At 51.0% G+C, this 275,396-nt stretch overlaps 8 protein-coding genes across 13 annotated transcripts; 4 read left to right on the forward strand and 4 right to left on the reverse strand.

Moving 5' to 3' along the window:
- Positions 1 to 8,488: 8,488 nt before the first annotated feature.
- On the reverse strand, positions 8,489 to 9,596 carry GP1BB (glycoprotein Ib platelet subunit beta; the record flags this gene model as incomplete). The annotated part of the gene is made up of 3 exons (XM_082853724.1): positions 8,489 to 9,137; positions 9,330 to 9,366; positions 9,437 to 9,596. 3 exons carry the CDS (start codon positions 9,594 to 9,596, stop codon positions 8,489 to 8,491), a joined length of 846 nt encoding a protein of 281 aa, XP_082709850.1.
- Positions 9,597 to 10,484: 888 nt separating this feature from the next.
- SEPTIN5 (septin 5) lies at positions 10,485 to 17,670 on the reverse strand (the record flags this gene model as incomplete). 3 transcript variants are annotated; one of them, XM_082852530.1, is made up of 12 exons in its annotated part: positions 10,485 to 10,554; positions 10,662 to 10,764; positions 10,882 to 11,017; positions 11,102 to 11,198; positions 11,991 to 12,092; positions 12,181 to 12,298; positions 12,404 to 12,538; positions 12,617 to 12,740; positions 12,981 to 13,067; positions 13,169 to 13,265; positions 17,471 to 17,481; positions 17,628 to 17,670. In XM_082852530.1, the coding sequence occupies 12 exons, from the start codon at positions 17,668 to 17,670 to the stop codon at positions 10,498 to 10,500; spliced, it is 1,110 nt and encodes a 369-aa protein (XP_082708656.1). In that variant the 3' UTR covers positions 10,485 to 10,497. The 3 variants fall into 3 exon arrangements, with proteins under 3 accessions (XP_082708656.1, XP_082708657.1, XP_082708658.1); XM_082852531.1 differs by lacking the exons at positions 17,471 to 17,481; positions 17,628 to 17,670 and adding an exon at positions 13,875 to 13,961; XM_082852532.1 differs by lacking the exons at positions 17,471 to 17,481; positions 17,628 to 17,670 and adding an exon at positions 13,869 to 13,955.
- Positions 17,671 to 106,808: 89,138 nt separating this feature from the next.
- On the forward strand, positions 106,809 to 108,138 carry CLDN5 (claudin 5). The gene has a single exon (XM_082853801.1). It carries the CDS (start codon positions 106,877 to 106,879, stop codon positions 107,531 to 107,533), a length of 657 nt encoding a protein of 218 aa, XP_082709927.1. The 5' UTR covers positions 106,809 to 106,876; the 3' UTR covers positions 107,534 to 108,138.
- Positions 108,139 to 110,719: 2,581 nt separating this feature from the next.
- Positions 110,720 to 134,528, reverse strand: CDC45 (cell division cycle 45). The gene is made up of 20 exons (XM_082852801.1): positions 134,469 to 134,528; positions 134,296 to 134,355; positions 133,550 to 133,642; positions 132,309 to 132,446; positions 131,355 to 131,501; positions 127,890 to 127,945; positions 126,725 to 126,773; positions 125,628 to 125,689; positions 124,727 to 124,777; positions 123,583 to 123,702; positions 122,211 to 122,342; positions 121,943 to 122,041; positions 121,138 to 121,299; positions 115,827 to 115,965; positions 115,669 to 115,752; positions 115,063 to 115,181; positions 113,671 to 113,747; positions 112,079 to 112,144; positions 111,042 to 111,096; positions 110,720 to 110,765 (listed from the first exon to the last, which is right to left on the reverse strand). Exons 1-18 carry the CDS (start codon positions 134,517 to 134,519, stop codon positions 112,080 to 112,082), a joined length of 1,704 nt encoding a protein of 567 aa, XP_082708927.1. The 5' UTR covers positions 134,520 to 134,528; the 3' UTR covers positions 110,720 to 110,765; positions 111,042 to 111,096; position 112,079.
- Positions 134,529 to 135,275: 747 nt separating this feature from the next.
- Positions 135,276 to 154,838, forward strand: UFD1 (ubiquitin recognition factor in ER associated degradation 1). Of its 2 annotated transcripts, none has more exons than XM_082852868.1 (12): positions 135,276 to 135,392; positions 137,904 to 138,036; positions 138,403 to 138,435; positions 141,058 to 141,179; positions 143,529 to 143,659; positions 145,628 to 145,700; positions 148,907 to 148,975; positions 149,703 to 149,768; positions 150,045 to 150,092; positions 150,702 to 150,790; positions 151,513 to 151,594; positions 153,884 to 154,838. In XM_082852868.1, exons 1-12 carry the CDS (start codon positions 135,390 to 135,392, stop codon positions 153,956 to 153,958), a joined length of 924 nt encoding a protein of 307 aa, XP_082708994.1. In that variant the 5' UTR covers positions 135,276 to 135,389; the 3' UTR covers positions 153,959 to 154,838. The 2 variants fall into 2 exon arrangements, with proteins under 2 accessions (XP_082708994.1, XP_082708995.1); XM_082852869.1 differs by having other exon boundaries at positions 135,386 to 135,392; positions 137,904 to 138,010.
- Positions 154,839 to 156,356: 1,518 nt separating this feature from the next.
- On the forward strand, positions 156,357 to 159,502 carry LOC309970476 (synaptic plasticity regulator PANTS). Its single transcript, XM_082852897.1, has 3 exons — positions 156,357 to 156,475; positions 156,595 to 156,762; positions 158,531 to 159,502. The coding sequence occupies exons 1-3, from the start codon at positions 156,452 to 156,454 to the stop codon at positions 158,654 to 158,656; spliced, it is 318 nt and encodes a 105-aa protein (XP_082709023.1). The 5' UTR covers positions 156,357 to 156,451; the 3' UTR covers positions 158,657 to 159,502.
- A 2,184-nt stretch (positions 159,503 to 161,686) lies between these two features.
- Positions 161,687 to 164,444, reverse strand: MRPL40 (mitochondrial ribosomal protein L40). The gene is made up of 4 exons (XM_082852499.1): positions 164,382 to 164,444; positions 164,151 to 164,234; positions 162,903 to 163,061; positions 161,687 to 162,093 (listed from the first exon to the last, which is right to left on the reverse strand). The coding sequence occupies exons 1-4, from the start codon at positions 164,423 to 164,425 to the stop codon at positions 161,769 to 161,771; spliced, it is 612 nt and encodes a 203-aa protein (XP_082708625.1). The 5' UTR covers positions 164,426 to 164,444; the 3' UTR covers positions 161,687 to 161,768.
- Positions 164,445 to 165,371: 927 nt separating this feature from the next.
- Positions 165,372 to 239,704, forward strand: HIRA (histone cell cycle regulator). 3 transcript variants are annotated; one of them, XM_082852500.1, is made up of 25 exons: positions 165,372 to 165,430; positions 181,663 to 181,725; positions 182,951 to 183,061; positions 184,239 to 184,329; positions 185,539 to 185,633; positions 190,626 to 190,721; positions 191,733 to 191,893; positions 193,581 to 193,748; positions 194,234 to 194,347; positions 196,078 to 196,148; positions 196,714 to 196,819; positions 198,657 to 198,872; positions 199,737 to 199,822; positions 206,086 to 206,283; positions 207,930 to 208,091; positions 219,934 to 220,138; positions 220,486 to 220,590; positions 222,144 to 222,292; positions 224,007 to 224,168; positions 224,293 to 224,351; positions 224,549 to 224,654; positions 225,878 to 226,000; positions 226,358 to 226,524; positions 228,243 to 228,331; positions 238,932 to 239,704. In XM_082852500.1, exons 1-25 carry the CDS (start codon positions 165,394 to 165,396, stop codon positions 239,046 to 239,048), a joined length of 3,057 nt encoding a protein of 1,018 aa, XP_082708626.1. In that variant the 5' UTR covers positions 165,372 to 165,393; the 3' UTR covers positions 239,049 to 239,704. The 3 variants fall into 3 exon arrangements, with proteins under 3 accessions (XP_082708626.1, XP_082708627.1, XP_082708628.1); XM_082852501.1 differs by having other exon boundaries at positions 226,361 to 226,524; XM_082852502.1 differs by lacking the exons at positions 165,372 to 165,430; positions 181,663 to 181,725; positions 182,951 to 183,061; positions 184,239 to 184,329; positions 185,539 to 185,633 and adding an exon at positions 185,834 to 185,899.
- The last annotated feature ends 35,692 nt before the right edge of the window (positions 239,705 to 275,396 follow it).

Raw genomic sequence — 275,396 nt, forward strand, 5'->3', positions numbered from 1 at the left:
CAGCCTCCCCTGCTCGGAGCAGTCTGGAGCTGGGGTGCAGAGCCCAGGGAGCACCCCCAGCTATGCCCTGGTCACCCTTCCACCTGCCTTCTTCCCCAAGCCTTGGCATCATAGATTCACCCTCTGACCCACACACTGTGCGCCAGGGCTGCTTGGGGGACAGAGGGACACCGGGTGGAGAGGTGCCTTCTGCATGGGGATGGTGGCTCAATGGTCATTCCATGGGGTGAGGCTGGGGGCAAGACCAGAGCCAAAGACAGAAATAGGGACGAGTGATCAAGAGAGACAGAGACGGGAGTGTGAGCCTGTCACCAGAGACCCAGTCCGAGTGTCACCGCAGGGCCAGCTGAGGCTCAGAGGCATGGCCCAGTCTCACTCTCGCTGTGGCCTGACTATTGCGCTCAGATCTGTCCGCTGGCGCCTGCAGGTGAGGGTGGGGCTGGGCTGTGTCTGGCCATCTCTCTGGGAGCCGAACGCAGGTCCTGCCCGGCACCCTGGACCCCCGGGCAGGCCCACGGGGGTGGGGGGCGCCGGGAGAAATGGCCTGTGACGGGGGTGGGTGTCCCGGGCGGGAAAGCAAACAGTGTCAGCGGCTAATGAGCGGGAACCGGCCTGGGGCTGAGGGCCTGGGGAGGGGCACCGCCATCGCTCATCCTGACAGGCCGGCGGGTAGGGGGTGGGGGGCCGGGGACCAGAGCGGGGGCAAGCATGAGAGCCGACAGAGGGGCCCCTGGAGACCCAACCCCCTTCAGAGACAGACGGACAGAGGGAAGTCAGCGGCCCCCATCCCCCGCTGTGGCCCAAGGGGACCTGACTGTTCCATCGTCTCTCCCATCTTCGGACCTGGCTGCGCCCACAACGCGCAGACTGTGCTGGACAAAGGGCCCTGGGAGGGGGCTGCGCCTGGGACCCCCGCATTGCATGCTGGGAAGCAGGAGTCTGGGCCCTTCTCCTCACTCGGCCTTGGTTTCCCCATCTTTACAAGGAGGAGGAGGGCAGGGGTGCTCTGGGCCCCCCGTCCTGAATTTCCACGCCTCCCTGCTCCCTGTAGGCAGCCCCAGCTGCCCTCAGGGTCCCCACCCTTCCAGACAATCCTCTCCGAACCTCGATGCCTCCAACAGGCCTAGTAGCAGTGGGTGGGCTGAGTCCACACAGAGGGAAGCAGCCCCTCCTGGCCCGCCTGGTTCATAGGTGGGAGGCGGAGGTGGGGCAGGTTAGAAGCCCCGACCCCAGCCCGCACCCAGGCACAGCCCACCCAGCCTCTCAGCTGCCATCTGTCCCCTGACTTTGCAGGGCTTCTGAGCCGGCCAGACCTTGGGAGCACTCCTGAGTCCCTCCTGGTGGCCCCCACAATGGCCCGGCCAGCCTAGCGGCCCGTAAGTGCCTGCCTGTGGGGTGTTCGGGCCCCTGTCTCTCCTCAGCCAGGAGGGAGGGGCAGCCATAAATTCACACCGTCAGCCGCCCGCGGGATAAATGTGTCATCGGCTGCACGATTTACGAGCACACCCCTGGCCCGCGAGGCAGGGAAAACAAGCCTGTGTACACACGGCACGGCAGGCAGGGAGGGGCGGCGGCCGAGGGCACACAGGGGCACGGCGGGCCAGTGGGACGCGCGCCCGCGGGAGGTGTGAGGACGCAGACCCGCTCCCCCAGGGAGGCAGCACCATCCAACTCCCGTCCACACACGCACACTCACGCATGAGGAGGTGGCCTGGCTGCTCAGAGATACGGCTTGCCACCCAGAGCACGCGAGGTTCTGTGCAGGGTCTCCTTCACCCCCAGACAGCCCACAAGGAGGGTCTTGGTGGAGGGGACCCGGGCCGCTGCACGGGGAGGACACAGGGCGAGCGAATTGGGAGGAGGCGGATTCGGAACAGATATGGGGTGGTGACGCCTCACTTGTGCCTGGGGCCCACCTGCTCTGACTGTCTTGGAGGCCCAGGGGCGCCGCCTGTCCAGCCACTGAACACCCCAGACGCGGGCGCTAATGGAGTGAGGCTATAACTCAGGAGGACCCTTCATAGTCCTGCTGCCACACCTGAGACCACCGTGCCCGCCACCCACCTTGTCTACCAGGACCCTGTGGGGTGGTGCCAGGCTCCGGGCTCCACTGGCATCAACCTCAGTTACCTGCCAGGACCAATCCAGGTACAGTAGCCCAAGCCTGAGATGCAGGTGGGTCTGGGAGCCTCAGGGAGCACTTGGAGAGGACCTGGAGGGCCCAGGGCAGGTTGGGAGACTCAGGAAGGATTTAGGGAGGATTCAGTGGACTCACGATGGCATTGCTGAAGAGGTCTAGGGAACTTCACGGAGTCAAGGCTGCAGGTCAGCCTTAGCCGTTGATGCCCTTCCACCTGTCCATGGGTGATCTGGGGACACAGTCATGCTCCAGTCACTCCTGCTGGCCTCGCCACAAGAGGCTCAGGAGTGTGGGCCCCAGGGATTCTGGTGGCGGTGGATCCTCAGCCCAGGGAGAAGGGTCTGACAGATGACCCAGAGGCCACTGTGGCAGAGCCACGTCACCCCAAATAAGGAGAGGTGGCACTAACCCCCCCCCCCCCGCCAGAGGTTCCCACACCAGAGACCCACAGAGAAGAGGCCTGCAGAGCAGAGGCCCCAGATGAGGGGTCTGCAGCAGAAAGACCCATAAAATAGGGACCTCCCCACCAGGGACTCACAAAGAAGTGTCTGCCCAGGGAGGCATTTAGTGCCAGGAGACCCAGGGCCGCACAAACAGGTCTGCCCCACTTTTCTCATAAAGCCTCCTGAACTGCCCCTCTGTGCGACGCCCCTGGATGGCGGCATCCCCGGGCCCCTGCCTGCTCTAGGTCTGTCGCTGGTACACCTTTGGTGGGCACAGGGCATGGGTGGGCGTGCTGGGACAGGCAGCTGTCAGGGGCCCTGTCCCTCCCAACCCTGGCCAGACAGAAGCCCTTTCCTCAGTATCCGCAGACGGGCTGGAATTCTTCAAGAGCATCTTTAAATAAACAAAGCACAGAGAAAAGCAAACTCCCCAACACAAACCACATCAAAATAGATTTCTACGTAGAAGCAAGGCCGCCCACAGGGAGCCCTTCAGAGGGAGGCCAAGGGCGTACAATTCCCAGGGTGATGCCCACACTGCCGGGACCCCCAGCTCCAGGCTGCAGCCTCCCTTTCAGGAGTGGGCATGCCAGGCCCATCCACACACCTGGGCAGAAGTGGCTGCCATGGGAACCCTCTACTTCCCCTGGGGTCCGTATCCCCACACCACAGGGGTCCATCAGGTAAAGCTTGAAGGATCCCCTTCCAGCCCCTCCCACCTCTGAGGGTTCCTGTGGGGATGGTCCCAGGGTCCTGTGTGATTGGCAGAGAGAGAAGCACCTGGGCTGGGGGGTGGGGGGCTCTGCTGGGTGGAGGTCTGGGGACCAAGGGACCTACACCCCAGCCCTCCCCCGTGCAGCCGGCAGCCTCCAGACAGGGGTGCTCACGGGTGCACGGGTGGGAGAACAATTGGGAATGAATGAAGGATTGGACGGCGTCCCCCCGCCCCCAGCATGCTGGGGGGAGGGGGCCCTCGCACCCCCTCCTTCCCATGCGCTGAGCCCAGCGCACCTCCTGCCCCTGCATTCTCTGGATCCTGCGCTGTGAGGCAGCTCCTGGACATCTCCAGGAGGCCCTCCCATTCCCCACCTCCACACACCGGGTCAGTGCTTCTGACGTCCCAGGGCTCAGGGGGTTTGTTCTGAGGGTCAAGGGACCGTCCGCATGACGAGGCCCTGGCCAGCCCCCAGGATACTCAGTGCCTTTCTCAGGCACAGAATTCCCAGCGCTCCGAAGATCTTTTGAGACGAGAAAGCCCCTGTCCTCGCCCCTACCACTCTTTGAGACAAGCCAGGAAAGATGTCATGGTGGACGTTTGTGGGTCTCCCCGTGTACAGGTGGCCTTATCTCTGCCACAGGGGTCCAGTGGGTTGTCTGCAGGACAGACGCCCAGGGCAGGGATTGCTGAGGCTGGTCCGGCTGGGATCGGGGTCTGGGCCCACCCTGCAGGTCCTGGGAGCATCCTGTGGGCTCTCTCAAGCCTCGTCTGACCCCAGGGGGTGCTCACACCTGTGGCGGGGGCCCACCTGGCCCATCTCTCTGCACCCTTTGTCCAGCTGGCCCTCAGCAGCTGGGGGTGGTGGTGACAGGAAAGCAGGATGGAAGGAGGGACAGATAGCATTTCCCCTGGGGCAGAGGGGACCCCCTGGAGGCTTCACTGGGGAGGACCGCTGACCCCAGTTCCTGCAGGGCCAGCCCAGGGTCTCCTGATAGGACAGGACGTCTCCCTGCAGACGTTTCCTGTCTGCAGACAGAGAGAAGAGGGAGGATAGACTGCGCATCCAGTGTAGACAGCACTGGGTGTAGACAGCTCTGGGTTTGTGACTGGGCAGCAGAAAGAGAGAGCTGGAGCAGGGGGATCCCCTAAGGACTGTTAAAGGAGGGGGGGATACAGCTAGGGCCAGGCCCAGTCACCAGGGCCAGTGACCCCAAAGACCCCCCTCAACCTGGGGGGGAGGGCTTCCCGAGAGCCCCCTGCTGATTTATGGTCCTCCAGGGGGAGGGGAGTTATGGCTGCAAAGTCCTTGCTCCCTCCTCCTCTTCCTCCTTGTTGGGGGTTGGCAGGCTGGGTGGGGTGGCTCTCAGCTGGTTTCCAGATGGGCCTGGTGGAGGGGGGTCTGGGGGTGGGAGGTAAGGGGACCTGGCGGTGTCCTTGGGCGTCTGTAGCTGCCTTTGTCTCTGAGGCTGTCTCTGTCTCTAGGCCTGTCTCTGTCTGCCTCGGGCTCTGTCTCTGTCGCTCGAAGCCCCCCTTCTCCATGGCAGCACCGGTGGGTGGGGGTGGGAGCTGGTGATTTATCACCCGCTGCCTGTCCTCCATCGGAAACGCTGGGGGTGGGCGCAGACTCTGCCCTGAGCTATGGGCCCCTAGGGCCCCGCCACCCACGCCAGTGTTGTTGCTCCGTCTGGGCGGCGCGCCCACCCCCCATCATGGCCAGGGCTTGGCCCCCAGCCCTTCCCAGGGCCTCGTCCGCGTGGGCCCCTCGAGTCCAAGCCCAGCGAGCGGTCGGCCCCTCCGCAGGCAGGAGGCGCCCACTGGGGACCCGCACTCCGCCGCCAGGTTGGTCAGGAGGTGGCGGATCCCATGTCCCACTCCCTGGGCATCCGGGAGCCAGCCAGCCTCTCATGGTCCCCTCCATGCGGCCTCGCAGCCCCCGTCCGCCCGGTGCACACAGCAGGGACTCAATAAGTGTTTACGGAGCCAAAAAGCGGTGGAGGGCGGAGGGCTCACCTGGGCTGACCACCCCCCCAACTCCCCTCCGGCGGAAGAGGTCCCTTATCTTCCCCGCGACCGGCTGTCAGCGCGCGGCGGGGGCGGGGGGGCGTCCCCTCGTTCTCCCTCCCCGCCCCGCCCCCACGGCCGCGATCTGCGGACCCCGGGGCCCGCCCCCTCCAGCTTGGGCAGGTCCTGCTCTGAGCACCGCTCCCCGGCGAGCCTGGTGTCTCTGCGCCCTGCGCCCCTCCGCCCCGGGAGCCCTGCACAGGCTCTCCTGCAGGTCGCGAGCGCCCTCTGCTGCCGGGCTGGGGTCGCGCGCCCGGGGAGGACGAGACACAGGCATCAGCCCATTTCAGGGATGAAAACACCGAGGCTCCCCGCGCAGGTCAGGGTTTTGTCTAACTGCGCCGCCGTCTGGCCCTGCCGGGGCTCACTCTATGCAACCCCTCGGTCGTCGCTCACTAGCCAGGATGTGGTTTGAGCCCCGGGGCAGCCTTAGGGTCCTGCACCACGTGTCTGGGCAGGGCAGGGCCAGGACGCGCCCTGCTGAGGACATGTTGAGTGGAGGCCTTGAATAGTTAGGACATAGAGCAGGAAGGTCATGCCTGCCCTGGGAAGGGCTGGGCCTTGATCTAAGACTGGGGGGGTCCTGGGAGCCACACCCCTGGCCACCCCCCTACCCCCCGGGAAGCTGGGGGGCCAGTCTGTGGTCGGAGGATCCTGGGGCTGCAGGGCAGGGGGCCCTGAATCAACCAGCCTGGGGGCTGCAGGTATGAGGGGTTGGCAGAGCTTTGAGTGGACCCTGACCTGTTCCCATCTGGAAGGAGTCTGAGGCCCCAGAGGGGACCAGCCTATCAGTGGGGAAGGGACCCTGGGGCAGGTGTGTCATCCATGAGATGGAGGACAGTGCTGGAGGGAGGGGCACCATAGGCCCTGAAGCTGGGGGAGGGGTGTCCACTCCTCAGGGTCCCTGAGCTGGAACTGTTCCAATTCCCCACACTCTGGAGGCTGAGGCCCCAGGGTTAGTGTGTGGAGGGTCAGCTTAGGGTCAGGATTGGGACTGGGGGCTCCAAGCAGGCTGGGCCAGGTCAGCCAGCGAGGCCAGGCCGGCATCCCCCTGTGGTCAGTACCTTGGCCGGAGCCCATCAAAATCATGGAGAACTGGCAAAAGGGAGGGGCAAGCCTGGAGAAACCATGTGGTTCCACTGCCCCGTTGTCCGAGTGGGAAGTTCTTCCTTAAGTCTGACCACACTGTGATGCCAGTCTTTTCCCTCTTTCAAAGAAGCTCCAGTCTTCTGCATCTCCTGGCCCTCGGGGCCCTCATGCCCACCCTCTCAGCAGGACACTGGCCGTGGAGCTGGGCTCCTGCTCACCACTTCTCACAGCTCGTGCTGGGACCTTGTCCCATGGCCCAGGGGGGCCTCCTTCTCTTAGCTTGGGGTCACCTAGGACCCCAAGGCCACTTTCTCTGGGCCCTGCATTTGCCCCCCAAAGTCCTCAGTGAGGAGGAGAGTGGGTCCCAGGGGCCTGGTTTCAGCTCTGCTCCCAGTGCAGCCATGGAGAAAGCTCTGGGGCCCAGCAGGGAGACCCGCTTCTGGGATCTGGTTTCCTCCTCTAGAAAGTAGGGGTCACACCCGCTTCCTGCACCACATTGGGGCTGAATTTAGGGGGTGGCCTCTGACCCACACCAGGGGCTCTGGGACACTCCCTGGGGAGGTAGGGTGGCAGTTTATTTGTACAAAAGGGGCCGCTGTCCCAGATGTGGTGATAAGGCTGGATGGACAGCCAGACAGTCAACTGCAGCCCACAATGGGCCGGATGCCATGCACCTGCCCACAAAGGAGGGGGTGGCTCCTGCCTCACGTCCCACCGGCAGCCCTGAGATAGCATCAGCCTGACCGGAGGGCCATCTGTCTTGTCCCACAAAGGCCAGGACAAAGGCCGTGTCAGTGGCAGCCTCCCCGACCCGGTCAGAGGAGCCGGGGGCCTTCCTGTGCCAGGCAGCTGGGGCTCAGGCCCGAGGCTCCTTGTCAGGGTCCTGTTTGGGGTGAACAGCAAGCAGCCTTCATTGTTCACAGGGCCAGACAGGTGGGAGCCACACCTAGGGCGGGAGCAGGACCCCAATAGTGGGAAATGCATCAGGCCCTCTTTGGGTCCGCCAGGCCCTCATTAGCACCTGAGCCTCACTGGGACACCCACAGAGGATTTCCAGGCCCTGGTGGCTCAGCCTGGATCCAGGGCTGGGACGGGGAGACAGGGACTCAGAAACAGTCAGAGGTGCCTTCCTGCAGGAGGCGGCGGCCAGGTGGAGGACACGATTCAGAGACCTGCAACCCCAGGTGCCTCCTCACCCCTGCAGGGAACTTTACGTGGACCCCAGCTCACAACACTCGCTCCCTCCTCACCTGCCCTCCAGAACTTCTCTCTCAGATGCCCTGGAAGCATCTGCTGGGCCACCCGACCGCCCTCACCATCCCCAGTGCACCCCTGATACCCTGAAAGCTGCCTGTGTGGCACAGTCACTGCCTTCAGGGAAACCTCACACCCTGGACTGTCCTCAGAGCCACCTGGAAGACCCTCACTGACTCCTGGAAACCGCCACTCTGAGCATCTGCTCTTTCTGGCAACTACACTTCCTGTGGGGTCCTCACCGTCCCCACACTGTCCTGTCCAGTGTCCTCACTGCTCCACAGTGTCCTCACTGTCCACTGTCCTCACTGTCCCCTGTGTCCTCACTCCCGCCAGTGTAGGCACTGTACTTCCAGCTCTTCTGTGCCTTCTCACTAGAACTTCTGGGAGAGTCGGTGGCAGGTGAGTTCACTCCCAGACCTTGCGCGCACCCCAGAAGGTGATTTTGGGTGTATGAACATGCGATGTGTCCCCTTGAATCATCCCCGGAGCTCTTTCTGGGTTTGAGGGGGGGATTCCGAGTCGCACCGTGCAGAGATCGGTCGGATGGAGAGCAGGGTTTATTCGCACTGGAGATGGCGTGGGGGGCTCGACTGGTCTGGGCAGCGGCTCGCCCCGGGCCCGCTTCGGCATCCAGGTCCAGGGGGTGCGAGCGTGTCGCCAGCGGTGCGCGCGCAGCAGTGGGGCCCCCGCGCGCGGCCGCGGTGGAGGGAGCGTCTGGGAGATCGTGTGGGCGGAGGATGCGGCCGGAGCGGGGGGCCGTCAGCGGGCCGGCCGCACGGCTTAGCGCCAGTCGCTCGGCTCGGGGGTCGCGGGCTCCTCCGCCAGCGGGGTAGTCAGCGGCCACCGGCGCGCGGCGCGGGCGCGCAGCCTCCGCAGGCGGCACAGCAGCAGCGCCAGCAGCAGCGCGTGCAGCAGCCCAAGGCAGAGTAACAGGAGCTGCGCCGCTAGCGCTCCGCGGCAGAGCGCGCCAGGCGGGCAGGCGACGCGCAGCTCCTCCTCCGCCAGGTAGGACAGCAGGCGGCCCCGTAGCGCGGGGGGCGCGGCGCAGCGCAGGTCGCGGTAGGGCTCGCGCTCCAGCCGGCCTGCCAGCCAGGCGCGCAGCGGCACCAGGTGGCAGTCGCAGCGCCAGGGGTTGGCGCCCAGGTGCACGACACGCAGCACCGGCAGCGCGTCCAGCAGCCCTGGTGGCAACGCCGTCAGGTTGTTGCCCGTCAGCACCAGTTCGGTCGTATCCGGCGGGAAGGTGGCCGGCAGCGAAGCCCACGTCAGCCCGCGGCGCCCGCAGTCCACGCGCGTCCCCGCGCAGCGACACGGGGCCGGGCAGCCAGCGGCCGGGCGGCCCGGCGGCGCGAGCAGCAGAAGCATTAGGCTCAGCGCCCCGCGCGGCCCTGGAAGGGAAGCGCCGCGGTGAGCCCGGCCCTTGGGGCTCCTGGGCGGGGTCCCGGGGCACCCGCGTGCCCCCCATCACCCGCGAGCCTCTCCACCCCGACAGCCCGGCACCGGCTGGAAGTGCCCTCTAAGTCTGACCCAAACCTCTCCCGACTACAGCCCAGAGGACAGAGCACCTCCCCATCGGACTCTACTCAGGGAGCGGCCTGGCCCGGGCAGACCCCAGACTCACCGGAGCCCATGGCGAGAGGACAGCGGTCCAGCTAGCTCTGGAGCGCCAGGCAGCAGCCGCAGAACCGGGCGATAAAGCCGCCCCGCCCCTGCCAGTCCCCGGCGCACCCGCCGAACCGACCACAGCCCCGTCGCAAATAACCAGTAGGCCAAGCCGGCAGCGCAGATAGAGCGCTATCGCCAGGCTGCCGGCCGACCGGGCTTCCGCCCCACTCGCTCCCAGGGGCGCACGGAGCACTCGGACACCCTCTTCGACGTTCACCAACATTGTTCTCCCGTCACCAGGACAGGACGCAGCATTCACAACTGAACAAACTGGAGAATGGGGCTTGGGGGCAGGGATCATGCGGGTGGAGGGATGGGGGACCAAGGGCTCAGGAACCCGGGGCAACAGTGCTGCTGCGGGGAACAGGCCTCCAGCGACCAACAGGGAAGGGTGGTCCAGGGATGGGGGTTGCCAGTTTGCCCACCACCCACTGCTCCTGGAGCCGGGCCATGGCCGTGGGGGAGGGGCGTAGGCATTTACAAGCATCCCAGCCCCATTATTCCTCCCCAGCAGCCAGCTGGCCTCCTAAGGTCTGGAGGGATCCTAATTGCTTGGCTGTCCAACCTGCCCGCTGAGCTACCTGGTGAGTGGGTGAGGAGGTAAGAAGGACCTGGCCCACCTCAGCACAGAGTGAGGGCTCCCAAGTTCACTCTGCAGCCCTGGGCAGGGAATAGGCCCAGGATCCTGCGGACCTGCTCCCCTATTCTGCCTTGGTTTACCTGCCCATCTGAGTAGGGCCTGGAATCTAAGTGCTGTGACCTTCTGGGTTGGGGGGAGATCTCAGAAGTCACCACTCAACTTAGCTCCTGCTCCCCCAAGGCCAGAGAGGGCTGGCTGTGGGGGCCATTGTCCAGGCCCCTTGGAAGCAGACACAAATGACGGGAGGGGCTGATGCTGAGAATAAATTAGGGCTGGCTGGGGGCTGCGACCCCGCGTCTCTGGGTCAGTTCAGGAACAGTAGGGAAAAGTCCAGGTCTGGGCCACTCGAATTGGGGTTGTGTCCAGGCCTGTTAGCGATCCAGACGAATCCGGTGTCGAGTCCAGGCCAGTCGGGGTCCAGGGGTGGGAAGGGCCAGCCTGGAAACTGGCAGTATATCCATGGAAAAGTGGGGCTGTGGTGGGGTCACTGGTCCTGCATTTGCTGCTTCATTTTCTGCAGCATCTCCTGCATGCGCCTTAGCTAGGGGGCGGGGCAGGAACAACGGAGGGTGGGGTGAGAAGTGCGATGGGACGGGCCTGGCCCTGTCCCCACCCCCAGCCCCTGCTCCTCCCCTGCTGCCTACCAACCTCCTCATCCTTCATCCTGATGAGCTTCTCCGTCTCAGCATCGGGGGTTGGCAGTGGCAGGATGGGGATGGGGCTCTCCATGCGGCTGTCCTGCGTCAGTTTGCTGCAAGGTGGACACCAGGGATAAGCTGCTGGGGGTTGGGCTGACCCTCGATACCCTGTGGCTCCCACACCTCTGGGTGGGGGTCAGGGAAGGTCCGAGGGCGGGTGGGTCACGCACCTGGTCATCTGCTGGATGCAGTGCGCTCGGTAGTTCTCGTAGTGCACGTCGCACGTCACGTCCTTGAGGTCATGCATATGTGTACGGATGAGCATGTTGCGAAGCTTCACGAAGTCGCAGTGTGCCTGGTTCTCCACTGTGGGCGGGGGCGGGCGGTGGGTGAGGCGCCGGCCCAGGGGAGCCTTCCCACCCAAATGCTGTGCCCCAGGCCTCGACTCACCCTCCACGATCCCCCAGGGGTACAGACGCCCCCGGACCCGCTGCCCCTTGGCCTCCACCACCGTGTTGCTGCCGATGACAGCGAAGGGTGCGCTCTCCTGGGGGGGCAGGTGCAAGGGCTCACTCCCAGTTAGCATGGGTGTGGGGTCAGTGGTGGGAGAGGGGCATGGGCACTAAGCACCTGGCCCGCCCCTCCACAATGACCCTCAACAAGCTCTCCCCAAAGAGACACTGTTGTCCCCACCTCTGGCCTCTCTGTTGCCAGCTGAAGCCAGAACTGGTACAGCTTACACCTTAGGGCTGGGTCGTGCCCATCAGATGTACCCCCCCTCCTGATACCCCCACCACCAACAGCCACTCCATCTAGTGCCTCCCCATTCCTTTCCCAGGGCAGAGCCCATGCCTCCTGTTAGTGATACCCCTGCTGACTTTGGGGTGAAAGGTCCACCCTGCTCCTGACTCGGTGGCCACCTGTCCCCAGCTTGGGCTTGCCATCACCACTCTAACCCCCGGGGCACTCAAAGCCACCCCCCCTCCCCCTGGAGCTCAGAATTCTGGGAGCCAGGACATGCACAGGCCTGGGGCCATTGGACTAGGCCCTTCTGTGGGTGAAGCATGGCGAGGGGGCTGAGAGAAGGGCCAGGGTGGGGGCCTGGCTAGTGGCTGTGCCTTTAGATCCTGGCAAGCATTCCATGACCTATTAACTACATGGGGACCCAACTACACAAGTCAGCGGGGGACCTGGGCCGCCCTAGCCCCAGCCCCAGGTGAAGACTCTACGGCCTGGACAAAACACTCCTGCCCCCCAGGTCAGACCTGGGCCCGGGCCCTCCTCCCGACCTGGTGTAAAGTGGCCTCTGGGTCCCTCACCCCCAGTGCTGCAGCCTCACCTTCAGTTCCCGGTCCTGCTGCTTAAACTCCTCATCCTCGTCCGAGTCACACTCAGGAAACTGGTAAACGTGGATCCCAAACTTGTCGATCTCCTCCCGGATCTGCGGCAGGCAAGGGCCATCAGGTGAGGGGCTGGTGCCCTTGGCCCCACCAGAGTCCCCGCTGCGCCCCGCGACCGCACAGGCTCACCCGCTCCTTCAGCTTCCGGATCTCACCGGGGACGAGACAGTCGGCTTTGGCAATGAGGGGCACGATGTTCACCTTCTCGTGCAGGGCTTTCATGAAGCCCACGTCCACTGGCCGCAGCCTGTGGAGAGCAGCCGGGGCGAGGGGCTCATGGGGTGGTGGTGGTGGGAGGGGGTGCCGCAGGGATGGGCAGGACCCGCACCCCTGGCCCGGGGTAGCCACCTACCCGTGCCCAAAAGGGGAAATGAAGTACAAGCAGCAGTGCACACGGTTGTCCTGGATGTTCTTGCGGTTGAGGCCACTCTCGTCCCGGAAATACTGCTCAAACTGCTGGTCCACGTAGTCGGTGATGGGCTTCCAGCTGGGGGCAGGGGGCACATGAGGCCAGGCTGGTGGCTGGTGGCCAGGGGCCAGGGCAGACCGGGCAGGCCTTCCTCACCACTCAGAGTTGTTGACGGCGTCCCCGAAGCCTGGTGTGTCCACAATGGTGAGCTTCAGCTTGACCCCCTTCTCCTCAATGTCCACCGTGTGCTTCAGGATCTCGACCGTCTGGCTGATGCGCTCTGTGGCAAGGCGGGTGGGGGGACAGACCCTCACAGACCCTCTGTGACCCTCACTCCCACCCCGGGCAGCCCAGACCCTTGTTCTCATCCCTGGCTATGTGGCCCGGCGGTGATCTGGACCCTGAACGGGAGACCCATGCTTTGGGGACAGAGGAGCAGGGCTGGACCTGGAAGGAGCCCTTGGAGAGGTCACCCAGCAGGGGATGGTGGCAGCGCCAGGGCCGCGTGGGGCCCACTCACCCTCAGCACTGAGCAGCTTCCGTTCCTTGTACAAGTCAGTCAGGAAGAGGCTGTGGACCAGTGTGGACTTCCCCAGGCCCGACTCCCCTGCCCACAGGTGCAGTGAGGACGTCGGGTCAGGTCCCAGGCCCCAGACAGAGCCTGGCTGCCAGTGCCCCACCCCACGCCCTGGAGGCCGGCCCACTCACCCGCCACCATGAGCGTGAAGTCGAAGCCCTTCTTCACAGACTTGCGGTGCACCTGATTGGGCAGTGTGGCGAAGCCCACGTACTGCTTGTCGATGTCCTGGCGGGGGCGGGCGGGTCAGGGGCACGCTGGGGTTCCTGGGGCAGCCCGGTGCCTTGGCCCCTACCCAGCTCAGGCCAGGGGGCAGCAGGGCAGAGTCCCCAGGGAGGGGGCATCTCAATGGCAGAAGTGGGTGAGGGCCTGTGGGCAAAGGCCCTGGAGGTGGAAGGCAGGTGGGGGTGGAGGGTGGAGGCGCCCGCGAGGGCTTCTTCGCAGGGACCGAGATGGAGTCTGTGTGCGTGTGGAGGGAGGTGGCAGGCACAGCGGGCAAGGCGGTGTCCCCCCTTGGGCGGTGGGCAGAGGGCACCAGGACCCAGACCCCTCACACACGCCCAAGGCCCTCAGAGGCTGGAGAAGCCCCCACCTCAATACTCACCCCTCCCGAGTGTAAGGGGTGGGAGGCCCCGTCTGGCCCCGATCCAGCCGCGGGGGTGGCTGGCTGCGGCGACGGCGGAGCAGGGGCTATTTATAGACAGCGGCGCCCAGCCTCCCGCGGCCTCCGGCGCCCACCCCAGGAGCCCGGCCCTGCGGCTCCCGTCGCATCCCCAGTCCGTGCGCGGGGGGCGGGCGCACAGCTGACCCACCTTCCGCTCCCCTCTCCACACACACCTTGAGCCGCCTCTGGGCCTGGGTCCGCGGCGACAGCAGCTGCTCCACCAGGCGGTCCTGGGGTGCCGCCAGCGAGTCCATCGCAGCGACCCCGGGACCTTGCCCGCTGCGCTGGGGCCCAGAGTGCGTCAGGCCCACCCGGCGTAGCCGTGCGCCAGGGGCTCGCGCGCTGTGCGGCCCCGAGGCCCTGTTCTCGCCCCCGGGTTACGGGTTACGGACGCGGGAACCGAAGCTCGGAGGGGAGGCGCTCACGCGATGCCGGGACCCCGAGGCCACCAAGCCGCTCGCCGGCCCTAGGCACAGGCGGGCCCTCGCGCCGGAGAGGAGCGCGCGGTCTCCGGGAGACAGTCGCCTGGAAATTGGGCCGCGCGGGCGGAGCCACGGAGCTGAGGAGGGCAGGGCCCAGCTCGGCGGGCTGGCGGGCGGCTGCGCGCGGAGCGGCGCGGCTCAGGCCGTCAGTCCAGCGACTACACAGCCGGGTGGGCGGAGGACCGGGTCCACGGCCGGGTCTGCGCTGCCGCGTCCCGCCTGCCAGAGGGCGCCCGAGTACGCCCCCATCCACGCGTGCGCCCGCGGGAGCCCGCCCGGTCCCCCTACTCTCCCGCGGCGGTGTCACAGAGGCGCCCCCAGCTACCCACCGACGCACGGCCCGCCCCTCGCGTGTGTGCGCGTGTGTCTGGAGAATTCTTACCGCCGTGGCCGCCGAGAGAAGTTGGGAACGTGCGAGGGCAGAGCCCACCTCCCCACCCAGGCCCGCGGAGGCTTACGTTTGGGGAAGGGAGCGATCAGAGCACTAGATGCCCAACCCCTACCCCCACCTCTGCAAACTTGGAAGCTGTGGCCAGTGCGTAGCTCCACAAGCCCGCCGGCCAGCCCTGCGCTGCCACCTCTGCCCCCAGACAGCCGCTGCCAGCAGAGGTAGGGGGTGCTGGAGTGAACCCTTCCCCCTAAGGGGAACACTCCCTCTGAGCTTCCACCCTGCTCTCACTTACAGGACTGGGCAACACAGGGCCTGTAGGGCTCCAGCCAGCTCAGCCCTCACACCTGTGCGGCCACTCCAGGGACCACAGGGGTCTCCTGAGCCCCCAAACCCTTCCTCACTGACCCTACCCGCAGGACCCACCAGAATCTGAACAAGCCAGCACCAGCCCGGTGGCAAGGGAGGCCTGCAAAGGAGCTGGGGATCCAAAGAGACGTGTCCCTGGACTGTGCGTCAGTGGGAACGGGAGGCCTCACAGTTCTCCCCCACCTCGGCCCTCCCTTCTTGGCTCCCCGCTTAAGGGGCCTCTGTCCCCCTGTCTAGGCTCATGCTGCTGCTGTGTGGCCTGGAGGCCGCTGGCACCTGGGGAGGAGGGGTGGGCCCGCTGCTGGGAACAGGGGAGCCTTTCATCCGAGAGGGGGGGGGAGCCACAGGCCCCAGCTCCCCAGCCCGCCCCCAGCCCTGGCTCTGAGAAAGCCTCTGCGCTGGCCCCAGCCCTCCACCACGCGGACCTGCGAGGGGCCTTGGGGCTGAGTCCCACCCAGCCTCCACCCCTGGCTCCAATTTAGACATGGCCCCTCGGCCCACTTCCTGCCCAGACAGGCTGACATCTCGGGCCCAGGGCATCTCCAGGAGGACAGACAGAGCTGGCACCCCACAGCCTGGTGCCTGATGGGCTCGTTGCCCCCAGAAGGCCTCAGTTTCCCCATCGGTAAGGCACAGCCTCAGTGGAGGTCCGGGTCAGGGGGACAAGACCAGCTCCCTGCCTGCCTGCCCCGTCCCCTGACTTCGTCCAGATGGGGCCTGGGGATTCCCTGGGGGGTCCCCAAGGAAGGGGCCCTTCCACTCCCTTTCTCTGGCCCCCAAGGCACAACAAATACTCCTCAGGACTTCCCGAGCCACAGACACTGCTGCGCCCACCTCCTCCCCACCTCCTCCTGGTGCCTGACACTCTCGAGGCATTTCCATTCTTAGAACCACCCCAGCTGCCAGAGCCAGTGAAGGCCCCACCACTGCTAGAGATGGGGTGGGAGTTGGAGGAGGGAGCACAGAGGACCACCAGAGCCCTCCCCAGTGTCTGAGATGGGTGGGCACAGAGGGGGCCCACAGAGCTCCCCTGCCCCCTTTCCCAGAGTGCAGACAGGCTGAGTCTCAGTAACACCAACCATGGAACAGCAAAGTTACTGCAGGCTTCCGGCTCCCCCAGACCCATGGGGAGCCTTCCCCAAACACCGGGCTCCCTGGCCCTGCTCCCAGGGAACCCCACACCCCACCCGCATAATGCTCTCTCCCTCTGGTCCTGGGAGCAGGGGACAGGTAAGGCTGGTCCTAGCTGAGCTCCAGGAGGAGTAGACAGGCCTGAAGGAGCTCAAGCCTCAGCCGGGGGGTCCCTGAGTGCCCGCAGGCCCAGGACAAGGGGGGCTGGTCTCCCAGGCCTTCCCTCTTTCTCTCCCTTGAACAATAGCTTGGTGGCAGTGTGTCCCTGCATCTCCTTCATTGTTTGACCCGCCATGATGGGGAGGCAGCTCTTGTCCCGGGCTCCCCGGGGAGCCCCTTGCTGGCAGGATGAGGTGGTCGTGGCCCCTCCCTGTAAGCCTCACCCGTCCCAGGGTGGGGCGTATCCCTGCTAGGGGCCTGGCACTGGGCAGGAGTGACTCCCAGCCCCCACCCCACCTGCTGGGCCACTCCTGGCCCGCCTGCCGCACCTAGGCCAAGACTTTGGGTTCCACCCAGCATCCACCCAGGGTGTGAGCCCCCATCCCAGACGAGGGTTGCCAAGGCCACCCTGATGCCAGAGTTGGGCTCTTCTTTTCTGCCCTAAACATGGCTGAGCCCAAGCCAGAGAGGCCCCCAGCAGGGCTGCCCCAGAACCCCCAGCTCCCCCCGGTTACCCACCCCCCCACGCCCTCTTGGGGTCTCCTAGCTGTTTAAACCTGACCTCAGCTAGGTTCACAGCGAGTACCCAGGCCAGCCTCCTGTCCGACCCTCTATTCCTGGAGGCTGGGGTCTAGGCCGGCCCTTTGAGAAATCAGTTTGTACCCCCTAGATCTGAAGACTGGTGCTGGGCACCGGGATGACTCAGACCAGGCCCTGGAGACTCCCAGTCTGGGGAAGAGGCCTGGCCACAGATCAGCCCACTCACATTGGTGTGTGTGGAGAGGAGGCATAAGATGCAGAGAAGTTGGGTGGGGTGGCCAGAGGTTCCCCTGTGGGGCTGCTCAGGGACTGGCCCTGGCTGGTGGACTCAAACCCCTCCCCCCCAGCCCGTGGCCTTTCATGACCATGGCCTCACACAGGACCCCCAGCACACGGCCACGGGCCAGGTCAGCAAAGAGAGGCTGGTGCTGGACCAGTGGGAGAGGGGCACCCAGCCCATCCCCCATCCGCGGAGGAGCGCACGCCATGCCTCGAGGGTCAGGAGCCAGGCCCGGAGGCACTGCGGCCGCTCTTCCCCTCTGCAGCCCCGGGTTGGCGGCACTGCCAAGGCTGACAATCGGTTATCGGTTATCGCGACAGAGCGGGATGACGGCCGGCGGGGGCGGGGTCGCGTTGGGGCGCCGCGCGTTGGTGGCACAATGGGTGACAGCGGGCCAGGTGAGCGACGGCGCACACGTACCTGCTTGTCCTCTGCGGGGTCGGGTGGGGTCGGGGGTCGGGTCGGGGTCCGGGCCCGGGCCGGCGGGCGGGGGAAAGACCGAGACACACGGTGAGAGGCGTGCGGGCGGCGGGGACAAAGGAGTGCGCGCGCGCGCGCGGGCGGGCGCCGGGCTCACCTGGGGTCGCCAGCTTGCTCTTGTACCTCAGGCCTGTGCTCATGGTGGCCGCCGGGGGGACGTGCGCGCGGGCGGGGCGGCGACGAGCGGAGGCCGAGGCCGGGCTGCGGGGTGACCGGCCCCTCCGCGCCGCCGCCCGCCCCGCCCGCGCTCCCGCCAGCCAATCGGCGCCCGCCGCGCCCACGCGCGACCCGGAGCGGCCAGCGGGGGCGGGGACCCAGGCGCCCCTACAGACCCCGCGCCTGCTGCCTGGGGCGACGCCCTCGCCTCCAGCCGCCCGGACACCGCGAGACCCGCTCTGCGCCCACCCCCGCGGCCGCGCCCCCTGCCAACCTCCCCTCCCCGCTGCCGGGCCCCTGCGCACGTACCCCGCCCTCCACCCCGTCCCTGCCCACAACCCGGCCCCCTGCCCAGACCCGGGCTGACTCCTCTGCCTTCGTGGGACCCCAGTCCAGGCCTGACCTCTGGCCATCCTTGGTGTGGCCCACCTGTAAAGCCTGCCCCTGGGGTCTCCCGCCTCATGCCACTTCCCCGCCCCCCACCGGCATGCTCTGCCCACTGAGGTCAGTGGATGCCCCTCCTCACCTCATCAGGATGGACGCCGGAGGCTTTGGCCTGGGGAGTCCTGCTCCTGGCAGTGGCAGGAAAGGTGATGGTCACTGTGCGGAAAGCTTGATGCGTGGCGGGGGACCAGCCCCAGCTCCTCTCCTGCAGCTGCTCGGTGCTCTGCAAGCCCACACACCTGGGCCGTTAGCTGGCCCCCTTTCCAGGATTATTGGTGGGGAATGAGCCGCCATCCTGGACAGGATGGGCCCAACCTGAGGCCTGCGCCCCCCATGCCCACCTCGGCACCCTCTGTTCTGCAGACCCAGAGGCAGACTGCTAGCACCCTGAGAAGGGTTGCAGGGGGCCCCCCAGGGCACTGTGAAGGCGGGGCGGGTCAGGGCCTGCACCCCACTTACAGATGGGAAGCTGAGGACTCACCAGCATGAGTGCCTCTTGTCTCTTCGGTCACTGCCACACTCCCAGGTGCCCTTGGCCTGGACCTCCCCCGAGTGCCCCCAGGAGGCACGTCTGGAGCTTTCAGTTCCCCAGAAAGTGACAGTTGGGCCAGTGGTCACCAGCTTTCCAGGTGAGGGAGGGTCCTGTGTGGGAGAAGGCCTGCTGCCCCCTCCACAGGCAGGAAGCCCCGTCCCTCCCTGCCCTCCTGCACCCCTTCCTCCCTCCGCTGGCCTGTGGGCTCCTCCACCTCTGAGCACCAGCACCGGGCAGAGTTGTTTCACCTCTAAGTGAAAAAGCCACGAGAGCAGCACCATCACTCTGCGAAATCCTGGGGCCAGGTTGAGCCTGTTTCCCTTTACCAGACTGTCGCCTGCTCCAGCACTGCGATGTGTGGGGACGGTCCACCGCCCCCACCCCTCACCCAGGCCTTGGGGCCAGATGTGTTTGGAATTCAGAATTTTTGTACATCTCATACATTACATGATACCTCATTGGACCCTGGGGCTGCACCCCGTAATCAGGCACATTAAGATTTTTGTACTGAGGGACTTCCCTGGTGGTCCAGTGGTTAAGACTCTGCACTTCCACTCCGTGCTGGTTTGATCCCTGGTTGGGGAACGAAGGTCCTGCATGCCGCTCTGCGTGGCCAAACGATATTAAAAAAAATTTTTTTTTAAAGATTTTTGTACTGAAACACAACTGTTCACACGAACTGGAATAAATAAAGATCAGAGTAAATGTATATCAGTTCAAGGCTGGCTTTGCCACCAAGTTTTGAAAACCTTTGTTTCATATCTTTAGGGAATTTGGAATTGTGGATAAAGGAGTGGGGCTGGAGGGGACACTCTGAGTGCCAGGCAGGACTTCTGAGCCTTCATCAGCCCTGAGGGGCTCGGTGAGAACCCCGTCTCAGGGGACCTGGAGCTTTGCAAAATGGGTCAATCGGGCAGTGAAACGTGACAGTTCGACATTTAGCACAGACTGAGCCAGGCGAGCTTGTGCCTGTGGGGACATAGGAGGAGAGACAGGAGCCTGTCCCCAACAGGGCAGTTGTGCTCCTGCAAAGTGCCCAATAGCACTGCCCTCCTTGGGTCGGGAAGGGCTCCAGGCAGCCCCCTGTCAGGGGGTTTGAACACGGCCTTGAGGGGACTGGACTGCAGGTCAAGGGCCTAGCTTGGCTAAATCACGGATTTTAAAACAATCCTGGAGATGAGACCAGAAAGGGTGAGGGGTACCACATAAACAGGGTCTTTTTCATTAAAGTAAGCGTATCCAAAGGAGTGTGTGCATAAGCGCAGTTGGGCTAGAGCCCAGCATCTCAGGCCTGGAGAACCAGCATGGAGCTGATGGAAAGAGGACGGGGAGCAGCTCCCGGAAGCAGACGTCAAGGGCAGGCCTGGGTCAGGCCTCCTCTGAAATCCCTGGGGGTGACTGTGGGCTGCTGGCCAGGAAAGGGGAGGGGCCCGCTTCGAGCCTTGGGGCTGTGGTCGCCTACCACTGTGAGTCCAGGACACAGCCTGGATCCCACCACAGACTCTGGGGCTGCCCCGTCTAGTTGGAGACCTCAGGTGACAGCATCCATGGCTGGACAGGCAAAGTAAGAGCCTGGGCACTGGCCAGCGGATTCAGAGGACGCGTCTCCAGCTCTGCCAGGTGGGACGGCAAAGGGCTTTTTCTGGTTTCTTGAGCCTGGATGCTGCCAACTGACGGCCAAGTGAAACACTTACACGTCCCCTGCCCATCAAAGGGCACAACCCTGGGGACGTGTGACTTTGGGAAGGAGCGTGGTAGGCGTGGCCCAGCCATTGCACTTCCCACTTCAGGGCTGTGGTTGGAGGAAAACCCAGCCTCCCTGGTGGGGTCTGAGCCTGCTCCCCCCACAGGAGCAGAAATGCTGGCTGTGGTACAGAGACAAGTAAGGAAGATGTTCCTGGGTGGGAAAAATGCTACTTTTTAATTCATAAGAAAAAGAAGTTAATGAGTGAAAAAATAAGCTACACCCAGAAAAATCTCTTCAACCAACGTGGGCTACAAATAGCTTGACGCTTTTCAGAAAAAAAACTCTTTTTAGTTAGGAAATTCTCAAGAGACTACATTTAGCCAGTGCCGTATCTCTCTTTCCGTCAGCACAGGCTTGTGGGCATCTGTGGTCACACAGGACAGACAGGAGCTTGTGCCTCCATGTGAACCACGGCGACGGTTCACCATGAAGTGAACACCATGGAGGTAAGCAGTTTGTCCAGGTGACACACGGGTGTCAGGTGGAGCAGGGACCACTGGTGACAAAGCTCCAGAACAGTCCATGTGAGGCCAAGGACGAGGGCAGAAGCCGAGCTGGACGCAGCTTTGTCATCGACACCCCCTCACGGGGGGCTGGAGGGAAGGGCCTGCGGGTCACGCCAGTCCGAGGAGGTCAAACCACCTCTCTGAAGAAAGGGCCATGACGGAAAGAGGAGAAACACACTGCCCTTCAGGGGGACAAAGAAGGACCTTAGTCAACTCAAAAGGGAGTTAATCCACTGAGAGAAAACTTCCCGATGTGCAGTGACGACCTCGCCCCCATCCCTGCATCCAGACCTGCTCGGAGCCTCAGACCCCATGTGGCTGGGACTGCAGTCCTCGTGGTGATGGTGTGGGGCTCGAGTCAGACCTGCCCTTCCCGGGACGTGAGGCTCCCAAAACCAGGAGCCTGGAGACAGCCCTCCTGCTCCGACAGCCCTTGGAGAAGCCCCAGCAACGGGGAGGCCCACTCCCCCAGACAAGGCTCAAGGCTGTGATTCCCACAGCCCACCCCAACTGGCCCCAAGTTGGTCCCCTGGGTTGTTCCTGGGAATCTGTGGCCGGGTTTGGGACCAGTGTGCAGAGCAGGCCCAGGTCAAACTCAGTGTCAGCCCAAGAGGAGGATCTGCCACTCTGGTCGATGGGAGGTGCTCTGCTCAGGGCCCCGCCTATGGTGAGCGCCCACCATGATCTGCCCCCCACCCCCACCTGCTTGGCCAATTTCCACATCCAGCCCCGCCTGCCACGCTATCCTGGACACTGCCGTGCGGCGTCCACCTGCTTCTGGCTCAGGCACTGTCCCCTCTGAGGCCCCCGCTCCTCAGTGTCTGATGTTGGAGCCATGGGGGAGCCCAGGCCGGGGTCCTGGGGTCCTCCTCTTTCAGGGTAGCTCCTGGTGTGCAGGAAGGTGAGTCACCTTTCCCATCCCCAACTCCACAGGGGCGAGGGGGCAGGCACAGGGCGCTCTTCCGACCTCCCACCCACACGGCCCTCTCTAGGCAGCCCTGCCACGTGCTGGGAGTGGGCATTGGTGGGCTGGTGCACAGACCAGGAAGCGGGGTTCAGAGCGCAGCGAGAGCAAACAGCTGAATGGGGACCTCAGAGCACAGACCTCGGCCCACAGAGGGATGTGACCTGTCCTGTCAAGCAGCCCCATTCACCCCTTCCACCTTCCGCCCCTGCCTCTGACCACTCACGGGCGCTGCTCCCTCACCCCAACCTCCCTAGTTCTGTTGCCCTGGCTCAGCCACCCGGGCACCTGGGCTCCCCTGCTTGCACCTTCTACCCTGCATTGGTGGGTGCGCCCCATGGCTCTGAGCCTCCAGTGCCCTCTGCCCAGACAGCCCTGCCCAGGGAGCCCTGGCGGCAGCTGCCTAGAGCACGGGGTTGGGGGGAGACACGTGTATGCAGGGAGGGGCTGAGGAGAATGCTTTCCTTCATATCTCGTTAGATCGGTGTAACGGGGTCACGACGAGTGAGTTCTCCCCTCTGGTGGACGACAGGCCCATCCATCAAAGGGACACACAGTCCAGAGCAGCTGCCCAGCCAGGAGGGCACTGCCAGCCCTGCCACAGAGGCCCGTGTGCTGCAGGGGACAGAGCCTTGGTCCACACCACGTTCCCCATTCACTGGGCAGCTGGACAGAGGGACAAAGGACGCCTGTGCTCGGCGGCAGTGGGCCAGCCGAGGGACCCAGAGCAGCAGTGGTCATCCCCTCCCCGGCAAGGGACAGGGGGACTCCATCCACTGACGATGAAACATGGTCCCTAGGAGAGGAGGCTCAGTTCCGTGTGACTCAGCAAGTTGGCGCTGCCTGACCGTGTGCCCCTGGCCCTCTGAAGGGATGCACGTGGGAGTGGCCGGGGGATGGCTAGGGACTCGCCCACTGTATGCTGCACCTCTGACTGTCCTCAGTGCAGTTCTGGGCTTTCAAGAGTGGGAGAGGTGGAGATGGGAAACGGCGCTAACACGGAGATGCTCCCAGAGGTGCTCATGCATTTAAAAAGCCCATGGGAGCACACACTTGCGAAAGGCAGTGCACAGTGACCCAGATCCCGAGGCAGCCAGCCAGGCGGCGCCCTCCCCCGTGACCGCCTTTCTACCAGGGAAGGCCGAGTGTTGGGGTTCCAAAGGCTGGCTCCATCTCCCCACGGCATCCCAGCCCCGTGTCTGTTGTCTGTCATGTGATCGTCAGGTCAGAGACAGGTCAGAAAATCCCTCGGGAGTAAACAGGATGGATTCAGCTGTGGGGAGGGCTCCAGCTCCCCCTGCCCAGCCACAGCACCCGCCCCAAGCACACGGGCAGCAGGCCCCGGCCACTCCAGGGAAGGGCAAGGATCCAGGGTTTCAGCTCATTCCCCTCCCCACCCCTTGTTCTGGCTGCAAGCCGCCAGGGGCTCCTCTGCAGAACTCTGCCCACCCGAGGCACACACTGCTGAGACCGCGGGGCTGCTCCAAGGCTGAGGGGAACCACAGCTGGGGTCCCCTCTATGTGGGGGAGCAGCAACAGGAGCCCCTGAGCCTCAAATCACCAGTGGCTCGGAATGGAGGGGGAGGCACCCACTCGGCTGCCAAGCCTGAACGCTTCCAGCCAGCATCTCATCAGGGCTGGGCGAGCACGTTCTGATCAAAGAAGCATCACCAGGGTGCATTTGGGAGCTGGACCTGGGGCCACCCAAAGGGACCATGAGGGAGAAAGGAGTCACCGGGCCTCACTCCCCTCTCTCAAGCTCTTGCCAAAGGCTCATCTTTGCAGCCATGACTCTTCACAAGTGCCCTTGGGTGCCAGCACCTTCTGGGGGCGGGGGAGTCCTGCCCCAGGCTCTCACCCCCCAGCTCTCAGCTGGGCCTGGTCTCCTAGGCAGGAGGTACCAGTGATGGCTGACCCTATCCTTCCAATAGGCGGAGGGCACCGGGTGGGCAGGACTGTGCCACTCGCCTGCCCCGCGGCTGCTGCCCTGCCCGGCTGCATCACACAGCAGCACAGGTAGGAGGAAGTGGGGGTTCCTCCCTCCTTCCCTGGGTTTCACACTGGGGGGCCAATAGGCCACAGGCCCCCATGAGATGCTGACCCAGGCCTGGAGAGAGGAAAGGCTGGGCATGAGGGCTGGAGCAGGGTAGGGGGGCCCCAGAAAAGCAGAGAAGGGTGAGGAGGGCATCGTGGGGCATTGCTGGGCTGGTCCCCCACTTGCATGCCACTGGGAGTGGGCCCAGAACACCGGGTTTGGGCCTGGCTGCCAAGACAGCCCTGAAGGCTCTGCCAGACCTCCTGCCCAGGGCCTGGGTCCATAGTTCCCACAAATGACCCGAGTCTAAGCAGGGGTCCAACCAGAGCCCCTCCGAGCCCTCGGATACTGTGGCCCAGCTGTCCTGAGGTCTGGAGCGGGCCTGCGTCAGTTTCCCAGGGCCCAGCGGGACTGTTTTGGCTGCACCTAGTCCTCGAGGTTATTTTGAGAATGAAAAAGAGACCATCAACAACAAAAAGGCAACTTAATTCAAAAAGGGCAAGGGACTTGAACTGATGATTCTCCCAAGAGGAGCTGGCTGAGGATTCCTGAGACCCACTTCACCCCAGCCTCGCCACACCTGGTCCGCACGCCCAGCCCCTCCATGGGCCACCCTACACCCTGGACCTTGGGCCATCTTCAGAGAACCTTCTGGGTGCCACGATACCCTAACTGTCCCTGCTTCGACCACCCTGCCCACCTTTCTTTTTATGGCTCATGCTTTGGGGGTCAAATCTAAGAATTTGTTGCTTAGCCCTAAATCCTAAAGATTTTCTTTTTTTCCCTAAAATTTTAGTTTTACATTTTAAATTTAAGTCCATGATTTTATTTTGAGTTAATTTTTATATAAAGTGCAAAACTTAGGTTGAAGTTTTTGTTTGTGAACGTCCACTTGCTCCCACAACATTTGTTGCCTCCTTCCTTGATTGAATTGCTTTTGAACTTTTGTCAAAAATCACCTGGGCATGTGTAGCTATTTCTGGATACTCTACTCTGTTTCACTGGCCTAAGTGTCTATCCCTCTGCTACTACCATACAGTTTTAATAACTTTGGCTATAGAATATATATAAATACATAGAATGTAAAGAAATCAGGTAGACTGTTTCTTCTCACTTCAGCAAGGTTGCCAAATACAAGGTCAGCATACAAAAATCAATTGTGTTCCTATATACTAGCAATGGACACATGGAAACCAAAATTAGGGAATTACCTGGCGGTCAGTGGTTAGGACTCCCTGCTCTTACTGCCGAGGACCCGGGTTCAATCCCTGGTTGGGGAACTAAGATCCTGCAAGCCTCATGGCACAGCCAAAAAAAAAAAAGAGAAAGAAACCAAAATTAAAAATAAAATGCCATTTACAATCTTTCAAAAAAATGAGACAGGTGTAAATCTAACAAAACATGTATAGGATCTATATGCTGAGAACAGCAAAATGCAGATGAAAGAAATCAAAGAATATCTAAAGAAAAGGAGAGACATACCATGTTCATGGATAGGAAGGTTCAACGTTGTAAAGATGTTAGTTCTCCCCAAATTGATATATAGTTATTCCTATCAAATTCCTATATATCAAAATATAAAAATATCAAAATCCCTGCATGATTTTTTGTAGATATGGACAAGGATGTTCTAAAATTTTTATGGAAAAGCAAAGGAACTAGAATAGCTAACATTGTTATTTTAACCCATTTAACAGATTGGTCACTCATTTCACTTTTTTGGTTTATTTTAAATTATTTTATTGAAGTAAAATTTACATGCAATGAAATGCACAGATCTTAGTGCTCAGTTCATTGAATTTTGACAAATGTATAGACCTATATAACTGAAACCTCAATCAAGAGCCATTGTCATTACCCCGTATAGTTTCCCATGCCCCTTCCCAGTCAATCCCACCACACTATCAGCCCCTCAAGCCCCAAGCAACCACAGATCTGCTTTCTGTCACCACAGATTAATTTTGCCTGTGTAGAACTTCAAATAAAGGGAATTATACAATATGTATTTTTAAAATCTGACTTCAACTCAGCATAACTATTTTGAGATTAATCCATGTTGATAAGTGTATCAATAGTTCATTTTTTTTTTTTTACTGCTGAGTAATATTCTATTGTATAGATATACCACAATTTTTTATCCATTCACCACTGATGGACATTTATTTCCAGTTTCTGGCTATTACAAATACAGCTGCTATGAGCATGAATGTACAAATCTTTGTTTGGACATATATTTCTTTTTCTCTTGGGTACATAATTAGGAGTAGAATGGCTGAATCATATAGCTGAATGTTTAACTTTATAAGACGCTGTCAAACTGTTTCCAAAGGGGTTGTACCATTTTATTCCCACCAGCAGAGTATGAGAGTTCCAGTTGCTCTGCATCCTTGCCAACACTTATCAGTCTCTTATTTTAGCTATTCTAATTGGCACATAGTGGTCTCTCTCTGCACTTTTCATTTGTATCTCCCTGATGACTAATGATGCTGAGTGTCTCTTTGGTGCTTATTGGCCATTTGTATGTCTTCTTTTATAAAATGTTTATTCAAATCTTTTGCCCATGTTTAAATTGGATTGTTTTTTATAATTGATTTGCAGGAGTTCTTTATATATTCTGGGTATAAGTCCAATGCCAGGTATGTTCACTGCAAATATTTTCTCCCAGACAGTGGCTTGGTTTTCTTTCTTTCTTTAATTTTTTGGCCACACTGCACGGCCTGTGGGATCTTAGTTCCCCGACCAGGGATCGAACCCATGCCTCCTGCATTAGAAGCTTGGAGTCTTAACCACTGGACTGCCAGGGAAGTCCCAGTTTTCATTTTCTTAATGATGTCTTTTAAGAAACAGATGTTTATAATTTTGATAAATTCCAATTTATGGATTTTTCATTTTCTATCTCAAGCTTCTTTTGGCCTCTCCAAGAAATCTTTGCCTACTTACTCCAAGGTCATGAGTATATTCTTTTCTGTTTTTCTATAAGCTTTATAGTTTCAGTGTTATATTTAGGACTGTGATCCATCGTGAATTAATTTTTGTGTATGGTGTTAGGTAGAGGTCATAATGCACCCCCACCCAAGTTTATCCAACAGTTCTAGCACCATTTGTTGAAAAAATTTAACTTTCTCCATTGAATTGCCATGACACCTTTGATGAAAATCAAGATTTTGGCTATCTTGTGGATCTCTTTTCTGGACCCTGTTCTGAAATGGTTATCTGTTGCTGCAAAACAATTCAAAACATAGTGACTTAAAACACCAATTTAGTCATTTTTTAATCTACCGTGGTTTCTATGGGTCAGAAATTCAGGAGGGCTCAGCTGGGTAGTTCGTGTGATTTCAGGCAGGGTCTAGAGCTGGAGCAGCTGTCTGGACGCCTCCCTTTCCATGAAGTCTTGGAGCTTCTTCCCATCTCTGCAGGGGGCTGGCCTGGCATCCCGCACGGTGGGGGCCTCGAGTCCCCAGCCTTGGAAGTTGTGCAGCATCACTTGTGCTGTGACCCACTGTCAATGATATAGATAAGTTCCCTTACGTTCAAGGGGGCATCAAGGCTCCAGGAGAACGTGTGGGCTGGAAGACATGTCATGACTGTCTGGAAAATACAGTCTGTAAAATCTCATCTTTTTTGGCCAATGCTTTTTCTCTCTGTTCAGAGCCTGGATAATCAATATTGACCTGTCTCTAGGCCAGCGGTTGGGGGTGACCTGGATCGGGGGTGGGGAGACTCCCCCATAGAGGTGAGTTACCTTGACGCCTGCAGGACGAGGGAGGGACAGAGGGGGGGAGTGGCCATCCGAGGTGTGTGGTCAGACGTGGGGGTGGGGACCTGTGACCCCCATGTGCCTCTGAGACATCATGCGGGGCGCCAGAGTCTGTATCCCATGGGGACAGGGACGGGTCCGGGGGCTGAGGACTGCTAAGGACTGGGTGGGTGACGGGGCTCAGGGACAGAGGAGGAGAGCCTGCGGCCACACTGCTCTGACTCAGAAAGAAAGCCCCACACAGGCGTGTTTGGGTTGGCCAGGGTTCCCATGGAGGACGTCAGAGCTGAGAACAGCGTCTCAGGCTCTGGGAGACGCTGAGCGAGGGGGTGCATTCCGTGCTGGCGGCCACGCCCCCGCCTGGCTGCCGAGGACAGGCCCAGTGCTGTCGGGGCGGCTGGGGAGGGGGTACCGGCTGTGTTTGGGGGGCTCTCTCCAAGGCGTTGACACCCCCACCCCCCCGCCTCCTGGGCCCAGAGAATGTGAGACCATCTCAGTGCTCTTCCTGCATTCACGGCCCCCTACCCTTCCCAACTCACAGATCCAAGGAGACCCTTCAGACTCACTGTTGATGGGGGTCAAGTTGCATGACCCTCCCCAAAGACACCATGCTGCGTGCAGCAAACTCCTGGCATCTTGGGTCCAGTCCAGGATGGGGGAGATGGTCTGGGGACCACCGGCCCCACCTCCTCGAGCGGCCTCCTGGCCTCTGCCATCTTCCCCTCCCACTGCAGGGTCTTTGCTTGGCCAAGGGTCCCTCTCAGTTTTTGTTTTCATCTGCTTCAGTGCAGGCAGTGAGGCGACCTCGCCCTGGCTCGGGAGCCTGTGAAGGGGGCTGCAGACCAAGCTCAGCTCAGGGCTGCCCAGGGCTGGCTGTGTCCTTGTCCTGCTTACGCCAGCAGCAAGTGATACTCTCGGGGGCCCGCTCCGCTCCTGCCTGGCTTTCCCATCTCACCTGTGGCGTCACCACCACCCACCAGTGGCTCAAATCTGAATCTCAAATCACACTGCTCATCCCCTCCCTCTCCCTCCACATCCAGCGTGGATTCTGCTCCTGAAATGCATTCATGAAGCCTCACTTGGCTCTGTCAGCCCTGAAGCAGTGAGCTGGGGCTGCTGTAACAAGCACCACTGCCCCAGGGTTTAGACAGCAGGGATCTACTTCCCTGCAGTCTGGAGGCTGGAAGCCTGAGGCTGAGGAGGTGTTGTCGGGGACTGGCTCCTCCCAAGGCCTCTCTCCTTGGCGAGTACACACCCTAGTCTCCCTGTGTCCTCGCGTGTGTGTGCCGGTGTCCTGATCTCCCTTCTTATAAGGACACCAGTCCTGTTGGGTGAGAGCCCCACCCAAGTGACCTCATTTTACCTTAATCACCTCTTGAAAGGCCCACCTTGGGAATTCCCTGGCGGTCCAGTGGTTAGGACTCTGCGTTCTCGCTGCTGAAGGCCCGGGTTTAATCCCTGATCAGGGAACTAAGGTCCAACAAGCTGAGCGGCACGGCTGAAAAAAATTAAAAACTAAAAAAATAAAGGCCTATATCCAAATACAGTCACATTCTGAGGCACTGGGGTTAGGGCTTCAGCATATGAATTTGGGGGACACAGTTCAGCCCGTGATAGCACCCAGCGCCACCCTCGTCTGCGTCACCCCAGCGCAGGCCTTGGGTCTGGCCCACACTCACCCCTGCCCGCAGTGGGGGCCCTTTAGAACCATGGTTCAGGCCTTAGGCTCCACCCTTGCCATGCACACAGCCCTGCAGGAGGAGCTGAGCCCCAGCTCCCACACCTGCCTCAGTTCCTCCTTCACCCCAGACTCAGCCAACAGGCCTCCTCGCCTCCCCTTAAACATACCAAGCTCGCCCCAGTCCCCTCGTCGTGTGCCTATGTTTTTTTAAAATAATAACTTTATTGAGACAATTCATTACCGCACAATTCACCATCTAGTGTGCACCATTCAAAGGTTTCCAGGGCGTTCCCAGGGCTGAGCAACAACCACCTCAAGCACAGTTAGAAGGCGCCCTGCTGAGGCATAATTTGCGTGCCGGAAACCCACCCTTAGAAAGGGGGTAATTCAGTGGATTTCAGTGCGTCCCAAAGCTGTGCATCAATCACTATGCTCCGTCGCCCAAAAGAAACCCGTTAGCTATTACTCCCCACCCCTCCCCCAGCCCCCGGGGATCCCTAACCTACTTCCTAGGTCCACGGATCTGCCCACCCTGGACATTTCCTATACATGGAATCACATGGTATGTGGCCCTTTGTGTCTGGCTCATTTCACTGAGCATCCGCTCTCAAGGATCATCCACGGGGCAGCCTGTGTCAGAACTTCATTCCATTGTGTGGATGGACCACACCTTGTGGTCCACCCGTCTGCTGATGGACACTTGGGTTGTCTCTACTCTTTGTCTATTATGAACAGGCTGGTACGAGCTGTCGGGATATGTCTTCGTGTGGACACACATTTTTGCCCCTCTGGGGTAAATGTCCAGCGGAGTGGAGTTACTGGACCCTAAGGTCACTCTGCTTCCCTGATCACCTGGATTTACTGTCCATCTCCTCCATCTAGGAGGAAGGAGGCATGAGGGCAGGGACTGTGTCCATTGTGTGTGGAATGAGGATTGGGCTGGCCCCAGGGAGAGGAGGGTGCCTGGGTGCACCTGGGCACACCTGGCACACCCCCTTAGCTCCCAGGGCCTCAGGCTGCTCCCTGCACGGGCTTTTGGCTCCTCCCCCCGCTCCCCAATCCTTCACCTCTGAGTCCTGCCAGGAGCACTGTGAACACATGTGGTCTGTACATACGATGGAATATTGTGGGGCCTTAGGAGGAGGGACACTGTGACACAGGCTACAACGGGGATGAACCCTGAGGACACGATGCTCAGTGAAATAGCCAGACACAGAAGGACAAATACTGTGTGATTCCACTTACATGAGGTCCCTGGAGTCATCAGATTCACAGAGATAGAAAGTAGATGGTGGGTGCAGGGGCTGGGGGAGGGGGTAGTCAGTGTTTAATAGGTATAGAGTATCAGTGTGGGAAGATGGAAAGTTCTGGAGATGATGGTGGTGATGGTTGCATGACAATGTGAATGTACTTAATGCTGCTGAATGGTACACTTAAAAATGGTTAAGATGATAAACTTTGTGTTATGTGTATTTTGCTGCAATTCTTTAAAAAAAATAATAAAAAATAGTTCAATGGGTATAAAGTTTCAGTTTTGCAGGATGATTAAGTTCTAGGACGTGCTGTACGATGTCCCCATAGTTAACAAAACTGTAAAACATTTGTTAAGAGGGCAGATCTCATGATGTGTTGTTATAATAATAATAAAAAAAAACCCAAACAGTTGCAGACCTGTGGGCGGAAAAGGCGGCCCAACAGAAAACGTGTTTATGCATGCACATCTGTGCTGGCACACGCATAAGGTGCCCCAGAGGGACACCGAGAAGCTGCCCATCAGTGGGCAACGGGAAGGGGTTCTCGACGTGGGAACTTTCATGTTCTGGAAGCTTGAATCCTGGGACTCAGTTAGGGTTAGGGTTAGGTTAGATCGCCTTTGGAGGCCAAACTGAGGAAGAGAGAGGGAGCCCAGGGATGAGGCCGCCCCACCCAGCTGAGGGGCGTTTGCTGGGCAGGGAGGAGCCAGTGGCCCTGCCCCAAACCGGCTCCTTGTGCAGACACAGCAGCCCTGCCCTGAGCCCCACTCTCGGTGAGAACCTGAAGGTCCCGTTCTGCAGCGAGCTGACTAATGGTGACGAGTGTCTGCAAACCCTGTCAGCTTGGGCTTTCTTCCCTCCTCTTCCTTCCTCGCACAGCCTCGCACAGAGGTCCAGCCGTGTGGTCGCCCCAGTGGCCAGACCAGAGTCTGGAATTCAGAGCAGGAGACAGGCAGGAAGCACTTGGCCTTCCCACGGCAATGCTCAGGCCCAGAGCACAAACTCCCGGCCAAAAACCACGTCTGGGGCTCTGCTGGGCAGGAGTCTTACAGTGAAGGATCGTCCACGGCGGAAAGAGCGAAATGGAATAAACAGAAAAAGCCAGGGTTTGCAGAAAGGCAACTAAAGTTTGCTGCGTGTAAAGTCAGAGATATTAGCACAGACACAGCCTCCTAAAAAGAAAAACACAGCCAATTTTGTTCAGAATTACATCCCAGCAGCCTAGGAAGCCAGCATTCACCTAATTAGACAGCAATAATAAGGTATATTACTGGCTTCTATTTTTATTTTCACAGTTTGTCAAATTTCCTAAGAAGTTACCTCAAAGCTGATTTGAGAATCAGAAGAAAATTCAATATTCAAATTAAGAAGTCATCTCACAGAATCTAGCAGATGAATAGACTTCCATTAGCAAAACGAGAGAGACAAATTTTCCTAGAACAAATTCCCAAACAAACAGAAATTTCTCATGCTTTCTCACCAAAATGCCAGCTGCCCCCAGTGCTTCCGAAAGACAGTTCCCTCTGGAGAATGAGAAAGTTCTCTGGGGAGAGAGGCACCGGCATTGAGTAGGCAGCCCCAGTGTGGAGAGGAATATGGCCCCGCCAGACACGCAAACACCCACTACACTCTCACAGTGATCACAGCGCAGGGTGGGCCCCAAGCAGACGGGCGGAAGGGACAGGATGGCACATCCCTGAGTGTCCACACGGCCGCTTGCGTGTCCACTCGGCCACTGAGCCCTGGGATGTGGTGGTCCTGATGGAGAACAGCACACCCAGTCTTGTGAGCCAAAAAGGCAACCAATGCATTAATCTTGTGTTTATACTGCCTGCACATTGAAGTGATATTTGGATATATTAAGTTAAACATATTAAAATTAGTCTCACCTGTTTCTCTTTATTTTTTTAACATGGCTCCTAGAAAATTTTAAATTATGCACGTGGCTTGCATTGATATAAAAGATTCAGGAACAGACCCAAGTTCAATTGGAGATTCAATATATAACATGGAGATTCAATATATAACAAAGTTGGGGGAAAGATGGTCTTCCTAAAAATAAATGACACTGGGACAGCTAGGAAGTCATTTAGAAACAGGTAAAATTAGATGCACACCTCACACCTTTACGAAAGGAAACTGCAATGGACCATATCAAAATTAACAAACGAAACCACACAGGAGCTAAACACTGAAATGTGGGTGAATTCCTTTGCAGGCGGGGTATGGGGACTCAAAGCTCTACATACAATAAAAGAAAAGACACAAATTCAGTGACATAAAATCGCATCCTGCCCATGAAAAAAGGGAGCATAAGAAATAAAAATGACGAGCAGGGAGGGCACATCTGGGAGTTATGTGCCAATATCCCGAACATATAAAGACTCTTAACAATCAAGGTGGGGAAACAGGAGAATGGGCAAAATATAGACCATGCCTAACACACAACGTAAAAATGGGCCAGAGGCCCAGGTTCACTCACACCCAGGAAGTGCCAAGCGGACACGCAGAGGTGGACAGCTCACGGCCAGAGGCTGCGGGGACAGGCAGGCCTCACACGCCTACAGGCCGGGGCTGCACACGGTGGGGGTGGAGGGGTCAGGAGGGATCTAACGAGACTGCATATCCCTTTCCACTGGGATCTGCAACCCCACCTCTGGGAATGTGTCCTGAGGACACACCTCTGGCAATGGGGAGACGCATGGACAGACATCCTCGTTACCGGGCATTGCAAGATGGAACAATCTGGAACTGCAGAGCAGTAGCCCAGACGGGGGCATGCCTCGAAGGCTCGGTTCTGGGGGATAAGATGTGCCAGCAAACCCTGGCTCCAGAAAAGAGAGGGGGAGGGGTCAGGGACAGAGCTTCCCTTCCCCGATGTAGCAAGTGACACGCGAACCTGGAGAAGGGCAGGCTGAAGAGATGGCCGAGGGCAGGGCAGTGGCTGGAAACAGCACAAAGTCCCAGGTGCCAGAGCCGCTCGTGTGGGGTTGGGGGGAGCTGCCCTGAAGAGATCAAGGGCCCCACTGTAACTTGTGGAAAGAAACCAGGGTGGTTTTTGGGGGGTGGAATGACCAGACCAGTGTCCTGGGGGAACAGTGTAGCGGGGTCAGCAGCCGTCCAGATCCCCAGGGAGATGCCTCACACCCAGTAGGCTGCAGACGGCCGGGGTCCTTGGGCTGTTAGGGAGGAAAGGGCGAGGGGCCAATGACAGAAGGAGGGCAGGAAGGAGGGCAAGATGCAGAGTGAGGACACGGAGGTGAAGCAACTCCCTGGGTTGTGCCATTCGAGCCCGTCCTGCTGTGGTTTCCACACTCGCTGGCTGTGGCCACAAACTGAAAAGCAAACTGCAGGCTCAAGGGCGCTGTAGCCCCACTCCTCCAACTTCCTTCGGACGACCGGTGGGGGGTCCGTCCACCGGCCCTTGCAGAGGGCCCCTCTGGTGCACACCGTCCACCCAGCTGCAGGCAGGCAGGGTCTCTCTGTACAGGGCATGTTGGGAGCGCCAGCCTGGAGAGGCGGCTGGTGGCGAGGTGTGCAGACTGGGATGCAGAGAAGCACCTCCCAGCCCCCTCAGCAGGTCCCTGCCCCTGAGGGCCCCACTCCTCAGATGTGTGGAAAACTTGCTGTGCTGTAATGCATTTCTTTGGCAACTGTGACCCAAGAGGGAGCCAGGCCTGCACTGAGAGCAGAAGATAACCGGGCTCTGGGAGGGGGACCGGCAGGCAGCTGCCCAAGCAGCCCCTGTGCAAGGTGAGGACCCCCATGCCATGCCATCCCTCGGGTGCCCTGGTACCCTTCACCCAGCTCCTCCCAATGGTTACATCTTGCAGAACTGTGGTGACATCTCAACCCGGATGCTGACGTTGGCTCCATCGGGACAGAAGGCGGTAGATCAACGTAGGATCCCTGCTGTGGCCTTTTATGGCCACGTCCACTTCCCTCCATTCCCCACACCCTCCCTACCTCCTGGCAACCACTAATCTGTTCTTCATTTTTATAATTTTTTTCATTTCAACAGTATATAAACGGAAATGGAATCGTATGCAGGCACACCTCGCTTTATTGCACTTGACAGATACATTTTTTTTTTTTTTTGACAAATTGAAGGTTTGTGGCAACTCTGTGTAGAGCAAGCCTATTGGTGCTATTTTCCCAACAGTATTTGCTCACTTCTTGTCTTTGTGTCACATTTCGGTAATTCTCGCAATATTTCAAACTTTTTCATTATTATTATATTTGTGTGGTGATCTGTGGTCAGTGAACTTTGATGTTACTACTATGACTGCTGAAGGCTCAGATGATGGTTAGCACTTTTTAGCAATAAAGTATTTTTATCTTTATTTTAAAATATTTATTTATTTGGCTGCACTGGGTCTTAGTTGCGGTACACAGGATCTTTTAGTTGAGGCATGTGGGATCTAGTTCCCTGACAAGGGATCGAACCCAGTTTTCCTGCATTGGGAGCGTGGAGTCTTAACCACTGGACCACCAGGGAAGTCCCACAATAAAGTATTTTTAAATTAAGGCATGTACGTTGTCTTTTTGACATAATGTTATTGCACACTTAATAGTCTACAGTCCAGTGTAAACATAACTTTTATCTGCACTGGGAAACCAAAAATATGTGTGACTCACTTTATTGCAATATTCTCTTTATTTCAGTGGTCTGGAACCAAACCCTCAGTATCTCTGAGGTCTGCCTGTAGCATTCGACCTTTTAGGATTGGTGTTTTTCACTCGGCATAATTTTCTGGCGACTCATCCAGGTGGTTGTGTGTATCAATAACTCATTTCTTGTTTCTTCCATCAGTGTTGTACAGTTTTCTGTGTCCAAATTCTGTATCTGTTTTGTTAGACTTGCAACATTTTGTGAAGAATTTTTAAAAATTAATTAATTAATTTATTTATTTATTTTTGGCTGTGTTGGGTTTTTGCTGCTGCACGCAGGCTTTCTCTAGTTGCGGAGAGCGGGGGCTATTCTTTGTTTTGTGGTATGCGGGCTTCTCATTGTGGTGGCTTCTCTTGTTGCAGAGCACGGGCTCTAGGTTCGTGGGCTTCAGCAGTTGTGGTGCGTGGGCTCAGTAGTTGTGACTCGTGGGCTCTAGAGTGCACGCTCGGTAGTTGTGGCACACAGGCTTAGTTGCTCTACGGTATGTGGGATCTTCCCAGACCAGGGCTCAAACCCGTGTCCCCTGCATTGGCAGGTGGATTCTTAACCACTGCACCACCAGGGAAGTCCCTGTGAAGAACTTCAAATGGTATGTATTTATTGTTAATGTACAGAAATACAATTAACTTTTGGAAAGTTTATATTATGTCCTGTGACCTTGCCAAACTCAAGTATTAGTTTTAGGAGGATTTTTATTTGTTTGTTTGTTTGTTTTTAGATTCCTTGGTATTTTCTATCCACAGTCAGGTCATCTGCAAGCAGGAGCAGTTTTATATCTTCCTTTCCTATCTGGATGCCTTTTATTTCCTTTTCTTGCCTCATTGCTCTGGCTGTTACTTCCAGCACTGTGTTGAATGAGTGGTGAGAGCAGACCCCCTTGTCTTATTCTTGACCTTGGAGGAAGAGCACTTAGTCTTTCATCATTAAGCATAATGCTAGCTGTAGGTATTGTGTAGATGCTCCTTATCAAGTTGAGGAGGTTTCGCCTTTATTTCTGTTTTTAGAATTTTTATCATTAATGAGTGTGGTATTTTGCTGAATGCTTTCTCTGCATCAATTGCTACGATCATGTGATTCTTATTCTTTAGCCCATCAATAGGGTGGACTACTGTGATTGCTCAGTAAACACTGAACCAGCCTGGCATCCCAGGAATAAATCAGCCTTGGTTATGGTGTTTATAATTATCTTTATGCATCGATGAATTTTATTTGCTAATATTTTGATAAGGATTAGTATGCCTATATTTATGAGGGATAGTGTTCTGTGATTTTATTTTTTTTGTATTGTCTTTTTCTGGTTTTGAGAGCCGAGTAATTCAAACAGTATAAAACAAACTGGGCAGTGTTTCCTCCTCTTCTATTTTCTAAGGAGATTGTATAGAAATGGTGTTAATTCTTCTTTAACAATTTTTTAGAATTCCTCATTGAAACTATATGGGCCTAGAGATTTCTTTTTGGGAAGTTTTTAAATTATGAATTAAATTTCCTTAATAGAGTTATTCAAATGATCTGTTTCATATTGGGCAGGTTGTGGTAGTTTGTGGTTTTGTTTTTTTTTAAGTGATTGGTTCATTTTACCTAAGTAGTCAAATTTATGTGCATACAGTTGTTTGTAATATTCCCTTATTATCCTTCTGATGTCTGCAGCATCCTAGAAATGTCCCATTTCATTCCTGATATTGGCAATTTGTGTTATCCTTGTCAGTGCTGCTAGAGTTTTGTCAATTTTATTGATCTTTTCAAAGGATCAACTCTTTCTTCATTGATTTTCTCTATTATTTTTGTTTTCAATTTCATTGATTTCGGCTCTTATTTTTATTAGTTTCATCCTTCTGCTTGTGTTGGGTTTACCTTGTTTTTCTTTTCCTAGCATACTGGGGTTTGAGCTTAGATTATGGATTTAAGACCTTCCCTCTTTTCTAACACATATATTTAGTGCTATAAATTTCTTTCAGCACTGTTTTATCTGTTTACAAGTTTTGACCTGTGGTATTTTATTTTCACTCAGTTCAATGTACTTTTTAAAATTTCCCTTGAGATTCTTTTTTTTTCCCCCATAGATTATGTATGTGTGTTACTTGGTTTCCAAGTGTTTGGAGGTTTTCCTATTCTCTCTCTTATTGATATCTAGTTTGTATCCACTGTGGTTGGAGAATCTACTCTGCATGACTTCAAACTTTAGGAAATTGTTGAGGTTTGTCTTATGGCCCAGGATGTGGTCTATCTTGGTGTATGTTCCAAGGGCACTTGGAAAGAACGTGTATTCTGCTATTGTTGGGATAAAACGTTCACTAAATGTCAGTCAGCTCCTGTTGGTTGATGGTGTTGCTGTTTCTTTTATTTCCTTGCTGATTTTTGGTCTAGTTCTTCTATCAATTGTTGACAGAAGAGTGTTGAAGTCTCTAATTGCAATTGTAGATTTGTCTATTTTTCCTTTTAGTTGTATCAGTTTTTCTTTTACATATTTTGTAGCTTTGTTGTTTGATGCATACACATTTAGGATTGCTATGTATTCTTGGTGGATTGACCCTTTATTATTACATATTGTTAGTCTCTTTTCCTGGTAATTTTCTCTGCTTTGAAGTCTACTCCACCTGATGTAGCCCCGTATGCTTTCCTTTGATTAATATTTGTATAAAATAGATTGACATGAATTTCTTGTAGATAGCATAGAGTTGAGGCATGTTTTTAAATCCATCTGCCAATCTCTGTCTTTTCATTCACTTTCATTCAACAGTCTCGTTGTACCAAGAACTAACTTTGTGGTTCTTAGTATGATGAATGATATTCTATTGAAGCCTGGGAATTATCATGTTACGAGACTCTGGATCTTAAAATTTTTCTGCTTTAGTTGTTTTATTTTAAAACAGCTTTCCTGAGGTATAACTGATATACAAGAAACAGCACACATTTAAAGTGTACAGTTTGATGAACAATCAAGGTAATAAACATATACATCACCTCCAGAAGTGTCCTGCTCTTTGTCCAGTTTTGTCTTCTGACACTGCTCTTGAACCTTGTGATGTCCAGGTTCCTCACTCAGGCTCCACCGACACCCACAGCGGATCCTTTCCTCTACTCTGGGCAGGGCCCTGACTCCCCATGGGGGTGGCCCCTGATTGCTGGGTGGCACAAGTCCTGGCTCCCACCTGGCCTCCTCTGACGCCTCTCCCCACAGGGAGGGGGTGGGTGCCTATTACAGCTTCTTGGTGGGCTTGGGGGTTGTGCTGTGGCCTGTGCCATTGGCACATGCCTGAGAGGCCTCGGTGTGTTAGACACTGGACAATAGAAAACTACTTCTAGATCTGAGCTGAGTGTCCGCCAGGCCTGGGGCATGGTCCACCCAAGGGGCTCAGACCTGGGCTGGAACCAGAGGTTCCTTCTGGATGCACTGCCCCCTGCCCCACACCCCCAGGGCCTAAGGGCCGAGTGACCTCTAGAGCAGGTCCTGGGGGTGGAGGTATGTACTTCCCAGAAACCCTCCTCCAGGCTTCATTGACACACGGGGGACTCCAGCCCATCTTAGAGACAAGCTGTCCAGTTGGCAGGACTCCAGATCACCCAGAACTCTCTCAGAACACCTGAGAGGGAGTTACACCTGAGAGGGTCTTGCTGGACATTCAGTCCAGTTGGGGCCCAGGGAGGGGCCGCCCGACCCTCAGAGGCTGGCTGGGCTCAGGACTCCGACTGGCGCCAGACACCTGGGTGTCCTGTGACACCTTCTGGAGTCGAAGAAGGGCCCCCCTCAGCACCCTGCCTCCAGCCCACGGAGTGTGATGCAGGCTGAGGAAGCCCACCTCCTCCGGGGACTCCTCCCCTTTGCCCCCCAGCAGCCTCTGGGATGGTGCCGTAGCCAGAAGGCAGCGGGTCCAAGCATGGCCCAAGGTGGCTCAGATGACCGCCCCCCCGCCCCGCTGGTCCAGGTAAGTGCGCCTTTCAGGTTAAGAAAATACTCACATTCCTGTCCAAAGACAGACATAACTATCTACAAAACTATTGTGTCTGGGTTTAAATATGCTGCCAATCGCTGATATTTATAACTCAGTTAAAGGGATAAATCAAAGACCTAGAGATTTTCTTGTTCCCCAAAGAGAGCCTAAGTGAGTAACTAGTTGTGTGATGCTTCAATTGGGTTCTCTGTTCTGATAAAGTGCGTTATTACAATAAACGAATCTGGGCCAGTTGGTCTCGTCGACAGGCCTTCTGCTTGTGACCTACGTTCACCTCAGGGCTCCTGCTCCTCGTGAAGGTCAGGAATTGGACCTTGTGGAAGAGGTGTCAGAAGGACGTTTCTGGGAACCGTGACGGCCGTTCCAGGCGGGGCCGATGGCACCATGACCACGTGTGGGTCCCAGGAGCGGGTGGGCCAGAGCAGGGCACGCGTGAGCCTGCTCCTGCCCACTGCTGTGGGCTCCACCCGTGACTGCTTTTATCTCCTTGGGGGTCCCACAACGGCCCAGGTCCTGCACAGCCAGTGGACACCTGCTGTTTAGCCTGAGACCCTGACCAACAGTCACCAGGTGTAGAGCAAATTCTTCAAAATCCAGCAAAGCTGAGCCAACTGTGTCTGGGTCAAAGGAAAGGAGGCCTGGCCATCTGAGAAAGAGCCACATCAAACGGTCATGATGGTCGTTCATTGTGACGTGCTCCACGTGTGAAGCAATCCCTGGTCTCAGGGTTTACTGTGGAGCCGTCGCTGGGAATGTGAGCTTGGGTTCTAGAAGGAGGTGACACAGCCGCTGTCCCAGCAAATGGCCCAACGTCACAGGCGTCACAATCGTTTTGGAGCCATTTTGACTTGACACAGGCACGACCAGTGGTGCAGGTCTGGATAAGCTGTGGTCCCAGAATAGAATGTCCTCCTTCCAGAGGTGACCAGGAGAACGGCCGGGAGAGGAACTGCTGAGGCCCTGCTGCCTACAGGCTGTGGGGAACTGAGAATCGAAACAGAAACATAAGGTCCCCGACTAGCAAACACGAACCTGCCCGACCAAGCACAGTGGGCACCCTGTGTAACGCCAGATGCTCTAAAATAAGCTGTTGCGATGGTCTCAACGTCCGAGTCCCCCAGATTCATGGGTGGAAATCCTACCCCCAAGGTGATGGTGTTGAGGGGTCTTTGAGGTGACCGGATCATCAGGGTGGGGCCCGCATGCCGGATTAGTGCTCTCATAAAGGGGACCCAAGAGCTCCCTCATCCTGTGTGAGGACACAGCAAGGAGGCACCAGCCATGGACCAGAAGGCGGTCCCCACCAGACACAAATTTTTGTCTGCTGTAGTCTGGGTGGCCTGTGGTATTCCGTTACGGCAGCTGGAACGGACAGATGGCCCTGGACAGACTGCCCGACGGTGGCACCACATGAAGTGTGTTCTAGAGATGGTCACTCACTCTTCCAGCAAGCTCTGTACCTCCCGCCACCAAGACGTCCCATAACTAACTCTAGCCCCAAACCCTGGAAGTCCCTCCCCCACCCCCAGAGACGCCCTTCAGACCCCGAGGTGTGCAGGCTCCTCCTGCCTTGCTGACCAGAGATGGCCCCTGGTGATCTCTGTCTGAGGGACATTGACGCTGGTGAGAGGCAGAAGAAAAAACTGAGGAAACAGAGGAAACGTGGAGCAGCATACACAAAATGCAGCTCTGAGGAGCCATAATGAAAATACCAAACAGTTTGACTTCATAAGTACTTAGACTTCTCTAAGACAAAAGACACCAAAATGAAAGTTACGAGAGAACTGGCGGGCCGGGAGAAAATGTTTGGAACACACATAACAGGCGAAGCGTTGGGAGCAGAGTCCATACAGAATCTTTCCTTTTCAGTGGGGCCTTCTGATGAGACCACAGCCCCGACTGACACCTTGATGGCAGCTTTGTGAGAGACGCTGAGCAGAGGCCCCAGTGAAGCTGCACCCGACCTGACCCGCAGACACTGTGCTGTTTAAGCCACTGACTTTGTAGCGCGTTGTTACACAGCAGTAAATAATACAACTTCCTTAGTGGGATCTCAGTTCCCCAACCAGGGGTTGAACCTGGGGCATGGCAGTGAAAGCCCAGAATCCTAACCACTAGGCCACCAGGGAATTCCCCACCTTCCTAACTTGAGGACTCCTGATGTACCTCACTTTTGTTTTGCTTGTTCCCAACTAGAACCTGCAGTTAACTCACAAGGGGCCAGGAGGCCTCTACCTGCCCGCCTGGAACATGCCAGACGGCCTGGCCCCTTCTACTGTCCACTTTACTTTCACAGGTCAGGAGCAGGAGAAAGAAGTGACTATAGGGGGGCCAGTCTCTGTGGTTCTGTCCACGCCTCAGTTTGAAACCTAAACACACAAAAACAGACATCCACTGAGCGACTTGGAGCTGCAGGGAAGGAGGCAGGGGGCAGGACGGGGCTGACTGTAGACTCCAGACACGCCAGCAACTTCAGGATGTTCCCACGATACTGGCTGCATTTGTTAAAAATACCTTCAATTCCAAAAATTACAAAGAGTGCAACCAATCCTGTTCATTCAAGCCAAGAAAAACACACCGAGTCAAACACACTGTGTGCCTGAGGAGGGTCTACCAAGGGGAGGAGCCTGCAGGTGCCCTGCAGGCCACGCGCCGCCCCTGCACCCACACAGCGAGCCCGGCTCCCTACAACTTGGCTGCCTCCAGGGGCTTCTGGGAGGCCCCATGCCCTCTGCCCCCTCAACTCCAGTCCAAACAGGCTCTTTTATGCCGGCAGAGTCCTCACAGGGCACCAGGAACACCCTGGGCAGGGCCGGGTCCCTTGACCCCATACCCAGGGAAGAAAGCAAATCGCTGGTCTCCCTTGGTGCTCTCCTGGGGTAGGGGGCCCGCTGGCTGCAGAATCCCGGGCAAAGGAAAGGGAGTGTCCCAGGTGAGAAGGACACGGTGGACTGAGTGTGACTGTCACCTACAGCCTCTGGCCTGACCCTACAGACAGGAGATCCCGAGGCTGTCCAGGTGGCTGTGAGGCCCCAGGTGGTGCCTGGACCTGAATCAGGCCGCCATCCTCCGAGCGCCCGTGGTGCCCTCCCTCCACTGCCCACGGCCTCTGCTCCCGACCCGGCCGGTCTGTGTGCTCGGAGCTCCTCATCTCCTGCTCCCCCGCAGCAAGCCCGGGGACAACAGCTCAAAGGAACACGTCCTGCAGGAAAGGGGCAGGGTCTCTGGAAGGAGAAACTTCCTCCTGGGCTGTCCTCGTGCCAGCCCACCCCCACCTTCAGGTCGGATCTCCTGGTGGTTTGCAGTGAAGGGTGCGCCTGCCAGTGACCGGAGGTGACTGTGCCCGAGAGCCTGGGTGAGGCTGCAGGGCTGCCGGCTGAGCGGGGTCAAGGAGCAGCCTGCCCGCCCGCGCCTGCTCTGTGCCTGGAACCACGGCAGCCGAGCCTGCGCTGTGACCCAGCCTCTCTGGGCTCACATTTACTTTTATTTTTTAAAATGTTTTAATAGACTTTATTTTTAGAGCAGTTGAGGGTCACAGCACAATGCAGCAGGAAGCACAGAGATTTCCCACGTCCCCGACCCCTCAACACACAGCTTCCCCCACTAGTGACATTTATTGTAGAGCAGGACATTGAGACAATTGACGCACCTATGCTGACATGTCTTCATCACCCAGAGTCCATGTCTGCATCAGGGGTCATGCTAGTACATGCTACAGGTTTGAACAAATGTTTGATGATGTGTATCCACCATCATAGTGTCATACAGAGTAGTTTCCCTGCCCTAAAACCTTCCTGTGCTCTGCCTGTTCATCCCTCCCTCCCCCAGCCCCTGGCAACCACTGATCTTTTTACTGTCTCCATAGTTTTGCCTCTTCCAGAATGTCGTGCACTTGGAATCATACAGTCTGCAGCCTCTTCAGGTTGGCTCCTTTCACTTGGCAATTTGCATTTAAGGTTCTGCTATGTCTTTTTATGGTTTGATAGCTCATTTCTTTTTAGTGCTGAATAATATTCCATTGTCTGAATGTACATGGTTTATTTATCCATTCACCTCCTGTAGGATGTCTTGGGTGCTTCCAAGTTTTGGCAATTATGTATAAAGCTGCTGTACACACCCCTGTGCAGGTGTTTGTGTGGACATGGTTTTCAACTCCTTTGAGTAAATAAATACCAAGAAGCAGGACTGTGGATCGTAGGGTAAGAGTGTGTCCAGTTGTGTCAGGCCCTGCCAGACTGTCCTCCTATGTGGCTGGGATATTGTCCATTCCCACCAGCCACGAATGAGAGTTCCTGTTGCTCCACACACATTTGCTTTTTAAAGCAACACTTATTATTTTAAAAAATATTTTAAAAATTTTATATTGAAGTATAGTTGATTCACAATGTTGTGTTAGTTTCTTCTTAAAAATTTAAAATTTTATATTGGTGTGTAGTTGATTCACAATGTTGTGTTAGTTTCATCACTTATTATTTTTTTAGTATAAAATGTCTTTGTAGAAAATTTGAAAACCTAAAGGAAAACATAAAGAATAAAATGAAAATCCCTAGTGATTCCCTGACCCTTCACCTGTTCATCAGATAAACGAGCATCTCCCTGGAGGGGTGTGTTCCAGGGCCACCCAGCAACCTGCCCGACCTGTCCTCACGTGGGGGAGGCTGCTGACTGACCAAACACCAAGCAGGTCCTCCCTACAAGCCGCTCTGCACGTTTAGGCAATAGGCCGTCCCACTCCTGGCTGGTGCTAACAGATCCCAGCCCCATAGCCACACGCATCCTGCCAACCTGACTATAAATGCTGGCACAGCAATCTCCGGGATTCCGCCAGTCCCCTTCTGAGAGCAGTCTGGTGTTCCCAAGATGTGACCCCGTAGATGATCCAACAGTGAAACCCCGCTTCACAACTGGTCACCAGCTCAGGCTGTCACTCCCGGCCACTGGACAAACAGCTGGGGCATTTGGGGTATGATTTTATGTTTGTATTCATCTTGATAATCTAAATCTTATTATTCTATTTCATTTCTAGAAGGACAAGATTGTAATATCTGGCATTTTTGTTCAAAGAGAACAAAATAATTTAGAAGTAAGTGAGTTAAGTGGGAAAACACCTTCGAATGTGCACTTCCACTCAGCCACTTTTTTAATGGAAAGTCTTCATATAAATAGAGACATTTATCTATATGTGAGAAAATATTATCTGCAGATATTGTATCTAACATCATCTATTTATCTATATCTATGAATGAGATAATATTAAATGGAACCCCATATACTCATCAGCTAATTGTTAAATTATTAACATTTTGTCATATCTGCTTCATCTCTTTTTTTCCCTTTGCTAAAGTATTTTCCAGCATGGCCCAGACACATTTTACCCTTAAATATTCTGGGACACATTAAAAGGTGAAAATTTTAAAATATGATCACAATACTCTCCTCATATCTGACAATGTAAAAAACAGTGAAACACAATTCCTTTCAATCATCCAACATCAGCTCACACCGGCTTCTCCCCAAGGGTTCCCAGGACGCCCCTCTGCCTTGAGGTATAAGTATTTTGAAATCTGGACTCCATTTCACTCTGAGACCAGGCCCCATCTCCTAACCCCTGAGCAGAGTGAGGGCCACAGATTCAGACACCACCCCCGTGTGGCTCCTTCTGTCCCGGGAGAAGGGAAGGTGTGGGGAGAACTTTGCCCCACCAGGCACAAATACACTCCAGCAAACCTACCCATAACCAAAAAGACATTTATTTTACTTTGGAAGAGGAGTTTAAAAAGAAACACAAATTATTTCAACCAAAGTGATTTTTTTTTTTTTTTTTTTTTTGCGGTACGCGGGCCTCTCACTGTTGTGGTCTCTCCCGTTGCGGAGCACAGGCTCCAGACGTGCAGGTCCAGCGGCCATGGCTCACGGGCCCAGCCACTCCGCGGCATGTGGGACCCTCCCGGACCGGGGCACAAACCCGTGTCCCCTGCATCGGCAGGTGGACTCTCAACCACTGTGCCACCAGGGAAGCCCCCAAAGTGATTTTTATGTTACCAATATATTATCTATAAGGAAAATGGTCCATATCTACTCCTTAGAACCCTCACGCTCTGCAAGACACATTTCAAATGGGGCTCCCTGTAGAACAGGGTTCCCTCACGATTCCTCCAGTCAGCCAGATCTCTCTCTCTTTGGTTTGGATTTTCATTTTTTTTAAATGGCATGTAATTCATACATCATAAGATTCAAACATAAGATTCCTAAGTGTACAATTTATGGTTGTTAGCATATTTTAAAAGTTGTGCAACACCATGGGACTTCCCTGGTGGCACAGTGGATAAGAATCCGCCTGCCAATGCAGCGGACACGGGTTCGATCCCTGGTCCGGGAAGATCCCACATGCCGTGGAGCAACTAAGCCCATGCGCCACAATTACTGAGCCCGCGCTCTAGAGCCTGTGAGCCACAACTACTGAAGCCTGCGTGTCTAGAGCCCATGCTCTGCAACAAGAGAAGCCACCGCAATAAGAAGCCCGCACACCACAAGGGAAAGTAGCCCCTGCTCGCCGCAACTAGAGAAAGCCCGCATGCAGCAACGAAGACCCAATGCAGCCAAAAGTAAAAAAAAAAAAACAAAAGTTATGCAACACCATAAGCTATCTAATTCCAGAATTTTTTCATCACCTCTCAAAAAGCTCTGTAACCAGCTGTCACTCCCCATTCTCTCCTCCCCCAGCCCCTGGCAACTGCTAATCCACTTCCTGTCTCTGTAGCTTTGCCTACTCTGGACTTTTTGATGTAAACGGAAACACAATATGTGGCCTTTTGTGTCTGGCTTCTTCCAGTTCAGCATCATGTTCTCAAGCTTTATCCATGTTGCCACATGAATCAGGACTTCGTTCCTTTTTATGACTGAATAATATTTCATTGTGTGCCTATACAACACTTTGTTTATCCATATTTTTGTTGATGGACGTTTAGGTGGTTTCCATGTTTTTGGCTTTTGGGAATAGTGTCATGAACATTTGTGTACAAGTGTTTGTGTGGACACATGTTTTCAGTTCTCTTGCGTGTATGCCTAAGAGTGGAATGCTGGGTTTTAAGGTAACTCTGCATTTAACTTTTTGAGTAACTGTCAGATTGTTTTCCAGAGCAGCCGTGCTGCTTTACATTCTCACTAGCAATGTGTGAGGGTTCCAATTTCTCAACATTCTTGCCAATATTTATTATTGTGTATCTTTTTGATTAAGACCGTCCTAGTGGGTGTGAAATATCTCATGGTGGCTTTGATTTGCATTTTCCTGACAGCTAATGACGTTGAGCATCTTTTCATGTGTTTATTGACCATTTTTATATCTTCTTTGGAGAAATGTCTATTCAAGTCCTTTGCCTGTGTTTGAAATGGGTTATTTGTCTTCCTATTGCGGAGTTGTAGAAGTTCTTTATATATCATGAACACAAATCCCTCAGGCCTGCATGATGAGATTTGGTTTCACCCTCTGAGCTGATGGTCAGCTTTGCTCGTGGGCCTGTGGGCTCCCCGGCCGCACTCCAGCCCGAGAGCTACACGGGTGGGGAGCGGGCCCTCAGCAGCTGGGGTCTGGCTCCCGGCCGGCCCGGCTGGCAGGGTTGGGCGAGCCTCAGGTGTGTTTGGGGAGGTGGGCCAGGGAATGTGGGAAGGCCCTTCTGAGGTGCCCCCAACCAGCACCCAGAGCGGGGGTGGGGCGGTGTCCTCGGACACACTCGGGGGCACAGAGCAGCACCTGACCTGAGAAGGTCTGACGATCTGCTGCTCCGAAGGCCCAGTGCCAAGTGGGACGTGGAGCAGCCCAGCCCCCCCAGGACACGGGTCTGAGGTGAGGTACGCTGAAGATCCCAGACCCCTTGTGAGAAGGCGCCTACGCCTTCTCACTGAGCCCTCACGTGGTCGTCCCTGTGTGTGTCTGGGCCCTAATCTCCGCGTCTTATAAAGAACCTGCCATATCGGAACAGGGCCCACCCTGAGGACCTCATTCAACTCCAGTGCAGTCACATGCTGAGGTCCTGGGAGTCAGGACAGATGAATTTTCGGAGGACACAACACAGCCCATAACAACGTGACCTTCATCTCGTCCGCCCACAGCACCCGACACACAACACGCACAAACTCACGCGTGTAACAGAAACGGTGTGCGGTAACGATCACGCTGTGACCCCAGGAATCGCCAACTTCCAAGGAGAAACTCCGCGCATCCCGCGCGCATATCACCACTAGAGGGCGGTGTGCGCTCGTGAACGGAGGCCAGGACCCTCCGCGCTCAGTGAAGGGCCCAGGCCACCTTCATTTTTTTTTTTTTCAATTGAAGTATAGTTGATTTACAATGTGGTGTCAATCTCTGATGTACAGCAAAGTGACTCAGTTATACACATATATACATTATTTTTTAAAAATATTCTTTTCCATTATGCTTTATCACAGGATATTGAACATAGTTCCCTGTGCTATACAGTAGGACCTTGTTTTTTATCCATCCTATATATAGTAGTTTGCTCTGCTAATCCCAAACTCCCAATCCTTCTCTCCCCGCCCCTTGGCAACCACAAGCCTGTTCTCTATGTCTGTGAGTCTGTTTCTGTTCCATAGATAAGTTCATTTGTGTCGTATTTCAGATTCCACATATAGGTGATACCATATGGTATTTGTCTTTTTCTGACTTACTTCACTTAGTATGATCATGTCTAGTTGCATCCATGTTGCTGTGAATGGCATTATTTCATTATTTTTTTATGGCTAGCATTCCATTTTATATATGTACCACATCTTTATCCATTCATCTGTCGATGGACATTTAGGTTGTTTCCATGTCCTGGCTATTGTTAATAGTGCCACTATGAACATTGGGGTGCATGTATTTTTTTCAATTCAGAGGCGACCTTCTGAGTGTCCCTGTCCCTCTCCCTCTCCATGCCCTGTGACCTCACTGAAGGCACCTGCTGACCCAGCATCTCTGGAGCGGACCCGGGCACCTCCTGTCCTCAGCAAGGGGAGAGGCTCCTGCCATGCACATGCCCTGTGGGATGGTCCCCATGTCCTGGAGGTGGATCACAGGTACTGACACAGCACAGATTCCAGAAAGACTCAGGGAAGAGTGATTCCAAGCAGTGGTGTCATCACTAGTAGCCCCGGCAGTCAGTCAGGAAGGGACCTCTGCCCCTTCTCTTGACCCTCCTGCCCCAGCCTGCAGCCACGCCTTCCCCTGACCCAGGACTCCCAATGCCGCCTCTCGTTCAGTGACCCTTAACTTCGTGCTGTGCAGTGCAATCAAGGTGGCCACTGCGGGTGGTGACCTGGGGGTCTGGGGAAGCTGTATGTAAGCCCAGTTTTCTCCAAGAGGCCGCTATCTACCTGTGCTCTCAGGGGAGCAGGCTCCCATCACAGCATCTGGCTGGTTTCACAAACTGTTGCAAGGTCTGGGATTCAGGGCCCCCACGCACCCCCATCAGATTGGCCTCCGCCTCGAGAACTGGTGGGTCCACTGGCTGCAGGCGGGGTGCCAGTCCCCGTGAGCACACGGGGCCACCACACGTGCTGGGAGCCTGAGGGAAACTAAAGGGAAACTCTTGGCTATAATGACTCCGGATTTCAGCCAAGCCTACTCCAAGGGTAAAAACATAAATAAATAAAATGCTAACTTTCACAAAGGCAAGAGGCTTTCAGATTTCTAAAACACCCCTCTTTGCACCCATGCTCACGGCCGCATCATTCACACCAGCCAAAATGTGGAGGCAACCCGGGTGTCCACAGACAGAGGAACAGAGAAACACAGTGGGATCCACACAAAGGAATATTATCCAGCCTTGGAAAGGAAGGACATCCTGACACATGCCACTTGGATTGACCCTGAGGACAGTGCGCTAAGTGTCATGAGCACATCACAAGAGGAGGAGCCCTGCGTGATTCCACGTGTGTGAGAGGTCCCTGGAGGAGTCAGGTTCCCAGAGACACAAGTGGGACAGTGGGGGCCGGCGCTGGGGAGGGAGACAGGGAGTCAGTGTTCAATGGGGACAGAGTGTCAGTTCGGGAGAATGAGAAAGTTCTGGAGGTGGATGGTGGGGATGGTCGCACAACGATGTGAATGTACTTAATGCCACTGAACCGTGCACTTTAAAATGGCTAAAACACTTAATTTTATGTTATGTATATTCTACCATAATAAAAAATGACAATGTCAAAAAGTCCCCCTCTTCAGGAGGTGCTCCATCAGAAAGGACCCTGAGGCCCTCGGCATGCCCCCCACCTGGTCCAGCTCTTCGCCCCTTTTCCTTCCCACCATCTGAACAGCACCCCACCTGCGAGGTGCCCACACGTTTCAGCTCCAAGTGCGATGCTCTTGGACCCTCACCCTGGCTCAGCCTTCAAGGGCAGTGCCCCACCTGCTGTGCGGTCGTCAGGACCTCGGGCCGCAGGTCCATATGGTAAACGCTACCCTGTGATCAGACCTGGCACAGCCTGCGCGCCGCAGGCCAGGCCCTCCCAAACCCGCCACCAACCCCACCACTGGCACTGGCACTGGCAACGAGAGCGTGGAGGGGCCTTCACTCGAGGTGGATGCCGGCCTGGCCGCTAGGCTGGGGGATGCCTAGGGATCAGTATAGCTGAGTGTCCTGCCGACGCCCCGGGCGGGTTTCGCGGCTTCTCACACGAGAGGGTGGTAACAGGGCCGCACACTGTCACCCACAGAGCCCGGGGAACCGCAGGCAGGCAGCCCAGCACTGGGAACAAGCACAGGAGAGGAGAACAGCATTTAACTTGACAGAGATCTCGGTGATAAAAAGGCAAGTGGAACAATGAGGGGAAAGCCAGGACCAGGGGCGCAAGAATAATCCAACAGGGCTCTCAACCCAGCGCTTTCCTGAAGGGAAAAGAAACGCTAGGAAAACAAACTCTATTTCGTGGCGGCAACAATGAAACAATCTCGATTCTCCTGGGCTCTGTATTATTGGCCTCCAGAGGCTCTGTGTTTCTCAAGATTAGCCTTCCCTTGAGAAATGAGAAGAAAAGAAGAAACAGCAAATATTAGTTCCCCTCTCATGAGGTCACTCCTTGGAGCCGTCTTCTCCGGGGCCAGCTCTGCACAGTCCAGCGTGTGATCCTGGAGGCCAGACCCTCTCAAGTCAAGTGGGGGAAAGGCTGACAAAATACTCTTGAATTCCAGTGAAGCAAAACAGGAACGGTCCCCAGCCGTGCTTCCTCCCCAGCATCATTGCAGGAGCTCCTTGGGCTCAAAGAACGGAACCTGGGCACCCGCCCCCCACGTCGTGGGGCAGCAGGTGGGCCAGCAGGGCCAGCACTGATTTTCAGTCCTGATTAGTCATTGTGTGTGAGAGAGATATTTTCAGCTGAAATAATAGACAAGAGTTTCCCTAGAGAAAATATACACGCTCATTTTTTGGAACCACTTAACACAACCCTGTACCAAGTAAAGGTACATTTGGAACAACATGACACATTTCTCTACTTGGAAGAACGGCTGGTACAAATTGATGTCATCACAATGAAGATGAATGTGCCTGTTTTATGAGGCTCCCAGGCCACAGGTGAACGGCGAGCCATTGTTATCCAACTGGTTAATATTATTTTTACATAAATCAAGGTAACGCCTAACGACTGCCGAGCCTCTAAATCAACCCGCCTTTTCCTATTTGGAACATAAAGTTGGGCTGCAGCCAAGGGCTTCGGGAAACAGAGGGCTGCGAGCGGCATCTCAATGAGGATCATACTGTTCATGGCCGGATGTGGGCTCTCGGCTCTCAGCCACTTGCCCAAGTTACTAGCCAGCCTGGGAGAGCTTCGCGTGGACACTGCCAGTGACGCAGTGCTGCTGGGGTTAATGCCTACTTGGGCAGCAACGCTAGGAGAAAGGGGGTGGGAGGGGGCGGCCGTGTCAAAGTGCCGCAGCCTCGGGCTGAAACAACAGTCATGTCTGAGATCAAGGTGTTGGTGGGAATAGTTCCTCCTGAGGCCTCTCTCCTGGGTGTGTAGATGCTGTCTTCTCGCTGTGTCCTCATGTGGTTGTCCCTCTGTGTGTCTGCGTCCATCATATAAGAACACCAGTCATATTGGATTAGGACCCACCCCAGTGGCCTCGTTTTAACTTTAAAGGCCCATCTCCAAATACAGTCCCATTCTGAGACACTGGCGGTTAGGACTTCAACACATGAATTTGGCAGCAGGGGGTGGGGTAACACAATTCAGCCCATAACCAGGGGGCACAGGAAAACGCTGGCATCTTTTTGCTGTTGTAAAAGAAGATGGAAAGGAATGGACAGTTCCCGACTCCCTGCTGTTCTTTCCACTCTGGCTCAGAAATAGCAGCAGAGCAGGGAAGAGAAAGGAGGGCGACAGCAACAAGAAATTGAGTGAATTTTTTTTTTTATTTTTTGCTACTCTATATTATTTTCCCTTATAAAAGAGGAATAGAGTAAAATAGATAACTAATAAGGACGTACTGTATAGCACAGGGAACTCTACTCAATACTCTGTAATGACCTATATGGGAAAAGAATCTAAAAAGGAGTGGATAAAAATAAATAAATAAATAAATAGGAGTGGATATATGTATAACTGATTCACTTTGCTGTACAGCTGAAACTAACACAACATTGTAAATCAACTATACCCCAATAAAAATTAAAAAGGGGGAGAATAGATATGATGAAAATAATTGTAAAAGATACAGAAAAGCAGCAATAACAATTATCCTTATTTCTTTTAGATCTAGGGCTTTTTTGAGGTACAATTGACACACAACATTATATTAGTTTCAGGGGTGCAACATAATGATTGGATGGTTGTAAGTATTGTGGAATGATCACAGCAAGTCTAGTTAACATCTGTCATCATACACACTTATGGAATTTTTTTCCTTGTAAGGAGACCTTTTTTTTTTTTTTTTTGGTGGTACGTGGGCCTCTCATTGTTGTGGCCTCTCCTGTTGCGGAGCACAGGCTCCGGACACGCAGGCTCAGCGGCCATGGCTCACGGGCCCAGCCGCTCCACGGCATGTGGGATCCTCCCAGACCGGGGCACGAACCCGTGTCCCCTGCATCGGCAGGCGGACTCTCAACCACTGCGCCACCAGGGAAGCCCCAAGGAGACCTTTTAAGATCTACTCTCTTAGCAACTTTCAAATATGCAGCACGGTGTTATTAACTATAGCTGCCATGCAGTACACTCCATCCCCAGGACTTATTTATTTTGTAACTAGCAGTTCGTACCTTTTCTCCTTCACCTGTTTCATACACCCGTGAGCAACCACCAATCTGTTCTCTGTATCTATGAGCTTGTTTTGTTTTTTTAGATTCCACGTATAAGTGGAATCATACCGCATTTGTCTTTCTATGTCTGACTTATTTCGCTTTAAATAATGCCATCAAGATCCATCCATATTGTCACAAGCGGCAAGATTTCACTTTTTCTTATGGCTGAATAATATTCATGTATATATATGACTATCATATGTGGGGCTTCCCTGGTGGCGCAGTGGTTAAGAATCCGCCTGCCAATGTAGGGGACACGGGTTTGATCCCTGGTCTGAGAAGATACCACGTGCTGCGGAGCAGCTAAGCCAGTGCGCCACAACTACTGAGCCTGCGCGCTACAGCCCGCGAGTTACAACTACTGAAGCCTGCGCACCTACAGCCCGTGCTCCACAACAAGAGAAGCCACTGTAACAAGAAGAGTAGCCCCCGCTCGCCACAACTAGAGGAAGCCTGCGCACAGCAACAAAGACCCAATGCAGCCAAAAATAAAAACAAACAAATATAAATAATATATATATCATATATATACTACATCTTCTTTACCCATTTATCCACTGATGGACACTTACATTGTTTTTACACTTTGGCTATTGTAAATAATGCTGCAACGAACATGTGGGTGCATGCATTTTTTTGAATTAGTGTTTTTGTTTTCTTTGGATAAATGTCCAGAAGTGGACTTGCTGGACCATATGGTAGTTTTATTTTTAGATTTTTGAGCAACCTCCATACTGTTCTCCATAGTGGCTGCAGCAGTTTACATTCCACCAACAGTGCACAGAGATTCCCTTTTCTCCACATCCTCACCAACACTTGTTATATGTGTTCTTTTTAAGGACAGCCATTCTGACAGGTGTGAGGTGATATCTCATTGTGGTTTTGATTTGCATTTCCCTGATGATTAGTGATATTGAGCAACTTTTCATGGGTATGTTGGCCACCTGTATGTCTTAGAACGAGGTTATGAACATTAATTTTCCTGGGAAATTATCCATTTTAATGAGATGTTCAAATGTATTAGCATATAGTCATGGGTCGCGGGCTTCCCTGGTGACGCAGTGGTTGAGAGTCTGCCTGCCGATGCAGGGGACACGGGTTCGTGCCCCGGTCTGGGAAGATCCCACATGCCGCGGAGCGGCTGGGCCCGTGAGCCACGGCCGCTGAGCCTGCGCGTCCGGAGCCTGTGTTCCGCAACGGGAGAGGCCACAACAGTGAGAGGCCTGCGTACCGCAAAAAAAAAAAAAAAGAAAACTCATGGGTCGCACTCTCTTATTATTTAAAAATGTCTGCTGTATCACACCTGCCATCACCCCCTACTTTTCAACCTGGCAGTGAAGATCCTAGGCCATGTCAAAGGTCCGCTACAGGGTGTGAGAGTTAGAAAGGGACAGATAGGGGTAGACTCGTGTGGCAGGTGATGGCTGGTTGATTGTCAAAGGGAGTGAAAAATTTCCCAAGATCAATGTTCAAAATTCAATTGCATTCATACTGACCAGCACAAATTATTAGAAAATGTAGTTTTATAGAATCACAGACATAGAGAACAGACTGAAGGTTGCCAAGGGGGAGGGAGTTGGGGGAGGATGGAGTGGGAGGTTGGGGTTAGCAGATGTGAGCTTTTATAGAGAGAATGGATAAAGAACAAGGTCCTACTGTACAGCACAGGGAACTATATTCAGTATCCTGTGATAAACCATAAAGGAAAATAATATTTTAAAAAAGAATGCACATATATATATATATGTATAACAGAATCACTTTGCTGTATAGCAGTAATTAACACAACACTGTAAATCAACTATTCTGCAATTAATTAATTAATTTAAAAAGTAAAACTAACTTGAAAAATAGAAAATGTAGTTTAAAAAAAAATCCTTTACCATAGCAACCCATTTTAAAGGTACTTAAGGATAAATCTTAAAAACACTACATAAGGCCTTTACAAATAAAATAATAAAATTTTACTGAAAACATAAACAGCCTAATAACATTAAAAAATAGCAAGGCTCAATATTACAATCATGTTTGTTCTGCACAAATTTCTCTCTAAGTTCAAAACAACTGCCATCAAAACCGCGATAGGATTTTCAGTGGAACTTCATAGGCTGATCCCAAAATGTGCAGTGAGAGAGCAGACTGCCAAGAAGCGCCCAGCCTGTTCTAAAGAGCAAGGTGCGAGGTCCCCACTGGATGTAATGATGGACCCAGAAGCTGAAATCACTGGGAGCCACCCCAGCACAGGATGGACAAGTGGTCCGACGGTGAATGGAGTCTAGGGCCAGTGCCGAGGACGCCTAGAACGTGGCGGAGGGCCACCGGGCACTGCCGTCCTCAGGGGGAGAAGGGACTTTGGTTGACGTCCTGAGACAGTGGGCTACCCACGTGGGGAAAAACAGAACTGAATCTCCACCTCACAACTTACCCCAAAACACCTAATGCAAAACCTGACTCCCTGCAGAAGAAAACCCGGACGGCTATCTTTATAACTTTGGGCAGAAAAAAAATACAACTTCTTAACTAAAACACCGAAAGCGCAAAGCAAGTTGATAAAGAAGTCTACACTCAACTTTAAAAGGTCTATATATTAAAAGACACTAAAAAGTAGTGAAGAGACGGGCCACAGCCTGAGAAAATATCTGCAGGGGACAGAGCCAACAAAGCACAGGACCCAGGCCAGCCAAAGAACCCTTGCAGACGAATAAGAAACAGACCACAATCCAACAGAAAAAAGGGGAAATGTGAACTGGCAATTCACAGGCTGGAAACGGAATGGCCAATAAATACAGGAAAAGGCAGCTCTCACGCCTCCTAGTGGGAGGTGACCTGGAGCAGCCCTGGCTGGGCTGGGCAAGTCGTGTTTTAATGCAGACGTACCCTGTACCCTCGGGAACCTGTTGCCTGCCCCAGAGGGCTGAGTTGCTTCCCTAGACAGGCAGACAACTGGAATCTTCTGTCGGCCCGTCCGTACGGAAAAGAGTGAACAGAGGGTGGGAGGGAGGGAGACGCAACAGGGAAGACATATGGGAACATATGTTTATGTATGACTGATTCACTTTGTTATAAAGCAGAAACTAACACACCATTGTAAAGCAATTATACCCCAATAAAGATGTTAAAAAAAAAAAAAAAAAGAGTGAACAGACGTGGCACCCCAGCCCAGGGCTGGCATTCCTGTTGTCAACAGACAAAATTCAAATGAGTACAATTTAAAGATCTAATTGGTTTTATTCAATGATTCATGAATCATGCAGCATCCCACCTAGCAGACAGGAGCTCTGAGGGGCTGCATACAAGGCAAGACTTTTATAGGCAGAAGGCAGCAAGACAAGGAAGTTATACTCGGTCAGGAGCAGGTTGGCTGTTTCCGGGTCACTTTGCTTTAGGGGAGGGCGGGGGTCTCTCAGCCAGATAACCTCACCAGTGCTCATCAGGGGATCCCTGAGTGGCTGGCTTAAGATCCCATTTCTGGGAGAGCCAAGGGTGTGATGAAGTCAGATCTCAGTCTGGTGGTGTGGGCTGTGTTGTCTTGTTTTCAACCCTGTTGTGCTCTGAGAGGACCAGGCCCCCAGCACGTGCCCCAGGAGCTGAGCGTCCAGCGGCCCCACCCTGAACACGAGGGGCTAACTCACTGTGGGGAAGGGGGTGCTGCAGAGGGAGAAGCAGGTGCAGACGTAGGTGCAGGCGCAGGTAGAGACAGACACATGGTCTACACCCAGGGGTACGTACCACGGAGGGGTGTGAGCCCAGGAACCAGCAGCACAAACACACACAGGACAGTGACACCAAATTCAGGTCACACCTGATCACTCTGGGGGGCGCTCTGGGATGCTGCCTGTGTTTGTAGTATTTTACTTCTTAAGCTGGATGGGGGACACACTATGTTTCTGAGATAAGCTTTTTGTCTTCTGTTTTTCTTCTTTTTGCTCTGATCTACTTCATATAAATAATGATTAGAAAACCACAGTATGAGTGTGGGTCCCTGGAGCCCCAGGCTGACACGCAGCCCCAGGCGGGGCCTGTGAGGAGCAGGAGGTGGCCGGGGAGGGGCAATGGTGGGAGCTCATTTTTGAAGAGAGCATTGCTCTGTTGATTTTATCTTTTAAAAGCTGCCCAAGTTCATGCAGGATGAAGCAGGCTCCGAAGGCTGGCTACACAACCTGCACTCCTGAGCTGGACACTTAGACATGGTTCAGATGACACACTCGCACCATGTACATTTCCCACAATTAAAAGAAAAGAAAAGAGGGGCTTCCCTGGTGGCGCAGTGGTTGAGAGTCCGCCTGCCGATGCCGGGGACACGGGTTCGTGCCCCGGTCCGGGAAGATCCCACATGCTGCGGAGCGGCTGGGCCTGTGAGCCATGGCCGCTGAGCCTGCGCGTCCGGAGCCTGTGCTCCGCAACGGGAGAGGCCACAACAGTGAGAGGCCCGCGTACCACAAAAAAAAAAAAGAGAAGACAAAAAGGCAGAGACCCCGAGTTTACAGCCCAGCTGGTTTGTCCTCTGCCTCCTGCCCTGTTTTCGTGTCTTCCCCGAATGTCAATTCACTGACCCGCCGCACACTGAGGTCTCCGAGGAGGCAGCATGGCAGCCAGCCACCACGTGGAGACACGGGGACATGAGACATGGATGCTGTGAGTGCCGGGTGACAGGGGCAGCAGATGGCCAGCGAGAGGGACCTACCACTCAGGACCTGGCACCACACAGACCGTAACCCTGGCCCTCCTGGGGGCTAGACCTGACCCTGACCCAACATCTTCGGAGAAAAGGAGCCAAAACACCAGCAAAATCATCAAAGCCAGTGTTAGAAAAGCTAATTTTAGGGAAGAGAACTGAAGTGGAAACTTTGGTCTCTTCCCGCCCCAGCGATTGAAGGCCCTAGAAGCAGCTGAGGCTTAGAAGGACAGTTCTGGCCCCCAGGAGCTCCCCCTGCACCCTGACCCTGGGAGCAGCCAGCACAGGACTGACGCACCACCCCATGCTGTCTCCGTGCTGTCCCATGGTGCAGAGTGGCCACCTACCCAGCCCTTGCACACGCATCGCCTTGGATGTGGTGCATCCTGAGCCCCTGAGACTCAGCTGCCATCAGCGTGTGTCACAGATAAATCCTGCCCATCCTTTAGGTGTGACTTCCTCAGAGGGACACTCTCCCATCTGGATGCGCCCCCCCACTTCCGTCAATATTGACATGATGTGTCATCCCCCACCCAAGGCGCTCTCGCCACCTGGCCCATTGGGTTCTGTCTCCCAAGTTCCTGGCAGAAATAATTACAGATAAATGAAAAAGCGAGGCTCTGAAAGAGACTCGTGCACTGTCACTCAGCAAATCCTTGGAGAAGGTGAGGAGACCCAGCCACCTGGGCACCGGGCTGGACACAGCTTTTCAGGAACCTACTGCCCATTAAGCCGACTGCACTGTTTTCCATGTTGAGCACATTCAGGGAAAGTGTTTTTGGCTCAAGGCTGCGGCCCTCACTTTGGGAACCTTCCCCCACCCTGCCCCGGAAGCACCTGGGCTGACATCACTCCCCTGTCATCCAGCAAGGACGGGGCATCCTGTACCTTGTCCTCCAAAAGCAAACAGAGAAACTCTGCTGCAAACAGCATCTCTCCACACTCCTGATGGCACCTCGTTCCAGGTGGGGAGAGGGCCTGGCCCCGTCGGGCACAAGGAGGCCGACTCGGTCCTGCCAAGTGGGACCAGCCACTTGGAGATCAAGGAGGGGCCTCCTCTCCCCTAGTGACGCCGAAGTCTGGCCGGTGGGAGGGACTGACGGAAAAGGTCACTTTCCGGAAAGCGGAACTTTCCGGAGCTGGAAATGTTCTCTCTGGACAGTGGTTACCTGTCAGAACTCCTCTAGTGATTTCACTGGATGCAAATGATGCCTTATTTAAAAACAAAACTAAAACCACCACAAGCCTATTAAGATGGCTACTATTAAAAAAAACAACAACAGAAAATAACAAGTGCTGGCTGGGATGTGGAGAAATTGGAACCCTGTGCGCTGCTGGTGGGAATGAAAAATGGTGCAGCTGCTATGGAAAACAGTATGGCAGTTCCTCAAAAATTAAAAATACAATTATCATATGAGCCAACAGTTCCCTGAGTATAACCCCAAATAACTGAAAGCAGGGTCCTATGAACCCATGTTCATAGCAGCATTATTCACAACAGCTAAGAGGTGGAAGCAACACAAGGGTCCATCTATGGATGAATAATGAAGCGAAATGTACCAACATAACAAGCAAAATAAACACACAGTGGAATATTACTCAGCCTGAAAGAGGAAGGAGATCCTGGCACCGGCTACAACACAGATGATCCTTGAGGACACAACGCTCAGTGAAATAAACCAGACCCAAAAGACAAATATTGTGTGATTCCACTTATATGAGGTCCCTGGAGTCATCCTATTCATAGAGACAGAAAGTAGATGGTGGGGGCCAGGGGCTGGGGGAGGGGGAGAGGGAGTCAGTGTTTGACAGGGACAGAGTGTCAGTTTGGGAAAATGAAAAAGTTCTGGAGATGATGGTGGTGATGGCTGCACAACAATGTGAATGTACTTGATGCCACTGAGCTGTGCACTTAAAAATAGCTAAAACAGTAACTTTAACGTCATGTGTATTTTACCACAATAAAAAATTGAAACAAACACATGAACAAAAGCCGAAAACTAAATAACGAAAAGCAGAGTGATGGCAAACAGATGTCTCTGAGCAGTACAGCCAGCTCTGCTGCCAGCAGCGGCCCCTGGGAACCATGGTGCTCAAATGTGTGGAACATTTTTGAAGAAAGGATATTTTAATGGACTAGTGTCCAGGCAGAGGGCCAGAGGAGCTGCGGCTTTGAATTTCTGGCTGGATCCTGTACAGTTTTGATGCATTAAGCAACCATTGCAACTTCTGATAATAATCTGACTTTCTTGTCTACTGAGGAGATAATTCTACAACTGACCTGGGCTCCCTGTAAATTAATAAATTTGCATCATGATGTTTTATTACATGTAAAATTTCAGACGTTCTGAGCTTGAAAAAAATGAGTTTCCCGGTTTTCAAAGTTGTAGACTAGCAGACCCCAGACTTTACCCCTGACTTTAAGAGTAAACATTTAATAATTATTTTATGGTTGACTGTGAAATCTCTATGTCACATGAAAGGCACTCAGTAAACATCTGTCAGAGGGAAAAAATGATTAAGGCGATAAATTTTATGTTGAGTAATGTACCACAATTTTTTAAAGACATACAGTGAGGGGGCAGAGGGTCTGTGCAAACCCACCCCATCCTCATCCTCACTTTTCACCCAAAGGCTGAGGGGGGCAGAAGTCCCCTCTGCCCCGGCCCCTCCCTATGAGTCCACTTTCTGAGGAAGTGTCCGCCATGGCCCAGAGAGCTGACCATGTGAGACGCTACCACTGGCCCGAATCTCTGTCACCGCGGGCAGGAGGCCTCTCTGCCTGGATTGGGAAGGGCCAGGCAGGAAGCGTTTCCAGCTCTGCAGACCACAGGTGTGGCGAGAGGACAGCCGTGTGTGACTGTGTCCCAGCATGGCTTTGTTACAGACCCTGATGTCGGAGTTTCATGTAATTTGCAGGGGTCGTGAAATCTCCTTTCAGTTTTTTCATGTAATGATGCAGCAGCCACTCTGAGCTCTGGAGCTGGGGGTCAGGTGGTTGGTGTCCGGACTGCGGTGTCCCTCCCCACCCCTCCCCAGGGATCGGCCTGGGCAAAGTATGAAGCCACAGTGACATCAGCTGCAGAGGAAGCAGTGTGGACAAACGAGAGGCTGCAGGGCCAAGGGTCAGCGGCCATGCACGTGCAGCCTGGCCCTGCGCCCGGGCCTGGCATTGTCACTCGGAGAGCAGCTGCCCCCAAATACACGAGAACTGGTTCATGTCCGTGTAGACCCGCAGTGGACATCTGCCCTAGAAAATTAACCCAGAAATGGCACAAGCCAGCCGCCGTCCCCAGGAAGGAAAGCCACGCTCGGCACACATGCTGGGCCTCTCGCACGTGCGCACACAGACGCCCCCCCCCCCCGCCCCGTCCCGTAACGACGCCGGGTGACAAAGGCTCGGACACTCGGGTACCATCCCAGGCACGGGGCAGCCAGCCCTCCGCCCCTCCTGCCTCCTCCGAGCACACCTGCCGCAGGGGCTCTGAACCCCAGACCACACCCATCGCCAAATGCAGCAGCATCTCCACTCGGACCCTTCTGGTCGGGATTCAGAAACACACCCTTGATTTAGCTTCTCTGTGCCTGTTTTCTCACCTGCCAAATGGGAATGAAATATCTACGCCCCTCATGGGTCCTCATGGGGACTGGGACAAAGCCTGGGAGAGCCCCCCCCAACCCCTGCCCCAGTCAAGGGTGCAGGTTAATCGGCTCTCCCTGCCCCTCCTGTGAGACAAAGGCCCCGAAGGATGAGAGCTGCGTGCAGCCAGCAGGCTTTAGGCCAGTGCCTGGCACCAGGCGCTTCACCCATGCCACCCATGACTACTACAAAGAAGACTGGCGTCTGACAGACCCCCCTCCTTGGAAGGGGGACAGCTGTCCTTAGAGCTTCACCCAGGGCTGCCCAAGCCTCCTGGTCCTCCCGCAGAAGGAGGAATTCAGCCGGGCCACCAGGGACCCACCCTGCATCTGAACATGTTGCCTGAGATGGCGCCCGGGAGGCAGGGCCCCGCTGGAGCCCACTTCCTAGGTAACGGGAGGGAGCATGGGGGCGGGGGTTGGTGGGTAGGGGGCAGCGTTGCTGGGGGGGAAGATGGAAAAGTGTGGGAGATGCAGCTGCACAATGTGTGAATGTGCTCAGTGCCGCTGCGCTGTGCGCTTAGAAGTGGTGGGAATTGTCAATTTTATGTTCTATAAATTTTACCACAATAAAAAAAAAAACAAGAAGAAAAAGTCAACGTGGGGAAAAATATTACAAAAAGAGTGCCCAGGAGCACTTCCAAGGTCATACTTAGATTTTTGCTTCCTCAGCCAGGAAACATGTAACTTTGCATTTGATTTATTCTGTTCCTTTCTTATCAGCAGTTCCCAAGAAGTGAAAACAGGGAACTGGAGCTCTCACAGCCACAGGGAAAGATGGGTAGCTGACTGGAATGCCCAGAACCAGCCGCTTCCTGTAGGCCTGTCCACCAGGTCCTGTCACCACATGACAAGGGCACGGGAGCTGCAGCCTTTGCTCTGGGGCCTCTTGGCCTCTCCCCAGCTCAATCCCGAGTGGCGGGTGCCATGCGCGCCTGCTGATTCTGCACACCGGGGACTGGTGGCGGGAGACCCCCCCCCAGACCAGGATGCGGGGCTCCTCCCCGTGCCACATCCTGCACCCCAGGCCCTGACTGGCGTCTGGCCTCCCCAAGTGGCCCCCAAGGCTCTCACACGTGCTCTTCCCACGTGTCCAGCAGGAGAGAGGGCTTCTCCCACGGGTCCCACAGGCAGCGCGGTGGTTGTGCGGGTACAAACCTCCCTCTGTTCCTGGCACATCCTACCAACCAGCAGCAGAAAGCACGGATGCTGTCGTGGCTAGCGGGGGGTGGGGTGGGGGCACAGGGCAGCAGAGGCTGGACTGGAGGCTGAGCGGCCCCAGCAGAGCCTCAGGGAACTGTTTTTAAAAAAGTGAACTTGCTTCGGGAATCTAGGTGCCATAACATCTTTGTTGTAACAACCTGCGTGCCGGCATCTGCCCTGTGTGGCCCTGGGAACTCTGGATTCTGAAGCCCCCGTGCCCGTCGCCCCAGGAATGCAGCTCTGGGGAGAGGCCTGTCCGAAACAAACAGTTAATCTAGGTGGAGTTTCCTAAACCCCATGAACCTGCAAGAAAACCAAGTGATGAATAAGTGTTTACTTTTCTTTCCACTGCCCTTTGCAACAACCTGCCGTTTGCGATAAAGGTCTCAGAGAACGTTGAGCAGTGCTAGAGAAAACAGGAAAAACAAACTCCGAGTCTTTACATAAATATATATTCTAGCAAAATCTAAATTTAATCTATTAAGTAGCACAGGGCCAATCAAAAGATCACGCAGAGCTCTCCGACCCCACTCACCCAGAAAACGGTATCTCGAAGCTGCGGCCCTTGATCCTGTACAATGCAGAGCTTTGAACTGTTTATGATATAACACAACAGACACACAATCACTCAAGAACAGTTATTCTGCCCTTTGAAGCCGCCTGCAGCTCAAGTATTACACAGGCAGGAAGCAGAAATCGGTGCTTTGATTTGTTTAAAATAAATTAAACACAACTGGCAACCATATTTCCTCTTATTCAGAGGAAGTTACAAAAGGTACAGAAGACCAAAAATACCAGGTTGACTTTGAAATGGGGAGCCAGTCTCTTCGTCAGCAAAAAACCCCCAGTGCTGGCCCTTAGCACACATTTGAAGGCCCTGCATGAACAGATTTTAAAGAGGTTACCGCTGTTCAAAATAACTTGGAAATAACTCTGAGTTTCTTTCGGGTCACAGAGTAAGTCATTCAAATAAATATGGCTCAACATTTTAGAATCAAGCCTTTCTTCCTTTCAAATTCAAACCTAGGCTTTGTCTTGTTCCTCAGTTACCCCGTCAGTGAAATGGGGACCACAGACCCTACTTGAGAGAGTGTGAGGGGAAGAGATGCAACACTTAGGAAGCGTTCAGGGTAGCGCTGGGCACGTAGGAATCACTCCAAACATGGGGTTTTTCAAAAAAGCCACTAGAGGGATACATCCTGGCTGCTGACGTGATGAAGTCCCTTCCGTGTGGAGGGGAAGGTGACGGCGTTGTCTCCACGGTTTGGCCTGGGCTCCCCTCCCTCCACCTTTTTCCCTCTCAGTCACCAGGACCCAAATGGGCTCCTGGGACCCCTTTCCAACCTGGCCCCACTTGAGCGTTTGGGAGGCTACTCCCCATCGAGTAAACATCTGTGTCTGCCTCCGATCCCTCTCAAGACCCAGAACGCCACCTGGCCTCCTCCATCTGCCCCCCACCCCAGCAGATCACAGCCCCCCATGCCTCCGCTTCCACCTGGAACTCAGTAACGCCAAAAACTGTGTCTTGGGTGCCCAAGCACCCTCCGGAGTTTCCTACCCTCTATCCTCTGACCGGCCCTTAGATATCCTACAAGGGCTTCCAACCCCAAACAATCCGCTAAAGCAGCTTCACAGGGTCACAATCGATGGCGCACACCGTGTGGGGGCTGTTTCTGGCTCTGCTCTGTCCCATCGGGCCACGCGTTCATCCTCCTCCAACACCAGCCTGTCTTGGTGGCTGCAACTTTGCAGTCAGTCTTGGAACTCTGCGGATGGTGTGTGTCCTTAGGCCACATTCTTCTCTGAAGTCTTGTGGATTCCAGCACCTTTGCCTTTCTGTGGGAACTTTATTTTATTTTATTTATTTTATTATACAGAAGGTTCTTATTAGTTATCCATTTTATATGTATTAGTGCATATATGTCCATCCCAATCACCCAATTCATCACACACACACCCCACACCCACCGCCGCTTTCCCCCCTTGGTGTCCATACGTTTGTTCTCTACATTTGTGTCTCTATTTCTGCCCTGCAAACCGGTTCATCTGTACCATTTTTCTAGGTTCCACATATATGCGTCAGTATACGATATTTGTTTTTCTCTTTCTGACTTACTCCACTCTGTATGACAGTCTCTAGATCCATCCACATCTCTACAAATGACCCAAGTTTGTTCCTTTTTATGGCTGAGTAATATTCCACCATGGGAACTTTAGAATCAGCTTGTTAACTTCTACAAAAAGGCTTGCTGGGATTTTGATTGGGACTGAGTTTAATCTCTACATCAATTTCGGGAGAACTGACATTTCAACAATACAGTAAGTCCCCTACATACGAATGAGTTCTGTTCCGAGAGTGCGTTCGTAAGTTCAAATTGTTCGTAAGTCCCACAGAGTTAGTCTACATACCCCAACTAACACAACTGGCTATATAGTACTGTACTGTAATAGGTTTATAATACTTTTCACACAAATAATACATAAAAACAAACAAAAAATAAATAAAACATTTTTAATCTTATAGTACAGTCCTTTGAAAAGTACAGTAATACAGTACAACAGCTGGTATACAGGGGCTGGCATTGAGTGAACAGGCAAGAAGTGTTACTGATTGGAGGAGGGAGAGGAGGTGGGAGATGGTAGAGCTGCAGGATCCGTCAGCAGGAGACAGAAGGCAAGCCGCAATTTCACTCACGCCTGACGCTGATGGAACGCACGTTTGCGTCTTTGAAAGTTTGCAACTTGAAGGTTCGTATATAGGGGACTTACTGTATTGACTATTTCAATCCACAGACACAATATCTATCTCCGTTTATTTAGGAATACTTTTCTTTCTTTCATTGGTGTTTTGGAGCTTTCAGCAAAAAGTCATTGCATGTTTTTTGTAGGAATTATTCCTAGGTATTTCATGGTTTTTTTTGGTTCTATTGTAAATGCAAATGTTTAAAATTTCAATTTCCAACGGTTCTTTGCTAGTATATAGCTCTCTGGATCTATTGAGATGATCATAACATCTCCTTCTTGAGGAAAGCCATTTGATCGACTGTCAGATGTGCAAACACCCTTCTATTCCTGGGATAAACTCTATTGCCCGTGATGTATTATCCTTCTTATCCACGGCTGAATAGACTTGATGCATTTTGTTGAGGATTTTCACATCAGGGCCCACGTGGGATCTTGCTCCATTGTTATCTTTTCCTCTCTTTAGGCAGGCATTTAAGTGACTTGCAGGCTAGCGTGATCCTTTCTACACTTGCTTCTAAGCTTTGCTGGGGGCAGGGGGGTCGAATGTACCCTCATTCTAGTGCTCGTTTTCCCCACTGCGACCTAAGGGGGTCCTTCAGGGGTCTCTCCAGCATGGCTGGGGGTCAGCGAGAGCCACCCACTGCAGCTGAGCTCCTGGGATCTGCCCCCTGGCAGCTCCCTGGCAGCTGTTCTTGGCCTGGCTCTGTGGGGTCTCATACACACACACACACACACACACACACACACACACACACACACACACACACACAGCTCAGTAATCCCCAAATGCTCAGGGATCCCTTTTCTCCAGGACCCCAGCTCTGTGCTGCCTGTTGTTCGATGTCTGAAGATAGTTAATTCATATATTTCATCCAGGTTGCCAGCTGCTTAGGGCGGGAGAGTGCGTGCAACATGGTTACCCCAACCTGCTGCCAATTACTTGACCTTGACACGGTCCATCCCAGGACAGTCCAGCCAAGCACCTACGCTCAACCTGCCTCAGGAGGATGCCACCCCAGAGAGCCACGTGTCCAGCCCTGTTCGTGGCCCTTACCTACGGGGCTTGTGGCTCCAAAATGCTGCTGCCAGGGTTCTTGCTGGCAGCCCTCCCCAGAAGCCGGGTATGAGGGACAAAGGAGTGCGGCAACACCTGGTCTAAAACTCTAGGCCTGACCCACCTGGAGAAGCTCAGAGGATAAATTATGAAAGAGGATTTTCGAAAATATTTGCAAATGAAGCAACTGACAAAGGATTAATCTCCAAAATTTATAAGCAGCTCATGTAGCTCAATAACAAAAAAACAAACAACCCAATCCAAAAATGGGCAGAAAACCTAAATAGACATGTCTCCAAAGATATACAGACTGCCAACAAACACATGAAAGAATGCTCAACATCATTAATCATTAGAGAAATACAAATCAAAGCTACAATGAGATATCATCTCACACCAGTCAGAATGGCCATTATCAAAATCTAGAAACAATAAATGCTGGAGAGGGTGTGGAGAAAAGGGAACATTCTTGCACTGCTGGTGGGAATGTGAATTGGTACAGCCACTATGGAGAACAGTATGGAGGTTCCTTAAAAAACTACAAATAGAACTACCATATGACCCAGCAATCCCACTACTGGGCATATACCCTGAGAAAACCATAACTCAAAAAGAGTCATGTACCAAAATGTTCATTGCAGCTCTATTTACAATAGCCGGAGATGGAAACAACCTAAGTGTCCATCATTGGATAAATGGATAAAGAAGAAGTGGCACATATATACAATGGAATATTACTCAGCCATAAAAATAAACGAAATTGAGCTATTTGTAATGAGGTGGATGGACCTGGAGTCTGTCATACAGAGTGAAGTAAGTCAGAAAGAGAAAGACAAATACCGTATGCTAACACATATATATGGAATTTAAGAAAAAAAGAATGTCATGAAGAACCTAGGGGTAAGACAGGAATAAAGACACAGACCTACTAGAGAATGGACTTGAGGATATGGGGAGGGGGAAGGGTAAGCTGTGACAAAGCGAGAGAGTGGCATGGACATATATACACTACCAAACGTAAAATAGATAGCTAGTAGGAAGCAGCCGCATAGCACAGGGATATCAGCTCGGTGCTTTGTGACCACCTAGAGGGGTGGGATAGGGAGGGTGGGAGGGAGGGAGACGCAAGAGGGAAGAGATATGGGAACATATGTATATGTATAACTGATTCACTTTGTTATAAAGCAGAAACTAACACACCATTGTAAAGCAATTATACTCCAATAAAGATGTTAGAAAAAAGAAAAAAAGAAAGGATTTTCAATATATAAAACAGTAGACTCATTTCAGTGATTTGAATGTGATTGACTTGGGGGTTAATTTTAATTATACATTTAAACCTAAACCTATATTTTTTACAAACTGCACATAACCAAGAATAGCTAAATAAAATAAAATTCACGATGGTGAAAAATTAGGGAAAATTAATTGTTAATTACAGAGGAATGTCTAAATAAATTATATTAACCTAACAGATTATCATATGGCTATTAAAAATAATGTGACATGGAAAAAAATTTATGAGCTGAGCAGAAAGACCCTAAATTGTCCAAATATAATGATTACGACAAGGTAAAATATGCATTAGCATGAGAAAAGACTAGAAGAAAATCTGGGGGAATGAAAGCAACTATTGTGGTAGGATGGAGGGAATATGAGTGATATGTTCTTCTTCCGTTTTTTTCAAATATTGTTGTAATAAACCTTTAACGATTAAAAAGGAGGTTTTGGAAAAGCTACCTTAATGCCCAGTCATTGGTACCATTCAAACTTAACAAACAATAATAATAGGAAAGAACCAGGAAGTGACCCGCCCGCTCCCACAAGGGCGAGGGCAGAGCCTTTCCTGGCAGACTTCCTGTGTGCCTGGCAGGGTGAAGCCTGCATGGCCCATGGCCTCAGTGGAGCTGGAAAGGACAGCAGACGCATTAGGAATGAAGAGCAGCAAAAGTACGCATCACACCTCCACAACGCAACACACATATTTTCACCTTGTAAATGCCAATTTCGTTTTATGTATTTTTCTTCCAGTCTTATTGAGATATAATTGATACACAGCACTATATAAGTTTAAGGTGCACAGCACAGTGATCTGATTTACGTACATCATAAAATGATGACCACAATAGGTTTAGTGAACTGTAAATGTCAATTTATTTTTTAAAAAAATATTTATTCATTTATTTGGCTGTGCCAGGTCTTAGTTGCGGCATGTGGGATCTAGTTCCCTGACCAGGGACTGAACCCAGGCCCCCTGAATTGGGAGCAAGGAGTCTTAGCCACTGGACCACCAGGGAAGTCCCTGTAAGTGTCAGTTTTAAAAAAGCGAAAATCTGTACAGCTATGGACTTGGAAGTATAACATTTGAGGGCTTTCTACATCATAGGAACAGGCCACCAATCTTCACTTTGAACAAGCCTGTAGGGACAGCATTGACGATTGCGCGGTGGCACCTGGCAACGTACAGCATTCACTTTGGGCCAGGCTCTCGCTCAAGGGATCTTTTTTTTTTTAAATTAATTAATTTTTGGCTGCGTTGGGTCTTTTTTGCTGCGCGTGGGCTTTCTCTAGTTGTGGCGAGCGGGGGCTACTCTTCGTTGTGGTGCGCGGGCTTCTCATTGTGGTCGCCTCTCTAATTGTGGAGCACGGGCTCTAGACACACGGGCCTCAGTAGTTGTGGCTCAGAGGCTCTAGAGCGCAGGCTCAGTAGTTGTGGCGCACGGGCTCAGCTGCTCCGCGGCATGTGAGATCCTCCTGGACCAGGGCTCGAACCCATGTCCCCTGCATAGGCAGGTGGACTCTTAACCACTGCACCACCAGGGAAGTCTCTCACTCAAGGGATCTTGAGAGAATGTGCACATCCTGTGCCCACGGTCACTGAATTGCTGAAGGCAATCCTGAGGAAATCCAGCTGCGGGACCCCCACGCTCAGGTTGCAGTCAGGGGCCCTGCAGTGTCTTCATGGGCTTGTCTCACCATTAAGGTGACTACAGCAGGCTCTTTGCAAGCACCTGGCACGAAGCCACACACCCCACTGCGCTTCCTAAAGCACGTGTGCAAAGAGAAGGGTGGGAGTGGGGAGACCACTCCCAAGTCCTAGGGATGCATCACAGGATGTGTGCACTGGAGGCCTCTCCGGCCTCCGTGAGCCTCCCCTTCCTGTTCCATAAGATAAAGCGTTGCTGTGCTGCTCCTCTGTGCTACGTGGTCCCTTCCACGACACCCTCACCTCCCACCAGTGCACTGTGCACATAGGTCCATGCACATCTCAGGCGCCCATCCGACTCCGCCCCTGCCTCCAGCCACTGTCCAACTCTGCTGCCCTCCTACTTCAGCCTCTAGGAGCCCACAGAGACCCTGGGGGGAGTGGGTGTACACTGCAAAGTTTATAGATTTTAGACATATTGATCTTCAGTAATGGTGACAATGTAGATACCAAATGGCCCTTATTATTATAACATTCATAGTTGCCAGGCCCTTTCTAAGTCATTTACATATACTTGTTCATTTAAATTACACAACCACCCTAAAAATGATAATACTATCATTACCTACATTTTAGAAATGAGGAAACTGAGGCACAGAGAGCTTAAATTGTCCCAAATTGTTGTTCAATATAGCAGAGGTTTTGGAGGAATCGGAACGCTTGTGCATTGCTGGTCAGAATGTAGGATGGTTCAGCTGCTATGGCAGTTAGGCAGTTCCTCAAAAGGTCAAACTCAAGACTACACATGACCCAGCAATTCCACTCCTAGGTGTATACTCAAAAGAACTGAAAGCAAGAACTCTAATAGATGTTTGTACACTGATGTTCATATCAGTGATATTCACAATACCCAAAGGGTGGAAACAACCCAAATGCCCTTCAACAGATGAATGGTTAACACAGTGTGGCATATACATACAATGGAGTATTATTCAGCCATAAAAAGGAATGAAATTCTGACACATGTTATGACATGGATGAACATTGAAAACATGCTTGAAATATGCCAGACATAATATTGTATGAGTCCACTTATATGAGGTACCTAAAATGGGCAAATTCATAGAGATAGAAAGTAGAACACAGGTTACCAGGGGTTCAGGAGAGGGGGAATGGGGAGTGATTGTTCAAAGGATACGGAGTTTCAGTCTGGGATGATGGAAGAATCCCAGAATGTATGTATCTTCTACTTCAGTTATTCTCCTTTCAGTAAGATCATCGCAGTAAGATCTTTTGAGTAAGATCATTCTGGTTTAAAGATTGGATTGGTGGGGGGAGGGTAGAACTAAAGAAAAATGGGTTTCTGAAGTAATGCAGGTGAGAAATGATAATTTGCTTAAAATGCTGGCTGAAGAGATCTATTCGAGAGATATCAGGGGATTAAAATTGACTGGACTTGGTGGTTATTGGATTTGAAAAAGGTATGGGAAGGGGAACCAAAAGTAATTCCCAGGTCAACCGGGTAGATGACTGTCCTGCTCACTGGTTTTATTACTCAGGAGCTTGGACGCCCTCAGTCATCACTTTTCCAGGAGTTATTAGCAGGTAATGAGGAAACAGGTAATGATTTTAAAATATCACTTGAAGAAAGCTACTCAGTAATCGAAAGGCATAACTTTCTGATGATCCAACACCGTGGATAAACCTGCATATTACAGCGCTGAGCAGAAGGTGCCAGACGAGAAATAGTGCACACCGAGCGACTCCACTTATACGAGACTCTAGAAGAGAAATCCGATCCCTAGTGACAGAAACATGGCCAGTGTTTCCTGGATCTGTGAACGAGCAGACTGAGGGAGACGGGGGCACAGGGAGACTTCCCGGATGACGGGAATGTTGTATATGTTGATGGTGGTTACGCTGACCAGTTCGCTTAAAAGAAAGTGCATTTTATTGTACGTAAATTGTACTTCAATAAATTTTACTTTAAAAATTCATAAAAATCAGACCTTTAGATAAATTCATCCTCTTCCCTTGAAGCAGGGATTATCCTAGAGAAGTTCATGGACTTGAACTAATAACAAATCTTTGCTGTCACATGGATTTCTACTTTATGAACCTATCACTTAAAATGAGTTCAGAATTTTAAAAAAAAGGCATGTATGCAGTTCTAAATCGGTGAGCTTTTCCTTACAACCCATTCACTAAAATAAGTACAATTTAATTCTTTGAAGTTATCAGAATTTCATTTCTTGGATAACTGTTATCACACTGGGCGCCAGTATACTAGAATTACTGCATTGCAGCTGACCACGTAAGGGGACAAATGTGACATCTTGCTTTGGAGGCAGGCAGCCTCTGCTTATATGAACATCCTTATGTTTAACCCTCATCTTCAAATGAATGGGACTTCAGCTGTGACTTCAGTGTGTTTAGGAAAGTGGGGGTGGGAGTGATAGAGGCTGGCCAGGGCCGCACAGCCCGTTGGTGGCAGTGCCAGGACAGCCACTGCCCCCAGGGCTGTGCTTGGCGGGTCACCCCAGGGGAGACTCACCATCACTGAGAGCACTGTCTTCAGACTTGACGTCTAGGGCTGCACTACCTGGTGCTTTGGTTTCTGTCCCACTCCGCCCATCTCCCATCGCCAGGGGTAACTATGGGTCTTTACAGAGATGTTATGTGCATTGAGTGATAGGCATATGTGTAAATAGATCCTTTAAAAATGGTAGCAGCCTGCATGCACCATTCTGCATCTTTAACAGCTCTCCATTCTTTCCACTGATATAAACTGTTATTTTAGAAAATACACAATAAGCACACTGCACATCCATTTTTTACCGCACATAGAGGATTTCTGAAAACCTTTCTATTTAGGTATCAGCTACATACAATAGAATACACTTGTTTGAAGTGAGTTCAATGAGTTTTGACAAATGTGTGTGCCTGTGTAAGTGCCCACTGTCACAATCAAGACAGAACACTCCCATCACAGGAAAAGTTCCCGTGTGATTCCTCCTGGCCAACCCCCTCGCCCCCCACATCAGGCCCCAGTGGACCACTGACCTGTTTTCTGTGATTCTAGATTCGTCCCTTCTAGAGTTTTATAGAAATAAAATCACGCAGTACGTACTCTTTTGCCCCTCGGCCACACGGCATGTCGGATCTTAATTGCCCCACCAGGGATTTAACCCGTGCCCCCTGCAGTGGAAGCATGGAGTCTTAACCACTGGACCACCAGGGAAGTAACAGTGCGTACTTTTTTGATCTGACTTCATTCAGCACAACGTCCGTGAGATCTGTCCATCACCATCAGGGTTTTCCTTTTTATTGCTGATATTGTCCCACTGCATGACTATACCACTTTTGCTTATCACACGTTGATGGACATTTAAGATGCTTTTGGGTTTTGGCTATTATGAAATAAAGCTGTTGTGAACATTGCTACATGAGTCTTAGCACGGATACATGTTTGTTTTTTTTTAACATTTTTTAAAAAAATAATTATTTATTTTTGGCTGCGTTGGGTTTTTGTTGCTGCGCGGGGGCTTTCTCTAGCTGCGGAGAGCAGGGGCAACTCTCTGTTGCGGTGTGCGGGCTTCTCATTGCGGTGGCTTCTCTTGTTGTGGAACACCGGCTCTAGGCACGCGGGCTTCAGTAGTTGTGGCTCGGGGGCTCTACAGCGCAGGCTCGGTAGTTGTGGCGCACGGGCTTAGTTGCTCCGCGGCATGTAGGATCTTCCCAGACCAGGGCTCGAACCCATGTCCCCTGCATTGGCAAGCGGATTCTTAACCACTGTGCCACCAGGGAAGCCCCAGATACACATTTTCTATTGTGTATTATCTAGGAGTGGAATTGCTGTGTTGTAAAATAGTGAATGAATATCTAAGAGTAATAGAAACTGCCCAACTTTTCCAAACTTGTACCATTTTACATCCCCACCAGGAACGTATGAGGGTTCTAGTGCTCCATACCCTTGGCAATACTGGGTATTGTCAGTCTTTTAAATTTTGGTCATTCTGATGGGTGTCCAGTGGTATCTCATTATGACTTGAATTTGCATTACCCTTAAAACTAGAAATAATGAACATCTTTTCATGTACTCATTGGCCCTTTGTATATCTTCTGTGAAATGTCTGTGCAAATCTTTTCCCGGATTCTTTTGTTTTTAAGATTCATTTTTTAATTGAGGTAACACTGTTTTATAACATTATATAAGTTTCATGTATACAACTTTATATTTCTACTTCTGAATATCCTACACTATGCTCATAACCAAAAATTTAGCTTCCATTCATCACCATACAGCTGATCCCCTTTACCCATTTTGCCCGCCCCCTGACCCTACCCCTCTGGTAACCATGACTTTGTTCTTTGGATCTACATGCTTGTTTTTGTTTGGTTTGGTTTGTTCATTTATTTGTTTGTTTTGCTTGTTTTTTATATTCCACATATGAGTGAAGTCATAGGGTATCTGTCTTTCTCCACCTGACTTATTTCACTTAGCATAATACCGTTAATACCAAGATCCATCCATGTTGCTGCAAATGGCAAGATTTCATCTCTTTTAATAGCTGAGTAGTATTTCATTGTGTGTATATATATACATCTTTATCCATTCATCCGTTTATGGGCACTTAGGTTTTTTCCATATTTTTGCTACTGTAAATAATGCCTCTATGAACACAGGGGTGCATATATCTTTTTGAATTAGTGTTTTTGTATTCTTTTTTTGCCCAATTCTTAATGAAGTTCTGTCTTCTGACTTTTATGAGTTCTTTATATATTCTACATAAATGCCCTTTGTCAAATATATAGTTTTTGACTTATACTTTCCTTAAGGATGCTTTTAAAAGAAGTCACATTTTTGAAGTTCAATTAATCAATTCCTTTTCTTTTATGGTTTATGATTTTTTTGTATCCTAAGAAATCTCCCAATGTGGCAAATATTTTCTTCCATGTCTTCTTCAAGTTTTATAGTTTTAGCTTTTATATAGGTTTATGACACACTTTGTTTTCATTTTCAAAATTGTTTTGACTTTTAAGTTATAAATTTCCCTCTAAACACTGCTTTAGCGTCATCCCACAAATTTTATTGTTATTTTTTCCATCATCATTCATTCAAATAACTTCTAATTTACTTTGTGACTTCTTTACTTACAGGTTATTTGAAAATGTATAAATTGCCAAATATTTAGGGATTTTTCCAGATGTCTGTTACTGATTTCTAATTTAATTTTTGTTCTGTTCAGAGAATACTCTGTATGTCACTCAAGCTGTTTGATAGCATAGCTCAGGTATTCTGTATCATTAGACTGGTTTTCTGCCTCCTGTTCTATCATTTAGTGAGAGAGAAATGCTGACATCTCTAACCACAGTGCGCATTTATCTATTCATTCTTTTAGTTGTTTCAGTTTTTGCTTCATGTATTTTGAAGGTCTATACTAGGTGCATATATATATAGGATAATTATGTCTTTTTGATGATTTGACCCCCTTATCAGTAAGAAATATCCCTATCTCCAGTAACAGTCCTTGCTCTGAAATCTACTTTGTCAGATATTGATTTAGCCACTCAAGCATTCTCATAATTCATATTTGCATGGTTTTATTCTATTACTTTACTTTTACCTGTTTTGTTGACTGAGACATGTTTTATTTTGAGCATCAGAAGCTGAAAGAGAAAAATTAATATGTCGTATCCAGAGCCACATTTTGCCATTCAGGACCATAATTTTTAACAAGAACTGACATTCCACTTAAGTTCTTAGATGTAGAGAGATATGAGGTCTACATTTCTCTCCATCACTCATGTAATAATCCACATTTAGTGATGTGGCAGAAAACAACTTGTACATAATGAGCATGTTTCTTCCTATCCCACTAGAATGTTAGCATTTCTCAAGTCACCAATATTCATGACTTTGACTATTACACTTTCTTATAAATATGGGCACCAACTCTGATAGTAAATAAATGGTTATCAGATGGAGGTACCTCTCTTCCTCTCCATTTCAAAACAGCGACAGGAAATGAAAAAAGGGAAAACACCTCAGAGTTTGCAGGCTACTGACAGTGCTCCTGACCAGCACAGGAAGGAAGTGACAGTGGGGACACCTGTGCAGTTGTTCGGGCCAGGCTCTCCTTCTTCCGATGGCATGCAAATGGCATGCACAGCCACGCGGAGCGGGTGACTGACAGCACGACAGGGATCATTCCGCTCGGGCCAGCAGATCATGGGCTCTAGCTGTTCATCTCTCCCTCCGCCTTTCCTTCTGAAGCCTCATTTTGGATACAAACTAAAATATGTACAGATGGCATGATATGATCTTTGTGGTTTGCTTCTAATTAATCTAGGGGTGGGGGCAAGGTGGGTGGGTGAAACAGGATGGGCGTTAATTGGGACCTGTTGGGGCTGGATCATGGGGGGCGGGTCACCATTCTATTTTTGCATGTATTTGTATTTTTCTATTACAAAGTTTTTTGTTTTTTTTTTTAAAGAACCTTCCTCCCTCCATTTTTCTGCCTTGGTATTCTCTAAACAAAAACAAAACAGTGATCATCTCAGCAGAAAGGACTCAACTCTACTCAAGCTGAACTAAGCCAGAAAACGTCTTACAAGTGAACTCTCTATACTAGTTCACTCGATGTGTATTTATTGGGAAACTACGCTGCACCAAGTCCTCTTCTGTCACCAAGGAGCAGCAGGAGCAGGTATCCTGGGGGGAGGGTTGGGGGCACAGAGTGAGGGTGTGCTGTGGGGTCTGGGGCTCCGTGAGGCCACAGTGTGGCTGGGCTGGGCAACCTGCATCGGGAGACGCGGTCAGCGGCCTTCACACGGGCCTGGCTCACCACCAACCACATCCCAACCACGGTTCACCGTTTCACTGAAGGATGAAGAGGGACCCCACACAATGGGGCCTTGGGGCTCCATCCCAAGGACAGGAATAACCTGGGCCAGGGCCCCTCCACAGCCTGGCAACCAACAGGTGCCGAGCTACCAGACTGAGGAAGCCAGCTATGCAGGAGGGGGCGGAGGCCAATTCCTGGGGCCCCTCTCCTCCTGAACTCCAGCAGGGTCAGAACTGTCAGCTGCAAAAGGAGCCAGACAGCCCTCTTGGCCACAGGAACCCATGTTCATGCTAGAGGTACTCCCTCCTGATTCTTCCAGCAGGTACTGAGTGCCGCCTCGCCGCCAGGCCCTGAGCTGGGAACCCAGAAAGCAGCATCTGGGCAGACACGGGGGAAGCGGGTGGGGAACAGGGCCCCTTCAGACCACAGGAACAGCCCATGTGAAGGCCTTGGGGCGGGAGCCTGCCTGGTGTGCTGGGCACCAAGGTGGCCAGTGGAACCAGGAGAGCGCAGGTTGCGCGGGGCCACAGCAGGGGTCTGAACAAAGAGCAACATGATCTGCAGACTCATATCTCATCTCAAACACAACGGGAGAGAAAGTCCTCGGATGAAAGACCTGATTTTGCTCGTATTTCCCACAGGCTTCCCTAGCACGGTACCCGATGTGACAACTGCCAGGGAAGCAGGGTTCTCACCACGTTTGGGGGCCAATTACCAAAACTAAGGTGACTGGGGACTTCCAGCTACATTACACAGATTTCTCTGAGGTGTTAGGAAGAAAGTGCCTGAATTAAAATACTGTAATTCACCCTAAGATGTAAATGAATGAAAATGAATGCCAAAGCCCTCCAGAGAAGTCTAAGAAGATGCTTACTCACCAGGCATCTCACTGGTGAAATTTCCGGCAGAATGAATCTCAGGCCATGCTTGGCATCTACGGGGCAGTGTGTCCAGCGTCCAGCACGGACACAGGAAGCAGAGCTCAGGCTCCAGGCCTCTCTAGATCACAGGATCCAGAGGCCCTGAGAAGCTCCCACCCCTGACCTCAGCTGTTCCTGCCCAGGTCCCATCTGACCCAGACCGGAGCTCCTGGGGTAGCTGCGGTCCATCAGGTTTTGTCCCAGATACCCCAGCCCCCCAGGACTCTGCTTACGGGCCCCACCAGGCAGGACAAACTCAGCCGTCACCGAGCTCCCACTTTGGATGTTTAGCAGCCTGGCCTCTGTTCACAACTTTAAAAACATTTAGAAAATTGTTGGATTCCATTGTTATGAAATGTCCAAAAAAGATAAATCAGTAGAGGCAGAAAGTAGACGAGTAGTTCCTGAGGGCTGGGGGAGGGGAGGGAAATGGGAATGACTGCTTAACGGTCCAGGGTTTATTTGGGGGTGATGAACATGTTCTACTTGATCGTGGTGATGGTTGCACAGCTCTGTGAGTATAATAAAAACCTCTGAATTGTAGACTGTAGATGGGAAAAGTGTACGGTATGTGAATTATACCTCAATAGAGCTGCTACCAAACAAAGAAAACAAGAAAGAAGAGATGGGAGAAGCAGACAGCCCCAAGAGCCAGGGCCAGGGAGGTCTGTGAGCCCTGCGAACTAGCTCTGGAGTATGAGGCAGGGGCCAGGGCAAGATTGGGGGCAGCTGGGCATAGGGCAGGTGGCCTGGACCCCCCCCCCCGGGGACTTCCAGCCTGGACCGTGGGGTGTTGGCAGGATCATGTGGTCAGGAGCCAGCTCTCCAAGATTCCGGTGATGGCCTGGGCCCCAGATCCCCCCCTCCCCTAACAAAACCAGAGAGCAGACACAGTAAGGAAAGTCAGCCCCACTCCTGCTGTGCCACCACCAAGCACAGCACACACACTAAGAACCTTCCAGTAAGGACTCGCACCTTCCTGAAATCAGGTGCCTGCATCTGTCATGAACGAATCACCCAGGGTCCACAGCTCTGAGGACTGGAAGAGCCCACACATTCTCGAAGACTGAGCTCTGCATTTTCCAACTGAACATCTTTGTGGCCTGCTGGCAGCAGCTCTTTCCCCACCGGTCACCTGGGACACTGAACTGACGGTGCAACAGGGGCGAGGGGTCCCGGGATGCTCACTGGGATGGCCAGGGGAAGTATGACCCAGGCGCGACACCCACCGTGGCATCATCCAAAGCTGCTGCAGAAGCAGAGACCCGGGCTCCATCCTCGGTGTGACCCCCGGGGAAGGTCACCTCACCCTGCAGGAGCACCGCAGGGAATGCTTTGGAGAGTGTCCCCAATCTGAAGGGGCCAAAAGCAGAGTTGTCAAGAACTTCACAGGAGAATGAGCAGGGCCTGGTGACACCTGACATGGGCACTGGGGTGACACGGACCAAGGGGAATTCTCAGACTGCTGTCTAAAGCTGGGTGCAACCTTGGACTCAAGTGTTAGCAGTTAATATCCACATCATATAAAGAACTGTCACAACTCAAGAAAGAAAAAGGAAAGCAACTCCAAAGAAAAATGGGCAAAAGAGAGTTTTCTGATGAAAACTGACTATAGCTGATAAACATTTAAAAGATGCTTAAATTTCCAAGTAATCAATAGAATCGATAAGACAAGCTTTATTCACCCAACAGATTAAGAAAAAAACTAAGAAAGGTGAAATCTAATGCTGGTGAAAGTGTGTGGGGGAAGCAGGCCCCCCTGGGGCAGCGGGACAGCATGTGTTAAACTCTGCAACATGCATACTCTGACCCATCGATTCCAGCTGGAGGCCTCCAGTCAGCTCCCAAATGCACAGCAATGAACACAGGCACTCAAGGACATTCACTGCAGCAGGATATCTACGGACAACCCAAATGTCCTTCAGAAGAGGAACAATTAGATAAATTATTAAGTAAATTAAACAACGCAGCATCCACAGAATAAGATACTACACAGGTAGAAAAGACTAAGTCGAAGGAGTACGTTAACAATGGGCATCCGGAGGATGGGATTTTAGGAGAAGACTTTCAAATAACTTTGTGTTATGTTAAAATACAAAAAAATCAGACAAAAAAAATTCAAAGCAAACAGGTTGCTGAGTTGATGGTATGGACCCTTTTAGGTAAAATATAAAACCACGTCTCTCTGAGACAAACCTTTGTTCCCGCATCAGCCTGTAGCACAGACAGCTGGCCTCAGCTGCAGGTCGACTTCTGCCCCGGCCCCTCCACCCGCCCTCCAAGTGGCAGCCAAAATGGCAGCCTGAGGAGCCCCTCCATCCCAGGACCAAAGGCAATTCCTGAACAAGGCCTGGCAGCACACGCTGGCCTACCTCTCAGGAACCACACCCCCCCAACCCCCTGGTCTCAGGTCCCTCTCTCCTCCCCCTCCCCACCCCCCAGTGCCCAGTTAACTCCTGGTCACGCATCAGCAATCCATTTGTGAAGCTCTTTCTGGCCCTTCCCTTCCCAGTTTCCATGGCTCAAGGTTTCATAATACCCCGTGCTGTGCTTCAAAGAGCTCCTCTCTGTTTGAAATTCAGTATTTGTGTGACGTTACATTAATGTCTGTCCCCAGTTCTGAGTGCCACGAAAGCACAGAATCGGCGCCGCACCCAAACTCCCCACAGCATCTGCAGCAAAGCTGGGCGCAGTAAGCACTGCGTGGATTAAACACTTAAACACGTGCTTAAATACTATACCAGTTTTTAAACGTTTTTATTTTGGACTTTTCAGATATACACAAAAGCAGAGAGAAGAGTAGACTGTATGCCCACAAAGCGGTCATCCAGCTGCAATAACTCGGCCGCTGACATCTGTCTATCCACCCCCCACACCTTCTTCCTTCTGGTTCTACTCAGGAAAGCTTCAGTACGTGCACGGATGCACTTTCACACACACAAGTGCACGTATAGAGGAGCTCTGTGTAGATACTCAGGGGTCATGGGGTACCCGGAACACACAACGAGCCTTCGTCACAGCCACTGTGAGTGCCACCCAGGCCTGTCTGCTCTGGGTCCTGGAGGCTGAGGCTGGACCCTTGGAAGGGCAGCCCCGCAGCTCAGGTGGTAAAGTTATTTGGCCGCAAGCCGAGTATCTCCGAGCATAGCGCGCTGTCACACCCTTCCCGACCTGAACAAACACAAAGAGACGCGCCCCATCGAGTCACCTACTTGGCTGAACTGTGCACCTGGTCACCCTCCGGGGAGCTTCCTTCGTGGGTATTTTTCTCCCCTACACAAAGCGCACCCACCGAGTAAACGGAGGCCGACGAAAACAGGAAAGCCCGATCTTGCAGGGACTGAGGAGCCAAGGCCCCCAGAACACAGGGCTCAAACTCGAAACTCAGACCCCAGAGAAGACAAACGAGGCCACAGGCTCCGTGTCCACTTGCAAATTAAGAAATACAGTAGGGAGGGTAAACCACAGCTAGCAGTAGGAGCTGCTAGCCCTTACAGGTCATGTAATGAAAAGGGACAAATATGTTTATCCTTAGCAGTCACAAGTCATTTCACAGCTGTGACTTTTGGCAGCCACTGCTGTGGAGGCAGCACGGGCTTATGGAACATCTCCATCACCAACTCAGGCAAAAGTCCCTATTCCCAAGGTGCACTGTCTGAAGGAAAAACAAGTTAAAGTAAAAAGATTTTTTAATAGTCAATATTTAAAAACACATGAAAGGTGGCTGTTAAAAGCCCAACAATAAATTCAGAGATTTATTTCGCCAGTGCCTTATCCAGATCACACGGCTGCTTACACTGGACTCCCTCGGCCAGATACACTGAGCGGGAACGCTGCAGAGAAGCCCAGGTTGACAGGGTCTGTGGCCACACTAAACCAGCTCCCTCCTCCCCCAATTGCCACCAAGCCGCATCTCCACTGCCACCCCCGCCACCCCTGAGACTGAGAGTGACAGGCACTCAGTACAAGATGGTAATGGGAGGAAGGTGGACCTCAGCCTTCCCGGATTAAGCCAGCATCTGAGAATCTCAGAGGTCTTTGCGTCACTGTGTCTAATATTTCAGGAAAAAAATGAATTTAGAAAAGTCATCTTCTACGCAGATGCCAAATCATTTTCACAAGCGGCGAGTTTTCACTGCAGCACCACCCTCCTGAACCGAGCCACCTTGGGATGACTCTCAGTTCCCTGGGCGTAGGCACCCCCCAGGCTGCAGAGCCTGCCCTCAATCTCTGGCCAATGCCCATTTCAGTAAACGGAGAAAACCCACCCCTGATTTAGCCTGAACAATAAGGGTAAAAGAAAGCATGCAAAGATGGGGTGTCAAGGCTTAAAGTTAAAGATTTTGGCTATTGAGTTACTGCTGTTCCTAGTAAGATCCCAAAGACAAAGCAAATAAGGGACAATGAGGTCAGTGGTCAGGAGCTAAGCTTCTGGGCCCAAGATCTTAAGTCAAAAGCTGGTTCTGTCTCACTGACCAATGACCTTGGAGAGCAGTTACTCCACCTCACTCCAGCCTGTCAGTAAAAATGGTGATGATGATCACACCTACCTCACGAGGATGTCGTGAAGATTGAGAGAGTACATACGAAGTACTATGTTTGTGAAGCACTTGAGAAATATTAACAACTATTTATATTAGCCTTTGATGATTTTAAATTTGTTTTAAAAATGTGAATGAAAACACCAAGTTTACTTATAAACTAACTTAGGATAATTCATTATTGCTACTTCATTTAAAAAATTAATTTGTTATTTACATTGATCTGACTGGAGCTATGACATCTTTCTGGGACACAGCTCAGATAGTCAATAAAAGAAAAAGTTCCTCAGATAACTGTGCAGCCTCTGGCAAAATACCTACTCCCCTTAATCTTGCCTTAATCTTGTCAACTCTAAAACAGAATTAACGAGTCTTCTCTGAAGAATGGTGAGGCCTTCCCTGGTAGAGCAGTGGTTAAGAATCCGCCTGCCAATGCAAGGGACACGGGTTCAAGTGTACTGTAGAGCAACTTAGCCCGCGAGCCACAACTACTGAGCCCACGTGCCATAACTACTGAAGCCCAAGCACGCAGAGCCCGTGCTCCGCAACAAGAGGAGCCACCGCAATGAGAAGCCCATGCACCGCAACCAAGAGTAGCCCCTGCTCGCCGCAACTAGAGAAAGCCCATGTGCAGCAATGAAGACCCAACGCAGCCCAAAATAAATAAATTAATTTTAATTAAAAAAAAGAATGGTGATGAGAATAAAAGTCCTTTCTCCCTCTCACGCACAGCAAATATATGATTCATTGAAAACATCTGCGGTGTATTGAGAGAAGGCAGGCCCCCTGCAGAGCTCCACAGGCCCAGGACCCTCCCGGGAGACCCCTAGGATCTTGGATCCACACGGCTAAACTCAGAGTCAGCTCCTCCACGCACAGAAACGGAGGCACGCAGGTGATCACCAGGTTATTACACCATGGAAGAGCTTCGTGGCCCAGTCCCAAGCCTGTATTTTAAAGCTGGTCTTGCCAAGGCCATTCAGACACATACCCATGCTCAGTTTCCCTGCCACCAGCACGCTGTCACCAGGCGGCCTCCATCTTGCCCTGCAACTGGAGAAATCCCACTCCATGCTCATCTGCCTCTTTTCTGGGAGCTTAATGTGGATGACAGCCAAACCTGCACCTCTGCTTGGGTGCTCTATTTTTAGCTTAACCTGCATTTCCTGTGTATTTCACACTGCAGCAGTTCAGCTGGATCCTGAGCATCTAGAACACTGGAAGGTGCTCAGTCCGACATTATGAGGTGGGTACTGCCACACCCATTTGCGTGTGAAGAGGCAAGCTTCCTAAGGTTAAGTAATCTGCCATTCTGCTTGGCTAGTAAACTATTAGGCATTTCCACTGGGATGTCCCCAGGGTCCCATGCACCATTCCCGCCATCCTCCACTTCCCAGCCCACTGCCCCCACGTCAGCTGTTTTCCTGCACTCACCATGCCCACTCTGCTCCCCACCACCACTGCCCAGGTTGTTTCCACTTGTCACCAGCTGTTCCTGCAACAGCCTACAAGCGCCTCCCTTTACAGCTATTCACCAAGATGCCCCCAGCACAAGCCGCGCCAAACCAAATCCAAACAAGCGCTCCTCTGCATAAGGCCCTGCAATGGCTCCCCATCCCCTAGAGAATAAAACTCAAGTTCAACCTCCCATTTCAGACTTCAGCACCTAGTTCTAGTTCATCTAGTTTTACACTCCAGCATCTGCTTCTAGGGCTCTGAGCACATCCGAAATGGCCCGGCCTTCCTGCTGATGTGCCTTCTGTGCCTCAGATACCCACACTGCCTGGGAATTCTGGTTTCCCTGAATCTCAGGCCCACCTCTTCCAGGAAGCTCTCCTTGCCCCCATCTCAGGCGCAGGTAGGAACACCTGTAATGCTCCACACTACATGGATAAAGATATAATCATCTCCTCTGTTCAACTACAAACACCTTGGGGGCAGAGAGTAGGTCTTTTCTTATCTTTATTGCTAAGTGCCTGGCACGAGGTCTGCACTCGTATACACTCAGATGTCCCAATGACTCAGTCCCCCTGATTTTCCAGACCCAGACGTCATCGTAGGCTCAGCTGTGACGGGGGCCCAGTGAAGCCTGTCTATTATCATCTCCAAAATCTCCCTGAAATTCTGCTTCTATCTGCATCTCCATGGCACTTCCAGGCTCAGGCCTCATCGCTGCCGGGACTATGAGATTGGCTTCCTTCCTCTAACATCCCCTATGTACAATTACACTTCCTATCTGCTTCCTGCCAGAGTTACACTACTGAAACACACATCTGACGTGAGTTCCAGGCCTAAGGACCCTCTGCAGAATTCCCGCCCGAAGGAGCTTTCAAGACCCTGCACATCCTCTCCCCACGTCCCCGTCCAGGCCCACCTATTGCCTCCCACATGCCCAACGCTGGTCTGGAGGCCACTCCGATGCCCTGATGGGTGCACACCAAGCCCACCCCCAAGGCTCAGTTCGGAGGTCAGCCTCGGGTGAAACCTGCGCTGACACCACCTCCTCCACGCAGGACTCACGCCTGCCCCCACCCTGACCTCTACTGCGCCACCAACACCGCTCACAGCACCGCCAGGCCAGGGCCATTCCGGCCCTCGCCAACCCACAGGTGAGCCAGGCTGGGGCCTGGTTCATCGGTTAGACGCTCACTCGCCGACAGTCGGCTGACCTGGCGCTAAGGCCGACGATGGTCAGCCTCAGGATCTCGAGAGCGGCGCTAGCGCCGCGCCGTGCAGGTGTCTCTCCCGCACCAGCCGCCGCAAGACTCACCACAGCCGCCCGCGCCTCTAGCTCCACGGCGCCCCGCGAACATGCGCCGCCCGCTGCCTTGGACGATCCCCACGCACGCCCCACGCACAGGCCGCGCATGTCACGCACGCTGCGCTCATGCGCAGCCCCCTCTCTGGCGCATACCCGGGCCCTGCGGCGGTAGCGGCGTCAAGGCCGCTGAGGCGTGTCCCTCAGCCCCGGGCTCGCGGGTCCGGATCGCCTGCACCTCCCCCGCGGGGCGGCGCGGCGCCCCTGGTGGTGTGGACTCGAGCGCACCATGAATTCTGGCCGCAGCCACGGCTCCCTGAGGGCCCCGCGCGTGGCCTCCTCTGCGCTGTTTCTCGGCTCAGAAGGGTCTTGGTGGCTCCTCACAGACATGTGGTGAGGTCAGTACGGGGCTGAGCAGCCGTGGACGGGCTGGGGTGAGGGAGGGGGCGGCCCTCCGCGAGCATTTTGGTGTCATTATTACTGGTTTTATTACTGTGTGTAGCAGGATGTTCAGTGGGCCTTTTCCTGTTATCCTGCGATTTACGAGCGGGGCACAGAGGCAGCCAGAGGCATTCAGCGGCCCGCCTGGGAAAGGCCCGGAGCCTGTCCCAGGGCTGCCGAGCACACCTGCTCTAAGGGGAGGTGGGAGGTGGGGGATGGCAGGAAGAGTCCATGTCTCACTGTGGTGGTGGAATTCACCAGAGAGGGTGAGTGTTACTTCTGTAAATCATACCTCAGGAAACCTGGAGAAAATTAACTTTGAAAAACCCCATTAAGAAAATGAAGGGGGTCTTCCCTGGTGGCACAGTGGTTGAGAGTCCGCCTGCCGATGCAGGGGACGCGGGTTCGTGCCCCGGTCCGGGAGGATCCCACATGCCGTGGAGCGGCTGGGCCCGTGAGCCATGGCCGCTGAGCCTGCGCGTCCAGAGCCTGTGCTCCGCAACAGGAGAGGCCACAACAGTGAGAGGCTCGTGTACCGCAAAAAAAAAAAAAGAAAAGAAAATGAAGGGGGCTTCCCTGGTGGCGCAATGGTTGAGAATCTTCCTGCCAATGCAGAGGACACGGGTTCGAGCTCTGGTCTGGGAAGATCCCACATGCCGCGGAGCAACTAGGCGCGTGAGCCACACTACTGAGCCTGCGCGGCTGGAGCTTGTGCTCCGCAACAAGAGAGGCCGCGACAGTGAGAGGCCCGCGTACCGCGATGAAGAGTGGCCACCGCTCGCCGCAGCTAGAGAAAGCCCTCGCACAGAAACGAAGACCCAGCACAGCCAAAAATAAATTAATAAATAAAATTTTAAAAAAAATGAAGGGCAGGCCACAGATTGGGAGGAAATCAAAACTCATACCTGATAAAGGACTTGTATCTAAAATACGTAAAGAACTCCCCCAACCCTGTAATGAATCTACAGAACAGATACTTCACCAGAAAAGGAAGGATGCTCCATCATCATCTGTCATTAGGGAGACACAAAGCCACAGCAAGCCACCACTGGGCCACGCACATCCTCTCATCCTCTCAAATGGCCCAAATTAAGAAGACTGACAACAGTAAGTGTGGACGACGATGCAGAGCAACTGAAATTCTCATGCCTTGCTGGCACTGGACCTCCTCTGGACGTAATGGGTCCGTCCCTTGAGGTGCTTAGCCAATGAACACACCAGGTACTTTCCATTAAAGCAGAAGCATTTCTTACTTGTGATGAGTACCAGACAGGAAGATAGCTCTCCAGGGGAGTTTCAAGCTTGGAGCATGCATATTCAAGAGAGGCTAGGCATGATCATTATAATAAGGCAAAGGTTCCTCTAGGTTGCCAAAAACTGCAAGCAAGTAGGTAGGTGCCTGGTTGGTTGTTCACACTGTGGTATCTTGTTGACTGGAAGGCACTGTAACCTTTTTGGAACATCTGGTGTCTGGAACTTTCTGCAACTTAATCCTTAGTTTTTGCGAAACAAAGCACACTTTGGTTTAACCCCATCCTGTTCCTACAGAGCTATCACTCTGTGCCTGTTCCGTCTGCGTTAATTTTATCACCCACTTCTGCAGTCTTTGGGTTTAATTTCCCAAGGGCCAGCTACGGTAGGCAGAACTTTCATGGTGACCTCCAAAGATTCCTCTCCCCCAGCCATTCAGTCAAATGCTGCTCTTTGCATAGCTGTGAAAGCCTTTGCAGGTGGAATGAGGGTTATAATCATCTGACCTTAAATGAGACAACTCATCATGGATTACCTGGGTGGGCGCAGTAGAATTACATGAGCCCTTAGAAGCACAGCAGAAGGTAGCTATCAGAGACCTGGTGGGAGGGACAAGGCAGACAGGGTCAGAGAGCCAAAGTGTGAGAAGTACTTGGCCTGCCATTTCGAGTTTTGAGGGAACAATGAGGCAGGGAATGCTGGCAGCCTCTGGAAAATGAGAATGACCTCTAGTTGACAGCCATCAAGGAAACAGATCCCACTCCTGCAACTATGTTGGGGGAATTCCTTGGCGGTCCGGTCATTAGGACTCCATACTTCCACTGCAGGGGGCATGGGTTCGATCCCTGGTTGGGGAACTAAGATCCTGCAAGCCTCATGGCACGGCCAAAAAAAAACAAAAACAAACTATGTTGGAACTGAATTTTGCCAGCAACTCGAGTGAGTGTGGAAGCTTCCAGAAGAGAATGTTACCCTGCTCACACCTTGACTTTGGCCCTGTGAAACCTGACGTTGAGAACTAGCCACGCCTTTTGAGTGTCCACACTGTTTCCAAATGTCTGATGTCTTCATCTGGACCTCCAATTATTATGATTTGTTTTATTGTGATACTTTTCTATTAATTTCACACATATCCCCTGCAGTTATAATAAGAGTTTATTTTATATACTGGAGGTTTGTGCGTATTTTCATTCTTTTGTTCAGCAAACATTTATTGGGGTTACCCAGGTGGCTCTTTGCTGGACCCTGATGTTATAAAGGTGAATAGTCATGTTCTTGTGGACTTAATGGGGGGGCAGAATAGTGTTAAAAAAAAAAGAAAAAATTCAACTGAGTAAATTTTAAAGATCTTATTGGCTTTATTCAATGATTCATGAACTGGGCAGCATCTCATCTAGCAAATAGAAAGGACCTCCAAAGAGCTGTACAAAATGAAAGTTTTATAGACAGAAGGAGGTGGGACAAGGAAGTTACTCTAGCAAAGAGCTGATTGTTTCAGGCAAGGTCACCTTCCTTTAGGGGAGTGTAGGGGCCTGTAGAGTGAATTACTTCACTAGTAATAATCAGTTAATTCCAGATTGATTGGCTTAAGATTCCATTTGTGGGAGAGGTTGACACTGTAATTAAGTTAGTTATTAAGTCTAGGTTTGGTGATGTGGGGCTTAGCACAGGTGACTCCATTTTGGGCCTGTTGTTCATTCTTTCCTTCCTTCCTTCCATCCAATTGGCCAAGGATCCCAACTCAGTCAACCGCCTGGTTAGATCTGACTCTGCTGCTCCATAGCCCTGTGGCATATCACAGTATTCTCTTTTCGTCTGGGTGTGTTTATGGCAAAGCCCAAGGGTTAGAGTCTGTGATATTGTGGTTTATAATAAGCAATAAGTATTTGGTCTTCATCCCTGTTCCTGGCACCTAGCTTCTAAAACCCATGGAATTTCCTAAGCGATGATAGCAGTAAAAAAGTGTCTTTTGTTATGTTAATGAGGTGATTTGGGAGAAGCACACAAGGATGGGGGCTGGTTGCCCGAGAAGCCAACCAGGAGGCTAGAGGGTTGGAACTTTCAGTCCCACCCCCTCGCCTCTAACCTCCGGGGAGGGGAGAGGGGCTGGAGGATGAATGAATCAACCATGGCCAATGACTTAATTCAATCATGCCTCTAATGAAGCTTCCATAAAAATCCCGAAGGACAGGGTTCGGAGAGCTTCCAGGTTGGCGAACACTTGGAGGTTCGGGGAGAGTGGTGTGCCTGGAGAGGGCATGCATCCCTTCCCATACCTTGCCCTAACCATCTTTTTTATCTGGCTGTCTCTGATATATATATCCTTTAATAATAAATGGGTAACTAGTAAGTAAAATGTTTCTCTGAGTTCTGTGAGCTGCTCTAGCAAGTTAGTCAAACCCAAAAGGAGAGGTCGTGGGAACCTCTGATTTATAGCCAGTAGGTCAGAGGCACAGGTAACAATCTGGACTTACAATTGGCATCTGAAGTGGGGACAGTCTTGTGGAATTGAGCCCTCAACCTGTGGAATCTGATGCCGTCTCTAGGTAGATAGTGTCAGAATTGAGTTAAATTGTAGGACACCTAGCTGGTGGTGGAGAATCACTTGGTGGTGGGAAAAAACCCACACATCAGAATCGGGAACAAAATTGGAGAGTCATATATGTGCATCACTCTAAACCTCACCTGGCACGTGGCATTACATCACAGGCTGGTCAATTCAGATGGGTTTTGGCACTGTGCTGATGACACCTGGGACACACCTATCAGCCATTTGACAGGTAAGTAAAGAAGCTGAAGGTGGGAGATACAGACCCACACCTGGCCAAAACTGTGGTGGAAGAGCCAGAGCTGGTTCTCACCACTCCTGACGCCAGGGGTGAGAGCAGAACTAGTGTTCGCCTTGTGGACTGGGACCTGATGAGGGCCTCGAGGTGTTGCTGTGGGGTTCCCTGGGCCTCCCAGAGCTCATTTCATGAGGCCGGTAGAGCAAGAGGCAACCTTGGCCTGAGTGGCGGTGCCTGTTAGAGGAAAACAGGGGTGCTCCCTGCCTTCCTACATCCAAAGTTTGCCAGCCACCAGGCCCAGCTCATGTGTGGTTTCATTTTTTCTTTTTTTTTTTTTGCGGTACACCGGCCTCTCACTGTTGTGGCCTCTCCCGTTGTGGAGCACAGGCTCCGGACACGCAGGCTCAGCGGCCATGGCTCACGGGCCCAGCCGCTCCGCGGCATGTGGGATCTTCCCGGACCGGGGCACGAACCCATGTCCCCTGCATCAGCAGGCAGACTCTCAACCACTGTGCCACCAGGGAATCCCGTGTGGTTTCTTTTGAGCAGCCTCTCTGCTGCAGCGGCCCTCCATGATTTCTCACTATATTGTGAGAAACCCTCAAACACTAACTTCCCAGTTGGTCAGCCTGCTCATCAGAGTGCAGTGTCACCCTGGCTGGAGGTGTCAGAGGCTCTGGTCCTAGGCTCCCCCCTACCCTCTGCCATTGATCCCTCCCTCCCCACTCCTACTCCACGGAGAGGGGGAGTTATTTTGACTTTTCTGTTTGGAGGCATGTCCCGTGCTGGTATAGGATGTTTGGGGAGGGAGAGACACCTCCCAAACGTCCTTGTGGAAGGGACAGCGAGTCTCTGGCTTTGGACGGGAGGACTTTGGGCTAGATAACCTTCACCCTGAAAACAGCCCTGCAGAGCCAGGGGGACCAGTGAGAGCCACAACCCTCTGCTGTCCAGGGACATGACTGTCATCACTCCTACCTCTCCCAGAAGCAGCCATCCCCATTTGGCTTCCCAGCACATCCTGTCAGGTGGCCGCCTGCCCAGACCTCTGAAGCAGTTGACTGGTGAGTCCACAATGTAGGCTGAGCCAACTGCCCACAGCTAGCTTCCAAGCAAAGTTTGTTTTTGATTTTATGCTTATGTTTTTAAGTCCTAAAGACTACTGCTTCTGGGAAGGACTGAGTCACTATGTAACCTTGGGAAGATCCCTTGCAGCCCAGAGTGGCCAGGGCTCTGACTCTAGGTTGCGGTTCCTGACTCCCTCATACTATAGCGTCCTCCTCATCTTGTTGGCACAGGCAACCGGACAGGTTGCCAGTGCCCACTTCTCTGGAGGGAGGTGGCAAGGGCATGGTCCAAGCTGAAGGAGAGGAGCCCCAGTCTGTAGTGCCCTTCCCAAGGCACCAGGCTGCATGGTGCAGCCACAGCCCTTGGCCAAGGGATGGTAGGCAGGGCTGGGCTGGCCAAGGCCCTGAGGAGACAAGGTGGGGTTGTTGGCCAGTAGCCCCCTCCTACTGACTTCTCCATCGCTTTTGTTTGTTTGTTTGTTTTAATATATAAAGATAACATCTGTATTTGAGAAAAGAAAGTTCAAACTGTAAAGAAAAAAGTCAAAGTTGTCGTGTGCCACTCCAGCCCCTCCCTGGAGGTCGCCTCCCTTCACTGTTTGTTTCCAGTTCTTACTCTGGGTACCTCCATAACTCTAAAGCGTTCATCCCATGTCTTTTTTTTTTTTTTTTGACACACCTTGTGGCATGCGGGACCTTAGTTCCCTGACCAGGGATTGAGCCCAGGCCCCCTGCAGTGGAAGCGTGAAGTCTTACCCACTGGACCGCCAGGGAAGTCTCTCTCATGTTTTGATTTCTCAACTCTACCTGGTTTCTCCTGGCTCTCTTCTGTGAAAAATGTGAAATGAACACCATCTCTCCTTGCAACCTCCCAACTTGCTTATTACTTTGTTCATTGTTTGAGACTGGTGCTTCCAAAGGGGGGCCTCTAAGCACCTGCCTAAAATGCAGATCCCCAGGCCCCAGACATAAGTGTTGGGATTTGTGGTGGGATCTAGGAATATGCATTTATAATCATCACCTCTAGTTATTTCTTATGCACACTAAAGTTTGAGAATCACCATCCCAAAGCGTACCTTTATAACTAAGTAAATCTCTTGTCAGGATGCTCTTGTCTTCTCTGTCAGAAGCCCAACTAAGGGGTGATGTTAGCAAAAATGGAGGAGTGACAGCCATAAAAAGAAACAAAATTGAGTTATTTGTAGTGAGGTGGATGGACCTACAGACTGTCGTACAGAGTTAAGTAAGTCAGACAGAAAGAGAAAAACAGATACCGTATGCTAACACATATATATGGAATCTAAAAAAAAAAAAAAAAACGGTTCTGAAGAACCTAGGGGCAGGACAGGAAGGAATAAAGATGCAGATGTAGAGAATGGACTTGAGGACACTGGGAGGGGGAAGGGTAAGCTGAGACGAAGTGAGAGACTGACATGGACATACATACACTACAAAACATAAAATAGATAGCTAGTGGGAAGCAGCCGCATAGCACAGGGAGATCAGCTTGGTGCTTTGTGACCACCTAGGGTGGGGTAGAGAGGGTGGGAGGGAGACGCAAGAGGGAGGAGATATGGGGATATATGTACATATTTGCTGATTCACTTTGTTATACAGCAGAAATTAACACACCATTGTAAAGCAATTATACTCCAATAAAGATGTTAAAAAAAAAAGTAAGAAAAAAAATGTGGAGTAAGAAACTTTACATTCCACCCTTCATAAAAACAATGAAAACGTGGGCAAAAACTGACAGGATCAATGTTTCTGGAACTTTGAAAATTAACCAAAGGCTTGCAGCAACCTGGGGAAAGCTTATTTAAAAAACAAAAACAAAAACGGCTGATTCTCAATAAGAAGTAAAGGCTGAAATTTTCCCAAATTTGATGAATTTTGAGTTAGTAATAAAGAATTCAACAAAGAAAAACCCAGGACCAGATGGTTTCACTGGTGAATTCTATCAAAGATTTAAAGAATAATTAACATCCATCCTTCTCAAGCACTTACAAAAAATAGAAGAGGAGGGAACACTTATTATTTATTTGTTTGTTTGTTTATTTATTTATTGCTGTCCTGGGTCTTTGCTGCTGCACGTGGGCTCTCTCTAGTTGTGGTGAGCAGGGGCTACTCTTTGTTGCAGTGCATGGGCTTTTCATTGCACTGGCTTCTCTTGCTGTGGAGCACGGGCTCTAGGGCGCACGGGCTCAGTAGCTGTGGCTCTCGGGATCTAGAGCGCAGGCTCAGTAGTTGTGGCGTATAGGCTTAGATGCTCCGCAGCATGTGGGATCTTCCCAAACCAGGGCTTGAACCCGTGTCCCCTGCGTTGGCAGGCGGATTCTTAACCACTGCACCCCAGGGGAAGTCGGAGGAGGGAACACTTCTTAACTCTTTGGTATCAGGGTAACAAGCCCGTGTTACCCTGATACCAAAGACAAAGACATCACAAGAAAAATACAGATAAATATCCCTTACGAATGTAGATGCAAAAATCTGCAATGAGATGCTAGTAAACTGAGTCCAGTATGATAAAAAAAATCAACATAATAAGTGTTGGTGAGGATGTGGGGAAATTGAACCCTCATACATTGCTGGTGAGAATATAAAATGATGCAGTTGCTGTGGAAAAGTTTAGCAGTTCCTAAAAAGTTAAACATAGTATTACCATATGACCCAGCAATTCCACATTTAGGTACTCAAGAGAAATGAAACGATAATGTCCACACAAAAACTTGTATACAAATGTTCATAGCAGCTTTATTCATAGTAACCAAAAAGTGTAAACAACCCAAATGTTCATCAGGTGACGAATGGATAAACAAAATGTGACCTATCCATACAACAGAATACTATTCAGTCATAAAAAGGAGTGAAGTACTGACACAGGCTACAAAATGGATGAACCTAGAAAATGTTATGCAAAGTGGAAGAAGCCAGACGCTAAAGGCCACGTATCGTATGATTCCATTGATGTGAAATGTCCAGAAAGGCACAATCATAGAGACAGAAAATAGGTTTGTTCCCAGGGCTTTTCTATTATTTCACATTGTCAAGGTTTCTAATGTTTGCCTTTGTTCTCTCATTAGCTGGCTTCCATCTGGGGTTTCCTGGCGACTGGCATGCATTTTGGTCTTGGGCACACTGGTCTGCTGCTTCCAGGGGCTTGGCCCTGCGTGGGAGGGTGTGTGGGCAGTGGGGGTCCTGTTGAAGCCAGGCTGCTCTGTAGGATGCACGTGGGAGCTGCTGGCAGATGCTGTACCCACATCATCCAAACCTGAGTACTTTCTTTTAGCCTTTCTTAAAATACACACACATGTCTTTTTATTGTGAAAGATATTATTACATACAGCTTCACAAATGATTCTATAGCAAACATTCACATAGTCACCCCTAGATATCGCCTCAGAAGCTCCATATATCCTTTCCACTCATCTCTGTCTAGAGATAAAGGTTATCCTCACTCTCGTGGTAATCATTTCTTTGTTCTTCTTTTTAGTTTTACCACCTGTATATTTATTCCTGAACAATATGGTTTTATTTTGCCTACTTTTAACCATTATAGAAATGAAATCTGGTTTTCTGTCTCTTCATAACAAACACCCCAAACCTCAGTGGGCTGAAACAAGGGCCATTCTATTCTTCTTTCTCAAGTGCTGGGTTGACTGAGCTCAGCGGGGTGGTTCCTGCTCAGGTCCTTGCACGCGGTCATGGGTGCTGGAGGCACATCGGGAGCTCCCTCCCTCCATCTCTGGTAGTTGATGCTGACTGTTGGCTGCCACATGTACCCAGTGCATGTGGACACTTTTCCCTCTGGCTCATGGGATGATGCTCATTCAACTTTTTGAGGTAACGGCAAACTATTTCCTGCAGTGGTTGTACCAACGTGTACCCTTGTCAGGTGTGTGAGAGGTCTGTTTCTTTGTCTCTACCCTGACACCCCAGGGGCACCAGGAGGCCTTTAACTGACCCCGCTTGGGTTCTCTCCTGGCAGGACCTGCCTTTCTCCCCCCTCAGCTACTTGGAGGAGGGTTCGTGTTTTCAGAGGTGTCTTGAAGAGAGCTCCTGGGAATGGAGCTACCTCCTCATCTACCTCCTCCTGCCCCAGCCCGCCTCAGTGGGCCCTTTGGGGACAAAGTGGCACCCAGGGTGACAGCTGGAGGCTGCAGCCTCCTCCCCCAGCTGAGGCTCCTCGTCTGCACGCAGGGTTGGCTTTTCCCTCAGCCCTGGTTGGTCCCAGTGTCTCACCCTATCTCCTTCTTCTCTTCCACAAACTCCTAAAAGCCTCTCAAAATTCCTGGCCCACTGATGACATTCTTTATTGTTTCCGTATTGCCACGTGTTTATTAGCTCTCAAAGTCTTTACTGGTATGTGCAGTGGGACGCTTTGTAGGGGAGGGCGGGGGGACGGGGATGGGCTCTGTCTGCTCCCTTGAATCCCAACCTCGGCCTAGCATCTCTGACTCAGTTCCACCTTGCAGGCCCTGGCTTGTGGGCCCTCAGAACTTGGCATGTGGCAGGGATGGTCCCTTCCCCTGGGAATAGGAGGCTCTGGGTTCTGCTGAGTCTGTGGCCACCCAGCTGCAGGACCATACTTCACCCATCCTGGCAGCCAGACATGACCATGTGCCTGTTGGAATGGTGGCTTCTCTTACTTCTTAGCTCCATTCCCAGGAGCTCTCTTCAAGACACCAGCCAGCCAGAGCCCAGTTGCATGGGTCCCTCCTTGTCCTACTGTTGTCCTTCTATACCCCATGCCCTGCTGGTGTTTGTTACTGCTCTTGCCCATGGGTGCTTCTTTCCCAGAATGCCTGATCCCACTTTCGCCCTGGTGAACTCCTATCTTTCCTCTAGACCTATGTAAGGGGCAGCTCCTCTCCACAGCCTCCAGCCTCCTGGGTAGGTGCTATGTCCCTCTGCTTGGCTCTTCTGCATCCCCATCCCTTGGTCTGTGGGGAATGAGAGCAGGAGGCACTGTCTGAGGCAACGTCCTTGTTGTGGACATTTTTTGGGCCACCGTTTGCTGCAGGGAGGCCCAGCTGGGACATTCCCAGCTCATGCGTATTCAGTGAAAGTGTGAAAAGAAGGGGGTGTCTGCAGGGGGCAACCAGGGCAGCTGAGGGGTAAATTCACAGGCTCCAGGCCCTGCCAGCCTCCTGGGAAGGGCTGTGGGCTCTGAGCACCTCCCTGTGTCCTTGGTGCGGTCAGCCTGGGCCTGGATGTTCAGCTCTGACCCACTCCTTGTTTGGACCAGTGCTGGCCTGGATGCCAACTCCTGAGGGCTTGACTAAGCCAGCGTGAGCTTGAGATAGGATCTGAGGACTGGCTCCTGGGAGCAGCAGGGGTGCCGGCCTATGTTCACGGCCGCTTCCTGCCCTTGGCTTTCCACCTAGCAAGCTGGGTGCGGCCACTGCCTGAGGAGGCAAGAGGTGGGGGCATCCTCTGGGGTGGGCCCTGCACACCAGTACTGAGTGTGTGAAATAACCGCAGGGCACCAATAACAATAGCATGGGAGCTGACAGCAGGTGACAGGTTAAACATTCTAAGGTTTCAGTGTTGTGGGGAGAAGGGCAAAGATATTAACTTTAGAGGTTATTACTTTTAGAAGGTGACTGCCTAAATAGGTCCAGAAGGTATAATTTCTGAAAAGGTAAAAAGGAATTAAGAAAAAGACAAAAGTTAATCCAGGGACTTCCCTTGTGGCACAGTGGTTAAGAATCTGCCTGCCAGTGCAGGGGACACGGGTTTGAGCCCTGGTCCAGGAAGATCCCACATACCGCGGAGCAACTAAGCCCATATGCCACAACTACTGAAGCCCGCGCACCTAGAGTCTGTACTCCGCGACAAGAGAAGCCACCGCAATGAGAAGCCCGCACATTGCAACCAAGAGTAAGTAGCCCTTGCTCGCCGCAACTAGAGAAAGCCCGCGCACAGCAGCGAAGACCCAATGCATCCAAAAATAAATAGATAAATAAATAAATTAATTAAAAAGTTAATCCAAAAGAAAACGGAAAGGAAGGAGGAGAGTGGGCAGGGGGAGCTGGACATAGCTGTTACAAATAAATACAAGCATACTTGTAATCACAAAAAATGTAAAGGGACCAAACACTCTAGCTAAAAAGATTGTCACATTGTATGAAAAATAACTCACGTTTCTGCAATTACAAGAAACCCTCCTAAAACAAAGAAACACAACATTGAAAGTCAAGGGAGAAAAGACTAACCAAGAGTGAACTTGTGGGTTATGTCAACATCAGGTGCAGTACAGTTGAAGGCAGAAAAGACCAAAGGTGGCTTGTGGGAAATACAAAAACAAAGCCAGGCTCTGGTAATATTCACAAGAAAAAGAGGAGGCACAAACAAAACACTAGGAAGGGAGATCTCACCATAGATGCCCCAGTAAGTGAACAGAAATATGAGAGGCTATTTATCAACCTCATGGCAACAAATTTGAAAACAGATGAAATGAGTCATTTCTTGGGAAAACAGTTTTCCAGAATGGAATCCAAAAGAAATTTTAAAAACCTGGATTGTCTTACAATTAAAGAAATGTAATCAGTGATTAAAAATCTGCCCCTCCCCTCACAAATGTTTTAAAAGCTTTGCAAGCATTATTTACAGTAGCCAAGACATGGAAGCAGCATAAATGGCAATCAACAGATGAATGGATAAAGAAGATGTGGTACCTAGATACACGATGGAATACTACTCAGCCATAAAAAATAATGAAATAATGGCATTTGCAGAAACATGGATGGACCTAGATATTATCATACTAAGTGAAGTAAGACAGAGGAAGACAAATACCATATGGTACCACTTATATGTGGTATCTAAAATACGATACAAATGAACTTATTCACAAAACAGAAACAGACTCACAGACATAGAAAACAAATTGATGGTTACCAAAGGGGAAAAGGGGTGGGGGAGGGATAAATTAGGAGTTTGGGATTAGTGGATATAAACTACTATACATAAACTAGATAAACAATGAGGTCCTACTGTATAGCACAGGGAACTATATTGAATATCCTGTAATAAACCATGGTGGAAAAAGAATATGAAAAAGATTATATATGTGTGTGTATCTAAATCACTTTGCTGTACACTAGCATTGTAAATCAACATTGTAAATCAACTATAATTCAATACAACATTGTGAATCAACTATAATTCAATTTTTTAAATGTTTTTAAACATGGAAAAAGAAATAAAAGGCTTTGCAAGCAAATTCTACCTTTCAAGAAACAGATGATTCCAATCTTGTACAAATTATTTTGGAGAATAGAAAAATAGGAAACTCGCACCTCATTTCTACAAGGCTGATATAACCTTGATATGCAAACTGAACAAGAGTAGAACAAGAATAAAATTACCAGTAAATCTCACTCATAAACACTGATGCAAACTGAATCCAATAATGGATCCAAAAGATAATTTCTCATGGCCAAGTTGGGTTTATGTCAAAAATGCATGATTGGGTTTCCCTGGTGGCGCAGTGGTTAAGAATCCTCCTGCCAATGCAGGGGACATGGGTTCGAGCCCTGGTCCGGGAAGATCCCACATGCCGGGGAGCAGCTAAGCCCGTGCGCCACAACTACTGAGTCTGTGCTCTAGAACCCACGAGCCACAACTACTGAAGCCCGCACGCCTAGAGCCCATGCTCCGCAAAAAGAGAAACCACCACAATGAGAAGCCTGTGCACCGCAACAAAGAGTAGCTCCTGCTCGCCACAACTAGAGAAAGCCTGCGTGCAGCAAAAAAGACCCAACACAGCCATTAAAAAAAAAAAAAAAAAAAAAAGCATGATTGGTGTAACATTATAAAATTACTTGAAGTAAATCACCATATTAACAGATTAAAAGAGAAAAACCACCGAATTATTTCAATAGATGTAGCCAAAAAAAACCTGATGAAATTAAACTTTCATAATAAAAAATAAAAAACAAAAATAGGAATTGAAGCTAATAGAGTAAAGTACATCTACTAATATATAGTAGACAACATTAACAATGAAAGCATTCTCTGTGAGATCAGAAACTTTACATGATGCCCATGATGAAGGCTTCTATATGATGTGCTACTGGATATCCTAACCAGTGCAGTGAAATGAGAAAATGAAATAAAAATATGAAGAGTTAGAAAGAAAAACACAGACTCATTATTTACACATGATAATGATAATCTATGTGGAAACCCCAAAGGCATCTACAAATAAACTATTAGAATTAGATAAGGTTGCTGGATTTAAAGCAAAATTCATTTGCATTTCTATACAATAGCAAAAATCAGTTAGAAAATGCAATTTTAAAAAGATTTTAAAATAGCAACAAAAATATAAAGAATCCAGGAATAAATCTAATAAAAGAACTGCAACCTGGTAATATAGTAAAAATAGTATCTGTGGCACTTCTTATGGGCCATTACTACTCTAGGCATTTTAATCCATGAGCAAATATTTTCTCCCAGTGTGTACCTTTTCATCCTTTAAAAAGTGTCTTTTACAAAGCAAAAATTAATTTTGATAAGGTTAAATTGATGATTTTCTCCTTTTATGATCCTGCTTTTGGTGTCATGTCTATGTCCTGAAGACTTTCTTCCAAGTTATCTTCTAAAAGTTCTATAGTTTTACATTTTACATTTAAATCTAGGATTCATTTTGAGATTTTTTTTTAATGATGTGAGGTTTTGGTTGAGGTTGATGTTTTTTTCTATTGATATCTAATTGCTTTAGCGTATTTGTTGAAAAAATTATCCTTCCTCCATTGAGTTGTCTTTTTTGTGGTAAAATGTGCATCCCATAGAATTTAGCATTTCAGCCATTTTTACAATTCGGTGGCATTAAGTGTGTCATATTATTGTGTATCCATCACCACCATCCATCTTCAGAACATTTTCATTATCCCAAACTGAAACTCTGTACCCATTAAACAATAACTCCCCATCCCCTCCTCCTCCAGCCCCCTGGCACCCACTATTCTACTTTCTGTCTCTATGAATTTGACTACTCTAGGAACTTCATGTTAGTGGAATCATACAGTACTTGTGCCTTTGTGTCTGGCTTATTTCACTTAACATAATGTCTTCAAGGTTGATCCATGTTGTAGCATGTGTTAGAATTTCCTTCCTATTTAAGGCTAATATTCCATTGTATGGATATACAACCTGTTTATCATTCATCCATCAGCGGATATTTGGGTTGTTTCCACCTTTTGGCTGTTGTGAATAATGCTGCTATGAATGTTGGTGTACAAATATCTGTTTCAGTCCCTGCTTTCAATTTTCTTTTGGGTCATTGACTTGCTTTTGCATGCTTGTCAAAAATCAGTTGTACTCGTGTGGGGCTGTTTCTGGGTTCTCAGCACCATTGAACAATGTCTCTGTCCCCTGTAAGCAGTATTAATATCTATATAAGTTTTAAAATCAGATAGTGTGATTCTTCCCACTTTATTCTTCTTTTTCAGAATTGTTTTAGCTATTCTAATTCCTTTTCCTCTCCATATACATTTCAGAATAATCTAGTTTATACCTATAAAAAATCTTCCTGGGATTTTGAAGGGAAGTGCATTATTCACTATACATTATTATAATGAATAATGAATAAGTGCATTATTCATTATTCTTTATCACATAACGTCTTCCAATCCATGAACATGGAATGCCTCTCCGTTTATTTAGATGTTTTTTGATTCCTTTCATCAGTGTTTTATAGTTTTCAGCATATAACTCCTGTACATATTTTGTTAGATTTACATCTAAGTATTTTGGTATGCTACTTTGATTGATTTTTGCTTATTAAACTGATTTTGCATTCCTGGAATAAATCCCATTTGGTCATGTATTTTTTATATGTGTTGCTGGATTTGGTTTACTAGTATATTGTTAAGTTTTTTTGCATCTGTATTCACAGGCATTATTGGTTTTAGTTTTCTTGTGAAGTCTTTGTCTGACTTTGGATCAGGGCAGTTGTGGCCTCATAGAGTGAGTTAGGAAGTGTGCCGCCCTCTTCTATTTTTTTGTAAGAGTTTAAGATTGATTGGTATTAGTTTTTCTTTACTTTAAACATTTGGTATAGTTTACCAGTGAGGCCATCTGGTCCTGGACTTTTCTTTGTTGGAAATCTTTAAAATTACTAACTCAATCTCTTTACTTGTTATAGATCTATTCAGATTTATTTCTTCTTAAGTCATGTTTGGTAGTTTTTGTTTGTAGGAATTTGCCCATTTCATCTTGGTTATCTACTTTGTTGGCATACAATTGTTCATTGTATTCCCTTAAAAGCACTTTTACTGTTAGTGAGATATTATTAGCGATACCTCTTCTTTCATTTCTGATTTTAGTAATGTTTTTAAGGTCAGTTTAGGTAAAAGCATGTTAATATTGTTGAGTTTTTAAAGAAGCAACTTTTACTTTCACTGATTTTGAGGGTTTTTTGTGGCTCAGGATATGGTCTATCTGGTATAGGTTCTCTGGGCACATGAAAAGAATGTGTATTCTGCTGTTGTTGGGTAGTGTTATATAAATTTTGATTAGATCCTGTTGTTTGATGGTGTTGTTGAGTTATATCTTCTTGGTTATTTTTTGTCTATTTATTCTCTCAGTTGTGGAGAGAAGAGTGTTGAAGCCTCAACTATAATTGTCAATTTGTCTATTTCTGCATTCAATTTTATGAGGTTTTGCTTCCCATATTTTGCAGCTCTGTCCCTTGGTGTGTACACATTTAGGATTGCTATGCCTTCTTGGTGGATTGGCCCTTTTATCATTATGTAGTGTCTCTGTCCCTGGTAATTTTCTTAATGAAGTGTACTTTATCTGATATTAATATAGCCACTGCTCTATTTATTTGATTAGTGTTTGCATAGTATATCTTTTTCTATACTTTTGCTTTCAGCCTACATATGTCATTCGATTTGAACTGAGTTTCTTTTAAATAGCATATATTTGGGTAATTTTTTCGGTGCACTCTACCAACCTTTGTTGTTTAACTGCTGTATTTAGACCACTTACATTTAATGTAATTATTGATATGGTAAGGTTTAAGTCTGCCACTTTGTTTTCTGTGTATTCTCTTTCTCTCTGTTTCTCTGTTTCCCTTTTCCTGCCTTCCTGTGGCTTACTTGAACATCTTTCAGAGTTCTGTTTGAATTATCTATAGTGTTTTTCAGTGTATCTCTTTGTAAAGTTTTTAGTGGTTGCTCTAGGATTACACTTTATACAGATAACTCATCAAAGTCTACTGATGTCAACACTTTACCAGTTGGAATGAAGTATAGAAACCTTACCTCCCTTTATGTCCCATTACCCTTTCCTATTTATAATACAATTATCTTAGATATTTCCTCTACACACCCTGAGAACCACTTTAGGCAGTGTAATCATTTTTGCTCCAACCATCAAACATAAGTTAGAAAACTCAAAAGGAGAAGGAAAGTCTCCTTCTTCTGTATTTACCAACATTTTGCTTGTCATATTCTTTCTTCCTTTTTGATGTCCAAAGATTCCTCCTTTTATCGTTTCCTTTCTGTTTAAATAACATCCTTTAGCCGTTCTTTTAGTGTACATCTGCTGGTGACATTCTCTTAGTTTTCCTTCATCTGAGAATATATTTATTTCCACTTCATCCCTGAAGAATATATTCACTAGATACAGAATTCTGGGTTGACATTTTCTTTTCCTTCTAGTGCTTAAAAAAATGTGCTACATTCTCTGGTCTCCATGGTTTCTGATGAGAAATTCTGTCATTTGTTTTGTTTTTCCCCTATTGGTGAGATGTCCTTATTTTCTGGCTCCTTTCAGTATTTTTCTTTGTCTTTGGTTTTCAAAAGTTTAATTACAATGTGTCTTGGTGTGGATTTCTTAGGATTTATTCTGTTTGGGGTTCTGGCAACATCTTGAATCTGTATGTTTTTTCTTTTCTTCTTCCTAAACTTAGGAAATTTCCAGTTATTATTTCTTTGGGTACTTTTTTATCCCCAGCCTTTTTCTTCTCTTCTTTTGGTACTCCAATGACATAGATGTCAGACCTTTTGTTATGATCCCACATTTCCTGAAGTTCTGTTCTTTTTTTTTTAAATCTTGTTCAGATGGAATAATCCTATTGTCCTAGCTTTAATTTTTTTTTTTTTTTTGCAGTACGCGGGCCTCTCACTGTTGTGGCCTCTCCCATTGCGGAGCACAGGCTCCGGACACACAGGCTCAGCCGCCATGGCTCACGGGCCCAGCTGCTCCGCGGCATGTGGGATCCTCCCGGACCGGGGCACGAACCCGCGTCCCCTGCATTGGCAGGTGGACTCTCAACCACTGCGCCACCAGGGAAGCCCCCATCTTTAAATTTATTGATTCTTTCCTATGCCCTCCCCCGCTTTTTGCTCTTGAGCAAAACTCTATCTGCAGTTGGTCCTATTCATCTTGGTCAGAATCAGAAACCCTCTTTGACATGAGGAGACAGAGAAGAAAACTATAAGAAATCATAACTTAATTTGTATTTTCTGTATATAGAAAGACTTTTTGATGGCTAAAGATAAAGATTGAAATCTCATAGGGAAAACCTTAATAGATTTGAATACTCAAAAATTCAAACTTCTATAACATTTTGAAAAAAATTGTTAATAGGTTAAGTAGGAAACAGCAAAAAGTATATGCCATATATATGATAGCAAGTAATGTTTCTAACATATAAAGTGAGAAAACACCAAGGCTCTATGTGGATACATAGACAGTTCACCAAAGAGGAAATAAAAATGAGCAGTATTAATTGGAAAAAACTTTAACTTCATTACTTGTGAAGAAATGCCAATTAAAGTAAGGTGCCATCTTCTACCTATCCAATTAGTAAACTTTAAAAACTGTGACTACCTAGAGCTAATGACAGGCAGTGAAAATGCATACTCAGATAAGGCGTCTAAAGGACACACCCTCTAGGGTGTGAGTCAGAAATGCTACTTTGAGGAGTTTTTCCTGAGGAAATTACCCGAAATACCAAGGCTCATGAATAATGCCATTCATAACAGCATTATTTATAATAGAAAATTATCACTTATGAAACTATGTCTTGAGGGATGGTTGCATAATTACCAGGATGATCATCACCGTAAATGTTAATCCAGCATCCACCTTGAGCCAGGAATTGCTGTCCACTAAGCTCCTTGGCAGCCCTTTGATGTTGAGCCCATTACCATCCCCATTTTACGGAACCTTGGAACAGATTGCCTTGGTCACCACCCACTCTCAGGAGTCAGGGAGATAGATGATTCCATCCTGCCTCTCCAGCTCCCAAGGCAGTTAGAAACAATGATAATCATGAGGGTGTTTTTTAACAGAGTAGGGACATGTTTACAATATGATGCTAAATGAAAAAGGAGGATCCAGAATGACTCTACTGATTTTAAGTGAAAGTATAAAATTGTTGCAAAATGCAGCATGCAGAGAAGGACTGAATCTGTGAAGGGACAGGTGGGGGAGAGAAGGTGGACAGAGAGGCCACAGAGGCAGTGCAGATATGAGGGGTGGAGGGTGTGGGGTGAGGGCTGCCTTGGGCTCCTGGGGCCACTATTGCCATTACACAGAGCCTTTGCTGGCCTCCAGGAGATCACACAGAGACCACTATCTGGTGCGATCCATGAGGGCACAGGGGTCTACAAGACCCTGCGTTTCTTGTCAACCAGAGCCCTCTGCCCCCCACACTCCCCTACCACTGGGGAAGGTTAAGCAACAGTGCCCTCCTGTTCTGCCAGCCAGCCAGTGGTGCCCGCTCTGAGGACCAAACTGACATCAGATGGGCTGTGAAGGTCAAGGGAGCCAGGGAGGCTGTCTCAGGAACCTGGAGGGTGCTCAGGAATGGCAGCAGAGGACTCAGGATTGATGACTGCCTCCCCTTCAACGTTGCAGTCTCCACCACGGAGGGCTTTGCATCAATGGTGGGACAAAGGCAAGGAGAGCCCAGTTCCCTCATCTGAACTGTGAACTCACCAGCTCTTTGTCAAAGGGCACTCTGGGCATCGGCACAGGCACCCATGCCCCTCCCACGCAGGGCGCCTTGGGCCCCAGGGCAGGCCTGGCGATGTTGGAGGAGCTGCCTCTGGGGCACCGGTTGCACCAAGAAAGGGCACAGGCAGTGCTCTGTGCTCAGAGGCTCCACAAACAGCTGCTACCCTGAAGAAAACATCCTTAACTATTTCAAAGCCAAAAGACAGAAGGGACATTATTTCTCACTTCCCCCAAAATGAAATCCATTAACTAGGAGCTTCCCAAACCCCAGTCCTCAGAAATCTGGAGCCTAAATTTAGATTGTCCCTGGAAGGTCACCGGATCACCGTGGTGCAGGGTCAGCTGGCAGCTGCTCAAGATAAACTGATTTCTGCCGACTCAGGCCTTTCCCCCACACAATTAATGAGATCCTGCCGCACTTCCCCTGGGAAAGCAGAACAATAGCAGCAGATGAGCAGGTGGCCTTGGCTGGCGTGCTGGCCCAAGAGCCCCTCGCCAGAAATCAGGGATCCACACCCTGCCCAGCCTGGACCCTTGGCCTGCAGGCCTGCGCCCACCACGTCACCCCAGCCCCGCCGGTCTCCTGCCCTTTCCCGCCTCTGGGCTCTTGTGTGGAACTTCTTCCTGGTTTTGGGCTGAACTATCACCGCCTCAGAGAGGCCTTCATCACTTGGTGTCACTCTGCCATCTCTTTCCCTCACAGCCAAGGGCATACCTGAAAGCCCTTCCCAGTCCCTGGTTGAGGGCAGGAGCCCCCTGGGTGTTCTACCCGGACACGATGCTCCGTGTATAGTAGGTGGCCAGGAGATTCTAGAGAGTGGAAGGAAGGGCAGGCAAGTCTTCACGCCCCCGCAGGTCGGGGCTGGGCCTCTCTGTGGCAGCTCTGATTCAACTGCGGCCAGGCCTACAACCAACACAGTGGTGTCGGGGTAGAAATCAGATTGTGAGAGGTGGGGACTGAGGCCCTTCTACCAAGTCCCCAAGATACTGTGAGGCTGTCCCCAAAGAGACATGGACTCACAGGGGCTGCTCCAGGGTGCCAGGCCAGGATGGGCCCAAAGTGGCAGAGAGAGGGAGGCAGGTGGGCAGGCGAATGGGGAGAACCTTGTGCTGGCTGCAGCTCTGAGGTGCTGGAGGAGTGGCAGGTGGCCAGAGGTCAGCATGGGTCACAGGCAGCCCCCTGCCCAGGACAGATGCATGAGGATGGCCACTGTGCTGGGGCTCGTTCCTGGATACTGGTGGGATCAACCAGCGAGCAGACGGGCAGCTCCAGCTTGGGCCTCGAGAGCAAGGCTGAGGGATGGGAGCAGGAAGGCATCCAAGAGGAAGTGACCTTGGCAACACAACCTAGTAGATGCAGGCCCTGCCCAAGGGATACATACTGCAAGCAGAAGAGGCGTGGGTGTAGACAGACCAGTCTGAGGGCCCAGAGGGAGGCAAGTCTGAATGGAACGTGGAGTATGCTGCTGGACTGGCCAGACCCAGTGCAGCTGGCCCATGTCACCTGGGCCGCTCCCAGGAGTCAGTGCTTCATCCATGGGCAGTGCGGGCCACAGAGGGTTTCAGGCAGAGTGTGACCCAGGAGCAGGGCCTGCTGCGATGCCCAGCTGCCCTGAGGAGAACAGCCCCAGTGGCCAAGGGTGGGGCCTGGACGGCCTGAGGAGGCCACAGCAGTTGACCCGGGAAGACAGCAGCGTGGAGTGTCATGGGGGGACCCTGGGCAAGGTCCTTGGACTTGGGCCACAGGGAAGTGGGATTGAAAGGGTGGGTGGGTGGTAGGGCTGGGCCCCCTGGAGTGGATGGGGGAGGGGACGTCCAGAAAGGTCTGCAACAGGAGGGAAGCAGCGAGTGAGGGGTGTCTGGGAGGAGGCAGTGGTCCTTGGAGCTCCATCTATGCAGGAAGTGAGGGGGCTGGAGTGAAAGAAGGGGTAAAATTGTCCTCCCAATCCCACAGGGCCCAGCAAACTTGCCTTGGGTGCCTCCCGTGCTGGACGACAGGGTATTATCTCAGCCACCTGAGGAGAAGGAACCAGGCCCAGGAAGGACCGATCTGTTGAGGCGCCCAGGCTTTGGCCAGCCTCAAAGGCAGGCCTTCTCTGGGGAGGCCCTGCTAGCAGTCAGGCACCTGGGACCTGAGGAAGGAGTGGGGGTCCTGGTAGCCCCACTCCAGGGCAGAATACAGACTTTGCTTTAGACAGAGGGGCTGACAGGGAGTGGGGAGGGGGCTGCCAGAAAGGGCCTAGTGCCCCTACCTGAGCCTCAGGGGGCCCCACTGTCCATCCCAGTGGACCTTGGAGAAATGGCTGGGCCATTGTGCAGAAGAATGCCCGGAAATCCCTCGCCTCCCGCCTCCAGCGAGGATGGGGGCTCTTCCTCCCAGTCAGGAAACTCCATGTTGGCTTCCGGAGGGTGGCCTGGGGGCTGGGGTGCCAGGGTAGCACTGCAGCTGGTGGGAGGGCAGAGTACAGCCCCTGCGTTTCTCTCTCTGTCTCTTGTCTGAGGCCTGGAGCAGGGAGTAGGTGGCAGCGCCTGGGGCCACGGGCTGCTCCTGGGAGGATTGCCTGTATGCTGGGTCACTGGGGATTTACTGACGCGGTGTCGCCTCAGCTGGGCCTCAAAGGATGGGGGATGGGCAGCATCTCCGGAAGAGGAGCAGTCGGTGCAAAGGTTGGGAGGTATGGGAAGCCCCGGCAGCAGGGGCAGAGTGGGGGTCTCCGGAGGCCACGGGAAGGCCCCGTTCTTTCTGCTTCGTGCTGGAGCCGCAAGCCCCAGGGACGTGGTGGCGCTGGGCAGGGCCTTGGACGAAGCAGGAACCCCGGCCTGACCCGCACAGGCCTTCCTGGCTTCTCGGCCTGTGAGGGAGACAGTGTCAGCACTCGAAGGGCCACAGTGGTCGGGGTGCAGAGAAGGGGGCTGTGTTGGGCTTGGACTCCAGGGAGAGCTTCCTGGAGGAACAGGCCGAGCTGTGTTTGGCTAACCCGGGGGCCCTCGGCGCAGTGGCTCCCGCCGACCTGGCCTGGGAGGTAGGGACCAACTGGCTCGTTCGAGGATGTGTCGGGGAAATCGGTGCAGACCCAGGGTCATGCAGCTCCTGAAACGGCGAGGTGGGGCGCACAGGGAGGTAGTTCGTGGAGCGTGGTCAGCTTGGAACGGGCTCTGCAGCGATTAGGACAACGGCGGATGAGGGTCCGGGGCCGCCACCGGATGCCCCGCGGTTCCCCGCGCCGCCCGCCTCCCGCCGCCCGCCACCCGCTACCCCCACGCGCAGTTGTTTTCCTAACTTCTGCTGCCGGGGGCGCCTGCGATTGGCTGCGGGCGGATGGCCTGGGCGTGGATTGGCTGCTCAGGGTGGGGGGCTGGGCCCGCGGGTCATAGTCCGCCCCCCGAACCTTCAAATGGGAAGCCCCCCTAGAGGCGCCAGCAGACCTGAGGCTGTGCTGTGGTGCCGCTGGGCCCGGGATCGGAGGGAGTAAGCTGTGCGCGCCCGGAGGCCCCGGGCCGTCGGGCGCCCGTCTTGTCTCCAGCCATGGGGTCGGCGGCGCTGGAGATTCTCGGCCTGGTGTTGTGCCTGGTGGGCTGGGTGGGCCTGATCCTGGCGTGCGGGCTGCCCATGTGGCAGGTGACCGCTTTCCTGGACCACAACATCGTGACGGCGCAGACCACCTGGAAAGGGCTGTGGATGTCGTGCGTGGTGCAGAGCACAGGGCACATGCAGTGCAAGGTGTACGACTCGGTGCTGGCGCTGAGCACAGAGGTGCAGGCGGCGCGGGCGCTCACCGTGGGCGCCGTGCTCCTGGCGCTTGTCGCGCTCTTTGTGACCCTGGCGGGCGCGCAGTGCACCACCTGCGTGGCCCCCGGCCCGGGTAAGGCACGCGTGGCCCTCACGGGCGGCGCGCTTTACGCGCTCTGCGGGCTGCTGGCACTCGTGCCGCTCTGCTGGTTCGCCAACATCGTGGTCCGGGAGTTCTACGACCCGACCGTGCCCATGTCGCAGAAGTACGAGCTGGGCGCCGCGCTTTACATCGGCTGGGCCGCCTCGGCGCTGCTCATGTGCGGCGGCGGCCTCGTGTGCTGCGGCGCCTGGGTCTGCGCCGGCCGCCCCGACTTCGGCTTCCCGGTCAAGTACTCGGCGCCGCGGCGGCCTACGGCCAGCGGCGACTACGACAAGAAGAACTATGTTTGAGTGCGCTTGCGCGGCAGGGCCGCGAGCGGGAGGACCGGCCAGGGGAGCCCCGCATGGACGGCGGCCTCCGCGGCGCACAGGCTCTGCGGAACTCTGGGTCCTGCGCACGGACCGGACTCTGTCCGCAGCCCGTCCTCTCCGGCCTCTTAGCCGGCCCCGGGCTGCGCCCTGCCCCGCAAGGCGACGCGCACTTGGGAAGACTCGCTCTGTTTCTTTTTGTGTGCAGTGCTGGCTCCGACGTGGGTAGGGCGCGCGTTCCTTCGGCCGTGTGGGCACTGGACTGGAGATGCCGCTCCCTCTCTGACCGTCAGGGTCTTGGATGCCACCCACTCCCTAGTGGCTCCTGCTGATTCCAGAGGGGCAGACCGAGAGCCCAGGGGCCCCAGCCTCGGCTGCCGGAGGGACGTTTATAACTGGCCTTCACTCCATCAGCAGGCTGGCCTCCGGGTGGGGGCAAGAGACTTGGTCTGGACCTCCCTGTCTCACCCCTGCAGCTCACCAGGCAAGGCTTACGGGAACCGGATCCTGGGTGTGGGGCTGGGGCCCTGCCCTCCTTCACAGCTTGGGGGGTTGGGGTAAGAGTCCGCTTAGTAAATGGTTTGGATACCCTCCCACCTGTGTCCTGTTCTTTGTCCAGTCACCGCCTGTGCTTTGCAGCCCCCATTCATCCACCTACCCACCAAATTCTCCCCAAAAAGCTCCTGGGGGGACCTTCCAGGGCTGGCCTCTGGGATCCCGAAGATCCCATGGCCATTTCTCAGGTCCCTCCTGCATCTGGTCACCTCCCCGTTGGGTGGGAAACAGCCACAGCTCACTGCAACCCAGGGAGGTGAGATATGTAGTCAGAAGGGCCACTGCTGAGCCATAGAGCCTGGGGGTGGGGGTGGAGAGTAGGGGCTGTGATGCAGACCCCAGCAGAAGATGCAGGTTGACCCTAGCCAGTGTGTGTGGGTCTTGGGATGCAGGTAGGGCTAAGGGTGGGCTGCCAGGCTACTGGCTTTGCCTAGAAGAGGCTGGTCCCCAGGAACCACCGGACGGGCGTTTTCCACCTGCCCTCCCGCTGTTTGGCCATCTCTGGGTCGCCTCACATGGCTAGACATCTATACAACACTGACTCCGTCCTTTCCGCCAATAGTGCAGTGGGAACAGGGGCAAATCCAGGATGTGTGCTGGGCTCCAGCAGAGCTGGCTGCAGGTTGAGAAGTGCGTTGCCATGGGGAGGAGGCACCCGCGGCCGGCTGCCCAGATTCAGCTTCAGCCCCTCCATCCTAGCTCTCTGCACAGGGCCTGTGCCCATCTTGGTGGTCTGGCGGCCAGCCCAGACTTAGGCCAACCATCAGCACCTCTGTGTCAACCCCTGCTGGGAGCACCATGTGACCTTCCTCCTTTGGGTGGGATTCCTGGAGGGCAAAGCAGACCAGAGCTGTCACAGCCACCAAGAACTCATTGCTTCCAGGGCAGAAGAGAACAGTGGACAGGATCAGGGGCTGCTGGGAGGAGTTCCAAGCCCAGCCAGTGCGGAGGGCTTGGCAAATGCCCCCAAACTCCACCCTGAGGGCCATGTCCAGAAATGCCTGGGCCGGGTCCAATGGCAAGGAGTCTCCCAGGCCTGGCCAGGTTCCTCATTGTAGGGAGGGGCAGAACCCAAGGACAGGCTCAGGGCAGCTACTGTGAACATGGCCCTGAATCCCAGAACTTCCAGGGAGGCTGAACTATCTGGGGGCCTTAGCTCCCAACAGTGGGATGACTATAGAGAGATGGGCCCCATGGCACAGAGGTCCTTAGCCTTTATGGCAGCCCTGCCTGAGCCTAACCTAGAACAGCTCCCAAGCGAGCAAGTGTGTGATCCTGGAGCCTTGGCTCTTGGTAGGGTAGGAACAAAGGTCCTTCCACTTCTGCTCTGGCCACAGGGTCCAGGCAGTGTCGGGTACAGGCTGTCTGGCCCAGGTGCAGGCCTAAGGCAGCCTCCTCCACAGCCCAGAGCTCTCTTGACTCCAGGGCCCCAGGCGTCAGCTGGGATTCTGAATGGTAGCTGCCCAGCCCTCAGCTTCTGCAGATGGCCAGGGTGGGCAGCTTGAGGGCCCTGGCGGGGCAGGCTGCTGTCCCCGACCCATGCTGGGAAGGGCAGGGGAAAACTCCACTGCCAGAGGTCAGGTGGGAGGAGCAATGCAGCTCCAATGCAGCTGACCCCACTGCCCACTACCCCTCCCCAAGGCCCACCCTAAGACCTAGCCCCCCTAACCCGTGTCCTCAGTTCCTGAACACGATTTCTGGGCTTTTCCCACCAACATAAGTGCTGCCCAAACCACTCTGCCACCTCTTGCCCGTGGCCCCAGGTGCCACACCTAGGTGGCCATGGCCCTCCAGCCTGCCTGCTCCCCTGGCACCCGAGCTCTGTGCAGTGGTCACAGATGGCCTCAGCCACTTGCGTGAATGGCTCTCTCCTTGCCAGAGGACAGAAATGGCATCCTCCTTGCCTCCAGATCCCCTCAACCCTTGCAGGTGTCCTGGGGACAACTGGGAGGGTGGGGCCAGCTGATCCCACGGCTTCCCTGACAGAGAACTCTTGCTGCTCCGAAGACTTTGGAGGTTGCTGAAGCCTGTCCAGCTTGGACCTTCTGCGATAGGACGTGGGCGAAGCTGACCCCAAGGCCCCTCAGCAAGCCCCTCCCTTCCTGAATTGGGGCCCCGCCCTTGCTATCCCTGCCTGACTCGCCTGATGGTGTCTGCCATGTGCCCAGAGGTGGGGGTGCCTGGACAGGCAGGTGCTGGGGGTAAGATGATGGACGTGGAGGGTGGGCCTGGGAGGGGTACATGATCAAGAGGGTGGACTTGAGATGCTGCCAAGGCCAGTGGACAGGAGGAAGTGGTGGGAGGGTGAACCGAGCCAGGTCCTGGCTGGCATCAAAGTGGTCAGTGGAGGTGCTGAGGGGCCTGGCCTCTGCCCACTGCTGTCCAGGGAGCCTGGAAGCTGCCCCCCATGCTGATTTCCTGCTGGGCATCGGGGTGCCCAGGGCACAGGATCAAGGTCCCTCTGGACATACAAGGCTCAGAGAACAACCAAGCCCTGGCCCTGTGACCAGAGCCAAGATTGGAACACCAAACCTAAAATAATCATTTTATTCCATTAAAAACACTGTCCCTGCATCTAAAACTATGTCCATAACTTACAATCTAAATAAAAGTCAGTTAACATAAATAAGGAGGAGGTCACTTCTGAGGAAATCAAACTCTGGAAAAGAGAAAAGAAAAAATAAATTTCAAACAATTCTGATGGTTCCCCAAGTCAAACAAACTGCCCAGGCCTTCCCACTGCTGTGCTGAGCGGCTGCTTCTGAGCAGCCCCACCACTGACAGGTGGTGGGTAGCACCCGCCGTCCTATCTGCTTGAGTACCTTAGGCCACACGGCTCCTGGCACCTCCTCCCCTTACAGACCCTGCCTGGCAGATTGTCCAGCCTTGGCACTGCCCCCAGCACGCTGCCCCTCACCCTCCCAGGCTGGCTCACCTGGTGCCATCTTGGTGGCAGCTCGCACATGGCCCTGGGATCATCACCAAGCAGGCTGCAGGGAGGGGTCTGCCTCAGATGCCAGCCCCACTGCCCGAGACCCCCATTTGTAACCTTTGATTTAACCCTCCCCCCCCCACAAAGGCCCTTGCTGAGGCCCAGCCCTTGAGACTCAAGGGGTGTCAGCCCCAGTTCAGATGAGGACAGGGGGGCAGCCTGGTGAGGCTCCCCACAGACGTCACATAAGACCCAATCTGCCCCCAGAGCCCTGTGCCCCCTGAGAGAGGGGCTGGGGGAGGTCCCTGAGGCTCCTAGGCCATTCTCAGCAGAGCCCACCAGGGCTCTCACACTCCCAGCTCACCAGGGACGGGGGACGGAGGAAGGACCCTGGGCCGGCAGGAGGGACCCCCCACACCGGAGCCTGGACAGGGCCCGTGTGACACAGCCGCGACTCCAGCCGGGGATCAGGGAGATGCCGGGCAGGGCATCCGCTGTTGGGGGCCTGGGCTGAGAAGGGGTCACTAGACAGAGCAGGTCCCCGGCCCATTTCCCGAGGGCCCTTGAGAAAGAGGTGGTGTGTGAGGCACAGGGGACAGCGCTGGCGGGAGCGTTGCGCTGCACTGTCACAGTGACAGCCGCAGGCGTCCAGGCTCACATAGGGCCCATGGTTTATAATTCCCCACTGAGTGGCTGCTACCAGCTTGGCCTTCTCAGAAGTCCAGCACATGAGAGCCCAGATAGACACCCTGTGGGCTCCAGCCCAGGGCCTGACGCTGGGGCGAGGGCAGCCCCCGTTCCCGGCCACACCTGGCGCCTTGTGATCAGAGGAGGGTAAACGCAGCTCCTTCTGAAGGGATCCCAGGAGCTTAATGAAATTAGATCCCTCAAAGTGGCCCATTGTGCTCCTGCCACCAGCCTGGGGACAGGCGTCCCTGGGAACAGGCGCTGGACCCCATCTCCGGCCTCAAACCCAGGTAGAAGCTGGGCTTTGTGGCAGGGCCATGGGAAGCCACCAGCACCCCTCCCCCATGACTCACCCTAGGACAGGAGGGACACGAGTGCGTCCAGGAACTTGCTGCGGTCCTCGGCTTTCAGCTCAATCACTGAAGTAATGAAAGGAAAACATCACTGGGACGGGAGGAGCAGGGACAGAGCTGGGGGAGGCCACCAAGTACCAAGTTGACTCCCGCTGCCCGGCGCCCCAGTGGCGACAACCCCCTACCACATTCCAAAGGCGCACTTGGCTCCCTGGTGGCCTGGGGTGCTCTGGATCATGAGGCCTATTTAACCGGCCTCCCTGGCTGCCCTGTCGGTGCAGCTGCGACTGTGGTCTGTGGGCAGGACCCTCGGGGCAGCCAGGGGACCAGCGGTGACACCCTGAACACCACAGCCCTGGCAGAGAGGCCTCCCTCCCACCCGAGCGGTCAGGCAGGAGGCGGCCTTCCATCCTGTTCTGGCCAGTCTCTCAGCTTTGGTGTCTCTTCCGTAGAAGGGGACATGGTGCAAATTGACCCATCTCTGGGGGCCATCAGCCTCAGACAAGCACGGGGCCTCATCAGACAGGACAAAACCAGCCAGCCTGGCCCTGCAAGCTGTGGGTACCTCAGGCCTCGACTTCCTCCACACCCCCTGCAAGCCGCCCACCCCTGGGGGAAGCCAGCAGCTCCCGGCCCTCTAGTCTTCCCCATGTGGGAAGCCGGGGCATCCTGCAGGCTGGCCAGCACCGCCTGTCTGCAGTCTCAGGCATGAAACAGGAAGTGGGGGGCTGCTGCTGGAGGGGACCCCCCACCACGGAGCCACAGCCTGAGTCGGCCCGGCAGGAAGATGCCAGCTCTAGACTCCAGAGGCAATGGGGTGAAGGCGGGTCTTGGACTCAGAGACTGGTCCTCGTTAAGGCATCAGTGGTGATGTGAGAGGTCCTTTCTGAGAGGTGGGCGCTATGGGCTGAAGGTGCCCACCTTGCTATGGTGACAGCCTAACCCCGGCACCTCAGAACGTGAGTGTACCTGGCAGTGGGCTTTTACAGAGGTGATCAGGTCACATGAGGTCACTAGGGTGCGACCTGATTCGGTCTGACTGGTAACCTTATAGGAAGAGATCAGGACACAGACATACAGAGGGACGACCACGTGGAGACACAGGGAGACGACGGCATCTACATGCCTAGGGGAGAGGCCTTGGGAGGAACCAGCCCTGCTGACACTTGACCTTCCAGCCCCCAGAACAGTAAGAAATGCATTTCTGTTATTTCAACCCCCCACTCTGTGGTGCTTTATTACAGCAGCTGGGGCTCACTAACACAGGGGTAAAGTGCCACACATCTGAAGACCAGAAAGTAAATATGGCCAAACATGCCATGTTCCACACTGGCATCCGGTGGCCTACAGGTGTGGCCCCCCCAAAGCCACCATGCGGCAGCGTCAGGGCACAGTGGTGGCCAGACCCCCAAGCTCCTTGGTGAAGTGATCTCAGGGGCTGGATCCTAAGGCCAGAGCCAGGTATGCCTGTCAGGGCCCAGATGGGGTGCAGGGCCTGAGGCCAGAGGACTGCTGGCAGGGCACCCCCGGCACTTCCCTGGTTCCAAGGCCAGCACTGACCTTGAAAGGGCCTCAGTGCGGCGGACTCTTACCTGAGAGATCGAAATGGTTATGCAGTGTCCGGGAGTTGGTGCCCTCCGCCGCCTTCTCAAACGCCCGGCCAAAAAAGCTGGGGACACACAGAGGCACATTGGGGACTGTGCCTGCAGTGGACCCTCCCCGCCAGGGACACACCAGACTCCTCACTGGCCACAGCCCCGAGGCCTCAGCCCACTCTCTGGACGGCCACTGCCTCTCACTACTGCTCCTATGTGAGCCCTTCTCAGCCCTCAGGTGGGCGTGTCCCCTGGTGCCCCCCCAGGCACCGTGCTGGCAGCTGGGGCAGGTGAGAGGCAGAGGTTCCGTGGAGCCGTGTGGGGATGGGGTCCTAGACACACACAGCAGGTGGGACCAGGGATGAGGGGCCCACAGGGCGGTGGGGGAACAGGAGCTCCTCGGAGAGCAGCCTGGATGGAGCTGCCTCGAGGGAGGTTTGGTGGAGACAGTGGGAGTGTGGGGAAGGGGCTCCAGTGCCTGTCGTGGAGAGCAGAGGGCAGAAGGCGGGCAGAGGAGGGCAAGTGCTCCCAGCCTCCACGGCCACCCTCACAGGAGACTGTGCGCGGCCACCGAGCTCACCGCCAACTGGCCCAGCCATGCACAGACTGGTAGCCCGAGTGAGGACACAGGCGGCTGCGGTGCTGCCTCGGGAACCCTGGCTGGCTCCCACCCATGTAACTTTGGATCTGAGACCCTCGAGGGAGCTTTGCAAAGCAGCCCGGCAGCAGGGAAGCACTCGTCTCAGAGGCCATTGTCTCCCTACTCACGGCTCAATGGCCTTTGCACATGCAGAAGGTGGTCAAAGCTCACAGTGGCAGAGCTGGGACCGATCCAGACCCAGGGTAAGACCCAGACCTGATCCAGATTTTCAGTGCAAACTGTTTGCTCCTCAGAGGAGGGTTCAGGCCCAGGGAGGGCTGAGGGTTTTGCCGCGGCCGCAGGGCCACGCACCTCGCCGCCCATCCTGGGTGTGTCTGACCCTGGCCGGCCCTCCTCAGGGAGCTGGATGCCCTTGCCTGGAAGCTGGACGTCCACACCACACCTGCACCCCCCACCCCATGCTGGGGTGGGAGCTCCCAAGAGGCCTCAGGCTACTCACAGGGAGGAACCCAGGTTACCTGGAGCCCGGAGACGTGCCCTCACCGGTGAGCCCTGTGCACTGGTGTCTGTCCTGGGCTTTCAGCATGAGGCCCCAACTGCCCTGCCACCCTCAGGCTTGCCTACCTGCTGCACCTCCCTGCACTCTGACCCTGCTCAGTGCATGCTTGATGCTGTCCCACCCTGCAGCCCACGTGTGTAAGCCCCACCACCCTGCTTCATGGTGGAAGAGGCCATCCCTGGCCTGGCATTGAGGCCGACCCCCCATAGCCCCGGGCCCCAGGACTCACTTCTTTCTGTCGGAGCTGTCGGTCTCTGGGGGGATGCCCACCATGGTTACAGTGCCCTGCTCCGCGCTCAGGGGGGCGGCCATCACCAAGGGCAGTAGCTTGCAGCGCCGGTTCTTCGTCTGCAGAGGGAAGTGCACCTCGGTCACAGTGCCCAGGAGCCCCAGTCCCTCGCTCCCCAAAAGCCTCCAGGGACTCCCTCTTCCCAGAGACACTCAAGTCCCCACGCAGCTTGCCCCCAGCCTCCTGTGCCCCTGGCTGTTCCCTCCCTCACCTCCTTTAGGTCCTAACACAGTTGTCACCCCTCCAGGAGGCCCTCCCCAGCCCCCCCCGCCCCACCCCACCCCGCCTGCACTGAACATGAGCCCCAGCCCTGCGTGCTCTGTGAGGCCCCCCCACCCCCCGCCACTTGTCCAAGTGACCTGGGTGGTGAGTGATGGCACGAGGGCTGGTGGGAAGTGGAGGGTTCAGGGCTCAGCGGAGGAACACAGCTCAGGAAAAGGGAGGCACCTGCCGGCCCCTGGCAGGTGAGCAGCCCCCGCACCCCAAGGCCAGTGTCTGGCACCAGCCACTGCCCCCCACCCCCGGCTGCTGTGTTCCCACCCTCACCGAGCACACGAAGGACTTCAGCAGGTGCTTGCTGAGCAGGCTCAGGGCAGCTGGTCTGGAGAACAGCACAACGTCTGGCGTGCCCTGCAGGGAGTGGGGGTAGGTGGTCAGGGGGCGGCCAGCAGGCGGGGCTGGGGACGTGTCTGTGGGGAGCTGACCTCCATGAGGGAGCAGTAGAGGAAGGGCCCCTGGGAAATGATGAGGTTGGTGCAGAGGCAGCTGGCGATGGTCTGCTGTGTGGCGCGCAGCTGCTGCTTGGCGAGCTCCAGGCCGCGATACAGCTTGTCCAGGTTCCCCCTGAAACATGGCAGGCGCACGGCTCCATCACTGGCCGCAGACCGGACACCTGGTTTCTGGGTCAGAGGGGCTGTGGAGCCAACAGTTCACTTCCCTCCCTCCCCAGCTCCCTTTCCGGTGAGAGGAAGGAATAAAAAGTGTCTAAGCCCACAGCGATGGACAGGAGAGGTGCGGGGGGGTGGGTTCCTGCTGGCATCAGAAGACCAGAGACTGGAAGCCAGCAGAGGTGCCTCCTAGAAGGTGCTGCAGGGCTCTGACTGGAGAGGCTTGGGGGGCACTAGGGATCCCGCCACCAGATGGATTTTTACCCTTCCCCCACACAAAGGAGGGTTCCGTTCTGAACACATTAAAATGAGCCCTCTATGGAGAAGTTAGGTCTTCGAGCAAAGCCTCTGCACCCAGGAGGTAAGGGTCCCAAAGTGTCACATGGGCTTCCCACCCACCAAGATGAAGTGATGCCTTCCGGCCAGCAGGCTTGCCAGGCTTCCACAGCCTTCCCCACCCCCCCCCCAACCCCTTGAATGTGGAGGACCACCAGACATTTGAGAAATGCCTGTGGCCTGAAAAACCAGCCCTAGTGGAAACATAATTTGGAGACCAAAAGAAAGCTTAAAATGAAGTCTAATTAGTATCTTCAGAGAGATTTGGGCAATACATTCGTAAACCAAGAACAGGATGCTATGAAAAATGATCAGAAACCAGGAAGTATTTGTGGAAAGTAAAATGGTTGCAACAAATAAAACATTCACTCCAAGTCAAGAAAACCTTCCTTACCACAAATAAGACAAACACATGGAAAATATAAGGCAAAAATCAGAGACAGAGAATCATTCCAGGAAGTCTAGAAAGATTAAGAAACAGACATATGTGTGGGGGGAATAGTAAAGGCAGAGTATGAAAGCATTTCCTCAGACTAAAAGGGCTCACCCAAAACCTCAGTCTAATGCATGAAACAAGATCCACCCCACACACAACTAGACATTCTGGAACACTGAGAATCAAAAAAGATTCCGAAAGCTTCTGGTGGGGGTGAGGGTGCATTTACAGAGAAACAAAAACCAAAATGGCTCAGACTTCTCATCAACACCACTGGCTGCTGGGAGACAGGCAACAACCCTGAATTCTGCACGAGCTAAACCAGAAATCAGATGAGGGCAGAAGATACTGTCAGATGTGCAAGAGCTCAGAATGTTTACCTCACATGTGCCCTTTCTTTGAAAGTTGCTTAAGAATTATGTTCTAGCAAAATGGGGGAGTAAAAAAAACAGATGAGGATCCCAAGATGTGCTGGGTCCACCCCAGTGGCACAGTCTGGGCCGCCAGTGGTGGCGGCGGGTGGCAGGACTAGGGAGCTGGAGCTGAGAACAGAGCCCCAGGCTCTCCTGGACAGAAGGGGCTCAGGGAATGAGAGCTGGGAAAACCAGATATGATAAAGGAGGCAAGGAAGAGCTCCCAGGAAAACAAAGAGCTGAGCCAGAAAGGAATGGGATCACCGCACATTAGTGACTCTGGAATATTTTATTAGAGCAACCAAGTAACACTATTTATTGATCTTCATCTTTGAGAATCAACCTACAGCCAAAGTTGAGATGACTCACATTCTGTCCTCTACCCCACTTTTGTTAACCTTGAACATGAGAAAGTATTTTCACATCCTGGGAGGTATGGGGGAGGAGAAAACGAAGGATGCCCAAACCCTTTTCTTACCAACTAGGGAGACAAGAGATGCTGGTGAAAGAACAAGACCGAAGTATGTTAAGGTTACAAAGGAGCTAAAAATAGTGTCACAACTGTACCAACAGGAGGGGAAGGCGCACAGAAATGGGATGAATGCTCTTTTGTCACAGCAGGAAGTCAGCAGACAATGGCTAAGACTAGCCCATCAATTCTGAGAGGAGGCGGAAACAGTCGGCAGTATAGTTTTTTGATTTCTCCATATTTCTAGGTAAAAACAGAGCAACTACATTACAAAACCAAAGACCTAGGACCCACATTTACAACACAAAGAATGCGGAACACCACAGACCCCAAACTATAGGCAGGTGGGAAGAGACCCTCAACTGGCCACCAGACGTGTGGGAGGGAGCAGAGAAGCAGAGACCTAAGAAAGGTGAAACTCCAGGCAACTGGGGACAGTGGCCAAAACTTAAGATTTTTGCGCCACGCAAGAGAAGGTGAGTGTGAGGGCCATGGCAAACACCAGGGGGCTGGAGCAGGCTAGCTCCCCGTACCAGCCAGAGCTCCTTTCCACTCTGGGCCCCTTGCTAAGGAGAGACGGCTACAAGTGGAACTGAAACTGGGCAAGAGAAGGACAATTCAGAAAAGGAAGGCAAAGGCACTGATCAAACACGCTGGGATTGTCATGGAGGTTCTAGCCAGGCAATTAGTAAGAAAATGAAATAAAAGGCAGTTAGATTGGGAAAGAAGAAGTAAAACCATCTTCATCTGCAGGTGACATGATCCTATATATAGAAAATCCTGAAGAATCCACTAAAAAACTGTCAGAACTAATAAACAAGTTCTGCAAGTTTGCAGGACAAGATCAGTATACAAAAACTGATTGTAGTTCTATGCAGTAGCAATGAGCAAACCAAAAATGAAATTAGTAAGTTGATTTACAATAGCATCAAAAAGAATAAAATATTTAGAAATAAATCTACTAAAAAGTGTACAGTTTATTCTCTGAACTATAAAACACTGTTGAAAGAAATTAAAGAGGATCTAAGTCTATGGAAAAACATCCATGTTCATGGATTAGAAGACTTAATATTGTTAATATGGCAACACTCCCCAAATTGACCTATAGATTCAATGCAATCTGACTTCTTTGCAGATATTAATAAACTAATCCTAAAATCCACGTGAAAATTCAAGGAACACAGCATAGCCGAAACCTGCTACAAAACTACAGTAATCAAAGCAGTGTGGTACTGGCATAAGGTTAGACACATGGATCAGTGGGAGAGAAGTGAGAATCGAGAAATAAATTCCCACATGTATAGTCAACTGATTTTCAACATGGGTGCCAAATTAATTCAATGGTAGAAGAAGTCTTTTCAACAAATGGTGCTAGAACAGTCAGATGCCCATATGCAAAATAATTAAGCTGATCCCTTCCTCACATCAGATACAAAAATTAACCTCAAGTGAATCATACACCTAATATAAAGGCTAAAACTATAAAACTCTTACAGAAAACAGAGGTGTAAATCTTTGTGACCTTGGATTAGACAATGGTTTCTTAGCTATGACACCAACAACAAAAGAAACAAAAGAAAAAATAGATAACCCAAACATCATCAAAATTAAAAATGTGCTTCAAAGAACATCAAGAAAGTAAAAAGACAACCCACAGGATGGGAGAAAATACTAGCAAATCATGTATATGTTGAGAGACATATTTAGAATATACGAATCAGTTCCTACAACTCAGTCATTAAAAGACAACCCAATTTGGGCTTCCCAGGTGGCGCAGTGGTTGAGAGTCCGCCTGCTGATGCAGGGGACACGGGTTCATGCCCCGGTCCAGGAAGAGCCCGCATGCCGCCGAGCAGCTAGGCCCGTGAGCCATGGCCGCTGAGCCTGTGCGTCCGGAGCCTGTGTTCCGCAACGGGAGAGGCCACAACAGTGAGAGGCCTGTGTACCACAAAAAAAAAAAAAAAAAAGACAACCCAATTTAAAGAGACAAAGGACATACATTTCTCCAAACAGGATATGCAAATGACCAATAAGCACATGAAAAACTGCTCAACATCATTAACCATTAGGGAAATGCAAATCAAGGCCACAGTGAGACCACGTCATACCCCTAGGATGGCTGCGATCAAAAAGTCAGACAGTGACACGTGTTGGTGAGGATATGGAGAAATTCAAACTCTCATACACTGCAGGTGCGGATGTACAATGGTGAAATCACGTTTTGGAAAACAGTCCAGCAGTTATACAAAAGGTGACACACAGAATCACCACATGAGCAGGCAATTCCACTCGCAGGTATATACCAAAGAGAGAGGAAAACATGTCCACACAAAAACTCACACGTGTGTTCACAACATCATTTTTCATCACCGTTAAAAGGTGGAAACTACCCAAATGTCCATCAACTGATGATGGATAAATAAAATGTGGTCTATCCCTATGATAGAATATTATTTGCAATAAAAAGAAAGGAAATTCTGACACATGCTATAACACGGATAAAACTTGAGGACATTATTCTAAGCAGAAGAGGCAAGGCCATAAAGGATCACTTAATGTCTGAGTCCATGGATATGAAATGTCCAGAATAGCAAATCTATGGATACAGAAAGTAGGTTATTGGTTGCCAAGAGCTGGGGGAGATGGGAGATTTAGGAGGCGATGGCTGAGGGGAGCAGGGTTTCTTTTTGGAGCAATAAAAATGTCGTAAAATTAGATAGTGGTGATGTTTGCACAACCTTGTGAATATACTAAAAGCCACTAAATTGTACACTTACAATGGGTGAGCCACAGAGTATGTGAATAATAGCTTAGCAAATCTGTTTAAAAAAGTGTGCTTGGAAATGGACCAGGAAACCCCAGAAAGCAAGCGCCTCCACTTCTAACACTCTGAAGCTGGAAAAGCTGTGTGAACCATACCTCCCCCGAAAAAGTCAGGAAGACTAAACTCACAAACAAATGAGCAACGATCAAATCCTCTGTTATCATCAGGAAAAAGAACGAGGAGGATAGTCCCCCTCTCAACAATGGAGGTTAACTAGAAAGACACGCCCCCAAAAGACCAGAACTGTAATGTTGTTTCAAAACAAGCTGAAAGACATTAAAAAAAATAGTACATCTCAGGAAGTGAGATAAGAAAAAATTAGAAGTCAAAGAAAAATAATTGAGAAATGAAAACTAAACTAGAAGAAACACAGGAATGAATAAACAATAATGCCTGAAGGGGTATGGGAGGTGAGAAAGAAGAAAAATTTTTAAATCAAAAAGAAAGAAGAAAAGGATTCCAAAGAACATGACACATACTGAAGACGGGCACGTGTCTCGTGCGCCCCCAGCTCAGGTGGACTGTGATCTGGATTCCTGCAGACACAGTCACCCCCATGCCTGGGGGCCCTGTGACCTGCCTCCCTGGCAGTGTGGGGGCTGAGGGCCGAGTGGCCGGTGGGGATGGGGGCCCACGGCCAGGCCCACTACCTGGAGAGACTGTCCAGAGCCTGGATGAAGTTATCCGTCCCAGAGCCGTCTTTCTCGGGGCTCTCCATTAGCGACATGGTGGCAAAGACCACATCACTGGCCAGGAACTTATGCTTGAAGCCAAAATGGATGCTGAAAGTCTGGATGCGCATGTCCTTCATGCTGCAACGGGAGGAAGTGACACGGCTGTCGTTCTGCACGTGGCCGAAGTGTCCTCAAGTTGGGGTGAGCTCTCACACAGGCCAGGCCAGCACTAATGCTCCCTCCCCAGCCCCCATTGATGCTTGCAGCTAGCCATTCCCGTCAGAGAATGGACGGAGTCAGGAGGCCGACACACCAGCCTTCAACCAGGGTGCTGAGCACTCGGTACAAAGCTGTCAGCCCGTCAGGGCAGGGCATGAGCTAGCTGTGTGTGTGTGTGTCGGGGGGTGGGTACGGGGATGTGGGTGTGGGCCTCTCCTGCCTGCGCCCCAGGGCGCCAGGAGCAGCCAGGCCCGTGTCCCTCCAGCAGCGTCAGAAGACCTGGTTGGGCAGAGCTCGCCTGAACCTGGCCCCAGTGGGCCCTTCCAGGGTCCAGTGATGGACAGTCCATGTTGACCTCAAAGGTCTGCACCTCGGCCCCAGGATGTAAGGATTCTACACTTTTCAGGCACCTTAAATCCTAATTTTAACCCAAAGAGAACTAAAAACTTCAGGGAAGGCTAGTCAGGTCACAATCATCTATGCGTTGTTTTCTGCATTATTTTTAGAATGTGATTAAAGCTGAAACCTTGACAAAGCTTAATACAGAGAAACATGTGTTTACCCAAATTTATTGGCAGACTCTTCAATCATCTCCCGCAAATTCTCCTTCAAGGAGACGTCCATGGACTGAAACTTCTGCTTCACCTGTTTCAGGGGGAGACTGGGAAGGAGGAGCACCAGTCACAGGAGGCGTGATGCCACGGCTGATGTCCCGGCCTGGCCTTCAGACCAGATTCTGGGATCGAGTGAGGAATGTGGGATAGAGCAGGAGTGGGGGCTTTCCCCCAAGGGAGGGGGGCCATGGGGGGCAGGCCTCGGCGCTCACTCACCCCACATCCGCGAGGAACTCCTGCAGCCGCTTCTGCCCGTGAAGAGACCAGAGCTTGAATCTGGCCGCGGTGTAGCACGTGTTACACAGGCTGTCGTGGAGGGACCAGTGCTGATAGAGCGCCAGGCGGAGGCTGGGCCCGCGGTCAAGGAGCTGTGGCTGCATAGTGACCCAGGCCCCCGCCCTGGGACCACCACCTGTATAACCAGTCAGCCCCCCCGGGGACCTGGAGCTCTTCGACCTTAGTTTAACATGACCCAGACAGCTTGGGAGATGTGGACACACAGCCTTATCCGGGGGCCCCTGTGGCCACACAGGACTTGGGAGGCACCACTGGGCGTCGCCAGTTCAGGCTGGCCTCCCACCCGCTCCCCGCGGGCTCCACCTGCCTGGGCCTGTGCTGGGATCCCCTCAACAAAGCCTCATCCTCACTCCACTCCTTGACAGGCTCTTCCTCACTCCTGGGGCCACAAGTGTGGCTAAGAGGATGGTCCTCGCCCACGCCGAGGGTCTCTGGGCACGCGGCGGCCTCTGTCCTCTGTGATGTCCCTCCTGCTGGTTGGGCCCTGGGGCCACTGTCCTCCCTGCCCGCACCCCCAGCGCACCCCGGTCCCTGGACGTCACGTGTCAGGACCCAGCTCCTGGTGGTCACCCCCTCCCGGAGCTTGGCTGCCCCACACCCGGCACCTCTTCCTAGACTTGTCGTGGGCACCCCCACCTGACCCGTCCAAGCCATGTTCACTGGTCCCCAGCTGTTCCAGGGCAGGCACAGGCCGGCCCCACTCCTACCATCGCTCTACCCGCCACCAAAGCAGCGAGACCCCTGTCACAGCTGCCACAGCCTATCCCCCCCATTCGGCAGCCCCGGGACATTCAAGTACCAGGAACCAGCTCCTCCACCTGCACCCGTCCATAGCTCCAACCCCTCCCTGGAGCTCACCTCAGGGCTTTTGCAAGGCCATGGGATTGCCCAGGCAGCCCTCCCTCTCCTGAGGGTAGCTGAGTCTCCCCTCTGACATGGCCTCACCAAGCCTGTCCTGAGCCCTGCAGCCGGCCCGTTGGCCCGGGTCGCCCCCTCGAGGCGCCACATCCTCCTCGTGAAGTGTCACTCTCTAATTGCATCTGCTTGCTGCTTCCCAGCCCGCTCGGCAGGAGTCTGCGAACCCTCTCAACTGCCTGAACCACCGTGGCCCCATGTGCACTTGCCTGTGTGCACCCAGCACCCATGCACCCTGATACACGTGATGCTCCTGAACATGGCAAAGCCATGGACGAGCCAGGCAGGGCCCACGTCCAGGACTCCTGCTGCACCCACTGGGCCCTCTGCCCAGAGCCTCTCGTCCCGGGGATGCAGGGCTGAGCCGTGAGGATACTCATACTCGAAGGAGATACGCATGCAGTCGATGGAGAGCGCATGTTCCTCGTCCTCATGCCGGTGGTTGTGCCGGGACACGTGCCGCTGCAGGATGCCCACGTCGGTCACGTACTTCATCCTGGAAGACAGCACGCAGCCTGGGGCCCCCTCCGCCCCTCCTGTCCAGGGCCCAGGACCCCTGCTGCCTCTGCAGGCAATCAAGGGCCAGGCTCTAGCCTCATCTGCCACCCCTGTGCAATCTCTCCTGGGCAGCAGCTGCCCCGCGTCATTTATTTGAGGCCCCCTAGGGTGGGCACAGAGGGTGCCATGGCCCACCTGCCAGCCACGGTCAGTGGACAGACCCCATAGTGACAAGACGCCCAGCACAGGAAGTGTTGGCGAGGAGAGCAGGAGAAGGCAGACCCCGTCCAGGTCCACTTGAGGGGCCACCCAGGCCAGCATGGTGCCCAGCGTTGTGCACCTGACACCATCGGCAACACAGGAGGGGAGCAGGCTAGGCCCAGGCCGTGAGACTCGGGACCCTCCAGTGGGCAGGGTGGGAGGGGCAGCTACCGGGGCACAGGGGCCTCTGCAACCAGTGCAGGCGGAGGCTGTGCCAGGAGGCAGGCACGGGGCCCTTGGACGGGGTTACAGTTCCCACCTGATGGCACCAGAGCAGCAGGAATGAGAGGGGCACCGGCTCCCCCGCCCCTCCCAGGTGTCTACATCCTGGAGTCGGACAGACAGGAACAGCAAAGCCCACCCACCAAGGGCAAAAAGGGTTCGGGTCCACACCAGCCCTCCTTGCAGGCCTGTCCAGCCTTCCCCCAACCTTTGAGATCACGCCTGCCTGCCCTGGCAGGCCTCGGGGCCCTGGCCCCTCCTCCCAGCCCTGTGTCCACTGGGCACAGGGGTCAACAGACAACATGAGAGCCGGGAGACCGGGCCCCTCCGCTCATCTCAGGCTCCACCTGCTGGGCCCCCGAGGTGGATGAAGCATCCACACAAGGCCACACATGACTGCACCAGAGGTCCAGTCCTGACAAGGACCCAGGCCCAAGGCAGCCCCTCCTCAAAGGGCGCCGCAGGGACGCTACCCCCAGCCCACCACTGCAAACCCGGCTGCGGTCGACCTCAGACAGCCCGGGGGAGCGCATCCTTACTGGGTGATCTTGTCTTGCACCCACTGGTCTGTTAGTCCAACAATGGCCCACCTGGAAGGAGAGGAATGGAGCCGTGAATGGGTGGGCGGCACTCACAGGCATGTCCTGCCAGCGTGGCCTGACCCAGACACTCCGCTGGACCAGCGGTCCCGCCCTGCGGGTGAAGAGGTTCCAAGGCTCCCATTGTGGTGTCACTGCTGTGGGGCTCTTGGTTCCCAGCAGGGATCCCCTATGACAAGAGCGGCAGGCCCCACATCGCCTGTGTCCCGGCTCGCCTGGCCGCACGCCACCCTTGCCAGCTCAGGGCGACAGGGCACCTCTGGGCCTTGATGTGGCCAGTGCCTGGCCCTGCCCCGGCCGTCCTGAGGCTCTGACTCAGCACAGACCGTCACCTTGCAGAGGAGAAAACCAGGACCTAGAGCAGAATGCTGAGGGTGAAGCAGGCCAGACCCACACACTCCTCGCTAGACTCTGAGCCTTTAGTCCCCAAATCAACCCGCGTTCAGGAGCGCAGTGGGCCACGCACCCCCGCCGGAAGCCCCAGCAGCAGGCTCAGAGGCAGGCCAGCGGCTACTCCTGTCCCAGAACTACCCCCTGCCAGGGTTGCAAAGATGCTTGGCGACAGCAGCCTTGTTCAAACCTCACGCTCAAACTGATTTGGGTAGCAAGGCTGGGCGGGTCAGCTGGGAAGGGTGGAGAGGCCCAGGCCCCTCCCTCAGACCCTCGGCACCCCATACACTCCCCAGTCCCCCCAGGAGTCTGTGTGCAGCCGGGGGCCCCAGTCAGGAAGACGACCAGGGCCTGCACGTGTGCAGAAAGGGGCCGCACCCGGCACTCCCCTGGCAGTGGGGACCCGCCCTGGCTGTGAAGATGCAGCTGCTCATAGGAGGGCCTCACGCACCACAGCATGTCGCTCAGGTCCTTGGACATCATCCACGCCAGGTCAAACATCACCATGGCCGACTGCAAGAGAGACAGGCTTAAGGTCGGGCAGCCATGCTCACGGCAAGGTCAGGATCGTGCTGCCCGGGGCCCTGGGACCATGCGAGCAGGGTCTTTCCCACAGGGCTGTCTGTGGATGAAGTATCCAGCTCCCATGAGCAGACGGGCTGGGTCCTGGCAGGAGATGGGAGGATCAGGGTCTGACCAGAAGACTCTAAATCCCGTTTGCCCTGAGACGTTGGGCTTCCTTCAACAGCGCCAAGGAGACTGGTTTCCGCGGGAATTTCCAGCATCTGAGGAGCCGGGCATCCGTTCCTGCCCACACCACCCACCCCTCCTGCGGCTTAGGATCCTCCACTTGCCAGGGCAGAGAGATGATCCCACAAAGGGCAACGGGGCCTTGACCAGAAAAGGGGCTCTGGAGATCTGTGCTCAGGGTCCAAGGCCCCAGAGCCAAATTTTAATGCTAAACACAGGATGCTTTACTGGAAACTTATTTTCTAGGGGTCCTCAAGGCCCTGAGCTCTGCTCAGTGATGCCAGAGTCGACACATTGGGTTTTCTGTACGAAACTCTTCATGGAACACATATGCTGGTGGGCCTGTGTAAGTCCAGAGTTCTACCTTCTTGCACAGAGACTAACAGACCTGTTCTGCACTTTTTTTTTTTGGCCACGCAGCATGCAGGATGTTAGTTCAAACCCAGACCCCTGGCAGTAAGAGCGCCAAGTCCTAACCACTGGACCGCCAGGGAACTCCCTTGTTCTGTACTTTTGATCATGAACAGAAATAATAGCTGCTGTTCCTTGAGTACCTCTAGGTAAAAGGAACCGTCCCAACAACTGCCTCTGGAGTGAGGGCTGCTCTCTTCCTTTTACTGAGGAGGAGAGGCTCAGAGAAGCTGCATCCCCTGCCCAAGATCACAAAGAGGAAGCTGTGGGGCTGGAATTCATACCAGACCTTTGTGGCTCTAAAACCTGTGCTCATTCCTCCTCCTGTTTTAGGACAGTGACCCCTAGAGTCCAAACGTGACCAGGATCCCGCCTATCTGTACTTACCGATGTCCCATGATATTCATACTGCTCGTAGTCAAAGAGTATGTCTCTTCTGTAATGACACAAAACGCGGGTCTTCAACAGGAAGCAGAACAGGAAGACAAATATTGGGAAAAATGCTAAAACTGGACGGTACCCAAGAAACGCAACTGAAATAGTTTGTTTTCACTTATTGACTCTTCAAGGAGTGTAGACGTACAATGGCTGGGAAGGGAGTAAACGGGCTCAAACCTCGTGTGGCTGCAGAATATGTGAAATGGCACAGCCCCAGAATCCCCCCCAAGAAATGATCCCCAGAAGGGAATTCACGGAACAAGCAAGAAAAGATGGGCTCTGCGTGCAGCCTATGTGTCACAGGAGGATGCTGGACCCAGCCTCCAGTTCACAAAGAAGGGGAACCGGCCAGTTGAGCACTGGGCAGTTGATAAAGGCTTTTGGAACCATCAGAACTATGATCCTATTAAGATGAAAAATGCAAAATTAGGTGTGATTATGTAAAATGTGCACAAGTACAGATAACCCAGGAAAATCAACCCAAAGCCAGAATCTCTTCCTATTAGTGAAAGTGGGTTATATTCAGTTTTCTTTCCTTACACTTCCTGAAATGGTTTTACACTGTCCTTCCACGGGGGTTGGCTGGGGGCACAGCAGGACGGGGGCTGGGTACTCAGACCCTGCTAGACCTCCAAGGACTGTGTTTAGCAAGGAATTCCCAGCTCTAGAGCACTGCTCCACGGTTTGCCTCAAGCTAGAATAACCTCTCCAATGTTTTCATTTTAAAGCACTTCTGTTTTTTAATTTGCAACAGGAAGAGAAGGTGTGTGTAACTTAGTTTCCTTTTCATACTTTTTTCCTATGAAAAGTTTTACACAATTGCCATCTCTTGAATTTGTAAATAAAAGTATCTACATTTAGAAAACTATGAAAACAAAGGACCAGGGCCCTCACCCCTAATGGATGGCATGTGCTTGGGAGACCTTCAGGCCAGGCCCGGCCTTCGTGGGACCAGAGGGCGAGACAGAGGGGCCCTGAGCTCCTCCCCAGTGCAGGGCCACCTGCTCAATCCTGCAGACACTGGCGCAGAGGCTCTAAACCGAACATGTGATCCTCAAATAGAAAAGAAAGGGGCATCGCTGACCCGCTATCCTGCTGCTGGACGCAGCCTCACCTCCGAGCCTCCCATTCTCTTCGCTTCCTCCTCTTCAAGGTTCGCTCCGCGATCTCCTGATCCACGACAAAGAGAACAAACGGTTGTGCAAAGGAGCCAGGAACTCACCCCACAGCCAGAGAAGGTTCTGATCTGGCAGAAGGCACAGGGCACGAAGCCTGCTCCTGGGGAGGGAGGCGCTGAGGGGGCAGCTGGGCCCTCTGGCCCATCAGCACTGCGGGTGCGTGGATGTGGTTGGCCGCCGCCCCCCCACCACCACCACCCTGCCAGAACCTGCTCAGGCCACACACCCCGAGTCCTTCATCCCAGCACGGAGCAATCCACCAAAAGCCCACCACTGCCTCCTGCTGGCTTTCCCACCAGATTAAAAAGAGCTCACACTTCTACATCCAGACCCCACCGTTTCCAGCGACTATTCTGATCTCACAGGCACAACCTCATTCAGTTCCCACAACAAAGGCAAGGGGGTGGGGGGACGGCAGTTTTAAAAACTCGCTTCTGGAAAGATGGTGTACGTGTATTTTTCTCTATACATTCATTAAATATACTTAAAAACACCTACATCACATATTATAAAAAAAAAAAGATTCTGAAAGGTGAAGAGGAAGGCTGACCAGCCAGGGATCCTGGGACCTGAGGGATGTCACAGCATGAGTTCCCTGGATTTTCTTTTTTGTTCATATATCCCAGACTTGGAGCTGAAGAAGCCGGCCACTTGGAAACACCAACAGGTACGAAGAAAAAATTCCCCAACAAAAGCCAAAGAACCATGAAGGAACAGCCTCGGAAGACAGGAAACTTTTAGAGGATAAGTGCTTGACTCCAGGACCACCCCCTCCAGCCCAGCGCAGGCCGCATGGAGCCCAGCCTCCCCCGATGAACACCTCCCATCTGTAACACCTCCTCCTTCTACCTGTGCACTCCCTACACCCTCGCCAGGGTAGAGTCAGAGGCCAGGCAGGGAGCCTGGAGCTTCCTTACCTAGTGGTAACGCGAGAAGCTGGGTCACTTGTAGATTGTTGGTTGGAATGTAAAATGGTACAGCCGCTCCGGGAAAGGTCGGCAGCTTCTTAAAAAACTGAACACATAACTACCACACAACCCAGCAAATGCACGCTTGGTCATTCATCCCAGGGAAACGAAGACTCGTGTTCATACATACAAATCTGCACACAAATATTTATAGCAGCTCTATTCACAATAGCCAGAAACTGGAGACAGCCCAGATGTCTGTCAGTGAGTAACTGGCTAAACTGAGGCCGGTCCACACCATGGAACATACTCAGTAACTAAAGGGAACCAACCTGATACACCCCAAGGCCTGGCTGAACCTCCAGGGAATTATGCTGAGTGAAAAAGCCAATCCCCAAAGGTTATTTACTATATGATTCCATTTATATAATTCTTGAAAGGACAAAATTATAGAAATGAAGAAGAGTATAGTTGTGGCCAGGAGCTAAGGAGGGGGTGGGGGCAGGAGGGAAGTGGTGTGGCTATAAAAGGGCCACAGGAGGGGTCCTTGTGGTGACGGAAATGTCCTGTGTCTTGACTATTTCAGTGGTTGTGATGTTGTGCCATAGTGTTGCAATATGTCACCACTGGGGGAAACTGGGCAATGTATTTAAGTGATTTCAACTCATTTCTTACATCTGCATGTGAATCTACAATGATCTCAAAGTTCAAAGTTTAATTTAAAAAGGCAAGTTATGGTCCTGATGAGGGAACTTCTGGGGGATGATAGAACTGTTCTCTATTATGATGTGGTGGGGGTCACATGGCTTTATACATTTGTCAAATCTCATTGAACTGTACACCCGGTGAATTTTATTGAGTAGAAGTTATACCTTAGTAAAGTTGACTAACAAAACCCCCAGGGCCCAAGAATTCTTTGACCCTCCCCACGACGCACAGTGGAGTCCTGTCCCCTCCCCTCGTGGCTGTGGAACTCCAGGGCTGATCAGGAGGGCTCAGACAGCTCAGTATCAAAAAAAACCCAAACAATCCAATAAAAAACTGGGCAGAAGACCTAAATAGACATTTCTCCAAAGAAAACATACAGATGGCCAACAGGCACACGAAAAGATGCTCAACAGCACTAATCATCAGGGAAATGCAATTCAAAACCACAATGATATCACCCCACGGCTGTCAGAATGGTTAGTATCAAAAAGACCACAAATAACACATGTTGTTAGGATGTGGAGAAAAGGTAACCCTCCAACACTGTCGTTGGGAACTAAATTGGTGCAGCCACTATGGAGAACAGTATGGAGGTTCCTCAAAAACTAAAAATAGAGCTACCATATGACCCAGCAACTCCACTCCTGGGCATATATCTGAAAAAAACAAAAACACTAATTCAAAAAGATACATGTACCCCAATGTTCATTGCAGCACTGTTTACAATACCCAAGACATGGAAGCAACTTCAGTGTCTGTCGACAGATGAATGAATAAAGAAGATGTGGTGTGTATATACAATAGAATACCACTCAGCCATAAAAAAAGAAAAAAAATGGAATTCTGCCACTGTGACAACATAGATAGACCTTGAAGTATTATGCTAAGTGAACTGAGATGGAGAAAGATAAAAAATAAAATAAAATACCATATTATTTCACTCACACATGGAATCTAACAAAACAAAATAAATGAACAAACAAAAATAAACTCATAGATACAGAGATTTGTTACCAGAGGGGAGGGGGCTTGGTGGGTGGAGGACATGGGTGAAGGGGATCAGGATCCAGCATATGGTGGTAGATGATAACTAGGCTCATGGTGGTGAGCACTTTGCAGTGTACACAGATGTTGGATTATAATGCTGTACACCTGGAACCTATATAATAAAAAGAAAGAGCTCTAAAAAATCAAAGATTAGAAGATAAAGACCAAAAGTTGGCTGGAAAATAGAACAGATAAAGAGCCAGGCAAGAGGAAAGAAATCTCAGAGTGGGTCTGAGAGGTCCCAATCAGACGATCCAAGACTCTAGAAATAGCAGGCAGGTGAGGAAGCAGGACACCCCCCCCCAGATGGACAGTGTCCAGAACATCCCAAACATGGCCCTGAAGGGCTCCTCCCAAGGCTCTGGTCAGGCCAAGGATGAAGGAAGGACCCCAAACATTCCAGAGGCAAATCTCAGCCTGCACACCAAGGACCAGGGGCCAGAGGGCATTAGCTTCCTTACAACACCGAGCACTAGAATAATCTCATCCCTTGTGTGGGGGGAGCAGCGCCTCCCACCTGTAATTCCACATCTCGGAGAAGCCACCAGTGCTGGATGCTACAGCTCAGAGAAGTCCAGAAACCTGCCTGAGGCCACACAGCCAGGGGATGGCAGAGCACAGAGTTGGCACCCACACCTGCTGCCTCCCACCTCTGCCTGGGCCCACAGGCTCCGGGCTGACCCCTGACCTCGGGGAGTGGTCATTTCCTCAAGACCATGTTGAGAGGCCCAAACCCACCTCCTCCACCCGTGCGCGCTTCTCGGAAGGCTCTGACCCCTCGTCACTTTCGTTTCCCGAATGTTCTTTATCCTCCTCTTCATCCCTAAAAATGTCGTCATAGGCGGGAACTTCAAGGTCATCATCTTGTTTAATGAGCAGTTTGATCTAAGATTAAAACAAAAAGCAATCAATCTCCTCTGTCATTCATGGAAAACTATCCATTACGTTTTCTCTCGCAGTCTTATTTCTCGATTGGCCACAGCGAGCCGCTGGAATCTGCATGCTATTCAGTGCACAGAAACTACGGGAATTTGAAAACTACCTACAGTCATTAAGTTTGGAAAAAAGCTTCCTCTTAGGCCACATACTCAGCCAACAAAACGAATGCCTTGTACCTCAGCCTTTGACAGAGGACACGGAGATCGGTGACCTTGAAGCGAGCAAAGCTCCTGTCTCTAAAAGAGGCCCTTCACGTGAGAGTTTCAGGGCTGATGCTTTGTTACTGTGGATGTATGCCCACTGCTGACGGGTCAAAGAGCACGTGTGACAGAGCCATGGCAGGCTCACAGCAGCCTCACACCACTGTCCTGCTGGTCCCCACACCACCCTGGATGGGCAGAGTGCATCCTAGCCCCATTTATAGGGGAGGTACCTCTGAGGTCCCCCAATATTCAATAAGGCTGGGCTGGCCTGAGCTTGGAGTGCAGACTCAGGGCAGGTTCTGGTCCCTACACCTTCCAGGACAAGCGAATTCCATACACACCCTCTGAGCACCTCCAAGGTTAGGTGCCATGTTTCTCATCAAAGATGGACAAGACCAGGTTCTGTCCTCAGGCTGCTCCAGCTCTTATAGGGGAGGTGGACACGGGCCTTGTCAAGAACACCAGGCATCACATTGTCCGCAGCATAAAAGGGAACAGACAGACGGACAGGAGAACTCAGGGGAGACGTGGGCCCCGAAGGCCGGCTTACCTGGGCATCATTGTACACGTTCACGACATTGACTGGCCTGTGAGTGTCACACACGAAAAATACAGTGTCTTCATCGGGTTGAAGGATATCCAACAGGTCCACGTTAGCACCACAGTTTATGAGGATAAAATAGTGGAACTGAGAAAAGGACGGGGACCCTGTGAGTAAGCGCGTGGGGGAGGCCGTTTGTCTTCAGCACTAGGTCCGAGTCCTGCTGAGACACACGCAGCCCCTGACGCATGGCGAGGCGCTGACAGTGAGGGGCTCCAAACACGGCCACAGCTGGCCTGTGCAAGTGCTTTAACAACTCCATATACCATTTCATTTCCACCGCGACATTGTGAGGTGGGTTCCATGCCTGTCCTGGCTTCAACGAGGAGCAGGCAGAGGATAAGTGTGCCCGAGTCTCAGGCTTGGGGTCAAGAAGGTGATGTGGATGGACCAAGAGTTCAAATGCATAACCGGGTCTCTTCTGATCTGTCACTCTACTGTGACAAATTGCCTTTCTGTGCTAGTAGCATGGCACAGGATTAAATTTCTATCAAGTCCTAGGTAGGCCACACTTAACAAGCACCTAAATATTAAGTTAACCCTTTAAGTACATCCTATCACTATAGAAAACCCTTTTCTTATAAATATTGAACTGGCAGAGGTCCCTCTCATGATGACAGGAGCACCGGGTGAGGACTTATCTCTGCCAGACAGTCCTAGATGTGGCCAGAAACTCTAGGGACCCTCTTCCAGACTCCAGTCTCTCCCTGTGGGGCTGTGGGGTCTCAGATGTCCCATCTCTCATTATAGCTCCATGCAGAGGTGGGAGGAGGCCTGGCCTCTACTGCTTAAATTTCAAAAGGAGACGGTATGTTCCTGAATTTCAAGCTGGAAACCTGGATATGTTTTCTTGGAGAGATAAATATAAAACAGTAGTTTAATCTAAAGTAATTTTTACAAGGCCATATAAAAAACAACCTGCCAAATTCCAAGCACCTTACGATGAAATGTATCTGCAACACAAGTTCAAAGTTAGAGGCTGTCCATATTCACTATCTCTATTTTGTTGTCAATTTTGTCTCCACAATTTGAGGGTAAGTCACCTGGACATATAGCTCACTTTTCTCTTCCGAAGAAAGTCGGTAGTTAGAAATACATGCAAGCTATTGTATACATAAAAAGAATGCTCAGTGTTAAGAAGTTGTAATTGAGTAAAAAAAGCCAAATATTCTCAAATGCATCTCTCATACCTGTTCTTTATGCTCAAGAAATGCAGTTTCAAGTTCTTGCCACCCAGAAACTGGAACCAGCGTATACTGCACGTGGTCACACTGGAACAGGGCCTGGAGAGAGATTTTTTTTCAAAACCTATTGCAGCTAGGATGTCTGCAATCTACCTTGAAATGCACGTAAAAAAAAAAAAAAAGATGAGAGACAAACAACACGTGATAACCTAAGGTTAGTGAAATATTTATGTCAGCAAGTAGGTGATGGGGACATGAATGTCCACTGAATCATCTGGTCAACTTTGCTGAAAATCACCAAAGGAAAACTGAAAAGCTGATGGTTTTTCTATGTTTTCTGAGAAGTAGTTCCTGACCCAAGGGCCTCTGACCAAAGCTCATGTAAACCTTGCACCATATTCAAAACCGAACCAACGATCTTCCCTAACAGGCTAAAGAATCGAGTATCTCCAGAATCGCTTATGACACCACTGTGCCCTCGGCTGTCAGATTCCTCCGCTTCAAACCCCACACGTGAGAAGCCGCCACAGGTCTACGGGTCTCTCGAATGCAACCATTCTGTGTCCAGGTTGCTACAGAGATACTAACTAGTATCCCTGCCTTTTACCTAGTTCCCCTCTAACCTACCCAACGCCGTCCCGCCAGGGAAGCAGCCTTCTGAGTCCCCGCCCCAGGACGAGCTCTCGCCCGGGATGGGGTCCTCGTCCCGCTCCTCCCCCGCGCCCCCCGCCCGCCCAGCCCGCGGGCCTCACCTGAAGGATCTTGCAAGCGCACAGAGCGTCCACGTCCGAGGCCACGAAAAGAAGGACCCTCTGTCGGGGGAGAGAGGGCTGAGCGCGGCGCCCCGAACCCCGGCCTCTCCCTCCCCCACGGCCGCGGGCCCTCGTCCCTTCCCCCAAGCCTCGGGGCCCAAGGAAGGCTTCACCTGGCTCTGGAGCACCTCGTAGAACTCCTTGCGGAAATCTGACACGAACATGGCTACCGCGGCTAGACACCACCCTAGCTCGCGCAGAAACCCCGCGAGCCCGGCGACGGTCAAGACTCCCGCCAAATCAGCGCTCTTCCGATTGGCCCGGGGGCCAACCAACAGGGACTCCGTTCCCAGCCTTTCCTCCTTTCTGATCGGTCCACGCTGGGGGCGGGCACTAGCGCTCCGCCATTTACGGCTGGAATAGTCCAGCCCGCCCTCAAAGAAACGTCATCCACGGGCCGGACGCACTCGCGGGTGCGCAATTCAACTCTGACTCCGTTTACTCAGACAACCTACGCTCGGCGGACATCTTTACTTTGGGAAGAGAAGAATACTCCCCCCAACTGGGACCTGTAGGGAAAAGAAACCTTCTCGCCACAAATTAAATTCATGTATACGTCAGACAAGGGCGTCAGTTTAGGATTTCAATGGGCTCTCGACCTAGTTCGAGAGAGGAAGTGTGGCTTACTTCCGCCCGAGTCCTCGATGGCCGCAGCAGAGGCCGGAAGGTCTGCGTGCCTTCTGGGTAGTGTAGGCAGTAAGGGGAGTGGGCCGCACCAAATTCGTCAGGAGGGGGACACTATCAAACTGTAATTTAAAGTAATCACGTAAGGTGCTCTAGAGTGCACACGTTAGGAAGGGGTATCTGAGCGCTTACTCTCCGGGAATTTTGGACCCTCGCGCCTTTGCCTGGCTTGCTTTCGCAGCGGCCTGCGCTCGCGCTCCCCCCGGAAGTGCAGGACCGGACTTCCGGTGGGCTCCGGGCGTCCGCGCGAGGCGGCGGCGGCGGCGGCGGCGGCTGCTGTGAGGAGGCGGTGGCGGCTACCACCGTAACGTTCCCTGACGAAGCGCATCTGCGAGGCGGAGGCGTCCACCATGGTGAGCGGCCGGGCGGGCAGGGCGGGCCGGGGCCGGGGTCGGGGCCGGGCGGACGGACGTGGCGGCCGCGGAGGTGCCGAGTCACCGGCCTGAGCCCGCCGCCGCTCGGGACTGAACGCAGTCTTGCTTGTGTAGACCCGAGATGGCTTCCCGCGAACAAGCTCCGGATCGGCTGGGGGGTTGTAGCGGGAAGGGGAGAGCTCATGGGCCAGTCCCGCGAGCTCGGTCCTGCCGGCCTGCGGCCCCGCCCCGCCGCCCTGGGCACCGCGGCCCCGAGACCCCTCATCCTTTGGGCCCCGGCGGCGCCCCCGGAGGGAGGGAGGTGGCCGCCGCGTCGGCGCGAGAACCACGAGGTTTAGGGAGGCGCGTAGTGTAGGCCACGAACGCGGGCAGTGGGGACTTGAAGCCGGGTATGCCTGCAGAGCTGTGTCAGCACCGCGCCGGGCGCTGCCGGTGTCACGGGTTTATCGCATGCGAGTTTATCCTTAGTGTGTCGGTGTCGGGTCCCGTCTCTCTCCTCAGGGTTAGCCACCTAACAGCTGAACACAAGCCGTGCGCCGGGCAGTGTGCTGGCGCCGGGGCTGCAGAGGGAAGTGGGACCGGGGCGGGAGGTTAGGTCCGTGGGTGGATGCGGGGCAGGTTGGCACCCGGTGTTCAGTACTTTGTGTCCATTTCCCTCTTTCGTGTTGCAAAGAGAAGACAGGACTTAGATGGGGGGGGGATGTAGTGAGGAGGCCCCCACTCCTCTCCCTTCTTTTCGTCCAGAACGATGCTTCTGGCCAAGATTTTGTCGAACAGAATTCTGGTTAAAAGGAGAGGCACGGGTGTGAAAACTACTTTGCTGGCGCTCCAGGGAGTGGAGAACCATTGGAGAGTTTAAGCAGGAGCTGCATCTGCATCTGTGGAAGACAGCTGGCTCAACTTGCTGATTTTGGAATTGCTAGTAAACTGTCTTATCAGTACCTGATTTTTCCTCTACTTAGTGTACAGTTAGAATCAAGTCAGGAAATACTCGTCTGTTTAAAAGTTTTTTAGCTTGTAAAAAAACATGTACCATAAATTTACCATTTATAAGTGTATAGTTTAGTGGTGTTAAGTATATTCACGTTGTTGTGTAATGGATGTCCAGAACTTTTTGGTCTTGAAAAACTGAAACTCTCTTCCCATTAAACAATTCCCCCTCCCCCTAGCCCCTGGCAACCACCAAACTTTTTGTCTCTGAACTTGACTAGTTACTCTAAGTACCTCATATAGGTGGAATCCTACAGTGTTTGTTCTTCTGTGTCTGTCTTATTTCACTGAGCATTATGTCCTGAGTTATTATTCCACTGAGTTCATCACCGTTGTAGCATGTGTTGGAATTTCCTTCCTTTTTAGGGCTGAACAATATTTCATTGTATGGATGGACATTTTCTTTATTCACTCATTTGGCGATGGGCATTTGGGTAGTTTCCAACTCTTGACTATTGTGAAGAGCGCTGCTGTGAATCTGGGTGTACAAATATACCTTCAAGACCCTACTTCCAATTCTTTTGGGTATATATTCTATTGTGCAATTTTATATCCTTTCTTTTTGACACATCACAGTAGTTGCAGTGCTTTGGGAAGACCCTAGATTGTTGGCAGCATGTGTTCTGAGCCTCATCATAACCTACAACGTAAGAGCTGGGATCTTACTTTTGTGATAGCACCATGTCTAGGCTTTACTTATGAAAGGCATGGAGGGAGTGCTGTGGTGTGGTGCCACGTGAGAGCACTTTGGAGGGGTGCTAGCCCTGGCCCTGGGCAGAGCAGGGAAGGTTCCCAGAGCAAGGAAAGGGTGGTCCTGGAAGCCAGGGGGAGGGGGAGGGGTGCAGACCTGTGCACCTGCTCTTATCACTGTTCCCTGTTTTCTGCCTGCTCCCTCTCCTGGCTTCAGGTCTCTGCAGAGAAGTGCTTCCTGACCACCCACTTAAAACAGCGTTCCCAGGAGCTCTCTTGTGCTCAGAATACTGACACACAGATGGTTTTCTGTTCTTGTTTCCCTTGTCTTGAATGTCAGCTCTGCCGGGGGGCAGAGGTTGTAGCTCTTTTGTTGGTGATGTTTACCTGGTGCTTGGAGACCAGAACCTGGCAGATAGTGGCACTCCTAAACGGGGTGAGGAGAGGAAAAGTGGTCCAGGCCAAGGGAGCAGCCCGGCAGGGTCGTGGCCGTCATAGGAGACCTGGGGGACGGGAGACCTGGGGGATGGGGGGCGGGGGGTGAAAGAGGTGAAGGACAGGCTTGCTGGGGGCAGTTTTATACTTTAGTAAGATGCACTGTCTGAATATGGTGGGGAAGAGGTTGCCGGGACAGACTGGACGCGCCAGCTGGCAGAAGCCGCTGTGAGGTGCGTCCTGCTCCCAGGAGGTGCTCACTGGGTGTAGGTTTGTCTTGCTCTTGAGCGTTGACACCCTGACCCACTCTAGCTGTTGACAGAAGAAACGTGCCTTCGTTCTGTGTTAACTGCAGCATCTCTTCCCTCCTTTCAGTTCTCCTTCAACATGTTTGACCACCCGATTCCCCGGGTCTTCCAGAACCGCTTCTCCACGCAGTACCGCTGCTTCTCCGTGTCCATGCTCGCGGGGCCTAATGACAGGTCAGATGTGGAGAAAGGAGGGAAGAGTATGTGCTGTTTTTATTTTGAATTGTAACCTTTCCTGCCCTAGGCCTGCAGTGCTCATAGTCCTTGGCAGCTCTCATTTTGCATGTGTGACGGAGGCTAGTTACCGTCAAGATGTCGTCAAGGTGTCCTGGCTAAGGGGTGCGGGGAGGGGTCCTAATTATGATTAGATTTATGGCTGATAGCCATTTGGTTTCACCAAATAAATTATAGCTAGTAAAACTTGTTGTGAACAATCATGAAATTCCGGCTGCCTCACAGGTATTGTTTAATACTTTCATTAAGCTATAACAGGAAGTGCACTTTGACTTTTGTTCTATTGTTTTAATTTTTCATTTCTTAATATCTCATAAATGTTCTTTCCACAGTAATTATGCCACCCTCAGCCCTCGACCAACTCAGTAAGTACTTTCTACCTGACTTGAGAACAGAGGTGATGTGAACGTGGGCGCTGGGACCAGGCACAGACCCCTCGCCGCCCAGGCAGAGGCATCTTTCGGCGAGGCTGGTTGGGAATTGTCCCTGGAGGGTGCTAGCTGGGCTGGGAGGCCGGGGCCAGTGGGCGCTCGGCTCTGGGTCCACTCCTCTGGCACCCCCACCCCACCCCGGGTCCTATTAGGACTAAAGGAAGGTGTGAGCACTGGTGCTCTTCACGCTGATGGGGCAGCCGATGTCCTTGGCTGGACGCACTAAGGCCGCCAAGAGGACGCTGCGCGCAGGTCTTTCATCTCCCCAAGCCTCTTGCCTCAGCTACAGCCGCAGTTCTAACCCCTCTTCCCCAGGAGCTGCTCCCCTTGCCCCGTCCCGCCTCTTACCAGGAGCAAGAAAGGCCCAGGGTTGGGAGATTGGCCATGTTTTTCCCCCTTTCCCCAACTCCCCACTCCCATGGGAGCAGCTCGGAGACCTCACACCCCTGGCCCCACTCCACCCGGACTAGGATGCCCCAACCATGGGCACAGTCATTGCCTTTTGAGACTTGGGGGTCTTTTTGGTGTGGGTTCTGAGGCAGGAGATGTGGTGGCTTCTGGGCCGGGAGGGTCCACGCTCTGTGTCGGGTGCACATTGGGCAGCTCGGTAAGGGCCGGGTGCCAGCTCTGGTGTGGCTCCAGCTTGGGCTCTGCACCTTGCCCAGCCTGACTCCAGGCTAGTGACTGGGCCTTTCTGGACCTTGGTGTCCTCACCTTTAAATGGGGGCATGACGCCATCTGTGGGGACTGCTCTGCGGCAGGAGTGCCTCCTGGATGGTACCTGTGGTGTGTGTGTAAACAGCCAGGGCCCTGTGGCACCAGGCAGGGGCAGGAGGTGGCCCTTAGCCAGCAGGGCCTAACTGACGGCAGCAGTGGCTGCACCCCCAGAGGGAGGCCTTTAGCTCTGCCAGAGGGTGGGTAGAGCGGGGGGCACAGCCCTCAGGCAGGCCCCTGTCGTCCCCTCTGTCATCCCAGAGCGGGGAGCAGGGCCCTGAGAGTCTGCCTTATGTGTGGAGCTGACCCAGGACTAAGACCAGGTGTGTTGGCACGTGGGTATGAGAGGAGACTGGGGGATTGGGACAGTGGGGCTTAGTTCAGTGCTGTGCAGACCTCGTAAGTCATGGAAGGAGCTGTCCAGATGAGATCTCACGGGGAGTCCTGATTTGTAAAAAGGGTCGCTGCTCAGGGCGGAGGAGGTGAGGGTGTGTGGAAGACTCGGACTCCCCAAGGCACTTCTCTAAATCAAAAAAATGCAGTTTGAAAACTACTGGACTGAGGAACATGGGGGTCTCTTCCAATGGCAAGAATCTCAGACCCTTGGTTGGAGCCTGATCAATCCATTCACCCTGACCCACCTCAGTCCACTCCACGGCTCCACAGCCGGGAGGTGCCCTGGTGACGGAGGGCCTGGCGTCCAGGCCCTTGGCCACCACTGCCAGTATTCCAGTCGCCCTTGGTGATGGGGGGACAGCCTCCCACCCAGACTCATTATCCAATTTGCTTCTCCAAATTTTTCGGGAGATCTCAAATGGAGTCTACCGTACCTCCTGCCACTAAGTCAACTTTTGTTGCCACGTTTGCCTAAATCTACAGGCTAAAGTTGGTCTCAGTGGTCAAGCCCCAGACCTGGGCCAGCGGCCTAGGTTGACCCCCAGCATGGCCATTCCTGGGCTGTGTGACCCTGGGGCACGTTGCCAGACCTGTGTGCCTTAGTCCCCCATAGATAAAGGGGCGAGGACAGTACCCACCTCACTGTCCCGTGAAGGCTGAGCAAGGGCCTGGCACAAGGCAACACGGTCCTGTCGGTCTGTCCCGGACCGCTCCCCCAGGTTACTGACTCTCCTGGGTCCTCCTGCCTTGCAGCGCCAGCCCCTCCTTTCTGCGCCCCCTGCACTCCTGAGTCAGCAGGCCTCCAACCCCACACATGGCCCCCACCTCAGGACCCCTGGCGGGAGGGGACACACTGGGTCCCTGCTGCAAGCCCACACTGCTGACCGGTCCTGCCCTGCCTGCTCCCCCCAGCTGCTCACACACCCGGTCCCTGTGCCCAGTCTCGCCTGGTTGCCAGCAGTTCCTGAACCAGCCTGGCTCCCCTCCCTCTATGCCTTTGCTTGGGCTGCTTTCTCTGCCTGGACTTCCTCCCCTGGAGGACATCTCCCAACATCTATCCTGGCTGCGCTGCCTCCGGCCCCACCCTTCCCCGGCACGAGCATCTGGGCATGCTCTGGTCTTCTAACTGGAAACCTCTGAAGGAGGGATTTTGCCCAGCACCTGGTTGGCACTTAAACTGTTCGTGAATAAACAAACACGTCACTTTTTAAAAGTGGGATTTCCGACATTCAAAAGTATAAGCTGGTGCTGCGTTCCTGACTCAGCGAACGTTCCTGAGGTCTGGCAGGAGTGCGGGGTCTGCTGGGTGATTAGACACCCAGGGGCTCAGTACCATGTAGGTCCCAGTGCCTGCTTGGGGAGGGAGGCACTTCCCCGGGGAGGGTCTGGGGACAGGGTTTCTCTCCCTGGAAGAAGCCGAGCCTCATGCCTCGCTCTTCGTTTCAGGCCGACTTAACATCACCTACCCCATGCTGTTCAAACTGACCAACAAGAACTCGGACCGCATGACGCACTGTGGCGTGCTGGAGTTTGTGGCTGACGAGGGCATCTGCTACCTCCCGCACTGGGTGAGTGGCCCCTGGCTGCCACGTGGGGTGGCAGGGACACCCTCCGCCTGTGCACAGTCCTGCCCCCGCAGCAGAGGGACGCGCCTCACCGCAAACATCACATGCGGCTGTGGACACGGTGCGCCCGGAGCTGGGGATGGCTGCTCACCTAGTGGCCTGGAACCCACAGCCATGCTGTTCTTAACTGCCATTTTCTGTGTCAGGCTTTTTTTAAAACAATGGAGCAGGAGTATTTTTCATGTGGTCTTGAGTACAGAGTTTTAGATTTTTATAAGTTTTCTCATCCCTTTAGTAGTTTGTCTGCCCAGTTCTGTCACTGTGTGTGTGTGTGTATGTGTGTGTGTGTGTAGACACTTGTCTGTACCTGAGTCTGTCTAAAGCACTCAGCCTCATTGCCATGGGAATGAAGGCTCTCTGCACTTAGGCTGGTCCGATGCCATCCATGTCCAGAGGCAGGCGCGCCTGCACTGTAGGGTGGGGCCTGTAGCAGCCGGAAGTCTGCGGGGGCGGGGCTGGGGGGGCCCGGGCCCCACCACCCCCAGTGTGAGGGCCCCACGGCTACCCTGCTCCATCCTGGGCCTGGGCGTGTCCCTTTGACCTTAAGCACTGTCTTCTGTGACAGCTGGCCACAGTCAGTGTTGTAGGTGCTTTGAAGGTGCCTGAGGGCCCTTGTCTTTATAAGGTCTTATGCGGAAACCCAGTGTTCTAGACCGTGTAGGGAGGAGGGTCTCCAGGCAAAGGCTGGCTTGGCTCTTTCCTTCCCTCCCCCATCAGCCCAGCCCCCACTCTCACAGCTCTGGCACGCTCAGCATTGGGAAACCCACAGAGGGAACTTTGTGTCCTTTTCTTCATACTCATTTATGTCGGGGTGCTCAGAGACCCCTCAGTCTGCGGGCGGAGTTGGGAACGCACCCCAAAGCCTCCCTGCCGCTAAGGAGATGCTCTGAAGAGCATTCCACCTCTCCTGCACAGCCAAGGGTCCCCGCCGCAGCAATGGCTAACCTTCTAAAGGAGTGGCCTTAACTCATATTTTGAGATTAAATATGAATAGAAGTTTGAAGGTTCCTCCTCTCCTGCAGTGGTGACCTTGCCCTTGCCCATTTCCCCTGGGCCATTGCCCCTCCTGAGCCTGGGTCCTTCCTGAGTGCTAAGCCCAGCTGGTGTCCTGTGCTGCTTCCTTGACCACAGGGGAACTCTTAGTCACTCCTCAAAGCCCAGACCCAACCCGGTTCCCTGCTCACGTGCCCGCACCTCGCGTCACAGGCACCAGGCCTTGTCCCACTATCTGTGGAGCGCCATGGGTGGCTGAAGTGTTGGGCAGTGTAAGCTTCCCCAGGCCCCTCTGTGGCCCGTCCTTAGTGAAAGAGAAGGGGGGACACTGTTCCTGTAAGGCTTTTCCTCCAACCTGCAGATTTGGAGTTTGGCTGGACCCGTGTCCAGGCTCTCAGACCACTTTGGGCCAGAAAGCTAATTGGATCCTTTTGCCTGGAAACATCCCATCCCCGGGGAAGCCTCTGTAGGTAGCATGGAGCTGCCTGCCATCCTCTTCCTGGGCTGGCCTTGCAGCTCTTGCCAGGAGCAGGTGGTGCCTGGGATTTCCCAGCTGCTGCTGCAGAGCCGGCTCGAGGGTCTCCTGACCCCAGTGAGTGTTTGAGCAGGTGCTTTCTTTCTGTCAGCTGAGTGGCAGGCTCCATCCCACCCAGAGCTCCAGGCAGCCCTGGTGGATGGGCAGAGAGCAGGCGCTGGTGGACAGACGAGGTCAGCTATGACCTGAAAGCTGTGGAACCTGGGTGGGTGCGTGGAGCTCCCCATGTGGCCCTTGCTAGCTGTGTACGTTTAAAGCTTTTTTTAAGAAGGTTTGAAATAAGAAAAGCAAAAAAACATTCCAGGATGCGCAAGGGTGCTCATTTCTCGGATCCCGAGCTTCAGGTCCTTGCTAGGTCCTGGCTCCCTGTGCCCCAGGACCTTGGGCCCATGTTTGTCTCTCTGTCTCATTTCTCATCTCACCTCTACCTGGTAGGGTGGCTCCACAGATGCCCAAGGCCTAGGCTGGAGCAGACACCCAAGGCCTAGGCTGTGGGCTGTCCCTGGCAAGGCCAGCCTGCCTGGGGCTGTCATCCTCCCGCCTCCAGTGTAGCCCAGCTGGCCCTGGGGCCTTGGGAGTCAGGTGAAGTTGCAGGAGTGGGGGTGGGGGGAGGTGTCCCTGTGGAAATGCTCCGGCCCTGGGAGGCCTAAAGCTGGCGGATGAGCTCGCACCTGGCACCCTTCCAGCGAGTGGTTTCTTCAGGCGTTCCCACTGTGGTGGCCCTGGCCGCACCCCTACTGCCTCCTGTCTTCTTCCCCTTCCAGATGATGCAGAACCTGCTGCTGGAGGAGGGGGGCCTGGTTCAGGTAGAGAGCGTCAACCTGCAGGTAGCCACGTACTCCAAGTTCCAGCCCCAGAGCCCCGACTTCCTGGACATCACCAACCCCAAGGCTGTGTATCCTGAAGTGGAACGTGTTCCTCTGAGCTGGGGAGGGCTGTGCCAGCTGGTGGCGGGCGACAGTGAGCCCTTGGTTGGGTCTGTGCCTGCTTTGGGGACCACACACTTGTCGTGATTGACATTGTGACATGAGAACAATGGCGTGGGGCCAGCCCGTCTACATGGCTCAGGGGCCTCATGAGCATGCTGAGCGCTCTCTGGACGCTTCCCGGAGGGCAGGTGGAGCCCTTCCTCTGGGTGGCCGATGACGCTGGCAAAAAGCCCAGTGTGTTCTGGTCGGAGGGCAGCTCGTCTGCCTCTCAGCTCCCCTGTGCTCAGGCATGGGGAGCCCTGTCTTAGTACGTTTTCTGTCTCTCAGCAGAGGAAAGCAAAGGCATCAGGTCTTAGTGATTTTTTGTGTGTTCTCTGAACGTAAGCCAGCCGTGTGTGTGGTCACTCCACCTATTTATTGTTAAAAAGGCATGCTTGTAAAAAACTCAGTTGAACAACACAGATTGTTTAAAAAAAAAAAAGCTACTTCCACCCTCCCCACCTGCACCCTGTCCCCAGCCAGAGCCAGGAGCACGCTGCTGCTGCTGGCCATGTCCCAGATGCCACTTGGTTGTGTGGAGGCCTCCGCTGGCTGTGTCTGTGGATGGGCATGTCAAGCCCCCTGTGTTGGGCATACAGGGTACTGGGCGCTCTGCTCACAGCAGGTGTGGACAGTGCCCATGCCCGGGACTGGGGCCTGCCGGCCTCTGCACTGCAGCCCCTTGTATGTTCTCCGGTATGGAGTCCTTTTGCTTGTGCTGGAGCACACACTACCATGTTGCTTTCAGAGACAGTGTCTCTTGGCACAGTTACTCGTGACTGCAGAGAAAGGGTGCCCCTTCCATGGGACGCGGTGTGCCAGGCTCTGCTCAAGGTCTGAGTCCAGGCAGTGCAGAGCTGGCTCCGCCCTTGGGCCCTGGGGGCCACATCCAGCAGCTCAGCGTCACCAGGAGGAGTCGAGGGAAGGGCACCCCTGCAGCTGGCATTGCACACAGGGGGGCAAAGAGGGCGTGTACCCCAGACTCTTCATGAAGCTGCTAGCAGCCAGGGAGGCCGTTTGACAAAGAGAAGTGAACGTAGACACGAGCTCCTCTGCCCTCAGCCTCTCACCCAGGTGTACTGCGTCTCAGTGGCACATCTGGAGCCATGTTTTGTGTTTGACCTTTGTATTTAAAACAATTCTGTAAATTGACGAGGATGACATGATTAAAATATTCCATTTGATTGGGCATTATTCCCTTGCCTGGGCATTTGGGTTACTCAGTTTTTAAGAATTTATTATTATTTACTATTATAAAAAGGGCTTACAGGCTACTTTTTCTTTAAAATTTTTATTATTAAATATTTTTATTTGAAACATATCACTAAATATGGTTATCACCCAAAAGATAGAAACAACAAAAGTGTAAATGAAAACATCTTTGCTTTTGGGGGACTTTTGAGGGGACTTATCTGTTTTTCAATTTTTTTTCCCCCTGTGCTCCCATAGGATTTTTAAAATCAACTTGTTGAGGTGTAATTTACATGCAGTAAAATGTACACTTGAGTGAGTTTGACAGATGCATCCCCTGTGTATTCAGAGCTTGGCTGTCCTCCCAGAAGGGCCTTTGTGCCCCTTTAGGCCCATCCTCAGCCAACCCTCAGCCCCAACAGCCTCGGCTGCCTCCCACCTCAGAAATCTGCCTTTCTCGGGGTTTGGCGGGGGTCTCACTGCTCTGTGGCTGGTTCTTCCCCAGAGTGAGGTTCACCCCATTACCGTGTGTTAGAGCTGCTTCCTTCTCGTTGCTGAGTAATGGCCACGTGTCTTTGAGCCCCAGCTGGGCACATGTCTGTCCGTTACACAGTGTGACCCAATCCTCTAAATGCCTTGTGGAAACTTGTTTCAGATTTGAGGGCTCCATCTTGCTATGTTGCCTTGACAGTGTGTGTCTGCAGGTTAGAAAACGCATTGAGAAACTTTGCGTGTCTGACCACCGGGGATGTGATTGCCATCAACTACAATGAGAAGGTGAGTGTCTTAGCCTTTCAGATGCCGGGGCCCTCACAGCTGTGAACAGGAGCCTATGCGCTCTCTCTCACACACAGGATCAGACGCCGGTTACTCCCCGGTGTCATGTAGGGATCCATCGTGTTCTCTGACAGTTTCCTTCTGTTTTAAGCATCCGATACTAAGAATCCTACTGTTCAATTTTGTGGATTTTGAAACACACTTTTATATTTTTTTGTAAACTAATAATCTTGTTCCCTTTACCTTCGTGGGGACGTTTTAGGTATTGTCTAACTTAGCTGAATACGTTAAACTTTTCTTTTTTTTTTTTTTGGCTGCATTGGGTCTTCATTGCTGGGCGCAGGCTTTCTCTAGTTGCGGCGAGCAGGGGCTACTCTTTGTTGCGGTGTGCTTGCTGCTCATTGTGGTGGCTTCTCTTGTTGCAGAGCATGGGCTTAGTTGCTCCGCGGCATGTGGGATCTTCCTGGATCAGGGCTCAAACTTGTGTCCCCTGCATTGACAGGCAGATTCTTAACCTCTGTGCCACAGGGAATCCCAAGCTTTCTTGATTAATTACAGGCAGCCTTAATGTCATTGTTCTTAAAATATTAAGGCAGTAAAAAATGCTGAAACAAAAATTGATGATGAAAGATATCGTTGACCTTTTTGCACTGAAAGGGAAGGTGAGTTATTCAGGTATACGTAGAATTGAAATGCACGTCTGGGCTTCTGCTTTTGGAAGTACGGAAGACTAGACGCTCTGAAGGGCCCTTCTGAGAAGACTCAGCAGGCGTGTGCATAGGGCAAATGACCACATCAGTGCATGGTGGAAGGTCTGGATCAAGGCATCCACATGAAACTGGGGCCCTTAAAGGGGCCAAAATAGACGCAGAGGTGGGTGCTGTCCTCATCCCAGGCTTTCTGAAAACAGCACCCCCAGTTTCGTTGAGCCCTCAGGGTTGCTATAGATTGAACCAGCAAACAGGAACTCCTTATAAGACCACCAGACACCCAAAGCAAAGACAGCAAAAACAGATTTAGGCCTTTAAGAAATCACAATTGGGACCTTCAGGTGCAAAGATAAAATAACTATGTAAAAAATGTTCAAAAAAATTTTTTAATGGAATCATAAAATTTAGCAAGCAGCAAAAGTCTATCCAAAATATCCAGGATTATTTGAAAAGCAGTCAGAGGGTTAAACAACAGCCAACAAAGGATTAGCGAAGGGGAAGTTGAATCTGCAGGAGTGACTTAGGTGTCTGCACAGAGAAGCACGGCAGCAACGTGAGCAGCTGAGGTTTGGGAGATCCTGAGAAAACCAAACGTGCCCAGTGAAAACCCCAGTGGGAGAGAACGGAGGGCGGAACTACTGTGAGGAGATGAGTGGAGTTGTTCCAGAATTGGCCTACAGCTCACGCTTACAGGGAGTTTAGTGTCCACCAGGCCGGGTAGTTACAGGTGCCGAGCACCAGACGTGGAGAGATGAGCAGAGGAGATCCAGCACTTAGAGAAGAACAGCACATGGCAGGCCTGTCAATAGCAAACGTTGCCTCCCCACGCGGCAGAGGAGCTCCAGAGGCTGCAAGAAAGTAACTGTCGTCAAACCTTCTTTAAAGAATAGGGTAGGGCTTCCCTGGTGGCGCAGTGGTTGAGAGTCCGCCTGCCGATGCAGAGGACGCGGGTTCCTGCCCCGGTCTGGGAAGATCCCACATGCCGCGGAGCGGCTAGGCCCGTGAGCCATGGCCGCTGAGCCTGCGCATCCGGGGCCTGTGCTCCGCAACGGGAAAGACCACAACAGTGAGAGGCCCGCGTACCGCAAAAAAAAAAAAAGAATAGGGTAAAATCAAAATGTATTCAGATAAAATCTGAGAGAATTTATTTACCAGTGAAACTTCACAAGCATGTGCTTTAGGAATAAGCATTAGCCTAGAAGGAAAGAGTGAGGTGTGGGAAGAACCAATAAACCAGCAAATGTGAGGTAAATTGTAGTAAACATTGCCATTTAAATCCATAACAGTGTTTAATAAATGCAGTTTAAAAGATGGCACCTGAAACACTGGAAAAGAATAAGTCTTGAGGGTTATTTAGAATTCAGGTGTTCTCTACACTTCAATAAAGGTAAATCAGTAAAAATACATGTTGAATGTGTAGAAGTTTAAGATTACTGTTTTAGATACAGAATGACAACACCTAGTATACCATAAATATCACAAAAGTCCTTAGCCTTAACTACGTGCAACGTAGCCTAGTATTTCTACTGTACTGTGTTCCAGTATTTTTCTTTACTAGTTCTGGTTGCAGCGTAGTTGGTTTTATGACTCACTAGTTAGCTGCGACCTGCAGTTTGAAAACACGCTGACTGGTAAAGGTGACCACATGCCCAGGAGCCACAGACACGGATGTTCATGCCGCCTTGTCCGTGGCAGCAGAACCACTGGAGGCAGCCTGTGTTGTGTGGAGAGGTGGTGGGGCATCCACACAGCGACAAACATTCATTTCTATTAGTCACTAGTGAGTAAACGTAAAGCCAGATGGGGGACATCAAGCCTTCTCACTGTATTTGGGGGACCATCTCCCTCATATTCAGTTTTTTCAATGGTGGGACTGTCCTGACCATTCATTATAAAAGCAAGACATACTCTAGGTAGAGAGAAAGAACCTAAAACAATGCAGGAAAAAGTCCATTCTGCCACCTTTAGTTCCTATCCTTTTGACTTTGTGTGTGTTTTACATGCATGAGATCATCCTCGACACACAGCAGCATAACTGGTTTTCAGCATCTTTTCCTGAATGCTGGCTGCCTGGGATCCCACGTGAATACACCCCACTCATGTAGCCATTCTAGCGATGGGCGTCTTCGGCCTATGCTGCCATGAGCAGTGCTGGAGCAGGCGTTCTTAGAGCACTTTCTCTTTCAGTATTTAGCTAGTTATTTACTTAGGGTTAATTCTTAGAAGTGAACTTTCCTGGGGTAAACACTGAATCTTTTGCAATTTGCTGCATAACTGCCTTGTCTGATTTGAATCGCTTATGAGAGGTGGTCAGCTAAGTGACAGGCATCAAGGCAGCCACCCACAGCCGCTTTTCCACAGCAAGAGGTGTGGCTGGGGAGGGTGTCGTGGAGGTGAATGACGTGTGTGTGCAGGAGCTGGGTAGGGGGCTGCAGCGACACATGTGATGGATGGGCCCAGTGCTGCCACAAAACTGACTGATTTCTCTCTCCCCAGATCTATGAGCTGCGGGTGATGGAGACTAAGCCTGACAGGGCTGTGTCCATCATCGAGTGTGACATGAACGTGAGTGGCCGCGGGAGGAAGGGCGGCTGGGGGCCCTGGGCAGGTGTCATGCAACCCCTGGGATTCTTTGGGGGAACGGGGAGGAAGATGGTGCCGGAACATTGTGAGGAGGCCGCTGACCTTGTGATTGGTGGCAGGGTTGCTGCTGGTTCTGAGATGGCTAGATCCATCAGCATCTCAGCGCTGCGAGGGGCTGAGTCTTCTTGGAGGCTGAGGAAGGTTGCTCAGCTCCGAGTAGTGGGCACAACAGCCCAGCGTGCTGGGTCTTCAGGGAAGGATGCCCAGCAGAAGGGTTCCGTTCCGTCTGGGTCTGTTTAGAGGAGTGGTTGCCGGGGTCCAGGGCAGTGAGGTTGCCTGGAGGGAGAGGGTGTGGTTATGAAAGGGCAGCAGGAGGGGTCCCTGTGGTAATTGAAACTGCTCAGTTTCAACCCGGGGGTTGGGGGGAGGGGATGCACTGACCTGCAGTGATGACAAATTGTGAGAACAAAACACAAACCCGCGTGTGCGTGTAAACTGGGGACGTCTGGAGGGCTGGGTTGTCTTTGCCGATGTTCTGCTGTGATTTTGTAAAACGTGACCATTGGGGAAATGGGCAGACTGTACAAGGCCCCTTCTGTATCGGCTCCAACAACTGCACGTGGACCCACAGTTGTCCCAACTTAGAACAGAAAAGCCACGGAGGCTGAGTGTGGCCTTGTCTCATCATGCTTTCTTCTTGGGGACACAGGTGGACTTCGATGCTCCACTGGGCTACAAGGAGCCGGAGAGACAAGCCCAGCATGAGGAGGCAGCCGTAAGTCGCTCCTCCGCGTCCCTCCCGAGCTCTGCATAGCTCCCCACCGCCGGTATTGGTCTTTGGAGTGCATCCCAGTGTCTTGGCCTCCTGGCGGTGTTTGGCCTCCACTGGTACCGAGGCAGCCACGTTCTGCTTCCCTCCCAGCCCCGCTCCTGGGGCCCAGTGTGTACCAGCTGTGTTGGGGTGCGGGCACAGCAGGAGCAGTGAGGGAGCCCAAGGGAAGAGCTGGGGGCCCCACTGAGAAGCTCATCCCCATTTTTCTGTCCCTTCCAGGAAGGTGAAGCTGACCACAGCAGCTATGCTGGGGAGCTGGGCTTCCGCGTGAGTGCCGCCATGCAACTGTCTGTTCTCCTGCCATGTCTGTGACACCCTGGGAACCTCAGCTGGGAGCAGGCCTGGGGGACCCCGCACGCGTGTACCCGGCGTCTTCTCAGTTTCCAAACCCTTTTCCATCCACTTTCTTCTGGATCCTCCCAACAACTGCCAGGCAGCCCCAACTTCTTTTAAAAATTTATAGCCTACCGGAGAGCTGAACTAGTACAACAGACACGTATACTCTTCACGTAGATTCACCAGATGTGATCACTCTTGCTTTCTCTCTAAGCCGTGTCCTGCACTGTTGGAAAGTCAGTTGCATGTTGACGCTCCGGCACTGCTGTCCTCCCTGGAAACGGAGAGGGGCCGGTGGGCATGGCTCAACCTACTGCCGGGAGGCAGGTCTGCAGAGCTGAGCCATGGGCCCAGCTGGACCTGTCACCCCTCCTTGGCAGCTGGCGTCCGGGGGTTGAGGCAGGTGGAGGCACCGTCCTTGGGCCAGGAAGCTCCCCTCAGCTCCCAGCAGCCCCCAGAGGGCATGGGTGCTGCAGTCCCGAGGTGGTTCTCTCCTACCCTTGGGGCTTAGCTCATGGCCCCCCCTGCCTGCTTGTCTAGGCCTTCTCCGGCTCCGGGAATAGACTGGATGGGAAGAAGAAGGGTGTAGAGCCCAGCCCCTCCCCAATCAAGCCCGGAGACATCAAGAGGTGGGTCTGCCCTGGCTCTGCTCCACCCGACCCAGGCCCCACAGTGGGGCAGCCTCACTCAGCTCTGTGGGGGTGTGGGTGCCCCGCCGCCCTCCTCGGTGGGCTGGAACACAGCGTGGCAGAAGTGCATCGGTGCCCCCCCATCATCGCCAGGCTTCTCCCCAAGACCCCCGCAGTCCAGCCCCACCGGCCCCTGATTGGATCTCTCTCCTACTTCTGACCTTTCTGGTTCCGACTTAGTAATATGCCCATTTTCCTCCTTTGTGACTTCAAATAACTGATCCACTTCCCTCAGGAGGCAGGAGCTGCCTCACTTAGTTGTATTTCTATTGTTTGGTCCAGGGACTCTCAGCAGAGTCCCTCCTCTGGTGGCCTGCATGGTTGTGGCAGGGATGAGATCTGTCCCCTGTTGACCATATGAGAGCACACGGAGAATGCCAGAAACGGGTTTGCACGCAGCATCTTAGGGAGTGAAGTGAGTTCAGTGCATGTGTAGCCCTTGCAGGGGGGCATGTGAGGCTGGAGGACACAGATGGTAGGCCCTGAGCCTGCAGACCCTGCCCCAGCTGCCTTCCGTTCCCTCCTGGGGGGGTGCTAGGGGGCACCCGTGGGCTGGCCTGAGGCTGGGGGGTGGTGGGTACAGCCACGGACCAGATGGTCACAAATGGATTTTAGTCCCTTCTCCTGACACTAACATTTCTTCTGCTTTGTCTTCTTTATAGAGGAATTCCCAACTATGAATTTAAACTTGGTAAGATCACGTTCATCAGAAATTCACGTCCACTGGTCAAAAAGGTTGAAGAGGTGAGTATGTTCCATGGGTCATGACAAGTTTCATTGGCTACTGGTGACTGAGGAGAGTCTTTCCATTCTGAATGAGGGTGTTTCTGTCATATTTTTCTCTGTTCTGGGGCCCCTCCTCTCCCCAGTGGTCCAACTGTCGAGACTGTGAGGGCTCTGGTGTCCCCTTGCGGCAGTGACCAGCAAGGTTTCAGCTCCCTGAGCCCTTGCCGGGTGTCAGGCCCCAGGCCACGTGCTCTATACTGAAATATTTAATCCCCAGGACAGTTTCCTGGGACAGCTGCTGTGATTGTTTGCCAATCGCATTTCCCAGGAGTGAGCCTGAGAGTGCATGAAGGTCAGGGGCAGAGCTCCTGACCACTGCACGGCCATCTCAGTGCCTCCGCACTCCAGAAACGGCCTCCTGCGGCCCGGGAGGCAGGGAGGGGAGCTTCCGTCTTGTGGGCACTTCTCCCAGGTGCTGGAAACTTGCTCGAAAGACCCGGCACAGCCTGCCATTAGACCGCCCAGTCATGGGAGATCAGAGACACCAGAGGGGCAGAAACCACCAGGGAAATAATTGCTCCAAACGGAGGGGCCCACGCCCCGTTGGCAGGTCAGAAGGGGCCACTGAGCATCCAGCGCAGTGGATGGAAACAACTCCAAATTGGGGCAAAGGAAAGACGCTAAAGTCTCCAGGAGGTGGAGATTCTACCACGGGTCACGAATGGCACCATCTTAGCCAGACACAAGCCAGGACATAGTGGAGCAGGGTCCTCAGAATTCTTTGCCCAATTATATGAGCTGAATTGTGTCCCCCAAATTCCTGTGTTGAAGCCCTAACCCCAGCACCTCAAAATGTGATTGTATTTGGAGATAAGGCCTTTACAGAAGTGTGTTAAAAGGAGGGCACTAAGATGGGCCACGTTCCCCTCTGAGGAGACGTGGACACAGAGGAAAGGCCTGAGGACAGCGAGAAGGCAGCCCCTGCAGGCCCCGGAGAGGGGCCTCAGGAGAGACCACACTGCCGGCACCTGGATCTCTGGCTCCGAGCCTCCAGGCTGTGAGGAGGTGAATGTCTCCCCAGGCCCCCAGCTTGTGATTTGTTCTGGTGGTCCCAGCAATCTAACACCAACCACCCTGTCAGTGAGCCGTATTAGAGGAGAGGTAGGTATTCTCAGTCCCTGAAGATCTCTTCATGCACCCTTTCTCAGGAAGCTACTGAAGACATACCCACTGAATTGAAGGAATAAGAAGTCAGAAAATCCAAAAAAAAAAAAAGTCAGAAAGCCTTAGACCCAGGAAGCAGGGCATCCCCACAGCAATGTGCAGCCCTGGGGCAGCAGCCCATCCAGGTGGGACAGACCGAAGTTCCCAGAAGACGCACCTTCCTCAAGCGGGTGAAGTGTTCACAAGAGAAAAAGCAGGCTCCGGTGTTGACAGCAGGACAGACGGAGGGCCCTGAAGGAAGGGAAGGCTGCCTGGCTCAGCCACAACTCACCTTTGCGTGGTCGCCACCATGTGAACCTTGTATGGGCCCCACTGCAAACACCAGCTGCATTAGGCGGTGGGCCGGGTGTTGGGGGAGGGTGTGCTGGGGAGCTCAGGATCCTCTTCCACAGACAACGCTTCCCCTGACTAGCAGCAAAGCTCGTGGAAAGATGCCTGGTGTTTTCGAGGGTTCAGAAAAAACAAGCCGTCTTTCTGCTGGTGGGAGGATAGTTTGGTAGAGTGAGAGCTGCTAAGTCACCATTTTAAAAGCCTCAAAAATAAGAGCAGCCTTCTAACGAGGAGTTCAACCTCTAGGGAAAATCAAAGTTGTGTGTAGAGACATTCAGCTGCCTGCCAGGGCAGCTTGAATACTGCAGACTTGGAAGTAACAGCTGATGGCAGAACTGCCTGTCCACAGAATGGAATTAGAGGGAACGAGAGCAGCGCACTGCCTTGAGATTGGGGAATTAAGTAGGAAAATAGTTTATGTAAGCATATACAGAACAGTGACTGGAAATGTTCTTTGGCGTGGTTTTTCTTTTAGGGGGTGTATTTTGTATTTTTTACATTGAAAATGTAATACCTTTGCAAAAGGACATATACTCAACCTGAGAAAAAAGGCTATGGTAGATAGAGTTGTGATCCCATGGTTTTGTTTTCAATTCAGTAGATTATAACTTGCATTTCTATTTCAAAGACATTTCTTATTATGAATGTGAGAGTAAGGAAAATGGGCAGATGGTACATGAGTCAACAGAATAAAGCATTTCTTATTAAACTTCCAAGGAGTTTCTGAAAATGGTATTTTCTCTTCACACTCAGGATGAAGCTGGAGGCAGATTCGTCGCTTTCTCTGGAGAAGGACAGTCTCTGCGTAAAAAGGGAAGAAAGCCATAGGTTGGGACCGTTGGCTGATTGGAAAATAAAATAATTGCAACATGCTGGCTTTTAGTTACTGGCTCTGACAGGGACACTCTGTCACTTTAGGTCTGTTTAGAGTTACCTAAGAATTACCGGGTTTCACCTGCAAGTGGACAGCAGGACAGCAGTTTGTGTGCGTGATTTGGGGAAAGAGGAGGCCGTCTCTGAGATCCCTTACTCACGCTCCTTGCTTTCAGCCCTCGGGGCATGCCCACAGCCTGAGCTGGAGCAGAGTTCCCTGATTCCTGCTAAAAACCAGTGAAGGGATTGAATTGCTCTAAGTTGTGGTGGTCTTTCTCTTTTTTTCATTTATCTTTTCTTTCTCCAGGTCATAGCTTAGCTGTTGCCTTTGACCTGGAAAAAAGTGGTTTAAACAGATAAGTGCTCTATAAATAGTGGTCATCCCATTACTCTGGCTGCAATTTAAGTATTTGAGGAAGGGTGTTTCCATTTTTATTTTACATATTGATTTTTTTCCCCCCAAGAAACCATTCCTCAGAAGGAAAACTCGACCTGAAAGCATTTCTAACTTTGATTTCATCTGGAAATAACTGGCTCCTTAATGAATCTGTTCTACTGTAAAACAACTTTGTGGTGAAGCACAAATGTGACTATTAGAATAAATGAAAGCTAAAGATACGTTCTTTCTCCTTTCCTACCCCCCACTCCCAGTTTTAATGTATTAAATTTTCCAAAGTTCTGCTGGCCTGTCTTTATTTTTTTTACTAGTATTAATTTAGTTTCAGGTCTTCAATTTCTATAATATGAGCTCTTTCGACATGTTAATTCAATTATTTTCCTCTCTTTGAAAACAATTCTAAATCAAGAATTTCAAATAAAAACAGGCAGTGACTAAAACCTGAATTGCCTCTAAGTGTTTGATTAGGTTCCAACATGGATTGACAGTTGGGCAGGAGGAAGGCCTGCTGGCAGGGGCCCTTCGTTCCACCCTGCCCTTAGGAAAGCACTCCTCTGGGGGCTTCTGGGGAGCGTAGGGAGAAACGAGGCTCTCTGACCCCTGGGGTGGGGGTGGTCGGGCCCAGCAGGGGCTCCCCATGTTCCTGTTGTAGGCCAAGGGGTCCATCTCTGGACAGGGCTCCCCTCAACACTCAGGAGATGATCCCCTGCAAGACGCCAGCCCAGGGTTCACCCACATGTCCTCAGAGAATGAGCATCGAAGGTCATCATGATGACCAGGGCTGGGCCCTGTGGCCCAAACCCACACCCATGGCAATGGAAGTGGTTCTGGAAGGCATGGGCACTCTGTAACCTACCTGGCCCTCCACTTCAGGAGTCTTGGTCGCTGACAGAAGTAGAGTAGACACTCTCCTTGGTGGGTGGGCAGCCTTGTTTGCGGATCACATTGGCTACCACATCATTCAATTACATGATGAATGTTATGTAGTGTGCTGGCCCTTGGTTTCTGTCTTCCCTGAGCCACACCCACAGTGTATACAAGGAAAGCACTCCCTGCTTGGGCCAGGGGTGGACCCTGTTGGTGGGTCTTCTGGTGACACGGTGGGGTGCCACTTGTAGGCCTGTACCCTGGCCTGCATCCTTCCTCTCAGGCAGCATTTTCTCCAAGCTTGGTCTGTGACCCAGCGTGGCAGGACTCCTAGTGAAATTGCAGCTGTCTGGCTTGACCCGGACTCACTCTTAGGGGGCCCAGCACCCGCCTTGCAGGGGCCCCAGGGCCAGTGGCTAGGCTGGCGGCAGTTGGAGAACCACTGCAGGGGTGTCGTAGGGCAGTCCTGCGGGCCCACCAGCCTCCTCCCCTTCGCTGTCATTGCCTCGTGCGCATCGCCCCATGGAGAAACGATGTCTCCCTGCCTTAGTACAGCCTCGACCCTAACGCGACCTCCGGACGCCCACCCTTAGGTCCTGCTGTCCCCCAGGCCATACAGCCTCCGCGCCTCTGGCCAGCCTGCGCTGTGCCCGCGCCCGTGGGCCCCCGCTTCCTACCTGGGAGTCACCCCGCCCTCGAGGGGACACAGGCGGGACAAATGCAGCCGTAGGACTGGAGTGGCGACACTGATTCCGGTGCGTGCTGACGAAATGAACCGATCTTTGAGATTATGAAAATAAAACTGCTGGAACGAACCTGCCCGAGCCGCGTGGTTCCGTCAGAAACGGCCACTGGACGTGAATGTGCAGCCAAGCGACTGCCGGCTCGAGGGGACGCCGAAGTCACCTCCGCCACGTGGCTAGCCGGGCCTGGTGACCCTGGGGGCATGCCCGGCCCACACCGGCCTCGGCTCCGCCCAGCCTCCAGGCCCCGCCCACACAGGCCTCCAGGCCCCGCCCTCCCTCGACTGTTATTGGCTGCCAACCCGGACGTCCTGTTCAGTGGCGCGTCTCAAGGAGATGGGCGAGGAGTTAGTGGTGAGATCTCGGGGCTTATTAGTCCCTCCGCCCATCAGTCACGCGGCGGTCCGCGGGCTCAGGAGGCGGGTTAGGCAGTCCCGGGACATGGCGGAAGGTGGAGGCTGGCAGGTAAGTGCGGTGGGACCAGGGGACCCGCGGGGCCAGGTCGGGAGGACGGAGACCGAGTCCGTCCGTGCGGGACGGGCTGGCGCTCACCGGGTCCCCAGCTCACTCCCCCGTCCCCGCAGCCGCCGCGCCCGTGCGAGGCCTACCGCGCCGAGTGGGAGCTCTGCAGCAGCGCCGGCCACTTCCTGCGCCACTATTACGTCCACGGCGAGCGGCCGGCCTGTGGGCAGTGGCGGCGCGACCTGGACAGCTGCCGCGAGTGGGAGGAGCGCCGCAGCGCCGAGGCCCAGGTGACCCGACCCGGCGTGCCGAGCCCTGGAAGACCAGGAACCAGCCCGGGGCCTCGAGACGCTGGGAGAAGGGGGCGGGCCTTAAAAAAGGGGTTCAGTTCCAGCCTCCACGTGTACTGGGGAGAGTGCTTTGATTTATATCCTTAAAAGGCCAGTCTGGCTGCCACGCTGAGAGAGGATATGGTGGAGGTGCTAGAGACCAGTAAGGAGGGGGTCGTGATCCATACATTCAGCAGACACCACTTGGAACGCTCTTGGGGATCCAGGAGTGATGAGAACACAGCCCCTGTCCTCCCGACTCCTACATCGTAGTCTAGGATACAGCAGTGGCCTGGAGCTGATGGGGGTGTGGGTGTGGGTGGGGGGCATGGAGCGAAGCTGTGAAGGCGCAGTGCTCACGGAGCGTGCCGGGGGAGGGAGCCAGCAGGACTGCCAAGTGTAAAAGAAAATGACAAGTCCGAGATCAGTGGAAAACAGGAGAGGTAGTTTGCAGCCTATATGGCAAGAGATTAATAACCTTTGTACATATATATATATATATATATCTTTTAAAAATAGCTGTCACATATCTGTAAGAAAAATGGGAATTATTTCAGAGTAGAAAAGTAGGCAAAGGGCACACAGAAGGAAAAGAAAAGAAAACCAAATAGCCTGATATATATTTAAAATGACAGTAACTGGTTACTGCCCAGCGGAATGTCCATAGGGGTTTGGAGAGTCAGGGCACCTGGGCAGTGTTTGTGGAATGTCAGGTTTTCTGATTATCTAAATGTCAAATGCATACCTTTTGATCCCACAGTTTTACTCCTGGAAGTTTATCCTAGGGAGGTAATTGGGTAACAACTGAAAATTCAAAATGTCCATTGTGTCACCATTTGTAATAGTGCAAAGACTGAAAGTGACCTAAAGTCCAGTAATAGACATTTGACCAGATAACGTCTTCCCCACCACGGAGAAGTACACAGCCATTAAGAAAAATAGATAGTAACCTATCCCCCTGTGGAAAGGTGCTCGCAGTATGTCACTTAATGAGAAAAGCAGGACGTGCACCAGCAAGAAGATTATTCCTTCTTTAGGGAAATGGGTGATAGCCCTGAAATGCGGGCCTCAGATGGGATTGGGGAAGCTGTGAACTTCACCCTGGGAGGGAGGTCTGCAGGGCTTTCATATTTACTTTGCATTTCTGATCGCTTTTTAACAAGAACAATACATTCCATTTGAGACAATAGAGCTTGAGCGAAAACAGATGGAAGAGGTGAAATTCTACGTGTAAAGTGGCCAGCATAGCACCTGGCACCCCCTCAGGCCTCGTCATGGTTGTGACCTGCTGCCCTGGGTTTACTGGCTGGGGTGGTGGCACCCACTGTCGTGTGTCTGTGTGTGTGTGTGTGTGTGTCTGTGTCTGTCCGTGTCTGTCTGCCTGTCTCTGGCCTCTTCCCTCCTCTGGCCACTCTTACAGGCTCATCTCTCCTCCTGGCTCAGCCCCCAGCCCCTCTTATCTGGTGAATCTGATTAGGTCAACCGAAGGCATCAAGCCCTGGGGCCCAGGAGAATTAAAAATATCCTCAAAATGGTCATCTGCACAGTAGGTTTTTCACAGTAGCTTGGAGAATGATCTAGATGTGTGTGTAGTAACCACCCCCACCCCACCCCACCCTGCACTCACCAGGGCTTGCTGGGCTGCGTTTGTCATGTGTGTGGGTGGGCACCGAGAGGAGGGAGGTACAGGGCACCTGTGAGGCCACAGGTGACCGGGTCTCCTTTGCAGCGGTCCCTACGTGAGAGCGAGCAAGCGAGAGTCCGGGCTGCACAGAAGCACGGCCTCGTGTGGGCCCCCAGGCAGAGCCCCCCTGCAGACTGGCACCTCCCTCTGCCCCAGGACAACGACCGGTGACAGGCCCAAATAGTCCAGAAGGTCCCTGGGAGCTTCCGCCTGGCGTGGGACACAGAGTCCCCATCTCCAGCCTCGCCTGCCCCACCACACTCAGAGCCAGTTCACTCAGCGTGCAGCTCCAGGAAGCCAGGCATCCCTGCGTGTCCCTGTGGGCGGCCAACGGGCAGGCCAAGGGACAGCAGCAAGGAGAGGCCATCCCAAGGGCTGGGCTCCTCAGCTGAACACTCGAGGGGCAGCCCGGATCCGTGTGGATGCGCAGGTGGCCCTGTATGGCCCTGGTCTGGTGATAGCCACGCAGTACTGGCCGCAGGTGCCCTCCCACCGCGGGCACTTCCTCTGCTCCTCTGTAGGCGCGGGCGGCGTCACCTCCTCGGCCCACGGCTCCAGGACACACAACCTTGTGTAAAGAGGGATCCTAGACTCTTGGCTGAAGACACCCAAGCCCAACACATGGAATTTTGGTCTTCTTCCCTCAGAATTTCCCCTGGTCGTTTTTTGAAAATGTGGAATATATCAAAAGACATTTCACAGGTTTGATTCCAAACAGAAGCTGAAAATTAAATCCACAGTTTAATTTTGAAAGAGTTAGATTTATAACCTGACGTTGTGCTGGCCAGTATTAGAATTTTGTATGCTTACACTCTTGTAGATGTTTTTAAAATATATGTATTTGAACCAACGGGAACACTAGTTCTTTAGAGGTCTCTTTATTATGGGTGAAACGATTTAGCATCTGTGCCGTGTAACAGGCCCCAGCATGTGGTGGGTGCTAAGGGTCAGGCCGGCATCTCAGTGCCTCCCTCACGATCTGGCCAGAGGTGGTGGTTCAACATCATTTTACTTATTCTTGGGGGCAAAATAATCCATCACTTCAGAAGGGCACACATTAAGAGAGTAAAATCTCCCATCATGTGTGTTTGCTCTTGTGTGCCCCAAGTGTTCTTTGTGACTGTGTACCTGTGAGTGGTGGGGTGCGCACAAAGGACTCCCGCAGCAGAGGTGAGTATAAAGAAGACCCAGGGTCCCCCCGTCGCAGGGGGGAGCCCTGGTGTGTCTGAGGCAACCAGCGTCCGTCCACCGTGGCTGCGTTCACGGGCATTTCTGGCTGAGGAGGAGGAGGAGGAGGAGGGAGGCTGCTACAGCTCCACCTGTGTCCTCCTTTCTCTGAAACCTAGGCAGGGAGGCCGTCAGCTGCTCCTGGTGGAGCCGCTATCCTACTGCTGCTGGGTTAGGGCCTTGGGTGCCTGTGGCCAGGTGCTGGCTCCATCAGGAGTCCCACAACTTCTTGGATGCTGAGCGAGCTCCACCGCAGATGATCGTCACCCTGGAAAATGTTCCTCTGTCCACCCATGTCCACCCCTCATGTCTGCACACCCTGGGACCACAGGCTTGAAACAGACAAGTGGCCTCAGTCCCGTTGAGTTCAGGAGACAGACATGAACATTCAAACATCAGCTGTGAAGAAAATGGACAGTGACAAGGCAGAGCATCATCTTTCAAACTTTGGGGATAGAGCCCACAATGATATGCAGTTTGCATTGTGACCTGGTGCATCCTGTTACATGGCGCGCTGTCACTGAGCTGGGCTTCGCGGAGCAGCACCTGCCCCCACCCTGTGAGATACTGCTGCTGGGCCTGGCTCCATGACATGACGCCGTGAAAGGACGTAATTATAGGGATGCGGACGATTATGGGGCAGCATCCTGTAGTGCAGGACTGCAGGGGTGGCTGTGCTGTGACACGTGGACACACAGATGAGCACAGCCACATCTGGGAGCCTGGACCTACTCTGGCTGCAGTCTATCTCGGTGCTGGCATGACTGGCCCTGTAAGATGTGACACTGAGGGGAGCAGGAGGAACCACACACAGCACCTCCCTGTTGATTTCCAGCCTCTTGTCAATCTATGATTACTTCCAAATAAAAGGTTAAAACAAAACAGCTGCCCATGACCCACTGACTTGATCATACAACCTCGTGGATGAAATCTATAAGTTGGGAGGTGGGGGAGGCTCAGGGTCCGAGGCTAGACCTGGAGGAGGAGGCTGGAGGCTTTAGGCAGAGAAAGGGCCACATGCTGATGAGGTGGGGACGGGGTGTGATTTTCCAGGGTTGGGTAGCCAGGGCCCTCTAGGAAAATGGATAATCTGAATTCTTACTCAGGTGGAGTGTTCCGCTGGTTTGTTTGCACTAAGGTGGTGAAGAACCAAAGCCTTTCTGAGGTGGTGATGCAAGGGGTACAAGTGGACCTCTGCCTACACTGCACCCTGTTAGGCTGCATTATGTACCCCCAGCTCCTCCGGGGAAGGTCTAACCCCCTGGCGCTCTGAGTGAGACTATTTGAAGATGGATCTTTAAAGAGGTGCTTAATGTGAAATGGGGTTGTGTGGGTGGGCCCTAATCCAATGACTAGTGTCCTTATAAGAAATCAGGACACAGACACACAGAGGGATGATCACGTGGGTGCGTGAGATGGCTGTCTACACGCCAAGGAGAGAGGCCTTGGGAGAAACCAGCCCAGCCGACACCTGGATCTTGGACATCCAGCCTCTGGAACTGAGAGAAATAAATGTGAGTTGTTTCAGCTCCTTGGTCTGTGGTGTTTTGTTCTGGTGCCAGAGCTCACTCATATACTCCCTGCTCCAGACTAACAGCAGCCTCTGCCCGGCCAGGCATCATACCCTCCTGGAGGACACATGGCCTCACGCAGTGGGGTCCCTGCCACTCGACACTCTTCTCAGCCTCCCCCATACCCCCCAGCTTGAAACCCAGAGCCAGCCCTGCCTCTCCTCCAGGTGCAGGCAACACACAGCACAGCTGCATGTCCTTCACCTCCGTTCCTGGGGTCACTTTGTGCCTCTTGCTGGTGGCGTCTGCCCCACACAGTTGGAATCCTCCTTTTCACTGGAGGGCAGTGGTCAATGTTTTGGCCTTCCTCTCCCCAGTACCAGGCCAAGAAGGGCAGCCTCCCCAACCCCCGTGCATGCTCAGGTGAATTAACTGTGACTCTGACCTAAGACAGACACTTGGTTAAATGCATTTATTCATAGCAGGCCTGAGCCTGGGGGTGCAGGCTCCCAACGGCAGCGTCCTGAGGGCAGCTGCCTGCAGCTCTATCTCTTGAACTCCATCTGTGTGTACACCTTGGTGATATCGTGGTACCTGCCTTCCGGGGGTTGGTAGTTGGCGATTGGCGGTGTGTAGTCTGGCCCTTGTCTCTCAAAGGGAAACAGACTGGGGTCCCGCTTGGTGGCCTCGGCATGGAGTTCTGGGGCCGTGAGCTTCAGCTCCTGCAGAGCTTCCCGCTGGGCCTCGAGCAGGGACGCAATGGCGCCCCTCTCCATCTCATGCTCACACTGCTTGTACAGCGCCCATTTCTTCAGAAGCAGGGCTCTCCGCTCGTTCTCTTCAAAGGGGAGTTCCACTGGCGGCCGCTGCCTGGGAACACAGAGCCAAGGGCATGAACCTGGGGGCGCCAACCGACTGCACGGGACCCGAGTGTCCCCACTGCCAGACGCAGATGGAACTTAGGGACAAATTAAGGGACAGAATGTTGGATGTGGCAGCAGCGGCAACTGACACCTGGAACCACTGCCATTTTCTTTACGTGAAGAAAAGAAACAACAGTGCTCTCAGCAGATTGTGGCAGCACGTCCTCTGTGCCAAGCAGAGCCTGCTGGTGGGGAAACGTGGCTTTGGAGAAAAGTCAAATGGTGTTATGAAAACGGACACCAATATCCCAGGGAGTCAAATCCTGTATCAGCCTTGGAGACCCAAAAAAGCACCTGCCTTGTCCCACTTACATGGTGAGGTACTACTTTATAAATGGTACGCACTTCTGACAAGAAGGCAACAATCCCACCAACCCCACACACGACACATTCCAGCTCTGAGCATTTGCATCCTAGAGCAGGAGGCTAAGGGTTTCCTACCAGCAGGAAGGGGTAAGAGCTGCAGGCCCAGGGCCCCAGTCGTCAGTCACAGCTAAACTCCTGCAAGAGCAACACTCCAAACTTGCTCCAGCATCTGCCCTGAGCTTCCTTCCCAGAATCAGCCATTCAGGAGCAGCGCCCAGGAATGCTTTCTCCACCTCCCATGAGACAATCCAGGAGAAGAGGACTCAGAACAGGGCCAAGCCAGCCCAAGCCTATGACCCCTTCCCATTACAGGTGTGAAGTGCAGACAGAACTTCCTGAAAGTCACAGAACTCCTTTGCTCTGAAGACCTCAACCCTAGAGGGCCCGTACCTCGCTTTATTTAAGAACTTGACGGGCGTGATAAAATCCTCAATGGGAACGAGCTCCTGGCTCGCCTTTTCCAGTCGCCGGATCCTCTTTTTCAAGCGCTCCTTTGCTGCCTGGTCTTTTTTAGGGTCCACCTTCTTCTTCTTTTGCAGAGGTTCTGCTCTAAAGGATAAAGCAAACACTAAACATTTTCCTCTTTGGCCTCGTGAACGTGTAGAGACATGGCACTAGGGAAAGTGTCTGCAAACTTGTACCGAGCTCTCCCGCAGGAAAGGACCGTGTGGGCCTGGCCTCCCATGCTGAGTGTGGCAGGGAGACGGCCTCCACGGGGGGTCCTTATGAGAACTATGTGGGCACGGTCAACCCAGGAAGGCGTGGAAAACCTCCGTGGGATGTCAGGGTATAAATTAAAGGGAAGTGCTCATCTTTAGTGAGGGGTTTCAGGTGGGCCTTGGGATAGCACTGAAAAGTGAAAATACCAAACTGATGAATTAGAAGCTCGTTACTCACATTATTTATTTATTAATTGAAGTACAGTTGATTTACAATGTGTTAATTTCTGCTGTACAGCATAGTGACTCATTTATACATATATACATTTTTTTATATTCTTTTCCATTATGCTTTATCTCAGGATATAGAATATAGTTCCCTGTGCTACACTATAGGACCTTCTTGTTATCCGTTAGAAGCTCGTTACTCACATTTTAAATGGATTTGTGATTTATAAAAATGATTTGACTAAGAGAGTATAATAAAAATAACTGGCAAGTTCCTGTTTATACTTTCTGAGATTTCTTAACAAATTTCCCTATTCTCGAGCACGGACAAAAGTCTGATTTACCCTCAGGAACACATCTCCTATGCTGATAAGTTACTATTCAGAACAACCGAATCTCTAGCATCAAGACTGAGTTTTATGAGTTAAGTCCCTAGAAAGTATTCAGGGTCCCAGGTGGAAAAAAGAATCCTCTCACCTCCCCCCACCTTTCTGGAGAGTAAGAAACGGAAGAGCTGTCTGTGCTCTCTAAAATTTTACACAAGAATCCCTTGACAGCTAAATAACTTCTTTAAACCACTTTTGCATTTAACTTTTGATCTCTGATTACAGATTTAACAGTATTTCATATGAAAAGACATAAGGGCATCCATCTAAATTTAACTGAGAAACTTCGCAGACTGAACATCGAGTATCCTTGCTCGCTGGGTTCCCGTGCGCGAGCCCCCAGGCCGGGCCCGCGGCCGGGTTACCTCATGGGCACGAGTCCCCAGAACGACAGCAACGAGGCCCGCTGGTGCGCGTCCCTCGTCTGCGTCGGCCGCGCTCCCAGGAGCCTGGAAGAGACCGAGTGTTTACAACGCCCGCTTCCCCGTTAAGGTCACTCACGAGCCCCGTAACTACGGGGTGAGACCGCCAAGGCCAGCAGGGAAGCTCTCAATCCGCGTCCCCGCGCATCCGCGCCCCGGCCTCTCCGCGCTCACCGGCTCGGCGGGCGCAGAGCCGCTCTCAGCGCCGCGGCCGCCATGCCTCCCCGTCGCCGACGGCCGCTTCCGGGCGCGCGCCCCTAGGCGGTCCGGCCCGCGGTGCGCCGCTCTCGGGTCCGACAGCCGCGCAGCCCCGCGCTCCCGCGTTCCGGCCGCCGCTACTAGCTCTGCCTTCAACGTGGCCCCGCCCCGCGCCCGGCGCCTAGCACCTCGCGCCGATCAGGGGCTTCCTTCCCGCGGGCGCCGCTCCCTTGCCTCTCCCTAGCCGCTCGGCCTGCGCCCCGCGAGGGCCGAGACCAGCAGTGAGGCCAGCGGGGCCGAGGGGGCTAAGAGTCCGCGCACGAGAGGCGGCCTGGGCGTCCAGTAAACGCTCCGGCTCGTTCGCCGACGTCGGAGCCGGGCCGCGGTGGCTGCACCGGCGCGGCACGTGGCCTGCGCTCGCGGGCGACAAATGAACACGCGCTGGGGGCGGCGGAAGCCTGTTAATTAGTCGGCTCCGCACCGGCGGGCAGAGCGGCCAGGCCGTCTGCGCCGCCCGGCCCTGCCCGGCCGGGGCGCACCCCAGGTCCCGCTCGCCCGTCCGCGCGCTCCCTGCCGGCCGGCCCCTCGCTCGCGGCCGTGCGGGGCGGACCCGAAAAGGAGCCGCCTTCCCGCCCGGCCGGCTGAGGAGCTGGGCGGCCCGTGAGCGCGGGGAGCGGTTTCCCGCCGGGGCTGTTTGGCAGGTGCGCGCCGTGACTTCCGGCGTTGCCCGGGAGCCGCCGGAGGAGGAGCGGCGCGGGGGATGCGGCTGTGGCGGCGGCGGCGGCGGCCGAGCGCGGGGGTCGGCGGCGGCGGCGGCGGCGGCGGCGGCGGGGGTCGCGGGCCGACGATGGCGCGGCGGCGCTGAGGGCGGGGGGCGGGCGGCGGCTGGAGGGCGGGCGGCGCGGGCGGCGGCGGCTCCATGGCCCGGGCGCGCTGAGGGACGCGGCTCTCGCCTCAGCCCGGCGGCGGCGGCGGCGGCGGCCGAACAATGAAGCTCCTGAAGCCGACCTGGGTCAACCACAATGGTGAGTGCGCGCGGGGGTCGCGGGAGACCGAGCCCGGAGACGGGCCGTGGTGTGGAGCCAGGTGGGAGCCGCGCGCAGGCCTGCCCGCCTCGCTCCGACGCCGAGTGCCCGGTGCCCGCGCCGCGGGGCCGGCGGTCGCGGACTTTGTCCTCGCGCGAGGAGACCGGGAGCCGGGCACGTGCTCGGCCACGTCCGCCCTCGCCCCGGCCCTTGCTCCAAGCCCTCGGCCACCCGCCCGTGGTCCGGGCAGGGTTAGGGGAGCGGCCCTGGGCGCCGGCCGGGATGTGCCAGGACGGTCCAGTGTGTGAAACTGGAGCGGAGTGGCCTTTCAGTAGCGGGGTGTAGACCTGGAATGGGCACGTCCTTCCATGCCAGAGGGGCTGGATCTGGTGACAGTGCTTTAGGTGGGGGACCGTGATTCTGGGCTGAGATCCCCCAGCCCGAGGAATTACGTTCACACTGAGCTGGAGTATGAGGGCGACTCGGATGGGGCCCACGGGGCACAGGTGTGTGCTCGGAGAGGGCCTGCCTTAGCTCTGGGGCAGCGGCCCTAAAGCACACCCAGGGAGCGGACTCATCCAGTCCTCTGGTAGGGAAGAGACTCTGGTACAGAGAAGCGCGGTAACCAGCAGTTTTGCTGTTGTTCTACCTGGCTCGCACACTTGCTGCAGGAGTTGGCCTTCGCCCCCTAGGAAGGTGAGGGGAGCGAGCCCCCATCTCCTGCCGGTAGCAGTGAGCTCAGGGAGCAATACTCCAGCTGAGGGCCCGCAACCTGGATGGCCCGACTGCTGGTAGGCAAAGAGTCACCCTGATTCTGTCTTGTTCCTCATTTCTACTTTGCTGTGCGACTAGAGGGAGCTAGTTTTCTTTTAGAACAAGTTGGGTAGATGCTTTTGCCTTTCTTAAGTGTGTTGCTTTTTAGTTTTGAACTTGATCTCGGGATGCTTGCTTTCTATTGCTGCAGCCTTTCCATTTTCTAGCACGACATCCTTCTCGTTTTTCAGAGCCCGGGTGAGGTCCCCTTTTCCTTTTGTTACCATTCCTCTTGAGTTACTCCACTAGACGTGCTCTGTCCCTGTGAGTGTACATTCCTTGTGCCCCTAGGGTGCAGACTGCCTTGCTCCCCTCTGCATTCCCTGCCACACTCAGCAGTGCCTTTCACATAGAGGGTCTGCGATAAACGTTGGCTGAGCAGGTAAGAGAGCTGAGGTTGCCATAACTTATTAAGACAGCTGGGTTGGCAGTATGTGAAAGCAAAAGCAGTGAACTCTGGTTTCATTTCTCCTGTGTTGGTCTCCAAGCGCATTTCCTGACGTGTAGTGTGAGATCTTTCCCTGGAGAACTGGGCAGATGTTCAGTAATTATAAATTATGGTGCTTGTGAATCAGGAAGGGAAAAGTTTTTACGATGAGCTAGTTTGCTGTGCAAGTGAAGTCTGAAGGAATTTTCATTTTGACACTGCCTAGATGAGGTTGTGTGTGTTGTGTACCCTTCTCCAGCCTTCCTTCTACCATGTAATTTATAACTTCGTGATAAGCTCCTTTGTAGGACACAAGTTTTATGTTGTGTAGGCACAAGTAAGTCAGGATGCTTAAGCTATTGTTTAGGCACAAACGAGGGAGAGTCTGCAGCCAGGCCGCAGCCAGTAGTCCCCGCCTGGCAGGGTGGGCTGAGCTGTGGGTCTGGGGCCTCTTGTTGCCGCAGCCTCTCCACTGTCCTCGAGTAGAACCTGATAGTATCTGCCCTGCCTTCTTTGTAGCGTGATTGTGGTATTTGCTTGGGAAGGAAGACAAAGTGCTCCCCGAGATAATAGAAGAAATTGAGACTCTTTTAAACCTGTTCTTTGTCAGGTTTCCTTTCTTTTAAAATCTCCTGGAATCACCCGTCTCATTGAGTGTTCAGGACTGTCGGGTAAATTACTTCTCTCCTGAAGGACATACAGATGGTCTGGATCAGTACTGAGCTGTCCTTTAAAGACTGGTGAATAGGGGGAGCTGCTGGGGGCGAGCGCTGCTTAGCCAGGAGCCCAAGTGGTGGGTGGTGGCCAGTAAAGTCGAACATGCTTTGGATTAAGGGACCCAAAAGACAGTGGTGGTTTGGAGAGAGCATCACTGCACTTTCTGGCTTCCTGACTCTGCATTCAGTCTCCTGACTGATTATGCAGCGCGAACATACTTTTTCTGGGGTCTGAAAGCCTGAAGAAGGAGGGAGCAGAGAGCCCTGCGTTTTCCCTGAGGTGGCAGGATTCATCAAATAGTGTAAGCGGGCAAATTGAAAGCAGAGAGAGAAGTGTTTGTTGGGTGCAGGTGTGTTCTCAGTCTTCGTTTTTCTGGCTGATGATCGTAGTGAGACCTTTCCTCTAAGGGAGGGTTTCTCAGTCTCAGCACTATTGACATTTTGGGCCACATAACTGTTGTGGAGACCAATCTGTGTTGTAGGATGTTAGCAGCATCCCTGGCCTCTGCCCTCCAGATGCCAGTAGCATCTTCACTCACACACACACACACACAGAGTTGTGACAACAGAAACTGTCTCCAGACATTGCTAGTGTCCTCTGTTGGCCAGGTCACCCCCAGTTGAGAATCACTGTTCTAAGGTGATGGGTTAAATATTGAAGTCATGTCATGGTAATGAGCTTTGAGCATGGAATCAGACTGGATTCAAGATGTCATCATTTATTAGCTGTAGATTGTTGGGCTTGTGACTCCACTTTCTGGGCCTTGGTAAAGTTGAACCTATGTGCCAGGCATTGTTCACACACACACATACATACACACACACACACACACACACACGTGTTTTACTCTGTGTTCTTGGATATGGCATTCCTTATGTATTTTATTTTAGGCTTGGCCAAAATAAGGTTTATTTCTAAGTTAGGTTACGACCATATATTTGTTAGAAACTGAAAGCAATTGGGTTTTTGGTTGTAGGAAAATGCAGTTTGTATGTTGAGAATCATTGAGATTCATGGTTCTTCCCATCGCAGGGCCTTTGTCCCTGAGAGTTTTTCTGGAATTCTTGTGGTGTTCATGCACAGCTCTTTAGTGAAGCCCATTCTAACCAGAAGGGCCAGGACTGAAAGGACACTCATTCTCCTTTGAGTTCATTCTCCTGGCAGTGTTGTAAAAAGGTGTATGGCAAATTTTCAATAATGGGATAATTTGTCAGTTAACTGCATTGCTTTATGGCATGTGTTTTTTCTCCTGTCCTATAATTGGATTCTTTTCCCTACCTCTTCTCATTCCACAAAGGATTTAAGACATTCTTCTGAGGCATGTCCTGCACCTGAGTGATAATGAATGTCAGTTTGAAGGGGAAACTCGAGGAAGGATGACCCAGTAATGAAGCTGGCCTGGGTGTGGAAAGGCTCTGCACAGCTGCTCTGAGAGCAGGCCAGGAGGGATCCCGGTAGTGACGTTTTGTGACTGCCTTGGTCATTCAGGTAATCTGTGCAGTTGGCCCAGATCAGGGCTTCTCAAACAGGCCAGAGTCTGGAGACATTTTTGGTTTTCGCAGCTGGAGGGGGTGGAGTGTGGGTGGAGGACAGGATGCCGCTGAACTAGAATGCTCTGCAGCCTCATGGATGCTCCTCTGCAACAGTCTCCTGGCCCAACGTCCATAGTGCCGAGGCTGGGAAACTGCTCTAGGTGAGAGTACCTTTGTATCGTTATTTGGCCTTTTCATCCATCCAACTAGATTGTAAGCTTCTTGAGGACAAGGAATTTGCCTATTATTTTGGAGTCAGATAGTCCTGTTCTTGAGTCTCTGTGCTCTGCTGCTCGCCAAAGTGTGTTACAGAAGGTTCTTTACGTCTCTTATCCTGGTCTGTTAAGTGAAGCGGGTAACAGCTGCTTTGGCTGCTGCCTGCTCACCTGCGAAGGCTCAGGAAATGCACACTCTCTTCACAGTGTCACACTGACTTAACACCTGAAGACAGTAGAGTGATTTTTAAAAATAACCAGAATATATTTGAAGAGGATTCAGAAGAAAACTGGGTGGGATTTTGCCTTAGATAATACACTTGTGGGATTTACACTGATTTATACACTGAACGTTGAACCCTTCTGGAGAGAAGTTCTGTGGGGATCAGAGGTAAAAAGATGCTCCCTGTGCACGGAAAATTGTGCCAGGTGGGAGAGGGGAACAGACCACATTCTAGAATGCAGGGCAGAGGGTAGCCTGGGGAGGAGGGTGTGGTCTGTGGGTGCCCTTGGGCTGGGTCTGGAACACAGGAGGACTGTGAGGCAGAGGAGGTGCCACTGCTGTGGGAGCATCAGGAGTGGAGGCCCAGGGAGGGCTGGCGTGTGGAGCATGTTAGCACAGAGACTGCGCGGGTGATGGCAGGTGGGGCTGCAGGGCAGAGCCATGAGCACCTGCCTAGAAGCTTGGACTCCTTCTGGGGGTTGCGATAGGGGAGCATGGGGCGTTTCTGAGGAGGCTGGATGTGGTTGGAAGGCCCCAGAGGAGCTGGTAGACATTCCCTGGGCCTAGGTGAGAGGCCCTGATGGAGGCAGGGAGGTCAGTGGTAGAGGTGCACACGGGGTAGAGGCAGGTAGCTTTGTAGATTGGAGACGCTCAGAGTTGATTTCTTCAGTATGCTGAGAACAGAGTAGAGTTGAGGGCTAGGAAATGAGGTTTTCTTAAATATTTCTTTTAATTTAAGGAGTGGTTAAAAAGATGTTTTCACCTTATGAGTTGAATTGAAGTTACACAGCTGGGAGGGACCTCTGGGCAGTGCCTGGCCTTGGCCATTGAGGGGACCTGCTGCCTGCCTTGACCCCTCCTTTTCCCCAGAGGTACGAGGCTACCCTGTTCATCCAGGGTGTTTGCCTGTGGACTGCAGAGGTGTCTGGCTCATGAAACATGGGTCTGGAATGAGCCCAGGGGACCATACATTGACGCAAGCACATTTTATCCTGCCGAGACGAGCAGCAACACCTGGAGGCGGGAGCAGGCCATCGGTTCGTCCACGTCATTAAAGAGCAGGGAGGGCATGTCGTGGACACTGGACGCCCACCCACTTCTTCCTTTCCATCAGAACCCCAGGGTTTTCCTCTTGTCTGCCCTCTTCTTCAGGGTCTTGATAGCCCTGAGCTGGAGTGTGGGTGAGTGCCCAGGCCTCGTTGGGGAACAGCCATGTGATGCCATTCTAGGCAGTAGGACTGGGAGGGGATGTCTGCTCGGGGTTTCTGGGGAATAATCAGGTAAGAAGAGATGCTTGAGAGGCCCATCTCTCTTCTCCTGGACTTCACTGCGTCTGTGTGTGGCAGCCAGCCTGTGACCCTGAGGACAGGGCTCGCACCGAGGATGACAGGAGGAGAAGGTGGAAGGAGTGGCTGCTTATGCCGCTATGAATGAACCTTGAAGCCAACCCTTCTCAGGACTTGTCACGTGACTTAGTAGGTTACCCTTGAAATTCTCTCTGACTTGCTGCAGAAAGAAAACATTCCTGACAGTACAGTTGGCAGATGGAAACTGAGACAGTAAGTTTCTGTAAGGAGAAAAGGAGATGCAGGAGGGGAGCTTAGTGAGGTGACAGAGGGCAGGCCTCATAAACGAGAGTGGTAGGTGGGTGAGTGCGGGAGAAAGCCCTGGGGTAGGGGTAGGGTGAGAGGAGTTTAAATAAGGTTCTTTGGGGAAGCCTGAATGAGAAGGTAACATGTGAGCAGAGACCTTGTTGCAGGAAGCAGGCGGTGAGCTGGATGTGTGTGTGCCCAAGACATACCTGGGGTGCTCTTGGACTCCCCACCTGCGGGGCGTGAGGGAAGCAGGGCTGGACAGGTAGGAGCTGGTCGGTAATGCAGGTACCGCAGAAGCTGCAACTGGCCCTGCTGGGGGGCTGGGTGAGCCCTTCAGAGTTGTCCCGAATTGGGATGAGGGGCTCAGGCCTTTATACTCCCACATCCACAGTCATCGGGTGCAGGCTGTCCCTGCCAGGAGACCTGATCTTGGTCAAAGCAATTCTTCCGCTGAGGAGCTGTCACAGGCTGTAAACACTCCCACAGCTGGGGGGGTGGGGGGGCGTGTTTCAGTCCTGGAGGGAGGGCACCTGGACATGGCATCCTGGCAACCTCCTAGGCCTGATGGAGGTGAGGAAGGCGGCCCTCTGTGGGAGGAGCATTTCAGGCAGCGAGAATGGCCAGAGCAAGCTTGCCTGGTGGGTCTGAGGAAGAGCAAGGATGTGGGAGCAACACTGGGAGGCATGAGCAGCAGGAGGTGAGGCCAAGTGAGCAGTGGACTGGCTGGAGGACCCGCACGCACGGGCCCTCCATGTGGCTCGAGTAGAGGAGTCCCACACCTGGCATGCTTTCAGATCTTGCTGGCCACTGCACTGGGACTCGGCTGGGCAGCGGGCATGGGGGCAAGGACGGGAGCTGGAGGACCTGGGAAGAGGCTGTGGCAGTGATCCAGAGGTGGCCAGGGCAGTGGTGGTGCAGTGAGTGTGTGTGGTGGGGGGGGTATACATAAACACATACACACATGTTGGTGTTGAAGTGTAATTTACATAGTGAAATGCACAGACATGGTGAGTTTTGACAAACAGGTACACTGTAACCTGTTCCCCACTCAAGATACAGAATGTTTGCACCTCCCCAGAAAATTAGAGTTACAGTAGTGAATGTAGTCATCAGGTCAAATGTGGGGTGTGAGATGGGGGGGAAGGGGAGCCCGTGGGATCAGTAAGACTGTGAAGGAGCAGATGGGGAGGAGGAGCCAGGTTCAGTGACGTGGGGTGACCAAGTCCGGCCCCTCAAGAGGCCTTCCCGAAGCGCCTGTATGCTGAGGGACCTCAGCCTCCTCCTCCTGAAGCACCAGGGCTCTGAGCTGGAGCTGCTATTGAGGAACAGGACGGCTGCTTTGTTTTTGGCTGTGTCCATTGCCAATCTGATTGCTCTAGGGTACGTTAATGGTGTGTGAGAATCTGGATAATGGAGCACTTTGTGACTTTATACTTGTAATGTGGAAAATGTAAAGTAATTTTTCTTATAAAAGTAATGCCTGTTCAATTTAGAAAAAGTTAGAAAATACAAAAAGGAGAACACATTGTTAAAACTTTTTAATATGGTCTTTCAGACCATTTGGAAAAAATCACTGGGTAACACATTTTGTTTAGTGTGCATACCACATTATAAAGGTACCTGGGTTGTTCAAGATCTTAGCCAAATGCCCGATATCATAATAAATACAGTGTTTTTATGAGTAGCCTCCCTTCAGACAGCTGAAGTGTTACCATGCATTTTCCACTTAAATGATATTGTAGGGTTGTTGTTTTTCTTTTTTCTTTTTTTAATTGACGTACATTAATTAGTTTCAGGTGTACAACATAATGATTCAATGTTTGTTCATATTACAAAATGATCACCGCAATAAGTCAACATCTGTCACCTCACATAAAGAATTATTTTTTCCTGATGAGAACTTTTAAGATTTATTCTCTTAGCAACTTTCAAATATGCAATACAGTATTATTAACTATAGTGTTATTTTCTTAGTTGTGGTTGTTGTTAAACAAACTTTCTCCTCTATGGGAAAGTTCTTTTTTTTTTTAAATTTATTTTATTTTTGACTGTGTTGGGTCTTCATTGCTGCGCGTGGGCTCTCTCTAGTTGCTGCGAGCAGGGGCTGCTCTTCGTTGTGGTGCGCGAGCTTCTCATTGCGGTGGCTTCTCTTTTTTGCAGACCACGGGCTCTAGGTGCGCGGGCTTAGTTGCTCCGTGGCATGTGGGATCTTCCTGGACCGGGGCTCGAACCTGTGTCCCCTGCATTGGCAGGCGGATTCTTAACCACTCCACCACCAGGGAAGCCTGGAAAGTTGTTCTTAACTGCTCTTAATTCTCTAGTGGATCTAGATAAGGAGGGATGACTCTATTTATAGAAATTCATCTTGCAGATACCTTTTAAGGAATATCTCTGTTCTGTAAAATTAGAGGAGAAAAGAGTATGAAAAAACACCAAAGCTTTTTTTTTTTTTTTTGTGATACGTGGGCCTCTCAGTGTTGTGGCTGCTCCCGTTGCGGAGCACAGGCTCCGGACGTGCAGGCTCAGCGGACGTGGCTCACGGGCCTAGCCGCTCCAGGGCATGTGGGATCTTCCCAGACCGGGGCACGAACCCGTGTCCCCTGCATTGGCAGGCGGACTCCCAACCACTGCGCCACCAGGGAAGCCCCAAAGCCTTCTTGATTGTGTGTTGGCAAATGCTGCAGGAGATATGAGGAGGTCTGTAAATGATATACCTGCACTTTCTTCAACTCTAGTTCATGGCCCGCCCTCCCCCCCCCGCCCCCCGCAAAAAAAAAACCACCCAACCCAACAACGGTTGCTCCAGCTTCCTTCCTGTGCTGTGTTTTGAATGTCTCAGGCACCTGACACCTGAGGTGTCCCTGCAGTGGTGCTGACTTAGGGAGACCAAGAAGTTGTGGTTGAAGCGGTGGAGGTCCCAGCTGCAGACGGCTCTGTGCAGCCAGGGCTCTGCTTCCCCTGCAGGGGTTCGCCAACATGAGTCCTCCCTCAGTCAGGAGGAGCCCACCTTCCCAGGATTGGGATGCTAGTGACATGGAATGTGTGTTAGAACTGGGGGCCTCTGCCCAGCCTTTCACAACATCAAGTGTTTATGGAGTGCCTACTGTGTGTCGCTGCCCTGGGGAGACCCCGTGACTAAGCAGACAAAAGTGACTCAGCTCTCGGGCTTTACATTCCGGTGGGCAGAGTAGACAGACGTGCAATAAAGGAAGCGACACCTACAGTACGTGGGAAAGTAGATCAGTGTTAGGGGGGTTGTTGTGCCAAGCTGGGTGGTCAGGGGAGGCCTCAGTGCAGGGAACGGAGGCAGGAGAGAAAGAGCCAGGGTGGGCGCTGGGTGGGAGTGGAGAGGAAGCGGGCGCTGGACTACCAGTGGGGGCAGGGGCTGGTCTGGAGTTGAGGCCGGAGAAGTCGCGAGTCGTGTGGCTGTTGTGAGGCCTTGACTGAGATGGCAGGTTTGGGCGGGAAGACCAGGAGCTGCTTGTGGCGATGTGAGGGCTAGAGGCCTGGCAGGCGGGCAGCTGGACAGAGGGGTTTCCTGCCCCGCAGAGAGCAGAGAGCTCAGGTGCAGGGTTCCCTCCAGAGAGATTGCTGGTTGTGGGACGTGCGCACTGTCACCTGCACAAGAAAAGCATCCGCTTCATGATGACAGCCACTGGTGTTTTGATGTTTACCTTTATCAGACACAGACATATATACAGTTTTTAGAAAACAGGCTTCATGTGTACATATGCACATTTATTCCTTATTGGGGTGGTTGTAGATTCCCACGCAGCTGAGATCATCTGTACACTTTGCCCAGTTTCTCCCAGGGGTGACGTTTTGCAAAGCTGCAGTCTGATGTCACAATGATGTTGACAGACCCCACCTGCCTCACTCAGAGCCCACTCTTACTTGTAGCGTTCATCTGTGTGGGGTGGCTGCTGAGTCCCACACAGCTTTGCACCTGTGAGGGTTCATGTATCCACAGCAGTCAAGACCAAATGGTTCGAACACCTTTACAACCATACCCACCTCCCTCCCACGCCCCTCCAGCTTGTATACATATTTATGTGGTTTGCTTTGGTTTTGGTTAGCATTTTTTTAAGTTGTGACAAAGTAAACCATAACATAAAATTTACCATCTTAACCATCTTTTAAGTGTATAATTCAGTAGTGTTCTGTATGTTCACATTGTTGTGCAGCCAATCTCCACACCTGTTCATCATGCAAAACTGAAACTCTGTCCCCATTAAGCAGTAACTCCTCAGTTCCCCCTCCCCCAGCCCCTGGCACCACCATCTACTTCCTGTCTCTATGAATTTGACTCCTCTAGGGACTTCATATAAGTGGAATCATACAGTATTTGTGCTTCTGTGACTGGCTTATGCAAATTAACATAATGTCTTCACAGTTCATCCATGTTGTAGCTTGTGTCAGAATTTTTCCTTTTTATTGCTGAATAATATTCCATTGTGTGGACGTACCACATTTTATTTTTCTATCATCCATCGATGGACATGAGGTTACTTCCACCTCTTAGCTGTTGTGAATAAAGCTGCTATGAATGTGGGTGTACAAATATCTCTTCAAGACCCTGCTTTCAATTCCTTTGGGTGTAAACCCAGAAGTGGAATTGCTGGATCACAGGTAATTCTATTTTTAATTTTTTGAGGAACTGCCATACTGGTTTCCACAGCAGCTGCACCATTTTTCATTCCCACCAGCAGAGTACAGAGTTGCAATTTCTCCACATCCCCACCAGCACTTGTTATTTTTACTTTACTTTTCTTTTTTTGTTTTTTTTGTATTGAGTTTTAGGAGTTCTCTATATATTCTGGACATTAATTCCTTATCTGATATGTAATTTGCCAGTATTTTCTGTGGGTTGCCTTTTTATCCTGTTGATAGTATCCTTTGATGGGCAAAAGTTTTCAAGAAATCCAGTTTGTCTATTTTTTCTCTTAATGCCTGTGCCTTTGCTATCATATCTAAAAAAATCATTGCCAAATCCAATGTTATGAAGCTTTTTCCCTATGTTTTGTTCTAAGAATTTTTATAGTGTTAGGTTCAACCTTTGGGTCTTTGATCCATTTTGAGTTAATTTTTGTAGATGGTGTTAGGTAAGGGTCCAGTCTCATTCTTCTGCATGTGGATATTCAGTTTTCCTTGAACCACTTGTTGAAGAGACTGTCCTTTGCTGTGTTGAATGGCCTTGGCAGCCTTTTTGAAAATCTGTGTTCTATTTCATTGGTCTGTGTGTCTTCATGCCAGTAACACACTCTTTTGATTACTATAACTTCGTAGTAAATTTTTTTTTTTTTTTTTTTTTGTGGTACACAGGCCTCTCACTGTTGTGGCCTCTCCCGTTGGCGGAGCACAGGCTCCGGACGCGCAGGCTCAGCGGCCATGGCTCACGGGCCCAGCCGCTCCGCGGCATGTGGGATCTTCCTGGACCCGGGCACGAACCCGTGTCCCCTGCATCGGCAGGCAGACGCTCAACCACTGCACCATCAGGGAAGCCCCGTAGTAAATTTTGAAATCAGCCAAGTGTAAGACCTCCCACTTTGTTCTTTTTCAGAATTTGTTTGGCTATTTGGAGTCCCTTGAGATTCTATATGAATTTTAGGATGGGTTTTTCTGTTTTTGCCCCCCCCCCCAAAAAAAGTCATTGCAGTTCTGACAGGGATTGCATTAAATCCGTACAGCTTTGGATGTTACTGACATCTTAACAATATTAAGTCTTCGATTCATGAAGATGGGCTGTTTTTCCATTTATTTGTGTTTCTGTTGGTTGTCTCGGCACTGTTTTCTAGTTTTCACATACAAGTCTTTGACCTTTGTTAAGTTTACTTCTAAGTATTTTTTTCTTTTCGATTCTATTTTAAATAGAATTGTTTTGTTTCTTTTGGATTTTCACTGTTAATGTGTAGAAATGCAGCTGATGTTTGTTGATTTTGTATCCTTCAGCTCTACTAAATTTGTTTATTTTGTGGAATCTTTAGGGTTTTTTACACATAAGATCATGTCTTTTGCACCCACCTTATATTTTAATATTGTTTTGTAACTTCTTTTTCACTTAATAAATGTTTCAAACATTTTCCCATGTTTCACGTCTAATTACAAATTTACCAAAATTTGTTAGAACCAAGTATTATTGGGTCATATGGGCACAGCGCACAGTGAATGGAGGCCTCGCCCTCCCCAAACTCCTCGCGAGCACAATGCACTAAGGGACTTCCAGTCAGTTCTGCCCCGTGAGCCGTCAGAGTGTAAAGGCCAGAGGCCCTCTGGCTGCATAGCAGGCAGCTGGCCTGTCTGCCCTCCGTGCTTCCTCCCACTTCTCCCCGCCAGCACTCCGCTCCTCTGGGAAGCTCCCTGAAGCCAGGAAGGAGGATTCTATCTGAGCGCCCTGGCTAAAACCCAGCTTCTGTAACTCACTCTTTTCTGCCCGATGACGAGCATCTGTACTGCAGTCCTCAGATCAGCACACACAGACAGGAGAGTGTGGAAGCGGGGTGCTCTGTGTGCGCTGAGGAGGGGTCCCCAAAGGTGTCAAGGAGGGGCAACCTGGAAGCAGAGCTGAGGAGAATGGGTTGGTGGGTGTCGGGGGAGAGAGTGCTGGGTGCTGACAGCTCTAAGGGTCCAGGGAGTGTGTTAATTTAACTTTTGTCTCTGTCTCTGTACAAAGAGGAGCTGAACACTGGATGGGGTTGGGAGCTCATCTTTGTCCTTGTGCTGGGCCACATGGAAAGTTCTCGAACTAGTCCAGCCACAGCATCCCTTCCCTCCGCTCCACCGCCAAGAGCGCTTTAGAAAAAGGAGGACATGTGAGCCACTGCTCTCCTTGGGGCTGGAAGGTCCACTGCCTTAGCGGGTGGACAGCCAGCACCATGCCGGTGGCCTCCTCTAGGTCCACTTTTGTGTGTCCCCGGGGCGCATCACTGCAAGAGGAGACAGTTATGCCAGCCATGCCCCTCACTGGGGTGCACCCTGATCTCAGAAACAGCCGTGAGACTTAGGCCTCAGAAGCATGTGACTCGGCATCTTAATCCGTCTTGCAAGGTGCTGGTCAGGGTGACTGTGGCCTCCCCATTTTGTAGATTAGGAAACTGCAGAGGAAGATTAAGTAACTTACTCGAAGCTGTGGAGCTGGTGAGCAGCAGGACTGAGGATCCAACCCGTGGGCGCTTACTGCCCAAGCCCAGGCCTGTTCCCAACCCCCATTTCTGGCATCCCACTGCCCTCCAGCTTAGCAATTCCCTCTCCGTCTGAACAGCTAATGCCCTTGCCCCAGAGTGGCAGTTGGGAAGGTCTGCACTCCTTGGTGGCACCCTGCCTGTCTGGCTGGCTCCCTCCCCACTCTGCCCATGCTGCACTGCACAGTGGCAGGTCGGACCCATTCTTGATTCCATGCCACGTCCCCTCGTCTTGGGGGTCCCCTCACCCACTCTTTCACTGACTTCTCAACCTTGGGGACTTGGGGCAGTTGTGATTTCTGCAGGAAGACCCCAGGATGAGTTAGGTGTTTCCCCACCCGTGCAGACCTCTGTCACTGGACTTAGCTGTGAGGTTCATGTTGTCTACGTTTTGGCGCTCCCTGGGCAGGGCCAGGCTTCTGTATCTTTACTTTCTGTCTGCTTAGCCCAGTGTCAGCTCCTAGGATGGGCTGTGATTGGTACCTGTGCAGTGGAGCCCTTGGGCTCTGTATGTTCTTGGGGGGTCAGGCTGGCCCGTGACTTGTAGGCAAGTGACTTTGATGCGCTCCAGGAGGGAATACAGACTTCAGGAGCTAACCAGCACCCCGGGGGCCGGTGGATGCTCCTCACTGGTGGCCACTTAAGACTGATGCTGGCTGAGCTGGAACTTTCTTGGTTAAGATGATAAATGGTCAGCTTGGGTTGGCTTAAGCAGAACAGTGAATGAACTGGCATCTTGGGTTATCTCGTGTATAACAAACCACCCCCAAACTTGCTGGCTTAAAACAACAGCTTTATTATCGTTTGTGATGCTGCTCTTGGCAGGGCTCGGTGGGGCCAGCTCATCCCAGCTCCTTACGGGCTCTACTGGGGCAGCTTGAGCAGCTCGGGGCTGGAACAGCTCACCAGGGGCCCCGGGGCCTGGCCTTGAGGCCCACTTCTCACTCCGTGTGGCCAGCTGGGGCCTCGTCTCAGCAGGATGGTCTCAGTGGAGTTGGACTTCTTACATGGCAGCAGGCTCTCTCCAGAGGGCAGATGTTGAATGAAGCTTCCTTGCAAGCCCGCCACACATTCTGTTAGTTAAAGGCGTCCAGGGCCAGCCCAAATTCAGGGGGCGGGGTGCACACAGGCTCAAAGAGCCGAGGAGTCCAGGGCGATGCTCGGAGCAGCAGGCCCGGTCCTGCACGCTCACGCTTACACTCTCGCCCACCTTCCCTCTGGCTCACTAGCCCTTATTTCTCCCCTCTGGGCTTTGCGGGGATGGGTGTCCCCCAGGCAGGTAGTTTACTCCTTGGGCCTTGGGGCCAGATACCTGGCCTCTACCAGGCAGCTGTGTGGCCTTGGGCAACTTTCCAGACCTCTCTGCATGCCTCCGTTTCCCCCTTGTGGTGAAATGAGTGAGGGAAGGCCCCGGGCCATGCTGCCTGCTGGTTTGAGAAAAGCCCGGGAGCAGTGGGGGGCCGGGGAGCAGTGGGGCTGGCCCTGGAAAGGCAGCGCCCCTCGGACGGACCCCCCCGTGGCCCTGGCCCTGGAGGAAGGCACGGCCGGGTCGCAGCCCCTGCCCCTGGAGACACCTGCTCTTCTGAGCTTCTTAGCGGTGCCAGCTGCTCCCTGTCCCCTGGCGTCCAGCAGGGCCCCACCAGGTCTCGGCGCTGGGTGGCTGGGCCCATGGCCCCACTCGTCCTTTCTCTTTCTCACAGCGCAGGTGGCAGGAAACCACCTTCACAACGGCTTCCCTCCAGCCACTCAGCCTGTGGGGAAAGGGTGGCATGTTCCCAGCAGCGCATGTGGGACTCTGGTGTCATTGGTGGCAGCCACTTGGCCTAGGAGGGCGCAGGTGTCCCCGCCTGCCTGAGTGTGCGCCCTTCAGGTCCTCTCCGCCGTGCTCTCTGCACCTGCCTTCCTGGGCCCCCCAGGGGATCGTTTCTGGGCTCTTTTCTTGAAGGTTAAGGGGGAACTGTTAGGGTCTGGCCTGCAGAGGAAGAGCTCTGGCGGGTCGGCTGCTCTGCGCTGGAGAGAGCGCGGCTGTGTCGGGGCTTGTCCCACGTACCCTGGGAACAAGTGCTCACAGTGGCCTGGGACTGAGTTTCCTGTGTGCGGGGGATGGCTTTGAACACACTGCGTGTGCTCAAGACTGGTCGGCAGCTGCTGGGCTGAACTTGACCTGTCACTGTAGAGCTCTGGCTCAGGGACCGGGGCCTGTTGTAGAGGCTTTGCTGTTGAAGTGACTGCCCTGCTACTGGAGACGCAGTAGGGCGTTTGCATTTGGCGCCTCTGCTTGCTGATAGCCCTGCACCGCTGCTTCCCCCAGGACCGCATAATGACCAATAGAGGGAGGAGGCACTTCCCTGGTCTTGTGGAAGCTCACTCTCAGCTTGACAGTGGGGGTGGGCCCTCCAGAAAAAGGTGGGGTGAGCTGGGTGCCGCCTGGGGCCACGCTGGCCTTTTGGTGCCAGCACTTGATCTTCCGTGCTCTCATGGGAGCCCTGGCAGGACTTTCAGCTCTCAAGCAGCCACCGCTGGCCCTGCCCAACCCGCACTTGCTGCCACGTGATTCCAGAGCTCGTGACCCTCATGCTAGTGTCCATGCCACCACCTCTTGGGTGACAGAGAGAGCATCCTCAACTAAGAGACCCCTTGGCAACAGCCCTTTGTATCAACGACCACTGATGTCCAGTTCGTTGTCAAGTGTCTCATTTGTCCCTGAGCAAATATTTCTGAGCCACCTTCCCAAGGCCCAGGCCAGAAGCTGAAGGAGGCCAGGGAGCTGGACAAACACCCACCGGGCACAGGCATAGTCTGCTGTGGCGCCTTTGCCAGCCAGGTCTGCCCAGCTGGCTATCCAGCTTCATGGGCCCCTGGTGGGGGACTGGGCCCGTGTTGTACCACAGCCCTTCCCCCGCAGGGACTGACTGTCTGATTGACCACACCGTGGGGCCATCCCTGGAGGCTCAGCTGGAGGAGACATTGAGAAGGCGACTCTCCATGGACGTCAATGCAGCAAGAACACACGGGGTGGGGGGGCTTTTGGGAGCAGGGTCACGACAAGGGAGGCGGTGCCTATGCATTGCAGCCACTGGTCCTGCGCAGCTGTCAGATGGCCAGGCAGAAGAGCCAGGCTACCTGTGTCCCAGCTGCAGCCAAGTACAAATCCCTGGAGGGGGAGATGGCTGAGGTGCAGCCCCTGTGACTCAGGGCTCTTGTCCCCAGTAGCTCGTGGTCTTTCCAAACATGCACACCTGGCAGGTGGCGGGCTTTCGTCCGGTGGACCTCAGTGTAAGTGCCGGGTTCTGCGGGCTCAGTCCCGCGGTGACAGGATGCTTTGTCCCACTTTCAGACTTTAAGCTATTCGATGTCCCTTGGAAAGTCTTTTAACTCACAGATGATTTATTGGTAGCCTGTTTTTTTCCCTAGGAGCAGTGATTAGGGGCGTTACATGAATAACCAATATTTTAAATGTTTGAGCTTGCTGCTGTTTTCCAATGAATAAAAGCCAAGAGAGATGTTATGTGTTTTTTTTCTTTGTTCCCAGGCAAGCCAATTTTTTCAGTTGATATTCACCCTGACGGGACCAAGTTCGCAACTGGAGGACAAGGTATGTTCACAGGTAGTGGAGGGAGCGCTCACAGCCCTGCGCCTCACCCCATGTCTCCTGATGCCCAGGAGCTGGGAGGAGGGAGAGGGCCTGCTGCTCATCAGCATGGATGTGCTAGGTCACATCTAAGCCCTTTGTGGCTCTGGCATACTCTCTGTAACTACTTTGGCAGCAGATTCCTGCTGACTAGGTTCATATTACAATCAGTCTGCATCCCCACCTTACTGAGCACGGGGAGTGGCCGGTGGTCCTGTGGACAAAGCCCCAGCCCCAGAGGCAAGGTCTCTGGTAGCATTTGCTCACCTTGAAAAAGGGAGGAGGTGGCTAAATTATGAAGTTAGTCATGTAGTCATGAAGCTTATTTTTCTGGGCTCAAAAGAATTCAACTGTGTCACTCAGGAGCTCTGGACTTAGCTGGGGGGCCGGAGTTTTGTCCTTGTCCACAAGAGGGGGCGCACCTTCCCGCCCGACTTGGCACAGTGAGGTCTTGGGAGCTGTTGAGGAAATATTTTTACCTACTGGCCAAGAGGCCATTTCAAGTGTGCTTTATGGTAATTCTGACATGTCCATTTCTAGGCACTTACTAGTTTTTGCCTTCTGTAACAGAAAGTTAGTGAGAGGTTGCCCTTTTTTAGTTATCAGTAATGGAAAACATTACTAAAATGCATAGATGTATATTTTTAGCAGAGTACTACTTCTGCTTATGACCACAGGAACCTCAAATGCCCTCTTTTAGTTGACCTCCCATCTGTAGGTGATGGCAAAGGGCAGGTAACATGGTAACGATCCTTTCCCTGTGTTGAGGGCACATTTCAGGCTTGGTTCTCAAAAGTGTCCAGTCAGCTGTGGGAACAGCAGTGGACCCCAAGCAGCACCTAGAGGGGAGGGGAGGTTGTGGGGGTGCCTGTGCACAGCTTCTTTGGGTTCCATATGAGGGGTCTGGGTTCTGGGTGGGCACGAGGACCTCCTAGGGGCCCCTGGTGGACCTGTGTTAGAGACCAGGCCAGAGTTCAGTGCAGACCCAGGCTGGCCTCAGCCTCCTACTGAGCCCACTGCCTCCAGTCCCCAGCGGCACTTGTTTTTGTTCACCTTCCCTGTGACACATAATAGTAACTCAGATCCTGCTGATCTATCAGCCCTGACTTCTGACAGCTAGGTGAGGGCGGGTTACAGGCTCCTATTGCCACTCCTGACACATTGAGTTGTTTCTGCTCCTTCGTTCCAGGACAGGATTCTGGGAAGGTTGTAATCTGGAATATGTCTCCAGTCCTCCAGGAGGATGACGAGAAGGATGAAAATGTCCCCAAGATGCTTTGCCAGATGGACAATCACTTAGGTATTACAGGGTGGCCCTTTGCAGGCTTTGCGTGTTGGCACAGTGCCCAAGGTTAGCACGTGTGTTTGTAATTAGAGAGATAAGGCCCGTGCGGCGGTAGCTCCCCTCGGCCTGCTGTCTGAAGGCACAGATGTTGGCTGCACACCTGGGTGAGTTATTCAGCAGAAGACTCGGCCTGCCCACAGAACCATCTTTGGACAGTCTGCAGGTACCTCTGGTGATTTCCTGCTCATGAGTCGTTACTGCCTGATTCCATGGGGCTTTGGGGCCAGCGACCTGGAAGCAGTAGGGTTCCGGGGAAGGGTGCACAAAAGACAGCTCACCAAATGTCTCAGATGGCCGCCGTGTCACTTGGGGCCCTTTGCCAGGCCCTTGTGGCCACTGGACAGTGTTGTAGTTTCCTTTCCTGCTGTAGTGCCTTAGTTTCCTGCCCTTGAGCATCAGGCTCTGGTTTCCAACCTAGCTGCCCACTGAGATGCTCCACTATCAGTTATGCCCCCTCCCTGTGTGCTATGTGTTCCTGCTCTCCCGACACACCCCTTGGCGTCCTCCACCCCAGAACACAAGGTGCCCGCAGGCCACGTGTGGACCACATCTTGGATTATGTCCCTTCTGCTGTGGGGCTCCAGAGGCTCTTGACCCATCAGGGCCAACCGGGATTTCTCCTGGCCTTAGTTTATAAGTGCAGGACCAGTCTACCTGCAGTGTTGACAAGTTTGGAAAAAGAGCTGGTAGGTGGCTTGAAGTCAAAGTTTTATGCTCTACCAAGCTGCTCCCCTGAAAGTTCTGGGAAAGGCATCTTGGCCTTTTTAGTACATGCCCTCATTTTGAGAATTATCCCTACTCAGAAATACATCTCATCATTCGACAGCCCTGAGATTTAGTTACTTACCAGTTTTCATGGAAAGAAGCCTTCTCCTATTGACTGTTTGATTAAGCACTAATGCTTCTCAGATGACGTAGCATTTCCCCTCCAGACTTTGCTCTGGTATTTGTTCTTACAGCACAAGTAGGTTGGTGCGTGAACTGAATTGTTCTTCTGGGGCTCTCACACAGTAGGTACCTTGAGTAGATCAGATAGATTAGATTTTGTAAACCCTCTGCATCTTGCCAAACTGCACAAAGCAAATGAGCGTGGCGACTGGATTTTCATCACCCTATTTTTTTTTCTTCCCAGCATGTGTGAACTGTGTGCGGTGGTCAAACAGTGGGATGTATTTAGCTTCTGGGGGAGATGACAAACTGATTATGGTGTGGAAGCGGGCTACGTAAGCATCATTTTCTTTACTTCACATTTTATTTTTAGAAGCTTCTTTGCTGGTCTTTATCACAGTCGCTTTCCCCACCCTGGCCCTGAGGTCTCCAGAGCTCTGACTCAATGAGTACCAGGAAGCACATGTAGGCGGGGGCAGCCGGGGCCTGACTAGGGCGGTGGGTGGCCACCTACCTGCCTGTGGACCTGCTCAGCACTCCTCACAGGGCTGCAGGGTTTCACCTGAAAAAGAAGGGCTCGTCCCTTCGAGGGCTGACATTGATGGCTTCGTTTTGTCCTTCAAGTGAAATTTCCTAACACACAAGGTGCTCTGATGGGATCTGGGGTGGGGGATCTAGAGCGTGCCCTCTTGCCATTCACCTCGTTCTCTGTCAGCTTTACCTGGGGCTCCCAGGAGCCCCACCTTCCCCGAAAGCCCCTGCTCTGCACCCACAATGAACTGACCATCTCCTGGAGTCTCCTAGGGTGGGTCCTGGGCCTTTGGGGCCAGCCAGGCTGGGGACCAGACCCCACCCTCCTGCTCAGCCAGAGTGTCCCCAAGGCTGTGGCTTGGCGAGCAGAGGCGCACTGTCTCCTTCAGCCCAGCCAGCTGCCTCCGCGAGCCCTTCCTGTAGGTTTGAAAGAATTCTACAGGAGCTAAGGGTGTTAACAGAGCCTCTGGGGGTCCGAGGTGTTGGTGCCATGTCTGCAGGGCTCCATGACTGCTCAAGGCCCAGGAGCGAGCACCCCAGTTCCAGTGCTTTCCCTGCCCCAGTATTCAGGCAGAGGCGTTCAAGTCCTTACAGGAGGGCTTGAAAAATAGTGTTGCTTCTGCTGCTTTAGCCAACATAAATAACGTATTTAGTATACAGTTTGGAAAATTGAAGAGAAAAAAATCATAATCCCACCATCTAAAGGAAGCCACAGTTAATATTTTTGTATTTTTCACGTGTGTCCTTCTGGTCCATTTTCCAGCATAGGTGATGTATGGTATCGTGTTGTATATGACATTCTGGGACCTGTTGCCTTCACTTAATTCTATCCCATGGACGTTTTCCCAAGATTGGTGTAGGCCGTGTAGCATTCCATCCAGTGAACAGATCATAATTTGCCCAGTCAGCCCCCATTGTTCACCCGTTTGGCACTCGCCAGCCGCTGTCTGTCTGCTTTGTCTCTGCGTTGCCCGGAAGTCCCCGGGTGCCCTTCTGACTCCTCTCTCACACAGGTACATCGGCCCCAGCACCGTGTTCAGCTCCAGTGGCAAGCTTGCCAACGTGGAGCAGTGGCGATGTGTCTCCATCCTGCGGAGTCACTCAGGCGGTGAGTGGGCTGCCCATGGGGTGGGCGCCCCGGCGGTGGCCGAGAGCAGCAGCGGCACCTCCACGGCCCCTGTGGACTGTGGGTCCTTAGAGCAGCCCTGTGTCTGGGCCACCCCTCCCCTCCCCGCTGCCTGCCTCCAGCTGCGTCAGTGTCCCCACTCCTGCCCTCATGGGCTGTATGTTTATATCTTTAATGTAGAACTCCCCACGTTCCGCTGTTTATCCTGGGAACTGAGTCACTACCTCCATCAGTGGATCGCTAAGTCCGTAAGCGCACTTTCTTTATTCCACAGAAACCCGCACACGGGGGCCCACTGGAAAGCTTTTTACTTGACTTTGAGAGTGTTTGCAAAGTGTTTTAAATAGGCTTGGTATGGAAAGAAACTCATTTTTCAGATTTGGACTGAAGTTGACAGCACTTGGTCAGATGCCAGGGATACCAGAGTCAGTGCAATTCAGTCTTCCTCAGAGAACCTGCGGTCTAGCCGGGAATAGCTGGGAGGGTGTGCCAGGCAGGGGCCAGCAGAAGCCAGAAAGGCTTGGTGCCAGTGGTGAGCTGGCAGCATGTAACCCCGCTGGACGTGTACTGCACGGCAGCAAGCGGCGCGGGGTGGGGCTGGCTAAGTGTGTGACGGCAGGTCATGGAAGGCTTGCGCTCCTGCTAATGAGGGTGCCCTTTGTCGTGGAGGCCTGAGAGGGGGATCATCTGACAGCCCTATGGAAAACAAGGCAGTTTCAGGGGTTCAGATGAAAACTGCAAGGGCCCAAACTAGGCCTGTGATCATTGAGAGAGAGGAAGAGATTGACCTGGGGACTTTGAAGGGCTGAGCAAAGGGAGGCATGAGGGAGACCCCTAGCTGGGTGCCTGGGGAGCCAGCGGTATCCTCTGCTGAGACCATACGACCATGGGTTTATGGGGCCGGATGCCAGTTCAGTGCAGGATGTGCTGGGTTTGGGGGGTGTCCCGAGCTGGTTGGAATTGAGCCTGCCACTCGGGGGCTGGGGGGGCGGAGATGGGGCAGGAGAGAATCAGCTATGGTCCAGTCTGTGCTCAACACCCACTCTGCAGATGACACTTTAAAGGTGAACAGACCCACCTCTTAGAGACCACAGATTGAGTCCACATCTTTGAAAGCTGATAGTGTAACGTTGTGTTATCTTTGATAACAGTAAGAATTTGTAACTTACCCTAACTTGCTGGCAGGTGCTCACAGTGGAGTCTAGTTGGGCTTCTCTGGAACTTGGACAAGGTATCCATGAGGTTATCCAAGTGGGGTGGGGCCTGAGTGACGACTTTCATGGGGCCCCTAACCTGAGACTTGGACTGAGCCATAACCTCACCCTCCCTCCTGGCCCACCACCCCAGGGCTCTCCTCGACCAGGCAGGTAGGGGTGCCCACCTTCAGTGGGGATACCTGCCACTCCTTTTGCAGTGGTCCTGGTAGCACCATCAGTTGCTAATAAAAATAGTTTTCTTTAATGGCCATAGAAAGCTGTTTCCCTACCATGATAGAGCCCTGTGTCTTTTAAACCACGCGCACATATTATAGTTTACAGTTGAGCCTTGTTCCCTTTGATACTGAGAAAAGACAAACATGGGTGCTATCACCGCATTTGTTATTTTGGAATTTCTGCAGTACAGTTAAGCAGAATCTGAAGAAGGTAGACAGGGAATTCCCAGGCGGTCCAGTGGTTAGGACTCGGCACTCTCACTGCCGGGGCCCAGGTTGAATCCCTGGTCAGAGAACAAGGATCCCACAAGCCATGTGGCGCGGCCAAAAAAAGAGAGAAAAGAAAAAGAAGTAGGTTGACAAACTAGAAAACAATAGTAAAATGAGATGATATGAGGAATAAAGCTTTTAGGACTTATAAAGCATTGAAAAGCACTTCAGACTAATAAAAATAAGTCATTGAATTGGCTTCATATAAGAAGATGTTTAATTATCTGTCTTTCACTAGTCATAGCCAATTGGAATATCTAATGATAGAAAGAGATAAGTGCAGTTTTACTCAGATTCCCAAGGAGGGTCTCACTGAGAAGGTGGCGTCCAGGGGTTGAGCAGATGGCGATGAGGGGACAACCGTGTGGACCTGCAGAGAGCTATCCAGGTGGAGGGAGCAACTGGGGCAGCAGATGGAGTGTAGACGTGGGCTTGGGACCGGGGGGCGGGGGGGGGGGGAATGCAGAGGGGAGGGGGCCGGGAGGGGCTCTCGTCTGAGTGAGGCAGAGCAGTGTGGAGGCCTGGGCAGCAGTATGGAGCCCATATGGTGGGGGGCCGAGGCCGCACTGGGGAGACCAGTGATGTGATCTAGGTGAGAGCCTGTCGGGGGCCGTGGGTCGTCATGGTGGAAGTCAGGGCACGTGGTCACACAGACTCCCTAGGGTGGGAAGTGAGATGAGGCCCCAGAGGAGGTGGGACGGCTTCCCAGACTGTGGCCTGAGCAGCGGGAGGGATGCAGGTTCCTCACTTGAGGTGGGAGGGGGTGTGGGGGCGAGTGGACATTGTTGGGTCCGCAGTGCCTGGCAGCAGGGTGAGTGGACCTGCGGGCTGGCTGTTGGGGGGTGAGCCTGGAGCACAGGGGAGGAGCCTGGGGTGCGGCTGAGCCGGGGAGCCAGTGAAGGTGGTGGAGAGAACGTTTGAAGGAGGCAAGAGCAAGCAGCGTGCCCCACGTTGCCTCACGGTCGAGTGAGCACCGAGGATCGGCCGCTGGACTGGATGGCATGGAAGCCGCCGGTGGCCTTGGCAAGCGTGGTTCCTGTTGGTGAAGCCGGGTAAAGGCCTAATTGGCAGGCGCTCAGGAAAGACCGGGGGAGAGAGCTGGACGGAACCCAGCTGGTCTTGTCAGGCGCCTGCAAAGAAAGACAGCAGAAGAGCTGAGGGGAGGATGGACTCCAGGCCCGCTGAGGAGACGGAAGGGCTATAGCGGCTGGAAGACCCATCGGAGAGTGAGCGGGGGACGTGGCGGCGGGGAGGGGGGCAGTAAGACCAGGGAGGGGTCGCAGTGCTCTGTCAGGGAGGGTCTCTGGGCATGACTGTGGGAACTATGGCTGAGGCCAGAAGCCAAGGTCATTGGAGTAGGTGGAGGACTTTAAGGGTGTTAGAAAAATCATCCTCTTGGAATCACCAAGAATGATGTTGGAGAGATGACGGGAATGACAGTGACCAGAAACTTACATCTTCAAGGACAGGGAGGGTCTCAGGTGTGTGTAGAGCTGTGGCGAGAAGGAAAGGGCGTTGTATGGTCTGAAGACAGAAGCTCCAAAACTGGGGTTTGGGGAGGAAGTCATGTCACATGTGTGGATTTACTGCAGAACTCAGCAGTGACTCCAAAGGGTGTCTGGAAGGATGACTCAGGACGTGGGAGAACTCATTCAAACAAAGTTAACAACGTTGAAGGAGGCTACAGTGCTCCTGACAGCTTGGTGTGTTGTGAAGGCGGCACCTATGACCGATAACAGAAGGCAAGATTCATTCCCCACACATGGCGGGGTAACCAGCCATTCAGCAGTTCGTGGGTGAAAGGAAGGTAATGTAGAGCCTTAGCTAAAGACAGCATGATAAATTCCAGGTATTAAAGAAACGTTCTAAATAAAGCAAGAGAAAACGGAATTGAATATTTATTAGACCTCCAGCAGAGGGAATATTTTTTCAAAGTTAACAAGGAATAAGAGAAATCATTTTTAAAAATACAACAAAGGAGAATAACTGACTTTACTACATAAACCTTCTACAGCATAGGAAGGTAAACTGATGGAATTTGCAGCTAAGGTCTGTATTGTCCATAGTCCATGGAAATTGCTAAGAAAACCGGTCTCCTTTCTGGAGTCTCAGGTGAGCATGTCTCTGCTCTAGGACTCAGGAAGTACAGGGGGGTCTGTGGTTTGCACGGCTGCCCCCCAATCCCACCCACGCTCTGAGCCCCAGAAGAGGTTCCTGTGCCTCCTTTAGCAGACACTGCATTCTCGTTAGACCCGCCAGCACAAATCACCTCCCAACAGAGGGGGTAGGAACAGAGGAGTCCCTGAAGACAGCTTCAGACACACCAATGTGCACAGTCTTCATTTTGCAAATTAAAGTGGAACTTCAAACATAAAAATGTACTCAATAAGTTAGAAGGGAAAAAAATCATAATCCTCAAGCTAAAAAGGGAATTTTGAAAAGGACATTGTGCTAGTAGAAATGTGAAGAATCCAGACTCATGAAATGAAAATGCCCAGGTGCTCCGCCCAGGTTCCCACGGTGCGGCATCCGTCTCAAACAAACGCCCCGGGGTGTGCAGAATGACGTGGGCACGTGTGCTTATGGGCATGAGGAACTGGAACCTGGTCCAAGTCCACTGCTGAGTTAGGTCTGTTCCGGGTCTCGAGTGCCCTCAGCCACGCAACGCGGAGCAGGACAGCGGGGCCCGGGCTCGTGCTCAGCACTGGCGCACACACGGGAGATCACGGTGCTGCCCGCGTGGGCCGTCTTGTCGAGCTGACTCTGAAGATTTAAATCATCCTGTGAGCAAAGGACTAGATGGCTCCTGACTGGCTGCTCTCTCTGTTTGTTCACCTCACCAGCCATCCCTCCGCACTCCCGGTGCCGCATCAGGCACTGAGGTTGGAGAAACCAGGGAGACCTTGGCTGTCACGCCGCGCTCTGATGAGGCCGGGTTAGGGTTGGAGAAGGTGGCTCAGTCGGCCCAAGGGCTGCAGACCCAGCCATGCAGTGGCACGAGTGCCACACTCTTGGCCAGGCCCTCAGTGCTTTGTCAGAAGGGAGTCGGGTGGGGCCGTTAGATGCTTCAGATCTTAGGACTGATTGCAGAACCTTAGTGGGGAAGTTCTTCAGGTTGGTTTGGAAAAGTCTAGTTATGATGGTCTCAGGTCAAGTCTCCTCAGGTGTGAGAACGCCAGGGGGCTGCTGACTGGCCAGCTGGCAGGGTGGAGCTGCGCCGTGTCCATATCCACCACCAGGTAAGAGACTCACCATTGGCCATTGTCTTCCAGATGTGATGGACGTAGCGTGGTCCCCCCATGACGCCTGGCTGGCCTCGTGCAGTGTGGACAACACCGTGGTCATCTGGAACGCAGTGAAGTTCCCAGGTCCGCACCTGTGCCCGGGCGGCCTTTCCGTGGGGCTGCCCGGCGGTGTCTGGAACGGGTGGGCTGGGTCTCCTCGGCTGGTGGCAGCCAGCCTGTCTTGTCAGTAACTCAGGTCTTCTTTATCAATCACATTTAAGGTTTAAAGAGAAGTTTACATTAAAGAAAAATAATAGTAACCAAGTGCCGGCATGGGTGTCCCTGCTGCAGGCTGTGCGGATGGACCCCTGGCACTGGGAGCCCAGCCAGCTGCCCTTGAGGGTGCGCCCTCCCACTCCGGGCTCTGGCCTCAGCCCAGTAGCCGTCTCCTCTGTGATGCCCTCGAGCATGAGCAGGCTAATAGATCCAGTTTTGCAGATCAGTTTTTCTGTTAACGTGTTTGAAGTCCCTACCGATGGCAGAGCCTGGGATGGCACTGCGGTTTGCAGCCAGTGAGATGCTTCTAGTCCCTGCCTGGTGACAGGAGCGTGTTCTCATAAGCTCGGGTCCCGGTCACTTGCTCTCTTCATAAGCTTCCACCGTGTTTGGGGACTCGGCCCAGCCACCGTGGCTGGGGTGTCATTCAGCTTACAGCTCTCTGGGGTCCAAGCTCCCTCCCCTTTGTCCTCAGTGATGACGAGCAGAGGACTCACTCAGCACAGGCCCGGTCCCCCAGGGAGGGTCACATCGGGAGGGCTTGGATGGGCACGGGCTCCTGTCTGGAAAAGAAATCATGGGCAGGGCTGCGGCTGCCGGCAAGGTGACGCGGCACCTTTCAGCTCTGGCCCTGGCTGCCTGCCCCTCTGAGGGCATGTGCAGCCTCAACCCATACGTGTCAGCTTGGCTGGAGGGAAATGGGTGGTGCCCACCTCTTGGGTGAGAACAGACTCTTCTGCTTGTGCCCAGGGGTGGGGCTGGCCAGGGCAACTCCTGAAGCCCCTTCTGTTGGCCGGCCGACCCGTGGCCCGTTTCTAGACAGAGTCACTGTTTTCCCCTTGGTAATGCCTTTCCAACCTCACTTATTTGTCCTCACAGAAATCCTAGCTACTCTGAGAGGCCATTCTGGCCTGGTGAAGGGCCTGACTTGGGACCCTGTTGGTAAATACATTGCCTCTCAAGCCGACGACCGCAGCCTGAAGGTGTGGAGGACGCTGGACTGGCAGTTAGAGACCAGCATCACCAAGCCTTTCGATGAGGTAAGAGGCCTGGCAGGTCCCCCACCCCCGCCCCCTGCCTCCCACACGGAGCAGGGGCTGCCTGGGGTCCAGACGTGGTCGGGGAGCCCAGAGTCAGGTGATGAAAATCATTCACTTCTCAGAAGCTATTAAACATCCACCTTTGTAGTGAAAAGGCTTGTAGGTGTTAAAGCTGAAGAGTTTACAGCACACTGCCCCTTGGGGTGTGGGGGACGTAGAGGGTGGAGGAGGCTCTTGTGTCTTCCTGAGGGCGCTGGGCCGTGCTTGCTGACCTTCGCTCTGCAGGCCAGCCGGCTCCTGTGGAAGGCGTTAACAGTCCAGTTTGCAAAACATCTGGAGCTTCGACTGCACTGGCTTGTGTAGTATTTTACCATCTCTTCCCTCATTTGAGTTCTGATTTCACGTGGGACCAGAGCTCAAGGTCGCCACTATTCAGTGGACATTTCTTGAGTGCCTCCTGTGTGTACGGCTGTCCTGAGTACAGGAAATGAACGTGGATTGAGATGGAGTTATCCAGAGTGGGCAGAAATGGCTGGGGGTAGGTGGTGGTCACGTCAGAGAGGGCTTCTTGGAGGAAGGGACCTGAGTACAAAGTTTTGCAGGAAGAATAGACACCTGCCCACTGGTCAGGGCTGGCTGTGGAGAAAAGTGGGTATCACATGTTCAGCTGTCTCCCAACCCACAGAAGTTCCTAAACTGGATCCATGAGCCTGGTCCTTATCTCACTTAGTTCTGCCCTCCTTGGCAGCCACCTAGTGTGAGAGGACATGGGCTGCAGGCCTTGTGGAGAGCCACTGGGCTCCTGGGGCGGCTGCGGGGCGGGGAAAGGGCAGGACAGGAATGTTTGGAATCCTGCAGGAGCTGGCAGCACTCTTCAGCCTCTGGGGGGGCTGTCCTGCCTTGGCTTGGACCTGGCTGGCAGTGGAGGCAGGTGTGTCCCCATGCTGCGCTCGGGCCCTGCCCTGTCCTGCCTTCCCCAAGGCCTGCGCAGCCTGGATCTTAACCCCTAAGCCTTTCGGACTGCCCTGGACTGACCTTGACCTTCAGGGGCTGGCTTTTAGCCAATGTCATCTCACTTTGCAGGAGGCATGGTGTGAAGAGGTGCCCTGCCTCTGCCTGGGTCAGGGGAACAGTGCCTTTCTCTTGTGCCATTTATGGTTTCTATGGACTTTACAAACCTCTTCTCCTTGGCTGGTGGCGTCACCAGGCTTTGGGCGAGGAGACAGGATTCAGAGAGCAGGTGGGGCCTGGTGGTCACTGTCTGCGGTGTGGAGAGAGGCTTGTGACCAGGCTTCCGAGGGTCAGCAGTGCTCTTTCTCCGCAGCAACACGTGGTCTGCAAACCTCCTGTGGGGTTCCCCAGTGCTGGGTAGGAAGGAGAAGGGGTCTGTGGTCAGATAGATTTGGCCCAGATAGGGTTGACAGTGGAAAGAGGTGGCCGTCCAGCCATCCCCTCAGCCTGTGCCGCCGTGCAGTGGGGGAGGGTAGAATGGCGCCCCTACCGGTCTCTTGACGGCCCCGCTGTCAGCTCACCCAGAGAGACTGGAGTCAAGCTGGCCGTGTAGCCAGCAGCTTGGGCGTGCTCCACCATCGTGAATTTGTATATCAGAGCTCAGTTTGATTTCTGGGGCCAATTTTGGTCACAGAGTTGGCCTTGGGCTCCTTTCAAGCACAGACGTTTCTTGCAGTGTGGAGGGACGACCCACGTGTTGCGGCTCAGCTGGTCCCCTGACGGGCACTACCTGGTGTCTGCCCACGCCATGAACAATTCCGGCCCCACCGCCCAGATCATCGAACGGGAGGGCTGGAAGACCAACATGGATTTTGTCGGGCACCGGAAAGCTGTGACTGTCGTGGTGAGTCCACTTGGGCCTCAGGTTGGCCGGCCATCAGCGCCGCCCTAAGTGGGACCCTCAGAACCTGGGCAGTGCCGTGCTCCCCCGTCCTGGGTCATGTGTTGGACTGAGATGGTGGCCTCTGAGATTCAGCACACATTGTTAGGTTCTTGTTTCATTTTAAATACTTAATGTTTCAATATTTTAAACTAGTTATACAAAATAGAATACATACCCATGTGCTTTATTGGCAAGTGAACGTGATGAATATGAAGTTAATATTTTATTTAATGTGATGAATGTCACCAGAACCAGACTTTGATTAGGACACGTGTCATCCTCGGCACAAGGCCTGCTGGGTAGCTGTGAAAGCGCAATGACGCGTGCCGGTGCCCGGGGCTGGGGGACACCTGCTAGGCTGGGATCCTGGTATGTCTCATATTTGGCGTAGGGTGCGTGCTTGATGCTTGATTAATTACTAATTAACCCTTGTTACTTGGTTTTAGAAATTCAACCCAAAAATCTTCAAGAAGAAGCAGAAGAACGGGAGCTCTGCGAAGCCCAGTTGCCCGTACTGCTGCTGTGCTGTCGGCAGCAAGGACCGCTCGCTCTCTGTCTGGGTGAGCCCTACTGTGAGCTCGCTGCTCTGCGGGGAGGGGGTGCCTGAAAGAGGAGAGACCCCCCACTTCTGGTGGTGCTCAGTGAGTGTTTCTGCCCTGAACCTGGGCCTGGCCAGGAGAGGCCACCCTGCCACCCAGCCAGAGCAGCTCTTGTGTCCAGACCCAGATCATACCTTCAGTAGTCAGGGCCACGGTTGGCATATTGTGTTGGCTTTCCTTTAAAAGAACTTTGTGTAGATATAGAACCTCCATAGTGGATCTACCTGAAGTACACAGCTCAGTACATCTGTCGTCAGACGTGTTTACTTCCGTGTAACTATTGCCCTGGAACGCTCCCTGCCCCTTCCCTGTCAGGACCCTGCCCCCAGCGCCCCCTCAGCCAGGGCAGCAGCACTAAGGATGTCTGTCACATGGATGAGCTTTGCCTGTTTCTGGACTTTATATGAATGGAGTCGTGCAGTGTTTACTTTTTTGCATCTTGTGTTCTTTTCACTTGGCGTAAAGTGGTTGAGCTTTGTGTGTGTTGTGTTAACAACAGTTTATTCCTTATCATTGATTTCCCCATAAGCAGAGTGGATTTGAAGTTGTAGATTTGGAGGTTATCCTTTGGCTGCATTTAGGACAGTTGCTTCTCACAGAGCAATCCTGTGACCCCATTTCAGACCCTGGACCTCGTGCGTCCTAGGCGGTTCAGGCGCATTCTTCCTGGGCTCCCCTGGGCCTGGGCTCCATCCCTGGTACTTTGACCAAAACATCACTGACGGGTCAGGTGTTGACAGAGGTCCCAGGTTTCTGGGGGGTCTGTAGGCATGTCTGTGGAAGGAAGGCCAGGCTGGTTCTCTTTGGGGAGTGGAACTAGGATGGGGCAAGGTTCTCCTGGGTTCCAGGTGCTCAGATTCCAGTCCCATCCTCAGGACTAGGGCTGTCTTAGCGCCTCCTGCGCTCAAGGCGTGTTCCCACCCCAGCCCGCCACCCAGGGGCCCAGGACCAGTGGGCAGGACAGGCAGGGCCTGTGTGTGAGAGCTATGCCTGCTGCTGCTGTGGGAGTGTGGACATGTGCTCGGCCACGTGAGGGGACCAGATGACCCACATGCACGTGGGGAAGGCGGCGGGTACGGTCCCCAGACACAGGTTTTCACAGGATGTTGATGACACACTCATTCTGCATTAAATGAAAAAGCAGGCAACCATGTGCCTTACTTTAAAGAATAAAATATTTGTCCAAGACGGAAGAGAGGAAGAGTGTTAATAGTGGCTACCCTGGGGCCTGGGTCAGGGCAGCATGAACCTGTGTGGTGTGTGGCACTGGTCACATGGAGCCTTGGGTATGTGTATGCACCTGAACGTGAGCCTTGAGAAGGGGTGCTAGGTTCTCTCTGAGGCTGTTTTCCTGTCCTGGGACCTGCCTTTGCTGCTGCATTCCCTGCCCAGGCCTTGGCATCGCATCCCTGTTCAGTAGGCCTTCTAGACCCCCCTCCTCCATTGCTGGTCTTGTGTGTATACAGCTGTCTGCCCTGCCAGGCCCGAAGGGGCAGACCCCATGCTGGCACACGTGTCTTTGGCGGGCGTGGGTTCCAGAGTCTCGGTGGTGGCCGTCTGAGTAGAGCTGAAGACACCCTACGTGTCAGCACAGCTCAGACCAAGCCTTCTGGGTCTGGTGGCGGCAGCTGAGCAGAGTGGACCCAGAGGGCCTCATTCATTCATTAACCTTTGCCGCCCTTTCCTTTCAGCTCACATGTCTAAAACGGCCTTTGGTTGTCATCCATGAGCTGTTTGACAAATCCATCATGGACATTTCCTGGTAAGATGGATTCTCGATTCGAGGCATGGTCTAGGAAAGGAGGAGCCACATGTTGAAGCTCAAGGCCTCCTGGGTGTGATTAGGGTTGGGCAGCCAGGATCCCAGGTGTCACAGCCAGGACAGACCCCAGGGTGCTGTGCTCCTGGCCCTACTGGAAACCCCTGCTGAGACAGACTGGTGTTCGTCTGGGAAGGAGAGTGCATGATCCTGGTTGCACTTGGCTCTGTCGCTGCGTGAATCAGAGTAGTGCGGCTGTGGAAGCCGCTTGTTTCATGCTTCTCAGCGACCTCATTTAAATGTGCACTCCCTCGCAGTTGTTTTTTAATGCTTTCAAAAATGAGATAAATGAACATGAAACTCTTACAAAGCACAGGGTGAGAGATACTCTGTACATGTGCTGAGAACTAAAGGGCCCAGAGCTCTGTAGAATGGGACTGTCGCCCCAACCTCCGCCTCCCCATGAGCGCGTGGGGGCCTCTCCCCAGACTCTGCCTCCCCTGGGCCACTCCGTGGCGGGCGAGCACCGCAGGGCTTGCGCCTGGCTGCTGATGGCCATCTTTTCCAGGACTCTGAACGGGCTGGGCATCCTGGTGTGCTCCATGGACGGCTCTGTGGCGTTCCTGGATTTCTCCCAGGATGAGCTCGGAGACCCCCTGAGCGAGGAAGAGAAGGTAGGAGCACGGCCACGGTGGCTCTGAGGGACCTCCTCCTGTGACCTACACAGACACATTGTTTCCTGAAGCATTCCTAGTCCTTTGCCTCTTGTATATTATAATCCTTGTCTTCTCTACAAGAGAGATTTAATTTAAAATGAACCTCTATTCATGTCAGAAATCCATTCTATTGGGTTGGCCAAAAAATTCCTTTGGGTTTTTCCGTAACATCTTGCGGAAAATAGAATTGAGTAAACCCGGGCATCTCCTCTTGAGCTGATAGCCACCCTGGGAGGTGTTCACGCTGGGAGAGTGGGAGTGGCTGCCAGGGCTGCTCACGTCCCTTCTCCATTGTCCTTCGCTAACGTACTGGCCTCGGGTCAGCAGTTACAACAATGTTAGCAGTCCTTTCCTAGCACTTACTGTGTGCCAGAACCAGGGCCACGTTTCTTCACTTAAATTACACAAAACCCCTCCAGGCAGGACTGGTCCTGTTTCACTGAGGAGAATAGCATGTGACCCTGAGGTCTGAGAGTGGAAGCATGAGCCCATCCGCAGCCTTGGGGCCAGGCCTCCTCTCTGCCATGCTCTGCCCAGGACAGGGTGGCCAGTGCTCATCCTCGGGGACTTGGTGACAGGCACTACTTTCCCTGCCTCAGACTAGGAGCCTGCCTTCCCGCAAGTGGGCCCACACCAGTATGTGGGGGCAAGAGGCTCCGAGAGCCCAGGGCAGGCGGCAGCTCTCCCCTCAGGGTGCCATTGCTGCTGGGAGACCCCTCTTAGGCTTCTGTGGGGACCCCCACTACGATGTTACCCCTTGGGCTTCAGAGTCGGCCTCGCTCACCACAGTGGACTGGCCTGGCACCCACGGTCACTTGTCAGTGGGGGGACAAGTGTGTCCGCAGCCCCAGCTCTTCCCTCTACCGGTCACTGTCGTCAGGTGACCTCCCCTCTCCTTAGAGAGTCGTAACCCATCTTGGATGCAGGCAGGGCCCCTGCATTTGAGGAACAGTAGGGCCGAACTCCGAATCCTGCCTTGAGATTCCAGGGGTGCCGGGGAGGGAGTTTTGGCCACAGGCAGGCACTCCAGGTCCTACGGAGTGGGCCCCAAAGCTGCCCGCCCAGCATCCTTCCTGTGAGGCAGGTGTCCTACTGACCTCTGCTTTGGTCATTAGCACACCATGTGAAAGTCTGCTCCTTGTCACACTGGCCACTCCAGTGTGCTGGTGCCACCGTCCCTGCCCTCACACAGCCTGGCTTGTGGCACAGGGCTGCCGAGACCAGGGAAGGTGGGACTGGCCCTGCTCGGAAGGGTCAGGACGTGTTGGGGGCAATGCGGGCAGAGAAGGGTTCCCCTAGGCCTGCGTGCCAGGCCTTTCCTTGCTCTCAGGGGCTCTGTTAGCGGCCCCATGGCGACCTCCAGCCACGTGGGGCTGATGGCTGCAGCTGGAGCAGTGAAAGCAGCTCTGGGTTTCAGTGTCTGATTCCCAAGAAGCGTTTGGGGTCCTTGGAGTGATTTAATAGCCTTACATTAGCAATTTGAATGTCGTAATTTCAGTTCAGCAAATGTTTGTTGCTGTTTGTTCTGCACCAGACCTGCTGTAGGTGTTTTCCTGAGGGTTACGCATCTACTTTCATCCCTGAAGGCTGTAAACATCAAGGGAGGGTACAAGGCCTCTCCTGAGTCATCTAAACAGGCAAACAGGGTGGGAGGTTTCAAGAGAGCCAGCGTCCAGGGCTCCGGGACCCTGCCCAGGGGTCTCTCGCTCTGAGCCGGAGGCCAGCACGCAGCTTGCCCACTGGTGGGCAGTGTCCTGGCCAGTTTGTTGCACTTCCCTCTCTCTGCCTTCTCTAGAGCCGCATCCATCAGTCCACCTACGGCAAGAGTTTGGCCATCATGACCGAGACCCAGCTCTCCACCGCCGTCATCGAGAACCCCGAGATGCTCAAGTACCAGCGGAGGCAGCAGCAGCAGCAGCTGGACCAGAAGGGCTCTGCGGCCAGAGAGACAGGCTCTGCTACCTCGGTTGCTGGTGTCGTCAACGGGGAGAGTCTGGAAGACATCAGGAAGGTGAGGGCTGGGCCCAGCGGCACTGAGGACACAGGCACGTGCCCAGGGGCGGCACAAGGCCAGGAGGGCAAGAGGCCGTCTAGACAGTGCACAGACATGGGCAGGGAGCTGGGAGCCAGCAGGGGGCCACTCGGCCTTATTGCCCTTGTCTGCGTGTGGCAGCAGCGGGGCCCAGGGCACCTTATCAAAGGCCCCGCCCCAAGGAGATCCAGAGGAGAGCATCCTTTGGGGGAACTTCAAACCTCACCTCTAGCCTTTCTAGGAGATTCTAGATACTGAGAACAGTGGGTTTCAGGCTCTGCCCTCAAGAGACGTCTGTTGACTCCCTCTTCTTCCTCTGGAAGCCCATGTTTCCCTGGGGGGTCGGGGTGGAGATGGGAAGGGAACAGGACAGATGTTGGGAGCTAAACCCCTCTCCGGGAGCTTGTGCAGGGTGTCACACTCCCCAGGTGGTTCAGACACAGTGTGTGACAAACCCTGGGTTGTGAGCCTTCATTGAAAGAAAGTTAGAAATTGTGGCGTAGAGACAGGGGTCTCATCTGTTAGCTCCCTTGTTTAGCCCCATGGCTGCTGGGTGCGTGTGGCTGGCCGGGCATGTGCTCACCGCTCCGGGAACCTGGCCAGGTGGGAATTGGAGATAGAAAGGAAGATGTTGGAGCTGGTTCACCTGGGAGCGTCTGTCCTTGATGCCTTACTGTCGAGCACACACCCTGATAAAAACGCTTATTCTTTGATGAGTGGCTTAGTTTAGTTGTATCTGAAAGGCCACAGAGGAGTTAGAATACATTTCATTAGGAGTCTTATTTGTTGGTATTTGGAGATTCAGAAATGTTTCCATTCCTTTATGTCTCTCTACTTTGCCAGAATCTTTTAAAGAAACAAGTTGAGACTCGGACGGCAGATGGTCGGAGGAGAATCACGCCTCTCTGCATAGCACAGCTGGACACCGGGTACTCGTTCACTCACCAAGCTTTCTGTGGCCTTCTCTGGGAGGTCTTCCTCTCTCCTTTTGCCAGGTAGCACTATCATAACCAGGACTTCACAGGCTCTTGGGCCAGCCTCACCCACAGAGTCTGGAAGTGAGTTGATTCCAGCTTCCCAGCATCCTCAAAGCCTTGCGCTACTGCAGAGCCCTGTGCACACCTGATGGTGGTGCAGGCAGGTGGGGAGGCTGGCCCTGCTTTGTTGAAGATACCAGGGAGAGAAAAGTCAGACTGATTTTTTTTTTTCTGTTTCTCTTTCCACTTTTATAGCCTTCTCTTTCTGATTAAGAAAGGAATATGTACACATTGTGGAAAACAGTAAAAGCACAAAGATACGATCACTGTTAACGTTTTGGTGTCCGTATCTCCTGTTTGTTCCTGTATCTTGACCTTGCATCCATTTTAATAACTCCTCTGAAGCATTGGTTTGCTGACGGTCCAGGTGCCCCACCTGTGAACGCACCATGATTTACTTAACCAGCCCCTTAACTGTGGACGTGTAGTTTGTACAGTGTTTTGTGACTGTAAATGAATCTCTGAGCACACCTGTGACTGTTCCCTCAGGACACTTCCCAGAAGTGGACTTGCTGGGTGGGGGGTAGATTTCCCTGATGGAGCAGAGAGGGACAGTGGATTCAGCTGGATTTGTCCTTGTCTTGGCATCTGTCATCAGGCTTGCTTTTGTATTGGTCATTCTCTCCAAAGTGAGGTATGTTGATTCAAAGGATGATAAGGCCCCATGTGAGAGGAATAGGCCAAACATCAAGATGACTCACTCTTTTCAGCCTGTCTACTCAGGGCACCACACACAGTAGTCTTCTGCATTTCCCACTAGTTCCTCCATGAGCTGTTCCAAATCTTCCCTGAAGTCTGCAGAGACCTTCAGTCATGTGATGTGCTGATGGCCTCCTCATGTCAGGTGTGCAAGTGCCGAGGACCTGGAGGGAAGTGACCTGACCAGGTAGAGCCAAAATCAACTTCCAGACTCCTCCCATAGAGTGGTTTTCCCTTGATCAAACCTTTTTCCCATTATGAACCTATGCAGAGAATGCCACCTGCCCACCTTTATCAGGCCCAAGTGAAACCAAGTATGTGACAGTGCTTGAACATTTCAGAGCTTATGAGAATGAGGCTTGTAGAGGTGGTAGAAGTGGTGGTGGCACTTTTGTTCTGTGGATCCTTCCAGGCCTCACCTGGTGAGGAGGCAGAGGTGGTAGATGACTTCCTGCCTGGCCTTGAGCCAGCTTTCTGCCATGGGGCACATATTTCTGGCACTAGAACTTGATTCTTTTTTTCCTCTTGATTCCCATGTCAAAACAAGTAGCAGTGGAAGAGGTAATTATTAGCTTATCTAATCAAGAAAGAAAAGAGAAGTTGCACATATTTAAAATAGACATAAATGGGAAATAATCAAAGATGAAGAATAAATCAAAAGGGTGAAAGACATCTTTGCTGAACTCTGCAAATAAATTTGAAAGTAAATTATTTGGGGGAAAAAAATTATGAAAATTGAAGAAAATCTGTACAGATGAATTATTATAGAAGAAATAGAGGACACTCTCAAACAGTTAATCTATCAAAGGCCACCAGAGTAAGACAGCTTGACAGGAAAATTCTAACAAACTTAAAGAACAGCTCATTCTAATACTATTGAAAATATTCTAGTGCTTTGAAAAAGAAGGAAAGCTTGCAAAATCTTTTTTTTTAATGAACACAATATTGAAATTTCATAATCAAAATGTGACAAAGATATAGTAAATTTCTGATCAATCTTATATTCAAATGTCAATGCAAAATCCTAAATAAAATCATCACAAACAGAATGTTACAATGTGTTAAAATGCTAATACACTATAAACAAGTAAAATTTATTTCAGGAAAGCGAGATGCTTCAGATGATTTGGGGAAACTTGATTTACTCCTACATGTCAGTAGATCAAAATAAATAAATTATATGATCATCTCTGTAGGTGCTTAAGAGGCATTTTTATTAAACCCAACATCATTGTTATTTAAAACTCAGTTAAATGGGAACAGATAGATGTTTGTTAAACTTGTTAAACTATCTTATTTCAAATTAAATTTAAGAATTGAACACATGTCTACACCTGTGACTGTAATTTAACATTGTTCTAGAGATCCCAGCTCCTATGGTTAGTTAAGAGAAAGAAGAAATTAGAAAGGAGGTGGTAAATGTGTCATTAGTCAAAGATGGTATAATCTGAAAGAGAATCAACTGGAAAAACCACCATAGACAGTAAAAGAAGACAGTGAGATGACTGGGTGCAACATAGCCAGATCAATTAGCACCAATTACCTTTAGAAGATGCAAAGGAAGAAATCACTTTCACAAATGTAGTACCTAGAATGTAACAAGAAATGGAGATCTTTATGAAGAAAAAATTTTAAAGTCTACTGAGATACCTAAAAGAAAATTCACAGAAATGCATACCATTTATTAGATAGGATGTCTCGGTATCATAAAGATGACAAATCTCCCTCAGCCTATAAATGTAACATGAGCCAATACAAATAACCATATGAGTTTTCAGCATCAGACAAACTGATTCTGAAGTTCTGTGAAAAAGTACATAGGAGTAGCTAAAATATTTCTGGAAAAGATTAATCAGGAAAGACTAGCCCCACTAGAAATTAAATCTTACAAGCTATAAGAATTAAAATAGTGAGGTACTGACACATGAATAGAACAGTGGAATACAATAGAAAACTCAGAAATAGACTCAAATATTTATGAGAACTTTAAAGGTAATATTTTGCATCTGTGATGAATCATTACCTAATTCAATAAATGAAGTGAGGAAGTGATATTCTCTAGAAACAAAATTGAAGCCCTACAAGAATATGCAATGGAGAAAAGACAGTTTCTTCAGCAAGTGGTGTTGAGAAAGCTACACAGCCGCATGTAAATCAATGAAATTAGAACACTGCCTCACACCATATACAAAAATAACTCAAAATGGCTTAAAGACTTAAATATAAAACATGACACCATAAACTCCTAGAAGAGAACATAGGCAAAAATTCTCTGAGATAAATCGTACCAATGTTTTCTTCAGTCAGTCTCCCAAGGCAATAGAAATAAAAACAAGGGCTTCCCTGGTGGTGCAGTGGTTAAGAATCTGCCTGCCAATGCAAGGGACACGGGTTTGAGCCCTGGCCCGGGAAGATCCCACATGCCGCAGAGCAACTAAACCCATGTGCCACAACTACTGGGCCTGAGCTCTAGAGCCTGCAAGCGACAACTACTGAGCCCATGTGCCACAACTACTGAAGCCTGCGCACGTAGAACCCGTGCTCCGCAACAAGAGAAGCCCACGCACCACAACGAAGAGCAACCCCCACTCACTGCAACTAGAGAAAGCCCGCACACAGCAACGAAGACCCAACACAGCCAAAAAAAAAAATTTATTTTTAAAAAGAAATAAAAACAAAAATAGATAAACGGAACCTAATCAAACTTACAAGCTTTTGTACAGCAAAGGAAATCAGGAACAAAATGAAAAGACAGCCTACAAACTGGGAGAAAATATTTGCAAATGATGCGACCGACAAGGGCTTAATTTCAAAAATACAGAAACAGCTTATACAACTCAATAATAAAAAAAAAAACCCAATCGTGGGCTTCCCTGGTGGCGCAGTGGTTGAGAGTCCACCTGCCAGTGCAGGGGACATGGGTTCATACCCCGGTCCGGGCAGATCCCACATGCCACAGGGCGGCTGGGCCCGTGAGCCATGGCCGCTGAGCCTGTGCGTCCGGAGCCTGTGCTCCGCAACGGGAGAGGCCACAACAACAACAACAACAACAAAAACCCAATCGAAAAATGGGCAGAAGACCTAAACAGACATTTCTCCAAAGAAAACATACAGATGGCCAACAGAGACATGAAAGGATGCTCAACACCAGTTATTAGAGAAATGCAAATCAAAACTACAGTGAAGAACCACCTCGCACTGGTCAGGATGGCCATGATTAAAAAGTCTACAAGTAACAAATGCTGGAAAGGGAGAAAAGTGAACCCTCCTACACTGCTGATGGGAATGTAAATTGGTGCAGCCACTATGGAGAATAGTATGGAGGTTCTTCAAAAAACTAAAGTAGAGTTGCCATGTGATCCACCAATCCCACTCCTGGGTATATATCTGGAGAAAGCAATAATTCAAAAAGATACATGCACCCCAATGTTCATAGCACACTATTCACAGTAGCTGAGACATGGAAACAACCTAAATGTCCATCGACAGATGAATGGATAATGAGGATGTGGTTTATATACAATGGAATATTACTCAGCCATAAAAAAGAATGAAATAATGTCATTTGCAGGTACACGGATGAACCTAGCGATGGTCGTACTAAGTAAAGTAAGTCAGAAAGAGAAAGACAAATACCATATGATATCACTTATACGTGGAATCTAAAATATGACACAAATGAACCTATCTACAAAATAGAAATAGATGCACAGAAATAGAGAGTGGACTTGTGGTTGCCAGCGGGTAGGTGGTGGGGGAGGGATGGATTGGGAGTTTGGGATTAGCAGATGCAAACTATTATATATAGGATGGATAAACAACAAGGTCCTACTTTGTAGCACAGGGAACTGTATTCAGAATCCTATGATAAACCGTAATGGAAGAGAATTGTGTGTGTGTGTGTGTGTGTGTGTGTGTAACTGAATCACCTTGCTGTACAGCAGAAATTAACACAACATTGTAAATCAACTATACTTCAGTAAAATAAATATAAAAAAACATTTGGAGCCCTATCTCACGCATTAAAATTTTGCACAGCTCAGAAATTTTTCAGAGAACATTCTGAACATCTCAGAGATTTTTTTAATGTTTAACTTTTTTATTATTTAAAATTTTAGAATATTCCATAGAAGAATACTTTCATAATCTCAGAGGTAAAAAAAGTCTTCAAAACACAACATCCTGGGGAAAATATTTCCTGTCCATATAGGAATTTTTGAATATGTAAATAGGTCTTACAATCAATAATAAAGACCAATAACCAAATAGAACCATGGATGACAGATATGAACAAACAGCTCCCAAAAAAGGGAAATCAGATGTTTCTAGATGAAAAAATTTCAACCTTGCATCAAAATAATGGCAAATTAAAATTGTAGTAAGATACTATTTTTCATCTCTCAGATTATCAGGTATCAAGAAGTTGGTAAAGGGCTTCCCTGGTGGCACAGTGGTTGAGAGTCCTCCTGCTGATGCAGGGGACACAGGTTCGTGCCCCAGTCCGGGAAGATCCCACATGCTGCGGAACAGCTAGGCCCGTGAGCCATGGCTGCTGAGCCTGCGCGTCTGGAGCCTGTGCTCCGCAACAGGAGAGGCCACAACAGTGAGAGGCCCGCGTACCGCAAAAAAAAAAAAAAAAAAAAAAAGTTGATAAAACCGTTGATGAGGGTTTGGGGAAATAGGGACCCATGCACGGCTTGTGAGGTGAACCTCAAAGCAGGGCCCTTGAGAACTATTTATCCAAAATCATCGATGAACATTCCATTTGCTGCTGCAGTTCCTTCTAGGAATTTATCCCACGTAACGTATGAAACAAGTGGGATGACAGTTACAACAGCAGGCGTCTCTGTGTGTGCCCCGTGTCATGCGCTACAGGAAGTACGTTAGTCCAGACAGCGGCCTCGTGGGGAGGGTCCTGTCATCTCTCTTGCAGACATGGTGGCTGAGGTGCCCAAGGCCTCAGAGCCTGTGCATGGCTGAGCCATGATACCCAGGGCCCTCAGCCGGCACACTGCAGTGTTTGTTACAGAAACACCAGGAAACCGTCCAGCTGTTCCTCACGAGAGGCTGGTTGGGTAAACCATGGCACGTCCACGCTGCCCATAATGAAAGGGAGGCCCACTCTGTGCACTGTGTTTCCCCAGCCCCAAGACACATTTGCACATGGTAACACCTCTTGAGATCAGAGTGCATCTTATCAGTGACACCTGACAGTTATAATCAGTCACAGTTTTTTTCTTTCTTAGTGGTATATAAAGTACCAGTTCATCTTAGATCTAATTAAATGTTGTGTATGGAGTGATTTTAATTTCCTTTTTACTTTTCTGTAACTTACATAGAAATTCTGCCATGAAAATACATCACCATTGGACCCAGAAAAAAATTTGCTTAGGATGTGTAAGTACTCAACATGGTGCTTGACGTCCAAGGCTGACTTTTCTCCTTCTCGACAACAGGGACTTCTCCACGGCCTTCTTCAACAGCATCCCGCTCTCGGGTTCCCTGGCAGGCACCATGCTCACCTCTCACAGCAGCCCGCAGCTGCTGCCGCTGGACTCCAGCACCCCCGTCCCCTTCGGCACCTCGAAGCCTTCCACAGAGCCTGTGGCGGCGACCGGCACCAGGCCTGTGGGTGATTCTGTCAGTAAGGACAGGTGAGTAGGTGCCAAGCTTGGTCCTGTACCTGGGCAAGTGCGGTTTGGACAGTTCCAGGGACACTTCGTGGCCTCTTCAGTAAAGAAAAGAGGCAGGTGCTTGTTTTCAGATGAGGGCCTGCTCAGAAGGGAGCCTTGATCAGGAGAGTCTGATGATTAGGGCCCTGAGGACTTCATGTCCTGCGGGAAGATGCAGTCCCAGGATGGGAATACTAAGGATGGCAACTGGCCCGTGACACGTCACCTGTCACGGGGCCAGCCCACCTTCGGCCGGCCTGCTCATGTGCCACGGCACAGACTCCCCTTACACTCAGAATACATTTGCTCGGGGAGCCCATTGTCTTCACTGGCCATCATGTGGAAACCAAACTAGAAGTCTGAAAGGACCAGAGGAGCATGACTAAGAGCCAAGAGCCATTTGCCCAGCGCCTGCTCTGAGTGACAAGCTGTGCCAGGCCCGACGTCTGCAGGGGTTGATTGGTGGGTCCTCGTCTCCGGGGAGGATCTAGGCTGGTAGGGGAAGAGGTAGCCACAGGGGTGCAGGGCTGATCCTCTGAGGGCCTTGGCAGGCAGGTCTCAGGAAGGCTTCTCAATTAGGCTGAGCCAGGGGACGGGGCTGGGGAGTAGGGGCAACAGCGAGAGCAGAGGCCTGGAGCCTGAAGAGTGGTGGGCGAGGGGAGGAAGGCTGGCTTCTCCCTGGAGTGGACACACAGGCGCTGGGACTTGCACCTTAGGAAACGACCAGCAGTGGGGCCCAAATTTAGCTGCTGCACTGGCACACAACTGACACTGTCAACGTGACCCTCCATCACCAGGGACAGGGCCGTGCATTATCACAGCTCCTGCCTCTGGTGTCATGGCTGTGGAGGCATGCACCAGGCTTCGAGTATCCCCTCTCCCTTGAGGGAAGAGAAGGGTATGGAGCAGCAAGACCAGTCAGGAAGCAGAGCATTGGGAGGAAGGGTGTCTGGGGAAGGACAGAACGCCAGGTTTGCAAAATGTTCAACAGTTGGCCGTGCAGGTCCCAGGAGAGGAGGGGAGGGTCATACAGGTGCCTGCGGGCATCTGGCCTGGGGTCCAGCGGCGGGGAGGGCAGTTAGCCCGGATGTGGGCAGAGGAGGCCCCATGGCTTTGACCCAGCGTGTGGGATGTGCTGGGACAACGGAGCTGGCAAGCTCCAGCCTGAGCTCCCTTTCCTCTGTGGAGTCAGAGACACAGGGAGCACTTGGAGGAGAGCATAAAGGGTGTGTGATTGTCCCTGTGAGACCGTGGTCAGAGCTGGTGGTCAGAGCGGTTTGGGTGGAGCTGCTGTATTCAGGTTGTGGAGACAGAGCTCTATGGTGAGGAAAAGGGGGTTGTAGGAACCACTGTTGAGGCCTCGTGCTACCCCCAGAAGCTCTGAGAACACTGAAGTGGTACGGGTGTGAGTGCATTTGCTCACAGTCTTCTCAGAAAGCCAAACTCCCAGAACTTTAATATGTGAAGGTATTAAAGAAAGTTGGCAATAGTCGATTACGTCTTGAAATTATTTATGGAAGTTTGATATTTGTGCCCCATTCACTTGGCTCCAAGCCCCACAAATCCCGGACTCCCGGATCCTCAGTGGGTTGTGCTGATGTGGCCTTCCGTCTCCACCCCACCCCCAGCGTGAATGCGGCCTCTGCTCCTGCTGCACCGTCCCCCTCCATCCTCACAACCCCGTCCAAGATCGAACCTATGAAAGCGTTCGACTCCCGATTCACGGAGCGCTCCAAAGCCACGCCGGGGGCTCCTGCCTTGGCCGGTTTGACCCCGACAGCTATGGAAAGGTAGGTGGTGGCTGTGTGGGGCCCCAGAGATGGGGAGGGTACAGACTTGGGCCAGCCGTGCCATGTCCGCCTTCCTATGAGGGTGCAGACTCCTGTCCCTCTGTATTCAGGAGCCACCACTCTGAGGAGAAAGGTGTGGCTGCTTCACGGAGCCATGGGGTGGGGGTGGGGGACCAAAGGGCAGAGGCACGAGGGCTGGTGGGTGCAGAGGCTGTGCTGAGATGGTCAGAGGGTGGGAGGCTCTGGTCCTGGCCTTCTGCTCAGACACTGACCAGGAGGTCGGGAGCTGAAATTAAAGTGATGGAGGGGAGGCCTCTGTGAGGTCCAGCGGGCTTCTGAGCCCCTGCAGCATGTCCTCTGCACCTTCCTGAGTACAGGCAGCAGTCATGGGAGGGGCAGGAGTTCTCCTGAGGAGCCACACTGAGTGTTTCAGCCTCTGCTATTGACACAGAGCTTCTCTGCCTCCTGGGAGGGCCTCCTGCCGAGCCTGCTGTGGCACGGAGCTCACTGCCTGGTCCAGCAAGTCGAAGGCTGGGAGAGTCTGAGGGGGGGCCGGGCCACCTTCCTCCACACGGGCCAGGGCCTTGAGTGCCAACCTGGAGCTGTGACCCACTGCAAGGTGATTGGGCTCAGCGTTACCATTAGCCACATCAGGGACGTGGGCCAGAGCCTCTTGCAGGAACCACATGGCCAGAAGGTGCCCAGTGGAGGGAGCATCTGGGATGAGACCTGTCCTTGCCATGGACGGTGTCTTTGAGCTAAAGCCACACTGTACTGTTCCCGGGGCTTCACCCATGTTCTCGAAACTGCTTGTCTGAGTGGGATTCGTCCTTGGAGAATAGGCCCCAGAAGCCAGCATGGGACAGCTGTCCCTTCAGGTCAGCGGTGACTTTGGCGTGGGGTCTGCAGTGTGGTCACGTCTGTTTTATACAGGTGTTTCATGTGATCTTTTTACCCAGCAATTTTTCTGCCCATCAGTATAGAGGATCTGAAACCTCCTTGCTGCTAAACATTCTGAAATGCTGGATGAAACGTAACATGTCCCTAAAGTATGTGACTAGTTCACAAAAAAGTAAGTGAAGTCCCTAGGAGCCAAAATCTAAGAGTGAACAAAACAACCAGAGCAGTGGGTGTTAGGAGGTTACTGGCCTGGTGAACAAGGACCTTGAGTTTTAATGGCCACACAGATTTGAGACAGGGCCTTAGGCCTGAGCCACGTAGGGATTGGAACCTAAGACACTAGCATGAAGTCAAGCTGCTTAAAAAAGTGTACCTCCAGTGAGAGGGGGACTAGAAGAAACCTGACTGACAGCATAGGAACATGGCCAGAGCCTGGAATGTCTCAGCCTGCCCTCTGAGTTAGGAAAACAGTCTTTCCCTGAGGCTGTGTCACCACAGGCCTGCCCTCAAGTGGATTGGAGGTCACTTTAACACTACCTCTGTCATCTGGAAATCACCAAGCCAAGAACTGGACACAAAAGAAGATTCTAGTCTAATTAACACCCCAGAGGCACTTGGCAAAGCAAATATAAATCCATCCTGACCCCAGGGGGTACTGTGTTCCCATTAAAGAAACACTGCCTGAGATGACTCAGAATCCAAAGGAACAAAGCCCGTGAAGAAACCCTGATCATCCACGCGTGCCGGGAGCAGAAGGTGTAGACCTCTGTACCTCTGATGGTAGATTGTCAGATGGTGGCTGTAAAATAAACACGCGTAAGATGGTCAAAGACAAGAAAGATAAAGAAAACGTGAGGAAAGATTCGTAATCTATCCCATGTATAAAAATTAACTCAAAATGGATTGAAGAACTAAATGTAAGAGTTAAACTGTAAAACTCTTAGAAGAAAACATAGATGTGACCTTGGATTAGAAAACTGTTTCTTAGATGTGACACCTAAAACACAAGCAACTAAAGAACAAATAGAAAAATTGGGCATCATCAAAACTTAAAACTTTTGTGCTTCGAAGAGCACTGTCAGCAGAATGAAAGGACAACCTACTAAATGGGAGAAAATATTTGCAAATCACATCTGAGTGAAGAGCTCTTATAGCTCAACAGTAAAAAGAGTAATAACCCAGTTTTTAAATGGACAAAGGATTTAAATAGACATTTCTCCAAAGAAGATAAACAACCATAAGCAAATAAAAAAACATTCAACATCATTAGTCGTCAGAGAAATGCAAACCAAAACTACAGTGAACTACCACTTCGCACCCACTAGGATCCGTGATCAGAAAGTCAGATAATAAGAAGTGTTAGTGAGGATGGGGAGAAATCAGGACCCTCGTAGATTCTGGTGGGATTGTAAAATGGTTCAGCTGATTTAGAGGACAATCTGGCGTTTCCATAAATGGTTAAAATAGAGTTACTGTCTGAGCCAGCAATCCCACACCTAGGTAGATACCCAAGAGAATTGAAAACGTATTCATGTAAAAACTTGTACACAAAAGTTCATATCAGGGGACTTAACCACTGGTGGTCCAGTGGTTAAGAATCCACCTTCCAATGCAGGGGACATGGGTTTGATCCCTTGTCAGGCAACTAAGATCCCACATGCTGCAGGGCAACTAAGCCTGAGTGCCGCAACTAGAGAGCCCATTTGCCGCAAATACTGAGCCTGCACACCACAACTAGAGAGAAGCCTGCATGCTGCAATGAAAGATCCACATGCCACAATGAAGACCCAATACAGCCAAAAAAAAAAGTTCATATCCGTATTATTCATAATAGCAAAAAAGTGGAAATATCCCAAATGTCCGTCAATTGATGAATGGATTTTTAAAATGTGGTACATCCATACAGTATATCAATAATATTATTTGGCAATAAAAAGGAATGGAATGCTTATACATGCCACAACAGGGAAAAACCTTGAGAACGTTATGCTAAGTGAAAGAAGCCAGTCACAAAGGACCACATGTTCTATGATTCCATTTATATTTAATTCCGGAATAGGCAAATCCATGGAGACAGAAAGTAGATTAGTGGCTGCCAGGGCAGGATGGGGTGAGTGCTGATGGATACAAAGTTTCTTTTGGGGATTATGAAAATGCTCAAGGCTTAGCGGTGATGATTGATGGCCTTATGAATATACTAAAAACTACTGAATTCTATACTTTAAAATGGTGACTTTTATAGTATGTGAATTATAGCTCAGTTAGAAATAATACACCATCAAAAAGACCAGATAGATTTGGAAATGAACCCGAAAATACTTTTGGAAAAGAAAAATAATAATCATTGCAATTGAAGAGTCAGCGGAGGGAATTCCCTGGCGGTCCAGTGGTTAGGACTCAGTACTTTCACTGCCAGGGACCCAGGTTTCAATACCTGGTCGGGGAACTAAGATCCTGCAAGCCACGCGTCCAAAAAAAAAAACCTCAGTGGGCATATTTGACAGCAGAGGAGGCCCAGCTGAGGAGCGCATTTGATCTGAGGAAATGGCCTGGGTACTGCAGAGGTGAAGAGGTGGAGCCCAAGGAGGAGTGTCTGGAGGGCAGAGGGTAGGGTCTGCGTGCACCTAACAGGAGTTCCCCAAAGAGGGCGGGCTGTGGGGCATTGGTCAAGAGGGAGTGGCCGATGTTTCATAGGCTTAAGCAAGTATTGAAATCTCAGTTTTGGAAATGGAGTGAGCTCTGAATAGCCAGAATAAAACACAATTTCCACCTTAGTGAAACCACAGGGCACCATAGCTAGGAATTCCTTCTGTTCACTGAGGGAAGATGTTCACCTTGTAGGTCTCCATGGCCCTTATCGTTGTCAGTTCCTAGCTCTCAGGGAGTGCAGACCCTGCTTTGAGAAGTGCAGAGGCTAACCCTTGAATCAGGCTGCTAGAGGGCAAAGTCTTGATGCATGACCTGGGCCCGATGCCACCAGGGATTGTCCCTCAGTAGCTGTGTTACCCACATCTCATAAGGCCTTTCAGCCACACATACAGCTCCAGCAGGAACTATAGAATAAGGGCTCATCAAGTTTGCCATTCTCAGCTTCTCCCTTGAAAAGGCAGTGAATAAATAAAAGAATCAAAAACCCAAAAAAATAAGAAAGTGGCAGTGAGTGAGTATTCACTTAGGGCCAAGCTTCCTGCTTCTGAGGCAGCAGGAGGGTCTGGTATCAGGCACAGTAAGTTCACCTCCTGAACATCCCTCTTGCTTCAGCTGTTTATCCCTCCCTCTGTCCTCCCTAAATACCTGAAAACCACTGATCTTTTTACTGTCTCTACAGTTTTGCCTTTCCTAGAATGTCATATAATTGGAAACATACTGTACCTAGCCTTTTCAAATGGGTGTCTTTTACTTAGTAATATCCATTTAAGGTTCTTCCATGCATTTTCATGGTTTGATAGCTTATTTCTTATTATTAACAGATCTTGTCCCATTTTATGGATGCACATAGTTTGTGTGTACCACAGTTTAAGCATTCCCCCATTGAAGGACATCATGGTTTCTTCCATTTTTTGGCAATTATATATAGATGATGTATAAAAACTGCTGTCAGTACTCACGTATAGGTTTTTGTGTGAATATATGTTTTCATCTCCACTGGGCAGATACCTAGGAGTGCAACTGCTGGTTGGTATGGTAAGACTAGGTTTAGCTTTGTAAGAAACTGCCAGACTGTCTTCCAAAATGACTGCAGTCCCACCAACAGTGAATGTGTTCATTTGATCCACATCCTTGTTGGCGTTTGGTATCATCAATTTTCTGGGTTTTAGCCGTTCTAATAAGTGTTTAGTGGTATCTTGTTTTAATTTTCAATTGCTGAATGACATATGATACTGAACATCTTTTCATACACTTATCAGCCATCTCATCTTTGGTGAGTGCCTGTTCAGATCTTTGTTCATTTTTTTAAATTGGTTATTTCTTTTTATTTATTTATTTATTTGTTTGTTTTATTTATTTATTTTGGCTGTGTTGGGTCTTCGTTGCTGCGCGTGGGCTTTCTCTAATTGCGGCAAGCGGGGGCCACTCTTCATTGCAGTGCGCGGGCTTCTCACTGCGGTGGCCTCTCTTAGCTGCAGAGCACAGGCTCCAGGCGCGTGGGCTTCAGCAGTTGCAGCACGTGGGCTCAGTAGTTGTGGCTCACGGGCTCCAGAGCACAGGCTCAGTAGTTGTGGCGCACGGGCCTAGCTGCTCCACAGCATGTGGCATCCTCCCGGACCAGGGATCGAACCCGTGTTCCCTGAACTGGCAGGTGGATTCTCAACCACTGTGCCACCAGGGAAGCCCTAAGTGGTTATTTCTTACTGCTGAATTTTAAGAATTCTTTGTATATTTTAGATACAAGTCTTTTTTCAGGTAATGTGATTCACAGATATTTTCTCCCAGTCTTTGATTTGGCTTTCCATTCTCTTGACAGTGTCTTTCTCAGAGCAGAAATTTTTAATGTTAATGAAGTCCAACACATTAGATTTTTTTTTTTTCTATCATGGATCATGCTTTTGGTGTTGTAACAAAAACTCATTGCCAGGGCTTCCCTGGTGGCGCAGTGGTTGAGAGTCCGCCTGCCGATGTAGGGGACACGGGTTCGTGCCCTGGTCCGGGAAGATCCCACATGCCACGGGGTGGCTGGGCCCGTGAGCCATGGCTGCTGAGCCTGCGCGTCTGGAGCCTGTGCTCCACAACGGGGGAGGCCACAACAGTAAGAGACCCGCGTACCGCAAAAAAAAAAAAAAAAACTCATTGCCAAACCCAAGTTCACCTAGACTTCCTACTATGTTTTCTTCTGAGTTCTCATTTTATAGTTTTGCATTTTACACTTAGATCTATGATCCGTTTTGAGTTAATGTTTGTGAAAGATATACGGTCTGTGTCTAGATTTAGTATTTGCATGTGGACGTCCATTTGTGCCAGCACCATTTGTTGAAAGATTATTCTATGTCTTTGCCTTTATCAAAGATCAATTGACTACATTTGTTTAGATCTATTTTAGGGTCTTTTCCTTTTCATATAAACTTTAGAATAAGTTTGTTGATACTATAGTATAAGTTTCTGGGATTTTTGTTGGGATTCCATTGAATCTCTAGATCAAGTTAGGAAAAGTTGACATCTTAACAATATTGAGTCTTCCTATTCATGAACATAAAATATCTCAGTTTATTTAGATCTTTGATTTCTTTCATCAGAGTATTGTTTCCCTCATAGAATTTATACATATTTTGTTATATTTCTATCAAATTATTGCTCTTTTGGCACCAGTATAAGTGGTATTGTGTTTAGAATTTCAAATACCGCTTGTTCATTGCTGGTATATAGAAAAGCAGTCGACTTTTGTATGTTAACCTTGTATCTTGCAACCTTGGTATAATTGCTTATTAGTTACAGATTTTGTTGTTGTTGATTCTTTGGAATTTTCTACAATGACACAGTGTCATCACTGATGTTTTTATTCACTGAACACAGTTTTATTTTTCCTTCCCAATCTTTATACCTTTTATTTCCGTCTCTTGTCATACTGCATTAGCTAAGACTTCCAGTAAAATGTTAACAGTAAGGTTTTTTTGTGGTTATTCTTTATCAAGTTAAGTTCTCTATTTCTAGTTTGCTAAGTTTTTATCATTAATAGATGTTTGGTTTTGTCATATGCTTTTTCTGCATCAGTTGATATGGTCATAATGCTCTTCTTTAGTGTTGTTGGATGTGGTGGGTTACGTTAATTGATTTTTGAATGTTAAATCAGTATGCCTACCTGGAATAAATCCCATTTGGTCATGGTGTATAATTCGTTTTATACATTGTTGGATTCAATTTGCTAATATTTTGTTGAGGATTTTTGAATCTTTGTTCATGAGAGATATTGGTCTGTAGTTCTTCTTTCTTGTAATCTGGTTTGGATATTAGGGTAATGCTGGCCTCATAGGAGTTAGGATTTATTTCCTGTACTTCTGTTTTCTGGAACAGATTGTGGAGAATTGGTATAATTTCTTTCTTAAATGTTTGATAGAATTCACCAGTAAAACTGTCTGGGTCTGGTGCTTTCTTTCTTGGAAGATTATTAATTGTTGGTTAATTTCTTTAATAGATACAGGTCTATTCAGATTTATTTTTCCTTGTGTGAGTTTTGTGGATTTTTTTTTTTCAAAGAACTGGTCCATTTTAACTAACTTATCAAATATATGGGTATAAAGTTGTTCATAATATTCCTTTATGATCCTTTTAATGTCCATGGATGGGATCAGTAGTGAGGGCCCCCTTTCATTTCTTTCTTTTTTTATTGATGTGTAGTTGATTTACAATATTGTGTTAGTCTCACACAATATATTTTGTGTAGCAAAATCATTCAGTTATATATTTTTCAGATTATTTTCCATTATAGGTTATTACAAGATATTGAATATGGATCCTTGTGCTATACAGTAAATCCTTGTTGCTTACCTCCCCTTTCATTTCTTTATTTTTATATAAATTATTTTATTTTTTTTTTTGGCTGCATTGGGTCTTTGTTGCTGCACGCGGGCTTTCTCTAGTTGCAGTGAGCAGGGGCTACTCTTTGTTGAGGTGCGCAGGCTTCTCATTGCAGTGGCTTCTCATTGTGGAGCACGGGCTCTAGAGCACAGGCTCAGTAGTTGTGGTGCGCAGGCTTAGTTGCTCCGCAGCATGTGGAATCTTCCTGGACCAGGGCTTGAACCTGTGTCCTGGCATTGGCAGGTGGATTCTTAACCACTGCACCACGAGGGAAGTCCCTCCCCTTTCATTTCTGATATTAGTAATTTGTGTCTTCTCTCTCCTTTTCTGATTAGCCTCACTATAAGTTTATCAATTTTATTGATCTTTTCAAAGAACTGGCTTTTTATTTCATTGATTTTTCTCTATTTTCCCTTTTCAATTTCATTGATTTATGCTCTAATTTTTACTATTTACTTTATTCTGCTTGCTTTACATTATTTTGCTTATTATTGCATTAATATTACTGCGTTATTATTTTTATTTATTATTATTTAATATTATTTTATTTTTTATTATTAATTTTCTACTGCTTGCTCATCTTTTTCTAGTTCCTAAAGGTGAAGTTATTTCAGGTCTTTCTTTTTTTCTAATTTATGCATTCTCTGCAATAAGTTTCCCTCTAAGCACTGCTTTCACTGTATCCCATAAAGTTTGACATTGTGTTTTCATTTTAATTTAATTCAATATTTTAAAATTTCTTTTGAGACTTTTTCTCTGATCCATGTGTTATTTAGAAATGTTGTTTAATCATGAAAGATGTGTGTTTTCTGACTTTCTGTTATTGATGTCTACTTTAATTCTGTTGTGGTCTTGAAGCATACTTTGTATGATTTCTGTTCTTTTATATTTGTTAGAGTATATTTTATGACCCAGAATATGGTCTATACTAGTGAATATTCCATGTGATCTTGAGAATAATGTATATTCTGCTATTGATAAATGAAGTATTTTTTAAATGTCAATTAAATACAGTGAATGATGGTACTGTTCAATTAATTATGTCCTCATTGATTTTCTGTCTGCTGGATCTGTTGATTACTGATAGAGGTATATGGAAATCTCCAGCTATAATAGTGGACTTGTCTAGTTCTTCTTCCAGTTCTATCAGTTTTTCCACATGTATTTTGACACACTCTGTTGTTAGATGTATGCATATTAAGGATTGCTATGTCTTCTTGGAAAATCGACCCTCTTATCATCATATAATGCCTGTCTTTATTCTTGATAATTTTCCTTACTCTGATGACTGCTTTGTCTGAGATTAATACAGCTACTCCAGCTTTCTTTTAATTAGTGTTAGTGTGGCATGTCCTTCTCCATCCCTTTTTTTAAAGAGTAGACTTATTTTTTTTGAACAGTTTAAGGTTCACAGCAAAATTGTACAGAAAGTACAGAGAGTTCTCATATACCCCTCTGCCTTAACTATTGACATCCCACATCTGAGTGATACATTGGTTACAACCAATAAAACTACACAGACACATCATTATCACCCAAAGTCTATAGTTTACATTAAGTGTTCACCTTTGGTGTTGTGCATTCTGTGGGTTTGGACAGTGTATAAGGACATGCATCTACCACCATAATGGTATCATACAAAATAGTTTCACTGACCTAACAATCCTCTGCACTCTGCCTGTTCATCCCTCTCTCCTCCCAACCGCTGGCAATAACTGATATTTTTTTTACTATTTCCATAGTTTTTTGTTTTCCAGAATGTCATATAGTTGGAACCAGCCTTTACTTTTAATTTATGTGTCTTTATATTTAAGCTGAGTTTCTTGTAGACAACATATATGTGGGTTTTCTTTTTCATTCTTTTTGTCAGTTTCTTTTAATTGGTATATTTGGAATATTTGTATTTAAAGTGATTATTGATATAGTGAATTAATATCTACCATATTCTTAACGATTTTGGTCTCCCCCTTTTTCTTCTGCCTTCTCTGGTTTTAATTGAGCATGTTTTTGGTATGATTCCATTTTCTCTCTCTTATATTATCTCTTAGCATTATCTAAGAATATCTTAGATAGTAAGATAATGTGTCTCTTCCATTGTCTCTCTTAGCATGTCAACTGTACTGCTTTTTAAATTTTTTTTAGTGGTTGCCCTACAGTTTGAAATAAGCATTTATAACTAAATACACTTTCAAATAATGTTATAATGCTGAAGAGTAGTGCAGGTGCCTGTTAACAAAGTATTCCCAATTCTTTCTTTCCAAGACATATAACATTGCTACTGTTTATTTATTTCACTTATCATCCAATACATTGTTGCTGTTACTAGTTTGAACAAAAAGTTATCTTTTACTTGTGTGTGTGTGTTTGTGTGTGTGTGTGTGTGTGTGTGTGTGTGCGTGTGTGTGGCCTGTGGATTTTAGTTCCCCGACCAGGGATTTTTTTTATAATATGATTATGTTCTATTTTTTATTTCTTATTTAGAGAATGTGATTTGTTCTTTTTTTAAATTAATTAATTAATTAATTAATTTTGGCTGCACTGGGTCTTTGTTACGGTACTCGGGCTTCTCTAGTTGCAGTGCTTGAGCTCTAGAGCTAATGGGCTCAGTAGTTGTGGCACATGTGCTTATTGTGGTATGTGGGATCTTAGTTCCCCAACCAGGAATCAAACCCAGACCCCCTGCATTGGGAGCAAAGAGTCCTAACCACTGGACTGCCAGAGAATTCCCAAAAAGTTATCTTTTAATTAAGAATAAGACAAATAAAATTCTTACAGTACTTATTCTTTCTCTAGCACTTTCTTCATGCAGATCTGAGTTTTTGACCTGTATCATTTTCCTTCTCTCTGAAGAACTTCTTTTAACATTTCTTGCAAGGCAGTTCTGCTGGCAACACATTTCCTCTAGTGTCTTTTTGTTGTTTTTGTCTGAGAAAACCTTTATTTCTCTTTCATTTTTTGAGATATAATTTCAGTGGGTACAGAATTCTAGGTTGGTGGGTTTGTTTTTAACACCTTATATGTTTCACTTAAGTCAGTTTTTGCTTGAACGGTTTCTGAAGAGAGGTCTGTTGTAACCTTTATTCTGTCCCTTATTAGCTGAAGTGTATTTTTCCCTCTGCTTCTCTCAAGAGTTTCTGTTTGTCTTTGGTTTGCTACAGTTTATGTTATGTGTAGGTAGGTGTGGATTTTTTGATATTTATTCTACTTAGTGTTCTCTGAGCAGCTGAGATCTGTGGTTTGGTATCTTTCATTAATTTTGAAAAAGTCTTAGCTATTATTATTATTAAATTCTCTCTGCTTATATGATCCATCTGTTCTTGTGTGTAGTCCTGATTTTTCCATTAGAGCCCTTAACATATTAATAAGTTATTTAAAAATCCTGGCCTCATAATTCCAAAATTGCTGCCATGTCTGACTCTGGTTCTGATCCTGCTTCATCTCGAGACTGTTTCATTTTGGGTTTTTGTTTGATTTTGTTTTGTTTTGCCTTTTATCGTGTCTTGTAATTTTTGTTGAAACCTGGACATAATGTACTAAGTAATAGGAACTGGGGGTAAAAGGTCTTTAATGTGAGGTTTTGTTTACCTGGTAAGAATTAGGTCTTATTTACTGTCTCCTGAAGCTGCAGGTGTTAGAGGCTTCCATTTCTTCTGGTGTCTTTGCTTTTCTCTCCCTGTTTTCCTTGAGTTTCCCTAGAAACTCCTTGTTAAATGGAGTCTGTGTCTTGCAGTTCTCTTAGTTGTGATCTATCTAGTGTTCTTATTACACAGGGGCCGTTGATTTTGTGGGGTATTGGGGAGGAGAAGCACTCTCTAGTCTCATGATTGTCTCCTGTGTTGTTGTTGGGCCAGAGTCCCTGGCCTATGACCTTCAAGAGAGTTTCTTAGTGCGTGTGGAGGGGGGCTAGGCTGGAGTTGGTTGATTGCCCTGCCCCCAGGTCACATCATACTCAGTAAAGTAGTTTTCCTTGGGGGAAGGCTTTTGTTAAGGAGAACAGGACTCTGGGTATGTTTCAGAGTGGTTGCTTTCCCCTTCCTCAGCCCAAAGCATATGGGAGGAGCCCTCCATTCCTGATCTCCACCCATGACAACTGGTGGAGCTCCTGGAGATAAAACTAACGCAAGTGTGGGTGCCCTCGTCCCTCCCTGGTGGGGGCTCCAGTCAGTTTTATGTCTTCGCCTTGTCTCCAGTTGTCAGGGCAGCTGTTTCTCTGGTGGGTCTAAGAAGAGTTGTTGGTATACAGGTTTTCAGTTTTCCTCTTATTTTAAGAGTGAGAATGACGACTCCCAAGCAGTTTGCATCTTAGAGCAGAAACCAGAAGTCCTCTCCTACTTTTTTAATTTATTAACTTTTGGGGATGAGTATGGATTTTATTGATTATCATGAAACTAGTAGTCCTGTGGAAAAGCCACGGGTGTCTGTGTTTGTGCAGGTTGAAAGAGCAGAGCCTTGTGAAGGAGCTGCGGCCCCGGGATGTCCTGGAGAGCAGCAGTGACAGCGACGAGAAGGTCCCTGTGGCCAAGCCCTCCTCACTCTCCAAGCGGAAGCTGGAGCTCGAGGTGGAAACGGTGGAGAAGAAGAAGAAAGGGCGGCCTCGGAAGGACTCGCGGCTCATGCCCATGTCCCTGTCTGTGCAGGTGAGGCTGGCGGGCCGGTGCTGCCCCCGGCCCACCTCCTGAGCTCGGTGTGGGAGCCTGCATATGCCCTGGGGAAGAAGGGGGGCCCCGCGTGCCTCATCGGTGTGGGGAGAGCTGGCGTGGACACGTATACCTCCAGAACTGCCCCGACCCACCCAGAGTCCTTGAGCCCCTCCCTGGGGTCAGCTGCCTCATCTCTGCAGTAGGGGTCTCTGTAGCGTTCATCTGCCCTCACAGAGGGTGGAAACACCCAGGTAGTAGGCCCAGCCTCACCTCTGGTGACTCACCTTTACCTGGCACTGCCCTCCAGTGCAGGGCAGGGCTCAGGGACATCTCTGCTCTTGCAGTCCCCAGCTGCCCTGACTGCAGAGAAGGACGCCGTGTGTTTGTCTGTCCCAGCAGCTGCGCTGAAGCTGCCCATGCCGGGCCCCCAGAGAGCCTTCACCCTGCAGGTGAGCAGACCTCCGCCTCCCTCCCTCCCTCCCAAGCCTGCACATTCTTTTTGTCCGCCTGCCCACCCCCACCCCCTGGGGGCTGTAAACCCTGAATTGTCACAGACTTGGGGCTGCTTTCAAGTGGCTCTCTATCACCTTCTGGGGGAAGGTGTGGCTGAGCAGAGCAGCCACCCAATCTTAACAAGAAGGCTGGCCTCTTCTCTGGGACCCCTCACTTCCCCAGCCCCCACGCCTCTCCTCCATGGCTTTACCCTCCATCTTCTGGGTGCCCAGCTCCTTCAAGACCTGTCCCAGGTGTTCCTTCTCCTGGAAGCCTCCTCGATCTCCACTCTTGGCCGTGGGCTCAGCCCATGGGACCGTGTGGCACTGGTCTGTCTCTTGACCAGCCTGCTGGCCTGTCCACTTCCCAGTGCCCAGCGTGGGGTCATCATCAGGGCCTTTCAAGGTCTCGAGTGGAATCTTCTAACTACGGGCTTGTTCAAAACACAGATCTACAGCAAGTAGTCCTTTATCCCCAGAGGCCCTCTGGCCGCTCAGCCCAGCACCCGTACCAGGCCTTGCACGCACCGTCATCTCCCACCCTCTATACCTCAGCTCAGGTTCATGTCCTCGGGAAACCCTTTAGAACCCCACATGCAGGTGGGCTGCACACTGCCCCAGCCCAGGCTGCCCCTCAGGGCTGCCAGGGGGCAGGTGGACAGGTCCTTCTGGATCTAAGGGTGGGGTCCCCTGGTTCTTCTTGCACAAATCCCCCTCCCAAACTCAGCCAGCCCCCGTCACCCCAGGGCCTTCCTTGCGGAGTGCTGTGTGGGGCTGTTCTTGGTTTCTGGGGGCCCAGCCCCCAGCCACAGCCGACCCTCCACCCCAGCTCACACACTGTGTGGCCACACAAGTACGAACCGCTCACCTAGGTCCCACGTTGGGTATCTGCCTGTCTGCTCCCCAGACACAAAACACGAGGCTGAGCCCGTGTGGAGCTGGTGCTGAACTGCACACGTCTCCCCACGCTTTTCTGGGGACACTCCTATCAGTGACACTGGGCTCCAGTGTGCATGCCAAGGTGCACTGCCAAGGAGCTGGAGGGCCTAAGGGCTTTCCAGACCTTTCCTCCAAGTGCCGACACAGCCTCTGTTCTGGCCAAACCTGACAGTCTTTGAAGATCCTTCAGTTAGGAGTCAGGAGACCCATGTCCCCCCGAGCGGGCTGGGGTCCTTCTGTGCCGTGTTCTCTTGGCCGGTTGCTTGCCTTCTCTGCATCCTCCCTTGTGAGAGGAGGTGGTGGGATCTGGAGGCTTCGAGGTCTTTAGCTGTGACACCAATTCTCTGCTCCACTGCACAGAGGACAAGGTGGACACCAGCTCCTGGGACTTGCCCTGCCCTGGGGGCTGCACGTTGGGACCTCTGGCCCCCTGTCCTGCCCTGTGACCACCCCACCCCCAGCCTGCTGTTGGCCGGCAGCTCTGTTCCACCCTTGCGTGTCCTTCCCTCTGTCCGTGGCCCACGTCTGAGGCCACTGCTGCTGAAAACGTTCTGTTTGCTTCTCTCCCCCAGGTGAGCTCCGACCCCTCCATGTACATCGAGGTGGAGAACGAGGTGACGGCCGTGGGGGGCATAAAGCTGAGCCGCCTGAAGTGCAGCCGGGAAGGGAAGGAGTGGGAGACGGTGCTCACCAGCCGGATCCTCACCGCTGCCGGCAGCTGGTAAGAGCAGGGGTCTCCACCCCACTGGCATTTAACGTAAAGCAAGACCCCGCACTGTGCTGTGGGGTACTGGGCTGTCCTGGGAGGTGGCCTGTCTGAGGGAGGCCTACGCCTAGCCTCGCTCGGGACTGAGCTGGTGCCTGAGTCATCCGAGTCCCTGGGGCACCCCATGAAGGTGGCACCATCACCCCCGTGTTACAGGAGAGGAAACTGAGTACTGGAGGGTCACCTAAGCCCCCTGGGCATTTTAGTCAGATTCCTGAAGTCTCCATTTCCAGGCCGAGCTCTGCCTGCCTCTCTCTGACCTTGACTGGCCTTTTCTCTGGACCCCAGGTTTTCATCCAAGGAAGTCAGCATGGACTTCTGACTGTCCTCAGAGTCCCAAGGCCAGCCCTTTCCAGATCTGCCCTTTTGGGGGAGACCTGAATTCGGTGGTCAGTCACCCAGTGTCTTTCCACCACCCCTGGAGGTGGCCCCACACATGCTCCATCTGGAAAGAGGACCCGGGGACGTATGGCTCCAGTCGGGATTGTGTGCTCAGTACCCCTACGAGGGTCTTACAAAGCTTTCAGCTTAGATTTGGTCGTTTTCATTAGGCCCGGAATCCTTTATCATGAGGCTGCATGTGAAACACTCTCACCAATGTCTGTGACCCTGGCCCTGAGCGAGCTAGGTGCTGGGCCTGGACGGAACCACCGTTCTGTTCCTCCCTCCGTCCCCTGGGGCTCCCCCTTCGTCCCTGGTCCCAAGGCAGTTGGCACGCCCCAGCTGGGGGCCAGGTGTGTCAGCACAGCCTCCCCATGTGACCTAGAGGCTGCTGGAGAGTCCGGCCAAGCGGCCAGCCAGGCCCCAGCCCAGCGTGCAGACTTGCCCCCGGCACCGCAGCTCCAGAGGTTCGGCATCCCTGGCAGCGGGCTTGCTGCAGGTGCGCCCTGACCACAGGGACGAGCAGACAGAACACAGGGACCCACGGCCTCTTCCTTGGCTGACCTCGCTGTGAGCTGGCTGCCCGTGTGGACCGTAGGCGCCGGCTGGCGGCCCAGAAGTGATTTGGAGCAGGGTTCCAGTGGGCTGCTGGGCCGGACCTTGCTGTGCTGGCTGCACGCCTACTCCCACTGCCTGGGGTCTGAGGCTCTGGCCTCACTCTAGGCTTGCTCTCACCCCAGGAGACCCCACTAGGAAGGCAGAGCCTGCTTGTGCCGGGCAGAGCCAAGGGGCCTAGTGGGTGCTCAGAGGAGAGACACGAGACTGCACCGATACACTCGTGGTGAAGCCTTCCTCGCTCAGGGAGCGACATGTCTCTCCCACGCCGGTCTCGAAGGCCTTCTGAGCACAGCTGGGCGCCCCCTGTGGGAGATGCACCCTGTCGTCCCCACACTCCCCCCGGCCTGTCTGGGCAGAGGCCTCCCAGGGCCCCTCTGGCTGGTCTCAGCTACGAGTCTGTCGGGGGGGGGTGCTCTGCAGCTGCTCCCGAGCAGTGAGGTCTGCTTCCTGGCTCACTGTCAGGGCCACTGGTCCTCGGGCATGTGCTCCCTGGGGGCAGTTCCGTGTGAGTCCAGAAAAGCCTGAGCCACCACATGGGGGAGAGGACTCCATCTCCAGGCAGAGGTCTCCAGTAGGCACCATCAGCTCTGCCGCCCACCTGGCTCTGTCCCTGCATCTCGGGGCCACCAGAGCTCCCAGCCCCCCTGATGCCAGCCCCCTGCTCCCCCAGTGACGTGGTGTGTGTCGCCTGTGAAAAGCGGATGCTGTCCGTGTTCTCCACCTGTGGTCGACGCCTCCTCCCTCCCATCCTGCTGCCATCCCCGATCTCCACCCTGCACTGCACTGGCTCCTACGTCATGGCCCTCACCGCCACAGCCACGCTGTCCGTCTGGTGAGAGGCAGGGCGGGAGCGGCTGTGCGGGTGCCCCTTGCTTCAGGGAGGGTCGCCCCCCCCCCCCACCGGCACACAGGCCCTCGGGCCCGGCTGGAGGGTGAGCTGCTCCTCTCTCCCCCAGGGATGTGCACAGGCAGGTAGTGGTGGTGAAGGAAGAGTCCCTACACTCCATCTTGGCAGGTGAGCTTGGCCGGGGGCCGCCCCATCCCTGGGGTGGGATTGGGGGCAGGCAGCTCAAGTCCAGGTCTGGCACAAAGGGCTCTGCTCAACTGAGATGGAGAGCAGACTCTGGGGTCCCTTCTGCATGGCTAGAGCTGCGGGAGCCATGGCGCCCGCTGACGGGAATACGCTGGAACCCCTTCTTGGTGTCTCCCTAGGAAGTGATATGACGGTGTCACAGATCTTGCTGACGCAGCATGGAATCCCCGTGATGAACCTGTCGGACGGGAAGGCCTACTGCTTCAACCCATCACTGTCTGCGTGGTAAGCACGCCGCCCTGAGCCCTGCCCCATGGAGGGTCCATCTGAGCCAGAACCCAGCACAGCCAGCAAGGGCCCTGCCTGGCCCGCTTCTCCTGGGAGTCTGGCCAGAGTGGAGGCCACAGTGCAGCCCCCATCCCTGCCGGCCCCCTGCCTCTCTGCCCTCAGACCCGTGCACAGGGACGCTGTCCTTCCCCTCCACTGTTCCCCGGGGGTCACTTTGTCTGGAGCAGACATTTGAACTTTTATGGTTGTCGATGAGTAGTTCCAGCCTGGCCTCCGTAGGTGCCGTCAGCTTCACGGCAGCCTCATCCAACCCTGCTGTTTTTGTAACTTAGTCGGAGCCAAGGGACACTTCCGACTGCCTTGGTGCATTAGTGGGGCTGCACTGTCACTCACCACGTGTGAGGTCTGTACCTTTGCTCTGTCCATTTTGGAGTCCTTTTCTATATTTGTAAAACCTCTTTTTTTTTTTTCTGCCGCACTGCATGTCTCACGGATCTTAGCTCCCCAACTAGGGATCGAACCTGGGCCCCCTGCATAGGAAACATGGAGTCCTAAGCAGGGAAGTACCTGTAGAACTTCTTTGTACATCAGAGATCTTAACCCAGAGTTAGGAATGGTGTACCTCGTGTACCAGCCAATCAGAAGTTTTCTCTTGCCTGCACCTTGCTCCTTCAGGCCCAAGTGTGCCACCATCCAGCCTGTCTCTGTTAAGGGTTGCCAGACACAAGTTTATCCTCAGACTGAGATCTCTTTCTTGAGTTAAAAAAAAAAAAAGCAGCAACCCTCAAAATCCCCACTCCCTGCTCCTCCAAATTGCAAAATATCGTGTATTGTATGTGATTGGTATAATAATGGAAACAAGCTGGTTATTTGAGAAGGGAAATGTGGACTCTGTAGGCACCAGGCTGTTTTTAAATTGTGTGAAGGGTCCAGAGAATGTGAAGCGCTGATGCCTGGGATGCTGTGTGAGCTCTGGGAGGCTGGACGCCGGGACTCCTCAGCTGCTTCCGAGGGCCGCAGCACATGGGCTCCCAGACAGACTAGCATCCCAGGCATACTCGCCCCCTGCCCCCAGGACCTAAGACCCAGGGCCAGAGTGTCCGAGTAAGGAGGCCCCACATGGGCATACAGGGACCTCGGCTCCCTCAGTGCCCCTCGCCGCCTGCCTCTGCTGGGCCTCCTGGTTTCCCTGAGTTCTGCTCCTGCCTTTGCCTCCCCAGGAACCTGGTTTCTGACAAGCAGGACTCCCTGGCCCAGTGTGCAGACTTCAGGAGCAGCCTGCCACCCCAGGACGCCATGCTGTGCTCGGGACCCTTAGCCATAGTCCAGGGCCGCGCCTCCACGTAGGTGACCCGGGTGCAGGGGAGGCATCCGGCTGGCTGTGTGGACGTGGTCCTTCCGAGGCCTGCCTTCTGACTGCCTGAGCCCAGCGGCACTCACAGGGCTGGGCTGGGGCTGCCGAGGGCTGGGAGCCACAGTGAGCACTGTCTCAGGGTGCAGGGTCACAGCTCTGTCACTTCAAGACCTGGGCGGCAGTCTGAGGGGCTGCGGGTCATGGATCCCCATGTTGGGCTGCACTTTGGGTGGGGGCCTGGGCTGCTGGCCTGTCCCCTCGGGGGCTAGATGGGAGGTGCAGAACAGCAGGACCTGGGGGCGGTTGGGCTGCCGTGGAGTCTGATATCTGCCCCTCCCCACCCCAGCAGCTCGGGGAGACAGGCAGCCCGGCTCTTCTCCGTGCCTCACATGGTGCAGCAGGAGACCACCCTGGCCTACCTGGAGAGCCAGGTCGCCGCAGCGCTCACCCTGCGCTCCAGCCACGAGTACCGCCACTGGCTTCTCCTCTACGTGCGATACCTCGTGAACGAAGGTGAGCTTCCCGGTGGTCCTTCTGTCCTCCCGGGCCCCACTCAGTCCCCGTCCCAACGGGACCCTCCCGAGGGCCCGAGTGTCAGGGCCCAGGTGCAGCAGCCTGGGCTCTGTCCTCCCTCCCGGCTTCCCGTGGTTGCCCCCTGGGGCCCTGCCCTCCTGCTCCCAAGTCAGTGAGGTGGGCAGCTCAGCAGGTGTCCCGCCCCATCACGGGCTGAACCGAGCAGCCCCTGAGGCCACAAGGATTGGCGGCAGGAGGGTGTGGGGGCAGAGGACTCACAGACACAGGCTCAGCTCCCCCTGACCTCGTTGCCCCCTCAGAGCATCTGTGGGCCTGTACCTCTCTTTCTCCTGCCTGGAAGGGCCAGCTTGCTTTCCAGCACCTCCCCTCGGCCCTCCAGCCCAGCTTTCCCCACCAGGGCTCTTACACCCATGTCCCCGTCCCAGGATCCCCCTCCTTGCCCCGCCCCACTCCTCCTGTGGGTCAGCAGACAGCAGGGTGTTGGAAGACGTGACCTCCCACAGCCTCTTGACTCCCTGTGAGGCAGGCGTGGGCTCCGGCCTTGCCAGCTTCCCTCCGCTTGAGCTTGGCCTCCAGGGCCGTGGCCTGGGGATGGCCCTCCCCAGTTCTCCCTGTGTCACCACACAGCCTGGGCCTGGTCACGGAGCCGGCACCCCCACACCCTCTCCTGCCTTTCTTGCTTTGCTTTCAACTCCTCCCCTGTTTTGTTCATGATTTAGAGAAAACAAATTAAGTACGGAAAAGACAGAAAAACTTGCCTGACCTCTATGGGTATAACTCGCAGAATTCGCCCGTCATGTTGCCAGACCCCTCCCCCACAGACCCCAGGGATGAGTTCAGTATGGACTCATCCCACCCAGACTTAATAAACACTCGGTGTTCCTGCAACCTTGTGCCTCTGCCGGGCACTCAGGTCACGTGTGGCCTCACCCCTGTACCCCCGGAAAGCCTGCCTCCGGCTCCTCTCTGGTTTCCTCCATCCTGGGTTTCAATTCACTGGGGCTGCCGCTGTAGGGGACACCTCACCTCCACCGCTTGCTTCTCTTTCTCCATCTTCACGCGCCTATGGCCCAGGGCCCGCACAACTCCCCTACCCTCTCTGTCCCTCCTTCCTCCCCGCGGGGAGGAGGACTCGAGCTTCACAGGGACACCAGCTCTCCTCTAAGCATCCTCAGGTTCCACCCTCATCACTGGCTGATTTCCTCCATTCCCTGTGGCCTCGGCTGCCCCCGATTCTGCCTCCAGTGTGGCTGGCGCTCCCCCCAGCTGTGCCATAGCCCCAACTCCTCCTCCGTCTCCTCCGCCCAAATTCATTCCCACGCCCATCTTCTCCCGAAGGACACCACCTGACCCTGCGCATCTGCCCCCACCTCCTCTCCAGTAGGCCCCCTCAGCCCACTCCCCTCCTCCCACAGCCCCCACATTCTCCACCCCCTTGGGGGGTCTGTCCCAGAGCTTCCACGTCTCGTTTTCCCTGGCCCAGCACACAGCAGCCACTGCGTGTGTTTCCCGGGATTGGGGGGGTGAGTCAGAGCCTCTGCTATGGCCTCTGAGCGCTGAACTGAGACAAGGAGGCAACAAAGTGAGTGTTCTTTCTGCTTTGATGTACACAACAACTTAGCCTGTTCTTGACTTTATTTCTTTTTTTAATGTGTTCCTATTTCTGTTTTGTTTTGTTTTTTGTTTTCTGTAATTAGGGTTTGAATACCGACTCCGAGAAATATGCAAGGACTTACTGGGGCCTGTTCACTCCTCCACTGGAAGCCAATGGGAGTCAACAGTAGTGGTAAGTGCCACTTTCCTTTTTGCCACAAGAAATCTCTCCTGAAAAGTAAAGGTGGAAATTGAAAAGTAAGCCAAAGTGCTTTGAAATTCTTCCCTGTTACACTCTTCCAGCACACTGCCGGCATCAGAGAGAGGGCGAGTTGCCAGCCTACCCACCCTGGCAGGAGCCCTTGGCATCAGGGGCTGAGGGAGCATCCACTCAGCCACATGCCTGTGCTGGGAAAGCTGCCTGCCGGGGGCTGTGGATTTGTTAGTAGTGAGGCTCATAGTCCGGTCAGGAGGCAGACGTGAGCGAGTAAGCAGTTCAGTCAACAGAGCGATGACGGGTGTGCCTGGGAGAATGCGGCGGGGAGACCTCGGAAGAGGACTTTCAGGATGAAACCCCAGGACAGGAATGAGCCTGCTCCATGGAGACCGGGGAATGTGCTGGTAGAGGTGACAGAAGTGCAGAGGGCTTGGCCCATGGAGGCCGCTGTGGTTGGAACATCGTTGGCAGAGGAGAGGGTGTGATGTGAGTCCAGAGAGGGCAGGAGGTGGATCCCTGGGACCTTGTGAGGAGCTGGGGTTTAGTCTAGGGCAGCGGGAGCCGGCAGAGGAGTTGGCGCTGATGTAGCAGAGCAATCAGGACAAGGCAGACCTGGCAGTAGCTGAAGACAACTTGGATCCATGTGGCAGCCACAGAGAAGGGAGAGGAAGCAGATTCAAGATGTATTTTGGAGGCAAAACCTACAAGACTGGGCGGGTGGGTGGTTGGATGTGGAGCAGGTGAGGGAAAGAGAATAATGAACATAATGAAATTGCACAGGTGAGACTGTGGCTCACACAAGTGGGTAGAGTGCATTGATCGACTTGGGCAAGGAACAGGTTGACGGGGAACTGGGGGCACGGTTCACTCCACTGCTTCACTCAACCGTTGGGCAGCTGCCGGTGGAGCCCCACTCTGGCCAGGTGTAGCTCGGCAGCCGGCTGCAGCGAGCAAGGCTCAGGGGCCCCGCCTTCATGGGGACAGAGGCAGATTGGAGACAAATGAGCAAGTACATGTAATGTGTTGACGGGGATGGGTCCTGTGAACACCAGTGAAGAGGGCAGGGGTGCGGAGTGCTGATGGGGTGCTGTTTTACATCCAGTGATCGAGGAAGCACTGACTGATTGATAGAGATCAGAGGAGGTAAGGGAGGAAGCCCCGCGGATATCTGGGGGAAGAATATCCAGGCAGAGGGAAGAGTGAGGACAAAGGCCGTGAGGTATGAGGGCTCGAGTGTAAAAGGAGCAGCTGAGCAGAGGTGATGGGAGGGTAAAAGAGGTGAAAGATTGGAGGGTTAGTCCTGGGAGGACTCTGGAGGTCTTGGTGTGTACTTGGCCTCCATTTTTTATTTTGTTGCTGTAGATGTTAATTTAGTTGGTTACTAGAATCCTAAATTCAAAATCAATTCTCTTTAGAGTTTTGAAGGTATTGTGCCACAGACTTTTAGCATTTGCTGCTGTTGCTAAAACTGCCGCCAGTCCGATTTCCATTGCTTTGTAAGTTCTTTCGGGATCCTGCCTTGGTGCTTTGAAGTCTCACAAAGCCCTCGGTCTATGTCTTTCATTCATTCTGTGGACTTTACTTAGAGGCTGTCTTTGGTTATAGCTTCCCTTTCATTTCCCTCATCATCAGAGAGATAGCATGTCCTCCCTTCTGCTCCATCATTTTTTATAGTTCTAATTCTCCTTGAAATTTTCATTTTAGTCTTTTGAGCACAGTAAGCTTAGTTATTTTATTTTAAAATTGCATGTCTGATAGTCCTAGTATCAGGAGCCCTTGTGGGTCTGTCTCTATTGCCTATAAATGTTTCTACTGGTTCTCGTTCACGTTATCTTATCTCCTCAAGTGCCTGGTTATTTTCAGCTGTCTGCTGGACATGGTATTTGAAAAATTGCTTGTAGAAATGGCTTGAACCTCAGGTGATGTGGCTTTTGCACAGGGCATTTTATTTGCTTTGGTGCCAGCTCTTAAGGCACCCGCTCTGCAGGGTCTCAACCCGGTCAGGATGGAGGTTTTCCAGGCTGCCTGGGGACTTCTCAGAGCTGGGCACTGGCTGGTGCAGGGGCTGGTTTCCTTCCAGTTTACCCTTATTCTAGGGTCGGGTCATCCCTTGGGGATACCAGCACAAAGAAGAGGTGGTTTACCAGGGACCCCCACCTTTCATGGGCCTTAGGCCCCTGCTTTGGTCCCCTGGGCTCTCAACTCTGACAGAAGCCCACTCAGCCTCTTCCTGATCAGTACATGTTCCCAAGGCCAAGGTGTCCCTCTGAATTCCTGCCTTCCCCCACCCCGGCTCAGTCCTTCACCCCAGCACATTAGCTCCTGGAGTTCTGCTTCTGCTTAACCAGCTTTGTCCCCTGTCCTCAACAGGAAGGGTGTTCGGAATTACCTGCAGTAGTCGAGCTGTTTCCCAGCACACCTCACCTCTGGGGAAGCCTGACAGGCCATCTGCTTACGGGGTGGGGGAGCACGTGTCTGACAAAGCCCTACCCTTGGCCGGGTTGTGGGGCCTCACTCTGTGCCCAACTGCCACTCTGGGGGCCTGAGCCCAAGACGTTAGCCCGAGCTCTACATAGAGGTTCTCTGTCTCAGCCTGAAGGTGGGCACTCTAGGCCAAGGTGGGGCAGGGAGCACAGGCAGGCCACCGGTTACCAGCCATGCACCCTCCTCTCCCCCTCCTTCCTGCTGTTCTTGCTGACCCCAAGCTTTGTCCAGGAGAGCCTGTGGCTCCCTTCCCAGGAGCACCATCAGTGCAATGCTACCTGCTTTTTACCTCTGCCAACTGCCTAAAACCGCTGGTCTGCTCGGGGTCCCAGTATCCATGACAAATGCTTTCAACTGCAGGTAAATGATACCCCGTCTAGTGGTGGCTGAAGTAGTTTTATTCTATCCTCCAAAACAAGTCCTTTGGAGTTAAGTGGAGGTCTGTATCTCTGTGATTCTGTTGGCCTCTCCCTCATGTCATAAGATGGCTTTCATGTCCAGTTGAAGGAAGGAAGCCAGTACCAGTAGCATCCACCCTCTTAAAAGGAAAGCCAGCCTATGCCTCACAGCAGCCAGTAGACCACTTGGACACCCCCACTGGGAGGGAGGTCAGGAAGGCAAGCTGTGAAGACTATGGCGGGGAAGTCTTGGAGCAGGTCTGGACAGAGCCAATTCCTGCTGTCTGCCACATCCCCTTCTGGCCTCAGCGCTCTTCTGAATTTATGCTTTTTTTTTAAATACATCTTTATTGGAGTATAATTGCTTCACAATACTGTGTTAGTTTGTGTTGTACAACAAAGTGAATCAGCTATATGTATACATATATCCCCATATCCCCTCCCTCTTGAGCCTCCCTCCCACCCTCCCGATCCCATCCCTCTAGGTGGTCACAAAGCACCAAACTGATCTCCCTGTGCTATGCCGCTGCTTCCCACTAGCTATCTGTTTTACATTTGGTAGTGTGTATATGTCGATACTAGTCTCACTTCCCCTCCCCGCCCTGTGTCCTCAAGTCCATTCTCTATGTCTGCATCTTTATTCCTGCCCTGTCACTACGTTCATCAGTACCATTTTTTTTTTTTTTAGATTCCATATATATGTGTTAGCGTACGGTATTTGTTTTTCTCTTTCTGACTTACTTCACTCTGTAGGACAGACTCTAGGTCCATCCACCTCACTACAAATAACTCAATTTCATTTCTTTTTATGGCTGAGTAATATTCCATTGTATATATGTGCCACATCTTCTTTATCCATTCATCTGTCAGTGGGCATTTAGGTTGCTTCCATGTCCTGGCTATTGTAAATAGTGCTGCAATGAACATTGTGATACATGTCTCTTTTTGAATTATGGTTTTCTCAGGGTATATGCCCAGTAGTGGGATTGCTGGGTCATATGGAAGTTCTATGTTTAGTTTTTTAAGGAACCTCCGTACTGTTCTCCATAGTAGCTGTATCAATTTACATTCCCACCAATGGTGCAGGAGGGTTTCCTTTTCACCATACCCTTTCCAGCATTTATTGTTTCTAGATTTTTTGATAATGGCCATTCTGACCGGCATTGAGGTGATACCTCATTGTAGTTTTGATTTGTATTTCACTAATAATTAAGTGATGTTGAGCATCTTTTCATGTGCCTCTTGGCCATCTGTATGTCTTCTTTGGTGAAATGTCTATTTAGGTCTTCCGTCCTTTTTTTTTTTTTTAATTTATTTTATTTTTGGCTGCATTGGGTCTTCATTGCTGCGCACGGGCTTTCTGTAGTTGCAGTCATTGGGGGCTACTCTTTGTTGCAGTGTGCAGGCTTCTCAGTGTAGTGACTTCTCTCATTGCAGAGCACAGGCTGTAGGCACGCGGGCTTCAGTAATTGTAGCACATAGGCTCAGTAGTTGTGGCACACGGGCTTAGTTGCTCCGCAGCATGTAGGATCTTCCCGGACCAGGGCTCGAACCCGTGTCCCCTGCATTGGCAGGCGGATTCTTAACCACTGTGCCACCAGGGAAGCCCTTCTGCCCATTTTTTAATTGAGTTGTTCGTTTTTTTGATATTGAGCTCCTTACTGTCTCTTCATCTTGATATGGGGAGCAGAGGGGGTGAATTGAGTATGAGCCCTCTGCCTTCTTGTTGAGTTTCTTTGTGAACACTCTCATGGTGAGAATTGGCCATTCAAATGAAACTGGTCCTCAGGATGGCTGGGAAATGGAGCTGGGGATGGAGCGTGCTGCCAACGAGCAATGCTGACTCTAGATTTAAGAGCCACTTGTATTTCCTGTTGAAATATGTTGGTGTCATTTGTTTTTCTTTTTGGTTTGTAGGAATTCTTTATATTTTGGGAAACTTTGTGATATGAGCTGCCAGTGCATCTCAGGGGACCCCCAAAATCCAGGTCTCTTTCCCTCAAAGATCACGGCTCAGTGTGTACAGGAGGGAGACAGTAAGCAGAGGGTTGGGCACTAAGCAGCCGTCCTTCAGGTGCATGCGTGGCTGCCGGCCTCTGAATCCCCAGCCAGACCCTGCTCTTGGGAAGCCTCCGTCTGCCAGGGTCTTCAGTGTAGGACCTGTGACACTGACCTGAGAAGTGGTGATGAGCTGTGTCCAGGCTGGTGCCTGAAACACAGCACCATCCATTTCTGAGAGCCCAGGCTGGGAGGTGGTACTGGTGGCTATTGGTATTGATACCAGCCACACCAGCCTTCCAGCCAGAGGGCACATCCTCTGTCTGGTAGTTTGCCCCTGGTGCCGCAGGCAGACAGAATGTTTTGCTTTGCTTATAGCAGTTTATTTCATTCCCTTTCATTTTTTTAAATAGCGCTTTTCAGGTTTTTTAATTTTAAATTCATTTTGAATGATAATGTAGCCACATACTTCAAAAATTAAAAGGTACAGTAGTTTTGAAATAAGTTTTGAAATCAGGAAGTACGAGACTGCACATCATCTTTTCCAAGATTCATATGGCTATTTGGGGTCCCTTGGGATTCCATAAGAATTGTAGGATGGATTTTTCTATTTCTGTGAAAAATGCCGGTAGGATATTGATAGGGAGTGCATTAAATCTATAGATTGCTTTTGGTATTATTGACATCTTAACCATATTAATAAGTCTCCCAGTCCATGAACAAGGGATGTCTTTCCATTTATTTATATCTTCTTTAATTTCTTTCAGCAACATTTTGTAGTTTTCAGTATACTAGTCTTTCGCCTCCTTGGTTAAGTTTATTCCTAAGTATTTTGTTCTTTTGGAGCTTACTGCAAATGGAATTGTTTTCTTAATTTCTTTTCCAGATTGTTGGTTGTCAGTATATAAAAACGCAGCTGATTTTTGTGTGTTGATTTCATATTCTGCACACTTGCTGTATCCATTTATTAGTTCTAACGGTTTTTTTTGCGGAATCTTTAGGGTTTTCTACATATAAGATTATGTTGTCTGCAAACAAATAAGTTTACTTCTTCCTTTCAAATTTGGGTGTCTTTTATTTCGTTTTCTTGCCTCATTGTTCTGACTAGGACTTTTTAGTATTATGTTGAATAGAAGTGAAAATGGGGCATCCTTGCCTTGTTCCTGACCTTAGAGCAAAAGCTTTAAGTCTTTTAACACTGAGTATGATACTAGCTGTGGGCTTTTCATATGTGACCTTAATTTTACTGAGATAGTTTCCTTCTATTACCAGTTTTTAGTAGTGAAGGAGTGTTGAATTTTGTCAAATGCTTTTTCTGCATCAATTGAGATGATCTTCTGGGATTTTTTTTTCTTCATTTTATTAATGTGGTGTATTACATTGATTGATTTTAGTTTCTTAAACCACCCTTGCATTCCAGGAGTAAATCACATTTAGTCATAGTATATAATCCTTTCCATTTGCTGTTAAATTCTGTTCGCTAGTACCAGTACTGGTACCAGTCTGCAGCCTGTTAAAAACCAGGTCGCACAGCAGGAGATGAGTGGCGGGCAAGCGAGTGAAGCTTCATCTGCTGCTCCCCATCACTCCCCATCGCTCACATTACTTCCTGAATCATCGCTCGCATTACTGCCTGAACCATCCCCCGCATTACTGCCTGAACCATCCCCCCATCACTCCCATTACCCCCTGAACCGTTGCTTGCATTACCACCTGAACCATCCCCCCCATCATTTGCATTACCGCCTGAACCATCTCCCCCATCACTTGCATTACTGCCTGAACAATCCCCCCCATCATTCGCATTACCTCCTGAACCATCGCTCACACTACCGCCTGAACCATCCTCCCCATCACTCCCATTACCTTCCTGAACCATTGCTTGCATTGCCTCCTGAACCGTCACTCCCATTACTCCCATTACCACCTGAACCATCCCCCCATCACTTGCATTACCACCTGAACCATCTCCTGCATCACTTGCATTACCGCCTGAACCATGCCCCCCACCACCACTCGCATTACTTCCTGAACCATTGCTTGCATTACCACCTTGAACCATCCCCCCCATCACCCACATTACTTCCTGAACCATCTTCCCCCATCACTTGCATTACCCCCTGAACCATCCCCCCATCACTCGGATTACTTCCTGAACCACTGCTCGCACTACCGCCTGAACCATCTCCCACCTCCAACCCCCAGCCCGTGGAAAAATTGTCTTCCACGAAACCGGTCCCTGGTGCCAAAAAGGTTGGGGACCACTGCACTAGTATTTTGTTCAGGACTCATCAGTGTTCACAAGGGACATTGGACTATTTTCTTTCCTTGTAGTGTCTTTGTCTGGCTTTCATGTCAGGATAATGCTGGTCTCATACAATGAATCTAAACATGTTCTCTTCTCTTCAGTTTTTTGAAAGAGTATGTGGAGGATTGTTGTTCATTCTTCTTTAAATTTTTGGTAAAATTCACCAGTGAAGCCATCTGGTCAGTCCTGGGCTTTTCTTTGTTGGGAGGTTTTTGATTACTGATTCAGTCTCCTTGTTACTTATAGGTCTGTTCACATTTGCTATTTCTTCATGATTCAGTCTTGGTAAGCTGTGTATTTCTAGGAAGTTGTCCATTTTATCTAGGTCATCCGATTTGTTGGTGTACAGTTGTTCATAGTATTCTCTTATTTATACTCCTTTTATTTTTGTGGCATCAGTTGCAATGTCCCTATTTCACTTCTGATTTTCATTATTTGAGTCTTCTGTTTTTCTTAGTCCATGTAGCTAAATGCTTGTCAATTTTGATGATCTTTTCAAGGAATTCATTTTTGGTTTTATTATTTTCTCTATAGTTTTTCTGTTCTCCATTTTACTTATTTTCTGATATGTATGATTTTCTTCTGCTTGTTGGGTTTAGTTTGCTTTTATTTTTCTAGTTTTGTTAAATGCAGTGTTCTGTTATTGATTTGATTTGTGAATCTTTCTTTGTAGATTTTTATAGCTATAAATTTCTCTCTAGCCAGTGCTTTTGCTGCATTCCAGTATGTTGTGTTTTCATTTTCATTTGTCCCTAGATATTTTTAAATTTCCCTTGTAATTTCTTCTTTGAATCATTGATTGTTTAACAGTGTGTTAATTTCCACATATTTGTGTGTGTTCCAGTTTTTCTTCTGCTGTTGATTTCTAGTTTCATTCCATTGTGATTGGAAAAGACACTTTTATGATTCAGTCTTTTTAAGCTTATTGAGACTTGTTTTGGTCTGTCCTGGTGAGTGTTACACATGCACTTGAGAAAAATGTATATTCTGCTCTTGTTGTGTGGAGTGTTCTGCATATGTGTGCTTTAGGTCCAGTTGGTCTATACTGCTTTTCAGGTCCTCTATTTCTTATTGATCTTCTGTCTGGTTGTTCTATCCATTATTGAAAATAGGATATCGAAGTCTTCTGCAAATTGTAGGACTGTCTTATTTCTCCTTTCAGTTCAGATAATGTTTGCACCATGTGTTTAGGAACTCTGATGTTTGGTGGGTATATGTTTATAACTGTTACATCTTCTTGGTCAATTGACCCTTTTATCATTATACAGTGTCCTGTGTCTTATGACAATTTTTGACATAAAGTCTATTTTGTCTGTTATTAGTATAGCCATCTCTTTTCTATTTTGCTTATTATTTACATGGGATATCTTTTTGATTCTTTCACTTTCAACCTGTGTATATCCTCCTTTAGATCTAAGTGAGTTCCTTGTAAGCAGCATATAGTTGGATCCTGTTCTTTTATCCATTTTTTGATTAAGGAGTTTAATCCATTTTCAACATGTGCTGTATTTCTACTTATGCTATACAAGACTGCTTTTAAATTTTTTAATTTCCCTAAAAGTTTCACTCCTGCTTCTTTCCACAACCTTAGACATTCTGTTGTATTCTACCTGTATCTCTTGACCCCAGGTTCCCAGGGGTTGCAGTTCCCCTGCTGCTTTCACACGCCACAGTGCTCACCACTGCCTTTTGCAGCCTCCATCCTGATATCTATACTATGCTACTGTTCCCATCAGTACTCTCCATTCATTTAGGTTTTCTTTAATGCCTTCCAGTAAGGTTTTTTAATTTTCAGCACATAGGCCATACACATCATTTTTAGAATTATTCTTAGATATTTTATAATTGTGAGTATTCTAAGTGATAAGTTGTTTTATGTTTTCTGATTATTCATTGCTGCTGTACATATGCATTTGACTTTGGTATATTAATCACCAGCCATCTTTCTACACATTTCTATTATTTTTATTAATTTGTCCATTAATTGTTTTGCATTTTCTATGTGGTTTAAACAATGAAGTCATCTCAAATAATCTTTTTATTTCCTATTTTCCAGTTCTAAGTTTTCTAATATTAAATTCTCCTTGATTTCCAGGATAAACCCTACTTGGTCATGAGTTGCCATCTTTTTTTTTTTTGGCCACGCAGCACAGCCAAAAAAAAAACACTTTATTGTGAATCTTGGTATGTCTTCCTTTGTAGGTAATATGTTCTTGTACTTTCGAAATTTTCAGAAATTTTCTGTCTTTTATATCTGAAAATTCTGTATATTTCATTCTAATGTGTCTGGTTATCAGTTTTCCCATATATTACTTGATCAGCACTCAGTGGAGCCTTTCAACCTAAGGCCATTCGTTGTTTAATTATGTGAAATATACCCATATTACTTCTTTAAATATTTCCTTCTCTCTTCTTTCTCTGTCTCCTGTGGGATCCATTATGTGGATATTGGGCCTACCTGCTGCGCTCACCTGCCTTTGTAGGCAATGGTACAGTTTCTCCTCTTACAGTTTCCCCTCTGCCTGCCTCCCTTATGAGTGTGGGCTGCTCCTCTATCTGACCTCACTCTGACTTGGTCTTCAGCAGTGTCCAGTCTCCTGCTAATCCCATCTCCTTCAACCACTGTGTTGCTCAAACTTGGTATCTACACTTGGTTCTTTTCTATAATTCATCATCTTGTTACCACACTTGTTTTAACATATTGGCCCTTCTCTTCCAGTGGTCAGTGCTGTCAGTTGATGGTTTTCCCTTTGCAGCAGCCGTGCTCCTCAAGGGTCTGTGCGGTGGAGACCCTGCATGGCAGTGCATGTTGCAGGAGGGCCCAGGCAGACATGGTGCCACCCAGGGTGGAGGAGGCATAGGCAAGAGCTGAGGACAGAGACTCCAGGACTGTAAAACCAAGGCCAGTCACTGTCACCCAGGCACCTCCTCGCCCCTGGCCTTGACCTCACGTCCCTGGAACACATCCACATAAGGGAGTGGTCCCTCCAGGATAGCCGTCTGCCTGGCCCTCTGCCCTGGTAGCCTTACTTGCATTCTGCTCTGGAAGGTCAGGCTACTCTGGCCACTAACCAGTGCAATCAGAGGCCAGCGGTGACTGTGCCAGCAGACTTAGGGGACACGGAAGAGCAGAACCTACCTGGTACCCACCCTTGAACTATGTCCCTCCCTGGGCCCTGCCACTCCACCCCATGTGCCCAAGCTCAGCTTTTTTTAGCTGTCCCAGGCCTCCCAGCATACAGAGAAATTGTTCTCATCCATCTATGGTTTCTCCAGGGGGTGCCCATGGGGCAGATGGGCACAAGGGTCTTTGTTGGGTCAGGGAAACCCCCACAGTCTAGCTCTCCTCACTGTCAGTTGCACTCAGCTGTCACTCCTGTATCCGCAGGGTCTGCGGAAGAGGGACCTGCTGAAGGAGCTGCTGCCAGTCATCGGGCAGAACCTCCGCTTCCAGCGCCTCTTCACCGAGTGTCAGGAACAGCTCGACATCTTGAGGGACAAGTAGCCTGCCCAGCCGCAGCAAGGGCAGGGCCACACTCTCGCCACTGAGGACACACAGGTCGGCCTCTTATCTCGCTGGGCTACAGGATGAGGAGACACTGGCAGGAGGTGGGCTGTCCTACACCAGTACCGGCTCAGCCCCTGGGCACACTTCCCCTGTGTCCTGGGCCTGTTTCTCCCTCAGGGGGAGCAGCTCTGCCCACAACTCGTTCCTCCCTCCAGGACCCCGGTGCAGAGCTGGAGCTCTGCCCAACTGCCCTGGGGCCAGTGAGGCAGCCCAGGCCTGCCGTCTCCAGCACGGTCCCCAGATGGACACTAGCCCTGCTACTGTAGGCGCCGTGCTGCTCCAGCTATGACGAATGAGCCATTTGTGAAAGAGAGAACCCTGAGACGTTAGCGTATTATGCAGTCAGTAGACTGACCTGAGACCTATGTAAAAAGAAAGCCTATTCCAACACATGGACTATTTTTGTACTAGAATTTGCTAACTTGTAATATGGAATTTTCCTTTTGGCCAATAATCAGGATTTCCCTATAAGTCACTTGGACATTGGTCACTTGTAGGAAATTTAAACTCTAATTATGACAGCTACATTGAAAAATAATTGTACTGAAATTAACTTGTCTATCTTCATTTAGTTTTAATTTTTAAATGTTTGTAAAAAGAGACTTTTGGGGGGGATGGGGCAGAGGGTGGGCGATTTCTTTTGTAAGTGTAAAATAAATGAACACGCATTGGATACCAAATGGTCCTGACTTCCCCTGCCTTTTCCTTCTAACTTCCACCTCCCTCCCTTGCACTGTGAATCCCTCGCCTTTGATATCATCTGCTCCCCCTGCCCCTTCATGCAAAAAGTCATTTCACAGCATGGAGTCACTTTCCTGGTCGTGCAGCATCTCAGGCTGAGCTGGGCGAGCGGGCTGGCCACCGTGCACCTGTCTTCTCCCAAGCTAGGTGGAGAGGTCCTTGGTTCTGTCTGTGCTGTGCTCTGGGTCTCTGATTGTGCTGGGCACCAAGGAAATCATGTAAGGAAGTCCATAAATACAGACTTGAGTTTTCTGAAGAATTATCTGGAAGCTGGGATTTTCTTAGAAAGTGGTCCCGATGCTGACCCACAGGAGAAGAGACAGCCAGAATCAGAATCCTCAAGCCTGGTGAAGGCCAAGCACCTTCTCCCCAGGGTCCTGGACCTCCTCGGCACCTCCCTGCCAGGTGGCCATCCCATTGCCTGTCTCACTCAGAAGTCACGTGGCTGCATGAGAACCAGGCACACCTGCATGCCCGACAGAGCCAGCACACACACTGCGTCTGGGCATGGACACCCAGAAGCCAGGCTACAAGTGTGAGCTTTTCGCTGAGGAATGAGCCAGAGATGCTGCACAGGCATTGAGAACTCTGGAGCCCCAGGATGCACGCAGCCTCGGGACTGACAGGCCTGCCTGGGATCCAAACCAGGAAAAACGTGGGCCTCACTTTTCAGCTGTCAAAGGGAGGTGAGGTTAAGAAAACGTGCATGGTTGTGAGGACCAACTGGGATCACAGAGGCAAAGTCATGGCACTGAGCACATGTTCCTGTGAATAAAACTTTGACAATCAAATGTTTTTATACACTACTATTTGGACAGGAGAGGAGACAAACAGCAGAAAGACTGGTTGGAAACTTCTGGTTCCAGCCAAGATGGATTGACAGGGACCAAATTGACCCTTCTGCCTGAAACAACCAAAGGAACCAGTCAAAATACATGAAACAATGGTCTCAAGGCACTGGATATCAGAAAACAAAGGACAGTGATCCCTGGGAGATGGAAAGCAAAGAAGATGAGCCTTGTGACTGCCCCAGCTTCCTACCTGGAGAGAGAGTTTCCAGGCTGCAGCAAAGGGAGGGGAAGCTGAGGTAGAGCCCAGCAGGATACTTGAGTTGAAGACATGAAGCTGAGAGCCCAGGAAGACCAAGGCAGCTAGAGTTTTCAGGACAGAATCCCAGAGAGGAGAGAGCTCCATGGAGAGAGAACCCTGGAGCTCAGCAGAGGGAGTGCCTTTGCATATTCAGCTGCATACTGATCAGTGCTTGTGTGATGAGGAAGTGACTGAGGCCAGGCAAAGAACCATCTGAAAGGATTAGGGTGACAATTGTCTAGTTGTCACCCAGGGCTGGGAATAGTGCCTCTTCCTACCAACAGGACTAGAAAAACTCATAACTCACAGGCTTGGGATAGAAGAGTTACCCAGGAAGTCTTGCCTCAGTTTTGGAGAATAATTAGAGCACGGCTCCAGATCCATCTAACAGAAAGTAAAGCAAGATCCAAAAGGATCAAATTGTTTCCAAGTAATTAATTACATTGCAAACCAAAGTTCCAGAGAATTTATAAGAATACAGAGGTACCCAGCATCCAACAAGGTAAAGTTTACAGTGTCTGGCATCCACACCAGGCATACAAAGAAGCAGGAACACAATGCAAAATGAGAATAAGCAATCTTACTGATCAGTCAAAACTGGCCCAGAAGTTATACAGATATTAGAATTAGCAGAGAAGGACATTAAAACGGTCATTATAACACTACTCCTTATGTTCAGAAAAGTTAAGTGGAGACATAGAAGACCGTAACAAGGAAGTTGCAATCAAACTTCCTAGAGATGAAAACGTGTAACATGGAGATGAAAAATGTGTGGAATAGGATTAATGACAGATTAGACATTGCAGAAAAGATAAGTGAACTTGAAGGCAGAGCAATAAAAATGCTCCAAAACAGACAATCCAAAGGAGGAAAGAACAGAAAAGAGCATCAGTAAGTCATGGGACAACGTCAGATAGCCTAATACACAGGTAACTGAAGTCCTCAAAGGAAAGGAGAGAGAAGGTGGTGATAAGAAAAAATATTTGAATAAATAATGGCCAAAAATTTGCCCCACCCTTCCTGCTGTCCCTTGTGTCCCTACAGGCAACCTCTGTGCCACTGTGCCCTCATCCCTACCATAATGCCATGCCTGCTGACCTCCCTACGCCTGTCCACTGATGCTCCACACCTTCCTACTACCTCTGCCTGCTGAACTTGTTTGCACGCAGAGCACTGGGTGTATTTTCCTGGGCTGTATCTCCCTGCCTCTCTCCAAGTTCTTACCTGATCCCCTTAGGCCCCTCCCAGCTTCAGCCTCCAGATCACCTGTGAGAGGAGTCAGAGCCCTTTACACATTAGGCTGATGCTGTGGGAGGTTGTATATACCTGCAGCAGGTACACTGAGGAGATAAGGCAAAACCCATCATCTCTTTCCATGTTAAATCTATTATTCCTGTTCTCTCACATATATGGCAAATATTTTCTCAGTTCATCTTTAAATTTTATTTGTGTGTTAATTTAAGCTTTTAATTTTTGTGAAATTTAATTTTTGTTCTTTTTTTAATATTTATTTATTTGGTTGCTCCGGATCTTAGTTGCAGCTCATGGGATCTTCGTTGCCATGTGCAGGATCTTTGTTGTGGCATGTGGGATCTTTTAGTTGTGGCATGCAGGATCTAGTTCCCTGACCAGGAATCAAACCCTGGCCCCCTGCATTGGGAACACGGAGTCTTAATTGCTGGACCACCAGGGAAGTCCCTAATTTTTGTTCTTTTGTAACTTATTTTTTTAACCTTAGGACACTTCACCAGATACATGGATGGCAATTAAAATAAGCACAAAAAAAGATGTTCAATGTCACCAGTCATTTAGAAAATGCAAATTAAAACCACAGTGATATAACAGCACATACCTATTAGAATGTCATAAAGTTAAGAATATATATAAAATACTGAGTATTGAGGATGTGGAGCAACTGGAGCTTTCATGTATTGCCAACAGGAAGGCACAATAGTATAGTCACCTTAAATAGTTTGACAGTTCCTTGCAAAGTTAAACATACAGTCATCAGAGGACCCAGGTATTCCACTCTTAGGTTTTTGTTTTTGTTTTGTTTTTAAAGATACATAACATTTTTCATCACAAGGATATCTCATGTTTCCCTTTAAAAAAAAAAACAGCTTTACTGAGGTAAAATTCTCATAACATGTAACTCACCTATTTAAAATGTACAATTCAGTGGTTTTTAGGATAGTCACACATATGTGCAACCATCACCAGTTACTATTAGAATATTTTCATCACCTCAAAAAGAAACCTCATGCCCTTTATCATGCTCCATACCCCCATCCCTACCATCCCTAAGCAACCACCAGTCTACTTTCTGTCTCTATAGGCTTGCCTATTCCAGTATTTCATACAAATGGAATCATAGACTGTGGTATTTTGTGACTGGCTTCTTCTATAGCGTAATGTTTACAAGATTCAATCATATGTCAGTACTTCACTCCTTTTTATGGTCAAATAATATTTAATTGTATGGGTATACCTCATTTTGCTTCTCCAGTCATCCACTGATAGACGTGTGGGTTGTTTCCAGTTTTGGTGATTATGCATAATGCTGCTCTAAACATCTGTGAACAAGTTGTTGTGTGGACATGTTTTCATTTCTCATGGTTATATATATGTAGAAGTAGAATTAGTAGGTAATAATGTGACTATAATTGTTTGAGGAATTGCTGTACTGCCTTCCAAGTGACTGCACCATTTTACATTCATACCAGCAGTGTATGAGGATTCTGATTTCTCCACATTCTCACCAACAATTCTTTTTTTTTTTTTTTTGGCCACGCCGCACGGCTTGTGGGATCTTAGCTCCCCAGCCAGGGATCAAAGCCAGGTGCCCAGCAGTGGAAATGTAGAGTCCTAATCACTGGACTGCCAGGGAATTCCTTCACCAACAATTCTTATTGTCTGATTTTTTTCATTATAGTCATCTGAATGGGTGGGGTTTTTTTTTTCTTCTTTATTTTTTTAACATCTTTATTGGAGTATAATTGCTTTACAATGTTGTGTTACTTTCTGCTGTATAACAAGGTGAATCAGCTGTACGTATACATATATCCCCATATCCCCTCCCTCTTGCGTCTCCCTCCCCCCCTCCCTATCCCACCCTTCTAGGTGGTCACAAAGCACCCAGCTGATCTCCCTGTTCTATGCGGCTGCTTCCCACTAGCTAACTATTTTACATTTGGTAGTGTATATATGTCAGTGCCACTCTCTCACTTAGTCCCAGCTTACCCTTCCCCCTGAGTGGGTGGTTTTGATTTGCATTTCTCTAGTGACAAAACATGTTGAGCATTTTTTAATGTGTTTATTGGCCATTTGAATATCTTATTTGGAGAAATGTCTATTCCAATCCTTTGCTAACTTTTAAATTGGGTTATTTGTCTTTATTATTGAGTTGTGGGAGTTTTTTATACATTCTACATGCAAATTCCTTATCAGATATATGGTTTACAAATATTTCCTCCCATTCTGTATATTTACTTTTTTGATAGTGTCTTTGAAGCATAGAAGTTTTCAGTTTTGATGAAGTCCATCCAATTTTCTTTTGTTGCTTGCGCTTCTCTGGTCTCATCTAAGAAACCATCGCCAAATCCAAGACCATGCAAATTTACTCCTATGTTTTCTACTAAGAGGTTTTTTTTTTTTAATGAATATGTTGAAGTCCTAACTCTTAATTAATTTATTTATTTTTGCTGTGTTGCGTCTTCGTTTCTGTGCAAGGGCTTTCTCTAGTTGTGGCAAGCGGGGGCCACTCTTCATCGCGGTGCGCGGGCCTCTCACTATCACGGCCTCCTTTGTTGCGGAGCACAGGCTCCAGACGCGCAGGCTCAGTAGTTGTGGCTCACGGGCTAGTTGCTCCGCGGCATGTGGGATCCTCCCAGACCAGGGCTCGAACCTGTGTCCCCTGCATTAGCAGGCAGATTCTCAACCATTGTGCCACCAGGGAAGCCCTCTACTAAGAGTTTTATAGTTTAAACTCTTATATTCAGAACTTTGATCCATTTTGAGTAAATACTTGTATATGGTGTGAGGTAAGAATCCAACTTCACTATTCTGTTTGAGGCTATCCAATGTCCCATCATTTATGAAAAGTTTGTTCTTTCCCCCATTGAATGGTCTTGCCACCCATGTTGAGAATCAGTTGATCATAGACACATGGGGTGTTTCTGGACTCAGTTCTAGTCCATTGATCTATATGTCTTTTCTTATGCCAATATCACACTGTCTTGATTAATGTTGTTTTACAGTAAGTTTTGAGATCAGGAAGTGTAACTCCTCCAACTTAATTGTTCTATTTCAAGATTTTTTTTGCTATTCTGGACCTTTTGAGTTTCCATATTAATTTTAGAATCAGCTTGTCAATTTCTGCAAAGAAGAAAGCTGCAATTCTGATAGGGATTACAATGAATCTGTAGATCAGTTTGGGGAAGGCCATCTTAAAATATCTTCCAGTTGATGAATACAAACAGATTACCACTTATTTAGGTCTTTAATTTCTTTCAGTAATGTTTTATAGTTTCTGGTATATAAATTTTACAGTTCTTTTATAAAAATTTTCTGTGTAATTCTTTTTTTTTTTTCTTCTTTTTTTTTGCGATATGCGGGCCTCTCACTGTTGTGGCCTCTCCCGTTGCGGAGCACAGGCTCCAGACGCGCAGGCTCAGTGGCCATGGCTCACGGGCCCAGCCGCTCCGCGGCATGTGGGATCTTCCCAGACCGGGGCACGAACCCGTGTCCCCTGCATCGGCAGGTGGACTCTCAACCACTGCGCCACCAGGGAAGCCCTATGTAATTCTTTTTAATGCCATTATAAATGGAAGTGTTTTTAAAATTTCACTTTCAGATTGTTCACTACAAGTGTATAGAAATACAATGGATTTCTGTATATTACTCTTGTATTCTGCAACCTTGCTAAATTCATTCATTAGTGTTAATAACTTTTACTGGGATCCTTAGGATTTTCTATATATAAGGTCATGACATCTGTGAATATAGTTTTACTTCTTTTCCTACCTAGATGCCTTTTATTTCTTTTTCTTGCCTAATTGCTCTGGCCAGACCCTCCACCTAGTACAACATTGAATAGAAGTGGCAAGAGTGGACATCCTTGTTTTGTCACTGATCTTAGGGGGGAAGCATCCAGTCTCTCATCATTAAGTATTATACTAATTCTGTTTTTTTTATAGATGCCCTTCATCAGATTGAAGAAGTTCCCTTCTAATGCTAATTAATTTATTTTGTATATTGAACCATCCTTGGTTCAAGATAAATCCCACCTGGTAATGGTATAAAATTTGTTTATGTGTCACTGTATTTTTGAGGATTTTTGTGTCCATAGTCATAAGATAGTTTCGCAGTTTATTTGTGAGGTCTTTTCTGGTTTTGGTGTCAGGGTGTTGCAAAATGAATGAGTAAGTTGGGAAGTATCCCCTCCTCTTCTGTTTCTTTGAAGAATTTGTAAAGAATTAGTAATGATTTTTTTAACGTTTGGTAGAATTCAGCAGTAAAGCCCTATGGGCTAGTGCTGTTTTTGTAGGTGGTTGTTTTATTACTAATTCTATCTTTCTGTTTCTTATAGGTCTATTTGTACTGTCTGTTTCTACTTCAATCAGTTAGAATAGTTCATCTTTCTAGAAATTTGTTCATCTAAGTTATCCAATTAATTGGCATATAATTGTTCATAATATTCCTTTATAATCCTTTTTATTTCTGTAAAATTAGTAGTGTCCCCTCTTTCATTTCTGATTCTTACAATCTGAGTTTTCTCTCTTGTGTTCTTGGTCAATATAGCTAAATGTTCAACGATTTCGTTGATCTTTACAGAAAACCAGCTTTTGGTTTCCTTTATTTTCTCTATTGTTTCCCTATTCCTTATTTCATAAATTTATGCTCTAATCTTTATTACTTTCTTTCTTCTGCTTGCTTTAGGTTTAGTTTACTCCTCTTTTTCCAGTGTCTTAAGATGGAACGTTATGTGATTAAAGCTATAAAATTTCCCTCTAAGCACTGCCTTAGGAGGATCCTACGAGTTTTGGTATGTCGTGTTCTGGTTTTAATTCATCTCAAATTATTTTCTAATTTCTCTTTTGATTTCTTCTTTGACTCATTGGTCTTTTAGAGTGTGCTGTTTAATTTCCACATACCTGTGAATTTCCCAATTTTATTTTGTTATGGATGTAACTTTATTCCATTGTAGTCAAAACACACTTTGTATTGTTTCTATCCTTTAGATTTACTGAGGTTTGTTTTATGGCTTATGCCAGAAGTGTTCCATATACACTTGAGAAGAACATATAGTCTATTGTTAAGTGCAGACATGTTGCTCTTTTACAGCCACACCACTTCCCTTTCACTCCATGATCTCCTTAACTCATAGCAACCACTAATCTGTTCTCTACATCTGCAATTTTTCATTTCAGGAATGTAAAATAAAAGGAATCATTCTGTATGTAATCTATTGGTATTGGCCTTTTTCACTCAGGATTATTGAAGATGAATTCAAATTGTTTTATGTATCAGTACTTCATTCCTTTCTATTACTGAATACTATTTCATGGTTTTGCTACATAGTTTATTTAACCATTCACCTGTTGAAGGACATCCATCAGGCTGATTCCAGTTTTTGGCTATTACAATTAAAGCTGCTATTAAAGTTTTTATATAAATATAAATCTTTGTTTTTCTGAGATAAATGCCCAAGAGGACAATTGCATGATACAGTAGATGCAGGTGTAATTTTTTCCTTTCTTTTTTTTTGGCCATGCTCTGCTGCACGGTTTGCAGGATCTTAGTTCCCCGACCTGGGATTGAACCCAGGCCACGGCAGTGAAAGTGCTGAGTCCTAACCACTAGACCACCAGGGAACTCCCTGTAATTTTTCAGTAATCTGACAAAGGCAATTCAGTGAAGAAAGAATAGTCTTTTCAGCAAATGCTGCTGGAAGCACTGGACATCCGCATGCAAAAAAAGAAAAAAGGATCTAGACTTTTTTAATGCTGCTCTAAGAGAGCTTTAAGAGAATGAAAAGACAAGACTCAGTCTCAGAGAAAATATCTGCAAATTATTTATCTGATAAAGGACTTCAATGCAATATATACAAACTCTTTAAAGATCTCTAAAATTTCAGCAATAGGAAGACAAGCAACACAATTAAAAAATGGACAAAGATCTGTACAGATACCTCACCAAAGAAGATATACAGATGGCTATAAGTATGTAAAAAGATGCTCAACATCATATTTCAATAGGGAATCTAAAATTCAAAAAACAATGAAATACTACTATATACCTATTAAATTGGCTAAAATCCAAAAATCTGACACCACCAAATGCTCGTGAGGATGTGGAACAATAGGAACTCTCATTCAGTTGCTGGTGGGAATGCAAAATGGTACAGCCATTTTGGAAGATAGTTCTGGTAGTTTCTAAACAAAATTAAACATAGCCTTACATATGATTGAACAATTGCACTCCTAGGTATTTACCCAAATGAGTTTAAAACTTATATTCATTCAAAAACCTACACATGAATGTTTTAGTAGCTTTATTTATAGTTGCCAAAGACTGAAACAACCAAGATGTCCTTCAGTAGATGAATGAGCAAACTGTTGTACATCTGTGTGTTGGAATATTGTTCATCAAGAAAAATAAATGAGGGCTTCCCTGGTGGCACAGTGGTTGAGAGTCCGCCTGCCGATGCAGGGGACACGGGTTCGTGTCCCGGTCCGGGAGGATCCCACATGCTGCAGAGCGGCTAGGCCCGTGAGCCATGGCCGCTGAGCCTGCGCGTCCGGAGCCTGTGCTCCGTAATGGGAGAGGCCACAGCAGTGAGAGGCACGCGTACCGCAAAAAAAAAAAGAAAAATGAGAATGAGCTACACAGCCATAAAAAGATGTGGAGATCTTAAATGGATATTGCTGAGCCAATTTGAAAAGGCTACATACTGTATGATTCCAATTAAATGACATTCCATAAAAGGCAAAACTATAAAGAGAGTAAAAATGTCACTGGTTGCCAGAGATTGTGTCTGGGGGAGGGGTTTGGACAGAGGGGAATGGATGAATAAGTGAAGCACAGGGGATTTTTACAGTGGTGAAACTGTTCTGTACAACTATAGTGGTGGGTACATGACATTATGCATTTGTCAAAATTCACTGAATGTACAACACGAAGAGTGAACCCTAATGTAAACTATAGACTTTAGCCTTTAATGATGATGTATTAATATTGGTTCATAAATTGTAACAAAAGTACCATACTAAGGCAAGATGTTAAAAAACAAGGGCGGGCTTCCCTGGTGGCGTAGTGGTTGAGAGTCTGCCTGCCAGTGCAGGGGACGTGGGTTCGTGCCCCGGTCCACGAAGATCCCACATTCTGCGGAGTGGCTGGGCCCGTGAGCCATGGCCGCTGAGCCTGCACGTCTGGAGCCTGTGCTCCACAGTGAAAGAGGCCACAGCAGTGAGAGAGGCCCGTGTACCACAAAAAAATAAAAAAAAAAAACAAGGGCATTGGGATACATGGGAACTCTCTGTAGAGGGAGAGTTCTAAAGGTTCTGAGGTAACTACTCAATTTTTTTTTTGTAAACCTAAAACTGCTATACAATAATTGTCTATTAATATTTGAAAACCTATTGGACATATTTGTGTGGGTCTTTTTCTGGGTTCTGTACTCTGTTACTTTGATCTATGTGTCGTCTCTTTGTCAATATCACATTGTCTTAATTACTATAGCTACATGGAAAGGCTTAACATTGGGTAATTTTCCAAATTTGTTTTTCCTTTTCAAAACTATTTTAGCTATTCTAGGGCCTGTGCTTTCCATGTAAATTGTGGTATAAGCTTGTGTGCATCTTTTATTTATTTATTTATTTTTTTGCTGTACGCGGGCCTCTCACTGTTGTGGCCTCTCCCGTTGCGGAGCACAGGCTCCGGACGCACAGGCTCAGCGGCCATGGCTCACGGGCCTAGCCGCTCCACAGCATGTGGGATCTTCCTGGACCGGGGCACGAACCTGTGTCCCCTGCATCAGCAGGCGGACTCTCAACCACTGCGCCACCAGGGAAGCCCCTGTGTGCATCTTTTTAAAAGTACCTGGATTTTCATAGTAATTGTGTTAAAACTGTATGCCATTTTGGGGGAAATTGATATCCTTACTATGTTTAGTCTTCCAACCTATGAACATGATATGTTTCTCCATATATTTAGACCTTTGATTTCTTTCATCAGCACTGTGTAGTTTTCATCATACAAGTCCTGTACCTGTATTTTCAGATTTACACCAAAGAATTTTTTTGGAGCAATTACAAATATGTTGTATTTTAATTTCAGTGTCCACATGTTCATTGCTGGTATAGAGAAATATAATTGATTTTTATATATTGATCTTATATCCTGCAACCTTACTAAATTCACTATCAGTTCCAGGATTTTTCTGTAGATTCCTTGGGATTATCCACACAGACAATCATGTCATCTGAAAATAGGGACAATTTTATTTCTTCCTTTCTGATTGGTATACCTTTTATTTCCTCTACATTATTACACTGGCTGGAATTTCCAGTATTTTGTTGAGTGTTTTGTATTTTGTTTTTTGGTTTTTTTTACTTCAGTCACTTTATTCGAAAATCCAGTTAGTGATTTAATATCATGGTTCTTTTCATGCACAGGTTACTGAGGCCTAGAATTCACACGAGGCCTGCTAGGCAATCATAGCAGCCATTGTTTTGAAAGCAGCATATCTGACGGTCCTGGGCCCTTTAGAGTCTCTACAATGTCTCTGAATAAAAAGCCATCTGACATACTTACCTGGCAGAGGAGATACCATGATCACGAAGGTGGTTTTCCCAGGGCGAGGCTTATCCATTGCACTTCGGATTTGCTGACCCCTGCGATTTCCCCAAATGTGGGAAACTCGACTGCAAAATTTGTGATAGTGGGGGACTGCGTTCGCGCTTTCCCCGATATAAAAAAAAAAAAAAAAGCCATCTGACAACAGGAGGATAGATTTCTTGTTCCTCATTTTAGGGGCAAAGCATTCAGTCTTTCACCGTTAAGTACAATGTTAGCTGTAGGTTTCTGGAGATGTTCTTTATCGAATTGCGGAAATTGCCCTCTATTCCTAGCTTTGTGAGACTTTTTATCATGAATAGGTGTTGGACTTTGTCGTATGTTTTTCTGCATAAATTCAACTGATAAGATGATGTGATTTTTCTTACTTAGCCAGTTAGTATGGTGGCTTACATTGGTTAATATTTGAACACTGAACCAGCCTTACATGCCTGGAATAAACCCCACTTGGTCATGGTATATAGTTCTTTTTATGTATTACTTAATTCCATTTGATAATACCTTGTTAAGAATTTTTACATGTATATTCATGCCTGTAGTATCCTGTTTCATAGTACTTGTCTAGTTTTCATAACAGGGTAATACTAACTTCATAAAATAAATTTGGAAGTGTTCCCTCCTCTTCTGTTTTCTGGAAGAGATTGTATAGAATTGGTGTTGATTCTTTAAAAAAATTAGTAAACTTCTTCATGAAAGCATCTGGCAATAGATATCTCTTTTTCAAGAATTCTTTAACTACAAGTCCAACATCTTTAATCGTTTTATGACTACTCAGATTATTTCATATTAGTTTGGCGTTACAGTTTGTATTTTTTTGAGGAATTGGCCCATTTCATCTAAGTTGTCAAATTTACTTTTGTGGAGTTGTACCTACTATTCTCTTATTTTCAGGTCTACAGGGTTTGTCATGATAACTCGTATTTTATCCCCTATTTTGTTTCTAATATTGGTACTTTGTGGCTTGCCTCTTTTTTTCTTTGTGCATCTTGCAAGAGGTTTGCCAATTTTATTGATCTTTCAGAACTTTCGTTTAATTGGTTTTCTCTATTTTCCACTTTCCATTTCATTGATCTATGCCCTTGTTTCCTTACTTCTGCTTTTTTAGTGTTACTTTGCTTTCCCTGAGATGGGAGCTTAGATTATTGACCTAAGAATTTCTTCTTTTTTTCCAGCTTTATTGAGATATAATTGACATAAAACACAGTGTAAGTTTAAGTTATATAGTGTTATGATTTGATACACGTATATATTGTAAAATGATTACCACAGCAGGGTTAGTTAACACCTCTATCACCTTACATAATTACCATTTCTTTTTTGTGGTAAGAACATTTATGATCTACTCTCTTAGTAACTTTCAAGTATATAGCTGGCTTTAGGTAGTATGGACATTTTAACAATATCTATATTCCGATTAATAAACACAAATACCTTTCGATTTATTTGTGCCCTCAGTTTCTTTAATCGAAGCCTTATAGTTTTCAATGTACAGATCCTTCACCACCTTGACTAGATTTATTCCTAAGTACTTTATTGTTTTTGATGCTATTATGAATGGGATGGTTTTATTTCGTTTTTCAGATATTTCATTGTTAGTGTATAGAAATGCAACTGATTTCTGTATGTTGATTTTGTATCCTGCAACTTTACTAAATTTGTTGATTAGTTCTAACAGTTTTTGGTGGAGTCTTTAGGACTCTATACATAAGATCATATCATCTGCAAACAAAGACAATTTTACTTATTCCTTTCCAATTTGGAGGCCTTTTCTTTCTTTTTCTTGCCCGTTTACTCTGGCTAGGACTTCCAGTACTATGTTGAATAGGAGTGGTGAAAGTAGGCACCCTTGTCTTGTTTCTGATCTTAGAGAAAAAGCTTTCAACCTTTTACCATTGAATTTGATGTTGACTATGGGCTTATCATTTGTGGCCTTTATTATGTTTAGGTATAATCCTTCTGAAAGATCAACGAAATTGGCAACCCTGTTGACCCACTGGTTGTTCAGGAGTGTGTTGTTTAATTTCCACATATTTCTAAATTTTCTAACTTTCCTCCTACTACTGACTTCTAGTTTTATGCCATTGTGATCAGAAAAGATACTTGGTATGATTTCAATCTTCTTAAATGTGCTGAGACTTGTTTTTTGACTTGTCGTATGATCTATCTTGGCGAACATTTTGTGTGCACTTAAGAATGTGTATACTGCTCCTATTTGGTGGAATGTTTTGTATATGTCTGCTAAGTCCATTTAAAACTATATTTCAGGTCTAACATTTCCTTATTGCTTTTCTATCTGAATGCTCTAGCCATTGTTGAAAGTAGGGTATTTAAATCCCCTACTATTATTGTATTGTTGTCTATTTCTCTCTGCAGATCTGTTAGTATTTGCTCAATCCTTCTAGCCACTCTATGCCTTTTGATTGGAGAATCTAATCCATTTGCATTTAGAGTAGTTATTGATATGTAAGGACTTACTAGGTAATAGGAATTTTTAGGTAATTATAGGTAATGCTATCATTGCTTTCTGCCTTTTTTGTAGTTCCCTTGTTCCTTTCTCTCTCTCTTGCCTTTCTTTGTAAATTGATTATTTTCCTTAGTGATATGCATTGATTCTCCTCTCTTTATCTTGTGTGAATCTACAATAGGTTTTTCTGTTGTGGTTACCATGAGGCTTACATAAAACATTTAACAGATATAACAGTCTATTTTGATGCTGATAACAACTGAACTTTGATCACATCCAAAAACTCTACCCTTTTACTGCCCTCCTTTAATATTTTTGATGTCACAATTTACTTCTTTTTAGACAGTGTATTCATTAACTAATTATTTTAACTATAGTTATTTTAATACTCTTGTCCTTTAACCTTTATACTAGAGTTAACTGGTTAACACACAACTGTATTACAGTATTAGAGTATTCTGAATTTGACTGTATACTTTACCAGTGTGCTGTACAGTTTCAAATGTTTTCATGTTGCTAATCAGTATCCTTTAATTTCAGCTTGAAGAACTCCTTTCATCATTTCTTGTAAGGCAGGTCTAGTGGTGATGAACTCCCTCAGCTTTTGTTTGTCTAGGAACATCTTTATCTTTCTTTTTTTTAAAATTTATTTATTTTATTTATTTATTTTTGGCTGCGTTGGGTCTTCATCGCTGCGCGTGGGCTTTCTCTAGTTGCGGTGAACAGGGGCTACTCTTCCTTGTGGCAGGCAGGCTTCTCATTGTGGTGGCTTCTCTTGTTGCAGAGCATGGGCTCTAGGCATGCGGGCTTCAGTAGTTGTGGCATGTGGGCTCAGTAGTTGTGGCTCGTGGGCTCTAGAGCACAGGCTCAGTAGTTGTGGCACACGGGCTTAGTTGCTCCGTGGCATGTGGGATCTTCCCAGACCAGGGCTTGAACCTGTGTCCCCTCCATTGGCAGGTGGATCCTTAGCCACTGCACCACCAGGGAAGTCCCAACATCTTCATCTTTCCATCATATCTAAAGGACAACTTTGCCAGATATAGAATTCTTGGTTGGCCTTTTTTTCCCCCTTTCAGCACTTGAATATATCAGGGAATATATTATCCCACTTTCTTTTGGCCTGTTAGGTTTCTGCTGAGAAATCCACTGATAGCCTTATGGGGGTTCCCTTGTAAGTTACAAGCTTCTTTTTGCTTGCTGCTTTTAAGATTCTCTTTATCTTTGATTTTTGATAGTTTAATTATAATGTGTTTTGGAGAATATATCACTGAATTTGTTTGGTGACCTATGACCTTCATTAACTTGCATATCTAAATCTCTCCCCAGATTTGGGTCAGTCTCAGCCATTATTTCTTTAAGTAAACTTTCTACCCCCTTATGCTTTTCTTCTCCTTCTGGGACTCCAATAATTCACATATTGTTTCTCTTGATGCTATCCCATATATCAGGTAGGCTTCCTTCACTCTTTTCATTCTTTTTTCTTTGTTCTCCTCTGACTGGATACTTTCAAAGTTCCTGTCTTCTAATCCACAGATTGTTTCTTCTGCTTGATCCATGCTGCTGTTGGTGCTCTCTGTTTCATTTTTCATTTCAATAACTGAATTCTTCAGCTCCAGAGTTTCTGTTTGGTCACTTTTATGACTTCTTTCTCTTTGCTACCTTGTCATTTTGTTTGTGTATTGTTTTCCTGGTTTCATTGAATTGTCTTTGTGTTTTCTCATAGCTCACTGAACTTCCTTAAAACAGCTATTTTGAATTCTTTATTGGGTAAACCTCAGATCTCCATATTTTGGGATTGGTTACTGGTAGATTATTATGATCCATTGGGGTGTCATGTTTCCTTGATTCTTCATGTTTCTTGAAGGTTTTGCACTGATGTCTTTGCATTTGAAGTAGCAGTCACCTCTTCCAATCTTTACTAGCTCCCTTCAGGAGAAAAATACCTTTTATCAGCCCTGCTAGTGATTCTGAGGCTTTCTCAGACCTTCTATGGATACATCTGCTCCACACTCTTTGCTCCCTCTTGTGGCAGAATTCTTAAGCTTGTACACCTTCTCTCAATCCAGCGACACACCAGGCTGGGTGCTGATAGCCTCCCTTTTTCTTTCCCAAGTGTGGCAGTAAAACTCACGTTTATGTCTCTCTCTGGCCTGCAGATTTGGGCTGGCTTTCTGTGCATGCCCAGTAGTTGTCTGCCAAAGCTCTCTCTTGCCATTGTCATTGGGAGCACACACAGGGAGCCAGCCACAGGATGGGGGTGTAGATGAGGCATGCAGAGTGCTGGGGGTGCCATGAACCAGTTGGGAGAATTTGTGGGTGAGGCATACCTAGCAGCTCATAGGCAGCTTCTTGATGGAGTCTGTGATATGGTTAATAAAGTTCACATACTTTCAGTGCCCTCAAAGAGTCCTATCTGCTGCTCCCCCAGCCTCTTCCCAGCTCCCCAGTCACACAGGCCATGATTCAGTACTCTGGAGATGGTGGGGGAGAAACAGGCCTCTTTGGCAGCATCTGCACAGTTGAGGAAGCCAGGCACTCACTCTACACTCTCACTTTTCCCTGCAGGAGAAATCATGGGCAGGGAAGATCTCTCTTGGCCCTAAGCTGTGCCACCTTGGGGAAGCCGTGATGTGGGTAAGTTGAGCTGTCCTCTTACCCTCTCCAATGCATCCAAACTCTTTTTTTTTTTTTGCTCCAGTGCTGTGCTAGAGCTACTCTGCTGGAAATCCAGACTTCCACAAAGACTCTCTCATCTGTGAGTGATTGTGTAAGACAGTGTTCTCCAGGGGCTCCAGGCTGAGAGGGGCTAGAGTCAGTTCTCAGGCCACTGAAGGGTCCACAGCCAGAACAAAGGTCTTTTGCCTATTACCTGGTGCACTGCTGTGCAAGACTCCTCCTGCGTCCATTGGTATATGATGCAGGGTTCTACAGTTCCCACAAAGTATCATTTGGGCATGGATGGATGGGTGCCAAATTGTTATTGTTGGGGGGGCACACAAATGAGTGTTGTCATACTTAGCCATGTTGCTGACATCACTCCCTCTTTTCTTTTTTTTTTTTGCAGTATGCGGGCCTATCACTGTTGTGGCCTCTCCCGTTGTGGAGCACAGGCTCCGGACGCACAGGCTCACGGGCCATGGCTCACAGGCCCAGCTGCTCCGCGGCATGTGGGATCTTCCCGGACCAGGGCACAAACCCGCGTCCCCTGCAACAGCAAGCGGACTCTCAACCACTGCGCCACCAGGGAAGCCCCCTCTTTTCTAATGTAAGTATTTACTGCTATAAGTTTTCCTCTCAACACTGCTTTGGCTGCAAACCACAAATTTTTTTAATGTTTTCTTTTTTGTTCAGTTCAATATATTTTTTAAATTTCCCTTGAGCCTTTGTCTTTCCCCCATTGATTATTTAGAAATATGTTATTTCCCAAGTGTTTGGAGATGTTCCTGTTATCTTTCCATTATTGATTTCTAGTTTGCTCAACAAATTTTAAATTTATATATATAAAGGTACATATGAACATGTTATAGTGGTTTTTAAAATATGTCCACAAATTCCTTTTTACTTGTGATGGTTAATTTTATGCATCAGTTTGACTGGGTCACAAGGCACCCAGGTATCTGATTAAACATTATTTTGGGTGTGTCTGCAGGGTGTTTCTAAATGGGGTTACCATTTGAATTGGTGGGCCAAAGCAAATTGCCCTCCACAGTGTGGGAGGGCCTCATCCTATCAACTGAAAGCCTGAATAAAACAAAAAACTGAACAAGAAAGAATTTGCTCTCTCTGCCTGACAGTCTTAAGCTGGGACATCAGTCTCCTCGTGCCTTAGGACCCAACTGGAACTTACCCCATCAGATCTTCAGACTAAAGCTCTTGGGACTTCCCAGACTCCATGACCACGTGAAACAATTCCATATTGGGCCATGGGAACCCTTGGAAGGTGATTAGATTTAGATGAGGTCATGAGGGTGAGGTCCTCATGATGAGCTTGGTGCCCGTGTAAGCAGAGACCAGACAGCACTCCCTCTCTCGCTGTGTCTGCCATGTGAGGACATAGCAGGACAGCCATCTGTGAGCAGTAGAAGAAGGTTTTCACCAAGAACCCAGTCAGCTGGAACCTTGATCCTGGACTTCCAGCCTCCAGAACTGTAAGAAATAAATATCTGTTGTTTCAGCCACCCACCCAGTCTGTGGTATTTTGCTATGGCAGCCCGAGCTGACTGATATAGCTCCTCCTTTCAAGAACTGGACCTCAACTTCCCAGCCCTTCTTTTTCTTTCCTTTTTTTTTTTAATGTATATATTTTTTAAATATTTATTTATTTTATTTTTTTGGCTGCGTCAGGTCTTCGTTGCGGCACACGGGCTTCTCTCTAGTTGTGGCAAGTGGGTTTTCTCTCTGTAGTTGTGGTGCTCCAGGGCATGTGGGCTCTGTAGTTTGTGGCACAAGGGCACTCTCATTGAGGCACGTGGGCTCAGTAGTTGTGGCATGCAGGCTTAGATGCCCCGCAGTATGTGGGATCTTAGTTCCCTGACCATGGATTGAACCCACGTCCCCTGCATTGAAAGGCAGATTCTTTACCACTGGACCACCAGGGAAGTCCCTCCCAGCCCTTCTTAGTAACTCACTTTCTGTGAATATAATAAGGCAGAAGTAACACGTCCCTCTGACACCGGTTATGAAAGACACTGGGCCTTTCTCCTTCCTCTTCATCTCCATCTCCTTTCATCACTCACTCTGGGGAAAGATGGCTGCCATGTGGCAGGGACACTGGGCACTACATGGAGGGGCCCATGCAGAGAAGCAGGCTTTCAGCCAACAGCCATGGAGGAACAGGCTGCAGACCCCACACAAGTGAACCTGGAAGCGAATTCGAGGGTCCTGTTGAGCCTCCAGATGACTCAGGCCCTGCTGGCAGTTTAACTGCAACCTCATGACAGATCCCAGGCTCCTGACTCTCAGAACTGTCCGTTAATCCATACTTGTTATTTTCAGGTGCTTAGTTTTGGGGAAATCTGTTACAAAACCACAAATAATACAACTGAATAACTCAGTGACAATTCACGAACCAAACTTACTAATATAATCAACACTCAGATCAAGAAACAGAACAGTAGGGCTTCCCTGGTGGCGCAGTGGTTGGGAGTCTGCCTGCCGATGCAGGGGACGTGGGTTCGTCCCCCGGTCCGGGAGGATCCCACGTGCCGCGGAGCGGCTGGGCCCATGAGCCATGGCCGCTGAGCCTGCGCGTCCGGAGCCTGTGCTCCACAACGGGAGAGGCCACGGCAGTGAGAGACCCTCGTACCGCAGGGAAAAAAAAAAGAAACAGAACAGTAACAACATCCCTAAAGCCCCCTCTTCTCATTCCCAGTCACAAAATCCACTAAGCACATGTGCCACCCTATCCTTTTACACATAAATTAGTTTTGCCTATTTTGTGTGGCATCCTACAATATGTACTCTTTTAGGTCTGATTTCTTTTATTCAACATTCTGTGTGATTCCTCCATAATATGGTGTAGAGTTTTAGATCATTTACTTGCATTGTTTACAGCATTCTGCTGTGTGATCAAACTACAATTTATTCATCTGCTCCAGGAGGACATTCCCTTCCATCATTCTCCTTGGCCGCTTCTGAAGACACATGAAGGAACATGCCCTTGCAGTGTTTGGTCGGCTCTCTCTGTACCTTCAGCCAGCAGAGAGCTCAGGGCCCAGTCATCTGTTTCATCGCAAACAGCATCATTGCCTTTTAGTCTAGTCTGGGTGATGCTTTTGCCAACACCACTCTCTCAAAAACTTTCTGGGTGTCTTAGACTGTTTGGGAGGATATAACAAAATGCCCACAGACTGGGTGGCTTATAAACCACAGAGACTTATTTCTCACGTTTCTGGAGGCTGGAAGCCAGGGTGCCAGCATTGTTGGGTTCTGGTGAAGGCTCTCTCTCGGGCTGTAGACTGCCAAACTCTGGCTGTGTCCTCACAGGGTAGAAGGGATAAGGGAGCCTTCTGAGGCCTCTTTTATTAGGGCACTAACACCTTTCACCCAGGCTCCACCCTTATGACCTCATGACCTCCCAAAAGCCCCACCTCCCACACCATCATGTTGATGAACTTTGGGGGGACACAGGCATTCAGACCACAGCGGTGGGTTTCCCTTCTTGATTCCTGTGCCACAGTCATGAATCAACTTCACATGCCGAAAACCACAACCCAAATTCTTTTCACAACATGCCTCTGAGTTTACTTTGAGCAGGGCAGGCTTCTACAGAACCACACTGAGGTACGGCAGTGCTCTTATCCCACTGAAAGGCTCTACCAGAGGCCACCCCAACAAAGTGTGTACAGCTATGCCTTGAGTCGCCATTTACCCTGATCCTTGTCCTGCTGGCCAAGTTTTGGATATGGATATCTTCCCGAGAGGCTCACATTTGATTGATTTGGAAATAGTTTCATTTTCCAATGCTGCAACTTTTGCACTCTCTCCAGGGCTTCTAAATTCAGCTTGCAGATGGATCTGTTCCTTTCTAAGGGCATGCCTTACAGAGTGAAGCTAGAGGCAAGAGTTCATGGTTTCAGTACTTGCCTCATTCTCCTCACCCAGTGATGCCTTATGTTCATTAGATATATTTTCTTTCTTACAAGTTACTGTAGGTTTACTGTAGTTTACTAGGGCTGCCACTAGGGATACCACAGACTGGGTGGTTTAAGAATGAGTTTATTTTCTCACAGCTCTGGAGGCTAGAACTCCAAGATCAAAGTCTCAGCAGGGTTCTCTCTCCTGAGGCCTCTCTCCTTGGCTTGGAGATGACCATCTCCCCGCTGTGTCCTCACATGGTGCTTCCTCTGTGTCTGTGTCCTAATCTCCTCCTCTTATATGGAGCAGGACCCCACCCTAATGACCTAATTTAACTTAATCACCTCTTTAAAGACCCTGTCTTCATATACAGTCACATTCTGAGATACTAGAAGTTAGGACTTCAACACATGAAATTGGGGTGGACACAATTCAACCCATAACATTTACCACAGGTAATTTTGTCAATCATACATTTTCTCAGGGTTGTATAACAGTTTTTCTTTCTTTCTTTCTTTTCCTTCCTTCCTTCCTTCCTTTCTTTTCTCTCTCTCTCTCTCTCTCTCTCTCTCTCTCTCTCTCTCTCTCTCTCTTTCTCTCTTTCTCTCTTTCTCTCTTTCTTTCATATAACAGTTTCTTACTACCCACCACCCGGTCCCAAAGCAATGCCCCATATTTGTTTTTTGTTATGGAAGTACATTGTTTCTGGGTACTAACTTCCTTACCACAATAATGCTACATATAAAACAGCCTCAACATCTGTGGCTTATAACCACATTTACTTTTTTTTCCCTCACTCACTTGTGGGTTGGTTGGGGTTTGGATGAACTTGGCTAATCTTGTGCCAAGGCTTCAGATTGGGCCCAGGTCTTCTCCACGTGCTCCAATCTGAACTTCAGGCTGGAAATGCAGTGGGTACTGGGGACCTGTACTTACGGACACAGCGCAAGTGCTGAAGTGCAAGCCAGACAGCGCAGGGCATTTGAAACCTTTGCTGGTATCATGATGCTAACACTCAGTCCACCAAAGCGAGTCCCAGGGCCATGCCGGGACCCAAGGGGTGAAGGGGTCCCCTTAGCTCATCACAAAGCCACAGCAAGAGGGTGGATGAACAAACCGCTGCAGGGGATTAAGACGTAGGATCGATAATTCAATGTACTACAAATCTAGCCTTTGTGCACCCTTTTCTCAGACGATGCTTGGGTTTTGATATTAGAATACCTTAAATCAATTTATTCCACCCCGACTTACACACTATAGTTTTCATATATTTTAATTCTGATTTTTTTTTTTTTTTTTTTTTTTTTTTTGCGGTACGCAGGCCTCTCACTGTCGTGGCCTCTCCCATTGCGGAGCAGAGGCTCCGGACGCGCAGGCTCAGCAGCCATGACTCACGGGCCCAGCCACTCTGCGGCATGTGGGATCTTCCCGGACCGGGGCATGAACCCATGTCCCCTGCATCGGCAGGCGGACTCTTAACCACTGCACCACCAGGGAAGCCCTGATATGTTTTTAATCCTTGAAGGCATTGTTATTTTTGTGTTATACAGTCGACTTTCATTTAGATTTACCAACACACTCTTCTTGTTGAATTTTATTCTTCCTACATCTCTGATCTTCCAATTAGAAATCATTTTATTTTTGTCTAAAGAAAATCTATTAGTATTTCCTTTGGTTAAAGTCTACCAGTAATGGATTTTCTCAGATCTCATTTGTCTGCAAATGTCATAATTTCCCTTTCATTCCTAAAGGAATTTTTTGCTGGATATAAAATCTAGGTTAGCAGTTATTTTATTTTCCCACTTTGAAGATATGATTCTTCTGTGTTCTGGCTTCTATAGTTTGAGAAGTCAGTTCTCAGTTTAATTATTGCTTCTTAGAAAGTGATTTTTTTTCAGTATGGCTGCTTTTTTTTTTTTTTTTTTTTTTTTTTTTTTGCGGTACGCGGGCCTCTCGCTGTTGTGGCCTCTCCCGCCGCGGAGCACAGGCTCTGGACGCGCAGGCTCAGCGGCCATGGCTCACGGGCCCAGCCGCTCCGCGGCATGCGGGATCCTCCCAGACCGGGGCACGAACCCGCGTCCCCCGCATCGGCAGGCGGACTCTCAACCACTGCGCCACCAGGGAAGCCCCAGTATGGCTGCTTTTAAGATTTTTTTTTTAAGTTCTCAGCAGTTTTACTATGATATGCCTAAGTGTGGTTTGTTTTTTATGAATTATGAATGAAATCTGTAAGACTTCTGGAACCTGAAGCTTGACGTATTCCATCAATTTTAAGAAGACTTCAAGCCTTTATCTCTTCAGACACTGCTTCTGCCTATTCTCTCCACTTCTAGGACCCCAATTCCATGAAGGTCAGGCTGTCTTACTGTATTATGTATCTTCTACCCTCTTCTCTCTGTGCTTCAGTTTGGGTATATTCTTCTGACCTAACTCCACCTTCATTACTTTTCTCTTTTCAGCTGTATGTAACCTACCAACAACACTATCCATTGAATTTTCAGTTTCAGTTACATTTTTCAGTTCTAGAACGTCCAGTTGGTTCTTCTTTCATAGTTTGCAGGTCAGTGATAAGGTTCTCAATCTTGTCTTTCATCCTCTTACCATATAAAGCATAGCCCTTTAAGTCTTTGGAAAAAGTCTGTTATCTGGACCCGCTGCAGGTCTGTTTGTTACTTCTCTTCGTTTACAGTCATTTATCTTCTCTCCTTGGACATCTGCTTATTCCTGACTGAATGCTGATCACTGCACATGAACAACTGTAGAAATAATTTGAACTCTATCATGAGGTACTCTCTCTCCCGAGAGAACCTATATTTGCCGCTGGCAAGGACTGACATTATTTGAACGGAGTCCCAAACAACCTGGGGTCCAAAATACCACATGAGGGTACCTCCATGGTGGTTCCCAGACTCCAAACCTTGTCCTCCCAGGGCTGCGAGGGTGTTAAAGGTGCTGCTGCCCTCTTGGCCCTGCTCTGGAACTGGCTAACGCCCCTCAGGAGAAGCATCCCTGATACCCGGATAACCTTGCTCACTTCCTCTGTTTCCTGGATGTTGGCCCAGTTGTCAGTCACCGCCTTGTTGGTTCTCTGCTGCTTTCCGGAAACGGAAGTTCTCCAGGGACGGTTTAATTTCACGTATTGGAAAGCCCGCGAGAACTTGGATTTGGATATGACACGTTTTCTGTGCCCGTTATCGTCTTCTGTTTTTCAGCTCTCCCTTCCTTCCCCCTTCCATAAACGGCCATGTGGTGCTGGGGCTGAGGCTCTGAAACCCGCTGGCAGATGTACAGTCGGCCTCCGCCTAGGGGCGCTGGAGGACGCCTGCGGGCTCTGATCCCAGAGGCATCGCCCCAGCCCCACCTCTTCACCAGGCAGAGCAGTCTTCCCGCCCAAGAGGCTGAAGCCAGGCTGCAGTTTCTCCAAGACTTGCAGAACCAGCCTCAACGCACCTCCTCCTCCGAGGTCTGTATCCCAGCCTCTGGGGACCCCTCCTCTAGGATTGGAAACTCTGGCCCCAGCCGTCCACCTCCTCCCCCCAGGGGCTGAGTTCCAGCTCTGCAGACCCTTCTTCAAAGATGCAATGTTTCCAGGTTCTTCCCTTTCACCCCGAGCTCTGGGGGCATGGCCCTTCCTACACCTGCCCCTCCACCACCACCTGGGTTCTGGTCCTACCCTTCCAGCTCTCCCTTACCTCTTGTTTACATTCTGTTCCCTCTGTTCAAGCAGCTGGTGTGGTTTCTGTCACCGGGCTGGATTCTGACGGACAGAATTCCCAACCTTCCCTCCTCTAGTCTCATTTTATTCACTGACAACATGATTAGATATTTTGGACCCACTTAGAATGTTACGCCAAGGCTTTACTATACTGTTACATTTTGCATTTCTAGAATGTCTATTTGGTTCTTTTTCAAATCTGCTTGGTCATTCTTTACAGTTTCTTTCCCACGTGTATTTTTAAGTTTGCCATTTAGCTCTTTAAATACATTAAATATAGTAATTTAAAGTCTGTGATGAGTTCATTTTCTCAACCTCTGTGACAGTATCTGTCTCTTGGTTTTCCTTGTTCTTTCTTGTGGTGACTTGTTTCCTTGAGTGTTTTTTTTAAATTTTATTATTATTTTTTAACATGAGCTTATTTTCCTTAGAGTTTTATTTGTAGGATGAAGGTCTGCAAGAATAACTGTAGGATAGCTACAATTTGCCTTTTGCTTATGAGTGAAGTTAGGTTCTTATTTTTCATGTTTAAGAATCAGTCGTATTTCTTTTCTATGCATTATTTTTTCATATGTTTTTGCCCATTTTTCTATTTGGTTGCTCATCTTATTGAGTTGTGGGAGCTCATCATTTCTATGGTGAAGATGGGAAATCATCACAAAGGATTTAAAGATTTTTTTCAGGATTACTTGGCAAGTTACCAGCAGTGAGGTTATTAGAATCCTTTTCAAATCAGACGTTTAGTTCTTTTACACGTAGACACTGGGCGAGGTCCTGACTTATTAACAATCCTGTCATTTTGCTTAACTACAATTTTCCTAAAATTCCTTTCTTCTAGGTTGTACATTTTTAGTTTTGACCTCCAAAAGCCCTGGGGTGGGAGGAGGGGTGGGGTGGGGGGAAGGGTGGGGATTTAGGGAATGAAATACTACAAATACTAAAGACTTTATATAGTGTTCGGGGTGAAGGGTGCTTGGGATCATAGGCATTACTGCCAAAATAGAGAGATTTGGGAAATGTAGTACTACCCACAGTCAGAGTCCATATTGTTAGCTGATGAGGCTGCAGACGTGGAACCTGCAGTCTGCAGAGGTCTCGGCTAACACTGGAAAGAGATTTAATTTGAAAGTGAATAGTCTGTTTTCTTCTTTAACATATTTTTGGCTGCTAGATTGTGAAGCTGTTGTGCAAATAATTGCACCATCACTGTGTTATTCACGGTGTCCTATTCATTTCTTAAAATTACCGGGGAGCAAGGCGGAGCGCAGAGGAGATCGGTTACCCCGAGCGTGGGAACGCAGACAGCTCAAGCCTCCGCTTCCCTGACGAACATCCTGTATGCAGCCGAGCCACCTGTGTGCAAAACACCTTCAAAAGGTGCCTCGGGAAACAATGACCGCTGGGCGAACCAGGTGTGCTTTCCGTGCCGGACCTGCCACTACAGATGTGCAGCCACCGGCCACCCAGGTGACAGTCGCGCCTTCGGTGGCCCACCTGCTGCTTTGCGACCTCTCAGCTCTCCGCACCGATGTTCTGACCCAACAGTGTCCTGAAGTGTTTACATGCAAAGCCAGGAAAGATGTTTAGGAGCGCCTTGCATGTAAACACATCACACGTAATTCTGAGACTCCTTTCGCGGTGTTTTTGGCCCATCTGTGCCTGAATTTTAAAAATGTCCCTGAACTCAACTGTCCAGACCTTCCCCCTCTGCCCTTTCTCTGCACATGGAGGGCTCAAGGGAAGGGCGCCGGAACTGGGCTTCTCCCGCCTGGAACCCCGTCACTCGGGAAACTTGCTGAGTGCAGCCCGTGCCTAGTCTGTCCGCGCGCACCTGACCTGGGCACGGCCAGGAGTCGGCCCGAGACCCCTTCACCTTCCCGCGCACACCTGCCAGGGGTCAACCCGGGACCCCTTCACCTTCCCTGGGCACCGGCGGGGAAGCGCAGACTCCTTCCTGCTCGGAGGACTGAGAGGACCGACAGCCACACCCGGGACTACTTTTCGCAGACCCCCCGCCCGCACCCAGGGCGGCCGGCGGAGGGAGCGCGGGCGGAGGGAGCGCGGGAAGAGTCGTCGCGGCGTGCTCCAATCAGTGCGCATGCGCGCCTCAATTAGTACGCATGCGCGTCTCCGGTGGGGGCTCCGCCCCTCCCTGTCCGCCGGCTTGTGCGCTTCTCTCAGGACCTTCCAGGTGAGATCCGGGAGCTGCGCGGGGATGAGTCGCGCTCGGTCCTTCGGCCGCGTCCCAGCCGCCTGAGGGTCCTAGAGGGCACCGCCGACCCCAGACCCCAGCCCGGTGCGGTGGGGGCGCGGGTGCCGCGCGTGCGGGCCGCCCGGCGTTCGCGGGCTAGAAAACCTCCGGGGCTCAGACTTGGACGCGGGCGGAGGACGAAGGTCCGACCACATGTCGCCTCCCGGTGCGCGGACAGCGGGGGCTGCTCGGCCCTCGGGCCCGAGTGTCCTTCCCGGGCTTCGCGCTCCTCCCTGGGTGGGGGCGGCGCCGACTCTGTCCCTGGGTTTCGTTCTCCGGCCTTGCCCCGGGTCCCTGCCCAGCACCCGGGCAGAGGCGTTTTCCCAGAGGACAGCCGTCCGCTTCAAGTCCCTTGGTGAGCGGCCCCGTCGCCCCGGGGTGAGGATGCCGGACCCGCGGGGCCCCGGGAAGACCCTCTCGCTGCCCCCCCACATGTCCTCCAGCACCTTCTCTGCAGCCCCCACGCTGGCCCGTGAGCCTCGGCACGTGCTGCCGCCTCTTTGCAAAACACGCCCCCCCCTCGCCCCCTCTTTCCCAGCCACCAGCTGCTTAGCCTCTGGTTTCTTCTCAGACGACGCCCCCCCCCCAGGCCGGCCCTGACCTTCAGGGTGAGGGGCCCCCTCTCCGCGCCCGCGGTCTGGGGGCTTCCCTGAGGACGCCCCATCCCGTAGTGTGGTCGCTGCTCTCCCTCGGGCCTGCGAGCACAGGAACCCACTGCCCGGGACCAAGGAGGCCCTCAGATGCGTGAAGGAGTGAAAGCGATTTCCTAATAAGATGTTTGGATAGTCGGTGACCAATCAGGTATCACGAGGACTGTCTGGTGACGCGGTTCGTGGGCTTTTCCGGGCCCCCAGCTTGCTCCCCTGGGGCCCTTCACCCCACCTGATCGCTCCCCAGACCAAAAATCCTTTAAGAGAGTGGACATCGGTTCTCCAGTTGTACAATATTAGGAAGTGGAGGATGTAGACTTGTGACTATAAAATATCAGTTCTATTTCTGTGTCACCTATAGAAAAATAATTCTAGATACTTTACAGGTGATATAATTGTAACAATATTTTTTTTCTGTTTTTAAATTTAGTTTGTTGCACATGATTTTCCCCAGAGGAAAAACAATACTTTTATAACGGTCGGTGGGGAAACAAATACATGTGCAGGAACTGTTACTCTATGGTCAGCTTCTCCAGAGCGCAGTGGGCAGAGGCCACACGTGTTATGTCTCTTGCGTCCTAATAAGGTGTTCCCTCCACTTGGGTTTCAGACGGTGGCGAGTTATTTTGCTTTATTTATCCTGTCACCCTAATTTGGAGGGGCGGACTGGTGCTGCAGAAACATTTCTCATAAGTACTTTCTGAACTTAAAACAAAATCAGATACCTGAGTTTGAAGGCGGTTGCTGTTTGTGATATCCGAGAACGGCAAAAAAACTAAAGGGCTAAGAACTGGGTATGCCTTGATTCACAAGAGGACTGGCTGGACCGTTCAGTGGCAGAAAATTTCTGTTCAGAGCTCCAGGAATTCTCTCCCCGCTGCGTCAGGAACCAGCTGCTGGTGTGTGAGTTTTGAAACGTGGCACAGCTCCCCCACAGAGGCATACAGACTGGTCCCTCAGGGTCTGATCTTGGAGCTCAGAGGTGATGCTCTTTTAAACAGACGCGGACTTGACCAAGGGAACCCGGGTAAGTTTCAGGAGCCCGGCAGTCTCTGGTCTTGATTAGCGCCTCTTGGCGCGGCTGGGACTTCACAGCACCCGGCGGGGCCACCTCGGGTGGAAATCCGAGTCTCTGCGCTGTGGCGTTGCCTCCAGAGGAAGCTGAGAACCAGTCTTCTAGAGGTTAGTCATTATTCATAATTAGAGAGGTTGATGTTCGAAGCCTTTTTCACATGGGGTCTGAGCTTGAACTGAAGACGTTGAGCATCCAAGTGTGCTGGCAGGGCTCTGGGGAGGACATGTCCGCCCAGAACATGCTTGGTTTATGTTGCTGCCTCGCTTTTCAGATTCTTTTTCTTTTATTTATTTATTTATTATACAGCAGGTTCTTATTAGTTATTTTATACATACCAGTGTATATATGTCAATCCCAGTCTCCCAATTCATCCCACCACCCCACCCCACCCCGCACTTTCCCCCCTTGGTGTGTCCATACGTTTGTTCTCTCCATCTGTGTCTCTATTTCTGCCACTTTTCAGATTCTAAGACGCACAACAGTGGGCTTACTGTGTCCTAGAATTGTTGTTCTACGTTTATATGAAGGTTTTTGTAAGGTCTTGTGTAAGCTGTTAAATTTTACCTGTTGGCGGACTGATTGTCCTTATACTGGAGGTAGACGCTGGGCTGATCATTTGCGTCTGACTTTCTTGTTTACAAAGTGAGTGTGTGGCAGGTGAGTGACCGAGTATCAGATGGATTAGAGTCGGGCATCTTTGGAAAAACAATTTTAAATGTTCAAGATCCCCAAACCGCACATGCTTCCCAGTGCTCTTTGAGTTTTGTTGGGTCGATGGAGGTGTCATGTCCCACGTGATCTTAGCCAAGCTTCCCCAGGCTACTCAGTGTCCTGTAGCTGGGGCAGAAGTATTTGGAACAGACTTTAAAGTAATATGTGTGCATGGAAGAATTGTCCCAAATAAAAAGTATGAATGGAAACTGTGCAACCAGGGGGGTCTCTCTCCCCATCAGAAATGGTTAAGGAAAGCATTATATTTTCAAAAAAATGATTAAAAGAATTATAGTAAAAATATTCTCCTGGCCTTTGCTTTTGTAACTTAACACGGTTTGAAGATTTCTTTTGAAATCACATATTGTACTGGGACTTCCCTGGTGGTCCAGTGGTCAAGACTCTGCACTTCCAATTCCAGGAGCGTGGGTTCGATCCCTGGTCGGGGAACTAAGATCCCACATGCTGCACGGTGTGGCCAAGGGGGGATAAAATCACATACAGATCCCAGCATGTATTTGACAGAATTACTAACATCCCCTGGGATGGTAGTTGTTGGCTCCCTGTCACCCCGTCCTGGAAATGTGTCCTCGCCTCCCTGCTCGTCCTGATTTTTCTTTCCCTTGCTGCTTCACCTCCTTCTCTGCTTTTAGCCTGTTCATTTTCTTCTGCCACCTCTCTTGCTGGAGGCCCGCTGCACCCTCTGTGCAGGGGAGGTGACCATCCCCCTGGGCTGGCTGAGGAATGGCGCCACGGAGCTGGGATGGCGAAGTTCAGGGGCAAAATTAGAATCCAAGCAGATCTTGACAGCCTGGGATCCAAGTAGATGACATTTAACAGGGATAAATATAGGGTCTTATGCATTGGTTTTAAAATAGAGAAAACTTGCTGTGGTGTAATTTGAGAGAAGTCTGTAATGCACTAAAAATGTAGCTTTTAAACTATCCTGAACTAACCTAGTCCTAAAATTTAGGTAAGTTCCAGAAAAGACCTTAGTATCACCATTTTTTCATAGGCCCTCATTTACAGAGCTTCCTCTAACATAGGAAAAGGCTTGCTAATAAGTTTGAAATATATTTTCTTAAACTGCATATTTTCTTGACTGCCTAGAACAAGTAACCTCTCTACCAATTAATTATATAACATCCGTGTTCTGCGCCCTGGGATTGGCAGTGAGTGAGCCTGGGGAGGAGACAGACGCAGAAGGAACAGGCCCAGAGGTGACAGCCCAGGTGTTGACCCTGTGGGGCGTCTGGCTCTTTGACACGAGAAGCTAGTGTTGTCACCAACAACTTGTGTGAGCACAGCTGCGGCCCTGCCGGCCAGACTGCACAGTCCCTTCAGTAGAGCAGCCACAGGATATTCAGATGCGCAGTTGCTTTTATGTTTTCCTCGGCGTCAGATTTGAATTTGGGTTCGTTTCATCGCAGGTCTAGAGAACCGAAAGGATTGTGAGAGTGCCTTTTTTTTTTTAATTTTTGGCTGCACCACACAGCATGTGGGATTTAAGTTCCCCGACCAGAGATCGAACCTGTGCCCCCTGCATTGGAAGGCAGAGTCCCAACCACTGGACTGCTGGGGAGGTCCCTTGTCTACTTTTATTAACTCTGATACGGGCTGTTTAAATGTGTAGCTTGGTTACCTACCAGACTGATTATTCTGGGAATCAGAGTCCTTGGTTATTTCTACTGACTAATGGAAAACCGCATCTTGGGACTCTTTTTGCACGTGGAGTAAAACTCAGGGGTATCTGGTACTCTGTGTGGGGTTGTGCTGTGTTTAGCATCCCGGGCCCCAGCCCTCAGGGTTCTCGAGTCGTTGGAGTTAAAGTTGTCCCTGCCTGTCTCCAGAGACTGCAGGATCCCACCCGGCTAGAACCACCGTCTTCATTTGTTCTGGTTCTAATGGTCTCTGGCTAATTTTTGCGTCCATGGTTCCCAGATGTTAAGACACCATCTTATGTTTGTGAGGTACTGGACTTTTCCCACTGCCACGAATGTGTGTATAAGCTCTTACGTGAGGAACTGGACTCAAATCACTAATTTTTTTAATATATGTATTTTTTAATTTATTTATTTTATTATTTTTGGCTGCGTTGGGTCTTTGTTGCTGCGTGCGGGCTTTCTCTAGTTGCGTTGAGCGGGGGATACTCTTCCTTGCGGTGCACGGGCTTCTCATTGTGGTGGCTTCTCTTGTTGCAGAACACAGGCTCTAGGCGCCTGGGCTTCAGTAGTTGTGGTTCGCGGGCTCTAGAGCGCAGGCTCAGTAGTTGTGGCGCACAGGCTTAGTTGCTCTGACGCATGTGGGATCATCCCAGACCCGGACTTGAACCCGTGTCACCTGCATTGGCAGGCGGATTCTTAACCACTGCACCACCCCGGAAGCCCCAAGGAAGTAGATTTAGACATTGTGACATGCAGGGGAATGCTTTAAGCAAAAGCTCTTGGGAGGGTCTTTGTTATTGCTTCCTTTGGGGAAGCCAGTTTCTGGGCCCGTCCCCAAGGCCTCCTTCCCTCCGGCTCGCCATGGTCATGACCGGGCTCCCCCCTACTGCTGTCATCCTTACTCTTGTGGGTGTCCGTGTGTTCAGCCCCTCAGGGTTGCGGGCTCCTGGAAGCCTGTCGCTGCTGTGCTGGCTGTACCTGTTAAAGGCATAGAGATGCATGTTCGCATTGGCCTCCAGTAGTCACTTGCTGTGATCCCTTATCTGGTCTAGATCTGATCTGTTTCAGAGAGGAAAAACTTACTTTAATCAAATGCTTCTTTTCTGTTTAGCTCCAAAACCTGGGACTTAATCCAGCTGACGCTGGCTTCAGCATACTGACCATGGGACCTGGCAGGATTCCATGTGCCCAGGACGAGCCGGCACAGGTGGTGAACGCTGGCATGAGTGACCCACGGCACCTGCTGCACGGCCAGTCTGCAGACAGAGCCACCGTGCATCCAGCCTCTGGAAGGTACTCCTGACAGATGTTCAGAAAGTCATTTACCTCACTGCTTTGTTACCTTTTATATTGAACAAGCGTCACACACTCACAGCAAAGTGTCATCAATAGCATTAAACTCAAGAAGTTTTAGCAGAAGCTGTGTCTTGCGCGTCCTGTTCAGTAAGAGGCCCTGAGCTTGGGTGCCCTCACCCCTACGTCCAGATGCATGTGAGGGAGCGAGCACCATGCCTCGCCCTGCAGGCACTCTTAACCTCAGAGGGGAAGGTTGGGTGATGGGGGGGAGGGAGGTTGTCCAGGCAGCTTGGAGTGTGCATCCAGATCCTGCTTCACTTGGGAAATGTGCCAATGACGGGGCCGTCGGGCATTAGTAGAATTTCACTTCCCTGGACTTGGGGTCTCAGGTGCTTGAAATCTAGTTACTCTGAGGACATAGAATCTTTCCCTACTGCCAGGATTCAGGAACTGAAAGGATTATGTATATACTGGGCTTGCTAGTGTTTTACGTGAAACCTTTATCCTTACTTTGAAAAGTGAAAGCACTTTCTGGACCTAAAATTTGTGAAGGCCAAATATTAGCTTTGCGTTGCTTCTATTTTTTTATAGAAAGAGGGTCTACTTGGTCATTTCAGTAGGTAGAGGGACATCTGGAAGTGAAGACCTTTCTGTTCAAAAAGAAATAGCTGAATAACTTTTATTTGAAATGATCTTTTGTCTGTTATCAGCTCTATTTCTTGTCACTATTTTTTTGAACATGTAGTGTAAGCATTGTAAACTGTTTTAAGTTTAATTGAAGTTATTAAACTTCCTGAACTCTTAATGATACTTTTGGCTCCTCTGCGTTTTCTGTTTTTACAGTATTGTCGAGAGACCCTGTCTAGTGTGCTGTTTGCTGCTTGGTGTGCTCCACGGGTCTCGCGATGCCCAGCCTGTTGGTCTCCTGGGCCCTTTAACATGTGGCTCTCCTGGGGTGTGGGCATGGGGGCAGAGAGAACACGGCATCTGCATGTTGTCCGTCCCTCCAGCCAGAGACCACCAGGAGCACCATGGAGGGTGGGCCTGGGTAGGAGGGTGTTAAGAAGAAGCTTTGATGGGATCTGGGCTTCCGTTGGGTAGTCTGGGGGACAGTCTAAGGAAGCCAGAGTTTGCTGTAGCTTGGACGCTGTCAGAGAGGGGAGTGATTCTCTGATTGGGCATCTCAGGAACCCTCCCTATGGCGGTGGTGGGGTGCGGTGGGGGCAGACTGGAGAGTGTGAAGCTGGGATGGTTGAAGAGACAGCAGCCACTCATTTTAGCCAAGCGGGGGCTCTTTGTGTTTCAGGGGAGGCACAGTGACTTGGTTGTCATCTGTGCTTGGATCACGCCCTGAAGTGGCCTTCCCATCTCACTGCATCTCGGTCCCCGGGGGCTCTGTGAGTAGCTCCCATTCTGGGAGGGCAGCGTGGCCCGCCTCCAGCTGCCCGGCTGCTCCTCTTCTCTCCGTGTTCACATGAGCTGCTGCAGCTGGAACCACGTGCGGCGCTGTTTTCTTTTTCTTTTTTTTTTTTTTTTTTGCTGTTTTCTTTTGCACAAGGAAGCATGAGGCGGTAGGACCAATATGATATCATTTTAAGGCTTTTCTCCTGTTCTTACTGCAACCCTGTGGCCACAGGAGGATCCTGGACCCTGTAGTACATGTTGCTGGCAAATGGAGGCCACACCAAAGTGAACAAAGTTGTCTTTAAAAAAGTATTTTTTTAAATACAAGGTAGCATTACACAGGTAACTGAATTACACTGTTACTGTTTCACAAGCCCGGGCTGTTCCATGGGGGCTGGTGTGAACCTGTGGGGGTGGGGGTCTGAGCCTGGACGATCACGGGCGCCCATGTTGGCTGAGGGCTCGTGGGGGAACAGGGTTCTTTCTTGTTTTCGGCAACGCCACGCTGCATGCAGGATCTTAGTTCCCCGACTAGGGATCGAACCCACGTCCCCTGCTGTGGAAGCACGGAGCCCTAACCACTAGACGGCCGGGGAAGTCCATCGGGCTCTTGTTTAAAAGCTCTGCTTTGCAGCCCGCTCCCACCTGGTTGAGAGTTCCTTCTGGAGCTGTCCGAGCAGACTCGCTCACCCTGGGCCCTTCAGACCGTCCACTGATGGATTCCTGGTGGATATTTTCAGAGATGCATTTTCACCCTTGACCCAAAGAGCCTGAAGTCGGGTAGAATCCCTCACTGCTGCTGTTTTCATGGAATATTAATACTCTGCCTGCGGGATCAGCAGACTTAGACCCCAAGCTAAGGGTGGTTTTTATATTTTTAAAGAGTTGTAAACACAAAACATGAATGTGTGACTGGGGTCTTCGTGCCCCTAGTTTGTGACTTTGTATCACGGCCCAAGTGTGATATTCCTGCTGTTATTAGGAAACACTGTCCTCTGAGCATTCGCGTGTGCTTCTCTTCACAAATGTTACCTCTTTCCCTTCATTTTTAGAGGCACGTGGGGTGCAGGCTGCTGCCAGCCAAGCAGGTGGCCGGGCTCAGGTGGGCGCGCAGGGCAGTGGATGGCGCCCCCTTGTGGCGGGACCCCTTCACCGCCAGGACCTCAGTCCTGAGGTTGATTCCCAAAGGGGTTTGGTCCTTGTTTTGTTTTTTGTTGTGATGCTAGATAGTTTGTACTGCATGTAAAACAAGTTATTTTTAGCCAGTCTGAGGACAGCTTGACCAGGTTTCCAGCTGGAGGATGTTTCCCCTGAGCCTGGGCTGTTTGACCCCAGAAGGCAGCCCTATCCTGGAGTTGCACTTGCAGCCCAGCCTTTGTTTCTGTGTCTGACTACTTTATGCAGGTGGAATTTAAAGGCCATAAAATTCCTTTATTCTTTTTTTCTTTTTTTAAATGACTGCCACACCCTGGGCATCACACCACAGAAGTGATTTTTTAAAATTAATCTATTTATTTATTTATTTATGTTAGTCTGTGTTGCATCTTCGTTGCTGTGCGTGGGCTTTCTCTAGTTGCAGTGCACAGGCTTCTCATTGCAGTGGCTTCTCTCATTGTGGAGCACAGGTTCTAGGTGCACGGGCTTCAGTAGTTGTGGCACATGGGCTCAATAGTTGTGGCTCGCAGGCTCTAGAGCACAGGCTCAGTAGTTGTGGTGCACCGGCTTAGTTGCACCGTGGCATGTGGGATCTTCCTGGACCAGGGATCGAACCTGTGTCCCCTGGATTGGCAGGCAGATTCTTAACCACTGCGCCACCAGGGAAGTCCTTCAACATATTTTCTAACGTGAGTATAAATACTGACACACTTTTACACTCTTCTGAGAAGGAGGTAATGCCTAGGAGGCTCTTGTCAATATTTAGAAGTTAACGTGGTTAATTACTACTCGAGACATTTTCTTTTTCCTCTTAATCAGATTCGCTGTAAGTAGTACATCTTAAAGTAATAGAAAGATACAGAATTAAGAGTGTAGAAACTGTCTTTCTAATTTTTAATTTATCTTTCTCTAATCTCCCTCACATTAAATACTAGCTGGGAAGACGCTTCAGATCCTTAATATTGAGACAAAGAGTAAAGCGAAGTCTCAGACAATGGTGGAAAGGGGGATTTATGGAAATGGGTCTTTGCGAGCACCATTGCCCTGGTGACAGAGACCACAGTCTACCCCGGAGCATGAGGTGACTCCGAGCCCACCAAGATGTTGGATGGACACGCCGGTCTCATGGGGCACTGGGCCATCCACTGCCGTACGGGTGAATACCCAGAGGGACTGCTCCTCTTGGCATCTCGGCCCGGGTGAGCTATGGCTGCCTTCAGGGCCTGGCCTAACAGACCATCAAGGCCTAATATTTAAGTTGGTGTAGGTGTAAGGCAGGAGAAGTAGGTCCCAGACTGAAAGAAGTAGAGGTTACAAAGAAATCCAAACTTTGGATCATATAGGTGTTTATTTATTTATTTAATATTTATTTATTTGGTTACACTGGGTCTTAGTTGTAGCAGGCAGGCTCCTTAGTTATGGCTCCAGGGCTCCTTAGTTGCAGCTCATGGACTCCTTAGTTGTGGAATGCAAACTCTTAGTTGCGGCATGCACATGGGATCTAGTTCTCTGACCAGGGATGGAACCCGGGCCCCCTGCATTGGGAGCATGGAGTCTTATCCACTGCGCCACCAGGGAAGTCCCGGATCATATAAGTATTTAAATGCAACTTTGCCTCATCAGCTATTGTATCCCATCA

This window comes from Leucopleurus acutus (assembly GCF_964270905.1).
Source record: "Leucopleurus acutus genome assembly, chromosome: 13".
In the NCBI taxonomy this organism is placed as follows: Eukaryota; Metazoa; Chordata; class Mammalia; order Artiodactyla; family Delphinidae; genus Leucopleurus; species Leucopleurus acutus.

Bases quoted from the DNA above. Each gene is read 5' to 3' on its own strand.
- HIRA (XM_082852500.1), top strand. From the start codon at position 165,394: ATGAAGCTCCTGAAGCCGACCTGGGTCAACCACAATG. The intron at 196,149-196,713 runs GTAAGATGGATT...CATCTTTTCCAG, and splicing joins TCCATCATGGACATTTCCTG to GACTCTGAACGGGCTGGGCA. The intron at 228,332-238,931 runs GTAAGTGCCACT...CTGTATCCGCAG, and splicing joins AATGGGAGTCAACAGTAGTG to GGTCTGCGGAAGAGGGACCT.
- MRPL40 (XM_082852499.1), bottom strand. From the start codon at position 164,425: ATGGCGGCCGCGGCGCTGAGAGCGGCTCTGCGCCCGCCGAGCCG. The intron at 164,235-164,381 runs GTGAGCGCGGAG...GGTCTCTTCCAG, and splicing joins GCTCTGCGCCCGCCGAGCCG to GCTCCTGGGAGCGCGGCCGA. The intron at 163,062-164,150 runs GTAACCCGGCCG...TTTATCCTTTAG, and splicing joins TGGGGACTCGTGCCCATGAG to AGCAGAACCTCTGCAAAAGA.
- CLDN5 (XM_082853801.1), top strand. From the start codon at position 106,877: ATGGGGTCGGCGGCGCTGGAGATTCTCGGCCTGGTGTTGTGCCTGGTG.
- CDC45 (XM_082852801.1), bottom strand. From the start codon at position 134,519: ATGTTCGTGTCAGATTTCCGCAAGGAGTTCTACGAGGTGCTCCAGAGC. The intron at 131,502-132,308 runs GTAAGCCGGCCT...TTTTAATCTTAG, and splicing joins ACGTGTACAATGATGCCCAG to ATCAAACTGCTCATTAAACA. The intron at 122,042-122,210 runs GTGAGTGAGCGC...CCTCCTTCCCAG, and splicing joins GAGTTCCTCGCGGATGTGGG to TCTCCCCCTGAAACAGGTGA.
- LOC309970476 (XM_082852897.1), top strand. From the start codon at position 156,452: ATGGCGGAAGGTGGAGGCTGGCAG. The intron at 156,476-156,594 runs GTAAGTGCGGTG...CCGTCCCCGCAG, and splicing joins CGGAAGGTGGAGGCTGGCAG to CCGCCGCGCCCGTGCGAGGC. The intron at 156,763-158,530 runs GTGACCCGACCC...TCTCCTTTGCAG, and splicing joins GCCGCAGCGCCGAGGCCCAG to CGGTCCCTACGTGAGAGCGA.
- UFD1 (XM_082852868.1), top strand. The intron at 143,660-145,627 runs GTATCCTGAAGT...GTGTGTCTGCAG, and splicing joins ATCACCAACCCCAAGGCTGT to GTTAGAAAACGCATTGAGAA. The intron at 149,769-150,044 runs GTAAGTCGCTCC...TGTCCCTTCCAG, and splicing joins CCCAGCATGAGGAGGCAGCC to GAAGGTGAAGCTGACCACAG.